At 42.0% G+C, this 277388-nt stretch overlaps 26 protein-coding genes and 1 non-coding gene across 74 annotated transcripts in view; 18 read left to right on the forward strand and 9 right to left on the reverse strand.

Moving 5' to 3' along the window:
- Positions 1-4769: 4769 nt before the first annotated feature.
- Positions 4770-42221, reverse strand: LOC121694648 (ankyrin repeat and KH domain-containing protein 1-like). Of its 12 annotated transcripts, none has more exons than XM_042074867.1 (34): positions 41630-42221; positions 35439-35592; positions 30130-30253; positions 29493-29655; positions 28770-28917; positions 27285-27518; positions 26939-27033; positions 24413-24656; positions 23079-23270; positions 22063-22172; positions 21670-21757; positions 20683-20810; positions 20213-20356; positions 19700-19802; positions 18218-19333; positions 17851-17990; positions 17497-17608; positions 17143-17288; positions 16562-16704; positions 16077-16290; positions 15603-15778; positions 13824-13986; positions 13548-13643; positions 13319-13435; positions 12316-12478; positions 11612-12143; positions 11334-11489; positions 10792-10968; positions 8761-10544; positions 8237-8422; positions 7502-7753; positions 7088-7266; positions 5635-5799; positions 4770-5382 (listed from the first exon to the last, which is right to left on the reverse strand). In XM_042074867.1, exons 1-34 carry the CDS (start codon positions 41903-41905, stop codon positions 5323-5325), a joined length of 8280 nt encoding a protein of 2759 aa, XP_041930801.1. In that variant the 5' UTR covers positions 41906-42221; the 3' UTR covers positions 4770-5322. The 12 variants fall into 12 exon arrangements, with proteins under 12 accessions (XP_041930801.1, XP_041930807.1, XP_041930806.1 ...); XM_042074873.1 differs by having other exon boundaries at positions 7088-7263; positions 10792-10941; positions 24413-24650; positions 30130-30286; XM_042074872.1 differs by having other exon boundaries at positions 7088-7263; positions 10792-10941; positions 30130-30286.
- Positions 42222-42301: 80 nt separating this feature from the next.
- On the forward strand, positions 42302-51296 carry LOC121694668 (heterogeneous nuclear ribonucleoprotein H-like). 4 transcript variants are annotated; one of them, XM_042074922.1, is made up of 11 exons: positions 42302-42452; positions 43970-44067; positions 44491-44646; positions 44898-45041; positions 47629-47767; positions 48910-49088; positions 49231-49343; positions 49524-49659; positions 49810-49893; positions 50182-50280; positions 50562-51296. In XM_042074922.1, coding segments are annotated over exons 1-11 (1260 nt in total). In that variant the 5' UTR covers positions 42302-42450; the 3' UTR covers positions 50672-51296. The 4 variants fall into 4 exon arrangements, with proteins under 4 accessions (XP_041930856.1, XP_041930860.1, XP_041930857.1 ...); XM_042074923.1 differs by lacking the exon at positions 42302-42452 and adding an exon at positions 43025-43144; XM_042074925.1 differs by lacking the exon at positions 42302-42452 and adding an exon at positions 43046-43148.
- A 45-nt stretch (positions 51297-51341) lies between these two features.
- On the reverse strand, positions 51342-62565 carry rufy1 (RUN and FYVE domain containing 1). The gene is made up of 17 exons (XM_042074898.1): positions 62232-62565; positions 61770-61943; positions 61277-61394; positions 60973-61074; positions 58290-58413; positions 57889-57950; positions 57662-57797; positions 57030-57131; positions 56612-56728; positions 56050-56217; positions 55734-55831; positions 55389-55508; positions 55112-55241; positions 54026-54120; positions 53608-53656; positions 53370-53447; positions 51342-52668 (listed from the first exon to the last, which is right to left on the reverse strand). The coding sequence occupies exons 1-17, from the start codon at positions 62557-62559 to the stop codon at positions 52525-52527; spliced, it is 2145 nt and encodes a 714-aa protein (XP_041930832.1). The 5' UTR covers positions 62560-62565; the 3' UTR covers positions 51342-52524.
- A 3955-nt stretch (positions 62566-66520) lies between these two features.
- On the forward strand, positions 66521-69787 carry hbegfa (heparin-binding EGF-like growth factor a). Its single transcript, XM_042074957.1, has 6 exons — positions 66521-66762; positions 67496-67717; positions 67857-68049; positions 68352-68513; positions 68653-68741; positions 68853-69787. Exons 1-5 carry the CDS (start codon positions 66720-66722, stop codon positions 68723-68725), a joined length of 693 nt encoding a protein of 230 aa, XP_041930891.1. The 5' UTR covers positions 66521-66719; the 3' UTR covers positions 68726-68741; positions 68853-69787.
- A 23957-nt stretch (positions 69788-93744) lies between these two features.
- si:ch73-43g23.1 (mucin-17) lies at positions 93745-103731 on the reverse strand. 3 transcript variants are annotated; one of them, XM_042074875.1, is made up of 3 exons: positions 103503-103731; positions 103223-103366; positions 93745-102507 (listed from the first exon to the last, which is right to left on the reverse strand). In XM_042074875.1, the coding sequence occupies exon 3, from the start codon at positions 102379-102381 to the stop codon at positions 94234-94236; it is 8148 nt and encodes a 2715-aa protein (XP_041930809.1). In that variant the 5' UTR covers positions 102382-102507; positions 103223-103366; positions 103503-103731; the 3' UTR covers positions 93745-94233. The 3 variants fall into 3 exon arrangements, with proteins under 3 accessions (XP_041930809.1, XP_041930810.1, XP_041930811.1); XM_042074876.1 differs by having other exon boundaries at positions 103113-103366; XM_042074877.1 differs by lacking the exon at positions 103503-103731 and having other exon boundaries at positions 103223-103408.
- Positions 103732-106399: 2668 nt separating this feature from the next.
- On the forward strand, positions 106400-113296 carry slu7 (SLU7 homolog, splicing factor). Of its 3 annotated transcripts, none has more exons than XM_042074909.1 (15): positions 106400-106503; positions 106986-107145; positions 107284-107437; positions 107551-107631; positions 108265-108429; positions 108580-108648; positions 109603-109734; positions 110061-110158; positions 110249-110316; positions 110851-110990; positions 111374-111535; positions 111705-111809; positions 111922-111996; positions 112083-112205; positions 112414-113296. In XM_042074909.1, the coding sequence occupies exons 2-15, from the start codon at positions 106991-106993 to the stop codon at positions 112591-112593; spliced, it is 1707 nt and encodes a 568-aa protein (XP_041930843.1). In that variant the 5' UTR covers positions 106400-106503; positions 106986-106990; the 3' UTR covers positions 112594-113296. The 3 variants fall into 3 exon arrangements, with proteins under 3 accessions (XP_041930843.1, XP_041930844.1, XP_041930842.1); XM_042074910.1 differs by having other exon boundaries at positions 106461-106483; XM_042074908.1 differs by having other exon boundaries at positions 106465-106607.
- Positions 113297-113344: 48 nt separating this feature from the next.
- c1qtnf2 (C1q and TNF related 2) lies at positions 113345-118554 on the forward strand. Of its 2 annotated transcripts, XM_042074950.1 has the most exons (4): positions 113345-113430; positions 113959-114030; positions 114278-114529; positions 117318-118554. In XM_042074950.1, exons 2-4 carry the CDS (start codon positions 113976-113978, stop codon positions 117950-117952), a joined length of 942 nt encoding a protein of 313 aa, XP_041930884.1. In that variant the 5' UTR covers positions 113345-113430; positions 113959-113975; the 3' UTR covers positions 117953-118554. The 2 variants fall into 2 exon arrangements, with proteins under 2 accessions (XP_041930884.1, XP_041930885.1); XM_042074951.1 differs by lacking the exon at positions 113345-113430 and having other exon boundaries at positions 113447-114030.
- Positions 118555-119995: 1441 nt separating this feature from the next.
- ccnjl (cyclin J-like) lies at positions 119996-130689 on the forward strand. Of its 2 annotated transcripts, none has more exons than XM_042074920.1 (6): positions 119996-120400; positions 121004-121117; positions 122186-122396; positions 128189-128488; positions 128777-128936; positions 129105-130689. In XM_042074920.1, exons 2-6 carry the CDS (start codon positions 121049-121051, stop codon positions 129652-129654), a joined length of 1290 nt encoding a protein of 429 aa, XP_041930854.1. In that variant the 5' UTR covers positions 119996-120400; positions 121004-121048; the 3' UTR covers positions 129655-130689. The 2 variants fall into 2 exon arrangements, with proteins under 2 accessions (XP_041930854.1, XP_041930855.1); XM_042074921.1 differs by having other exon boundaries at positions 119996-120256.
- Positions 130690-131719: 1030 nt separating this feature from the next.
- Positions 131720-137063, reverse strand: LOC121694663 (alpha-1A adrenergic receptor-like). The gene is made up of 2 exons (XM_042074911.1): positions 135858-137063; positions 131720-132448 (listed from the first exon to the last, which is right to left on the reverse strand). The coding sequence occupies exons 1-2, from the start codon at positions 137017-137019 to the stop codon at positions 131994-131996; spliced, it is 1617 nt and encodes a 538-aa protein (XP_041930845.1). The 5' UTR covers positions 137020-137063; the 3' UTR covers positions 131720-131993.
- A 1306-nt stretch (positions 137064-138369) lies between these two features.
- sod3b (superoxide dismutase 3, extracellular b) lies at positions 138370-140612 on the forward strand. Of its 4 annotated transcripts, none has more exons than XM_042074961.1 (2): positions 138370-138493; positions 139157-140612. In XM_042074961.1, the coding sequence occupies exon 2, from the start codon at positions 139178-139180 to the stop codon at positions 139802-139804; it is 627 nt and encodes a 208-aa protein (XP_041930895.1). In that variant the 5' UTR covers positions 138370-138493; positions 139157-139177; the 3' UTR covers positions 139805-140612. The 4 variants fall into 4 exon arrangements, with proteins under 4 accessions (XP_041930895.1, XP_041930893.1, XP_041930894.1 ...); XM_042074959.1 differs by lacking the exon at positions 138370-138493 and adding an exon at positions 138547-138705; XM_042074960.1 differs by lacking the exon at positions 138370-138493 and adding an exon at positions 138641-138705 and having other exon boundaries at positions 139066-140612.
- An 8642-nt stretch (positions 140613-149254) lies between these two features.
- Positions 149255-150947, forward strand: LOC121694687 (hepatitis A virus cellular receptor 1 homolog). 2 transcript variants are annotated; one of them, XM_042074966.1, is made up of 6 exons: positions 149255-149338; positions 149615-149950; positions 150031-150072; positions 150207-150268; positions 150352-150436; positions 150548-150947. In XM_042074966.1, the coding sequence occupies exons 1-6, from the start codon at positions 149287-149289 to the stop codon at positions 150592-150594; spliced, it is 624 nt and encodes a 207-aa protein (XP_041930900.1). In that variant the 5' UTR covers positions 149255-149286; the 3' UTR covers positions 150595-150947. The 2 variants fall into 2 exon arrangements, with proteins under 2 accessions (XP_041930900.1, XP_041930901.1); XM_042074967.1 differs by lacking the exon at positions 150031-150072 and having other exon boundaries at positions 150545-150947.
- Positions 150948-151692: 745 nt separating this feature from the next.
- tmem216 (transmembrane protein 216) lies at positions 151693-154209 on the forward strand. 3 transcript variants are annotated; one of them, XR_006025866.1, is made up of 7 exons: positions 151697-151775; positions 152344-152357; positions 152469-152562; positions 152907-152999; positions 153091-153292; positions 153436-153549; positions 153868-154209. XR_006025866.1 is itself a non-coding variant. In XM_042074971.1 (6 exons), exons 1-6 carry the CDS (start codon positions 151763-151765, stop codon positions 153449-153451), a joined length of 378 nt encoding a protein of 125 aa, XP_041930905.1. In that variant the 5' UTR covers positions 151693-151762; the 3' UTR covers positions 153452-153764. The 3 variants fall into 3 exon arrangements, 2 of the variants coding, with proteins under 2 accessions (XP_041930905.1, XP_041930904.1); XM_042074971.1 differs by lacking the exon at positions 153868-154209 and having other exon boundaries at positions 151693-151775; positions 152469-152508; positions 153436-153764; XM_042074970.1 differs by lacking the exon at positions 153868-154209 and having other exon boundaries at positions 153436-153764.
- Positions 154210-154302: 93 nt separating this feature from the next.
- Positions 154303-171736, forward strand: shtn3 (shootin 3). Of its 3 annotated transcripts, none has more exons than XM_042074901.1 (17): positions 154303-154768; positions 155997-156057; positions 160846-160940; positions 161069-161231; positions 161722-161819; positions 163693-163774; positions 164266-164360; positions 164529-164675; positions 166011-166164; positions 166541-166715; positions 166970-167040; positions 167249-167352; positions 167685-167699; positions 168227-168289; positions 168419-168539; positions 169275-169563; positions 170067-171736. In XM_042074901.1, exons 1-17 carry the CDS (start codon positions 154685-154687, stop codon positions 170224-170226), a joined length of 1977 nt encoding a protein of 658 aa, XP_041930835.1. In that variant the 5' UTR covers positions 154303-154684; the 3' UTR covers positions 170227-171736. The 3 variants fall into 3 exon arrangements, with proteins under 3 accessions (XP_041930835.1, XP_041930836.1, XP_041930837.1); XM_042074902.1 differs by having other exon boundaries at positions 168422-168539; XM_042074903.1 differs by lacking the exon at positions 167685-167699.
- Positions 171737-171971: 235 nt separating this feature from the next.
- cul4b (cullin 4B) lies at positions 171972-188438 on the reverse strand. 3 transcript variants are annotated; one of them, XM_042074895.1, is made up of 21 exons: positions 188056-188438; positions 186742-187167; positions 185513-185628; positions 185294-185397; positions 185032-185101; positions 184815-184888; positions 184493-184655; positions 182506-182595; positions 180165-180247; positions 180010-180077; positions 179403-179521; positions 179049-179241; positions 178807-178911; positions 178612-178722; positions 178421-178506; positions 178201-178308; positions 177984-178097; positions 177773-177878; positions 177444-177616; positions 177190-177342; positions 171972-173946 (listed from the first exon to the last, which is right to left on the reverse strand). In XM_042074895.1, the coding sequence occupies exons 1-21, from the start codon at positions 188063-188065 to the stop codon at positions 173851-173853; spliced, it is 2568 nt and encodes an 855-aa protein (XP_041930829.1). In that variant the 5' UTR covers positions 188066-188438; the 3' UTR covers positions 171972-173850. The 3 variants fall into 3 exon arrangements, with proteins under 3 accessions (XP_041930829.1, XP_041930830.1, XP_041930828.1); XM_042074896.1 differs by having other exon boundaries at positions 188037-188438; XM_042074894.1 differs by lacking the exon at positions 188056-188438 and having other exon boundaries at positions 186742-187713.
- An 85-nt stretch (positions 188439-188523) lies between these two features.
- On the forward strand, positions 188524-196090 carry lamp2 (lysosomal-associated membrane protein 2). 3 transcript variants are annotated; one of them, XM_042074949.1, is made up of 7 exons: positions 188524-188691; positions 190155-190298; positions 190329-190591; positions 190718-190843; positions 190968-191019; positions 191131-191301; positions 193771-196090. In XM_042074949.1, exons 1-7 carry the CDS (start codon positions 188646-188648, stop codon positions 193911-193913), a joined length of 945 nt encoding a protein of 314 aa, XP_041930883.1. In that variant the 5' UTR covers positions 188524-188645; the 3' UTR covers positions 193914-196090. The 3 variants fall into 3 exon arrangements, with proteins under 3 accessions (XP_041930883.1, XP_041930881.1, XP_041930882.1); XM_042074947.1 differs by having other exon boundaries at positions 188528-188691; positions 190155-190591; XM_042074948.1 differs by lacking the exon at positions 193771-196090 and adding an exon at positions 191483-193679 and having other exon boundaries at positions 188530-188691; positions 190155-190591.
- Positions 196091-196439: 349 nt separating this feature from the next.
- atp1b4 (ATPase Na+/K+ transporting subunit beta 4) lies at positions 196440-203616 on the reverse strand. Of its 2 annotated transcripts, none has more exons than XM_042074946.1 (9): positions 203534-203616; positions 203133-203202; positions 201850-202075; positions 200097-200225; positions 199884-199988; positions 198459-198658; positions 198161-198217; positions 197961-198053; positions 196440-197828 (listed from the first exon to the last, which is right to left on the reverse strand). In XM_042074946.1, the coding sequence occupies exons 2-9, from the start codon at positions 203196-203198 to the stop codon at positions 197667-197669; spliced, it is 1038 nt and encodes a 345-aa protein (XP_041930880.1). In that variant the 5' UTR covers positions 203199-203202; positions 203534-203616; the 3' UTR covers positions 196440-197666. The 2 variants fall into 2 exon arrangements, with proteins under 2 accessions (XP_041930880.1, XP_041930879.1); XM_042074945.1 differs by having other exon boundaries at positions 203423-203597.
- Positions 203617-204876: 1260 nt separating this feature from the next.
- Positions 204877-212119, forward strand: tmem255a (transmembrane protein 255A). Of its 3 annotated transcripts, none has more exons than XM_042074929.1 (10): positions 204877-205154; positions 205869-206011; positions 206413-206475; positions 208040-208129; positions 208213-208278; positions 208424-208512; positions 208690-208761; positions 209341-209503; positions 209856-209999; positions 210380-212119. In XM_042074929.1, the coding sequence occupies exons 1-10, from the start codon at positions 205100-205102 to the stop codon at positions 210521-210523; spliced, it is 1029 nt and encodes a 342-aa protein (XP_041930863.1). In that variant the 5' UTR covers positions 204877-205099; the 3' UTR covers positions 210524-212119. The 3 variants fall into 3 exon arrangements, with proteins under 3 accessions (XP_041930863.1, XP_041930861.1, XP_041930862.1); XM_042074927.1 differs by lacking the exon at positions 204877-205154 and adding an exon at positions 205277-205536; XM_042074928.1 differs by lacking the exons at positions 204877-205154; positions 208690-208761 and adding an exon at positions 205277-205536.
- A 191-nt stretch (positions 212120-212310) lies between these two features.
- On the reverse strand, positions 212311-216985 carry zbtb33 (zinc finger and BTB domain containing 33). 3 transcript variants are annotated; one of them, XM_042074905.1, is made up of 2 exons: positions 216868-216985; positions 212311-215584 (listed from the first exon to the last, which is right to left on the reverse strand). In XM_042074905.1, the coding sequence occupies exon 2, from the start codon at positions 215580-215582 to the stop codon at positions 213642-213644; it is 1941 nt and encodes a 646-aa protein (XP_041930839.1). In that variant the 5' UTR covers positions 215583-215584; positions 216868-216985; the 3' UTR covers positions 212311-213641. The 3 variants fall into 3 exon arrangements, with proteins under 3 accessions (XP_041930839.1, XP_041930841.1, XP_041930838.1); XM_042074907.1 differs by lacking the exon at positions 216868-216985 and adding an exon at positions 216697-216860; XM_042074904.1 differs by lacking the exon at positions 216868-216985 and adding an exon at positions 216449-216670.
- Positions 216986-217254: 269 nt separating this feature from the next.
- On the forward strand, positions 217255-220742 carry LOC121694670 (NFKB activating protein). Of its 2 annotated transcripts, XM_042074931.1 has the most exons (9): positions 217255-217380; positions 217590-217936; positions 218043-218123; positions 218214-218278; positions 218846-218944; positions 219441-219483; positions 219605-219781; positions 219962-220111; positions 220246-220742. In XM_042074931.1, exons 2-9 carry the CDS (start codon positions 217602-217604, stop codon positions 220418-220420), a joined length of 1125 nt encoding a protein of 374 aa, XP_041930865.1. In that variant the 5' UTR covers positions 217255-217380; positions 217590-217601; the 3' UTR covers positions 220421-220742. The 2 variants fall into 2 exon arrangements, with proteins under 2 accessions (XP_041930865.1, XP_041930864.1); XM_042074930.1 differs by having other exon boundaries at positions 217255-217936; positions 220246-220741.
- Positions 220743-226765: 6023 nt separating this feature from the next.
- ndufa1 (NADH:ubiquinone oxidoreductase subunit A1) lies at positions 226766-227623 on the reverse strand. The gene is made up of 3 exons (XM_042074976.1): positions 227409-227623; positions 226953-227042; positions 226766-226864 (listed from the first exon to the last, which is right to left on the reverse strand). Exons 1-3 carry the CDS (start codon positions 227508-227510, stop codon positions 226844-226846), a joined length of 213 nt encoding a protein of 70 aa, XP_041930910.1. The 5' UTR covers positions 227511-227623; the 3' UTR covers positions 226766-226843.
- A 519-nt stretch (positions 227624-228142) lies between these two features.
- On the forward strand, positions 228143-233937 carry upf3b (UPF3B regulator of nonsense mediated mRNA decay). The gene is made up of 10 exons (XM_042074919.1): positions 228143-228369; positions 229044-229150; positions 229235-229341; positions 229565-229663; positions 229757-229867; positions 229957-230000; positions 230557-230745; positions 231784-231944; positions 232272-232581; positions 232945-233937. Exons 1-10 carry the CDS (start codon positions 228256-228258, stop codon positions 233080-233082), a joined length of 1380 nt encoding a protein of 459 aa, XP_041930853.1. The 5' UTR covers positions 228143-228255; the 3' UTR covers positions 233083-233937.
- Positions 233938-234928: 991 nt separating this feature from the next.
- On the forward strand, positions 234929-236315 carry rpl39 (ribosomal protein L39). Its single transcript, XM_042074978.1, has 3 exons — positions 234929-235085; positions 235397-235500; positions 236109-236315. The coding sequence occupies exons 1-3, from the start codon at positions 235083-235085 to the stop codon at positions 236155-236157; spliced, it is 156 nt and encodes a 51-aa protein (XP_041930912.1). The 5' UTR covers positions 234929-235082; the 3' UTR covers positions 236158-236315.
- On the forward strand, positions 235688-235823 carry LOC121695097. Its single transcript, XR_006026015.1, has one exon. It is a non-coding gene; the product is annotated as a small nucleolar RNA SNORA69 (small nucleolar RNA).
- A 1031-nt stretch (positions 236316-237346) lies between the features above and the next one.
- sowahd (sosondowah ankyrin repeat domain family d) lies at positions 237347-239246 on the reverse strand. 2 transcript variants are annotated; one of them, XM_042074941.1, is made up of 2 exons: positions 239039-239246; positions 237347-238631 (listed from the first exon to the last, which is right to left on the reverse strand). In XM_042074941.1, the coding sequence occupies exon 2, from the start codon at positions 238524-238526 to the stop codon at positions 237438-237440; it is 1089 nt and encodes a 362-aa protein (XP_041930875.1). In that variant the 5' UTR covers positions 238527-238631; positions 239039-239246; the 3' UTR covers positions 237347-237437. The 2 variants fall into 2 exon arrangements, with proteins under 2 accessions (XP_041930875.1, XP_041930876.1); XM_042074942.1 differs by having other exon boundaries at positions 239016-239246.
- A 5964-nt stretch (positions 239247-245210) lies between these two features.
- sept6 (septin 6) lies at positions 245211-263136 on the forward strand. 5 transcript variants are annotated; one of them, XR_006025864.1, is made up of 12 exons: positions 245211-245320; positions 246969-247083; positions 248748-248943; positions 249947-250133; positions 251981-252142; positions 253064-253160; positions 254527-254695; positions 254937-255069; positions 255421-255611; positions 257867-257914; positions 258350-258396; positions 259387-260306. XR_006025864.1 is itself a non-coding variant. In XM_042074918.1 (11 exons), exons 1-10 carry the CDS (start codon positions 245213-245215, stop codon positions 257868-257870), a joined length of 1362 nt encoding a protein of 453 aa, XP_041930852.1. In that variant the 5' UTR covers positions 245211-245212; the 3' UTR covers positions 257871-257914; positions 259387-260306. The 5 variants fall into 5 exon arrangements, 4 of the variants coding, with proteins under 4 accessions (XP_041930852.1, XP_041930851.1, XP_041930850.1 ...); XM_042074918.1 differs by lacking the exon at positions 258350-258396; XM_042074917.1 differs by lacking the exon at positions 257867-257914.
- Positions 263137-264590: 1454 nt separating this feature from the next.
- Positions 264591-274165, forward strand: rab41 (RAB41, member RAS oncogene family). Of its 5 annotated transcripts, none has more exons than XM_042074965.1 (8): positions 264591-264775; positions 265987-266045; positions 266311-266364; positions 267495-267600; positions 267922-268033; positions 270059-270152; positions 270838-270904; positions 271936-274165. In XM_042074965.1, the coding sequence occupies exons 1-8, from the start codon at positions 264697-264699 to the stop codon at positions 271998-272000; spliced, it is 636 nt and encodes a 211-aa protein (XP_041930899.1). In that variant the 5' UTR covers positions 264591-264696; the 3' UTR covers positions 272001-274165. The 5 variants fall into 5 exon arrangements, 4 of the variants coding, with proteins under 4 accessions (XP_041930899.1, XP_041930898.1, XP_041930897.1 ...); XR_006025865.1 differs by lacking the exons at positions 267495-267600; positions 271936-274165 and adding exons at positions 266735-266840; positions 268453-268546 and having other exon boundaries at positions 264593-264775; positions 270838-270897; XM_042074964.1 differs by lacking the exon at positions 267495-267600 and adding an exon at positions 266735-266840 and having other exon boundaries at positions 264593-264775.
- A 473-nt stretch (positions 274166-274638) lies between these two features.
- stard14 (START domain containing 14) overlaps positions 274639-277388 on the forward strand; it is a 3596-nt gene continuing 846 nt past the window's right edge. Inside the window, exons 1-5 of the mRNA XM_042074954.1 lie at positions 274639-275190; positions 275308-275455; positions 276053-276156; positions 276444-276561; positions 276669-276721. Coding sequence (XP_041930888.1) covers positions 275005-275190; positions 275308-275455; positions 276053-276156; positions 276444-276561; positions 276669-276721 — 609 coding nt within the window. The 5' untranslated portion in view covers positions 274639-275004. The remainder of the gene's footprint in view (positions 275191-275307; positions 275456-276052; positions 276157-276443; positions 276562-276668; positions 276722-277388) is intronic.

Consider the following 277388-nt stretch of genomic DNA (forward strand, 5'->3'; position numbering starts at 1 on the left):
AACATTTTAGAAACTGCTAAGATCAGCCCCGTTCATTGCAATCAGTAAAGAATCGGGGAGTGTCTTCACAGGCTCAGTGAGACAGAGGTTACTGTCATGCAGTTGGTTCTATGATTTCGATAACTGGTGCATGTCATTTTGTATGTTCCCACCTTGCTAAAATTGCTTGGGTACACTTTGGCTAAGAAAAAAGTGCTTCAGACAGCAGGTGGGCAAATAAGATAGCAGTACATAGTGAAACTGGGTAAACTCCCTAAAAGAGGACTGAGTCAACCAGACGATGGGAAAATGGGACACAGAGTGGTGAATGCAGGTGATGAAGGTGGAGCTCATAAATCAAATATTCAGTCACAGTGTAGCAGATGCCCTCCAATACTGCAATGAAGAGCTGCACCTTCCTCAGTTCCAGGGATGTGAGGAGACTATTCAGTTCATTCACAGTCTCCTTGAGCAAGGCAGTTGTTCTGGGGAGATATAAAATAAATAAATGAATAAAATGAATAAAGGAATTTGAGAGGCATCTTATTCTTGTTAGGGTAAATGACATGTGAACAATACAGTGTTGGGCAAGCTACTTAGACATGAGCTAAACTATCAGTTACTCTGCTATGAATAAAACACTACACAATACTACCACCCAGTCAAATGTATTATTAACACAAACACAGCAGTAGGCTAGTTCTCTACATAGGAAGCTACTTTAAATTGTGCCAATTACACATGACAAGAAAAGTGTAGCTTGTGTGGCTAAGCCACTTGATAAATAAAGAAGTTAAGCTATTGAAAAGTTACTTTATTCAGAAAATAGTGAAGCTACCAACACACTTAGGCTACAAGTAGCAGCTAGCGATTGCCCAATAATATAGGCTACAGTCTGTGCCACTTGTGTAAAATTCGCCAGCCAAATCTAGTATGATTTATTTCTACAATAGCCTTTTTGTGTCAGTTGTAATCTAAGTCAGTGTTACGGAATATGACTTATTAAGTCTCAGTTCATAGCCAGGTGAACACCGAGTAAACAGCCTATCTAGCTGGCTACGATTCTCATACAGTAATATCAAAGATCCTTGCTCCTTCTCAACTCTCTGGTAATATTCTATTCACAAAATACAACCATTAGTACGGTAATGTTAAATCTTACTTGAGAAAAGTAAATCCCCCGAGCCCTGTTTGCGATGGTTGGTCGATTTGAGCAGGAACATGCTGCACAGTACTGGCATCTTGTGTCTTCTGCTGCAACGCAACGAGGAGTATGACCGGTCCAAGATGGCGGCCGCATTTCTCGTTTCCAGCAGCCAATGCGGCGTCTATGTATATTATGTTAGTGTATGTATGTCTATGGACAGGCCTATTGCGCATTGAGTTTAGCCGACAAGGAAGTAGAATGTTACGATGCGTCACGTGTCTAAAGAAAGCTCTCCTCGTTGGCTACACTGACATCTCATTGGCTCGTTCAGACACAGCGCTATGGCCATTCAAAGACTGGTTGTCAGATTCTTCGCTTACGTGACTGGCTTTGATGGCATATATCTCGACTCTCATTGGTCCTACAGACATGTAATTGGTATCGATGGAATCAGAAGAGTCTCGTGAACACGCAGAATCCAGCGACAATAATGGAAGTCAAATCGAAATACCTGGATTTCCGCGGAAAATAAGATTTCACTTCGCTTTTTTCCTTATGTATCTGTTTTGTTTGCGCTGGCGTGTACAACTACTCAATATATTGGCAATAAAACAATGTAAATATTTCACATCTATGGATTCTTACGAAAATTTGACCAAGACCAAGCATGCTGGGCTAACTTATTGGTACGGCCATACAGACAAGTGACAAAGTATCAACGCAGCAACTTTGGGGGGTGGTGGAGGGGGGTATTTGGATATGTTATATATCGGGATAAACTTATATTTTACACACAGAAATATATGTTAATTCATGGAAAGCTTTACATATATCGATTCTTGAGATTCTCAGCTTTAAAATGGTATATAGCATGACTATGGTAGTTCATGATAAGGTGCAAATAAATGCATGGGGGTTGTTGGGGGGCACTGTATTTGCCCGAATGCAGGTCACCATTAGTGTACTGGGTTAAAAATACTGCCAAATATTTTTGGTAAAACCAATAGCAGAGACGGTAGAGAATATTTGCCTACCATTTGGTGATGTGATGACATGCAAAACAATAAATGGAGCCTCTGATTTAGTAATTTACCCAGACTTGTGATCATAATAGGAAGATTATCCAGTGCAAGATGAGTAACTTATTGGTTGCTCTCACACACAATACACTCCTTTGCTCAAGTTTCTTAAGAACTTTGAGGATCACTTTCTTGTGAACTTTAACCATCCAATCGAAACACATGGGACCGGTTATGTGGTTGCCCCGCAATATTGCTCAATCTGGGCGTGCATCGACGATGTCAGAGACTTGTCTACACTTTGTACTGCTTTGACAGGTCAGCATAGTCGATCTGTTGACTTGTTGGTAGGTTTATGGCATGTCTCATAGAAGAGAAAAGCTGTTGCTCGTATACACTGTCCACTTCATCAGAGTCAGTGTACTGAAGGAGTAGATTGAATGGACAGATATGGAAGGTTTGCAAAGTGATCTCATTCTCTCCTAGTATTTTTAGTGCTTTCAAAATACAAAAACACAGTATTTTATTTTGATACATGATGTGGCTAGTGTATTTCAGCTAGTTTATTTTGATGTACTTAAAATTATGGATTTTATTTTAAAATACTGTACATTTTGATGTATTTTTGCCCATCCCTGCCAACAGCTAGAGCAGCTACAGTGCTACACTCTGGGGGCACTGTCTGTGCCCCTAATACACTGTGGGGAAAAAAAGCAGTCTCCATGGACAGCCTAGGCACCAAAAACTGCCACAAAACAACTTGGGCCAACCTTGCACATAAAAACATAACAAACTGTTCCGGCAAATCACAAAGGAGATGTGCGTTTGGTAGAGTTTCAATTGCAAGGGAGGGAGGGGAGGGAGAAGCGAGCTAGCTCTCTGTTTTGTTTAATGTTACCCTGCATAGTTTATAGCACCTTTAAAATCATGTCCCCCAGAGTGTAGCACTGTAACTGCCAGGCTACTCTAACTGTTAGCTGCAGCAACTCCAGCTTGCTGTTTTTTTCTTGTACAAACAGTACTCCGTGACTTCGAAAAACAGAGATCTACGTGAAAATGGCCAGAAATGTACTTTAAGGCATCAGGAGGGGGTCTACCTAACAAACATACATAGGCCTACTGCACAGCTATGTACCAACTAGCTACCATTACTACATTATCTACATCCAAGCTGGGGTTGAGGCTGCACAATGCACAGATGCACAACTAAAAAAAAAAATTGTTTGGGTGGGCTTAGCCAACCCTTGACCCTGCCTAGAGCCGGCCCTGGATGTCAACCTAAAAACAAGTTGAATTGCGTGCTCCTTATAGGCCTCGCTGAACAGAACAGGGTTCCCACTTTAAGTCAAATGTAAAATTCTATGACTTATCCTTATATAAAACGGAATTTCCATGTCTTACTATATAATGAATGGTACAATAAACCAACCAATGATTTTAGAGCAAATAATAATAATGATGATAATAAATTTGTTTTATAGCGCCTTTCTAGAAATTCAAGGTAGTAAGTATGTGTGTGTGTACAGGAGCGCTGGCTGGGATGAGTGGATTAGAGGCCAAAGGCCTCAGTGAAAAGATGTGTTTGAAGTGTTTTTTGAACAGGCCCACAGAAAAGGCACAGCGGATGTGGGGGAAGCTGGTTTCAAAGAGTTGGGGCAGACACACAAAAGGCCCTGTCCCCAAAGGTCTTAAGTCTGGTGCGGGGTATAGCCAGTTGGTCCAGCCGCGAGAGCAGCCGCGTAGTGTTCAAGAATCTTTTACTTTTTTAGATGAATAAATGAGCATTGAATAAACAAGGTTGGGCTGCTTAAGCAAGCAGAAAAGCTAATAACCAGATATACACCAATTCTGCATGGAAATAAAAACACAGGGGGAAAAAAAAAACTCCCCAATATTCCATGACTTTGCACCAAAAATGAAAAAAAAAAAAAAAAAAAAAAAAAATGGAGGTGGTGACTTTGCATGTCTGGAATAGACTTTCCAAAATTCCATAATATTCCAAAAATTCCATGACCCGTGGGAACCCTGACAGAATGAACAAAACCTTCCGTTCTTAATCAAAGAATTGTGAAATGTAATCAGACTTAATCTTGTGAATCAAGTCCTGGTTGGTGTAGTTTGAGTGGCGCATCTGACAGCAAGAAATATACCTTACCCTCTGCGACACGCTGTTTTCACTTTCATGATATTATATGTAACCAGCTGCGGAATGGTGCGCATCTGACAGCAAGAAATATACCTTATATAAGAAATATACCTCCTAGATATCACTTAGTAGATTATAATAGTAGACTAGTATTTATAGCAGCCGATTCATCGTATGAATGCTTTCTTTTGTGTCACATGCCTTATTTAATCGTATTCATAGCACTAATCTCTCTCGTAAGTAGCCTATGTCTGACTGTCTGTAGACAGACAAACATATTACCAATTTTCCTCATAATGATGCGGTTTGCTTTATATTCAGATAGACAATCGATCTTCATACCCTATAAATAACCTTTTTATTTATTATTGTTTTGTAAATAATATTCAATACTATTTTAGATCTATAATGTTGCATTTTACATTGTGAAGATTCTTTCGTCAAACTAAAATCTATGAATTAATTGGACAAACCAATGAACAGTTTCATCTTTTTATTGAATATTAAGGTAAATATTTCACATTAATACAGGCTACATAAAGTAGAGCCACTATACGACATGAAATTTGCTGTCATTTTAACCCTTTTTTAGTATGTAAACAATTGTACATGTATTTACCACTCTAAAAGGTCTGATTTCTTTATCTCTTTAGGTAATCGACTAGTTAATGACTGCACTTCTCAGGACCCATACAGTCAAATACCGGCTTTCGTGGGTTTAGGTCAAAACTGCTAAACTACGCAGAAAATGTATCCTGTTGATTTTGTTCAGAGACAAGTGGTAAACCAGTAACATCCCACACTGGATTCCTTTTTATTTTATTTTTTGAGTTAGGCACGTCAAAAATAAAACAAAACAAAAACAAAAAACACAGAGTATGTTTTTCTTTTCTTTAACAATTCTTAACTCTGTACTTGCCCGCATTACTAAGTTTTTGTCTTGTGATTTTACTTCCTCTTGTTCTCTTTAATGTGAGTATTTTCTGTTAATTTTGGACATATGCCTTGAAGGTTGTTGCCAGTATTGTGGTCTAGTTGACGTGGTTCAAATGCACATTCCCAATATGGGGGGCCCAAGTACCTGGCCAGACCTGTTGGAGGAGAAAGACAGATGATTAGAAACAAACAAATTCCACTGGACATCACAAGATTAGCTCATGACTGAAGACTTTGAGATGATCACCTAGTGTCTAGGATTAAACTACCTTAATTTCAACACAAAAACTAAACTGCTAAAATACAATAGATTCAAGTTCTCTTTAAAACAAATGAGGTGTACAAATGATGCTTGGTGTGCTTGTCCTTATGTCAGACTCATCAAGGCTGGTAAAAAAGGTATTTACCTGCTGAGGATCTGAACTCTCTGCGGAATTGGGGACCATCTTAATGATGGGGTTCCAGGCGGGGTCGGATGTGTGCAGGCCGTTGTAAATGGGTCCTCCAGGTCCTTCTACCATGGGTCCATGAGGGGGCATCATGGTCCCACCATACATAGACATGGGCATTCCCTGCAGAGAGTATGAGGGAAAACACTTGAGCATTCACTACTCTTGAATTGGGTGAAAGTTCTATGATCATGATGCATGTTCACGGTTTATGGTTTAACCCACTGTCATAGAACCGCTCATGGCACTGTTGTATAGCCCTATTTAAACAACTGAACTGTGCTAAACACAACACAATGAACTCAAACTCAATTGTATATTATAATGTTTAAGTATTAAATAACCCCTGTAATTGCTTTTGAGCAGCTTGGTATTTCAAACATTCTCAGGGAGAAAAATGTAAATGTTTTTTTCTGGTTTTCCCAACAGACTGAGACGGGCGACCCCTGACCTCTAATGACCTTTTGCAGATAATGTCTACAGTTGGAAGAAAATGAAGGTGAACCCTTTGGGTCAACTGCCTATTATAATGATTACTTCATTTGTTAAATCAAAGAATGTCATCTCAGGTTTATGTAAAGATTAGAAGGCTTAAGACAATACAATCTACTTGAACCAAAAACAAACTTGTTGTTTTCCAAAATAATGTTTTAACAGAAAACAAAATGTGAGCCTTAGCAATGGAAACTGCCCTCGACCAGAGCAAAAACCTCAGCCATATCGGTAAGCACTGATGAGACCAGAACAATGTATTTAGCCTAAAGCTGTGACTCAGGTTGCCTGAGAGTGATTACTCCCCACTAGCCCTGACCCAGCTGGTCTCCGTTCACATTACACAAGCCACCCCTGCCTTCCACAACCTCCACTGGCTCCTAGTCAAACACAGTATCAACTTCAAAATACCTCTCCTCTTGCATCCGTTGATGTAAACACACTCAAGACCATCAGGACTAAGCTCCCACCTTCTCAGCTGCTGCACCCTCCCTCTGAAGCGCCCTCCCCGACCACATTAAACACTCAAACGCCCCCTAGCATCCTTCAAACAGGCCCTCAAAACTCACCTCTTCCAACTTGCCTTCTCCTGTTAACAGACTTTCCCAGCTTTTCCTTTTGTCATTGCCCACCTCTCTAGTTTTGTCTTCTGCTTTGTTCATGTACCAGTGTTTTCTCTGTTTATGTAACCTTGTCCATGTACCTTGTCTGTTTGTTTGTACCCATGTGAAAACTGTAACGTAAAGTAAACTGTAAAGTGTCTGAGTGTCTAGAAAAGCGCTAAAAAAAAATCAATGCATTATTATTATTATTATTATTATTATTATTAAGTCTAGGAGGCACACTGTATATTGAATGGAAACCAGAGTGCTTGTGGCTGCTGTGTTGGAGGAGAGTGGCTGGTATGATGCCCACTCACTTTGGGGAAGTCCATGAGATTGTTGGGCAGCTGCTGGTGGAAGGTGTTGGAGGGGGCCACGATCCCAGTGTCGTCCTGCTCCATGGGTTGGTGCTGAGAGAAGGCCACCTGCTCTTGAGCTTGTTGGTGCATCATGTGACTACTCATCAAGGGCTGCGACCAGCCTGACACGGGCTCTGCTGGGGTGACAAAGACAAGTGCACTCATAAGGGCCAAGTGCACACAAGAGCAGGAATGGTGATCGTGATGATGGTATGCTTTACAGGAGGACGGAAGTAGAGCATGTAGGCATTCACACGATTTTTACATTTTTATTTTCAGTTCCATGTTTTAGCACAGTAGCCAACACCTGTCTGTATCCACTCTGGTGAGCTTCTTATTGAAGTGTGGCCCTGACTTTCTCCAGGCACTCACCAGAGGGATTGCCAACGCTGAAGGACCAGATGCCGCCCTGGCCCACTGGCGCCGTGTAGCTGGTGGTGAGAAGCGGCGGGTTGACCGTGCCCGTCTGCCGGATACGGGCAAGCCGCTCAGTGCCGATGGGTGGCGGAACCTTCCGGTCCAGGTGGCTGGAGGAGCCAGGCTTGGCCTGGTGGGGTGGAGCCGAGGTGGATGCCGTGAGCGGAGAGGACACCCCTGATGACACAGCGGGGACAGCAGATTCACCTGGGGGGGGGGGGGGGGTCAGACAGGGAGGATTACATCACATTGGAACAGTAATATATACATGGCAACAATTGCAAATTTAACTCCACTCCATTTCCAAGCGTGTGGGAGAAATACACAAAAGGCCGCCTCTAGAGGCAATGTTTTGATTAGTCTTTTCAGGGCTACTGTAGCAAGATCTAACAAAGGAGCATGGCAGACTACTCCTGAGTAAACGTGTCGATGCTTGTTTTCAGGAAATTATACACAGATGAATGAATGAATACTTTATCCCATTTTTGCTAATAACTATACACTGTGGCTTTAAACATGACTTAACATATTAGACTACCCCTCAACATGACCATGGTCAAAACATGATCCAGAGTAGAACACTGCCATGTGCCCTCTGCCTCCTGGAGTGTAAACCAAATTCCAAGAGGCTTTGCAGCAATTGAGGGGCGGGGGACCAGCCACCATGCAATCCAGGTCAGCTCTACTTACAAGAGCCAGAGGCACCCCAGAGGTGGGGGGAGAAATGCTGTCGGTTGAAGGAGGGGGCGGTGGCAGGATTCGGGCCATGGCCATGAAGGTACACAGCACTGCTGGACATGGAGGTGGAGTTGGCCAGGCTGGTCAGTGCAGCAGAGGATGAGATGGAGTTGGCTGCAGGGTCCAGAGGATGGATAGCTGAGAGACACACACACACACACACCCCAGGGTCATCATCCCCATTCATGTTTACATGGATTTGAAACAGATTAAAGAGACAGAAATGGGTTGAAAAGACTTGCTGTTGTTCTTTAGGGATGAGGGGGTCTGTGTTTTAAGAACAGGTAGTCTATTTTGCAAGACTCTATCTACTTATCTTGCCAAGCCTTTAGCCCAGACTACACAATGTTGCTACAACCAGCAGCTTTTATTTTAGCACTTGACTGACTGACATGACAGCAAATCAGTTTTCTAAAGGCCAAGATGTGCGCATTCCTAGAATGGGGTCTAGTTTGTCAGACTGAGGCCTCTCTTACCGATGGAACTAGGGACCATCCTCTGGGATGCTGACCGGTAGCCAGGGGCCTTGGAGCTGTCCGGAGGTGGCGGCATCACACCGTCTACCTGACCCATGCCCATGCCCATGTAGGCCGGTGGAGCCGAGTAGTGCTGCTCGGGCGGGGAGCGCGTGGGGAGGTGACAGGCGCCCCACACCTGGTTGGTGCCCACCTGGTTGCTGTCAAAGATGCTGCTGAAATGGTTGAAGAGGGCAGTGGGGCCAAAGTTGGGCGGCAGCTGGGGCTTGGCGCCTTGCATGTGCACCTGCTGGGAGCCGTTCATAAGGCCCAGCCCGGAGGAGGACGAGGACGAGGACATCTGCAGCTGGGCCGGTGGGGGCGCCAGGCTGGGCGGGGCGTGAGGGGGCTGTGGGGGCATCGTGGGCTGCTGCTGCTGTGCTGCCTGCGCTTTGGGAGCCTCCTGCTGACCACCCAGGGACATCAGGAGGGACTGCTGCTGCTGCTGCTGGTCAGCCAGTGCGGCACCGTAGTGAGTGGGGGCCAGCTGCATGCGGTGGGACATGCGGGGGGCAGAAGCGCAGAACTGTGGCGCAGCAGCGCTGGTGGCGTTGACCAGCGGGGGCTGACCGGAGGAGGGGGGCGAGGTGGAGGAGGGCGGCAGGGTGGCAGCAGACTGCGCCAGGAGAGGGGTGGCCAGAGGAGTCTCTGAGGTGGAGCTGAAGGGCAGGGACGCCTGCTGTGGCGGGAGCTCGGCTTTGGGAGGCGGCGCCGGCGTGGGGAAATCGGCGGGCTCCGGGGCCGGCGGCTGGGGCTCAGGGGCCACGGGCTTCTCTTTGGCCCCAACGGGGGCCGCGGACGCGCCGCAACCCTCGCCGGCCTTGGGGGGCAACTTGGCCGTGTGAGCAGAGGGGGCGACGGAGGGCAGGGGTGTGCTGGGGGCAGCCGTGCTGGCGGCGGCGGCGTGCTGATGGTGGTGCAGCGAGGAGGTGGAGCCGGCGGGCTGGGTGATGCTCGTCATGGAGGGCGGCGTGGTGGCGCTCGTGATGGGCGCCGCGGGCGCTTTGGGATGGGCCGTGGGGGCGAAGAGTTGCTTCCTGACGGAGGAGGGCGTGGGCTGGGTGTGCGTAGGAGCAGCGTTGCTGCTGATGCTGCTGCTGCTGGGAGACGCGGCCATGTGAGCAGCCGAGGACGCCGCCGCTATGGCCGCCGCGCTGGGGCTGACGTTAGTGTTGGCGGCCGACTGCTCCGCGAGCGCCGAGGAGGCGACGGTGGGGCGCGAGGCGGACGAGGGGTTGCTGCTGGTGCCGTGCTTCGGGGAGCTGTTGCTGCTGCCGGGACTCACGGGTCTCACCGGGAAGGGCCCCCAGGTGCTGGCCGCCGGCGAGAAGGTGCCGCCGAACTGCGCCATGGGCAGCCGAGGGTGGCGGATCTGCTGCATGGTCTGTGCGGCGAGCAGCGCCAGCTGGGGGTGCGCGTAGGCCAGCGGGAGCGACACGGGGAACGGCTGCCTCATCCCGGACGACGACGACGACGGCAGGCCTTTGCCCAGCTTGCCCCCGGCCTGCACGCCGGAGGAGGAGGGCTGGAAGGCGCCCGAGGTGGCGGTGGCGGCCGACGAGCCCTGGCCTTTGACCAACGAGGCGCTGTTGGCGCCGCTGGAGCTAGAGTAGGCCGCTGAGCCGGCCTTGGAGCCTGGGGGCCGGATGTGGTTCCTGGGGATGAGGTCCTCCAGCTCCTTGGCTGGGTCCTGGATGAGAGCGTTGATGAGCTGGATGGCGTGGCGGGTGGACTCTGTGCCTCCTCTGTCAAAACAAGAGGAAAGAAAAGAAGTGGGAGTTACAGACAAACTCTCTCATTGGTTTAGCATTCTGTTCATTAAGGCAGCAAACTCGCTCATTGGTTTAGCATTCTGTTCATTAAGGCAGCTTACAGCTTTTTTTTTTCACAGGTTCATATCTTTAAAAACTAAACCAAAACAAAGTGCTGATTCAGACTTTATTGACAACATGCTGCCAATGTCCAGGTTTCCATTTGTGGAGTAGGAAGTACCGTATGGTGATCATTCTCTCTCCGTTCTTGTCCTTTTGCTTGTCCACGTCAATGTGGGCGCCGGTGACGTCCTGGATGGCCGTGATGTTGCAGCCCCCTCGGCCCATGATGCGTGAGACCACTGACGCGGGAACGGAGAGCCTCTTGGACCTACAGGATAAAAACCTCATCGGTCGACTGGAGAGAAAAATATACTGTGATGCCAAGTCTTGATTCACAAAAATATCAAACAAACAACTCTGAGCTGATCACTGCTTGAATAACTTTCATAGTGTTATGAATATTGATGCTCTAAATAAGATCCTATTATTATATTATTATTATTATTATCCTATTAAGATGATCTAAAAATCACATTTCACCACATTCTAAATCAAATAACAATGTATATGTATAATAACAAAAACAAATCTTCACTTTACATTGGTAAATCTGTTATAGTCAAACAATCTTGTAAATTACATTCAGATTATAGCAACTAGAGTTCTGTTCGAGTTCTATCTAAGTAGTAAGCACACAGATGTGGTCTGTGAGATTCTTACCTTCTGACCACCTCCTTCCAGCCGTCCTCTCTCTTCTGGCCCCGCTTGGGGCTCGTCATGCTCAGCTTGCTGTTGGGCGAGGTCACCGGGAGCGTGATGCTCTTGTACGAGGAGGGCATGGAGCTGGACATCAAGTCCGCTGCCTGCTCGTGAGCCCTGGGCATTTCAGGGGAGAAAGGAAGAAGACACAGCATCACATAGCGGTCATCAGACTAATTTAAGGCATCAGAGTGCGAGACCTCCATGTTGCAGGGCAGCTGAAGCGGTCGTCCTCCTACCTCTTGGCGCTGATGACCTTGTCTTCGCGCGTGCTGTGCTGAGGGCCCTGCCTCTTCTCCACGGCTGACCCCATGTGCGTGGGAGCCGAGGAAGCGGACGAGGACGATGAAGTGGTGGACAGGGTGGGATGCGTGTCGGGTGGGTGGCGGTGGTTGTGGGTGTGGTTCCGGTCTCCTGCGCCTCCTCCTCCTCCTCCTCCTCCTCCCCCTCCTCCACCACCTACACTGCTGCTGCTGCTACCGCTGCTCTCGCTGGTGCAGTCCGTGTTGTCCAGGTGGTCCGAGTCGCCATTGGCCCCCATCAGCTGCTTGCCTCCCTGACCCTGGGCCTGTGGCGCCTCCTGCAGGTGGACCCCGGACTCGCCCGGGCTCTCCTTGCTCTTGTTCTTCCGGCCCTTGCGGCCGGCGCTGGGCACAGTGGTGGTGCCAACGCGCTTCTTGCCAAAGGCGGAGGTGAAGGTGGGAGACGTGGCCGAAATGCCGATGGTGGTGGTGGTGGTGGCACTTGGCGGCTCAATGGGCACCTCTGGTTCTTTGGGGATTAACAGAAAATGTTAAAGAAAGACACAGAAGAGAGAGAGAGAGAGAGAGAAAAAGAGACAAAAAATGTGAGGTTGGGCCTTTTTAAAGACATTTGTAAAAAAACCTTTGCCCAAAAACATTTGCCTTGCCATGACTGACTAGTTTGATCATTTCTTTGTTACCTTCAGAAGAGTCCTTCTCCTGCTCCAGTGTCTCTGACTCCTTGGTCTGCGCCTCCTCCTCCTCCTCCTGCTTCCTCTTCTGCTCCTCCTTCTTCTTCTTGCGCTTCTCCTTGCGCTTCTCCCGCTTGGCAGCCAGAGCTTGCTTTTTGCTCTCCTCTCTGGACTATAGACAGAAAAAGACCAAAACTATGTGAGACCATCAGATAGCAGAAACCGCAAAGAATCCTAAGTCCAGGAATACAGAAATCCTGTAGTGAATAAATAATTGCTTTGGGTCCTTTTTGTAGGCAAACTTCAGAGGTTTATTGTCCCACTTATAGCACACAAATTACCCTCTGTCGCTACAAACTGTCAAGGGACTTATTTTGAACTGCCATCTCCGGCCTAGACGCCAGAGTTTTCAGGAACTTTTATTTTGACGCACCACCTTGGCTTGGCAAAACCACAGGCTAAGCAAACATCAGGATAAAAAAGTATTGTTACAAGTGTTGTGAGTGATTATCAGAGAATTTCTAAACGGCCTCTGTGATTATCTAACGTAACCTTTATGTAGATATCCTGAAGAATGAGAGGGTCTGTGAGGATTTGATGAACTTAACTTAGTTGCTGACTCAAAAACAAAATAATTTCAAGATGGCTTTGGGTGTTATGCCTCAACAATGTGCAAGTGAAAGTCATTACTTAGCCTGTGATATTAAACTAGCCTACTGATCAAGTGAAGATTTTGCAGCGGCACTTGCAGTCTAGGAGTGGCGTTTTGGATATTTACTGCTTAAAAAATACTGTAGTTACGAAAGGTAACTCGTAAAATCACGATTACTACATTTTAATGCCTTTTAACGACCTTATTTTTGCGAACTTGATCTACTACCTTTTGATACTTTTTAAAACAGCATGCTGGTAATGTTAATTCTCACAGTTCTCACTGTGCCTGTTACTTCTCACTGTTACTGAGAGCACTGCCTGACTGACGGTGACCCAAGAGGACAGCTGTGTGCGGTACCTTCTCCAGGTCAAGCTCCTTGAGCAGGATGCTGGCGTTCTTGTTGGCCTCGGCAGCCTGCTGGTCTTTGGCTTTGACTATGGTCTCCATGCACTGGTGGCACTTCTTCAGCAACTCCTGTGAACACACCAAGAGAGGTTTCAGTTACTTGATTACTGCCACTGACCAAAAACATCTGATCCAAAAATAAGAAAAGAGAAAAAAGGAAGTTCTTCTAGACCTGTGTTACCTTGTCAGCAATGGTGGCAATGTATCTCATGCACTCAATATCTGAGGGGAACTGGTTCACCTCCTTCACCAAGTACTGCACCACCTTCACATGGCCCTGTAAACACCAAAGGGAGAAACAGAGGACAAAAAAAATACAAAATGGTTAAACTCTCAACAGCGTTCAACATTGATATATGGCTACAGGACATTAAACCTACAGCGCATACTTTCAAATTCAACCACACGTTTTGGAGGGTAAAGGTTAAAATGGGGAGGGGGAGGTGGCATGGGTTACCTTGCGGAAAGCGGCCATCAGCGGTGTTATCTTGCGGTTGTCTGCAGCATCCACGTCTGCGCCTGCCTGCACCAGCAGCTGCACCACATCAAAATGGCCGCCGTTGGCTGCCAGCCACAGCGGGGTGTTCCCCTTCTTGTTGCGCACGTCGATGTGAGCCCCTCTACACAAAGAAAGAGGACGACATCATTACAACAGCAATAGTTGCTTTACTAAGGTAGTCTTCCAAAGTGGATGTGATGTTTAGGTTATATTAACACACAGTGTTTCCCCTACTATAGATTCAGTAGTGGCGTAGCACCACTCCTAGAATTTAAGCGCTGCCGCAAAAAAAAATGTCGCCTAATTAAAAAAAAATAAATAAATAAATAAATAAAAAAAACACACAAGTGAACTTCGGCAACAGCTGCCGAAGGTTTGATTAGCCCATTTCACAAGATGGGGCCACTGTGTAAATCAAATTCCTGTGAAAGAGCACTGTCCCATAGACAGCAAAGGAAAGGTCCACAAGAAAGACAGAAACAGGAAGACGTTTTACCCTGCCAATTAAGCCATCATTAACATCAATGAGGCCGGACACCTGTGGGGTATACTACGAATCTCGATTAGTGGGTTAGCGAGGTATGTTGCGCTCAAAGCCAGGCTATGCTGTGACACGAAAGTGGATCTGTTTTAGTGTCGCTATATCACCATGGTATCTTATGCTGTCAACCAAACCTGGTCGGGAGGAGGTTATGTGCTAAGTTATAGCTCAAATCGTGTAGTCTACCGCACACTGACCAATCAATTGTCTTAAAAACGAAGTTCTCTCACGTGTTTCAGGATTCAGGATTCTGTCATATATCTGACAGGTGGAGCTCCTCTACTAACATTTTGGATCTCGAATGTGCTTTAATAGTGCTGTGCGTGCAAATATCCCACTATGAACGTTATTTGATGTTATAGGTTAGACACAAAAAATGACCGCAGTGTAGATTAAGCCATCACTCATGAATGCGGAAGTAATTGTTTTTAAATAGAGGCGGTCTTGTGCGTCTCCACGTTACACGATTGGCCAAAGTTTGTTTGTTTGTTGTTTGTTATACAGGCTATAACGGCTTCCACACACAGTTGCGTTCGGTCAACGCATGTCAGTGGCTGTTCCCGACGGTAGCTATGCAAATGACTTAAGGTATAACCGTAATTTGATTGGCTGGTGCAGTCTGCTGTTCGCTTGTTTGTAATTTGATTGGCTGGTGCCGTCTGTTGTTCGCTTGTTCATAATTTGATTGGCTGGTGCAGACCTTCGGTTCAGCAAAAGTTGAACTTCTCAACGCGAGCGACGGGAGCAATGAGATGCAACGGACCCACAATTCAGTTGGGCAACGGCTGACGTAAGCCCATGTTAAGTGAACGGGATGCGTCTCCAGCACTGCAATGCACGCAACTGTGTGTGGGAGCCGTTACATTATTATTAGAATAATAATAGTCTAAGTAATAATTAGTAATAATGTAAATGCAAAATGTGGAGAAAAAAACATGAATAATCCTGTCCAGTTAGTAGTGCAATAAGTAGTGTAGTAGTAGTGCAATAATCAAGTAGTGCAATAATCATGCTTTGTAAATGACATTTTTTGTTTTACAGTAGATGCCTTTGTTGATGGTTATGTCATATTTGTAACTCAATCTGTACATTTCTTTCAACAACATCCACCAGAAGCCATAAAGAGTCATTTTTTCAACTGAACTGCTTCTACTGAAAGAAAGTGTCAATATGCATGCGTGTGTGTGTGTGCTCACCTATTGATGAGCAGCTCACAGAACTTGTAGTGACCCTTGTCAGCAGCGATAGTGAGGGCGGTGTCGCGTGAAGAGGGGACAGGTGGGGCGTTGACATCCGCCCCCTTGTCCAGGAGAACACGACCGACCTCAGCGTAGCCCCCAGAGGCAGCCTCCATCAGAGGAGTCAGGCCCGTCTGGTGAACACAATCACAAACAGAACCAGACAAATTAAGTCTTGGTGAAATACATTTTTGGAATAGTCCAAACATCAAAATCAAATACATTTCAAACGTTTGCACATAAGATAACAGAGAGCCTCACAGAACAATCAATTTAGGAAACGTTTTATTATTATTATTATTATTATTATTATTATTATTATTATTATTATGGTGCTAAAAAAAGTGAAGTATCCAGCTAGAGTGTAAAGTCTGTATCCATCTCCTGATCCTGATATGTGTGGCCTGATGTGTGGTCATGGGTGCTGCGGACCTTTGCGCGGTGCTCTACATTGGCCCTGCGGTCAAGCAGCAGGCTGACCACCTCGGCCCGGCCCTGGAAGCAGGCCAGTGTCAGCGCTGTGTTGCGGTTGGTCTCGATCTGGGCGTTGATGTCCGAGCCCATGTCCAACAGGAGCTTCACCGCGGGGACGTGACCATTCATGGCCGCCAGCATCAGAGGAGAGATGCCCAGCTTACTACCAGTCCTGCAGAGACAGAGAGACAAGTGTCAGAGTCTACCAGTCCACTTCAGTTCCCCACCACACCACACTTTCTAACATCAGATCAAGATACAAATTGATATATTAGCTCTATCTTCCTGCAAGTCACACACTGCAAAGGGTCTGACAAAATATTAGGGAATTCTTTGAACTTTCTTTCTTAATACTGAACTTATTTATTTATTTATTTTTTAAACACAATATGGCCACCACCACAAGTTCAGCAGCCATGTGACCGCTAATCCAGTTCTCTGACCTGGAGTTGATTTCGGCGCCGGCGTTGAGGAGGATCTTGATGATGTTGACGTAGCCGCCCGAGGCCGCCAGGCTGAGAGGGGTGTAGTCAGAGACGTTGCGGTGCTCCTTATTGGCCCCCCGCAGCAGCAGCAGCTCCACAACCTGGAAAGACACAACAGCTCATACTTTACACTCGTCACTGGAGTGCCCACAGTAGGAGCATGCGTGACTACACATTACACCTAGTCAACACTATCCATACTCATTACATTACACCTAGTCAACACTATCCATACTCATTACATTACACCTAGTCAACACTATCCATACTCATTACATTACACCTAGTCAACACTATCCATACTCTTCTACTTTTGTGCCTGATGTTCATATTACTCTGACAAGCTATTTATCAATTGTCAATTTGTCTAATTATAGTATTATAATATTTCTTGATGTTTCATTATTTTGGTGCTTTCATTGTCCCACCCCCACACAATTCCATTATCAGCCCAATACACCACTAGCTGTGTGGGCCCATTAACATTGCAGCAGAGTGTGTCTGGCTCTATGGCGGCATGAGGCCAGTCAGTGGCGTACCTCCTGACGTCCACCAGAGCAGGCCAGCGAGAGCGGCGTGTCTTTGGTTCTCTCGGACTGCGCCTCGATGTCGGCCCCTTTGACCAGCAGGACCTCCACCACGCCCACGTGGCCCGCCGTGGCCGCCAGGATCAACGGGGTGAAGCCTACAGAGGCAGCAGAAAAACAGCACGCATCACACATCACACTCCCATGCAAAACCAATACAGACACAACATCTCAGCAAGAAACCATCCGTCTTTCAGACAGATAGAAATTGCTTTCATCAATAGGTTACAAAAAATCTGTTCATGGTGCCGTCTCATGTGTGTGTGTGTGTGGTCAGTGTAGTAGTGGCGTGATGAGGCCGCTCACCCTTCTTGTCCCGGTGCTCGATGTTGGCCCCGCGAGCGATCAGCACCGACACCAGCTCCTCATGGCCCCCGGCGCAGGCCAGCGTTAGCGCAGTGTCATGGTTACTCTCCGTCTGAGCGCCACACACACACACACACACACACACACACACACACACACCACACACACACGAGTTAGCATGTGGCTTAGTTTGCAACCTTTGCAGTTAAGAACATTCATACTTTTTGCCTTCCTACTATGTAAAGCGACCTTGGGTTTGAGAAAGGCGCTATATAAAACAAACATTATTATTATTATTATTATTCATAATCAATGGAAAATACAAAACTAATGAGTGTTTGTGGGGCGTCTTACATGTGCGTCAATGTCCACAGAGGGGTAGAGGGGCAGTGCAGAGGGGGGAGAGAGGCCGTTGGCCGTGGTCTGCGTGGGAGGCTGGGACATGGGGGTGGGTGAGGTGGTAGTGTTCAGCATAGGCACTCGGCTGCTCACGGCTGAAACGCACACAAACAAGGGAGACATCACACGAGAGCTCACACACCATTAGGCTTACGATCAGTTTATCCACAGGGATTTCTTTGAAACAGAGTTATACTTTAAACTGTAATGATCATTTTTTTATTGCATATTCACTACCCGCTGTGGATTGTTTATGTTCTATGTATACTCCGCTTGGGCTATACGACGTGTTAATGGACACTGAGCAGGAGCTGGGCCATACCCGCCATGATGTCATCCAGTGTGTCGGTGAGCGTCTGTGCGGGCGTGGCCACCATGAGGCCATCTGGCGGGGCCTGCGTCAGGAGGCCAGAGCCCCCCACCATCTGCTGCTGCTGCTCTGTGTGGGCGGCTAGGGCCCTCTGCAGTTCGGGGCTGGCCCCGTCTGGGTACTCGGACACCTGGGGCGGCAGAGACGGGAAGGCTGGCTGCAGGGCCGGGGGAGGAGGCGGCGGCGGAGGGGGCTGCTGCTGCTGCTGCTGCTGCTGCTGCTGAAGCGGAGGCTGGAGGGTGGGGGCCGGAGGTGGAGGTAGAGGCTGCTGGATGCTGCTGTCGGCAGGTTGAGGGTGGGGGTGGTGGTAGATGACCGACGCTTCCTGCTGTGAGGGAAGCTGGCCATAAACCGAATCTGCCACCTCCTCTTCGTCATCCTCCTCCTCCTCTTCTTCCTCCTCCTCCTCTTCCTCCTCCTCCTCGTCATCTTCCTCATCATCCTCCTCATCCTCCTCCTCCTCCTCACCTGGCGACGGCTGCTCCTCCTCGTACTCCGGAAGCTGACCCTCCTGGTCCTTGTCGGAGGCCAGCACCTGAGCGGCCATCGGGGGGTCTCGGGGTTGCTGGATGCTGTGGTGGTGCGGCGGAGGTGGCGGTGGGGGCGGGGGAGAGGGTAGCAGGTGGCCCGGGTGGTGTCCGCCGTGACCGGGGCCCGGGCATTGCCCCTGGCAGCCCACCTCTGCCTTCAGGCCCTTGGCCTCCATGTACTCTTTGGTGAACTGCTGCTGCGTCTTGAGCTGCAGCTGCCGCTCCACCTTCTGCAGCTCCTTGAGGATCTTCTTCTTCTTCTGCACCTGCTCCTCGCGGCTCTTCTTCAGCTCCTCGATCTTGTCTTTGGTGAGCGGCTCGCCCTGGATGAGCTCCAGCGACTGCAGCTGGGCGCGCTCGATGGCGCTGATGCGCTGGCCCAGCTCGTTCAGCTTGCCCTCCGTCTCCTCTACGATGCAGTCTAGCGGCTGGTAGGGGTGGAAGGCCGGGGGCAGGGCGTCTGAAGAGGGCAGCGGGGCAGAGGACGCGGGCGGGACAGGGGCGGGCTGGAGGGCGGCTTGCCTCTGTTTGGAGGCGGCTGAGGAGGCAAGAGAAATGACTGATGACCACACTGCAACTTCATTTAAGCCATTTTCCCTATGAATACCACAATGATGGATAGATTTAAAATGTGAGTGTTAAATGTCAACACCTTGTATGACAGAGTCTTTTCACAAAATAATTGTTATATTCCCACTACAGATTATGATTTTGCTGGAAAAAGCCATCAGATTTATGCCAATGCTATTGGTATGCAAAAGTGGCATGAAGAATGAATTTAAGATTCAAGGAGAATTTTTTTTTTTTTTTATCTCGAGTCAGCCAATAAAAATCATTGATATCTTCCCTCATCACACAACCCTACATCCACCCATAATGACGGTCAAGAGAGGCGGACGGTCACCTTTGCTTGTAGCCGGTGGGGGGCTGGCGATGTTGGAGGGCACTCGGTCTGGTTCTTGTGGGGGCACCACCATGGCCAGTGCCTGGAATGGGACACGAGGAACCTGGAGGTCAAGAGGTAGACGTCAGGGCACACCCAAACATCTTGCATTGTGCAAATAGTCATATCAACATTTATACAGTGCTATTTGAACACCATTTTGTAAATAGCAATTTTTATTATTATCATTATATCCCAGCCCATGTCTCAGAAAATAGCATTTGTTGGATAGAGTTAACATAAATATCCATGCAAGTAGCAATGTGAGGATGTTTCCATGGCAGATCTTTATTACCTTTCAGGTCCTCCACAACACCCATTACCTTTTCCTAGGTTTCCTCTTTACTGCATAACACAAGATACTGCCCTTTCAGTTTACAACTACTTTTCCTACTGTCTGCCACAAATGTCAGCACCGCAACCAAAAGGACAAACGAGCAAGAAATGTGCGGTGCCTTGGGTCCCACTCCTCACCTGAGAGGGATCTTGAGAAGGGGGCGTGAGCTGAGACAGGTCAGGAGCTGGGACTGACAGGATGTTGTTTGGGTAGTCTAGCAGGTAGGACACCACGTTAGTGTGGCCACCTTTAGCAGCTTCGATCAGCATGCTAGAGCCATCCTGTTGGAAAAGAGCATCGGCATCATACTGCTTTAGAATTTGGATCATATATGTTATGAGAAAAGTGCTAAAACATGTCTGACAAACAATTCTTCCAAAGCAAATGACAATCTTTTTAAATCATTAATCAATGCATTATAAAACAACTATGCGTTGCATAATTCACACCTTGGGCTTCATTTACAACAACATTCTACTTTTGGTAGCAGACAGCCTGACTGACAATAGTGAGGACATGTTTCCACAGCCACACACAGCAGAATCTCTCTCTCAGCAGAAGTTGATTTGGGAGCCATATCAATGGTTTGACCACCAGGGGGACTCACTTTCAGTCTGTGGGTGGGGTCAGCCCCATGAGCTAGCAGCAACTCCACCACGGCAAGATGGCCACCAGCACAGGCCAGAGACACCACCGTGTGATCGTTATTGGCTGTTGACCTATTCACATTAGCCCCTGGGAACAGAGAAAAGAAGGTTACATGGGCTTTGCTATTCATCTGACCAGCATGAGGATGCCACCACACAATGTGCCTACGGTTCGAGTCAAGGTTTTTTATACAGTTTCAATATCTTGATATGTATACTTTTATAAAATTCTAAAACAGAATTAAAACAACAAACTACATATTTTGTCTATTGAAAAAAAAAAAATTCACTGAGAAAAATGTCTGTGTGACCTTCAATTTGTGCTACAGTGGGATCGTTTTCAATTACTATTACAAACTTACAATCTTACTACTATTAGTGCAGAGCACTGGATAGAGTGTGTCAATTTCATTTCAATTTCTGATGCTTCATAGAATTCACTTAGCTGCCTGAATATGTGCAAGTGGGGACAATATAGGCCTTTTGAAGAGTGGGTGCGCACATCCAAAGTAAAGTTTTTCTGCAGGTGCCAGACAATAGTATCAGACAGTAGAAAAAGTGTGGTCTGCACACTGCAACTGCTCCAAAATATAAACTTTATTCATTAAAAAAAAAGCAACGTTTCGATCCCCTTGGATGCATGCCTGACGAAGATCCAAGGGGATCGAAAAGTTGCTTTTAAATTAATAAAGTTTATATTTTGGAGCAGTTGCAGTGTGCAGACCACACTTTTTCTACTGACAATATAGGCCTAATATTTTTTTATTATTTTTTTATTTTAAATCATGACAGAGTTTTGTGTTTTTATTCCCTGATATTCCATGACGCGTATTGAACGGTAGGGGGCGTACCGTTCAGTTCCAGAAAGTACCATGGCATCTCTAATCAGAATTATGCAGTATAGAAAAAATGCTAAGCTAACAGGCTAAGCCCTCAGGCAAACATACCCTTGCTGATGAGGAACTGCACAGTGCACAAGTGACCTGCCCTCGCTGCCTTCATCAAAGGAGTCCTACCGCCTTCTGACTCATGTTCCTAAAGCACATTTACACACAGTCATTAGAACATGTTTTAGAACATCCCTGAAAAAGATCACATCAGATGAAGTGAGACAAGGAATGTGTAGCTAGATACTGAACAAGAGGGACTGCAGAAAGGGTAGAACGAGGCGGAGGGATACAGAGGGAAGTGTCTTGCAGGGTTACTGAGGCATGTTGACTGAGACAATGTGCGATGGAACATGGAGGTGACTTGACATTAGCGGTTCAAAACCAGAGGGAAGGTTGGCAGCAAAAAACAGGGAAGATGAGGATTGCGTGTAAAGAGGGGTGAGCGCGCACCAGATCTGCACCAGCCTGCAGCAGCACGTCTGCCACATCGGTGTGGCCATTCTCACAGGCGTACGTCAGCGCAGTGTCCCCCGTGGCTGTGGTGGCGTGGACATTGGCACCTAGGAGATGGAAACACGAATAAATATGCTTGAGGAGTCTGGAAATATCACTCTCTCCTGGCTTACTTATATTTAAAAAAAAAAAAAAACATAGACAAGATACACTGATTGAATTTAATGCTAAACCATTATAACCTGAAAGCTTGTTATATACTCAATCAGGGCTCTACAGTGCGCCCATTTCACTCGCACATGCGAGTAAAAATGATGGCGTGCGAGTGCAAAAAAATATTTAGGCGCACTGGTGCGAATGACTTCTAACCATGTCAATGTTTGTCTACAAAATACACCGCAACATCGAGAAACATTACTGGTGCAAACCATAGAATCACGTCGCGAATGCAGCATAAAAACTACACCTCCCATCAACGTTAGCAGTTTCGCGTTGTGACTCACTAGTAGTCGCTTCTATCAAATCCAAGAGCGCACAGAAAAAGCAGAAAGTTAAACTAGCCAGCCAAGATGCAAAGATTGAAGAAATTAGTTCTTCTATCCACCGAATTCATCGGATATAGGAGGAACAGGATGAGATTCTGAGAATGCAGTGACAGAAGGAAAGGTAACCTAACATGCCTTTTAGCCCAGTTGACGTATTGGCTGCAATATGCAAAATATAGCTGTAGCGAACAGGCACAAAAGTAGCCTCCCGTAATACTCCCATTTTATTCAAAGGTAGAACGCTACTGACAACTCCAGGCTTCCACGCATGCTTGTGTGTTTACACCGAATACAAGCTGAAGTGCAAAATGAACGTAGGCCTAATGTTTGCCTACTGCCCCCATCAATGCATTTAGAACTGTACCAAAAGGATCCAATGTCCACAGCTTAAACACTTAAGGGCATCAGCTTTGATTTCATACATTATACAAGCTACACGTGTCCATCAGCTGGCCTCATTCTACTCACCAGCAGCGAGCAGGTACTTGACCAGCTCCAGGTGCCCTTCCTGTGCAGCCTCCATCAGCGGCGTTGAGCAGCCCAGCTCGATGTCTGCCCCGGCCTTGATGAGGAAATCAGCCACCTCCAGGAAGCCGCCACAGCACGCCAGGGTCAAAGCAGTCTCCTGGGTCTCCTCTGTCTGGGCATTAATGTTGGCACCTGACACAAGAACACAGAGGCAACAAGGAACGTTAGCATGCTTACAACCCCCCGCAAATTATCACCATGAAAAGCAAATATGACCCTTCACAGCCATTTACAATTGCACTATGAAAATTGCTTATATTAAAAATATTTGTTGATTATGTAATGGGTGTTCTGTACGGAAATGCAAATATTTGGTTTATGAGTGAAGTTAGCATACACATTGTTAGCTCTACAGACCTAAAGACCTATGGAGAACTCCATATTCACAGTATTCCAACAGTTGTTATTGTGTCTTGGAAGATACGTTTTAAGATTTCAATCCCAATTTTGGTTCACCAAGCGATCAGTAAATCAGATTTAAGCATCACTGTTAGGGATGTTAATGACAGTAACCTGTGATGTGAAAAAGGCAGTTACAGTCAAGGCTAGAAAGAATGTGCAAGCCTGAGAATTCTAATTTCATCCAATTTCAGGCGTGTTGCATCTGGTATCCCCCAGGGGTCAGTATCGAATCCCATTTAATTTATGGCAATGATTTCATGCTTCTGTCCTTTTCACTTATGTTGATACCAAAAATATAACAACTCTTTGCACAAGTGGCAAGCGATAACACACTGGATTTCCTGTTCTTTTTTTTTACAATAAAAACTAGCTTCAGATAGAGGGCGGAATGGCACTCAATATTTTCTTTGCTTTTTGAGGACTTAACAGTGGCAGGCTCACATACCAACAAGACCTCCTCTGTGAATTCAATATTTCTAGTCCACTACCTGGAATTTACTGATTATATAAACAGGTTAAACACAGTAAACAACAGAAAGACCAATTGTAAGGTCCTGACTGGTGAAATGATCTGTTGTGACAATCTCGTCAGATTTAAGAATGTAGGCTGTACAATTTTGAGTAAACGTCCCTGATCTACTCAAGAGTCCTTGATCTTCACTAGATGGAAGTCTGTAAACTTAGCACAAGTTAACTTCAAACATCAACAATTACTGATGAAGGACTATTATGGAACCAGGTTGCATATACATCGCTTGGTTACATTCCGGTTTGATTGTCTACCTCAGCAACCAACTCAGTCCTGAAGAGATCAACCTAGAGAAGGCCGAGGGAGAGTGAGAGTGCAGCAGCAACATGTTGTGGCAGTTCACCTTGTGCTAACAGCAGTGCCACCATCTCCTCGTGACCCTCCCGGGCAGCCTCCATTAGAGGGGTGTAGCCCTCATCGTTGACCTCCTCCAGGTTTGCCCCGCGCTCAATCAGCAGGGCAGCCAGCTCCACATGGCCCCCGCATGCCGCCAGCGTCAGCGGAGACTCGAACGAGTCGGCCGGCATGTTGACCTGCGCCCCGCTGTCCAACAGCAGCCGGGCCACCTCCACGTGCCCATCCTGGGACAGCATAGGGAGAGCACAGGATGCAGAGAATAAGCATCTCGACATGACACAAGAACCTCATCAGACACTTCTGTGCTAAAGATAAATGTAGCTTTTCATATGGCAAACTAAACTGAAAAACCTTTTTATACATACACACTGAATAAGCCATTTCATCCTTTATTTGTCAGCTGTGCACAAATCAGGTACAATCACCAACTGTGAATGCATACCAAGTTATCCAGAACATTGCAAGTAGCATAAGAGGATGACAGATTCACAACTGCGGAAGGACAAACAATTAGGTGAATAGCAGCACTTCTACAGGGTATACACAGAAATCCTGAAGTGAAATTCAATACCTTTAATACCTTCTCAAAAAAACACCTCACTTCAACACCAGTGATTTTCATCGGCGAAACCTTTCTTAAATCAGTTTTGAAGCAGTTGACTTACTGATCAGGGGGTATAAAATTAATTGATTTTGAATTTTAGTTCATAACCATCAGATCCTATTCAAATTGGATTCAATCCTATTCGTATACACCTCTGAAGTTCGCCTACAGAAAAGCGGTATTCTTTGTCCGTATAACGATATCCGGTATCCGATATCCTACTTGCAATTTCTCCTATGGGAAAATAACATGAGGATTTTGAATAATCACACCTGTTAAACTTTTGCGGTAAAGAAGTCTAAAATTCAGACGTTTTGCCCTACACACTTTCGTCATCTGACTTCAATTCGGTTTTGTGATCTTTGGTTAGCCTGACGAATCAGACCCACATTAAGATGTGAGGTCTGGGAACTCACCATTCGCAGTGCTCAATCCAAGGGGCGGGATAAACGGTTGTCTTTCAAATTCCCTCTGCACGCAATAGGATAGCTCTACAACTCATGAGTCCCATGCTTTTTCCCACCAGCGCAGCTAGTTGATCAAACTTTTGCCAACTTAAAAAAAGCTTAACTTGTGTCGCGCTGTTTGCCAGCAGCAGCATCCATCTTCTTTGTTTTCAAGTAGCAGGGAATTCACACGGAACCGTTGCAACTCTGTCTTCATTATGTTAAGCCCGCCCACCGACTCTATATACACGATGTGATTGGCCTCATAGCCAACAGAGAGTTGCTAGACTACCCTGGCTACAAATTACATTTGCTGCCACTAGGGTGCGTCTAGATTTCTAGGCTAATCTTTGGTACGTTAAGACGGGGAACTTTGATATTTGGTACATGAGCGCTAACTTGCAGTGCAACTCACAAGAAGTAGTTAGCTTTGGTTATCTTCAGGACCACAGCTTGACAGCTTTGGGTCCTTTTTGGAGGCAAACTTCAAAGTCTATTATCCCACTTACAGCACACTGAACGTCATCGGCCTAGACACCATAATTTCCAGGAACTTTTATTTTGACGCAGCACCTCGGTGTGGCAAAACCACAGACTAAACATGCAATAGTGCCTCTCTCATCTAATCTAGTACATGTTCTGAACAATATACATTAAAAAATGTATGCAAAACATGTGTCAGCAGTTAGCTTAACTCAACATCTGCCCTCATGCTAATTTCACTGTCAAGTGACGTGAGTGATCTGGCTTGTAATAATACTTTAACATCACCTGTAATGTTTGTGTTAATACGCACTGATTCACTTCTATACACCGAGCTGCTGGGGCTACACAGGCTTTTCTGGTTTGGGTATTATTGGTGACTATTATTGGTGACTGTAGATCCCCCTTTAGAGATTTGCCGGGCCGCCGTTCTTGAAGCTGCATGGCTGGTCTTCTCGATAGCAGCTTGCTACGCCTATGCTGTATAGCTATGCTAGGTAATTCGCCTATTACAAGTTCGTTTACCATCAAATTGGGCTTCGTAAAGGTGGAAATCTTGCATAGTGTACTTTTAACGTAACCTCTATGTAGATATGAAAAATGAGAAGGTCTGCGAGGATTTGATGCACTTCAATTAGTTGCAGACTCAAAAACAATTTCAAGATGACTTGTTGTGCCTTAACAACACACCAGTGACATTGATATACTGATCAAGTGAAGATTTTGTGGTGGGACTCACAGTCTAGGAGCGACGTTTTGGATAATCATTGTTTAAAAAATTGTAACGAAATGTTATACCTTGTAAAATCACAATTACTACATTTACCAATACCTTTATATGGCCTTAATTTTTGTTACGTTGATTTACTTCCTTTTCATACTCTTTAAAACCCTGCGGACACCCTGTTCTAAGGAAGACCGTTTACAAGCTGAGAGGTCCTCAGCTGCAGTGGTCCGGTCCTCTGCTGCAGAAGCTCACCATGCAGGCCTCCATGAGCGCAGTGTGCATCTCGTCTGTCTTGTGCTCCTGATCCGCCCCAGCCTCCAGTAAGAAGCGCACCATGTCAAGATGGCCTACCGGACAGAGAGAGAGAGAGAGAAACAGCAGATACATCAATGCCATGCCACCTATACCAAGATACCAGCACTCACCAATACGTCACCGATAATAGTCACTCATGCAGGGATCTGTTCATTAGATTTTGTAATTGTAATTGATTTATTTCAACAGGGACAATGCACAGAAAACATTATTAGTAATGTGCCAGGTTGTAGCACATATTGTTGCGGCAATTCATCCATGGGCAAAAGGGTGTCTGTCGCACCTTTGTAGCAGGCCAGCGTGAGGGCACTCTCCTTGAATTCATTGGAGTGAGTGTTGATGCCAGCTCCATACTCCAGCAGCACGCGTGCCACCTCTACGTGACCTGCACTGGCGGCCTCCATCAGTGGCGTGTGGCCGTTCTCGTTGTGGTCCTCGATGTTAGCACCTTCCTTCAGCAGCACCTTCACGACATCAACAAAGCCCCCTGCGCTGGCATATGTCAGGGCTGTGTTGCCTATAGAAATCCAGGGGAAAACATTAAGACCTGACAGACTTGATTGAGCGCACCCATGTATTAACCACAATGCTCAATAGCCCAATAAATCAGAATCGGAGTGTGCTGTATTCAAAAAGAAGAATGAAGAACAGCAATGCATTCCCATGTAAAGCCCACCCCCATGCATTAACCTCATAGCTGAAGAAATCTTGCTAAATCAACGTATAAACTTTGGTAAATAGGTGAGAAATGATGGTAGTTAATTCATATTCATCAGTACGGTTATTCTCTCCTTAGTAGCCCAACACCACTTGGTGAGAATACATACTGTAGCATTCATAGAAAGCTTTCATTGTCATCAGCTTAAAGGTCCAGTATGTAGGAAACAATGGAAAATAAATGGTAACCATTCCAAAAATGATCACCATATGTTCTCAGAGAGTAAGGAAACACGATGAATTGAAGTAATGGCTTATTTGACAACATCACTATAACCTGTAAAACCCCGTAAAACCCATGAAAAAAAATGAGTTACGGGGCGGAATCTCTTGGAATTTTCGTTTATGTTTTGAACGATTAATTCTAGAATAGTGTATTGATAATGGGCTGGCGAGTCCTCCTATGTGTTGCCAAATTAGCAAAGGCCAACTGTCAACTTGCTTTCAGTTGTAGTCATGAACGCCTACGAGAGGCAGGCAAATTTTCTAAATTAAAACAAGAAACAAATTAAGTGGACATCGGAGGAGCTTACCGATATGGCGACGTCTTTGTCAAAAAAAGAATATCAAGTCTGACGCAGAGCTGGCCATATTTCTCCACGACAGGTAGCCTAGGCTAAACTTCATCTGCATCGCTAACTTCAGCTAAATATGTTATATTGGTTAGAGAAGTATGTTTTTGTTTTCACTGTTTCTGTAATGTGTAGCTGGGTCATAGTTGGAGAAATGTTAAAGCAGCTGCAGGTCAACTAACGTTATTAGCTAAGTCTTAATTACATCTGGCAACCCAGAAGAGGCTCGCATCTGGTAGTCTTGAGAACGTTCACCAGTGTTTTGTTTTTTGGCCTACAGAACGTTCGGTAACAATCCTACAAATCGCACCTTTAAGTTTTGCACAGTGCCACATTCGAAAATTACCTCAAGCACATCTCATTTTAATTGCTATAAAACGGTCTCAAAAATATTTTAAAGTAAAATGTATGTGAACAGAACAGCATACATATAATAAATCTGATTGACTGATTTATTCTAAAAGCCTGTAGATGTGCACCTGTAGATGACTGTGCGTTGACGTCAGCCCCATGCACCAGTAGTAGTTTAACTATGTCCACATAGCCGCCGCTGGCCGCTGCCATCAGAGGGGTTATGTCGCCTTTAATGCCCCGGTCCTCTACATTGGCATGCATGGCCAAGAGCACCTGTGGACAGAGCAGGCAAAGATCTGAAGAACAGTAACAAGACCTTTTACACAACAAAAGGAAAAGACAATAGTAGCAGGGATTGGTGGTTATGTTTAAAGATGCAACAGGTTCTACAGATGAATGCAGTTGCTTATTCTAATTATTTACTGGGGTCTGAATTTATTACACTATCAGAAAAGCAAGAGAGATCGGCCCCAGCCGTGGCGGAACTGGCTGGGACACCTGCACCGTACGCCGGCGACCCAGGTACAATTCCCGCCTCGTGGTCCTTTCCGGATCCCACCCTGACACTCTCTCCCACTCGCTTCCTGTCATTCTGAACTGTCCCATCACATTAAAGGCGTAAAAAATATACTTTCATTTTTTTTTTTTTTAAAAAGCAAGAGATCAACTGAAACACCACCTTTCTAATCGAGATATCAGAAATCCTCTACGGTGAATAATATCAACAATTCACATACGCACATCCACACAAACCCATGGGCGTAGCTCTGCAGCTCTGAATAAACTGCCCTCTACAAACAATTCATATTGACTTGTTGACACCACCCGACACAAACACACATAATTACCTGTGCAAGTTCATAGTAGCCAGCAGAGCAGGCGAGGCACAGAAGGCTCTCGCCCTCCTCCGTGTGCTCGTTGACGCTGCGACCCTCGTCCAGGAGCTTGCGTACGGCGTTGACATCCCCATCTGAGCAGGCCTCAGCTAAGCTCCGGCTGAAAACAACCAGACTGCTACCATTACTGCCTCAGTGATGTGACAGACACAAACACAACAGCCACCTACTGTAAGAAATAAACCCCTTATACATTACAAATTCTGACATAGATGTTGCTGTATCTTTTAAATGTAGCAAGTAAAATGTATTTCAAATAAAAATAAAAGCCTACCGCATACTACAAAACACATCAATACAACTACATTAAATCACTGGGAAGCTTTCCCTGGTTCCAAAGTCTGTAAATAAATTAAATATCTTTGTTGAAGTCAGCTTGAGGAAAAAAATCTTGATGAAACTACAATTGAGCCCTATATTCTTTAACCCCCATAAGCTAAACAGAACACATGAGGTCTCTCCACTGGGTTCTCAACCCAAAAGGCAGCAAAGATCATGTGCTTTCACTGACTTAATAGTTTGTGGACAAGGGATGTACTGCTGATGTGTGATGGTGGGGTGTTGTAGCCAGAGTGCAGGGGATCCATACTTGTCTGGTTGACCGGCGTTGAGCGTGTTCTCGGCCCGCATACGCGTGAGGGCGGCCGCTGCCTCATCCAGTGCGCAGCTCACAGATGATGTCAGACGCCGCAACACTTCAGGATCTGCAAAGGCTTTACCATCCGCAGTCGAGAGTTTACCAATGCCTGCCGAGGCCAGGGGTTCCACACACGCATGCAGAGACACAAAGCACACAGGCAGAAGGAGCCAAGTCAGCAATCAAACACAATCCAGGAGTTAGTGGCAGCCTTCAAATACACACTCACATATGCACACACAAACACACTGAGAAAAACACTTGTATTGGTTAATATATTTTAAGTCTAAACAAACATCACAGCTGGTGAGCTTGAATTTAGCATGCAAATCCACACTGACAATTTCAAATACTAAAACATATTATTGAAACAGGACACTGCAGTTCCACATGATGATGATATTATAATGATATAAATGTACTGTACAGTTACAAAGCAGTGCTTTAGGTATACATTTTATTAAATTCTTCACGAGTTGGTAAACATTTAACTGCAATTTTTATTGCACTCATTACAGACCTATTGACTGAGTCCATCATGTCTGTGCACTCAAAATACACAAAATGTCATAATGATCCACAACCCAAATGTTCAAATTTAGCCTAACTGAATGATGGGTTAAGGCAGGGTTATTCAACTGCATTACCAAGTGGGCCAGACAGGACAACCACTGGGCCACCCAAAATATGGCATTGCTAAAATGACGGTTTATTACTTGATGTTGACGGCTATGTACTTGTCAGTCCCTGGAACTGCCGGTTTTTATCATCAATTTTGCATTTCAGAGACAGAGACATGGTTAACATTAGGCTTTAACATTAGGATTACTGCTGCCAATGCAGGAATTACTGTGTTGGTTATGGGTTCGTAAATTGCTCTGAGCACACTGAAACTTTTTAACCGTGCGTTATTCTATTTTCAGAGTGTCCGATTGAATTTACGAACACACCCTATATCTGGCAGCCCAGTGTGATAGGCGCAAGCCGCACAACATTGTTTACTTTAGCAGGAAAACACTGCTGTCATTTTATTTTATTGATTTTTATCGTAGTCATGAAAGCCAGATTTGAAGGCAGTTTGCGGGGGGCCGCAGGTAAAAATCAACGGGCCGCATCCAGCCCACAGGTTGAAGACTCCATCACACATTCCATCCTCAACAGATCAGAAATGATGAGGATGATGATTATAATGCACAGTCCATAAATTGGGTATATGACTTCTGGTCCCTTTAGATATGCTACACTATAAAGAGCTTACACGTCTCTCTCTCTGGTATATGTCATGATTGTGGCTGCCAAATAAAGTCTCTGACCGTCTTCGTAAATGTCCTGTGTCAAGTGAGGTTAACATGAGAGCTCCTGCCAGCGGCTACACCCTTGCAAGCATGTACTCACGTCACATAGGCCAACTCATAATGGAAGGACTATTCTTTATTTCTCGCCTTTAGTGTTGCAGCTGGTTAAACAAAGGCTCTTACAAGCAAAGAAAATGTGTCACAAAATGCAAGTATATTTTATGGAACTACTCTACTTTCAACAATTTCTACATAATGTGCCACTAAGTGAGATATCTATGGAGATCATATGGTACACAAACATAACCGTAAAAATACAGTTTTTGATGTTCCATTTATGTGCACTATTTATACAACTGTGTGTTCCCAAGTCAGTAGTGCGTAACAATTCAAAGTCTAATTTGTAACGAGTAAAAACAAAAACATATGGTGTGACAGAAAAGCTCCTGTTGGATAAACTTGACTTAGAATGAATGGTATATGGCCCATTTATACAGGAACTCATGACAGAAGACATGGTGGCAGTGGAACTTTTTTCCTCAATGAATTTTAAATGAGGTAAAAAAACTGAAATGGTCAGAGGCAAGCACAGAGCAATGCAGCGCTGCGCGAGACCCCTGTACACATGTGTCTTTTCTTGCTCTCTTACACACAGACTGCTGGGGGGGGGGGGGGGGGGGGCAGTTAACTTCAACAGTAAAGACACAGTTGTTGTTATTGTCGAAACTGTATTTGTCTAGTTAAAAAAGGGTCAGGTTCAAGAGAGGAAGTCATCATGCTGATCACTCACACTTTAAATGCATGTATGTGGAAAAGGGGGAGCTGTCCAACTTCTACCAGTGACCTTGACCGAAGAAAAACAAACATCCCACAGACCAAAACAAAAGATAGAGCCTGGGGTGCAACTGCAAAGTTTGACTTCCCGGAAGTCCTTGAGCACATTGACAAATAGCTTTTTTCCCCCCAAATCACTCCTTCCCCTCTACCTGTTAAGTATTTGTAGGGTAAATACAGACATAAAAAGCTGTAGACATTTTAATATTGCGCTGTTAAAGCGGTGTGCAAGATGGTTTTAATATAATCCAAACTCATGAGGTGTCAATGTTTTATGAATCAACAGAGGACCTGGATGTCCTTGTGAGAGGATATTGCCACACAATGCTTCACGTTCTGTTATGTAAACCAACCCACCGCTATGACAAAGGTTGGTGAGAATGTATGTCCTCCAAATACAAGCCAAACGATTTGTAGCAGTAGTCACTGGGCCTTCAGAGACAAAAAGAAAAAAGCTGCCCATAGTTCTCTCACGCTCAGCGGACAATTCTCTGCTCCCGGCTCCTTCCTCAGGCCTTCAAAAAATGAAATTACTACTATCCAGATCACATCCAAGATCATGAATTGAACCAAATTATGACCGTAATCAGGGACGTCAGTGTATAATTACAATACTTTCATCTTCCAATATGCGGACTGGTGTTCATGATGTAATGCCACGGCTAGGATAGGCTTTCAGTGATGTCTCATGTGATACTGTGATTTCATCCTGGTTGACACCAATATCAGTTTCCCAAGAACGGGAAGCCAGTAATCCACATGCAAGGAATGGTACCCTGGTTTATGGCATGTAATCAATACTAGATTCATGTTAGCTGTACTCAACATTCTTTGTCCCAACTCACAATGCACCATGAATGCAACACTTCTATCAGATTAGGCACCTTTCCACAGCATGATCTTAAAGGACTTTCAAGTGGCTTGAACATTTACATATTTAGGAGTAGCCCACTGCCCAGTCCTTTTTGCTGTTCCACCATGGTACAGGAACTACTGGAACTACACTATGACCACGCCTAAGCTTAATTATTTTGTTTATTGACCAACATTTTTGAATCTTTTTAGATATCGTTTGGAATAGGATAACCTCAAGGTCAATTTAACAGCTGAACAATTCTACAAACACAGTTTTATGAACTTCTAACTGAAGACGTCAGCCCTACAGTTCCTGGCTTTTTCACTGTTTGCATTCGCACCGCCAATAGGCATACTAAGTTGAGGTATGGCATAAATTAGGCTAATGATAACTGTCAGTATAGCATGTATGTATAGTAGGCTACCATACATAATAAATTGGAAAATGTAGCCTACCACTCATAAGTAATAGTCCCTTTTGCACCGAGTAGTAGGAACATAGTCATTGGAATAGTCCATTTCTAAATCAGTTCTACTAACTAACTAACTAACTACTCTCCCCCAAGAATCGTTTTTCATTTGCATCCGCACTGGCAATACGAATCGGTAGGAAGTCGTAAGTGATGTAAGCATGACGATTTATAGCATCGTCACTTGCTACAGGATTTAAAATAGGCACCCACTCGACTCGCCAAATTTGACTTAAGCAGCCTACATTTTGCAATTATTGGACGTTGCTTATTGTTCTAGTTATAAAACACTCTTCACGATGACAGCAATGAGTTAACAGACATTCACTAAGATGTATAGCCCAGCAGCAATCTATCTAAACACCTTTATGAAGTACCATTTATTATATGTTGTCAAATATTGAAGTTGTAGTAAGTTTACATAGCTTAAACTGTCCCCATGCCTGTTTTGTCCCGGCCAGACGCACGTTCGACTTTTGCTCAAAATCCTGAACTGTTTTGTTCAGAGCCAAAAATGCAACTGTTGCAAGGACAGATGTAGGTTGCTAGTGACAAAATATTTCAGTGTGGTAAAATGTGTTTGTCAATGACATTTAATTAAAAAGTGTTTCATTTGGAGCAGAGTTGCGTTCTGTATGCCGTCCATTCTCGTTAATAAAGTCTCTGACAGTAGTATGTTTTTGTATATTTTGCTTACACAGGCAACGCAGATTTTAAAGATGGCACGCATGCGAATGCATAATGTTTAGTGGGTGTGACTTATGAGTTGGGCCAATCAACGCAGACTTAGGTCACGAAGGGTACCTATGCAAAGGGAATAGACCCTACCCTGAGGTAGGAGCTGAAAGAGTTATAGAAACTGTGGTCAGAGGAACTTAATAATAAATAGCCCCCAATTCAGTCCTGTCCGATTGCCGAAAAAAAAACAAAATGTTCTAGGAACTGAAAAAATTAGGCTACTGAAGTTTACTGAAAGTTACCACAGCTAACATAAAGGCTAAAATAAGCTGCACCGAACACAGCCTACATAGCTCTACTCCAGTGGCAAATACTCATGTTTGTCCAGGTTATGGTAGCGATCGAATCAGTGGCTTTTTGTTTTGGGAAGATCAAATCGACTTAGGGTAGCAGCTTATTTTATCACATGAACATAAAGTAATGAAATAGACAGCAATGTTATTTAGCCTAACTTTACTGTAGTTTATTGATAAACTAGAAGATCACGGTATCAAGAAGCACTCAAAAAAGTATCAGTATTACTGCAGCATTTATCATGTGAGCGTAGTCGTAGTAAACGTAGTAATAGTAGTAAAATTATTTTTATTCAAATTTCTAAAATTGGCATTGGTTGGCTATTGTGCTTGACTAATCAAGATGTACGTCAGTCATGTTTTCCCGGAAAAGCAGGCCCTACCCTGAAGTAGAAGCTAAAATGGTTATTGAAACTGTAGTCATAAGAACTACAATTGTCCCCAGTTCCATACAATCCAAACACGGTATAAGAACTACAAAAATTCCCTACTCTGCGATTAAAATATGTTCTTGCCATTTATATAAATGGTGCTGCTAGTTTTCTTCAACTCACGTTGCGTTTAAACCAATAAACGTCCACCATTATCGCAAGCCCCACCCAGCAGTTTCAGGGCCAGACAGAAGTACCTACAGCAAAGAGGGCTGTTTCTGCAGTCCAAACACACAAATTAGCAAGCCACCATAAAACAGCCTGGTAGTCCAGGCGGCAGAAAGGAGTCTACTGTTCAATCCCACAAAAGGTGGGCACACACCACGCTTAATCATCCTCTCATACCTGCAGCCTCCAGCAGGGCCTCCAACCGAGCCTGCGTCTCTGGGTCCACCGTCCGCAGGTCTACACCATCTGTAGCGCTGGAGAGGAGCAGTTCAGACGCCGTCTTCATGATGGGGTTGTCCAGGTCCTCCTGGTCCAGGATGAAAGACTCCACCTAAGGGACGATAAAAGAGTGTGTTAAAATTCTAGAGCCAAATCAAAACAGCTGTGGGCATCTCATCTCAAGACATACCGACCATAAAATTAAACACTTACGGTTTTGCTCTTAAAGTGTGATTCATTAAAACAAGCAGATTATCTATTGTATTTGTAATACCTATGTTTTCATCAAACCAAATGTGTAAATTGGCGGTTATTAAACTGTGAGGTTTGGCTGTTTAGCCATTTTGAGGGTTTTTTTCCTTTCCAGTCTAAATATGGGTTACCAAGCCTGGCATGGCCTGAACCTAGCCTGGAAGCCAGTCGCAATTTACCACAAAATTTGAGGGTGTCAAATAACTTTATTGCCATTTCCAGATAGTCTTTTGTAGATATTGCGCTCTCAATAATTTATATCTTATCTTAAGAAAACGGAATCTAAACATCTTGCTTCTCCAGCGGCAGCAATTTTGTTGTAAACAAAAACAAGTGTGCTCATGTGACGCAGATGTCCACTTCACTGTTGCTCATTGGTCAATCATCGTATGAAGCCCACCTAAACGAGCTCCCTTGTAGCAAAGGGAACTCAAAAGGGTCTTGCAATCACCCTCCTTAATTATGTTATTTAACTATGAGCTGCCGGGCATATTGTTGTGAAAACTAAAGTGAATCTGACATCAATTCATACCTAATGTAATTCATCACCAAGTAGAATGGAGGCAAGTTATGGGAGTAGACATTTAAATGTATTTGGTGACCCTACATGTTGATATAAAGAGAAACTATGCAGTTTTGGCAATTTCTTCGCTGTTTTGTCGCTTTTTGCTCGCAGGTTTCTCTGCAGAGCTCCCTCTACAGCTTCAGAGTTTATATTTTACGACACTCCTCAATCGTCGGTCTGCCGTTTCCTCTTTCCCTGTTCCTCCAACAACGGTTTACTCGCTTTCTGCTTCTTTTCGCTGGCTCTGCCATGACAAATGTCTGAGAAACTCCATCACTACCTTTTCCTAGCCGGTGCCTGGTGTGCATGTGTGTAGTGCAGTAAAGCAATTTGTTACATCGCGAGGCTGCAAGACTTTCTTTCTCAGGCGGCCACCATTCAACCCAAAAAAAGTCATATAGCCATTCCAATGACTCCGAAGCTGTTGAGTTAAAGTAAATTAAGCTAAAAAAAACCCTACATAGTTCCCCTTTAACATGCTGATCCATCACCTACTCACTGAGTATGTAAAAAAACTAAAAAAAGGTTTTTAAATATTTTGATTTACAACTATACACCAGGTAATGAGGGCTTAATGTAATGAACCTAAATAGGCCAAATCTACATGTGTCAATTAGTCAAGAAATGTTCCTCATCTAGTTTGTTTTAAGCTAGTTCAAAGCAAAGCAAAATGTCAAACCTAAAAACAGGCAGAGGATCAAATATCCAGGTTTCCCACTCTAAGTGAAATGTAAAATTTCATGACAAAAAAAAAAAAACTAAATTTCCAGTACCTACTATATAATTTAGGGTACAATAAACAGACCAAAAACAGTTGGGTAGCATTCAAGAATCTTTTACTTTTTTAGAGCGGGAGATGAATAAACAAAGTTGTCTGGAATAGACCTTCCAAAATTCCATGATATTCCAGAAATTCCATGACTTGTGGGAACCCTGAATATCTGTGTTGGTTTTATTATGCCATTGATTCCCCAGAGTACCCAGAAATTTTGTGTAATGTGTAATCACAACTTCAGAGTTAGCAAACTGCAGTAGATAGCTATCATATGCTGTCCCACATATATACTCTGCTAGGTTTTAATTTAAAGAACCTTTGTATAGCTTTTCTGACATTCTCTTCTTTTGAGACAAAGGTAGTCAATGTCTACAGGGATAAGACTCTGGTCTCAGGTCTGTGTATGGTAATCAGACTCTGAAAATGGTAATGGCAAAAAACATAACCTGGTTACGAAGCATTCAATGTATTGAGGTAAGGACATACCCAACCAATTTGAACAAATAATCTGCCTGTCATTCATTGGTGCAAGCCAGGGCAGTGCACATGCAGGAAGAGGGACAACATACTGGGGTGCATTTATCTGCTTGCCAAATTCTGAAACACCTTATGTCTGGGAAAAGCACCTTTACACCTTTAAAGGGTCCTACAGGCAACATTTTGTAATGCACAAAATCCACATCTTCAATGTGCTCTGGTTACTAGAGCTGCACGATTTGGGGAAAATATTGAATTGCGATTTTTCTGACAGATCTTGTGATTTGCAATAAGATTTCTGAATGAATGAATTGATTCAGTTCAATATTTCAAATGTCTCTTTAATTTGTGCTACCCCTGATTGGTGAGCACGCCCGGTGCACAAGAAGCACAGCCCCCTGACTGACTGTGAAGCTCACCAATCAGAATTACTGTGGCCCCTCACACACACCCACCAACCATAAGTGCCATATTCAAGGAGGATGAAACAAACGAACGAAGTCAGAAATGTAAAAAAAATAATTATGCACGATTATTTGTAGCTTGGCAATTAGGTAATTGCATTGATTCATATTGGGATTACACATAAAAATAACACCAGGTAGGGATGCCTGTCAGATTAGGATGTTTCTAGTTTGCTATCTGAATGATACATGTATTAATACATCATCAGTGGAAGACTTGCACACCCATAAAGAGCATACGGTATAAGTATAAGTATATATACTCTTTTGATCCCATGAGGGAAATTTGGTCTCTGCATTTATCCCAATCCGTGAATTAGTGAAACACACTCAGCACACAGTGAGCACACAGTGAGGTGAAGCACACACTAATCCCGGTGCAGTGAGCTGCCTGCAACAACAGCGGTACTCAGGGAGCAGTGAGGGGTTAGGTGCCTGCCCTTAGCCGTGCCTACTGGTCGGGGTTCGAACCGGCAACCCTCTGGTTACAAGTCCGAAGCACTAACCAGTAGGCCACGGCTGCCCCCATATACTTCAATCCTAAAAAAAGATGAGTTTCTCCTCTTTGCATTGGTTGTGTCTGCCATGTGTCCAGAAGAGACATGAAGACTGGGGCGTGGTGAGCTCTGTGGGGAGGTAGTGACCAGAAGTGACCCTTGCAGCATGGAACAGGGAAAAACACCACAAAGCACATTGAATACACATGCCTCTCACTTGGTCTTCTGACCATTTGACAGCTGTGTCAAATAACCAAGGTCGAGACCATGTCAAACAAGACACACACAACACAGTCAAACCTCTTTAGAAACTGGGCTACAAATTAATTAGCCAAACTTAAACTTTATTTATAGAACATTACTCACGTCTTAATGCAAAAACATCTTACTCTGGTGAAACTATTTTCATGTAATGTAGCTTACTGTCCTCATGACGATGTAGAAAACTACTTGAATATGTGACATTGTGTCCTACTGTATTAGCTAGTCTCTGAGACTGCAGAACATTGGGGCTTTTCCTTTTTGTGTAACAATCTTGCTGATGCAACACGGTCATGCCAATATCAATTACCTGCTTGTTTTACATGAATAGGTTTTTTCTCCAACGGTCTATTTATCCGTGCTGGAACGAGTGAGGGCAACTGCTAATGGAGGGCAGAAATGTGGAGGGACATGAATGTAAAGAATGCAGTGCACAATGACCTGTGGGAACTGTAGTCCAGCAACATCCCTGCAGAGCAACAATGAACAGGATCCTCTCCCAGTTAATGAACTACAGTTCCCAGAATCAAATCCGCCTTGAGAGCAGGAAAGGCCTGGAAAAGCATTCACCTAATCCTGGACCTCAAATTTTAGCTTTGGCCTAGAGCAGTGAGCTCTTGGCAGGGATAATACTTAACAAAAGCCTCTGCAATGGCTGTTCCTGAAGGCCTCTCACACAAGCTATACATGTCTTAAGGAAAATAAGGATATTCTTAAAGAAATAAAAATGTAATAGCGGAAGACTAGTCTCTGAAACCCTGACATTTCAGGGGTACTGTCAAAGCTGGCAGCTGTCACTTGTGGCAGAGAGCAACTGAGAGAAACAGGACAACTGCAATAACCACCACAAGCAAATGTGACCGTATCTGTAAACATCCACTTATTCAATACATAGGCCATATAGTGGTTATTCAGTTCATATACTGCACTACGCAGTGGATGTTCCACAGGAAGTGTGTCTAATTTCTAGTACCATTTATCTAAAACCACTTATAAATGAGCTAAAACTAAGATCTCCATGTGCCATACTTTTCACATTGTTCACCCTGAAGAGCTCTTTCCAGACTGATTCTGAAATTATAGGCATAACACAAGCATCACAAAGAAATGTGCATCTAAATGTTTCTTTAGCTTTTAACTAGTGGCATGATTAAGAGTAACTGTGCAGTGATTAAGCTTGAAAATCTAATTTTTACCTGTTAAATCTAATAGATAGATAGATAGATAAGATACTTTATTGATCCCCAGGGGAAATCAAATGCAGGGAAGAAAAAGGGGATATGTTTGCAATTATCATCAAGCCTTGACTCAATAACCTCATCTGGCCTATCAGACTTGAAGCCAGTGATTTGGCAGTAACTTGCTCACATTTCTAAATAATAGACCAACAGGTGTACTTTAAAATCTCTGACATCATATTATTCCATATTATTAATTTAGAACAATGATCTCATAGCTGCAAATGTAACTTCCTTACTTAACTGGAGAACCATGTGAACAGCAAAACCTAGGAAGAGAACATGTTGGAAGAAAAGGATCCAGCTCTTCTTCTGCATCCCATCACAGATGTGTAAGGTATGGCCTCTGCTTACAGGGGAACTAACGCCAAGCTCGTTCTCCAAGAGCCTGCAGACCTTTGACAACCTATTGGTCATGAATATGTTGCTAACAAAATCTATTATTCCTCAACTACTGATGCTCTGAATAATGCTTCACTAATCACTGGCGTATGGAAAATACATGTTTGATCTGAACTTACCATGAATTACTGGTGACAGTCTAGTTTCCAATCTAACATGACAATATATGTTTAAAGTGAGGGAGACAATACAATCATTAAGGATGTTAATCTCACTGATTCAAAACCAAGACCCTGCTGTCGATGGTTCTAGGAATGACTGGTTAATTATGTAGCAGGTCTTATGAGCTTTATTTGTAACCGCCCTCTATATTGTGACTCACACGGAGGTGAGAGGGGGCGAGGGGAACCATGCCAGTCCCACCGACTACAAGTGAAGGCGCTTCTAAAGGACGTGACTTACAGATGACGTATTACACCTTGTGTACCGTTTCGGGGACCCTACGCGCTGCCATTTTTCCCTTGAGGTGAACAATTCCGGAAGGCACCTTTAACCCCTAATGTTAGGTTTTAAATGACAGACACAATCATTTTGAGTTCTTCTAGCTCGTGTAGGTGATAAACCAGCACACGCTGCAAATAAACCATTCCAAAGTTATCCAAATACAGTGTTATTGATGTCGAGAGCCTCCTGACAGCAACTGCTTTATTCTCCATACTTTAAGACATAATGAAACGTTAGGATGATGAAAGACCAGCTTGCATTATTTAGGCACGCAGCTAATAAACACAGCTAATGTTAAAAGTGTCGAGAAAGAGACAAGTGTCATCTTCAACAACACCTAATTAAACAAACTGTCAAATCCCTTGTAATGGTTGGACTTAAATAATAAGAACCTACGTCGTTTCCAAAACAGTATATGCTGCCGCATGAAAATCGCTGCAAAGTTGAAAATGAGTACGAGACTTGGGCATTGGCGCTGCCATTGCTAGCCACCCAGTCTTAGGCCTGGATCTCAGCCTACGCCGCATAAATAAAACATAACATCGATCAGTTGTGAAAAAAATGCCATCGTCTGGCAAGATTGATGTCAATTAATGGAAATGATTGATGATGTGTGTGTGTTGTTACACTATAAGGGATTTAGCTGGTTACTTCATACGTATTTTTATCGGCCAGTGAATGCTGGCTAGTTAGCTAACTAGCTAGCTGTCTAGCTACTAATGCCGCTGTGGGCTCGCTCGCTAGCATTCTAGCTAAAGATGGCTCTTAGCTTACCTCAGAAACCTCGTCCTCGTCGCTGCCGGACCCAGGTCCAGATGAGAGTACTGCAGCCGCTGCTAATTTAAAATCCAGTCTGTCTGCACTAGGCCCACCAGGCTCGTTAAACAAGCGCACTTTCTTTCCTCCAACACCAATACCTATTCCCCCAAGTCCGACTCCTGGTGTTGCTCCTACCCCCATCCCTACCGCTGGGGACCGTGGAGTCACCGAGTCAATCTCGTCCTCAAAGCCGTCCGTCAGCATAGCCGTCCCGGCTAATGCATCCTGCATACTTATCAGAACAATACGTAGATAGGTACAAATATTAATCAGGTAATCTATCGTTTGATATATAGTTTGAATTAATGTATATTCACTTCAGGAAATCGAAAAACTCTCCTGAAGCGAGAGTAGAGGCATATCTTTCTCCCCCAGCCATTAACTTTCTAACAACCTACCCTGTCTTCGACAAGCCCCACCTTTGAAGAATTTTAGCCAATACAATTGGCTGAACTACTGTGACCCTACACGTTGGTTGGTTTATATCATTGACAATCATGTAAAACCTTGAAGAGAAAGTTAGGTTTACCAGTATCACGAGGCTTTGCGACTTAACGTCATGCTATCCAACAGCTAATGATGGCTAGCACGAATTGCGAAATACTCCCCATGCGGTTGCACCCATGTACAGTTAAATAAACTGTGGTGGCCTCCTACGACTGTGCTTTTCGATGATAGAAAACAGCATACAGACATTAAAGGCAATCAGCGACGAAATATATTATGTGACCCTGAAATCACTACTAATGCTAGCTAACATTTAGCAGGTCAAGAACATGTAAGTAAGCTATCATTCTAAAAAGCTGGTTAACGTCGTAGTGTAATGTTATGATATGATTCTATGACGTACAGAATATTGCTGTTTGTGCAGTGAAAAGGCAATCTATAAATCACATATAATCAAGATCACCTCAATTAATAGATAATTTTGATTTAGGCAATACATCAAGACACCAAAGTAAATAACTTTGTGCGCAGTTAATGTCAGGTAACGTTAGCTATGACAAACAACAACATCTGTGCTGGGCGGTGTCAGCATAGCACTGTGAAATATGTATGTGAGTGACACATGAATTTAATAACAATGCCTCTATTGCTTAAATATTTACATATCCAGTGTAGAGAATATTTATTCTGAGGATGTGCCATAACACTCAATGAACACGTTACATTATGATTACTTAGGAGACATGGGATATACAGCCTATATTCACATGGTCATTTATATTATGTATATCCAAACGACAGGATTTTGCCTAGAAAACAATAATAGGCAAACGCCTTGCGGGAAAGTGCTGATCTCGGAACAGTCTAGCAAATTAACCTAGCAGCGTGAGAAACTGCAAAACTTGACTGCAGCTGCGGGGCGGAGCTCCTCACTTCTCGCGAGCTGCCACACGCAGTGTTATCTGGTTACTTGGATAGAGACACGCCGCCGACGCAACAAGAGCAATCTTTCACTGAAAATCAGTAGGTAACGTTAATTATATATAAGAAATACTGTCTTTACCGCAGATAATAATAAGCTTAATAACTAAAAGTAACTGTCATTAAGTGTTCATTATAGCTACATCAGCAAACACATACCATCACTGGTTAAAGTATAGCATAGAATCGTAACGTCAAGGCCTGTCTTTGTTAGCTAGCCTTGTGAACATTGGCTAGTTCTAGCTGCTAGGCACCTATTTTTTACAGTCTATGCTAGGCACCTTAGCTAGACGTTGCTGTTATCTCGTCGGCGTGATTGAAGTTACCTCTACTAGATAGAAAGTTTATTTCTATGTCATTTTCTTTGTTGGTCGTTTGTCTCGGAGTGATCATTTGTTTTTTGCAATGAACTGAACCGATTCTAGGTCATCTGGACCGTCACGTTAACGTAACGTTGACGTTTAGCATGACGCTTAGTAGGCTAGTAGGGTTTAGCATGACGCTTTCACTGTTTTCGCAATTCAAGTTAACAAATTAACATTATATTGTGTTTGTTGTCGATTGGTTTAAAGAGTCTGGAGGCCTTAACGTTAACTATTTTCGTGGTCGATCTTCTTTAACGTAAAACTCTAACGTTGGCGCTTTTGTAGCCACTAAGTTTCTAACGTTACGTTATCGGCCCGTGCTATCCCAAGCGTTATAATATTTCCTCATTTTATGAGACCGCCATGGCAATGCTAAACCAAAAAGTAATTCTGCAAGGACCAGCTCTGAAACATTGATCAAGTCAGGCATAGATAGTACCACATGTCAAGGTGTTCTGTGTCATGTATGTTGATAGTAATTCTATGCATTTCTTTCATGAAGGCTTGGTCAGAACATGGCAGATGGTGAAGGATATGTCGTCCGTGTGCGAGGTCTACCCTGGTCTTGTTCAGTGGATGAAGTTCAGCGTTTTTTCTCAGGTAAAACAACATATCTTGATGTACACATACGTAGATCACATAATCTATGACCGTAAACCCATTGCAGAGTAACAAATGTTGTTGGGCCATTTACTAGTGGAGATTAGATGGTGAGCTTGAAGCCCATCAAAGATAATTATGTATAGCGCCTATCAGCTTTTTCTGAAAGACAGACCCTTGCATCTCCCTCTGCTTTAGTATGCTCCTCATCCATTCACTCCCACCATTAGGAAGTGTTGACATGGTGACATTTGAATGATGATGGAATGGTGGTCTTGATTATATTTGTTTCCACACAAGAGTTTAGCCGAGGCTCATGATGAAAACTTTGACACTTGGCTGATGTTATTGCTCTGACTTTTCAGTTCAGGTATTTCTTGATTGACCATTACAATGACTTTTCACCACTCTCTCCCTAAAAAGAATGCAAAATTGCAAACAATGGCAGCAACATCCACTTTACATATACAAGAGAAGGACGACCCAGTGGAGAGGCCTTTGTGGAGTTTGATTCAGAGGAAGATTTGAAAATAGCCGTGAAGAAAGACAGAGAAACAATGGGCCACAGATATGTGGAAGGTTTGTATGAACAATGTTGAGCCTTGGTTCTTTTTCATGAGCAGTGTTAACTTTCACAAGAGCCAAACAGTGTTGCAAGAACAACAATGACAACAGAGTTTAATACAGATTACAGATTTGGCATATATATACAGATTTGGCATCATAATAAATATATATATATATATATATATATATATACACACACTTCATGCATGCTTCACTTAATGCATATCTGATACCGATGTAATTATGTGTGTGTGTTTCTCCAGTGTTCAAATCAAATAATGTAGAAATGGACTGGGTCCTGAAGCACACAGGTCCTAACTGTCCAGAGACTGCTGGGGATGGCCTGGTGAGACTGAGGGGTCTTCCCTTTGGATGCAGCAAAGAAGAAATTGTTCAGTTTTTTGCAGGTACTAATTCACTTGCTCCCTTTCCACTCCCTGTTCATCCATAAATCTGTCTGTAGGAGAGGTGCTTGAGGTCTTCCGTTTGTGTGCGAGAGAGAGCGAGAGAGAGAGAGAGAGATTGAAAGTAAGAAAGGTCCTTCATAGTAGTTTGTAGCAGTTTTGGATCATTTCATTTCTTTTTGCATTTATGGACACTTTATTTATTTAGTTATTTATTTATTTTTAAATCCCCAGAATCACATTGGGAAAATATTCAATATCTTATTTTTTTAAGCCTTTAGATTTGTTTTTCCACAGCCCATTATACTCATTTGCTCATTTACGCAGAAGCACTATTGTCTTGTAATATGCTTTTAAGACCTATATATTGGATAATGGTAACAAATGATTCAGTACCCTTTAAAAAAGAAAGCAAACCTTCCTCAATCCACTGCACCATCTTCACAAAAAAAGATGAATTTCTAAAAAGCGTCACCTCATTAGTGTTGAAATAATTTTAAGACCAGTAACGTCCTCTTGGACAGGGTCTTCTCTTCAGTGTGATTGGCAATAAGCACTCCTATTTCTCTCATCATAAATGATATATGGTCCATTTATATGGGTCCGTGTATGATTTGTTCATTTGCTTTTCCATTTAAAACCAACAATCAAAAAAATGTAAATGTGTATTTTTTTCTATATATGTTTCTAAAACCAATGAAAAACACAGATAAGGAGTCGTTTTTTTTTTTTTTTTTTAATTTTCTGATTTTGTACTCAAAACAAAAATGGACAAATTGGATAACAAGACAAGCTCTCACGTACCTTCATTCGTTTTGTTTACTTGCCAGAACACAATTGGCGTGACCCAGAAGTCACCTTTGTCCTCAAATAGAAAGCATAGCCTATAACGTTAATTAACCCAATTATCTTTATTTTCAGGAGTCAGTTAGGTTTTAAACAACATTGGATCAGTAAACTATGTCCACACGTACTGGAGTTTGAAAACAGAGATTGTTCTTTCGTATTGTAAAATAATTCCATCCACACGTTACGCAAAAACAGCTGTTGAAGGCTAAATACGTCAATCAAAACTCGAAAAAAAAAATTTGTGTTCTGGCAAGTAAACAAAATGAATAAAGGAACGTGGTACACGTGGGTCCATGTATGATTTGTTCATTTGGTATTAAACTGAGAATCCGAAATGAAAAAATGACTGATTATTTCATTATTTGTTTATAAATGTAATACAAACAAACATAACACTTTGTTTGTCAGACTTTTGATTTTATGGTCAGATCAAAAGTAGAACATTTAAAAAACTGCCTCAGGGCCAAAACTAATTTTGATATTTAATTTTTCCGGTTTCTGTGACCTGAAAGTCAATCCGAAGTCACTTTCTTGGTCTTTTAGACCTGTCAGTGCTCAGTGTTGCCAATTTAGTGACTTTATTGCTAGATTTGGACGCCATCCCTAGCGATAGAAAATATTTTCTGGCGACTTGCGCAACGATGGCAAACTCAATTTTGTTGTTGAATCGTCAGAAAATCATCTCCCTTCTCATGCCTGTTTCGTTTATGAACATCACGTTGGCCCAAAGCATTGCCCCATGATTATAGAAGTAATGTCTGGCCTATGTAGTATCATCCCACATTATTGCACGGAAGTAGATCTATCAGATCAGATCTGTTATCAACAATGTCATTGGAAGGCAGCCAGCTGCAGTAGCCTAACTTCTGGTGAGATTACACCAGAGGTAGGCCTAGCTATAGCATGGCAGGGAAACTAGGGACACGCTTGCCAGCATTATTCAACAAACACATTGAAAGGAAAGTGGGCTACAACTTAATTCACAAACAGAGCAAATAATTCAAATTGAGCATACAAGTTAGAAAAACCTATTCATTTAGGCTAAGTAAAAAAGAGAGATTCTTCTGACATTTAAATATAGCCATTGTCTTTAGGTTAAATTGTGTGTATGGTAAAGTTATAATCGAACTTGTAGTCTGATTTAACACTGCAAAACAGAAGCAGCAGCTGGCAATGGAAGTCAGTAAATAATTTCCGGGTCACATCTATCAGAAAAAAATAAATATCAAAATCCGTTACATTTTCTACTTTTGATCTGACCATGAATTCAAAAGTCTGAAAAACAAAGCATTATTTGTTTGTTTGTATCACATTCATAAACAAATAATGAAATAAGTCATTTTTTGATTTTGGATTCTCGATTGAATAGCAAATAAACAAATCATACATGGACCGTCTTGTTATCCGATTGGTTCATTTTCGTTTTAAGTACAAAATCGGAAAATGAAAACACGACTCGTTATCCATGTTTTTCATTTTGGTTTTAGAAACGGATATATAAAAAATAAGTACATTTTGGTTTTAAATGGAAAAACGAATGAACGAATCATACAGGGACCTATATGCACTTGTACAATTTGCACTCTCATCTGGTATGTATGTGATTTGCATAAAACATTTAATTTCTTTTTGTTGAAACGGAAAACAAACATCCATAGAAACACTAACTTTTTTTTTTTGTTTTGTGAATGGGCATGTGATTTAATGTCCCCAACTGGGGTTATTTGTCCTTGGGTTGAAGGGTTGGAAATCGTGCCAAATGGGATAACATTGCCGGTGGACTTCCAGGGGAGGAGTACGGGGGAGGCCTTCGTGCAGTTTGCTTCACAGGATATAGCTGAAAAGGCTCTAAAGAAACACAAGGAAAGAATAGGGCACAGGTGGGGATGGTTGGTTGGTTGGTTGGCTGGATAAGTTGCTTTTCTTATGGTGTACACCTAACAATGATCTACAATACCAAGAGCACACATTCAGACCTCCACATGCATGATGAGAAACCTACACACAAACACGCACACACTTCATTTTGGGAGGATGAGGACTACTTTTCAAAAAGTTGCAGGCCCTTATTTGCTAAAGTGCTGAGCAGTAATGATTTTTTAAAAATCTAAATATGGTCAACTGGACATTTAGAGGTTTAGAGACATTGAAGGTCCTTTAAAGATTAAAGTAGGGGGGGGGGGGGTGTTTGCTTTTCTTGCCATTGGTTTCAAACCAATTGTAGGCTATACAGTTGGTTTGCATGCTGGAAAACACTAGCATGTTTAAAATAGCTTCGGTGTTGCTAATTACTAAGCACTATAACATGTTGAGGACAGTGTTTTGTTAATAACATACCATTGCATTGGATTGAAGTAAAATGCTATACTTTGAGGTATAAGCTATAAGGCTATTTCTACCACCCCTTCATAGACAGCTGGCCAATTGCTTTTATGTACTATTCGTCCACAAAGTCTTGTCTAGGAATGTGAATGATAATGTAAACAAAGAAGGGCCTTCCAAAACCAAACTGACAATTGAATGAACACTCGCTCAGCACTAAAATACAGACAAATAGGGAACAGCCAACTTGTTGCAGATAAGGAGGAGTTGGAGCATACACGTCACAGGTAATCCTCTGGTAGCCATGTTGGACCAGTTTTTTTTTTTCCCTTTTTAATCTGCACAATCTCATTGTTTTATGCTCAACATATGAGGATGTCAGAGACGCCATGCACGACCATGATGTTTTGCAAAACTAGGTTATTTTCCGGTGACCATAAGAAAAGTCCTGTAATTCATTTTAGTTTTCTTTTTGTTAAGGTTTCCTTCATTTTTCATTTATTTATTCGACTTTTAATTCTAACTAAAGTAGCTCATGTGGCTGTTCATTATTCAAGTTGCTCAACTGGTCTCGGTAGTATCACCAAGTGTACCCTTTCTTTTGGCGACTACATGTGAATGCATTTTCCTTCTGTGTGAATGGTTAGTGGTGTTTGTAAGAGAACCCTGGGTTTCCATCGCTATCTTAATATGCCCTCAGGTACATTGAGATCTTCAAGAGCAGCCGTGCAGAGGTGCGGACGCACTATGAGCCTCAGCGAAAGCCCATGGGCATGCAGCGCCCTGGGCCCTACGACCGGCCAGGCGTTGGCCGGGGCTACAACAGTCTCGGCCGTGGAGGCTCGTTTGACCGCATGCGCCGTGGAGGATACGGAGGGGGTGAGTGTGGAGGTTTTACTTTTGAGTCCCAACAACATGTGTAGTCTGCATTTGTATTGTGTGTAGTTGGCAGGACGTAGCCTGTTGTGAAGTTGATGAATAACTACTGCTTCCATCAATCGGGGAAACCGTTTTCTTGCAGGTGTATCAGATGGCCGTTACAGTGATGGCGGCTCATCCTTTCAGAGCACGACAGGCCACTGCGTTCACATGAGGGGACTCCCCTACAGAGCCACCGAGACAGACATCTATAATGTAAGTTTAGTCGTGTTGAACACCATCTACTACGCTGGGTGACTTTTCTGACTTAATGAAAAAACCTACTATACTGTAACTGGTCCTAAAGCTGAGAAACAAGTGTTTCATACGGTATGTTCACCTCAGGGCAAGTCAATGTTCCAAAGCAACTCCAACTGACCAACTTGTTCTTTGCAGTTCTTCTCGCCACTGAATCCTGTCCGGGTCCACATAGAGATCGGACCAGATGGCCGGGTCACTGGCGAAGCAGACGTAGAATTTGCCACGCATGAGGATGCAGTAGCCGCCATGTCCAAGGACAAAGCCAACATGCGTGAGTGGAAAGTTTTTTTGGGACGCATGTTAATGTGACCCAATTCAATTAACACAGCTAAGTCCTGGAACTTTTAAAAATGTATGTAACATCAAGAGGCCCAAAGCTGGTAAATTAACTTGAGTGTGTCTCCTCATACGTGTCCAACAGAGCATCGCTATGTAGAACTATTCCTGAACTCAACAGCAGGGGGCAGCAATGGTGGTTATGGCAGCCAGATGATGGGAGCGATGGGTAAGTGTCTCCACCCAAGTCAATGGCAAATCTCTTAATAGAACAAACTGAGCTGACATCAGCCCCAGTAAGAAGCATTTATGGAGGGCATATCCAGGTAAGGACATATTTCCAACAAAAAGATGGAGATGTGTACATTGGGTGACTATGCAAGGATGTTATTCAGCATATTAGTATTCCTGTCCAAAGTTTCTGAAAATGGCAGTCAGGAGCAAGCAGTGTTACCATACAGTACAGACTCTGCCCCATTCCCCCCAAAAAGAAGTAACCACTTGACATTCTCCCCAGCCAACCAGTCATCCTACGGGTCCAGCAGTCAGCAGCTAGGCTCTGGCTACAGTGGAGGCTTCAGCAGTCAGAACAGTATGGGAGGCTACAGAGACTACAGTGAGTGTCAGCTCTGCTTTGTGGGGGGATCCACCAGCCAGTTGTTCCGCTTGCCATCCAGTTCTTATAGCCAACCCTGACAAAAACACTAGAATATGGATTTGCAGATTTGCTTGTCTGTCTTGCACATCAGAGTGAACGTATATGACAGAATGACACATTCAGCTGTGTGACAACTGTGGAGAGATGATCCCGCTGGAGGAGAGGAGAGGGGAGATGGAGTCTCATCACAGGGCGCCGAGCATGCTGGTCTCTAACTGAAGTTCTCTTCCCTTTGCTAGGTAACCAGGGCGGGATGAACAGCAGTTACTATGGTGGCGGTAGCCGTGGCTCCATGGGCATGAATGGCCTGAACAGTGGGATGAGCATGGGGGCAGGGTGGGGGATGTAGCCGTGTTTTCTCCCCCTCTCACCTGTCAGTGCTGGGTCACACTAGGGAATTTCCCGCAATGGCGGGACTGTCATCTGAAATCCAAGTCTCTTCATTTTTGGTGGTAATGGCGAATTTTGGCCTGAGGTTGACATGTTACATGGTTTATTTACTGTGTGTGGGAAAGCTCCAACACATTATGGTTGAGAAGAGGAATGCTTTGTCTAAGGACTTTTGTACAGTTTCATGTAAATTTAACCCATCTATTTAATGGTGTCCTCCTTATCCTAGTTGCTCTTGTAGTTACTTAAAACAGTGTTACAATGAGAAACATTTTGCTTTTTCTGGCGTGTACGACCGTAAACCTTTTCTGTTTTTAGTCAACATAGCTAAATTCTGTTAAGGTTTACACTCTGAATCACTTGAGCAGTTTTATAGTACGAGAGGGTTAGTTTTTAAGTATTCGTTTGGAGAACTTTGGAAGGGAAAGTGTAAGTGATAAAAACTTAGTTAAGATAAAAAATAAAAAAACAGGTTTTAAATGTGTTCTTGTTTCCAGTCTTTCCTGTTCAATTTTTTCTATGTCCTCCATAGTGTTGTCATTCTCCATTATGATGCACTGCACAAATAAAAAATTGCAAAATAATTTTGTCAGTGTCATGGAACTCCTTCATAGGTCAAGTACAACTGGCATAATTGGGGAATGTTTATTAAATACTGCAATCTTATCAAATCTGTATTTATAAAACAATGGAATATGTCAAAGATTTTAGAAAACAAATAGCTTCAGAAGCACTGGGCACAATTTGGAAACTGGAAGATATTTTACATTCTAAAATAGTCATGAACAGAATTGAGTTATCAAACATTCTTTTAGTCCAGGAACATTTCAGGCATTTTTCAATACAAGGAGGCCATCACAAATCTTTCTCGTGTTTTAGTAAGTGCACGAATTAACCAAGGCTGATTTACATGTACAAGATTGTAGTAAAGAATCAAGATGGGAAAATTCGTAACAAGGTACTTTATATGGTGTGCACACATTTGTACGTTCACTGAGCAATGCCCAAGTATGTTTTACAAATGGTCCCCAGATGTTCCTTAAACTATAAACTTTAATTTAGATGCCAAACAATTTCTAAATCACAAGGAGATCCATCCCTGCCTGAACTGAATAAAATCATACTTAGAAGCTAGAAAAGGTGAAAGACTTGCAAGACATGTTAGGGGGAGGGGGGGGCTGGCAGTGCAAACTAGACACCTGCCCTGAAGATCTCACAAGCTCACACTGTTCCATTCATTAGGTCTCACCCACCTTCCCTATCCCACAATATACACACAGTATACTAGCAGGTTTAAATGATACCCCTGTAGAATAGGCTGGGGAGACAGGGGAGTTACGGTAATCCTGTAGAGTTACTGGCATATTTTAAAACTTAAATCTTAGTATCAGAAACCAACATGGATAACCTTGTATGTGAAGGCACCAAAAGCTAAGCTGTGTAAACAAGGTGTTGTTAAATGGGAAGAAGAACATTTAGTGATTTGCATGGAGCTTGAAGGAGGGAGGGGGGTAGATTAAAGGCCAGTCACACTCAAGACGGACTTCAGCAGAATGCAACCCACCACTCTGAAAATACAGCTGTGCTTTGAGAAGACATTGCATGTAGATGAATTGCTGGACCTAATGACTACTCTAACCCTATGTTCCTGAATTTCAGGCAAATAGGTGATGCATAGGGTTGAGAAACTCCCACAATAGATTACATACAGTCATCATTTCAGCCTATTGCAAGCTAGCAGTAACTGTTACAGTAACAGTCTAAATTAAGTGTTTACAATAAAGATATTTGTGTTGTGTTGTGCAAGTTCTGTCAGGACACAGTGGAGGAGCTTCTCTGAAGGAGCAGTGAGTGGCAGATGTCGCACACACGGACAGGTTTGGGGTAAGAGGGCAGAGCCAGCTCATTACTGGAACAGTTGCTACAGTAGATGTCCCCACAATTCCGGCAGTGGTGCTGTACATGGATTTAGAGAGAAAGTAGTAAGATGGCTGTTCATGCAACAAAAGATCTTCACAAGGTGCCAGTTAAAAAGGGCTATTTGTAGGGTTATTTTAGTTTAAAATGTTAAAAAATAACCTAGAAATGGCAACAGAATGAGAAAAAGTAGCTATATTGACATTACTACAAAAATGTCTATGCTCTGCTACCCAGATTTCCACTTAAGTGAGCATGATGACCAGCCAGAGACAGGCCGTCTCTTGTAATGGCACTTTGGACCTCAGTGGTGCTCAATCTAATACAATTCAGTTAATGGAAGAGTGTCAACGGTTTATTGAAGACTTTTAAAGGTAAGGTAAGCGTTGCTGTATGAGGTCTCGTTTGTTGATGTTTGTGTTTCTTAGCAGATGCCTTTGTCCAAAGCAACTTACATTATATTTGAACCAAAGACCTAACAAAAGACACCAGAGAGGTAACTCATCCCTCCCTTCAGTGCTCTCTGAGAAACTCCACAAAATGTTTTGTTATTGTTTGAGGATAAGGCTGCCCCTACTGTGTTTGTTTCCAGTTCACAGAGCAAGAGCTGGGTAAGAAAACTTTTTTAACAGTGTACTCTAAACTGTTAAGTGTTAGAAATCGCTAAGCATATCTTAGTAATATAGTACAAAAACAAAATGTATTTGTTAAATATTATGTTTATTTTGACACATTTTTACCTTTCTGCGTGAAATTGAGAACTCCTTCTGGCACTGCTTGCATTGTGTAGCTTCATCATCTTTCAACCACGCATGACCCTAATGAGTAAGAGTCAACAGGACAGATCTGATGCATCACCCATTACCAATCACTGGGAAATGCTTTTGTGTGTGACATTCAGCAAGAGCTGCTAGATTTTCCACAAAACGTAGCCAGTAATACTTCCTGTCATACAGAAAGACATCTAAATAGATTTACCTTCAACGCTTTATTCACCTCCTTGAAATCCTCCATTTTCAATTTGGACCTGTGAAACAGAATACTGATTACTCTTAGAAATACAGTGAAACCTAACCAGCCACATAGAACCACAGAAGAAAAATGTTTGCATTTAAAGGAAAATTCCGTTTTTTTGTTTGAGTAGCCTACTACAGTATGCCTGTTGGCAACCACTCAGAATAGTCAAAGGCGATTCAAAACGAGTCAGAAAGGTTGAGACAGGACCAATCGTCAAAATGTCGGTGTCCACCACTCTAGTTCATCCAAAACAAACCAGAAAAGGGACTCAAAGTGCTAAAAAAACGTAATTTTCCTTTAAGCTTGGCCTTATGATTAAAGTCGGGATCGTCCCTTGAAGAGGCAGCTTGTTGCCATTTGAGGGTGGAGGGACACTCACTGGCTAAGGTGGAGGCCCATCTCCTGGAGAGCCTGCTCCTGCTCCTCACAGGTCTGCTGGAGCTGAGTCTTCTCCTGCTGCAAGTCCAACAGCTCCTGGAGAAACCATCAGACATTTACCTGAGCACGACACCAAACCCCATATCCAGCGCTAGACAACTATAGCAGGTATTATACCTGCCATCACCACATTTTCGTAATGTTAAGTTACAGTCATAATGGTGTGAGTCAAGAGTGTTTCTGTTTACATTGGTGAGTTGATTCTCCTAAACCTCACACTAGTATTGTAGTACTCAAGTCCAGTCTTGGTCGAGACTATTTTTTGCTTACTCGGTTTTGTCTCGGAATTGAAAGCAAAAATACTCGGTCTTGACTCGGCCTCGGCCTACATTGGAAGGAGGCTCGTCATTTTAAGAGACCACGAGACCCCCCCCCCCCCCCGCCCATTTTTTTATTGTGTATATTTCATGGTATATTATAAAATATCCACCATTACAAATATTCTTATTTTAATTAAAATGATAATATTTACTGGCATTAAAATATATCCCATGATGCTACGCTGTGCAGCGCAAAGGTTTTGAAAGATACAATCTTTGTCCAAACAGCACTAAAGTTATTATGAAAAGGATAGCTTGACCTACGGTTTTTGCCTAATCTGTCATTCTAATATGTGCCTCTGGTTGTGATAATTGACATGATGAGTGAACACATTTCTAAAGGAAATTTAAAAAAGAAGCACAGCGCAGAGAGCACATTTTTACGCAAGCTGATAACAGAGACACCTGGAACAACAACATTTTCAGCGCAATCATGAAAATCTACTCTTTTTCGGTCAGTCTCGATGCGGTTTCAACTCCTTAAGGAACTCGGTCTTGACTCAGTCTCGGCTGCATTTAAAAACCAACGGTCTCGGTCTCAACTCGATCTTGACCCTTTAATTAAAGACTCGGTCTCGACATATGTGGTCTCATTCCCATTACTACCTCACACTATCCCATTGTATATATCTGGATGACCTCTATTACTCTGACTCTTCCGCCTAGTGGTCAGCCCTGGTGTGCGGAGTGGTAGATGTGGCACTGACCGTCTGCAGGCCCTGCAGCTGCTGCAGCTGGGTGCGCAGCTCAGTGCTGTTGTCCTGCTCCCTCTGCAGGTCCCTCTGCAGACCCTGACGCTGCTCTTTCTCACTGCGCAGGTCACTCTCCAGCCCCAGCCTGCCACACAGCACAGCAAGGTTACGACAGCAGGCCCATCACAGCACCCAACCAGCCTCCTACTCCAACATCTTGGGTTGAGGAGTTGAACTAAACACTGTTTTTAGTCCATTAAGATTCTATTCTGGTCGATTTTGTTACACATACCTCAGTGAGTCGAGGTCAGTAAGCTGTTGCTCTAGAGCCTCTACTTTCCCCTCCAGCTCCAACCTCATGTCCTTCTCACATTGGTCAGTCTGTTTGCGGGCATGTTCGGACTTCAGTAACCTGAGGACATGTAGCAGAACATACTAAATGCATCCACAGCAGCCACACACCAACTACTGCTACAGAACATCAATTCCCAGAATTTCCCTAATGTTATCAAGTGGCACAGCTATGTGAATGTTCTATAAGGCCATGGTCGTTTTGACTTAATGATGTCCAAGTTAGCCCTATAACTTAAGCCATATTGTTCAACATTTCTTTTTGAAGTGGTCTCCATGTCGTCACCTCTCCTCCAGCTCTTTCATGGCTGCCTCCATGCGGTTCATCTTCTCTACAAGTTTCACTGCGTCCTCCTCCTTCTTCTTCACCAGCTTGCCTGTTTCCTGCACAGACCAAAGGAGCAGTTCAGATGCAGTCACATGATGGCCCATTCTAACGATAGGAACACCTCAAAAAGTCTTTCTCTGGTGAGTGATTATGACAGCAGGATGTCTACTGTGATGTTGGCTTTTGATAAGGTGATGATGTGAAAAGGCTTTTTTTTTACATGGAGTAAACAAACAATACCACAAAAAGACTTTGAGTGCAAAAGGACAGTTACCTGAGCTTTGTTGAACATCTGCAGGTTGAGGGTCTTGACCTGGTCCAGCTGCTGGCGGAGAGCGGCCAGTGTGTCCTGCTTCTCATGGGTGTCCTTCTCCAGCAGCTTCATGGCCACTTCCATCTCCTGCTTCAGACCCACCTGCAGCTCCAGCTCCTTCTCAAGCTCCTGAACTCACACAGCCACATTCAATTAAAGTCACAGTCACAGTACAGTACAGCACGTCTAAGGAATGATGGTTCATATTAACCCCTGTGCGAAACTTAAATGTACAGACATATAACCATATACATAAGAAAATGTTTTTATAGTGCTAAGAAAATTGAGGAACACTGTCTAGCAATTGTATCTTTAGAGATACAAAAAATATTTAGTACACCTTTAACACACAATGCACACAGGTATGTAAACACCCCCTCAAGAAAACACTCACAACTCATACAAACAAAAATAACAGACTTAGGAGACATGACAATTGCCATCAATCATTTCAGGATCTGTTGCCATCGTAACAAAGATGAACACTTTGCAGCTTGAAGTCCATGCTGGATGAAATTCTCACCTGCCGGATGCGTTTTTCCTCCCCGTATTGCTTCCACACAACATTGTACATCTCATCCAGGCCCTGCCGTGTCTGTCGGTATGTTTCTAGCTCCACCTGACTGTCCTGCAAGGTGGCCTGAGAGCAGAGCATCAACATACTAGTGAGTCCTACTATACCATCACAACATACAATCTCATTTGTCTAGGAATGGTGTACTAAGTGGATGTTTTCACAATTTGAAGTCATGTTCTGTGGGTGTCGACTTTGTGTAACATCCCACATTTTGATTGTGTATGATCATATGAATAAGAGAACACACCATTATTCCCACAAGCCACGCCACACTGACTATTCTCCATGTAGGATTCTTGGGTCAGAGCGTGTGTGTGTGTGTGTGTGTGTGTGTGTGTGTGTGTGGCAAAATGTGGACATGTACCTCTTCTTTCTTTTGGCTGGTTTGGAGGATGGAGGCATTCTCCTGTCGGAGCTGCTCTTGTTCATCTCGAAGTGAATTGATCCGATCTGTCGCTGCTGTAAGCTGTACAAAATGTTATGATTTATTGGTGGAAGGAAATAAGGAATGCACAGTATTGCATTGCTTCTGATGTTCGATATGGCGATATGGCAATATTTCAAACTCATTTCAAACTCAAGTTCTATCCTGTACTAGAATTAACCATTTACTCTTTTGTGGTGCCCTGTTCATTGCAGATACAGGCACATTTACTTTCATTATACCCTAAATGAGGAAGAAATGTAGACATTAATCATGGATAAATAAGAAAATCCTTTCAATTTGGTCTAGATGTACGCAATTTTCCATATGCTATTTTCAAATAAAAGTAGGTCTCATCTTGTTTGGACTTGCCAATTAACTGCTAGGAATATCTGCAAAACCCGCAGATGCTGAAAATGCCATTCTTAAGCTGTTACCATACCATACTATACCATACCATGTTGTACTGATAATATTGTACATCCCTATCATACATTAAAACTAAATGTGGCAGCTACAGCATTTAGAGGGAAATGCAGTCTTATATTGAAGCCTGTTAACAGACAACTCACCTCTTCTATTAGCTTGGAGTTGGTCTTTTCCAGTGCATCCATCTTGGCCTGCAAGTCAGTGACTGTACAACTGAGGTGTCTGTTCAGTTCCTCAATGTAGTGCTTCTGGTCCAAAATGGCAGTCATTTTATCATCACTGGCAACAGTAGAAGTGAAGAGATGATCAGATGAGAGGGGAAGAGAGAGATTTAAAGTCTGTCATCACAGACACCATCTATGATACTCACTCTTTGGGGGTTTCACTGTTCTGTGGATCTTTCAGGTACAAGGAGAAGTCAATGACACCAACCTATATTAATCACAAACAGCCAGAATTAAGTTAGTATTCAGAGTCTGTGATCTGTCAGTGTTCAGAGAAAAGTGACAGCAAGCATGTGTTTCATGACTTTCATCATCCATAATGTCAGCAACCCAAGCAGTCAGAAATGTGGGTTTTGTTTAGATTTGGTGAACAAATAATTTAGGAACAAATTGACATCCAGGATGTATTTCTTACAGCTCAAGAACACAGCAGGATTTCTGGAGGTATAGACAGTAACATATCCGTGACTGTGAATACATGTTTGTCCAAAACTAAAGATGGTAATAACAGAATAACAACATAGAGTTGGATACAAATGAGCCTCACCTGCGAGTCCAGGTCTTCTCCTTTCACACAAAGGTTGGCATCAATGACATTAAGTCCCACCAGCATACCCACAATTACGGTCCCTTCTTCTTCTAGCATTAGTGCTCCAGGTTCATAGAAATCCCTGACGAAGACAAGGACATCTAAATCAAGCATCATGACATCAATATTACCCAAGAACACCCTCAAAACACACAAGATCACATATTAAGCAACATTTCTCAAGCGTAAAAGGAACGTCCCCAACTCAATGAACACACACAAATAATTCAGGAAATTGACATAACATACATCATTAACTAAATAATAATCAAAGAGTAGGGATGTAACGGTATGAAAATTTAACCTCACGGTTATAGTGACCAAAATTATCACGGTTTTCGGTATTATCACGGTATTTCTAAAAGTGTGTTCAATATGTTCAGAAAGCACTGATAGGCCTACACAAGCTGAAATAGTTTCAAAAAGTGTCCCGTTCACTTTTTTCTTCATGTTTAATTGGCTATGTGCTTATAGCTTAACTTACCCTACCATAACTTGGAGTTTGCTATTTCTGTTATTTGGATGCAATGAGTGAGACCAAAGTAAGCGTTCGAAATAAAACTTTAGGCTACTGTATTCTCCTGATAACGTGAGTGGAATGGATTTAATGTAGACGCGAACATAAAAAGACGCAGAGTGGCTACAGTACATGATACAGTGCACATTTTGCGGTGAAAAAGTTCCGCCTTTTAAAATCAGGTGTAGCCTAATCCGAATTGTAGTTAAAACCATCAATTAGACAACAGAATCAGTAAGGTACCTGTTTTGTTCCATTGTACCAGGCCTACTGTATGTCAAAAGCAGGCTGGGAAGGATTAAAAACACGGTTTGCACACCGCGGTAATCAACAATAATAATCATGATATTTGAAATGAAAACGGTAATTATTATCGTCAACATTTTTATCGCGGTTTACCATTATATCGGTAATCGTTACATCCCTATCAGAGTCATAGTGTGATGTGCTGCTGAGGCGGCACGTCGTCACAAATGTGCCAGCCAAATCTTTTCTAGAAAGACCAGTGGACAACATTCCTTACATAGGCTAGGCTTAAATGATAAAATATGTTCTCTTAGTAGGTAGTACATCTGGCGAGTTTCCATTAGAGGTGAGGTGAAAGTGGCTAAAAGTGCTGTAGTGCATATGCCAGACCAGTCGATGGCACCGTGATGGCCATGCAGAGGCTTCATATTTAATTCACGTAGAAGACAAAACATTGTTAAAACAGTTTGTTAAAGCAGTGGCATGAAATAAGGAGACTGCAGACAATTTAGTGGAATTTGAAATGCCTTTGGATTAGGTCTGAGCATGTTACACTGGAGAAAACATTAACATGCGTTAGTCATAGGTTATAGTAAGCTAATGTTTAACTAAGTTAAGCTAACGGTGTGCTTCTAACTTAGCCACAAAAGGCTGATACCTTGTGAACATAAATCATGACGGGAAAGAAATTAAAATGTTTTATGATAAACAAATGGTTTGGTTTGTTCTGACAAGCAGCGTGTCAGGTCGAGTGCTGTGGCTGAATTGAGGGGTGTGGTTATGTTGTCATAAAATTGCCGGCTTTGCCGTCTACATGGCAAAAGTTAACCGGCGGTTTCAAAAAATCTCACTTCGGAACCCGGTTACAAACACTATCGGTTACAGCCTCCTAAAATGCCTGGGTCGTGTAGTCGCAAGGCCTAACCGATAAAATAAATTCACCGGTTTAAAAAAAACAGCGTTGTGTAGACGGGCCCTTAGTTTTACAGGGGCCGGGGCCATTTGTTTGTGTCTCCTTTAAAACGAACCGCCCTGTAACACAACGTTCCGGGAACTTCTATGGGGCTGAATCAAGTCCCTACCTCAGGGGAAGGAACTTCAGTGCAGCCCCCATAAACTCCTGCAGTGGTGTGAGATATAAACGAGGCGTGAACGAGGTGTGAATGGAAGATGACAAGCTCATTTGTTTAAATGGAGCCAGGCAGCAGCACGTTACAGCTAAATTAATTACAGGTTAAGCTAGATAGATAGATAGATAGATATACAGATACTTTATTGATCCCCAGGGGAAATTCAAGAAATTAGCTATTAGCTTGTTGAGTTGAGGTAGCTTACACTGAATGAACAAATGTCCACTTAAAATACGTGTAAATAGGATTTATCAAATAATTACAAATTAAACCTACATTATGCAACATTTAATTTGGAAAAGCTATTCAAAGGTAGCCTATGGTGTCAACTGACTTCAGTTCACTCGATTTGAAGGTATTTGCGTAAAATAGGCTTAGCTGTTGAAAAATGTTTGATGTTTAAAACCAGCACGGATATTTTTCGTCTCCAATGTGGATAGACTAATTTATGTAGTAAGAATCTTTAGGTTACCATAACGGCACATAAGCAAAATGTTAATACTGGTAAATGATTTAGCAAGGGTGTATCAGTGTAGGGATTTGCTGCAGCTGCTATGCCATTTTAGTTAATCTAATTAGCGCTGTGATCGTAAAGCAAAAAAGGCTGCATACGGGTAGGTCCTGTAAGCAATGGAAACACAACGGCGCTGAATACTGAGGCGTTCCTGTACCTGTCCCCTTTACCTGGGCAGTGGGCTGAATACCTGTAATGGAAACTCAGCTATGGTGTAGACCTATCACAACTTACCCAAGAAGATCTTTTCTATCAATTAGGGCCTTCATGTAGTCTGCCACCTTTTTCTGCATCAGGGACAAGTGAAGCCAGGCACGTGCTCTCCCAAGTCCTGTCCTGAACCAAATAAAGACCAACCAGAGCATTTAACACCATATGGGTGGTGTAGTGTAACTATTAGGGAGTGACAGTAGGTAGAATATAAATATATAAACATATTATATTATATTAATATTATTATATCATAATTGCATAATTCAAGAGCTCACTGTTCACTTGGTAAAATGAATAATCTTAGACCAATAGCTGACATACGTACTTGAGGCCAGGCATATCTCGTACACTGGTGGCAATATCTGATGATTCTGGACACAGTTTCTCAACAACTTCAAGGGGACCCCATATTGACTTATTCTGGCTGATGAAGGATTTCTTCGCTGCATAGTTACAGGGAAAATAAAAGGTGTTTACCCGCACAATGTACTCTAAGAAGGTCATTTCAGCAGAACTGACATCAGTCTTTTTCCAAAACTGCATGACAGCAATACCTCCTTCCTTCTTTCACACACAGAAGGGAAATTTAGGGAAATAAGAAAGCTCTTTCAGAACCACTTCAGGCTGTTCTGAAGAATGGCAGTTTAAAACTCAACCTCATAAACACACCAGTCCCCTTCAATTGTTCCACCCAAAGACCCAAAGTTTACTTTTGACTGGTATGATGCCACTGTAGATGACATTTAGACCACATTTTGTTTTAAATTGCTTTGGCAGTTACTGGACACCGGATAAATCGCACCAAAAGCTCTACCAACCCTTTAATCCGTGTTTTAGGCAGTGCTCCAGGACTACAAAAAACTGCTGCAGTGGTGGATAGTCCGAGTCCAGGGTCCGACCCAAACTAAGTGAAGACTGTATGAGAACTTTTATACTCAGTTTCATCATGCTGAGGAGATTGGACCTCTCCACGGTCATAGGGTCTTTCACAGCTGCATAGACACAGATAAGAGGTTACAATACGCACAAGACACATTTCAAATCCACGTAGCTCTTATTTAGGCTTACTTTGGTAAATGTGCAATGTTGATACACCAATGGCTTGTTAGCCTGACTAACATTTTGGAATAGCAATGAAGTCACTTTGAACAAATAAAAGCCTAAGGCGAGCGAAACTGATATCATTGTGCAAATGAGCTTATGATAGAGGAAGAAGTGTCAGCTGTAGAATGAGCGTTGGAGAGCGTTCGCTACGCAGAATGGACAAAGAAAGCTTTTACCCGTGGTTGTGGTGGTCGTTTCATTGACCGAGGGAAGTTCAGTCGGAGAGCTGTTACTTGCAGACCCAGGCGCTGCGTTCTTCAAAGCTGCCCCGTATGTGTTTACTCCACTGCTAATCGTCTCGCTTGCTTTCCGTGCCAGCGATAGAATAGGTGCTGACCAAGTGCTTTCAGCTGCCTGTCTGTGTTTCTGCTCTTCTTCATTACAGTTTTCTTTGTTATCTTGAATAAGTTCCGAGGCGTCTGGTTCTTCATCTTTGGCGTCGCTATTTTTCTCTACTGAGTTTGGCTGTTTTGCCTCTTCGGCCATTTTTCCCAAAACAAACATGTGATTCTAGACTAGAGCAATCTATAGTGATTGATTCTAGTAGACATCATCAATCGAAATGTGAATGTGTGATCAACTGCACAGATCTAGACAGACGTAGACGTAGCCTAATAATGCCCTACTGGCACGTCCACTCATTTGAATAAAAAAATGTATTACTAGGCCTATAACAATAATAATAATAATAATAATAATAATAATAATAAAAACAACAAGTGACACATACAAAAGTAAACAACCTCAATATCATCATAGCCTTCTATCAATTTGAAGCACTGGATATTTCACTAGGCTATGGACAATGCATAAAAGATAGGATATAGAATATTTGAGTAATTTATAATTATATAAATGCAGCAAACAAGTTAAGAACCTGGCAATCTACAAAGTTTGGATTTGGTGTGGATTTTATCTGGCCATATAGGTATTAGCCCAGGTAACATTTCATCAAAGTCACTCTTATTAGCCTACCATAAAAACTCTATTAAAAGCCTAGTCCCAATTAGACGCACGCCCCTTTTACGCCCCATGTGGCTATGGTTTGGACAAATTAAAGCAGGTCTCAATTAGCCTGTTCTGGTTTTTATGAAAGTTGGTTGCATAGCAGATCTTACAGCCCTGTAACAACGCATTATGTAATAACTCTAATGCATACATTTTCACAACATTATGTAATGGGCTAACTGCCGCGTTTTGTAATAATCTGCCACATTTTTTAATAAACTGCTTGAACGCAATATGTAATACATTTTACGGCAATATAGGCCTATGTAATAAGTTATTACATTATTGGAAGCACAAAGAAGAAGGATGCTGGGCGACTAGACAGGCTGGTAAGGAAAGCTGGCTCTGTCGTGGGAGCCGAACTGGAGTGTATCACTTCAATATCAGATAAAAGGACCCTGAACAAACTGATCAACATCTTGGACAATGAATGTCATCCACTCCACAGCACTATTACAAAGCAGAAGAGCTTGATCAGCTGGAGACTTCGCTCACTGTCATACGCAACTGACAGACTGAGGAAGTAATTTGTCCCTAGGGCCATTGAACTGTTCAATGCTTCACTAAGGGAAGAGGAGAGATAGACTTCTCTGCAGTCTGTCTGCCTCTCCACCTCCTCCATGTTTGTGTACTGACTGTCCACTGGCCTACTGTTTTACTGCTAGACTGTTTATATGCTATATTAGCACATATGCATAACCCCTCCCTCCCTCCCACAGCCTGGATTGTGGCCATACCTAATACTTAATATTTAATACTTTATTGCACCATAATATGACCATTTTTCTTTGCAACACCCGCATTTTGTAATAACAAATGCAATGATCCCCAAGGGGAAATTCAAGGTCTCAGTAGCATACAGACATCACACACAACATGCACTTACAGCAGAAAAAGTAATGTAAGTATATAAATATAGAAAAACACCACTGTACAATAAAGACAGTAGAAGATAAAAAAAATACTAAGATACTAAAATACTAAATAAAACTAAATAAAATCAAATATCCACATAGTGTGATGATCAAGCATGAGGCGCTTGCAGTGATTCTGTATGCATGGTAATGCACAAATAGGCTGACACCAGACAAAATTTCACTGCATTTCTTACTTCCAGTAACTATATGCATGTGACAATAAACTTCCTTGTATCCTTGTATCCTTGTAAGGTGCTCTATGAGAGTGAGTGTCATGGTGATGGTGCAAATAAATAAGTCCAACAGTGCAAGAATAAAGTCTAGAGACTAGCATAAAATAAATATGGACATATAAGAGAATAATGTAGACAAAGTAAACAACTATCAGTGCAAGAATAGGTTGAAGTAATAGGGTTACAGCCATTGGTCAAGTATTAAGTATAAAGTATTAAGTATTGCGTTAAAGCAGATTATTACAAAATGTGGAAGTTATTACATAACAACATGAAAATGACATTTTGACGAGTTATTACATAATTACAAGTAGGCTACAAGTGCACCAGATTACCCACTAGAGCTATGATAGTAGACTGCACTGCTTAAAGGGAAACTAGCCTATGCCTGGCAATTTCTTCACTATTTTCTCCCTTTTTGCTCGCAGCTTTCTCTGCAGGGCTCCCCCTACAACTTCAGAGTATATTTGTATGTATATATGTATGTATATTTTACGACAGTCCTTGCTCGGTCAGTCAGCCATCCTCTTTCCCTGTTCTCACTTTCTGCTTCTTTTCGCTGGCTCTGCCATGACAAATGTCTGAGAAACTCCTACCTTCTTCTAGCCGGTGCCTGACGTGTATGTGTGTAGTGCCGTAAAGCAATTTGTTACATCGCGAGACCACAAGACTTTCTGACTCTGGCCGATGACCTGCTGGACCAAAGTTGCAAGGCTGGGTTTTCTGCTCACAGACACTTTTTGAAGCGAGAACTAGAAGGTCACCATTCAACCTAGGAAAAGTCAACCATTCCAATGACTCCGAAGCTGTTAAGTTAAGGTAAATTAAGCTAAAAAAAAACTGCATAGTTCTCCTGTGCCAGAATTCCTAAATGTTTCAATCGCTGTCAATATGGACATGCTGCATCGATAGATTGGTTAGATTATCCACAATGTTCAGTTCAATTTTACAGAAACATTAGCACCAAAGTACAGGCTATGGTCAAATTCATTCAGATTTACCAGTACAATAAAGAAAGGCCATATTAAAGTTATTTACACCATAATTAATTTGATAGTAGGTTCTCATCTTTGCGGTGCAAAAGTTTTGTGTGAAAGGAAATAAAGGCCTGGCCCATATAGACACCTGTTCCAAATATAAGCAGGATCAGTTTGGCAATTCAAGCAAATAAAAGCCCAGCTGGGCTATTAATAGAATGTTTACAGGTATTATTATTAGGCTATTATTGTTGTTGTTGTTGCTGCTGTGTTATTGTTATTATTAGTAGGCCCAGACTAAAAAGCAAGCAGAAACAAACAGTAGACCCACAGACACAAAATTTAGATACCTCAATATTTAAAAGACCCATCCATTTAAAAAAGGGGTCAAAATACATTAACAGTGGTTTCTTACAGAGCCCTCTAAAGGTTATGGTGAGGATTTTCTTTGTCTTTCATTTTTAAAGTGGATGTTTTTGTACTTCTTTAAACTACTATTTTTAGGAGTTTTATATTTAGACTACTCGCAAATTCAAATGAATTGCGAGGGAACACAAAAGTATGCAAAGGGAATGCAAAAAAGCAGGCCTAATCCTACTGTGTGGCAAAAGCGCCTAAAAGGAAGCAAACGTAGACTGGCTAAATCCCCATAACAATTCACATAATGAAATCATGTCTGATTTATTTATTTACATTTTTTTCATCTTTGGCAATTCAGATTTTTGTTTCAGATATTTTAATTAATTTTAGAATTTTATTAATAGTAGCCCTAGCATTATTATTATCAGTATGCTAGTAGTCGTAGTAGTAGTAGGCTAGGCCTATTAGTAGCAGTAGTATTTACACTTTAGTCTAGGCTACTTTGTGATCTTTAGCCTAGCTGTAAAACATTATTTTTGTTCCATCTCTACCACTCGATGGCGACATAAGCGTTTATCTGTCGCACAACTGACACTGGACCTGCCAATATGGTCGCCTAAGAATAAGAGTAATATACTAAAAGATAAACATTTGAATCAGACTAAGATGCAAACTATTGTCCTTTTTCACAATTAAAATTTCAGTTTGTTTGATTTACTGAATCAATGTTAAACATATAGGCTATAGGCCATGTATTCACTTGTAGGCCTACATTAGGCCTAGTTGAATTAGATAAATACTAGCCTATGCTTAGTCCAAGAAAGCAATAACAAGCTCGGCACTGTTCAATTTCTAATTCAGCATAGCGCGGTGGTGTTAATGTTTTATCGAGGCGCTCGAGCTACTGTTGTAATAGGCGTGGTCTTGCAACCGGTATATAAATGCTTGATGCTCTACCTCTCTGGCTCTTTCGGCAGTCTCAGCGAGGGTGTTGGTCACGCAGTATTGATGTCCCGTCATCTTTCAAGTTGAATAAAACGATAAGAAACTAAAGGATTCAGTTCACAAGGTTTCTGTGGATTCAGCTCCGTGATCTAAGGAAAAAACAAGTTGTCGAAGTTATTTGTTTCCCACACTCGAAGATCATTCGCTTGTTTTTTGCCGTAGACATGAGGATTTCTACAGTGGCACTTCTGGTGGTCCACGCTCTGGGTAAGCTTCAGAATGTTGCCTTACTTTAGTTCACTGTTGCTCTCTACAACAAAAGTAGCCTAATAGCCTATCATAGGCTACGTCTGATAGTCTAGTAGCCCAAACCTAATGTCTAGAATTTAATCTCTAGTGTTACAATCTCAGAAACTGTGACATGCAACTGCAATGATGTCAACTTTTTAAAGTCGCGTCTGTGTGTGTGTGTGCGAGTGTGTGTGTGTGTGTGTGCGTCTTGTCTGAACCATGTATAGGCTAGGCTACACTTTGACCATGTCTCTCCATTGCCATCTAACGTAGCCTACAGCCAATCTAAAATGGAATTTAGGATATAGAATAGTATTCATTTTTTACATTAACATGTTTTTTCAGAGCATCTTGACTACAGGGTTAGAACTAGGTCATCAATCTATTTTAAATCATGTTTTATGTAATTGGATATATTTATTTTTAACCCTCATATTCGAACATTACCTAAGTGTCTATGCATGACATTTTTGTGTGGCTATTGCAGAACTCTCTAGAGATAAAGGAAATGCAGTGTGATATAACAGTGTGTTTGTATGTTGAATATGTTATATATACATACATCTCTGTGTATGTGTGTGTGTGACTTGTTCTCATCAAGGAAATAACTCCCAATTCGTGTTTATACTTCTTTCAACTCATTCATGGTATACAAGTTACAAGTGTTCATCCATTCATTTCAATGATCTTTATTCCTCTCCTTTCTTAGTGCTTTCCAAGTTGGTCAGTGGTGCCTCAATCGACAAGCATGAAAGTGAAAAGCCTCCGCAGACTGCGGTGTTTAACCTGTTGGAACCAGTGAGTGAGAAAAGGGTTGCAGAAGAGAATCTGCAGCATGAGGTGGATTATGACGAAGATGAAGATGAAGATGAAGAGTACTACTATGATGACGAGGACGACTATGAAGTATCAGGGGACTACATGCCCAGAGGTATGTAGTAGCCTAACCCAGGACTGAGAGGAAACTCAATCTGTAGTTTTTCAGTAATAACATTAATGATTGTTGTCATCTTACTGCTGTTATATATGTGTCAAAGAAGATGAATTAATTATTCCTTGTTTGCTTTTAGTTGCCCTTTCCAGCAAACCTAAGGATCCTAGCAAAGTTCTGACTGAAGAAAAGGCAGCAGGGAAAAGGAGGAGAGGAAAAGGGAGGAAGAAGGGAAAGGGGAAAAAGAGGAATCCATGTCTGAAGAAATATAAAGATTTCTGCATCCATGGCACCTGCCAATACCTCTCAAACATCCGTAAACCTTCATGCATGTAAGTATTGTCCACTTGCACATCCATCATCTGTTTCTACATATGTAATTTATTGTTGTTCATACAGATTTATTTCATGGGCCTTGAATGTAGTTAGTCCCTGTTTTACAACATAGGCTCTGGAAGTTTCTGAAATACATAATACAAAAACATATTCTTTAAAAACTCCATGCATCCTCATAAATGCATTATCATCTCTGTTGATCCTCTTCATCTCCATTGATTTGAATGTTGTCTGAAGAGAGCCTTTATGTCTATAAGGAACAGCATGCAGAATCACTAACCACATGTCTCTTCTATAGATGCCACGACGGTTACTCCGGAGAGCGATGTCACGACGTCATTTGGATTTTGCCCAGTAGTGGAACAGACAAAGGATATAACAGGACGACGGCGCTGGCAGTGGTGGCAGTCGTGCTGTCCTCACTCTGTCTCATCATCATCGGCCTCCTTTTGGCATTGAGGTCAGTCCACATGCTTCTAGTGGGGGACTGGGGTGGAGGGGTGGACAGTCACACTAAAAGAGCGGGAAAATAATGAGAGTGCGTACTTGATACTGGATAGAACTGGAGGTCTGAAGTTTGTTTGTGAATCTAACCTCAGGTTTCACAAGCGAGGTGCCTATGATGTGGAGAACGAGGAGAAGGTGAAGCTCGGGGCAGCGCCACACCACTGACCGAGGACATGGACTGGTGAGCTGCCAAACAACACATCCGACATGGACAATACCTTGTCTTTTTTTTCAGTTGACTGGACTGGAATTAGTGTGACTAATCATTTCTTTTGTGATTGTTTAATTTTAGGGTGGAGATGTGGAAATTCTACCTCAAAATAAAAAAGAGAAGTAAACAGGCCAATAAGAAGAACACGACAGAAGGAGGTAGAGTGACTGTTCCCGTCACAAGTGACTGATCTCCTCTCGCCGACTGACCCACTGGACAGACATGAACTGGGTCACGTCCGGAAGACCCCAAAGTCCAGCGAGATGGGACAGAAAGGGCCGCCGCAGTTTCTGGGACTAGGCCTACGAGGGTTATGCCACATATAAAGGCGGTGATCACGAGGCCATGTTGTCTGAGATGGAGGTAGTCTGAATGTAGTGAGGACTGTGGAAACGTTAAGACCGATGTGCCTGATGTCAAGGCAAGGGGTCCTCCAGGACCAACCTGGTCTTTGGATGGAGTGTTTACGCCAATCTGCTTTTCTTTCTCCCCGCACATTTTCATTGTTGTCTTGTGTACTGTAAAAACTTTATTTATGCCTATCTTTTAATTTATTTATTTATGTTAAGTGATATTTATTCTGATGTCTCCCAACAACAAAAAAAGCACTGCCCGTGTATTTGTACTGGTTTTAATGTTATAATATTTATTGTACAATATTTATGGGCAAACAATTATATTCCCTAAAATGGATAAATTGTTTATTAAAAGGACTAATAATGGGGATTACTGTACATTATCCTCAATCTATATATTTGTGTCATAATGATACAGTTATCTCAGTTACCACTTGTTAAAATATTTAGGGCCTGTGGACTGAAGTATCCACATTGTTGTGCTTCTGTATGACATGACAATGTAATACAATGAAATTAAGAATTCCATTACTGTAGTTACTGTTAACTCACCACATGATCCAGCAGTGTATTGGTTGTGGATACGTTTTCTGCCTGTGATCAGCTCAGTGAGATTGTTGTTAAGCTCAAGAAATGTGAATAAAAGATCTTTTAAACCAACTGTTTACAATGCATCATTTTGAAAGACAAAAGGATAGCTTTTCTTACTGGATAGGTTTAAGAAAACCATTTGATATATTTGCCTCCACCACCCATTTTCTCAAGCCAGTCTCTTGTGCCCTGGAGTCGTAGGCTTCATAATGAGATCAGTCGTTTGTATCAGCGAGTCACTTCCTCTTGCAGCCAGCTAAATCTAGTCTCCCACTTTGGCCATATTATTTTTGAGAAATGTGAGGAATGACATCCCAAATATAGCCTTTTGACTCCAGAGAGGCTTTTATCAAGGGAAGAATAATATTTGCTTACCCTTCCAGCCTCCTCCACGGTCCAGTGATCCCTTTCATGTGTGGCACCTGTATCCTCAGCTACTTTTGTGTGTGTGTGTGTGTGTGTGTGTGTGTTTGTATTTGTGTTTGTGTTTGTGTGTGGCATGCGCACCTGTCCACTTCCACACCAGTCACCCATTGTCACCATTTTAGATGCAACGAAACCAGATTATGCCTAACATTTGGCCAAACAGTCTTTTGATCAATCCTGTCCATGCAGTGCATCCACAAGATACCGCAAATGCCCCCTGGGCTACAACTTTCTTCACAGGAGTGGGGTTTAGTCAGCTAAGCCAGCTGAAGTGCCAAGCCTTGGTTTGATGGGGGAAGGGAGGAGTAAAAGACTGAAACGTGCGTTATTCACTTGGTGAGTTATGGCATGATGTCACCACCAGCCCAGAGCCCCCATAGGCCGGATCCTGTCCTCCGAGCATTCTACAGCTCGGCTGCCTCAGGTTCCTTTGATGTGGTTTGGCTGTTGGTTTTTCAGAGGGGGCTTTATGACCCACCGGAATGAGGGTATGGGAGGGAGTGGCTGGTAACAGCAGCACATTCATATGGTTCAGGTGGAGTGTAAGACAGCAGTGGCCAGACAGATGCACTTGAAACAACATTTCTAACAGATTGGTACCAATTCACTGCTTCTGAAGAATAGTTGTTATTGCAATTCATTGCCTCCAAAGAATAATCATTTTGAGTATCTGCCATCTGTATTTGCCAACACCACAGAAAGGATCCAGAGGGGCTGTAGGACAGTAAGAGAGAACATGTCCTGGCAAGGTGTGAGTGCTCACTCACACCATATTTGGCAAAAAGAGAGCGATGAGAATCTCTCCTCTGCCAGATAGACGGACACCCAGACCTGAGATCATCAAGTTAATCTACACACACTGACTCATTTCATCTGATCTGGAGTTTACATCCTGTAATCTGAACTGATGGCACTCGTCACACACTCATTCTCTCAGTTGATTATACAGTGTGTCTGGCAAGAGTGCTTACTGTAAATGTTTTGGCCCTTCTCTTTGTCTTGTCAAAATGGCTAATACTTCTCTGTAATACAATCCATTATTTCCATGATAGCATTTAGCAGTCAGATTGCAAAAGCCATGCAAGCCGTTTCGGTAAAGTTGTATGGCAGATGTTTTATAACCACTCTGATGAAGGCAGTAATGCCGAAACGCCATGTGAAATGAAAGGCTTTTAAAACATATAAGCCTTATGAGTGCCTAGCAAAACTCCTTGCAAATTGTTTTACAGTTGTTTGACAATCATGATAGGTGAGCTAGGCAAGATTTAGATTATTATATGAATGTGCCACTGGCATTGACTGTGACTTTGATATAAAAGATTAAATTGTCTATATATAAATAAAAGTTAATCTATGATTTACTGGTAAAACATCCCCTGTTTATTCATATCAATGTGGATTAAGAATTGAGTAGTACTTGACCCAAACCTGTTACACAGACAACCATCTGACTTAAAATTATCATTTTTCCTTGCCATTCCCCAAATAAAAAGGAAGGAATTGTTCCTTCCGTTGATAACAGGATTGTGGAGGCAGGAAAGCTTTTTGTTCCTTATCACACCTGTTATGATTCAGAAAGGCGCTCTGGCCAGTGACCAGGTCCATTCTACTCCATTATGTTACTTTCTGATGAGTCACATTGACTTTCCCCAAGGTATGTCATGCTGTTGTCTTTTACTTATAGAAGAATGGACATCAGCTATAGGTGGACATGGAGGGAAGGTTTAACACATCTACTTGAAGAAGCCAGTGTTTGTTTACAATTGGCCCATACATGACCACTGAGTGACTTAGTGCCCAGCAGAGAACCTCCCTGGTTGAGCAACTTCTTCTCTGTTGTTCCCGTAAGAGACGGCATCTCAAGTATTATTTGGCTGTGCAAGGTGCTTCCTGCCTCCCCCAGTGCAAACAATGGGCCATTTCCACGGCGATATGGAAGTGAGCAAAGACACAGTTGGAAATGTAATCATGGCGGAGCACATGATAGTGAGAAAGCAGTAAACAGCAAACATCCTACTCATGTGAATAGAGCTGCGTGCCTCTGTGTGTTTACAACATCTAACACCTGAAGTCTCATGTTAATCGGCTTTGCCACATAGTTGTGGGCTGTTAACAGCGGCAAACGTTTTGGGGCTTTGTGTTTGTTTTGTGGTCTGTCAACCTGTGTTTGTGTGTGTCTGCCATCTCATGTGCAGGGCTGGTGTTTGGGAGCTGCTTTGGCATGAGTGTGGAGCAGCTGCTGCTGTCCTGAATGAACTGGCTCTCCACTGCTGACACATGTGGGCTGATGGATGAGGTGCTGACACAGCCATTGTGGAACTACAGGGAAGTCTCCTGACAGGGGCCATGGGGCAATGGCTGATAGTATTTACAAGTTAGAGAGATAGCGAGGTGAAGAGAGAGAGAGAGAGAGAGAGAGAGTCTGTAAGAGAGAGAGAGAGAGAGAGAGAGAGAGAGAGAGAGTGTGTTCCAGAGTCAGAGGGGCCTATTGTTGGATCAAAGGGCAACGCCATCACTTGAAAGACGCAGATCCTTTGAAAATCCCCCGCATTCCCCTGTCTGTCTTGCATCAGAGAGACGCGCCCAGGCATTGTGCTCTGCACTCCTCTCTGTCCACCTTCTCACCCATCTCGTCCTTCATTTCTGTCTGAGTGTTTTATTTCTACCCGCTCAGTAGATGTCAACTGGATGCCGCTGTTGGAGAATAAATAGAAGCACGGCCCCACTCCCCCATTCACTGGCACGGCTGTGCCAGCACATTCCTCCTCGGTGACCTCATACCCCTGGACAGACACTTGTTATGTATCTTGATCACGTTATTAAATTCTCACGAGTTTATTTAGACTTTCAGGGGCTCAAAACAGGATCGTATTTCAAGTGTACCTCAGGGGGTGAGAGGCAAGATTGTGAGAGAGAGGCGGGATGCAGAGAACACACAAACGAGTGCACAAACACACACGCTTCACCCCCATATGCAGTGCAGTGAACGTGCACAAATGCAAACATGCTGAAACGATTCTGCGCTTGTGGTTCCATTTGGACACACACAGCAGAGTGTCGGCTACAAGACATATGATGACTTGCATTTGACTCATTTGTTTTTTTGGCCACTCAAGCTGCAGGGACTCCACCCCCCCGCTCCCATATCCGCCGTGTGTGTGTAATGTGGTCTGCGTGAATCAGCCTAAAGGCTGCATGTATGGTTAGCAGAATAGCGCTATTATGACAAGACCCAGCCAGAGAGATAAAAACACTATCAGGAGATTGCTTCAATGTGTGGGCAATTTTCTTTCGGAGAAAACAGGGATGCAAGTGTGAAGTAAATGAGTGCTGATGAGTACTTTCATAGATCAAAAAGATTGAAGTCTGAGGAGAAATAGCAGATTGAAGCATGATGAGACACAGTAGTAATAAAAGTAGTCCAGCTGGATTACAACAACAATTACAGTCAACAATTTGCTTTTTATTTTCATATTAATGGTACTGTTGCCACATTGCCTGTGTCAGTGGAACAGCTAGAATGAAAGGTGCCTGTTGCATGCCTTGGGGCACGGTGCCAGTCACAAATGGCAGACAGAGAGACAGGCACATGGAGGGAAAATAGGACCGTTGGGCCAGAGCTTTCTAAGCATCTGTCCATATTCTACATACGGGCTAGTCTCTCCCTCCATCAGCCACAGCTAACTGATGATGGTCAGTCTTCCGTGTCTCTGCAGGGGAGAGTGCATCTCTCTTCAGGGAGTAAATCTTCTAATGGCCATGCTGACATTTCCATCATGACAGTGTCATCACCCAAAAACTATAAACGGATGTTGCCCCTTCACCCAGCCCCCACCTCTCCTCAGCCCTCCTTCCTTCCCTCTGTGTTACTCTTTGTCTCCTGTGACTCTTTCCCTTTCTCCTCTGGCCAGGCTTACTCATGCCTCCCTGTCTCATTCATCAGGACCTCAGGAACCGTCCCATTCACCTCTTTCCTCACATTCTTCTCTTTTCATGTCCTTTTTTATTCTTTCTTTCTTTCTTTCTTTCTTTCTTTCGTTGGTTCTGTCTTTCTTTCTCTCCCTGCTTCTCTCTCTCTCCCACTGTGAACCAGAAGAGTGTGGGAGCGCTTCTCAGTGCGCAGGAATGCAGCCAGCGCTGCTCGCAGAGTGCAGGGGGATTTTTCTCACTGGTGAGATCATTGGGCTGTGGGGTTTTTCTTCGGGAGTGACCCGGAGTGTCATGACAGAGATTCCACCACAAGAGCGCCTTCAAACAGACACCAAGCGACGACACAAAATTGTGTGGGCTCTGCTTAAGATGTCCATCTGCCTGATGATAGCTTGATCATCCAAACATGAGTTTTCCCTCTTATTTCTCAATGTCAAAGGACGCCATTGCATCTCAGAAAAAGCACAGGATGGATAGTCTACATATGTCCTTGCTTTAGCTACAATATTTTGGATGAGCCATCGAAACAGTTTGTAATCTGTTTCCAGGAGTGGTAGAAGCCACAGTTACGGAGAGCCAAAGCCGAGAGTTTGGCCCAAAGATGCAAGGGCTTAGTAACAAAATCCTTCTTGTCTAGTCTGCAAATAACGGGCTGACTCTCTCTCTGACACAGGCCCCATCTTGAGAAGTGATCTGTTTATTATTGTGCCTCAGGACCCCCAATGACTTGTAAAGCAGACTTGGTGTCGGGTGATTAGTCAGTCCATTTTCCTCCCTGTGAGTGTTTTCACAGGGCAGTGAGTCAGAGAGCCGACTCGTTGTATGTCGGTGTGAAAAGCTCCCTCCTACTCAAAGCCTTTCACTCTGAGCTCAGTGGTCTGCTGCTCAATGTGTGGTGGCGGCCGTCTCTGAAAGACCATTGGGGACAGCAAGTGACTCATGCTATTATTCCAGCAGAATCTGCTGCTGTCATCACTGACCATTGCCAGTCTCATCTGAATCAACTGGGAGTGATTCAGTCTCTGTGATGCATGGGTACCAATTCATTCCAGAGGCCAAATGTCCCACATCACTTCCATGTCCATGATGTCACTCGATGGCATTTAACATCATTTGTAATAAGCAATAAGTAAAGCTTGCACGGGCAATTATCAGATTATCAGAATAATCAGATTTGGTGTAAATAATTGCAAAATTGTTTGATTATGATGGATGAAGCTGACTTAAAATTTCAGCATATAACATCACTGCACCTGACAAGAAGTGGTTCTGACATGAAAAAAAGGACATCTCATTTATTATATGCTTTGATGTTCGCAGCATATGTTTTGACAACATTTATACATTTGCAAATGAGAACTTTTGGAAAGAGGGAATCTTGGAAAGCACAGGCCAAGAATAGAAGGGAGGGTCACCACACGTCGCCCTTGAAACCTGACACCATTCTCTGTCCTCAAGAGTCCTCTGTGCAATGCTTACATCTCTAGTGAATGCATATTAGCACACACCTGTTTTGGGCGAGCTCTATGGCAACATTAACGCATCTCCTCACACTCTCTCGGAACACCTTCTTCCCTTTCGGACATACATGTTGCACTAAAAACTTTCCACAGCGCTCTCAATTGCACAGGGCCACACAAAGATGGTATTGTTTCTCAAGTGCAGCTGTTCGGCGTCAAGTGTTTCCTCACAGGCACATTGTGTGCGACATCTTCATTGTGTTTTAAGTCCATCCCTCCCTCTCCTTTGAGTTCTTAAATGTCACCTGGGCCAAGATAAATTCAGATACGCCTATCTGGTTGACTGTCAGTTTTTATGAGTATTCGCCCTTATGTGGGCTGTTCCACTGATCCAGATGTAGAGGTCAAAGATAAATGCTTCATACAAAGCTGCACTAATTGGGCGCTGTTCCAGTCTGGATTTTTAAGCGTAATTACTGAGAACAGAACTTCTTTAGAGGGAGGGTTGTATGCTCATGGTTGTGCTGGGCAGCCATGATTGATTCATGCCAACAGCTTCTTTCATCAAAAATGAAACTTTCCCTTATGTGAAAGTAGACTGATTATAAGACGTGGAGTCAAGGTCAGTGAGACAGTTAGGGCTGTGCTGAGGCATAAAGAACAGGCAGAAAATGGCTGCATGAGCCTGTTCTCAGCACTTGGATGCAATAGATTCATTTGATTGAGAAGCACAGATGCAGGGACAGTCTTCATCAGAGTTTGTATGTTATTCCCATTAAAGAGTCTGGCTGACAAGCATCTTGAAACCTCTATTGGTTCAATCCTGGAATCCGGGTTGGTTGTGGCCCAGTGATGTGCATTCCACTCACAGGCTCAGCATGTTTCACTCTGACATCTCTCTTCCCTTTTGCTCTCCCTCCCCTTCCCTCTTTCCAAAGTATTAGACGCATACTGTGCAATAGTCCATTCATTATTTTAGTTTTTTTGTTTGCAATAAAACAATGCCACTACACTGTGTACACCAAAGATTATTCACAAAAGCATTGCATGTTATACATAATGTCTAAATATGGTTCCTAGTGACAAAACAGACAAGACAAGTCTAACATTTAACTGAGCTTCTCTTTCTCTCTTGCATAATATCAATACACAACCAAGAAATGGCCAAGAAGGCCATTCTTGACAATGCCATTGATCAGGTGACCTTTGCCAGAGGAACACAAATCAAAGTAAAGGTGGTCTGGATCTCTTTAATCCACCCAATAGCCATTTTAGTGTCACTGTCTGTGGTCTTCTTTGTTGTATTGAAAGAGCTATTGTATTGGAGGAGAAACACCAATGTTCTACACCAATGTTCTATCTCTAGGTCTATAGGGTTAGTGAGCAGAGATGGAAGGGTGGCTTATATTAAGTCTTGTAGCAAGGGCTCAGTTTAGTAAAGTGTTGAACAACACAAAAACATTGGAGTAGGCCTTTTCTGTCCGTGAGAATAGCCGCATCTCTCTTGGATATCATTTATAAAGACTTTGCAATGTCTTTAAAATCCCCCACCCTGCTCACACACTCTTTCTCTGGCCAACCCACAAACACGATCTTTTTTATAAACATTTAAGTAATTGTTCCCTTTTTTTGTCACCCTTTGCTACAGACTCGTCCAGTTTTCTTGTGAAGCTGTTCTGACTATGTTTTCTTTGAAGGCGGGGTGTTGCCAATGCTAAAGAAACTAAAAATAGTCCTAAGGGAAGACGCGGTGAAAAGTGCAGGAGTGTACAGTTCCTCTGTCTTTGGTGTGCTGAGCTGCGAGGCATCTGTCTCCTGTAGGCTTCACTTCTCTCCACAGGCTGGTGTGAACAGTGTTATTCTATATACAGTCTGCGGGCTATTCTGAGCAACATTACCCAGTGTTGTCCTTTGTTTGCCCTTTTGAAAATATGGTCCCAACAATGGACCAACAGCACACCAAGGAAAACAAATAATCATGGAACAGAAAATAAACTGGTGAAAATCAAAGCTTAGCTAATGTCCTGAAGTGTGATTGTAGTCACTATGTTATCTGTCTGGACATATGGACACCCACAACACATGTGCATGCATACTCACACACACACACACACACACACACACACACACACACACACACACACTCACACACACACACACACACACACACACACACACACACACACACACACACACACACACACACAGAGAGAGACACGTCCTGCACACACCCATACTCATACTCATGCACACAATTAGAGAAGTAAACACACCCCATTAATGGATTTGAATGTGCACCATTAATGTGAGGTGCATAGTTTTCCTTTTGGACACTGTCTGCTTTCCATCGCCCTTCTCCATGCCCCCACTGTTATGTGTATACAACAGTGCAGTGGCACCCAGCCCATTCATACTGCCACATTCTTCTTCTCTCTCCTGTTCTTTTTTTTTACAATGTGTGTGTGTGTGTGTGTGTGTGTGTGTGTGTGTGTGTGTGTGTGTGTGTGTGTGTGTGTGTGTGTGTGTGTGTGTGTGTGTGTGTGTGTGTGTGTGTGTGTGTGTGTGTGTGTTGGTTTGTGTGTGTGTGAGAGAGAGAGAGATAAATGGGGGTGACGGTGGTTGTATGTGTCTGTGTATGAATGTGTGTCTTGTGTTGGGAGACCAAGCAAAAGAAAAAGAGGAAATGATTGGTTGAGACAAAGCATAGCAGCCCTTTCTGATGTCATGGAAAGAGTTCTCCCTCCAGGCCCAAAGCATTACCGCAGGGCACAATAGGAGCCATAGTTCTCCTCATTCCTACCTGCTGAACACAAACCTCTGAATGATGACAAAGATAAGGGAGTGTGATTGTTACACATACAGTTACCCATCTGATTGCAAAATTCACTGATAACTCACAGAAGGGGAACTTCAGTTATTTATATCAAAACTGGGGACGGTGGGCCACCGCTGAAACCATGTTGTATTTTCACAGGGAAGTAAGTCACCCCAGTGGTGAAAACCACCAAAGATAGACACCCTCAGCTTTTTCAGTAGCCAGAGAGTATTAAAAAAGGTTTCCTTGTTGTGCATGTTAAGCTCTTCTATTTGACATTGAAGTCTTGGCGTGTGTTTCCTTAGTTTGTTCAGTGTTTCTATTCTCCATATAAGCGACTTGGAACATGTTTCCTGACTGATATCTGTGTTGACACGCCATCAGTCGTGGAACAGTCTGTATTACAATGTACCACAATTTCACACAAGCTATTTCAGACTTCTTCATGATGTAATTTGCAGGAAAGGGGTTTTAGGACAGGGTCAGTGTGACATATAGGTTTTCATTGAAAAGAAATATGCATGAAGTATTTCTTTTGGGCATAACAATGTATATATGTATCATACCTCATTTTAAAACTTCAGAGTTTGTTTAGTGCTATATTTGAAGAGTTCAGATGCAAAACCCTCTAAATCCGTCTGACTACTTTTCTTTTAAATGAGCATTTAAATTCAGTCTCCTATAGGTTTTTGCCTATAAATCGATATTTCAGACCAGGAAGAGAGAGGTATTTAGTGGGTTTAGAAGTTAAATTATTTGATTAGCGTAGACTATGTGTGGAGAGCATCCCCTCACCATCTTTATCTCATTTTTGACATAGGTGGCATTTAGAGGCTTTTGCATCTGAACCCTTAATTTTAGTGATCTGAAACGCTTGGTCTAAGAGGTTTAAAGTGTGTCCAGTCCACATTCTCATAACAACATGATTTTGTGATCAGATGCCATGCGTTGTTCTAAAGGGTTGTTTTTATGTTTCTAAATCAGTCATGGGTGTGTTTTGGGCGTAACATTCCTTTAAACCAATGAGAGTGACATCTGTCATTCCCTTTCAGAGCAAGCAGTGCAACATCAAACAGCATGTTGATATTTTGACAGTCGGCGCATCTGAAGGAATCTGCTTGTACGTGAGACCGTGTATGCAACACCAGGATTCACCTAACAAAACATAGCCTTAAAAAACAACACTTAATAATGTTCGAATGACTGAAAAAAAATCCTAAGGATATTTATCCTGCAGATGAGTCGTTTGGGACTCGTTGTTAAGGGCTGCTTACATCTCGTGACAGTGCGTCTTCAGCTGTGCTTTAGATGCGCCTTTTTTCTTGACCAGGTTTTTCTTGGTCAGTGGTGTAATGATTGTCAGAGATTGTAAGATAGCGATAAGATAGACCACACCTATTGTTTTGATTGACAGGATACTGGATACAGGACCGCTTTATTGGCCAAATGGACAGAGTACATGACTTGGCGATGCAGCACTTAATTTTTTTTAAAGAAGTTTAAAAGGAAGATAAAAGAGGGAGTTCAGGAAGTTAAAAAATAAGGAAAAATTTTTGACAGGTTTAAAAAGATGGCGCACAAAATAAATCCATAGTACTAAGAACACAATAACATATACACATACAGTACCCTCCAGAATTATTGGCACCTCTGCTAAAGTTGACTAAAAACTGGTATAAAAAACAAGGTTGGATTTTTCCTAATTTTTTTTCATTGTGAGATTACAATAAATCACCAACAGATTATTTTTTATACCGGTTTTTAGTCAGTGCAGAGGTGCTGGTACTTGCATGTGGCGCATCTTAGTCCGCAGTAGGACGGGGAGGATAGTGTTGAGTGCCAAGTCCACAAACAGTGCTCTGATGTAGGTGTGGGGGCTGTCCAGGTGTTGAAGCATGTGGTGGAGGCTATTCACAGCATCATCTGCACAGGGGTTGGCTCTGTAGGCAAACTGTAAGGGGTCCAGGTGCTGCTCTGTGATGGATTTATGATGAGACAGGACAAGTCTCTCCAGACACTTCATGACAACAGATGTCAGAGCAACTGGTCTGTAGTCATTGAGGGATGTGATCCAGTCTTTCTTGGGTGCTGGTATGGTAGTAGATGCTTTAAAGCAGGGGGGCACCTGGCCTAGAGAGATGGGCTGGGTGAAGATGGCACCTGGCCTAGAGTGATGGGCTGGGTGAAGATGGCACCTGGCCTAGAGAGATGGACTGGGTGAAGATGGCACCTGGCCTAGAGTGATGGACTGGGTGAAGATGGTTGAGAACACAGGTGAGAGCTGGGTGCAGTGCTTTGGTGTGGTCGGGGAGATGCCATCTGGTCCTGGGGCTTTCATCATGTTCTGCTGTGTGAACAATCTGAATAGCTCATTCACTGAAGCTGAGAGGGTGTGGATGGGGGTGGGGGGTGGTGGGGGGGGCAGCTTCAGACGGCTGCAGGGTTGTTGGTGGCAGAGTCACGCTCCAGTCTGGTGTTGTAGTCCACTCTGGCCGCTCTAACGGCCTTCTTGAGCTCCTGTTTAGCCTGAATGAGTCTATGTTGCCTTCCCTGTAAGCTTTTTCCTTGTGACGTCTTAGGTCTCTGAGCTGCTTGCAGAACCAGGGCTTATAATTATTATATCTGGTGAACGTTTTTCTTGGGAGACAGACTTGTTCACAGGCGTTAATGTATAAGCATACTGCGTCAGTGAAGGTGTTATTATTGTCCTCAGGACTCCCAGTCAGTGGGCTCTAAGCAGTCCTGCAGCATATCAATAGTTTCAGGAGTCCAGCTTTTTTTTTTTTTTTTTTTTTTTGGGCTTTTTATGCCTTTAATTAGATAGGATAGTGGAGATTGACAGGAAGTGAGTGGGAGAGAGAGTCGGGGTGGGATCCGGAAAAGACCACGGGGCAGGAATCGAACCCGGGTCGACAGCGTACGGTGCAGGTGCCCCAGCCTATCGTGCCACTGCTGGGGCCAGGAGTCCAGCTTTTAAGTGTGGTCCTGTTTGGCTTGGTCCTTTTCAGTAGCTGTCTGTAAAATGACACACCCATGGATGGTGTATTCAATTAAAGTGGAGCGCATGGCGAAAAATTCATCACTGAATTGGGTGTAAGATAAGAACAAGCCTTGCGTTACGCTTGGCACCAGGTGTACGATAGGGTCCGTAGTCACACTCAGTTGTTTAAACATGATGATGTATGTATTACAAATTATGTATCATTACCTATTTCACCATTGAATCAGAACATAAATGAACAACATGTGCTATTTTGTTGATCCTTCTGTGCAGGTGGTTATTAGTGCCTATCGTGATTTATTTCAGAGGAATGCTTCTGAAAAAGAGCAAAGCATAAGAGAAGACATCTAAAAGCATCATCCATAACATTTCCCTAACGCAAACAAGAGTGCTACAATTTAACACACAACATCTGTTTGCTTCTGTGTCATGTTTTTCACTCTGACTGTGCTGTGTGGAAACCTACAGTAGTGAGCGCAATGCTTTGGTCGTTCCCCTCAACACACCCCACCTCACCTCCACAGGTGCAAGCCCTGACATGAAGGCAAAGGAATGTAACCTGGAGTGATTATTAGTCAGAGAAAAGACGTATGAATGAAACATCGCCCCAGGCTGTGTTACTTGTTGACTCTGTTCTATATCACATCTGAAAGAATTCATTGGTTGTCAGGTTATTTCAAATAGGCCTGGCTGCCTCATTGCCGGGACCCCTTCTCTAAACAATATCTGCGTCCTCTTCAACAGTAAATGCAACATAATAGTTGAAAGTCATTGGCCTCAGTGGAAACCGGAGAAGGCAAAGCTGTGTTTCCCCAGAAGGATCACATTTCCCCTCCATTCTCTTCTTTAGGAGGTTAGGCTGCTCGGCATGCTGGGGTTTTATTTGTTGTCTATGGGTAATTTTGTTTCCTTTTAATCCTTATATGTCAAGTCGGGAGAGCCACAAAGGCCAGGTGCCTGTTTGCATGTGTGCGCTGCAGCAGGTGGATGATTATTATGAGAGGGTGGCCCGCAGTGTCGCAGGTGTGTGACTGTGTGACTCACGCCACCACAAGCCTTTTAGAAGCTAGATGAGATGCCACACAGAGGCCACATGAAAGGGGCTTGAACATCTGTGAAGTGAACCACAATATATATAAAAGATGTGACGGTCTAATTTCTATTGAGTGTACATGTAGACATAATACACAATGAAATAATATTCAAATGTCTTGCGCCACAGGAGAGGAAATGCTACAGCAGGAAATACATTTTCTTAGAAGAAAAAAGTGTCTGAATTACTGCAGATTAGCGCACTGCCCTCTCACTTCCTGCGTTGAGCAACTAATCAAGCGAGCAGTGTGTGCACTGACAAGGATTTGACACCCTCCCGAGGCAGAGGCCCGACACTTATGTCAAACAGTCATCAGCCAATGAACTGTTTCAAAATGGAAAATTTACAGAGCTGTTAGTCGATGAGGAAGAAATTGATTGCTAAACATGTTAAAATAGACATTGTATATTTTGAATCCCTGGGGTAATCTGGGTTAGAACTGGGAACAGCAGAATTGGGTGGTCTTGCTTATAGTAGCTATAGACTAGCACACAGTTGGAAAATGTTAATGAATAATTTTCTCATGAATGCAAAATTATCTTGAAACAAAAAAACAGCCCTCTGTTTCATCTCTATGTTTTGATTCTCAGCCCTCTGTTTCATCTCTGTCGTTTGGTTTCGTCACAGCTGTACATGAAAAGCCACATACTTCAAGAGAAGTCTTGCAGGAAGTGGTTCATTAGACCCTGCCTATCACTGACCCAACTCCAGGATGTGGGGCAAAGTTTCCCCTTTTCCATAATTTCACCATACACCTTGCAGTTTAGTTTCTGTCATAAAATGTATCATAACCATCGCCACCAAGGGTTGTTCGAAAGTGAGATGGAATTTATGGTACTTGCGCAGCAGCATTGCACTGTAGACTTTCACTTGAGGCGACATTACCCTCAGGCTAATTACTACTATCAGGCTAAATATTCCAGTCCAGCTCATGACTGTTTATGCTTTCTGTTTCCTTCCCCCCAAATAACAGCCTTATCAACACTCAACTGTATCGTAATGTAATGCTGGCATCTTGAGTAGGCCAAATGGCCCAAAAGGAGAGACAGTAATTTGGTTGTTGTCAGTACAACCATGCAAACCACTGTGCAGTATTTCTGTCAGGCAAAATAATGGAGGAAACTGTCAGCAATGGCCAGCTACTGTAAGAACCACAGTCTCCTGGCATGGTAAATGTCTGCCTCCACAGCTTTTCTTTTTGCCCGTGACTAGTGAATGTTAGAGTCATTCAGTATATATCTCCATTCCACAGAGTTTCCTGACCTCAGAACAATACAGCCTTTGAAATTCAGAAATGCCTTGGCTTGGCAGCAGGGGGGCGGGGGGATCCCTGAGACAAACGCCATGTTTCAGAGGCTGGCATATGAATGCCATCCCTGGTGCCAACACAAACTAAGTGTCCCTTGGAATTTAAGGAGCTTCAATGGAAAAGGCATCTTGGATGACTATCACAATTACAGCTCTGGCTATTGCTGAAGGTATGAACGTCTCCACAGACAAAGCATCATCCATCTCATTGTGTGCCTTCTAAATAATGAATAACTTCCTGTCTGGTCATTTGCTATAAGCTGTGGGCTTGTTGAAAGACCCAGTGTCATGCACAGTCTAAGATTTCACTCAGTCAGTGTGTTTTGATGGGGAAATCTGGGCTTGGCAGAGAGGACTCAGTGTTCTGCTCTGGGCCCAGTGTGCTGTCAGGGAGGAGGCCGCTCATGTCCAGGCATGTCTGAGAGCTCCTTTCTCTATTGGGACATCAAAGTGATTTATATAGCCTTCAGCACTTTGGAATGTTGCACTTAGAGCTCTCCTTATTGCCAGAGGTGAGCTTTTAGAGCGCTGTAAAAAAAAGTCCATTCTGCCCTACAAAGCCAAAGAGCAGTATCTGCAAAAATGTAAAACTGAGAAAAACAGCTTTTTGTGTTTTTCTTACACCAAGTATAAGCATCAAATTATATTCAACAACAAGGGGTATCATTAGATAGATCAAAGTGAGGTGAATATTAAACATTTTATTTTTTGACATTTAGGCAAAATTTGGTAGTTTTATAGGCTATACTGCGCGTTGCCTTTGCATTACTGCTTATACTTACATGGCCATACAATAACATTTTGCAGTAAGTGTAGCAAGTGATCATAATCACTCAGTTTTTATATTAATTGAGGAGGCACTTACTACATTTTTTAGTGAAGATATGCTGCTTGATGCCTTAACAATGGCAACTCTGTCATTTATAAACATTTATGTAAAAATGGAACAAAATCAATCGGGTATTCTTGTAGACTTTCATGTCAAGCAATATTGCATTGCTGCACACCAAAACCTAACCTTTGACACCTTTGCTCAATGCTGCTTATATTTGTCAAAGTATATGTTAATGACTTTTTGTAAAATCTGACTGACTATTTTGAATGAATATGATACTTTCACTGGCATTTAATATTGTGAGACTGTATCATGATAGACACCTAATGTGTGTGTGAGTGTGAATGGTAGTGTGCCTTTTTAGAAGAAAGTCTAGGGCTTTTTTTAGTCCCAGTCTGTCCCTGTGCACACACACACACACACACTATTAGAATAAGGGCAAGTGAAACAAAGGCAGAATGCAGTAATGGCAAGTGAAATCAAAGCAGTAAGGGCAGATACTGCACTCTGCCTTGGTTTCACTCTACTTTTCTATACAAACTGCAAATTAAAAATGTAAATTTAGCTTAGAAATATATTAGGTAGTCATATGAAATTTTAACAGATTGAAGAGCAGATCATGTACTTCTTATTTGTGCAAAAAATTTTTTTGAAAAAGTGCAGATACTGCTCTTAGCCTTTGTAGGGCAGCATTGTTGTCCACCTTTTTTTTTTGTCATTATCAAATCTCTAGTCCTTGGCCCACGTCACAGTGTTTGCCCAGTAAATAGCCACTCCCAACTGTAACCATGTTATTAGCTGACACAGTGCCCTGATGTCCCCTCCAAGATAACAACAGTCCGCACATGTATAGCAATAGAAAGTAATAAACCCAGCATTGTTTGTAGATTAATGTTCGTAGCTACAGTGACAAACAGCAATTTCACACCCTATTACTCCATTTTGTTCATTCAATTTTTGAATTGAATTTACCCATCTGGGTTCATCAGGTATATGTAATTTGTTACATATGTCTGACCAGTAGATATCATGTCATGGCCAAAAAGCTTCATTACTTGCTGTAGTAATGTTATCAGTATACTGTACTGACTGCAGCCCCCAACCAAAACAGAAAAGCCCACCAACTACAAATTCATTCTCTTATCAAACCCAGTAAAAAAATCAAAGCATTTGATGATAAGGTTACTTGTTTTGAACATTAATTCTATTCACAAAATGAATATCTTGCCTTCTCTAATGCAAACACAAAAGGGCCATTTCAATAAATGATTGGACAAATATTCTAGAAACAGGCTGAAAATCTGTCATTACAATAAAACTCTGTTGCACTCATTGACATCGTTCAACTTTGTCCAACAACTTATGTCAATATTTTAGTAATTAGTCATCACACATGACTTTCCCTACAAGTTACAGACAGTGTTGAGAGGCTGTCTGAAGTCCAAAAGGTCCCTGGGACTTGTCCAGCGTGCAGATTTCAAACTGACCTGCATGCATAATAGGCTGAGCTATGACCTCAAGGTTGGCTGCCTGTCCCACTCCGTCTGCCAGGCCAGTGGATGGCGTGTGTGTGTGTGTGTGCTTCATCTGTGGTTTTAGCTCAGCACTCATGCAGGCAGAGGGCCGGCCGGGAGGGACCCCATCACACAGCGTACAGTGCGGCTGCATAGCCAGCATTCCCCCCGTACTGCATTTAGCACCAGCCCCTCTGCCAGGAGCTCAGAGAGCAGCATATGATCTCATCGCTTACAAGACCACCACCACCACTCTCACCTTCACACACAACGTGCACACCCACCCAGTCACAAAACGCACCCTCTCTCATACACAGGCAAACATATACACACACACACACACACACACACACACACATAGATATGCATTCATGCATGCATGCGATAGAAAAAAAAAACATTTAAAAATTGAAATGTTCAGACGTGGTACATGCACTTGTTTGGCTCATGTGTTAAGGATACGGATGACTCATTCCCAAGATGACATGGTGGCATTGCAGTGTACCACCTCATCACCCCAAATCACAACCCTTCACCCCCTCAAGAGTATGACTGTTGATGACAATACATGCTTATTGAGGGTCTCCATCACACTCCACATATAACCCCACCTCAGAGCGGTGCAGTGATGCAGGTCTTTGTGTGTCCGTGTGTGTGTATGTGTGTGTGTGTGGGGGGGGGGGGGGTAGAGAGGTGTATGGGGTGGTGACATGTCTTTTCAGCACCTGTCAGAATAACCTAAGACCCCTCCCCCTCCACACAGTCAACTCCGCAGCCCTCCACCCTCTTTGGCTCCCCTCCTCCTGCCTGACCCGGGTTATTGTTTATGGACAGGCAGACGGGCGGATGGATGTGTGTTATTAATACCCCTGGGGAGGGCAGTTGGGGGATTTGTGAAGCCCTCTTTAGTTTCAGAGCCTCCAGGCTCACATACAAATGTCCCTAAAAGGAGCTTTTAACTCTCTGCAGCTCTGACCAGCCTCCCCCTGTGTGCTTTGATCTGTGCCACTGTGTCATTTTTACACTTGTTCCTAAAGCGGTCTGACCCCAAACCCTACAGAGAAAGAGGAGAAAGGAGAGATCCTCTAGAACAGCACATGCAGGACATGCTTTTATGGAGTCTGAGGAGAGTGAGAACGTAATGATGCACAACGTGTCATCATGCCTGTTTACTATTATCAACAGCAGTGAAAGTGAATACGGATGCATCGTTAAGATGAAAAGAAAATGCTTGAGTCTGAATCTGATGGAGGTGCATCAGAGGTTGTGAGCAAGACTCACAGGAAGCAGTCGTAAGTGTCTAGATGTCTGTCTGTTCCTCTTCCTTGCATTTGTGTTTAATGGTTGCCTTTATTTCTGTCCCACTCATTTCCTTCCTGGTCTGTTTGTCCTCCAGTCTGTCTGCTCATTTGTCTGTCTGTCTGCTCCAGTCTGTCTGCTTAGTGTCTGTGTGTTGTTGTGAAGTCCACTACCTGCAGTGCCTGCATGGTCATGGCAGATGTCAGGGGTTGTCGAGTTTCACGTGGGGATTTCCTCCCTCCTTGCCCTTTCTGCAGTTTCACTTACCCCCCAGTCAGTGAGCACAAATGCAGACTTCCTTAGAGCCCCATACAGGTATGCGGTATGCATACGAGCATATGGTACTTGAGAGCTCCCACACCCACAGTGCTGCAGCATCTGACAAATGCCCCGTGTCATACACACGACAGATACACGTTTGTGCCACAAGAGCTTGTACAATAAGTGAAACATGGCACAAGTGTTCAACACTGACCACCAAGTGGGGGTGTGGGCCATATGAATGGCTCTCTTGCCATGAAGCGTTCGCTCTCGTCATTGCCTGCCTAGACCTCTGGGTCTGTTGCTGTCTTCTTGTTGTGGGCTGATTTTAATGGGAGGGCTGGGAAGACATACAGGCCACTGACAGATGGGGGCACACATTTACCCCACGCCTGCCCCCGTGTCTGTGTGCCACCAGGAGCCTACTCCACACATCAACCCCCAACATCAACCCTCTTCCCCCAGGCAAATATAGCCTGGCCACGCCTTATTTTCATGGCTGACATTGTACGAGCTTGCTATCATTGGCTAAAAATAACACTAAAATAAATACTTCCAGATTTGACTCGTGCGTTGTTGTTTATAAAGAGGCCTTCAGTCCAATCTGCTGGAGGAAAAAAAGTAGAAACTGTTGGTGCGGTATGCCATTCTGCGTAAGAGGGAGCTATAAGGGAAAAGAAAACTCCAGGGTTGTGGGCTGCTTTTCCACAAACATCTTTTAGCCAGAGCCACAGCCACGGTGGGGACGAGTCATCGCGCCGGTTTCCTGCTGCCTCTGCCTCGGAGACAGTAGGAGGTGTTCTGCGTGGGATGAAAGGAAGGAAATGCAGAGTGACCAAAGGAAGTGACCACAGCTGACATATGACGAGACTGGCCAGCATCGTAGAGCTTGCACTCAGACAGGTGTTCCGCTACATGTGTGTTGGGATGTCCATCCGTATTATGATAGCTGAAAATGAGTTGATTAGTCATCGCTGATTTCTTATGAGCCTCTCTGTAAGGGGGAGTGTCTTGAGGTCGAGTATAGATGTGTGTCAAATAACTGGTTGAAATACAAGTTTGAAGGTACAGCCTTTTATAGGGTGTAAGGAATCTCAAACTTGCATATTAAAACCCACAGTCGCCTATTGTGGTTACTCATTTGGGCAGTAGCAGTTTTGCATCTGCATCAAAACATAATTAAAAGTTATCTGTCCAATTATGTGGACAGCCTGGCAGTGTTTAAATGAAATCCTAGCCATCTGAATCACAAAATATGACTGTGCATGTGTGTCGAAGTTTTTTTTTCCCAATGAAATAAATGGGAGGTATTGATTTAGCAACATTTGAAGACGGGATGGTTGACATGGATAAGTGCACTGCTGGAATGCCAGTAGCACCCTTCTGGTGAGCCTCTTGCATGCCTCAGTGAAGTCTGCCTGTTTTTCTGGAGCTCAGCCTCACGCATTCTCTAGATTGTCCCGGGTAGATCCTAGATTCCATGAATTCCATTGTATGATAATTACCAAGTGTCTCACAGCAGAGCTGGGCACTGGTGGTTTACAAACGCTGTCACGGTTTGTTTATGGTCTCACCCATGATACTTGAGAGCTATAAAAGGAAGTCAAGACTTCCTTTAGCACATCTTACATTAGTCGTCTAATCAATCAAACAAAGAAAAACAGTGTTAGCCTACTAAATTTCACAAAATTGATTGACAATGCCTGGAATATTCACTCCCCAAATTAGATATCCTACCATTTTTGGCTGAATCACTTGTTCTAAAATTAGAACTTTTGAGATGCATATCACTGGATGGACAAATACAAATGACGGCCATTTGTAAAATGAGACTGGTATCTGCGACAGCCGCAACTGAACTAACAGTGGTCAGCTTTACATTATATTGGAGCCATCTGGTTTATTTTGTCAGCCATCCAAATTTGTGAGTGAATGACTGGACTAGCCGGTGAGGACAAGACAAGGAGACACTGGTGAAATATTGGGTGTCAAGACAATAAAAGGTGAGTGGATTTGACACGGTCTACTCTGTCTGCCAGCTCCAGGAGATCAGCGCCTGTTTCCACTGGAGAGGAGATGTCCAGACAGGGCCTTTGGGCCTGAGTCATTCTTCTTATCTCATGCTATGAACATGTAATTGCAGCTAAACCTTAACGGCCAGCTCAGCTGTAGTGGACTTGGCTCCTCAGTGTGCTTGTGTAGAGGGGGGAATCCCCGTCTCCATGGCCACCACACATGTGTTTTCACAGGCAAACACTGCTTTTTACCAGATATTTCAAAGTAAACTTTAAATGTAGGGTATTTATACATATGTGAATGATTATGATTCCGTCATGTCTCTCTCTCTCTCTCTCTCTCTCTCTCTCTCTCTCTCTCTCTCTCTCTCTCTCTCTCTCTAGCTGTGGGAAGCCTCTTGGCCAAAGGTGAAAAATGTAGTATAGTATCAGGTCTATCCCTCTTTCACATTCCTCCCATTCCCCCTCGGTTCATCACATGCTCAAGTCTGCTGGGGAGAAATCCTCTCGGTATGGGAGCAGGGCAAAGTGCTGAGGCCATTACATCATCCAGTACCTCACCCACAAATGTGTCTCAGGGGAATATGAGAGACAGACAGACGCGGACCAACGAACAACTATTTTCCTTTCTGACTTCACTTTTACTGTGAAGCCATGTCAGACTGTAGACACGTTATTTCTGCTTCAATTTTTGAACAGCAGCATTACTATGCCTCTGCTATTTGCAGTCCAGTGTGCTTACAATGAAGTCACACACGGGTGTGATCAGATGTTTTGTCATTTATGGGGTGAAATGTTAATCTGAGATTTAGGGAAATCTCTTCCAAAAAAGCAATTAAGGTAATTAAGTGAGCGGCGGCAATCTGAGGTGATTCACTCTTCACTGATGAAAAACATCTGTCACTCATATTTTTGGGCAATGCTGGAGATGATGTAATGCTGGCGGCCTGGTGTGAAATCCTAGCAGGTGGGGGAGAACACGGGGGAGAGTGCTCCTCCTGGTGGCACCTGAGGAACCCCTCCCCCCTCCCCCCACACACACACACACACACACACACACACACACACACCTACCTTTACGGTTTACAAAAACTTGACTGTGGCTTAAGGCGTGTCTGTTACCCAGCAACCAAACAAAACCGGAAGGGTCTCTGCTTAAACAGGTTTCCCAATCTGCCTTGCTCACCAGGTGTGTTGTCAGACATGCCTTCTGTAGGAAGTCCTTATATGGACGAAAGTGGCCCTTGTGTCTGATTCAAATAATTGCTTTGCATCAACAGAAGGGGATGATGTGATCTTGAGCAAGCTGCTCAAACTAGACTGAATGGACTGATGGATTGTGTAAATTACAATCATTACTCAAGCTGCATAGGCTTTAACCACAAACCAAGCTAGACTCTCAGAAAAATGAGTATGGTGCAGAGAATCCCTCCATGGCAAAGTGTAACAGCATTTTATAATGCCTTTGTACATTCAGATTTGTTTCTTATTTGGGTGCCTATTAGTCTCGACAGTGGCACATTATTGATAGCCACAACATGAAGTTCTGTCAGTTCTTCCATCTCATCTGTCCACATTAGCCTGTTTATGGAACACCCCCCTTGTATACTATTTATAAAGTCTATGCTTGTATACTGATACCAGGTGTGATAAGGTTCTGCCGCACAACACAACTAGCACCCATGTTAAGGGACTGTGTAATGTCCATCATCAAAGTCTTTGACAAAAGGTACCACCCTAAAAGACACACAACAGCACTCTTTCTGTTGCTCTTCAAGTTTCGTTTGTTCAAAGAGCAATGGTGGAAACAATCATAGGCGAGGTCATACACAGGCTCGCAAAAACAAGTGGTATCAGCGCTCAAAGAAAATAGCGCCGACAGCTATCTATTTACTCAGTTTGTATCCCGCCCCCACAGGGGTGATCCACACTCTGCCCACACAGCCACCGCTGGCACCCAGTCCCCATGTGCCTCCCTCACCCTCTACACGTGGGTCAACAACAGACCAGACACAGGCAGGAAGTCCAGACAAGTCACCCACGAGGTGCGGTTACGAGTGTGGGTGGGGTGAAGGAGGTGTGTGTGTGTGTATGTATGTGTCTGTGTCTGTGTGTGTGTGTGTGTCTGCTTGGAGGGTGGGCATGGCAATAAGGCAATCATGTAGTGAATGGAAAAACTTCAACAAGCAACAGTGTCTCTACACAGAAACTATTCCCCTGGGACATGTCCTCATGATGCTTGTGATCTTCCCACCTCACATAATTACTCTACAGTCACATGGCAGAAGTTGCCAGTATATGGTTGATGTATAGAGTGTGATATCAGTGTTAGAGTATGGTTGTTCTCTCACATGATATACAGTACATACTGTATTGCCACTTAGACAGCTCTTGATGTTTTCTTCACTTACATACAGTGTAATATGTTGGTGGACCTTTCAACCAGGTCTCCTGTCTACCCAGCTGTACGAAGCAAATGCAACTTTTAGAGACAGTATTCTCTTGTTATTTTACTAGTTTGTATTGTGGAAATGACATATCACATGTCTATGTAGGCTACTGATTGTGAATCACACACATTTTGTGCATTTTATGAGGAAGGTATCAGGAACAGATATTCACACCAGAACTCACACCTTCAATTCTGCTGAATGATGCGTCTCCCAGACCAGTCGCCCACACACATGCAGACAAACACCTGGGCTCTATCTTTGATTTCAGAGATAACACCTGTTGGAGAGCGTATTTGTATTTGTTTTGATGACAACAAAGTAACTAGCTCATGTAGTTATAGGGGTCATTCCCTATTAAATGATTCTATGCCAGCCAGCTGGAGAAACCCAGTGAGTCAGCTCTATGATGCCTTTTATGAGTGTATGTTATTTTTTAACTGCCCTAAATGCGTAGCTACAGTGAGCGGACTACCACAGGGGAAAGTGTGTGGATCTGACACAGACAGGCCCTGACGCTGGTGTGGTTGTGGCCTTGGTCTGGCTCAGGTCTGGCAGGTGACAGCAGAAGAGGCAGTGCTGCTAAACCACATTCTGGAAGAAGAGCCTTTTGCCTACGAACACAAGGCACTGAAGAAACAGTGGTGATTTGCAGTTAGTATTCATATATACATTTTTATGAACTATAATTTGGTAGTGTGGTAGCATCAGATCTTAATTTTACTGTATCAGGTTTTGTTTTGTATGAAACTCGAATTGCAACTGAGCTTCACTGATTTCTCAGTTTTTAGCCAGCAGCACAGTTTTCCTTCTCTCTTCAGCTGTGGGCACACCCAAGTATGAAAAATGTGTGATAATAATAATGAAGTATTCTGTTCCTGTTTCATATGATGTCATAGCTTGTTGGTTGACCAATGAAGAAAAGATACTTTTCATATTTTGACAGTATAGGGCAGAATTGTGACCATAACTGTGTTTCATATATGAGGATGAATATGTAAAATGTCCTGATGTCTTTATAACACTAGCTAAATAAATACAGAGGAGCTACATTTGAAGGGCTTAGTCATGAATAACCATTTCATGATCTTGTTTTTCTCTCTCCATGAGATGGCACTCTTTGACAAAGTATCTCTCAATTTCCTGAACCCTACTGGAAGAGTCCCTCCTGACAGTGGCAGGGGGAGCATGCAGCAAGATGAATGAACAACCACATCATAGTCCCAAAAATCATAGGATAGGCGATTAAAAACAAAACAAATACATGAAATAATGGTAGCCAGAGTTCTACACCATATTTTAAGACAAGGAGGGCACTTGGTGGGTATCACCACTTTCTATATAACATGTGGCTAATTTTTAATATATATATATATATATATATATATATATATATATATTTTAATTCAAATTGAAAGATGTGTCACAACTTAATGTGATATGTGTTTAGACCATGAACATTTAAAAAGGATTGCTTATGTTGGTTTGCTACAAGTGCTCTGTAAAAATGGAGGAATCACAGTGTTAACTCATGGTGAGTGCATGCACGGTCCATCCATACAGAGATGCTGTATTTTCATGAGCTCTAAAATGTACAAAAATATTAGCAAACATTGTATAAATTATATTCTGATTCTTTATTGGATAAATGTGGTTTAACAGCCATTTGAATTTCAGGAAGGGCAATAAACAGAATTAATTAATGTGTAAAACTTTTATCTAAACATTATACATATAAATCTACACAGCAACTTTATTCCTTAAAACATTCAGTAAGTGATGACATTTACTGCTTAATTCATGTGCACACAAATTGAATTCCATCAACAAAAAAAAAAAAAAAAAAAAAAAAAACTCGAAAAGTGCTTGCATGGGGGTAATGTGATTTGCAGTGACAGAATGTGTAGCCTACTCCAAGTGAAAAATATGGGGACCTATCAATAATTTAATATAATGAAATATTCTCATTTAAGGTACAAACAACATTTCTAACACAAACAGTACCACAAGTAATTTCTGCTATTACCCTAGGGACAGGTAAGGCCTCTCAATTTATTCATTCATTCATTTACTCTCCACACAACTGGGAGCAGTTCAAGTCCTTTAGCTCAAGATCTTCTACTCCCTGAAGTAGGCAAGTTAGAGGGCTTATGATAGCAGTCAGACGGTGTGGGGTTTGGGCTTGCATTCATTCCCGTTGGAATATAATACATGCTTTCCAGGTAGCCCTGATCCAGAGGTGGCTGGTTTTGCAGCTCAGACTTTGGCACCTGGCCTCCTGGAGTTCCGTAACCCATGCTGTTTTGATGAAGCGTTGTGGGGACCGGGGGCTCAGGATTTCGAGGAGGGTGAGTAGCTTGGGGATGAGTTGGGACAGGGTAAGGGAGGTACTGAGGGGCATACATACTTGGCCCATGCAGGGAGGAGTATGGGGCCGCAGGAGGGGGATACAGGCCAGAGTGTGACAGAGCCTGCTGTGGGATTAGCACCTCCACGTACTGGCCAGTCTCTGGGTCAAACAGCATCTTTCTAAGGGGCTGCATAGGCACCTCAATGTAAAAATACTTCCCTGTGTCAGGGTCTAGAAGAACACGGCGAGGGCCTCCTTGTCCATACCCAAGTCCCCCAGCACTGTCTGGGTACATGACATTACCACCCCCTGGCCCATCGCTCCCATACTCTGGGCCATAAGAGGAGGCCAGGTCTTGTGGACTGCACAGGTATTGGGGTCTAGACTCCATGGGGGGCATGCTGGATGGATGAAGATGGTCACTGTATGGCCCACTACTGGCACCTGGTGGCTGCTGCTGCTGCTGTGTGGGATGATGGGCTGGACGCCGGTCCCCATGCTGACCAGGAGGAGGTTGCCGTTCCTCCCCACACGGCTGCAGCAGTGGCCCAGGGCAGGCAGGCGGGGGGTGGAGTGGCTGGAACATGGCTGGGGGCTGGGTAGGGTTCAGCATAGGAGCTTTAGGTGAGCCTGGTTTGTAGGTCAGAGGTTGACCATCAGGTCTGCACTGATGAGGACGGACCTGGGCTTGAGGTGGGACCCCGGGGTAGGGCAGGGACTGTCCTGGAGAGTGAGGGGCCATGGGAGGAGTGCGAGTGTGTGGGCTGAGACGAGGGTGGCCAGGATGGGAGGAACATGTTGAGCTGCAAGAGCATGGAGGAGGCCTGGAATTTGGATGGTACCTGTTTGCTCTTCTTGAAGCTAAGTCTGGCAGGAGGTATGGGCTGAAACTCTCCCGGTCATCATAGCTCGGAGGGTCATCTGAAGCATAGAAACGGAGATCCTCTCTCTGAGCCTGATTGCCAGGTGATTTCACAGCTAGCTGCTGTGTGTAGCTGGGGGCTTGTGCCATCAGTGGCTCCACTGTTTGGACAGAACCACTGGTACTGTCTGGCATCACCTGCTCCTGAGGGCCTGGCATATTGGATGCCCCGGAGTTGCATGGTTTGTTCAAGATTATGGGTTGTCCTGGGACTCTTGATGTGGCAACTGTTGGCATCTGTGTTTTACTGGCTTGAGATGTGGTTACTTCATGGACCTGCTTGTCATTCAAATATTCAACTGTGGCTGTTTTCTGAGTCAAGCTGGATACTGCTGCCATTTTGTTTGGGGGAGGCCTGTAGCTTGAGCGAGCTGATACTGCTAATTTATTTGTGTGGACTGGTGGCGCTGGCTTTGTCATTGTCTCACCAAGAGCAACTGCTTCAAACTTTCTTTCTTCTGTGCCCTGATTTCTATCCACTGCAGGTTGTTGTTTGTCTCCTTTTGTTTTTTCATTTGATATCGACCTTATTTCTATCAAGGGCTGCTTGCAGCTTGGTTTTGTAGGAAGCACTGGTTTAGGCCTGTCATATGATATGGATCTAACCTGTATAGGAAGCTCTATCTCTTTTGATTTCTTTTGCAATGCAGGTACATTCGCTTCCCCACATGCAGGCTTCACTTCTGTAACAAGCTGGCTTTTACTTGTTGCCACTGGGGAAGCGGTTTCTTTGCTGATGCTGACAACCTCTGGAACTACTAAGTCAGTCAGTCCCTGTACTTTTCTAGAAAGTGATGGCTGATTTTCCTCAAACGTTACTTTAGGAACGTTCTTGTCCTGCTCTTGTGGCTTTGGGGAGGTACCATGCTTGGACACAGTCTTATCAGCACTGAGCACAAGCCTTGGAGACGAGGCAGCAGAATTTCGGGCTGAGTCTACCTCCTTTCTGGGTGTCTCTCCTAGAGTGTCATCCATGCAGGACGTCTGCAGTGGCACCTCAATCCTGTTAATGTGTTTACGAGGATTGCTACTAGCTTCACTGACAACGTCACAAACCCCAATGTCAGCTTGCATCCCCTTTTCCTTGAGTATCATAGATACAGAGTGGCTGCTGCTTGTGGCTGCTAAACGTGGGGAAGGTGGGGCGTCTGGATTTGGAATGCCTTTTGATGAGCCATCTGGCTGAAATAACATTTTTGACACTTTACTAGGGATTTGAGGTGAACTGCTCGGTTTTGGGTGTCGACCAGTCTCATTTGAGACTTTCTCTACTTGACTGGATGCAGCTAAAACAGTGTTGGTGCCCATTCTTGGGGCAACAGGGTCTTGTTCTTTGCTTGGCAAGGCTGAAGTCAGTTTGTTGGCTTGAGTTGCCTTTGGGGGGATGTGGGGGGAACCTGTCTGTGCCTTCATATCTGTGGAGTCCACAGCTGTCTTTGAGGTGTCTGCAGGCTTGTCACTTTCTTGAGAGGGTTCTTTGTTTTCCTTCCTGCTGATAGCTTTGCATTGAATCTGCATTGGGGCAGGTTTCACTGGTACTGTTTCCTCCTGAGACTGGGGCTCACTCTCTTGTGGTGATTCAGCAGGGGCTGCAGCTTTAAAAGAAAGGTTATATGTATTTTTAACAAGTCTTCTCACATCCCTCACTTTATGCATGGGTTTCTTTATTTTATTTGTGTCACATTCATCTTCTGTCGGCTCTGTCTCGGCCTCTAATTCGGGTTCCTCCTGTTTCTCTTCCAGAACTTTTTCCTGGCTGTCACCAGCTTTTCTCTCCAGACTAGGAGACAAAGAAACTTTCACAGAGGACTGTTTTTTTCTCTCCTTGGGCGTACAGGGCTTTAGCATTATTTCTGGCGTTTTGGACATGAACATGCTCCTGCCACTGTGTTGTTTATGATTTTCCGGTCTCGCACGGCGTTCCTGGTCCCTGTTTATCATTCCACTCGGCATGCCCAGGGCTCGGGTGGCAGTTGTGCCTGTATTCCCGACACTGACATTCGCTGAGTCACTGCTGTGCTTGCCTCCAAGATTACCGTTAGCCGCCTGCTGTCCACCATACTCTGGCTTCCGTTTCTCCATGTTTCTGCCCTCTGTAGTGGCATCTAGAGGACTTCCTTTCCTAACTGTTTTTTTGTCCTGTGGTTCAGGCCTCGTTGAAATATCCTGAGGAAGAGGAGGAAGGGTGTAACGCAGCGGCTTTGGAGGCACTTTGGGCGCAAAACCTCTTTGCTGTTTAGCCACTTGAGGTGGACTCTGCTCTTCCCTGTCTGGTGGCTTCACAGGTGGCAGACTGTTGTCTGAAATCTGGCTGGACCCATCATTGTCAGGTTTAGAGTCCTCTCTTTCACGAGGTGGGGATGTACTCTCAAAGGGCTTGCTAATGTCTTCAGATGGACTTAAATCCTCTTTATCGTGTGTAGTTTGGTTGCTCAAACTCTGCATTTTCTTAGACAGTACATTCTTAAGAAGACATGAGGCAATTTTCGTTTTGCTTGATGTCTCATCCAGGGACAAGGACTTATGCATCTTCTGTTTTCGGTCCGGCTGATCTGTCTCAGGGTCATCTGTTGTCATATCCTCCTCAATGGTCACTGGTGTACTGTGCTGCCGCACAAAGGTATCCTTAGAAAGTCTCTCCATAGAAGGAGAATCCAAAGCACACTCCATGTTTTCCTTGGTCGTAGGTTCATTGTTGTCACGTCTCTTGAGCTGAATTTGCCTTTTCGGAACTGTTCTTTTGCCTTTCCTGGCCTCCTCTTTGCTCTCTAAAGCCACATCTACACACTCAAAACCTCCCAGCTCAAAGCGCCTCGAGGGATCCAAGGCACCCAGTGGTGGCACATATGAAGGCTGACGTGAGACATCGTCACCTTCACCTTGACCTGAGCCACGCAGGTCTGCATAGGATAGCCATGCTGTTGCACCAGGGCTCTCCTGAGTGGAGGGCTGTGAGGCGTTTGTAGACGACCTGTGGCTGGAGTTATACATGTCCAGGTAATCCACCTGAGGGCTTGAGAGGCTACTGAAAGCCACGTCTGTCAGCCACTTCACCTCACTGTCAGCCTCATCAAACTCACTCCCCATGCTGGAGGTCTCACTAGTGTGATCTGTGGAGAAGCGGCCAGGCCCAGTGTTATTGCTCCGGGGGACTGGTTTTAGCCTCCTGGCACCAGCCTTGTTTTCTTGCTGCAAGGTCTGAGCTCTGATCTTACTCTGTTGCTGTCGAGTTGCGAGGAGCCACTCTGAATAACCGCGAGAAGGAATTCCTAGCTTTGGATCTCTGCTTGTGGGAGCTGTGCTGTAGCTGGCAGGCCCCTTTCTATTCCTGGCACTGAATGACAGCTCAACCTGTTCTCCTCTGTAACCCGCTTCTCTGCTCCTCCCCTCCCCCTGAACTGACGCCTTACCCTCCTCACCCTCTCTGTTTCTACCCTCCTCCCTGTCCTGCCATGGCCAGCAGTCATATTCTCCACTGCCGTCACCACGGCTGACAGTGGGGCTTTCCCTGCATGTCAATCCCCTGTGGCGTGCCTTCACACCTACCGATTGTCTTTCAAATGCTTCTGGGTTCCGTCTTTCATTTTCCTCCCAGCAACTATGTTGATCCACTTTAGAGGCAATTTCAGAATGGGACCAAGCTATTGAGTTTGAGGGGTTCTCACAATGTATTGATTCAGATTTCATTTCTATCATTTTGTCAGTGTCTACTTGCCTTGGTGTTGGATATTTTCTTAAGGATTCAGGTGAGGGATCAGGCAGGTTGATCGGACTGTACTGATGCGTTGGAGATGCAACTGTGTTTGAATGAGGATCCAGCCCACACATTTCCTGTTCTTGTAACTCATCCTGTAACTCACGTTCAAATAAAGGGCTTGTGCTTTTGCTTTTGAAAGAGAGAGGAGACACTTGTTGTCCTTTGCCGTGAATCTCAGTGGAGGGGCTAGCTCCACTTTTTGCACTAATTGGTGAAAGATGATGTCCTTCAGATATTGGTGAAGTGGCAGCTGGTGAAACCCCAACATATCTTTCTTCAGGTGAGCTCGATAACCCTCGTTGCCCAGGTGAGTATGTTCGAATGGGTGAATAATTAGTTGCAGCAACATCAGGTGATAGAGTTCTATTCTGTACATCTGGTGAGGATGCTGTGTCTTTCACTGCAGATGGGGAGCTTGGGGACCACAGTTCAAGAGAACATTCTGAAACACAACGCTCTGGCTCAGGGGTGACATTGTTTAGTTCAGGGGAGGAGCAGATGTCCTTCAACTCTGAGAACGGGGTCGTATTTCTGGTCTCAGCCAACAGACTTGAGCTTTCAGGGCTTCTGACAGATAGACGGTCTGGTGATTGTGCCATATGCTTCATCTCATTTGGTAAAACACTACAAGTTATGCCTCTAATTTCAGGTGACTCTGTCATGACCCTATCTGATGACACAACACTGTATGTCAAACCTGTTTCCTGAGGTGATGTTGTTGTACTTCTGTAAGGCGATGGAGTTCTATTTATAAGTTCAGGTGATAGGTTTCTCCTGTTTGTCTGTGTGGTAGTGCTCATCTCAGGGGTCAGGGTAGTTCTTCTTGAATCCAGTGGGGATGCTGCATGGCCAGAATGGGGTGAGCTGGACATGGCTCTAGTTTCAGCAAAGTAGCTCATTCTCACATCTTCAGAGGGAGAGGGCGTTGCTCTAGGTTCATCTGAGTAAGTCACCCGTATTTCAGGTGAAACACAGGTTCGATTAAACATTGGTGATGGGGATTTTAAAACAAATTCAGGTGTTATTATTGTGGGTTCAGGAGACTGGTTGATTTTAGTAGGTTCGGGGGTAGATAATATATTGATGGTTTTGGGAGAAATTGAAATTAATATCGGTTCAGGTGTAATAGACACCACTATGGACTCAGATGGGTTAGGGCTTACTAAATGGTCAGGCAAAGTTGTAATAACTTTAGGCTCTGGTGTAGTGGTAATCACAATAGGCTCTGGTGAAAAAGTGATGGGCTCAGTTGAAACAGCTCTTTCTGTGGATTCAGGTAAAGTATCCGTTTCTCTGGGCTCAGGTGAATTTGCCTCAGATACGAGCCCAGATAAATCACTGTCTGTTATGGGCTCAGCTGAACTGGCTACAGAAGAGTCAGATGAACAACTAAATGTTGTGGGTTCTGGTGAAGAAAAATATGCTACTGTTTCAGGCTCTGGTGAATCAGAAATGATAGAGTGTTCAAGTGAAGCGAAATTAGCAATGTTTACAGGTTCTTGTGAATGAAATATTTCTGTTGGTTCCGGTGAATTGGAGTTAGTTGCGAATTCAGATTCTTGTGAATGAAATATTTCTGTTGGTTCAGGTGAATTGAAGTTAGCTGTGAATTCAAGTTCTGGTAAATTAGCAACTTCTATGAGTTCAGGTGAAGGGAAGTTAGCTGCTAATTCAAGTTCTGGTGAATTAGCAATATCTATGGGTTCAGAGGAAGTGAAGTTAGCTGCTAATTCAGGTTCTAGTGAATTAACTATTTCTGTTGGTTCAGATAAAGGGGAATGAACTGCTAATTCAGGTTCTGGCAAATTAACAATTTCTATGGGCTCAGGTGTTGTAAGGTTAGTTGCTAGTTCAGGTTCAGGTAAATTAATTCCTGTGGGTGTAAGTGGTATTCCTGAACTAGTGACTACTGGGGGTTCAGGTGAATAAAATGTAGGTAATAATGTAGGCTCAGGTGACTTAGTGAGTACTGTGGGCTCAGGTGTGGAAAGGTAAGGTAAATCTTCGACCTCGGATGAACTGGTAACTTTGGGCTTGAGTGAACTAGCAACTTCTATATGCTCAGGGGGATTAGTGATTAATATGGACTCTGGTGAGGAAATGTTAGCTATGTCTTTAAGCTCAGGTAAACTGGCAACTGCTGTGGCTTCAGGTGAGGACAACTCAGTCGATACTGTGGACTCAGATGATGATGAGTTAGGTAATACTTTAGATTCAACTACTTCGGACTGAGTTGAAATGGTACCCCTTATGTCATTTGAGGGGATGGTGTGTCCTTTTTCAGTATGGTTTACCTCAAACAGTTCCTCGGAGTATGAGGCTGTAATGTTTTGTTCATTCACAAAACTTGCTGTCCAGGCTTCAGAAGAACTGGATTTTCCCTTAGGTTCAGACAAAAAAATTGTGTCCGCTTTACCTTCCTGTATTTTATCAGCAGAGCCTATTGTCTCAAAGAGTAGAGGACTGTCTCTTGATTCAGGTATGATTGAAAATACAGGAATTGGACAAATATTTGTTCTATCAAGTGGAGAGCCTAAATCTCTGAAGTCATCTTGACTTGAGAAACCATTCTCTGTCTCAGAAATATAAGTTGCAGTTGGCTGTGGTTGTATTGAGTTTTTTTCAGGTTTCTCACGTTGAAATGCGTTGATGGGGCTGATCACTCCTGAACTCAAAGGCTCATTAATGGGAGAGGCCTCTGTCAAGGAAAATGAGTTCACTCCTGAACTGTCAGAGGAAACCCCAGTGCTTTGAGGGCTAGAGTCAGATTCCAGATAGTCAGCTTTTTGTAAGGGTTTACTTGTATCCAGACCATCTGATGGAGCTGTCACTGATGCAGATGAATTTAAATCAGTTTCGAGGGTGCAGGGCAGAGCCCCTCTTGACTCGTTGAATTTATCACTCGACTCACTCGACTGCTCTGAGTCGTTGGCTGTGTGATAAGATCCTGATGAATCAGTGGTGTCGTCCACAGGTGTCACTTCATCCACCTCCCTTTTGAAAATTGCCTTCGATGCCGGGCTACTAGAGAGGGAAAGTGCTTCACCGTCGTCACCAAAGATGTCACAGAGGCAGGTAGTCTCAGAAATAACGCTACGTTGACTCGGGATTCTGGTGATATCAAAGATCTCAACACGATTCGGCCGATCCCTATTTTGCAGATTGAAGGTGCGAGGAGCACTGCTGAGGAATGAGTAGCTGTCCCCCTCTAGGACCCAGCTTTCCATTGCTTCTCGACAGACCCCAGTGTCACAGGATGCAGTGCTGCAGTGTGTAGAGGGGCCAGTATGGCAAATCAGAAGTACACGCTGCCTGATCTAGTGAGGGGTGTTGCTGAAATCTCTGAACATCCCCTGTAAAATTAATCATGTTGTCAGACATTCAGGTGTCAGGCATTAAATTCGTAAAAACAAATGAAAAAGTAAATTACAACTCTGTGTAGCCACACAATCTATGGTAAAACACACACAAATAGCAAATTGGAGAAAAGTGAACATAACATTATGTCTTACTGATGAATACATCTAGTACTGAACAAACTGAAACTTTTAAAAATGCATGTGTCCAAAAAAACACATGCCATCAAAACGTTCCATCTTACGTATAAGATAAAGGCATGCATGAAATGTGGGCTCAAATTGTTTTACCCATTGTTTCATTTTCTTCTACATCCTTCTCAACTTTAAATACCCATACACATCTTTCTTTATCAAAAATGCGAATAGTTCCCTAACCTAAAAACTCGTGGTCATGTTGAGTCAAATCAAAACACTAAATTGCTTGTATCTCATTTGCTTGAATTCGTTGAAATCAGAATTACTTCACACCATTTTCAGATATCCATTACACAATTCAAGCATATAACAAAATACTCTAAATATCAAGCTTGATTACCAAGCTTAAGGTGACATATTGTGAGCATATAACACAGCAAAAATGCAATAAAAAGAACAAATACCTGCTCATTGCCCTTGCATTCTCTCGGACTGAGTTGAATGGAAGAGCAAACTCTCCCACATGAGTGCGTTTAGAGAGAGCAGAGGTGTACTGAACTGAACTGAACTTTACCTCTAGCCGATAGTCCTCCCAAAGGAGTCCTGTGTCTTCAGTCCCTCACTGACCCCTCATTCTAGCCAGTGTCGACCTCCAGCAGAGTCCAGCACTTCTGCAGAGTATCCACCGACCACAGAGTCAGTCTGGCCGCATTTGGCCCTTTGAAAGACATATTGACACCACATTATAAAAAGATACAACATCATTAAAAGATGAGAGATTAGAAAAGAGGAAAGGAGGGCACACCAGCCCCGCCCTTTAAGTCTCTGCAAGAAAAGGACTTAATAAATCTGACCTGGATTTTTTTATGACTGAAGTTTGGCAGAAGCTGCCCAGTCTGCGCCTAGTAGGAGCATAGGGTTATAGCTTGCAGCAGGTGCAAGTCCGGCCAGAAAGGAGCATACCATAGGAATCTGACACGCTCTGCCAACAGTCACAGGGCCCTCCTAAATATAGACCAATGCTATCAAGGGAACAAACTCAATCGTGTGTTTGAAGGCGCAAGGGACACAAAACTTCACTGTAGTAGGGTAGATAACATGACGAACATCACCAACTTGGTGATTATGTCATACTAATTAAAGTTAATTGAAGTTTCCTGGAAATTCCTGGAGTGCTTGAAATCCGCCCAAATGTACATTTATTGACAGCAATATGAAAGCACTCAGTCTCAAAAGACAGCACACGGCTTTTAGAGAAACTTAGCAAGTAGAACAGTGACAGGAATATTAAGCTTTCAAAGGCTCCAAAAGCCTTTTACATTATTTCGTATGGATTCACATTGTAAATATATTAACTGTACAGGGTTTTGCCTAACATTTTATCCTCTTTCTAATTTTAGTTTGTTAAAGCCTTACACTATATGAACAGGCGCTATATCACTCATGGGGAAAGAATTTCAGGCACCTTTGTAATGAAGGGGCTTTAGCATGCGACTCTACAGCAGATAAAGCTGACTGTCTCCAACCCAAAACTCCAGTAGATACACTTCCAACACAAAGCTTGCCATCTCCTCCTACAAAGTCAAATAAAGCTTGGTTCCTAGGTAACTGATAGGACAACTAAGAACTTCTCCCACCCTGATGCTATCTTTGGGATGATAAACCAGGGCACTGTTTCTCTGAGAGTATTTAAAATCCTTTGGTATTTATGACAAACACGAACATATAACTCCACCACTCTCATGTTTCAAATCTTTTTTAACATCCACATGGGGTTTAGATGTGTCTTTTAGGAAGGGTATCGGTTTAAGCATGCATCTACTTTTGGATAAACTGAGCAAGGTCGGACTTGCAAGAACATAAACAAGGGTCAGAAATGAAGAGAAATGGGACGTCTTCCTCTGGCTAGGTTGAAGCTATACAAAGGACTATAATCAGCCTGTGTGTGAGAGTCTGGGCCAGTAAGCCACTGCCATTATACAATGTAACGGCATTAAGCCTGCCATACAGAAATACATTCTAATGGGAATCCATTGGAAAAGCCACCTAAGAAGACAAAATGTCTGCACACTAGACTGATAAGTAAGACCTATTCTAAATGTGGAGGACCAAAAGTTTCAGTTTTCCAGATTTGCCAACATGATTTGAAATGTATGTGTCTTATGAAGAAAACATTAATGCAATTTTGATCCTTAATACAGACAGCCTAGCTTTGCTCTCTGTCAAGTGATACATTTGTAGGTTGAAGGCATTCGTCTTAAAACTGGCCTACATGGAACTATGTGTGTGTGTGTATAAACAGTTAAAGTAGGAGTGAATGTGTGCTTTTTGTTATATTTGACCGGGATAAGCCCAAGAGTAACTGGTAAGAGTCTCACTACTGATTCAACATTTTTTTTTTAATTAATAAAACTATGCCTCGTCCTGGGTTATAGTTTATATGTCATGCCATCCGCATGGTTACAGTAGGCTGATGCCACTAAAATTTTGGCAGGAGACAGAAGCGTCATTATGCAACTGTTTCTCCATTGGCAGAGAACTGCAAGCTGTTCTCACTGAAAGCTATGACATCCTGGCACGAGGATACTGATGGATGGAACACATGCTGACACAATCATTTTGTTTTACATGCCATGGTTGTGTCACAGGGTTGTGTAATATCTTTACTTCATTGGATCATAAAAACTTTCCAATATCTCTTTACAATAACTCACACAATTAGTCTGATCTTAGCACACAATGCTAAGTAGAATGCACATTCACACAGAACAAAATTGCAATCAGCCAGACTGATGCTAAACCCATAATCTAATCTAAATAGTGATGTTTCCTCTTGACAGATCGTCTGAAGCTCACTAAATCAATAAGGTTTTATATTTTAATATCTGTATCTTGTACAAAATAACTAAGTTTTAGGTTTAAACAAGTCAAAGTCAGATGTCCAAGACTAGCAAATGTGTGTAATTTCTCTTCAAGGAAATATTTTAAAAGGACAGTCTCATATATCTTAAACTTAAACTGTTCACCATGTTGTTAGTCGCTTTGGTTAAAAATGTGTCAGCCAAATGTAATGTAATGTAATGTAATATATCAAACAAAATAACCTCAATTTAAAACCTCATATAACCTCACTTAAAAACACCCTTCATATTTCTGTATGCGACACACACTTTGCTGGTGGTGGTAAATCAACAACAACACAATCAAACACTCAGGAACACAAACTTCTGTCTGCCTGCATGCCCGCCTCAAACTAATCAGAAGAAAAGCCCACTGAAGAAAAACGATCCTGTTCCCAAATCCTGCAGAATGTGTAGCCTACATCCATGAGTTTTTTTGTCTAACAGTCCTACCCATTTAGCACTAAAACTGACATTTCTTACTACCAAAGCATGAATAGCACTGAAGAATAGTTCAGTACCCGATACATTCTAAAGTTCAAAATGTTTTCATTTTCCCTGAAAAATGCAAAAAGCCTTCAAACTAGTCTGAATGTAGACTATTCAAAAGTTTCCATTCCATCTGGTGCGCATTGCATTTTCCATTGCATTTGTTATGATTACAAATTGCACCATTGCACTTGCTACTAATCAAACTAAAGGCTCTTATTCAGTGGGCTTCAAAGGCTTTGACGATAGCTCAGCTTTTATCATTTCTTAAAGTTGTATATGGTAGCCTACATAATGTATATTTCCCCTTGAGAATAACGTATTTCCATAGACTGTAAAAATACCAGTTATTTAAACTTTTATTTTGATATATTTTTCAGCTTGCTGTCTAGTTCCCTGCTGCCTAGTACTTCCGGATCATGGGAGCCAAAACCTTGTAAACACAGGTATTGAGGACGTGTTCTAGGTAATTGTCAACTGCTTTATTATTAGGTTCACAGTTACTTGGTCGCCATCTACATAAACTCAATATATATATATGAAAGTTTACGACTGATCAGATGGAAAATGGTAATGCTTATTTAATTTCAACCGAAAAAGCGGTCACTCAACGTGATGGCAAGCTAACTTAATGTAGCTAAATAGCTAACAACTTATCTGCGTATACATATTTGGCAGCCTGCCTAACAGCCCAAATGGCCTAAAAAGATAATGTTACGTTTCATATATTCAAGAATAAGCATACACAGTATAAACTCAAAGACCGCTCCTTTGAGCTTGGCTCAAAATTAGTGGAATGCTAATTAGTGTCTGTTTACTGTTACGTTGGCTAAACAGCTAAGTTAAACAGACTACCTACCACTAGCTCGTTTAAATAACGTTAATTGTAAACGGTCTTGTTTACAGTTTAAAACATTCATTAAAATATGTGTTCTGTGTTGTGTTAAGCGAAAATGATGCAGCAGGAACCAGCAGAAACTGGCCAAGAGGGGGTGGTGGGTCTGGAGGAGCCCAAGAAAATGACCCGTGAAGACTGGAGGAAGAAGAAAGAGCTTGAGGAGCAGAGGAAGCTGGGAAATGCCCCAGCCGAAGTGGATGAGGAGGGAAAGTAAGTTGTTACCTCCTTTAGAAGATGCACTGACTGTCCGAGGAGATGTAGTCCATACTGGAATGGCTTATTAATAGTTCTCAACTTAATCTCATCTCTGATTTATTTTTTTCATTTGTCATCTGCATCATCTTTTAGGGACATCAACCCTCACATTCCTCAGTACATTTCATCAGTGCCGTGGTATATCGACCCCTCAAAGCGTCCCACACTCAAGCATCAGAGGCCTCAAGATGAAGAAGAGGAGCAGTTTTCAAACATTGCGGAATGGTACAAGAGAGGAGTGCAGGAGGTTAGTGCCCTTCTTCCAAAATTAGAATAGAAATGCTTTCTTGGTAGCTCTGAGTTGTAACAATGTTGGAGATGGTCTGACAATATGCTTTTATTTTCAATGGCAATGAACAGAAATCAGTCAGCACGAAGTTCCGCAAGGGTGCATGTGAAAACTGCGGAGCCATAACCCACAAGAAGAAGGACTGCTTGGAGGTGGGAACAGCATTCACATATCACATAGCATGCACTTGATATGGGCATAGGGGCAATGATTTCTCCCCAAAGTCTGGACATGTTCTACATAGCTAAGTGTCCATCCAATTATTTAATGTTAAGCTTGAAAAATGGAATGATTAAAGGACAAGGACATTTTATGTTATGTTTTAAGGGGGAAAGATATTTAAACAAACAAACAAAAAAATCAAAGGAAGGGGGTAGATTATCTCTCGATTTACACAGGATAAATGTGACTTCGATTATGATCTTTCTTGTTTTGTTAACCTTGCCCTTGATTTATAACCTTGCCTAACAGTCTTTAGTCATTATTGTTGTTCACAGCCTAAATGTTTTTGCTGAGGTTTAAGATTGTATATTCATCTGTGCTCATAACTATCCTCATTACTCCAATGTTTTTAACGGTATCATAGAGGTCCTTTATCTGTGACCAAAATCCTGAGACTGATATGTTTAGAGGAAGAGATTCTCAGTGTTCCACTTCAAAACATTATTGGAATGGCAAGGACACTTTACTTTCATTGGCATAAATGGGATTGTGGTGACAGTCTAGAGGCCCACTATACCAGGTAAAACTGTTTCCAATTCATTTGTTATTTGCCTCCATAACAGCGTCCAAGGAAAGTGGGGGCCAAATTCACTGGCACAGGCATGGCTCCAGATGAACACGATCAAATCACACTGTCCCTGGATTATGATGGGAAAAGAGATCGCTGGAATGGCTACGACCCAGACGATCACATGCGCATTGTGGAGGAGTATTCCAAGGTTGACCTGGTGAGTGCTCTGTCCTGCAATGGGCCATCTCCCTCTCATTGTCCTCCTCAGATAAACCTCTGGATCATCCTCACTTCTCCCTTGATTTCTGGTGCTGTATTTGCTTTTGTTACATGAGGTATGTGTATTTCATGAAGTTTCTTTTAACAGGCAAAACGCACTCTAAAAGCACAGAGGTTGCAAGAGGAATTGGCATCAGGGAAGCTTGTGGACCAGATGGTAGGTTTTCGCATCAGATGACATTACCATAACAGTATCCTAAAAAGCTCTGTGATGTATTAATCCATTACACTTTGATAATGCAACACTCCTATTGTGTGTGTGTGTGTGTGTATATATATATATATATATATATTGTATTGTATTGTATGTTGGAAGCTTCTCCAACACACATATTGCACACTGCCCTCTCCCCACATACACAGCACACTATCCCATCTCCCCTGTCATCCCCCCAACACACACACCAAGACCCCTGGCAGTTGGGTTAGCCCCTTGAGCCGTGGATCTGCCCAAGGTTTCTTCCTTGGTAAGGGAGTTTTTCCTTGCCCCTGTTGCTCTTGGGTACTCCTTGTTGGTGCCCCCCACCCAATCCCAATCCTCCCCCACCTTTTTTATGCCCCCCCCCCATTAATGCACAAATAGGCTGACACCAGACATAATTTCACTGCATTTCTTACTTCCAGTAACTATATGCATGTGACAATAAACTTCCTTGTATCCTTGTATGTGTATATATATATATATATATATATATATATATATTTAACTATAAAGGTTGTCAGTGAGAAGACACTCTCAGAAGTGTCTGTACTTCCAGAGCATTAGTTCTATTCTGTGTAATGCTGATCCCCTTCCCATGTCCACGAAGAGGGCATGTTCTTTGCACAGCACTTTGAGGCAGAACTTTAGTATTTGAGTTTATCATGTAAATATGTGAATGCCTACCAGTTTTGTATGGTTCAGTCCATCTTACATCATACAAGACTTTTTTCTGTCCTGTTTCTTTTTCTATTTAGCATTTTACTGAGCTCAGTTGAGTAGGCTTTTCCAGTCATTTTTTTATTTAAAAGAAAAAGATTCTTATGTTCATACAATAAGTGCAACTCTTAAAAGCTGTGTGTGTGTGTGTGTGTGTTTTTATCTTGACTGATGTGATCTGGGTTGTGGCAGGAGCGGGAGCACGACAGCGAGGATGAAGATGAGGATAAGTACGCAGATGACATCGACATGCCTGGACAGAACTTCGACTCAAAGAGACGCATCACTGTCAGAAATCTGAGAATTCGAGAAGACATTGCTAAGGTACATTGTCAAGGACTCCTGGCTCCTCCCTGCCAATGTTTTTTTGTGTCAGTCTTCCTCAAATGTTCAAACAAACCTACTCAACCTTTATAGAACTGGCAAAAAAAAACATTTTAATATAAAAACTTATCTGAAATGCAATGACCCAATAAACATTAAGCGTATATGTATACCCTGCTCGCAGCGCAGTCCTTCTTCAATTTCCCCTTGGGGATTAATAAAGTATCTCTATCTATCTATCTATCTATCTATCTATATATTTTCATATTCCTACTTTCAAATGAGTAGGCTAATGAACTGTGCTACTTACTATCTCTCCTTTATAGTACCTCAGAAACTTGGATCCAAACTCGGCCTATTATGACCCCAAGACTCGAGCCATGAGGGAGAACCCGTATGCCAACACAGGGAAGAACCCAGAGGAGTACGTTTGGGGACTATATGGAAGCTCAGCGGCAGATAGTACTCCTGTCCTGTGGGTTTGCATGTTCTGACCATGTGCTTGGTATTGCAGGGTCGGCTATGCTGGGGACAACTTTGCGCGCTACACTGGTGACACCATTAACATGGCCTCAACACAGTGTAAGTGGCCCAGCCTCTTTCTCTTCACTTGGGTTTACTTACTTGAACACTTCAGTGAAATCGCAGGGTTGCGGACAGATTGCAGCCCATACGGATTAAAGTAATATAAATATTTGAAGAATGGACACGTTCAGACTTTATGGCATTGGCCACCGAGTAGGGAGGCAATACTTTCTTTCGCTCTCTCTTTACCATGCTGGTAAATCTGAACGAATTTGACCAGCCTACCTTGGTGCTCATGGTTTCTATAAAATGAACTGTAAAATGAATGTTTTAAAGCAGGCCGGTCTACTCTACTGACTTTTGTGTGTGCAAGTATCATAGAACTAGCTCAAGCGGCCGATTTACTGGACTTGGTTGTTTTATAATACAATCAAAAATACTTGGCCAGGCTTCTAATGACCTGCCTGCCTTTATTTGTAGCCACACCAGTCCAGTAAAATGGGCCTGTGTCTAATTGGGGCTCTGGCTTTTTTTTTTTTTTGAGGTTTTGCCATATGTGAACTGATAGCTGTCCTGTGTCTTCTCCATCAGTATTTGCCTGGGAGGCTTATGACAAAGGCTCAGAGGTGCACCTGCAGGCAGACCCCACCAAACTGGAGCTGCTGCATCAGTCCTTCAAAGTCAAGAAGGAGGACTTCAAGCAGATGCAGAAGGAGAGCATCCTAGAAAGGGTGAGAAACAATGGCCACACAGAATGACATGCCGACTTTACACATGGATGAGACAGTGTTGATACCAAACTGAGCTGGTGGGGGCACAGCCTGGGGAGATTGTCCAAACCATCTTGTCCAAACCTGATTTCTCAGAAAACACAGGATGATGGTCAAAAATGGTCATCCTTGTCATTGGTTAAAAAGCACATTAACTATACCTAACTCAAAAAGTGAAAGTTCTGTGAATTAATCGACACAATAGATATTTCAAGCACTCATTACTCCTTAAATAGGTAAATATAGACAAAAATACTTATGAGAGCAGTTTTAGACTATGTGCTGCCTGTTTTGTGAATCTTTTGAACTCACTACCATTCTGTCTGAATTGTATTGTGTTCTAGTATGGTGGTCAAGAGCATTTAGATGCCCCTCCTCGTGAGCTGCTGTTGGCTCAGACAGAGGAGTATGTGGAGTACTCACGTCATGGTGCCGTGATCAAAGGACAGGATAAGGCCATTGCCCGCTCCAAATACGAAGAGGATGTGCTCATCAACAACCACACAGTATGTCTTTCCACCTGCTCTTGGAATAGTAATTCTACAGATGTGCTGCTTCTTCATTATGTAATGTTTGACATTCATCCTAATTGGCACTGAGAATGGGTGATTCTATAACAATTCAATGTGTTCTGTGTAGACATAAGATGAAATGAAACTGTTTTCCTGTTCTCAGTGCATCTGGGGTTCTTACTGGAAAGATGGCATGTGGGGCTTCAAATGCTGCCACTCAATGGTCAAACAGAGTTACTGCACAGGAGATGCAGGCAAGAAAACAATGGTAAGTTTTCAAATGGTCTGCATTCACCTACATGTTGAATTAAAACACACTAGAATATTGCCAGTTTTGATGACATTTTGTGACACTGATGAACAATATTCTGGTTGCACAGAGCACCTCCTGTGTTCCATTTGAAGAAGGGCTGGAAGTTGCTGAGGAAGAGGAGATGCCAAAGACTCTCTTAGAGGTAGGCAACTCTGCTCTCTGCTCCTGTGTCTCATTGCTCATCTGCTTAAACATACTTTAACTCTAGAATGTAATGGATTTCACCAGCTTCACCAAGAAAAAATGAAGGACAAGAAAAAGAAGAAGAAGAAGGACAAGAAGCACAAGAAGAGGGACTCAGACAGCAGCGACGAGGAAGATGAGGCAAAGAAGAGAGAGAAACTCAAGAAGGTATGTTTATTTGGGTCTGATTTATCAAGCCCCTCAGTAAGCCCAGTTGTTGTTTTATTTCAGCATCTCTTTCTTGGAAACGGGAAGATACTGTAACAGCATAATAACAGCCTCATATGTTTCTGAATGGCCGGTTCTTGTGTGTTATTGTGTGTCATTCTAACCAAACCTTGTTCCCCTGTCTTGTCCTCTTCGTCTTGGTGGCCAGGCTTTGCTGGCGGAGGACCAGAGGCAGAAGGAGGTGGCGGAGATCATGCTGCTGGACGAGAGGAAGCGCCCCTACAACAGCCTGAAGGAGGTGCGGGAGCCCACCGAGGAGGAGATGGAGGCCTTCCAAATGAAGCGCCCCCGGGCTGACGACCCCATGGCCTCCTTCCTGTTCCAGTGAGCTCCGCTCTGCTGCCCGGCCACTACTCTTCTCCCTGCACTCCCAGCAGACGGCACAGGGAACGCACCACACTTTTACCGAACTCTGTGCTCCCTGTCGTGGATTGGAAGCCCTTGTAGTGCAACCAGCTGGTCGTCCTTACACAGTTGGCCATCTTTTGCTAGCCTTGCTTGAGCGGAACAACATTTTTGTCAAGCTGAATGGTTATCTAGTGTTTACCAGTGTCTCTCAAGCTCTATCAGTGGTCGACCAACTTGGTATAGATCTGTCGTCTTGTTCAGCCACCTTAGGTCACTTGGGCACTGCAAGAATGGAGCAAAGTCTTGCAAGTGTGAACCCATATAATAATATCTTTTATGTCAGATAAAAGGGATTCTTTTCTGCAAGTCTGCAATCCTGTCCAGTTTCCTACCTTGGTTGTTTCTCCATAGCAAGGAGACACTGTACTTTAGTACAGTAAGTACTAAAATCTATACAGTTTTTAATAATTATTTCAAACATGGACATATTGGTGTCGTTTTGTAGAGCTTATGATAAGGTCACTAATTTTGGCATTCACTATTTGTTTTGGTTTCCCATTCATCTCTGACAAATATGAAATTTTACTTTTATTTTAAGGGCTGTCTGCATTTATGTTTATAAATCGATATTGATTTTCCTCCTCAAGACTTGTCTGGTGAAATAAAACTTTTTGCAGAAACGATGTGCGCACGTTTGTTTATTTATCTTTGGGGGCGGGGGGCACTTGCCTCCCAACGCTTTAACACAGCTGTGATGCTTTAATGTGAACTTGAGCGGTAACAAGATGCAGACTTAAGACGCCTGAGAAAATATTTGGTAAGTTGCACTGTATTTTGGGAACTGTGCGTCGCCTTGTAAGCTGTGGCGTTGTATGTTCATTGCCTTAGCTTTGTTAAAAAAAAAAGTGCTTGACATCTGGCGTAGCTCGTTCGACTGAATACAACTAGGGACGTCTTGGAATTGTGTTCTAATGCATTGCTACAACGCCCCGAGATCTGAGAACTTTTAAAACATGTCAGGGCAGAACATTCGAGGGAGAGAGTTGAGTGAGTACACGTGTAGGCTAAGAAATCAATACGATTTTATTAATTTAACACATTAGATATGTGATTAGACAGTGTTTTGTATATGTTGGTAAACTGTTATTCCCCGCCAGGTTGGAACAAATTTGCGATTACATCATGGTGAAAGTATTGCCAGGGAGAGTATTATCGCTGTGGTAAAACAGATTGAGAGGGTTTGTGTACAGTGTGGTTGAGTAGGGGGAAAGCAATCATGTTCAGCTTAGTGTAGAGAAAGAAATCGCTGCAATCTATTTTCCATAACAATCTCCTGTTAAATTAGCTCATAGCCTTGTCATTATGGATCTACTGACGAGTTTTGGTCGGGATATTCCATGCAGTCCTCGAACATTGAGTAAGTTTTTTTCTTTTTCTTTTTTACAGAAATGAATCGCCCATTTTGCTCTTGCAACCATTACAAATGTATCTGTTTCATATGCAACTGGAACTAGGTTATATTATTGACTATTAGTTTTGATTTTGCCATAGTAATCCAACTTAATTACTCAGATGAATTATTAACTGTAGATGACTGCACAACTGGAGATCTTGTCAACCTTGCCTTGAGGTGAAAACAACACTCCTTTCTCTCTCTGTTGCAGTTGGCACCATACTCCGGCTTTGCATAGCTGTGTGCATACTGCCTCCCATCTCCTCTGACATGCTGTCATACAAGAGAGGACGCAACTTCACCATTCAATCCTCCCAGCTGGTGTGCAGTTATCCAGGCCCCCAGGGGCCTCCAGGTCAACCAGGGGCCTTTGGGCCTCCTGGCGTCATGGGCAGGATGGGCTCTCCAGGAAAGGATGGCCAGGATGGGAAGGATGGGGAGAAGGGAGAGAAGGGGGAGACAGGTATGACTGACTTTACAGCTATGTCATTTCTTTGCAATCATGTTTAAAATGTCTTTCTTTATGCTGCTGCCAGTGGCACTGCTATTTGCTGACATAACTGAAAAGTATTGAAGCAGATTTTGGTTAACCCTTAAAACATCCAGTTAATATATACTAGAGTTTCCTTTTATGAATATCACAAAACACACAAAATAATCAAAATTCAGATACCTGGGTTCTATTAGGATATTTGTGATCTACATAGACCTCAGGAGGTTCTGAAATATCTGAGTCAGTATTGCATTATTGTTGTGTTTGTCTTGTGGTGCAGAGTGTATGCTTCAATTTGTGGAATTCAACAATATATTTCTACCTGAAAATATACTGAGATCACAGTCTCAGTAAGTAGCTAGCTCAATTTTCTCAGGAGGATACAGGCTCTGACCAATTTATAGGGTTCCACTCTATGGGTCCTAGTTTGGGGCAAAAGTTCAGAAACAGCATCACCTTGTGATGTTATTTTTTTCAAGATCAATATAGCCTCTGTCAAACATCTCATCGAAAATTTATTTAGGCCAAGAGCATAACATGCAATCCGAAAGAATGATCTTAAGTTTTTACTGTAGGAATAAGTTTGGGGGTTGTCTCAGACAAATATCAAGATTGAAATGTCATCCTTGCATGGCTATTTTTATCCTGGTAAGAAACAGTGAGCTATAAGGTACAGTCTATGCATCCAGAGCTCGAGCAGAACCAAGCAGGTGAGTGAAGGCCTGTTTAGCTGAGCACTGGATCGACGGGAGAGACTGGACATACAGCGCCACTTTCTTACCATTTAAACTTATTGCCTGTGGCTAGTACCTCGCCAAAAATCAGTTGGTGTGTGTTACTAAAACCTTTCATAGATAAATAAATCAGGCAATAATGGTTTATGGCTGCATGTAAATGCTTCCAGTCAGAGAAGAATATGTGACCACTTCACGCCTATATCATGCTTTGCCAGAATTTGTTATTTATTGTCAGAGTTTAAGACAACATGCTTTGGCAGAATATCATTTTCGTTTATCGTTTTCACCACCTAACTAGGGCTCTGTAACTGCTTTTTGTTTTTCAATTCTGTCTAGATTGTAACAAATTAGATGTAGTCAGAGCTTGTAAACCTCACTCAAAATGTTTCAGCAGTAGAGTAAACAATTACTCAATGGTGAACTGGAATGGTTCGATGAAAATATCTATGTAAGAAAAGCGAACATAAATAAATAGCATATTTAATTCATTTTATAGTATTTATACATGTGCTGCTTTAAGTACATGGTGAATGAATAGAAACACAACTATTGTAAGCATTATAAGACCTCACAAAGAACAGGAATTTGATGGCCACAAATTATGTCATTATGTGGCTTGGCTGATCCTCCCTACTTGAAACCAGCCAATTCACATAGACAACATACTGTTGTGTCCACCAGTTATATGGCAGCTAATTGAATCGTTGGTGAAAATGTGTCCGGAAATGAGCATGTTGGCACTATTTTTAAAGATGGCCAACCATGCTGACTGGCTATAGCTAACCCTCCAAATCCTGACCCCTGATACAGATGCCCACACACACACACTCACACACAAGTATTCTTTCTATCTCTCTCTCACACACACACACAAGTATTCACACAGACACAAACACACACATACTGGTGCGCATGTACACACACACTGGCAGTGCACACAACTTTTTGCAGGCACACACATACATACACTGGCACACATACATATGTACATATGTACACACACACAAATAGATACACACAGTAAATGCACACAGGCAAAGGCATGTACACTGGCAATGCAGTTTGTACAGACACACACAGATATACACATGCACACACACACACACACACACACACACACACATATACATACACACACACACACACACACACACACACACACACACACACACACACATATACTCGTACATGAGGACATTCAGTTTCTGATTCAAATTACAAGGCAGCAATTGGAATATCTTTTAATCTGGAATGCCCATTTTCCCTATTCTGAATTGTGAGTGACATATTGGGTTGTTTAACTTGTCATGGTATGTCAGTGCATTAAAGGTGAAGTCAGCGATTGCGTAGAAAGTCTTGTTTGTTTATGTTTATATTTATTAGCAGACACTTTTGTCCAAAACAATGTACATTATATTTTAACCAAGGACCAAACAAAACACACCAGAGGTATAGCTCACCCCTCCCTTCAGTATACTCCACTCAGGGTTTGTTTTCGTTTGGGGGCAGGCAAACATTTGTTTGTTTCCAGTTTCCGAAGCCTGAGGTGCCTACAGAGACTGTTCCTCTTTACAGTGTACTCACGGAATGGGCAGCTAGCAGATGGTGGAGAGATGATTGCTGAATGTGACAAAAAATGCTATGGGCTTGAAAACGCATACAGTCACTGACAATAGCTAGCCTTTCATCTGTCCCATAGGGTGTGGGTCAGTTTTCCATGCTAGAGACGCTCGTGACATTTATGTAAAAGTGAATTATTAGGATTTTTCATTACCTGTCAAAATGACCACCAGTAGATCCGTCATACTGTCTGTTGTTTGCGGTATGCTACCTTGCAAATAGAGGGTTAACAATTGTTTTCTGCTTAGAACGGCTAAAAAGGGCCAGGTCCTACAAGTAGTTGAAGTCACTTGCTGTTGTTTGCCTCAGGGTATTTTCTTTGCATAGCAGGTGGCAACACCATGCAGCAGTCATACCATGTACATCTAGTTTATATGTTTGTTTGTGTTCGTTCTTTGAAGGAGATGCTGGTCGACCTGGAAATCCTGGAAAGCCTGGAACCAAAGGCCGTCTGGGGATAGTGGGGAAAGCAGGACCCAGGGGCCTCAAAGGTGTGCGAGGGGCCCTGGGTCTGGCTGGTGTGAGAGGAGGCAAAGGGGACACTGGAGACCCAGGAGAAGCTGGAGCCATGGGAGGGTGCAGCTGTGGATCAAGGGGACGGTCTGCCTTCTCTGTTGCAGTAACAAAGAGTTACCCAAAGGAGCGCTTGCCCATCCGGTTTAACCGCATCCTGATGAATGAAGGGGGCCACTACAATGCCAGCAGCGGCAAGTTTGTATGTGCCATTCCAGGTGTGTATTACTTCACATATGACATCAATTTGGCCAACAAACACTTGGCAATTGGATTAGTACACAATGGTCAATATAAAATCAGGACCTTTGATGCTAACACGGGCAATAACGATGTGGCATCGGCGTCAACAATTTTACGTCTGAAGAAGGATGACCAAGTTTGGCTGCAAATTTTCTACTCAGAACAGAATGGTTTATTTTTTGACCCATACTGGACAGACAGTCTCTTCACGGGATTTCTCATTTACGCTGACCAGGACTTTGATGTGGAGAGCCAAACAGCTGATGAAGGATCCAGATGATGTTGTGAATGGCATACTTTAGGAAATGATCAGTAGAGTGTAATATGCAGTAAATGAAACTTTGCACTGTCAGTGTATCATACAACAACAGATTTGCTTTTTGCTTACTAAAAAGTGTTGTGATTTTAATAGACCTACTTTTTAATAAGTATAATCTTGTTAGGACTGGCAGCATACATTGCTGCATCGTTAAAACACTTGCTAATAGAAGTATTATTTTATGTTGGACTAAATGTCACTGCAGTAATTACATGAAGACATGTCCCCATATTATGTCCAAATTTTAAATAGCATAATCATTCTTTTCACAAATAACACTCTATAAACATGCCTGCTTAGATATTGTGTTTTTCTTGTCTAGGCTTATGCTGTTAATATTTTGAAGCAGCCTAATCATTTTAAACATCCTATTGCAAGTCCAAAAGGCTGTTAGGCCTATTGTATTTTTGGACAAATCACAAAAGCTGTGTCTGAGAAAAAAAGACGGACACAATTAATAATTCTACATACTGGAAACTATATTTCTGCCACATTTGTTGCCACATGGACTCTCTCTCCTCCCACTCCCCTGACTTTGTAAAGTAAAACTCTTAATAGTTGAATACAGTGTGGAGTGCTCTGTCCAGTTTGTACCCTAGTGGTAGTTTCAGGAAATTAGGGGTACAAGGATACAAGGAAGTTTATTGTCACATGCATATAGTTACTGGATGTAAGAAATGCAGTGAAATTATGTCTGGTGTCATCCTATTTGTGCATTTATGGGGAGGGGGGGGGGGGGGTAAAAAGTGCAATTAAGTGGCAAGGACTGCATAAGAAAGGTGGGGGAGGATTGGGATTGGGGGGGGGGGGGCACCAACAAGGAGCACCCAAGAGCAACAGGGGCAAGGAAAAACTCCCTTACTAAGGAAGAATCCTTGGGCAGATCCACGGCTCAAGAGGCTAACCCAACTGCCAGGGGTCTTGCTGTGTGTGTTGGGAGGATGACAAGGGAGATATGGGATAGTGTGCTGTGTATGTGGGGAGAGGGCAGTGTGCAATATGTGTGTTGGAGAAGCTTCCTCATGAGACAATGTGCTGTGTATGGGGGGGGGGGTGGGGGGGGTGGGAGGGCAGTGTGCTGTAAGTATGTTGGGGATGTGTGTTGGAGAAGCGTCCTGATGAAATAATGTGCTGTGTATGATGTGTGTGTGGGCGGGAGGGGAGTGGAGCAGTGACTGTGTGTGTGTGTGTGTAGTGTGTGTGTGGGGGCAGTGTGCTGTAAGTATGTAGTGGATGTGTGTTGGAGAAGATCCTGAAGACAATGTGAAGACAAGTATGTAGAGGAGGCTTACTGTAGCAAGCAGTGTGCTGTATGTATGTGAGGTGATGACAGTGATGATGTAAGTGTGTGTGTTTTTTGTGTGTGTGTTAGGGATGGGGGTGGGGGGCAGAAAGGCTAGGCAATCAAGGACATGGGTAGATAGATGGAGGAGAAATCAAAAATAATAAATAAAAAGTTCTATGGAGATGTGCAAAATTTGGAGAAAGTCAGATATGTGTGTGTGTGTGTGTGTGTGTGTGTTTTGACGTGTGATGAAATAAGAAAATAAATAAAAGGTCTGTAGCATAGGGAGAGGGATGTAAAAGTGCTAAACGTCATGTAGGTATGTGTGTGTGTGTGTGTGTGTGTGTGTGGGGGGGTGTGTGGGGGGGGGGGGGGGGGGGGGGGGGGGGGTAGAGTAGAGCTGAGCTGAGCGCACTACTCTGCAGAGTACAATCTCTAACTGTGGAGTTCCCATACCAGGTGATGATGCTACCAGTTAGAACACACTCAACCGCTGAAGTGTAGAAGGCCTTCATGATGGATGTAGAAACTTTGAATTTCCTTAGCTGACGAAGGAAGTAGAGTCGTTGTCTGGACTTCTTCAGAACATATTGAGTGTTAACAGTCCATGTTAAGTCTTCAGTAATGTGGACACCAAGGTATTTAAAACTTGTGACTCTCTACAGGTTCCCCGCTGATCATTAGTCACAGTCGAAATAGCCAAAAAGCCATAGCGTAATGCGCATGGAAAGCAATCAGACCTTTTCAGTTATCCATTCGTGGCTAAGGCCAAGAAAGCAGGAGCCCTCGACTTGAGTAGGCTAGTGTAGTGGACTACAGCTCCCACAAGTCTTTGCCGTTGGTCGTAGGGAGATTCACGAGTAGCCTCAATAGCCGCTTTGGGGAAACCAGTGTATTGGCTGAGCACATTGGGAGAAAAGCACAAGAAAAGCTGTTAAAAGTGGACCACCGTTAATAAGGGAACTGTCTTCTTTACACAGGTATCGCGATTTGCTCCCTCCTCCAGTGGACGTACGCGTACTTATTGTTCCTTTTATTGAAGGAGGATTAAACAAAAACTTCCAACGAGGAATTTCAGGATGTTGGTCTGAGACAAAGGGGTCCGGGGCATTGCATTCGGAGTGGTAAGGGGCACAAGCGTAACAAATGCTTTATCAGTTTTGCGAATTAAGATTCGTATATGGCACAATGGTCTGTGTTGTGTTTGTTTCATTCTGTTTAGTGATATTTTCCCTTCTGTTGTTCACTTTGAGTTAACCGTTGAAATATCTCAACAAAAAGCTTTGAGTTCATCAATAACTGCAGGCTTTCTCGTGGTGTTGATAACATGCGGGAGTAGGACAGCATTAGGCTATCACCAAACTATAACCTAGCCTACTGCATCTATAGTTTTCTTACTTGTGCTGTTAACAATCGCTAGAAAGTAACCGAAGCAGCCGGCTATAAACTAGCTGTTTAGTCGAACTCCAGAAGAAATGGCCATTTAAATCCCTACCCGCAATATGCTGTTGTCCGGTGTCGTGTTACTTAGTTGATTCTCACTATTTGGTTCACCGACTTTATCAAATGTTGATCTATCTCTTATTTCGTGATATCTGTATTGATGTTTCAAATGATTTATTTTAAAAAGTGTATTTAATTAGCCTTCTTTAGTCTTTGGTCAGAGTAGGGTAATCTTCTTCTGAGGCGGACAAGAATGCTCATCCTATTCTGAAATGATCCCGTAGGGTTGATTTCATAGCCTACTCTTGGTGCGTTCTGGATGGGAAGAAATGGAAACAGAGTCGCAATGGTGGAAAGGACAGCTGGCTGCGGATATCCATCAAGCTCTCCGCATAAAAGTAAGATGTGTTTGTTTTGTTTTGGTTATTTATTTGATTGCGTGCTTGCCTGGATGCATAGTGGCACTGTCTAATGACACATTTGATCTCTCATGGCTTCCTCATTTGGTCTCATATGTCGACTGAGATTAGTATACCTGTCTATATGCATCTCAAAACATACTTTTTCACACATTCTCTCAAAGAATAACTGGCAAAAGCTAAACAAAAAATGACAAATGACAAAACCAGCTCAGACAAAAAAAAAAGCCCCAATTAAACCAAACAGTACCTGTAGATATTTATGTTCATGTTTATGGTATTTGGCAAGCTTGTATGTACCAAATATACGCTTTGTCCAAAGTGAATGTGTTTCTATGACATCTCTTTTCTTTTAATAATAATTTACTGCATAACAATAGATTAAGTCCACAGTTCAGCTGTTCATGTGACATCAAAAACAAGTCACTGTTTTTTTTTTAGATGAATATTAGTTAGATTTGTTATATAGCCCATGTTAATGCACATTTGGTCTACTTTAATGACTAAGATATTATCCCTGTGTTTTCTTATTTTACGATTGTTAAGTTCAGTATTTAATGAAAACTCTGCCGACTCCAGTGTTGAATTACTTATTGTATATGTATTTCGGCAAACATATGTTGCACATATGGTTACAAATGTATGTAGTTCCTCTGAAGACTTACAGAAAGTGCATGCAAGACATTCTTTGCAGGTTTTACAAGCCACTTACAAATAAATTGTTTCTGTGAAAACAAGTGGACTTGCTAATGAGTTTCAGTTATTGGCCCAAGTAATTTCTTCCCTTGTGTCAAGTTAATTTAATTAGCCTTTGTGTATCCATCATGGTAAAGATGTTTTGAAAGAAGGTGTTTTTGATTATTCAATTTAGAAGTGATTATTATTTTAAATGACAGAAAATTAAAGAGAGTCATTCATATATCACCTTTAACGGTTAAAAGCATTTACTTGAGACTTTTTGTAGAAGTGCTTGTTCTATTTTTGGTATACTTTATTAACACCCCTGTGATTTTCTTTCCTTTTTTTTCTCCTCAACTCCCTCTGTAGGAGCTGAAGTTGCCTGTCTATCATGCCCACTCTCCCCAAATTGGCATGCGCCGCTACTTTGCCGACTTGCTGGCCATCCTGAGTAACCGCTACCAGCTGTGTGCCACAGCTCGCCATCTGGCTGTCTACCTCCTGGACCTCTTCATGGACCATTATGATGTGGCCATCAAGCAGCTCTACGTCATTGCACTCTCCTGCCTCCTCCTAGCCAGTAAGTGCCTGCAGTCTTCCTCCAACATTGGCATGAAGCGGTGTCTGTGGTGCTCATGTGGAAAGAACCTATGAAAACTATGATGCAAATTTCACAAATTTAGATTTTTTTGCCTCAAAGTGTGAGCTGCACTTCGTGGCGTTGCATTGTGGAATAGGTTTTATAAGGCTGTAGCACAGAATGCCCAGTGGTTTATGCTCACAGCACCCTTAACATTCCTGTTAAGCAATTGAGTGAGTTTTTATAAGGCAGCAGTAGTGAGGTGCAGATGGACGTAGTATTAGTTAGATTTTCTGAGAGTGTATTTAATGTGAGCCTGTGTTTGCCTCATTTCTTCATGGGAAATGAATACATGTTGTTTTTCTCTTGCCAGTGTGGTATATTTGTGGGTCATACAGCTTTCTTCACGTGATCACATAGGATGGACTAGCTCAAATAATTAAAAATTACACGCTGGCAAGATTTGTCAGTGATAATGATGTATTATTTTGCCATGCTTGAGTTCATTTGAGCGGCACTGAAGCGTGGGCAATTAATCTAATGAAACTGTCACTGAGTGAGACTGGGATATGGTCCACTCACAAGTGACGTGCGTGAGAGGGGGGTGGGGGGCAGTGTGTGTGTCTGAGTGATAGTTTAAGTTTAAGCCATAGAGCTTGATAGAGCTTGTACGTTTTAAAAGTGGAAACATACTAAAGTTAATAGTTATGTACTCTGGGTGTCACTAATTCTCTGCACATGTGAGTGTCTAGCCATCATTTTTTTCTTTGGTCTTAAGCACAATAGCTTTAATGTCTAATTAAATATGAGATTCAGAAAAGCAAAGGAAGTCAGAAACCGTAATTGTTTGAATTAAACCCTTTTAGCTGCAGTCATATAACATGTATGTACAGTGTTAATGTAGTAGTAGTGCAACACTTTGGCCTTAGAGTAGGACAGGAATTGAAAGAAGAGTAGGACGGATTGTTTTGGTTATTTATTGTGTTTTGATGGTTTTTTTGGAAACTCCTCAGCTGTAGTCAGAGGGCTTCGTGGAGGGGCTTTAAAAAGTGTAGCCACCCCAACCCCCTCCAGCCCTCCTCCCCTTGCCATATGCTGCTCGAGTTGGGCCCAAACAAAAGCCCCACCACTCTGACACACACACACACACACACACACACACTTTTAGCAGGTCGGCTCACCATCATATGGGGGATGGGATTGGATCAGCTCAGAAACCACAGCAGTAGGGAACTTTATATACATGAATTAATTTAATAATAATACATTTGCAAATTATTTTTCTCTCATTGTATCCAGTTTTGTGTTTGCGAAAGTTTCATTCCAATTTTGCATCAAAGTATATTTCCCAAGGGTGCTTTTTGACCATTATTTATAAGGACTAAGAACTGTTAGTTAAAATTGATTGAAGCATTTCATCAGATCTCGTACTAAATCAAAATTCAGTCTTGTCCTTGTCTGTTTGTCTTATTTGCCTTAGATCACATGTTGCCCTTCTTAAAAAATGAACACATTTTCAGGAGGTATAAGTGTCTCTGGTGTGAGAGACTTTTTGAGGAAAGACCTTTGTGGTATGCGCCTCTGGAGTTGCACCTCTGTGACACACCTTGTCAGAGTCAGGCTTGAATGGCCCTGAGAAATGGCCTCCGTGAGAAGCAGCCTTGAGTTTCCTCGGGGGTTGGAGCTGGCGGAGAGGAAGGGAGCTTCAAAGGCAGGTGGAGGCCTGATATTGAGCAGAGTGGAGGAGGAGGGAGAAGTGGGCGTTGAGACGCAGAGGAGGGGGGCACATGGGCAGCTGAAAGGCCCAGCGGGGAGCCCTGATATGTAGATTAAACCCCCAAAGCCCAGGGGTTTGATGCTAATGCAAAGGAATTAAGCCCTCACTAGATACTTAAGACAATTATTTTTGCATTGCAGATTTTAAGACTGATTGCTGCTGTCCCTCATAGATTATCTTATATTTCATATCACTTCTAAAATATGATGATATGAAGTTGAAAGTAAAATACCAAAATGTCTTTAGGCCTTATTTACCCATTATTGAATGTCTTGAATGAAGTTTTAACGTCTTGAGTAGCCTTTTGGCGTAGGTTATCGTGTGTCTGTTATTTTAGAACACAGTATTATGTGTGTGGGCATGTGTTCTGTGGTTTTAAAAGTGACGCAGTGTGTGCGAGCCAGTGAACGAGCACGTTTTAGTTCATTGTTCCCACATAGCTTCACATAGTCTGCATAAGCAGCTCACCATCAGAACTGTCTGCAGATGCCTCTGACAGCATTTGTTTGTCTGCTGCCGTGCATTTGCACTCTGGGTCAAAGCTCTCCGGAGATCTGTATTGTCTGCACTCAGAGCCGGGGGAGAGGGGTGAGGACACGGAGCAGGCCTGCGGCTGAGCTCTGACCAATTTCACACCCCCAACGAAAGGCGAGCTGGCAAATTAAAGACCTTTGCTGCGCACAGAGGAATTTCTTTTAAGGCTGTCAAGTCGCCCCTTTTCTTTCTTTAGATGGATTAAAGATGATTTAGTTGTAACAACCAGTGTTTTTTAACTTACTTAACTGCTGGCATGTTCTGTAGCAATTAGGTTACAAAGGTTGGCAAAAAGTACTTGCAACAAAGATCCTTTGCTAGATGATGGGGCAGTCCGTGTAAGTGTATTATAAATGATTGAGGAGGAGAAAACATTAATTTATCCATACAAATACAAACCTACTTTTCATAAATATTTTCATGAATCCCTTGCTTGTAGTCCTCTACTCCATTCATCTGTGGGTAGGAAGTCCGTTCCCTAATTGATTGATGTGCAGATTCCGGTGTGCATTGTAATGCATTTTTATGAAGATTACAATATAAAGGACTCTGTGATTAATGGCCATCACAAAATGTCCTGGGGGTAAATAAGTGCCCACTTAGCTTTGTAGTAGCCAACATGCATGGTGAACTTGGTGAAAAGAAAATATAAAGAAATTGGACACACGAATGCAAATATCACCATCAGAATATCAGTGAACAGTGATGTTGAAGTAGTCCAATGGCAGTAAGCAGTAATGTCCATTCTAGCCTATTGGGATATGAGCAGAAGCTAGATGAGTGCTGTATTGATTGAAAGGAAACAGCAGAGAGAATGTGTATCAACATACAGGCTGGCGTGGCAATCTATATTTCACATTGTTTTTAAATAGTGCCATATATGCTGATGTCAGCATCTTACTGAAATATTGACCTCAGCTTGCCTGTTTAGACTTTAAAAGCAGCATTACTAGTCTTTGGCTGACTCATTTCATGAAAGACCTTGAAGATTGTAGCAAACCCATTACAGTGATAGATATCCAACTTGTCATGGAGTTTACAAGTTCCTTGTTTGACATTCAGGGTAAAGTAGTCCTCGTGGTGGTGAGTTGCGTTAGGCCATATCTGAGATCACGTTCTCTTTGTGGGGCTGTGAGAACAGAGGAGAGGAATGTGTGTACACTTCAAACAGTGCCATGCAGGTGATAAGGCCCTAACTGAATGGATGACAAATCCACAGACCCATCAACCGTTTAGCAAGAATGCTTGGAAAATTCCAGGTTGTCCAAGGCCTGTGTTAAATAACGGGCTATTTATTTATTAAACACAGAGGCAGTTTGATCTTCTACCTGATCTGTAAATAGACTTGATATGACTGTAGATAGTTTTCTGGCAGAGTCTGGCAGTAGAATGTTGTTGTTTTTTTCATCAGTGTCCACATTAATTAAAAAGTCCTTTGGTTCACACGAAGGTATTAAGTATCTTAGGCTTGTTTTTCAGTGTGAGTGTCTATCTCCTCTGCTGTTCAAAAGCCTCCTACTGCAATTGAAATAGTTTAAATGCTAGGGAGCAAAGGTGACTTTTCAGTGACTAGCTGATGTTTTGTTTTATTTTGAAATATTTCTCCTTCTGGCTTAGTTGGCCCAACACCAGACAGTAATTTGTTTTTCAGGCTGAAATTAAAATATCCCATATCTCTCCGTAGACATTAATGTGAAACCTCAAAGCAGTCTAGTGGAACATCTAACCTGTGCAAGTCTTGTAAAAGCTAATTTATTTATGTGTCCCCGTGGCTGTCTGAGAGATGATCCATCAGCCAGGGCCCGGGAAGGGTGTTATTGCAACAATTGAGCTTGTAAAATGCCTGTCAAATCTTAATTCGTAGGAGTCTGTTTTGGTGCATTTTTTTTTTAAACCTTTGAGCAGTACAGGTTGGAACCTGGCTGCCACTGATGGCTGTGATCCCCCCAGTAGCCCATGGAACTGAGGGGATAAATCATTTGTTCACCCCACGCCTTTGCCTCCTCCCTTACATCTTATCCACATGCATTCTTTCACAAATGAAAAAGGGAGTAACCATCCCATTTGGTTCTTATCTTAATCCAAGTTAACTGGAATCAGGCATGCATTTGGCACCACTGGCTAACTCTGATGACTCAAAATACACCTACTGTATGAAGGTGGGAAGAGTTGACCCATAGCCTAGGCCACACACACACACACACACACACACACACACAGTATAGGCCATTTTTGAAGGGTACAAACAAGTTATTTTGGCTCAGAAATCACCTTTCCAGACAATGGTTTAATCAAAGGTCTGTCTGTCGTTTTTAATTGAATATTAGATACAAAACAATTTACCTTGTGGCACATTAATGACTTATCCATAGCATTAGTGATTTGTTGTTTTTACATGCATAGTTGGTCACACTTTTCTCATTTTAGAAAAGGTGAATTTAAAGGTGATTACTCCAGGTGTGAAAGCTGCAATCAAAAAAGCTACGAGAACAGCCATGTTTGACAAACAAGCTTTTGGGCCAGTGGGCCGGCCATGCAGCAGGCTGGGTGCAGACAAGTTGAGCCAAAGCTGAGAGTGCTGCAGTGCAGACGGGGAGCAGAGTGGGCCATTTCCTGTCTCTAGCCATTAGACGCTATTACAGCCTGTTTGCTAATTGCCCCCCTAGCCAGCCTGGGCCGTGGACCTCCAGGGTTTATGGCACGCCTGGCATGAGCAGTAAAAATCACACCAGGCAAGGAGCTCAGCCCAGGCAGCGTTTGTCAAGATGAACAGAGGCAGCAGCTGGGAGGGAGGGAGGGAGAGAAAGGGGGGGAAGGACGGACGGAGAGAGAGGGGGAAGGAGGGAGGGAAGGAGAGGGGGAAGGAGCTCAATGGGGGAAAAAGGCAGGGAAGTTGAAAGGAAGCTTGAGAAAATAAGACGCAAGATCTTATCAGTCTCCACCCCTTCAGTCCACTGTCTGTTTTCGTATGCAAAGAGATGAGGGAGGAATAAAACGGCTGTAATCACGGAGGCTTATTGTAGTCTGCTGACTAGCTCGCTCTTGCTGTTGAGTTTTTCTACATCCGAGGTTTGTTATTTTGACATTTTTGTCACACAAGAAGATATTTTAGTAGGGTTTTTAAAAAAGCCTGTCTATGAACCCGAGAAACCACCATGTCTATATTTAACTGGTCTTTCCACCAGTGTTTGTACAGCAACCTTGAGGTATTGACGTATTATCAGTTTTAACTATGTCTCAAATGTTCAGTTCCTCTTGACACAATGTCATTGTGGTTTTAGTGTATCATGCCGAGTACTCAGGGCACCGTTCTCCGTTCTGTTCTGTTACTCTGATTCTGCTGTAGAAATGAGCAGTTAATTTGACTGCACTTCCTATGCAGTATATCTTGACCCAGCATTAGCCTGGACATCACACAATGAAGGGCCTGTGTTGCCGCACATTCCAGTGACCGTCTCTCCTCGTCCGCTTGTGTCCCCAGGCAAGTTTGAGGAGAAGGAGGACCGCGTGCCCAAGCTGGAGCAGCTCAACGCGCTGGGCATCATGTGCAGCCTCAACCTGGTGCTCAACAAGCGCGACCTCATCAAGATGGAGCTGCTGCTGCTGGAGACCTTCAGCTGGAACCTGTGCATCCCCACGCCGGCCCACTTCATCGACTACTACCTCCAGGCCTCCGTGCAGGAAGGCGACCTCTACAACAGCTGGCCACTCGCCTCCATCTCCAAGACCAAAGCGTTCATGGACAAGTACACCCACTACTTCCTGGAGGTGTCTTTGCAAGGTAATATGAAGTGGGGATGCAGAGAGTATAACTGTCTGTGAAGTGAGGGGAAAAAATGGAAGGTTGCATATTTCATTCAAAGTTTAAAACACAAGTAGCTCCGATCTGAAATGTCTAATGTCCTTCCCTGTGCTGTAATCCACTTTCAAATGAAGCATGTGCTAGTGGGACTCATGAGTGTGTGTGAATGGGAATGGATGTGGGAGGTGTAAGTGGACTAGCTGGGGAGAGCAGGGCTGTGCTGGCTGGACTGGTTCTCAGGCTCACTCACCAGGCCGTCTCTTCCAGATCACGCCTTCCTGAGCTTCCGGCCGTCCCAGGTAGCGGCGGCCTGCGTGGCGGCCTCCAGGATCTGTCTGCAGATCAGCCCCAGCTGGACCACTGCCCTGCACCTGCTCACCGGCTACACCTGGGACCACCTCACCAAGTGCATCGAGCTCATGCTGCTGTAAGCTCCTGCTGCTGCCGCTCTGCCAGCCTTTCCACCATTTCAATAGACACACAGCTCAGTTGTTCAGTTCCAGTTGGATTGCTGCTACATTGTCCCCAACTGTGAATGTGTCTCCTAATTCTGTCCTCTGTCCTCTGTCCTCTGTCTGGTCCCCCTCCCCTGCAGTGCCCATGACAACGATGTGAAGGAAGCCAACAAAACCAAATCTCCACATCCCTCCAGCCAGGTGTCCTTGCAGTCGGTCGCCCAGCACATGCACCTCTCGCCTGTCTCTGCAGTGCAGCGACCCGCCTTGACCTCCAGCGGCCTCTCCTCCTCTTCCTCCTCCTCCTCCTCCTCCTCCTCCTCCTCCCAGGCGTTGCTCTTCCAGGCGCGGGAGTTCCCCCACCTGTCGCAGCACTCGCCCTCGCTGGCCCAGCTGCACGCGCTGGCCGTGTCCGAGCCGCAGGCGCTGGGCGCCATGGTGCCTCAGGACTTCCTGCACAGCCACCGCATGGGCATGCTGCCGGGCGCGGAGATGGCGGGCGCCCTGCCCACCTACCAGAGCCTCCCCGCGGGGCTGCCGACGGGGCCGCGCGCCCTGGCCCTCCAGGGGCCCATCTCCATGCAGGTGGCCATCGCGGCCGAGCCCCGCCACTGCATGAGCATGGCCGCCTACGCCGGGGGCTACCTGGGCGCCCACCCCACCTTCAGCGCCGGCTGCTTCAACAGGTGACGCCAGGAGCGCGAGAGGAAAGGCAAGCGGGAGCGCCCGAGCAGCGCCGCCACCACCGCGCCCCTCTCTCTCGCCACGCCGCCCCCGCCCGCCTCGCGTCCACCCCCGCCCACGCTGCGCGACCGCCGCCACAAGCACAGGCCCAAGCCAAACACCAGCAGAGACCCCGTGGAGGTCATCACTCTGACGTGACACTGAAGACTCGCAGACCTCGTTTGGTCTCTCTGGAGCTACTCTTTAAAAACCAAGGGAAGTACGCTTCCCGTCACTGTGATCTTTTTGTAGGAAGCCATGTAGCATATTCGCCCATATGGCTTCTCCTGTCTGTCCTCCATCCCTGTGGAGCATGACTGAACATGAACACACCAGGGACGCATACTTGAGCTGCTTGACGTGCTTCACTATGAATTAAAACTAGTGTGGCCAGTTAACTCCAGCTCACAACGTAAGAAGAACCACTGACTGAAACCCACTATACGAGTGCTATTTGCTGAGCAACTGAGGTGTTTCAAAGTGTCTGCAGGGTTGGGAAGAATCAAATGTGTCCAAACACTGTTTCTGTTCACTCTCCTCATGGCCTGTTCCTCCAGCACTCTGGAGTCACACTGCTGGTTTGATGCCTTTGAAGAAAAGCTTTTGAAATCCCGTTTTATCCTCAAAATGGACACTTTTATTGCCTAGGGATTTCTTTTTTTTTATTTCCCTTTTTTTTTTTTTTTATTAATATCCTTATTAGTATCCTTTTGGTAACCAATGCTGCTGCCCTTTCTGGACTAATGAACTGAACAAGTATAGAGTTTATAAGGAGTATTTCCTCAGATATGTTTACACAGATCTGTTTCATCAACCATGTGGTATCAGGGATCAGGGACTTAATGGATTACTTGAATATGAAACCATTTACCTAAGGTTTATTTATACTTTTTATAAGTTGTTTTATTTGTACTCTTTAGTTTAGTTTATTTTTTTTTTATTTACAGTATGAAAACACTGTTGATGAGAAATGTTTCCCCTCAATAAAGCCGTATCCCTTGATAGAATGTATGATTTGTTTGAGGAAGTGCACAAAAGAGGTCTACAAAACGTGTTCTTTCAGGGTCAACCTTTCCCAGTATTCTTTATGCAAATAAGTGACCTTCTCAAGAAATAAGGAACATCTCCATCTAACTGCTGTTCCCCTCATCGTCCAGTGTGGTGTGGGAAAGAGGGCAGGACAAACGTCTTGTAAGGTTCCCACAAGTTTTCTTCTGAAGTATTCACCAAATATTAAAACATTTAAAATCTAGTCTTTTTCTGTGAAACAGTTTCCCTGAAAGTTTTCCTTTCTTTAATATGAAGGGGACACAAGCTCCTTTGTCAGTAATTTTTTTTTTTTTTTTTTTTTTTTTTTACATATCAAAAAAAAACAAATTGGCACTGTAAAGAAAATGTGATTAACTGTAATTAACTTTTTGCTGTGTTTTCATATCCTTTTTCAGTTAATCCTTTGGTTTTTGAATTTATCAGTTGCTTCAGGTTTTTTCACATACACAAAGGTCTTTGTGACTTAAAGAGCAGCATGATTTTCCAAATGTTTTTATGCCTTCCTACTAATTTGTTGAATAATACTGATGAATAGAATCTTCAAACCACACAGAATGTTCACGTACATCTTCTGCTAGTAGACAGGCCAGTAATTCAAAAAGATTGTACAAAACTGCTGTAACAAGCCTTTTTTTCTGACAAAACATGTACCCCCATACCAATGATTGATGACCAAACTGACCATGAAATAAAGTCCTAAGTTTTGTTTTGGGGAAATGAAATTCTCGCTTTTGCATAATGACCTAATTTATGGAATCCAGTGTTGATTTGTCAGTACTAAAATCAGTGAAGGACCAAAGCCAACTCTGTTATGGTTTATATACAAATAATATTTGACCCTAATTTGGGAAACTTCTATCAGTAGGTTTACATGTACTGAAGGAGAAAGAACAGCAAATAAGTTCAGCTTTTTTCAGGAGGCAGAACTTCATTAATAAGACAATAACACAATAGACGTGTAGAGAATAATGTATTAGTTAAAATATCAAATGCTTACAGATCTAGCTGGTCTCACAGTGTCCCCTAGTGTTCAAATAGTCAGATTTCTCAGATCAATATGGTAACTGTGAGAAAGTAGAACGACTTACATTCATTGGGAAATTGTACATTTATTATTACCACTTTCAAACAAAACCTGACTATTATAATGTAAACATACTTATTACAAGCAGATATTTACATGTGAGTGTGACAATACTATTGTGTGAAATGATATACATGAAATCCAAACAACCCAAGAAGTGAAAAGTGAGTGTTCAACTCTGGAGGCTGGCCTGTGCTGATTGGAGTTCAACTCCCATCATTCCCAGCTGGTAGTCTGAGGTATTACCTGATGTGGAGGTGGAGATGGCCTCCAGTGTTTGACAAGACCCATCTTCTGGACAGGGTGCCAGTCCAGCGCCAGGGCTAGAACCTCGATGGCCCAGGGACAGCATCCGCTTGCTGCCATTTGGCTGCAAGCTCCCTGCGGAGCCCCGGTGTGTGGAGCCGCCGGCATACACCTGGGAGCTGGCGTAGTTGTGCACCCGCCCCCTCCACCCGGGTTGTCTCCCCTCGTGGCACTGGCACCTCAGGATGCGGATGAAGGCCAGCTTAAAGGCCCGGCTGTAGCAGGGGTAGATGATGGGGTTCATGCAGCTGTTGAAGTAGCCCAGCCAGAAGATCACCTTGAAGACCAACTCAGGGGGCCGGAGGCTGTTGTTGAATGACACTGCAGGAGATTGCGTAATACATGGGTTACATTTTCAGTTCTAATGTCTCATAGTCTACAACACAGAAATACAGTATATGAGCATTTGCCTATACACTCAATAATTGTATTCTTGGCATCCGTTGTGCAAAATCCCTTAAATACTCATTACACACTTGGTACGGTTTTCTGTGCTATTATCTACTGATGCTCATTGCACTATTTCTGCAGCAGGTGGCAGTATGTTCAAACCATTAAAAACACTGCTGGCTCAGCAGTTCTGTTGTAAAACCAGAGGCTATTTCCAAGAAGTTAACAGGGAAATCATTTTATGCCCTGATTGTGCTTTTTAAAAGTCTTTGATGTTGATCTTGAAACACTGAAATGCATTGTTTCCCACTCACAGAGAACATTGTCATCCTCCTTGTGGAGTTTCACAGCATTACATTGAATGCAAACAGAATTACATCCACATTTCAGGTGCAACTGCAATAACTGTGGCTAAAAGGATGAAAGTCTGATATCTGATAACCATCTCACCCACATGGTGGAGGAATTTGCATGTCAAAGGGTCTGAGTGTAAACAATGATGAGCGCTCCTCAGGGAGGATATGTGCTCTTGGCAATACAACATAGCACAATCATCATTTCCTGAGTGCACTTAAGTTCTTCAGTTCCCAAATGACACTTCAGCCAAAGTTTTATATTTTCTCAGTGCAGAGTATGACTTATTAATCAATTAATTACTTTAGTCCCCATAAGGCAGGCGTATCCTTACATGTCACTGCAGATTAAGTCCAATTGATGAGTTTTTCCATAAAACTACGGACGAACAAATAATGGACAGAAAATACAATTTTCTTTTTTTAAATCACCTGACCACTTTACAGTAGACCATAGCTAATTCACAGGAGCGTGTGGAGGGAGGTTATGTGACTTGCTGCACAGAGTTCATTCCCAACAAGTCTAGAGCATGAGGCCAATGGTCTAAAAGGAAGTGAACAGCCAAAGCTGTCACATTCCAGTAAGAGAATCATGACTTTGACTCAATATAACAGAAGAAAAAACAAATGTAAACAAACTCTGGTGGATAAGAGTTGGTAGCATTGTAGGTAGGTTGTGTAATTGATGGTCTCGCACATTGAGTAAGCAAACACACCTAGTTATAGTTGTCTAACTGGACAGGTCTCTCCTGCCTCCCCATATTAAGTACCACTAATTTGCATGTTACATAATCTCATTCACTGTGGTTTCCAGGGGTGAAAATAGCATGTGAAAATACCAAAATTGAGTGAAACCCCATTTATCTCCACCCAGACATACAGATATGGCTACGGTCCTGAGAGAACGACCCAGGATGATTCTGTCTTTTTGTGTGTGTGGTTTATATGGTTGATATTGTAGGTCAGACTGGGAACTGTGCATAACAACATTTTGGTTTGTTTGGCAGATTTTATGTTTAAAATAAGACGGCTTGCATTCATCCACCCACTGACCAATTTGTAAGTATGGACCCTTTTAAACGTAGACATAAACAGATATAGAAGATTTTGTCCCTTCCTGCCCTTAAAATAATAAATAGTGTTGCTCCATATCAAAGGAGAAAAAATAGAAACAATGTGGAGAGTCAATAAATAGATTCAAGATGTATATTTGCCTACACTATACAAACTTAAAAGACCTTTACACCTCCTTCCTGAAAGAGACAAAGTGAAAAACAGAAAAACAATAGATACCCAGGGAGGCAACAAGGAAACATGGCATCCTGTTTTCCCTCTCGCTGGTTTTAAACACTGGGTGTCGTATCTTCATTGTCCAATTGTAAGTTATTCTGTCGGAGAAAGATTATATACTGCTGATGCAGTGACTCAGAAGAGATACTGGTACCAGTTTTCAATGTTTCAACAGTGAGGTGAATTGAATCACTAGTTGATATCATAATCTGCATGATTGATATTGTCAATTGTGACCAATTGTAATGTTTAAAATGGTCCATACTTACAAATCTGCAATCATTATGCTCTCAGTGGAATGTGTCAGCTTGAGTGATGTAAGGTGTTGTTTACATTTCTGAACGAGGTACTTACAGACGGAGACATGAGCATGAGAAGAGCACGCCACTAATGAACACTTTCAGCAAAATGTCAGATGCATGGAGATGTGTTTGCATGTTAATAATCAAGTTCAAACGTATTCCATATGCCACTGAAAGTAATCAATTCCTTTGATCTCCATCATGGTGAGTGGCAAGTTCCCATGCACAAGCATATAGGAGAATCATTAAAGACATCAATAGAAATCCCATGCAATGACATATAAAATGACACGGCATGTGACCTCGGCTAAGAAATGGCATGTAGGGGAATTATTTTAAATATTGATGAAAGACCTCCTCCTACAAATACCTCTGCAAGCTGAAATCAAGGGCCAGATAAATCAAGGGCCAGATAAATGGAAAACAGCTGCAAGAGGCAAATGCATCACAGCCCTGTTGCAATGGTCTCACTCCATTCCTGCAGCGGTGTTGTGCAGCGGCTGTGCACAGGAGACTGCAGCTGTATCTGCCCTCTGTCCATCTGCACTTCCTCACCTGCACAGCCATGGAGCTTGGCACTGGGATATTGAGTCCTCAGGATTCCTTTCTTTTTTTAATTACATTTTTTAGAGTTATTAACATTCCACAGAAAAGGATAACAAACTCCATTCATTCGGAGATTCTGTTCTGTCCGTGCTGAAAACATTACTTCCTATATACCAGGCAATACAGCAGAACAGCTGTGACCTTGGGGCCAATTGCCTGAAGGGCCAAGCCACACGAAACAAGTTAAAAGGGTGCTTTAAAACTATTAAGCAATAAAACAGATTTATGTACATAACCCTTGGTAGCATGGACTTTCTCTGACCACAACAGCCCCACAGCACAAGTGGCCTGTCAGAAAAAAATGAACTTTTAATTTCCTCTGAAAAGCATACAAAAACCACACCCGCAAGGCACTAAGGAAACATGTCTGCTTTTCTTCCCCTTAACTTTTAAGGGTGATCCTGGGGTTAAACAGTGGCCTAGTATATCACACAGTGTCAAAGTGGTAAGACCAAGGCTACCATAGAATAAAAAGAAACTCAGTCAACGGCAGTGTAAAGTCCACTCAAATCTTATTTTAGTGGAAAGAGTATAACTTCATTAAAAGATCTATAATGACAAAGATGGACTTGAACATATGTTCTGAGATGCCTTATTATAGCATGTAAAACTTTTGGCCTTCCAGGATATTTAAACGTGAATATTAATACTTTATTCACCCTGAATGAAACTGTATAGCTCATATTGTATACATTACTTTAGTATTTGCTTTGCTGGATAGTGAGAAAATATTTCATCCATGCAAACTAACCACATCATTCAGTATTTGTAACAGAAACCCATACCTACCAATGGGCAAAGACAGGAAGAATGGCAGCCAGCAAAGGGTGAACATCCCGACCACAACACCAAGGGTTTTAGCAGCTTTCTTCTCCCGAGAGAATTTCAGGACTTTCACTGTGAGAGAATTCCTTGCTTGATGCCCTTGACTTCTGGCTCCGCCACTGCCATCCTGCATCTGTGAACCTCTGTGAATCCTAAGGGTCAGTTCACTTGAATTCAATCTCTCTCGCATGACTCCTGCTTCAAGATTTTTGGTGGTCCTTTTGACGACTACATAAACTCTGAAATACATAACCAATATGACTATTAATGGAATATAGAAAGAGCCCAAGGATGAAAACAGCGCATAAAATGGTTCCTCTGTGATCAGACAAATTGTGGGTTCTGGCGATGGCGGTTGCTTCCATCCAAGAAGAGGGCCAATGGATATCACTAGTGATAATATCCATACACCGACCATAGCAAGAAGTGCTCTGCGTTCCGACACAATGTTAGGGTATTGCAAAGGGTAGCTCACTCCGATGTAACGGTCGATAGATATCACACAGAGACTCATTATAGACGCAGTACAACATAGCACATCAAGAGCAGCCCAAATGTCACAAAATATCCTCCCAAAGACCCAGTAGTCCACAATTTCCAAAGTTGCAGACACTGGCAACACGGTTGTGCCGAGCAACAAGTCTGCAATTGCCAAGTTGATAATAAAATAGTTCGTAGGGATTCTGAGATGCCTGTTGCAAATCACCGACAATATGACTAAGATGTTCCCAACGATGGCTAAAATGATAAAGGTGCCCAAAACCAGACCAAGGGGGACAGCTCTCCAAAGCACCAGGCCAGTCTGACTCGTTCTGTTTGGCGAGGTGGTGTTGGTATAGTTCTCAAGAGAGTGGGTTCCATTGTAAAGTTCATAAGAGTCGTTTTGCCAGAGGTTTGTTGCATCCTCACTGACATTTCTCATTTTGACAAAAACGCCATAGCAGTCCGTGTTCCAGGACGTCTGATTGAATACTAACTGGCAGCCTATTGCGGTCTCATTGCGCACGACATTCCCCTTTACATAGACTCCATAATTCAGGCATTTGACATAAAAATATGGCTGGCTTATTAGACAAAATCGAGGTCTAAAGTTACTTGTTCCTGGTACGAAATTAAAGTCACGCATCTAACCAACCTGACCATCTTTAAACTGCATCCAGTCTCCGAGGGAGAGATGCACAAGCGCTCATGCAGTGCACCTCCTCTTTGCGCTCATACAAGTAACTGAGGGAGTGACGTAAAAATCCGGAGCCTTACGTTCAGACAACAGGCGGTGTACATATAAGAATTGTGGTTTTCCCACGTGCGTTTTATTTGAAAGACAAATCGCGTCTAAAATGATTATATTCATCAGCTCATTAATGCAGATCGACTGCGACATCCTTAGCCATGACTTTGACAGGAGAAACCCATGTGAGATGCAGAAACATTATGCTGATAAGAACAGTAAATCATCTCTCAGTGTGCATGAGAATTTAATATTTGAGGCAGTGGTAATGTTTAGTCAGAATTAACTGAGAAAAAGCCTCTCTATGCATGCATCTAACATAAGCTTTACAACTTGGGTTGTAAATTAAAGAATCTGAGTTGCTTTGAATCGTTTTCATGTGAAACTGCATGGTAAATATGTCATGTAGAGTCTTGTACTCTCAATACAAGATTGCACAGGACTGAGGAGTACTATTACTCCTCAGTCACTTTGTCTCACAATTAAAGACATGTTTTGAATAGCTCATTTAATCAAGTGATGCATGAACACAGACAATTGCTTACATAAATCATATCATGAAGCATCCACCAGAAGGTAACCGATACAGATCAAGACAACATACAACTGAAAGCTTTGCAGTCGCTTGCAGTCATGTGACAGCGTGGAAAAGAACTCCACTTTAATGCTTTGGTACCATAAATGGCAGCTCAGCTCAGAGATATAGCAGCAGTTCAATCTTCCACTCAGATCAACTCCCCACAGTTTTTGTATTACTTTCTCAGTTTCTCTCCTCTCCTGGGCCTTGGTCATATTGGCAACACGGTAGTAGCGACTGGGCCTGCACAAATGTGTGTGTGTGTGTGTGTGTGTATGTGTATGTGTGTGTGTGTGTGTGTGTGTGTGTGTGTGTGTGTGTGTGTGTTATGGGTGGGGTGGGGTGGTTTGCATTCATTTTACAGAACCTGTCCTGTGACAAGGCTGCACAGTGAATAGTATACAACTTTAGATTTGTATTAGATTCTGTGTACCAGATTTGTATTCAGGCAAGACCCTTAACTTGTGCCAATACTGTAACAACTGAACCTTCTTTCAGTTAAATGTTTTGCAGTCACTTTTGACAGAAGTATCTACGCACACAATTCAGACACCATAATGAGACCTGGGACCTAAGAGACCTCCAGTTTCCCCAAGCAATCCAGTTCAACGAACAAAGAAAGCTAGAGGCCATATCTTCAAAATAACAAGTTCAAAATAACAAGTTATATCTTATCCACATGCATTAGAAATCGGGTAAGAAGTTCCTCTGGTGTTTGGTTCAGATTCCTTCCAGTGTAACCAACCAATTTATGAAGACTTACAGGCTTAAAGGCTTACACTTTTACACAATCCAGTAAGTGCTTGGCTGGAAACGTATGCTGAAATTTCTTTTACAAAAACTAAGCTATAGGCTTATTTACTGTCTTACTACTGGGAGTTACTGTTTTGTTTTGAGACGTGGCAACTACCACTGTTACAAAACTATAATTTAGTGGGAGTGGCAGTGTTATAGTCAACTTACGTCTCTGAATCTGCTCAGACGGCATATTTCTTCCAGGTATTAAGGTACGTGCCTTTACAGACTGCTCATAAATGGTTGATGTAAATGTCAAATAATATAGGCTACATTAAGAAACAATGCGTATCGTCTGAAGTACTGTAGCGTGAATCGGGTTTGACCAGGGAAGCGAAGATAACGGTTCACAACATGGCATGGCGTTGCGCAAAAGTAATTTGCTTTCGAGCCTACTCTGCATGCCTTTTTTATCACAGATTAAAACGGGACGACATGTATGCACTTCCTGTCTTGTCTAGCCTTGTGTCCGCATACCAAAACTTGTTTTTTATTTCGTGCGATTATGTACAGTAGCAGCATTAGTGAGTAGTCAAATTGAAAAGCAACCTGCGTCTTATTCTTCATTTTAGTTTACCGAAGCTGAAAAGTATATGATTCAGGAGGCAGTGAAAACATAATAGCCTAGCCCTATATGCCAACTAATATGGCTGTCCTCTGTAGCCTACTGTAGGTCTGGTCAGAATGGTGAATCTTCTTCAATATCTCCTGCTCCTCTGTGGTTGTCATATATGCCTCAGTGTCAATGACGATTCAGTCCCTAATGAGGTGGGTCCTCCTGAGCTCAACGAGAACAGTGGGACTCTCTACGCTACCTGCAGAATGCGGCCGAATTCCAAACTTGCCACTGGCATGCCAAAAATTTATGGGCATGTGATGTTCAAGCAGGAACACGCTGACGATAAGATTAAAGTGGCGATCAATCTACATGGTTTTCCAACCTCTGACGGACAGTTCAGAGCCATCCATATTCATCAGTATGGTGACCTGACTGAGGGATGCTCTTCTACTGCTGGCCACTACAACCCCTTATCAGTTGACCATCCACGCCATCCAGGAGACTTTGGCAATTTCCCGCCCTCCAACGGGAAGATTGTGCAGACACTGGATTCTGATGCCACACTTTTTGGTGGCCTGTCAGTTCTCGGCAGGTCAGTGGTGGTCCATGCAAAGGAAGATGACCTGGGTCGTGGTGGAGATGCAGGAAGCCTCCTTCATGGAAATGCTGGAGAGAGGCTGGCGTGCTGTGTTATTGGGATGGCCAGGCCTAAGGTGTGGGACCGCTTTCAGCAAAAGCGCAGACGAGTGTGATATAGAAACTGACTGGACGTTCACACGTAACACTATGGACCACACTAAATACACCAATGTGCTGTATACAATACCTGTCCATACTAAGTGCAATACAACGAAGTTCATGTAATGAGAATATTTCACTGTTTTCTGCCTCTGGGTTCTTTTATCAGTTTTTCATGCATTTAGTTAATTTTGCCTGGGCCAGACAATTTTGCCTGCTATCATTTGTAATAAAGGCCCTGATACATTATCTGAATGCATAGGGATGCTTTAAAGTTTTTAAAGTCTTTTTCATCAAAGCATAACTGTAGCTCTTTTCTTTAACAATATCTACATATTGCATCTTTACTACAACAAGTTTGAACAAAGGTATCCCATATACCGTTGCTTACGTTGAATTGCACAACACAAAAGAAAACTGAATTTGGGATTTTATCAGTGCATGAGCCTTCAATCCTTGAAATAAGACAACTGCAACCATCACTGTGGTGCACTACATCACTATGATGGCCTCTGAGAAATCCTTTGTACAAGATAAAAAACAATCCAACCTCATTTGAAAGAATTCAGACCATATATTTCTTGGCACTTATTTCAGAACCTGTTCGCTATATCTCCATGGTTTCCTCTAATAAGCTCTTGATTTTGTATCATGAACCCTTCAATAAATTTGATGAGATCCATATGTGTGAGACACTGTTCTGGGAGAGGAGGACTGTGGGCATGACTGGAGTGAAGCAGGCTGAGGCAGAAAAAGCACAGAAAGTCAGAATGGGCTTAACTGTGCCTCCCACTGTCCACGCAAGGCCAGATAAAGCCCAAAGCAGATCAAATCTCATCCAGCCCAGTTGGTTTGTTAACCACCTTTTATTGTTTGTCAGGTGTTCTCGTGTGCCCACTGGCCAGCAAAGCTGATGTTGATTTAATGGGCCATATTAAGCAATAATAATTCAGGCAACAACTGAAAAACAACATGCCCTCGCCCTCGTGGTGGTTACTGATGAGACCAGATGATAACTGACAATACAACACACATGAACCTTCCAATTAAGTCTGTAATATATTTGTGAATTTCATCATTAAAAAGACTATATAGCTATCTTGTGCAATATTAACTCTCTTCTGCCCCTTCCCGGCCACCTGCACTAAAGAATTGCTGAATTAACATGAAGATTACTGGGATATTGACACTTGAAAGGTGTAACTTATTCATATGAAATGAATGTGTATAAGTTGTGATAAAAGTATTTTTGTCTGTAGCCAGGATTTGTAAATTTATCCCACTGATCTGAGTTCAGTGGGAGTATAAATAAAGATAGTATGGATTGTGGGAAAAAGGAGCATGTCAGATATTCAAAATTCCAGAGGTTAAACATGCTTCCTGCATCCAATTTTGGGCATGATTTTTGGGAGGCTGTTTCTGTACTGGATTCATAGCCATTAGCAATTGTGATGTAAGGAACAGTGGGTGCTTGAGATCATATCTACATTCATCCAGTTTACTGTCTGCTGTTCTTACAATAGATGATTAATGTGTTTCATGCTAGCAAACTATCAACTACTGTAAATCCACTATTAATACCACAAACTTCAAACTCAAGCTTCATGTGCACATATAGTCATTCCTGTTGTATTGTACTTATATGTGAATAAAGGTCCTCTACAAAAGGCTGTTCCAAAAGGACCCTGTTCTTCTCAGGTTATGGTTATGGTATTTGTTTATGGTGTTTGGTTATGGTTATTGTTATGGTTATGGTTATGGTTATGGTATTTGGTTATGGTATTTGGTAATGGTTATGGTTATGGTATTTGGCAGACTTTTTGTCCAAAGTGACATACAGTATTCTAGTAGAGTTCAAATAGAGTTGAAAAAGTAGTAGTAATAGTAATAATAGCAAAAATATCAATAACAATATGGAATATGAATCATTAAAGTAATGAGTTCATATAATGAGCTGTTCTATGCTGATAATGCTTACTGCTGCACTTTCAGTCCCTATGACATCCATCAGGCAGCACTCACATGCTGTGTCGTCTGCCAAGAGGACACAGATTAAATGAACTTTTATGGAAGTTTATAAACATCCCAAAATAAAGGTTTTGGAGATAGCTCTCTTGACATCTGATGATGCCAAGCTCCATTATTACAGGGGCGGGGATATTTTCATCCTGAGAAATTTTGAATGTCCTGAGACAGAGACCAGGAAAAAAACCTATGGGCAAATTTTGGAAGAAACAAACGATTCCCTGTAGCTACGCTGAAAATACAGACACTTGGCTGTGATGTCCCAAGGTTAAAGGAATCATAATATAATGTAATGATGACAGCAAACTATCTCAACTCTTTCAAATCCTGTCAATCATCTCGAAAGTCAGAAATGCAGAGGGGGAAGACCAGCCAAAGCTTATCTTTAAAGAATCTCAGTTTCACATAACTATTAAGTTACACACAACTCAAAATTGTCAGCAAAAACAACTGTAAACTGTATAGTATTGTATAATATAATAATATCACAAAGCACTAGGCCTATTTGGCAAACAGACATGCCCTCTTCTTCCTACTCTCTGATTGGCTATCCCAGCTTCCCACAATTCTCATGGGCACAGTGATAGGCTGGTGCGTCAGGAAAGGGGCAGAAACTCCATCTATTGATCAGATTTGGCAAAACCAGAGTGCGCATGGACTCTTGTTTATACACAAAACTCCAAGTCCCTAATGGGGAACTGAGAATAAGTACTAACTTCCTGTTAGCCACCAAAGCTATTTTGAGCAGTTGCATCAAGTGATGTGATCTATAGGACTCAATATAGGGTACATTTGATTATGTGTACAATCTGATACAGTCCATAAAAAGCAAAAACAATACATTTAGGTTGACACAAATGAACATTGTCTATGAATCCATAGACATGTGATTCAGTTAAAGAATGTTTGCTGGTTGAAATTATGTTCCAATGTGAAATGGAATAATAACATCTTAATCTTAATGATAATAAAATCCCTTCCCAAGCCTCCAATCTGTGATTGATCTAAATTCCTTAGTAATTTCTAATTTGGCTCTGGATTCAGCCCATAAAATAAAAATAAATAAAATACACAGGAGAATCTAAGAGCCTCCTCAGCTTATTTCCCATGAGAAAAAGGCCTGGCTCTGCCAAGAAGGCAGTTAATCACAGCAGACACTCTCCAAAGTCCCTTTCACCTCTCCTCTTGTGTGGTACACTGGAAAACAAGAGACAGTCTCTGTCCATCATCCTGGGACAGATTAATTGCTAGGTAGGTACATCCCTAGTAGCAACACCAGAGTTCTACCCAACATGTCCAAGCAGATCATGGTGCCACTCATGGGCATGTTTTCTGTGATGCGTTGCTTTATTCCACCTTCTCCTTTGTAGTTTCTGAGATGATCTTTGGCCTGATTTAGAAATAAAGGATAATATTTAATTTTTTGATAATAGGTTATGCATGCCTACACATGAGTACATCTGGGAAAAGTTGTGTATTTCCTTGCTATACAAACACTCTTGTTGACTTACAGCCCACTGTTGAAAACAGCTGTGTTATCTACAAACATTTTTGAAGGTCTTGTTTCAGCTTCTCAAAAATCATCATGTCATTTCAGTCTTGAAAGCTTTAGCAAAGCCTGAAACAATGATTTGTCCTAAAGTGAAAATATAAACAAATGGGTGGTGAAGCTGTGGCGCATGGACTGTGTCTAGCATGAACCTCTGACATCTACTTGCCGACAATTCATGTTATATGTGAGTATTTTAATATGGAGAGCATACTTTGTGAGCAACACATCCCTGAAAATGACAAGTTTGTCTGTGATACTGATTGCCAAAGCTATACACTGACTGGTTGAACATATTATCTGTAGGATTCATACCATACAAACCTTCCAGATTTGTTCCAAATGTGACTGGCTTGAAATATACTGCAAAATTAACTCTAAATATTTGGGATAAACAAAACATATAGAGTATCTAATACTGACTTTCTCACAATAAAGTAAATCAGGCTATAAGAGTTTCTGACATATGTCAAAAATATTCATACACTGCAAAAGGGCCTATTTCAATACTTTTAGCACATGTCACATATTAGCACCATTGAGACCCATACTCTCTGGGAAGGTTCAAAAGCATTGAATTAAATAACAACAGAAAAGTTACAAATGATAGTATTAAAAGGATTTGACTGTGTGTTCTCCAGAGTGTTTTATGTTTTGCTCAGTGGAAAAATATTATTACACTACCACTGTTTCTTGGTATTCAAAGCAGACCTCCAACCTAATGGACTGCATGTCTCCATGGTGTTTCCAAGGAGTTTCAACAAGACGTCCAGAGGGCGTTTTTTTCTCTTAACAAAGCAGAGGATTGTGCAAGCGAGAAGGAATCACATCCCTTGATGTGGGAAGCTTTTTTCTCTTCAGTAGTATTTGGGGCATGAGGCACAGGAAATTGAATGTGAACACAGACGGTTGTACAGAAGTTCACACATAAAAAGAACAAATAAACTTACGGCTATGTAAATGAAACCGACACATTATAAATTAAAATGGACTAATTTCAATGTAATTGATATTTGAGTTTAAATAATTTTACTCCCCCAAAGGAATTCTTATTATTATAATAAGGAGTATAAATATAGGAATATTAGGAATTCTTCTTCTTCTAAAAGGGTAATTGCTAAACTCTTTACATTTGTGTGTATGTGTGTGTGGAGGGGGTAGGTGTGTACATGTGTGTGTGTGTGTGTGTGTGTGTGTGTGTGTGTGTAAGTGTGCACTTATCTGTGTGAAAGAGAACAGTGCATCAGACTTAATTCCATCAGAATTCATGCAACACTACCTGGCTTGATCTTGCAGTAAAGTATTGAAAATATGAGAATGTTAAGCCTTGAAGAACATGTTGGCTTTTCAATCGATGTAGCCATTATAATAAAGGCTTTTTCCAAGTTCCTTCCTCATTTTCACCCTCCTTGGAATGCCTGGATTGCTCTCTTTTTCTTGGAAGGATTGAAAATATGTTGGCAATAGTCTCCTATTTATAGACATAACATTTACATATCAACTCACTAAAAATAGAATTTTTAAATATTTTCAAATTAAAATAATAGGAATGAATAAGTAAAGACGTTATTAAACCTTCCATTACAAGATGCCAAAGCTAGGCCACTCTGATGATGTATAATGGGTTATCATAAAAAAACAGAAAGCTGTTTCTGAGACTCTCTTAAGGTCTGTAATATGACCAGTTTTAGCAACATTTGGCTATTAATGCATCAGAGGGGAAAGATGGGTGGATGTTCCTTTTTTGGATATTTGGAGGTTTGCAAGTAATGATAAACTTAAGAGGCTGGGAAAATTTGGGGTATTAAAAAGGCAGCAGGAACACCACTGAATGATATCTAGTGCACTATGGAATATCATCTCTCACAACTTGAGAGGAGACAAGTTTTAAATAGGAAAATTACTGGAAATCTTAGTCACTTTTAAACGTGATGCTAGCAGGCGAGATGCTAATGGTCTAATCTGATTCAATGATCTATGCTAGGCTGGAGCTAAAAGTGGAATTGCCAGACTCAGAGAACGGCTGGATGAACTGGAGAAAGGTAAAAATCAATTGTTTAACTCAAGGGAAGGTGGAAAATTAGTGTAATTCCCCAAATGGTGGAATATCCATTTAACATTAAATGTATCTTCCTCTACTAATAGATTCCCAAGCTATTATCATTTGATGGCCTTCTGGTGACTCATTGAGTCATCAGTCCACAAAATGGTTATAATCACAAGAGCCAGAGCAGCTGCTAAGAAAAATGAAGAGATACCGTTCATGCATGCCAGGGTTAGCTATAAACACTGTGTATTATTATTATAAATCAGCCATTTGGTTTTGTTTATTGAGAGACAAATTTACAATACGAGAATGATACACCCATGGGTCTGTGTGTATTTGGCTGCCTGTCACCTGAGGTTAGGGCAAATCTCCCAGCAGCTTTCAGCGACTTCCCTGACACACAGGTAATCATAGATTGCACCAAATTTAAATGCCAGACTCCGTCCTCACTGCTGTTGCAGAGTGAAGTGAGTGTAATGTTAAGTCACTGCACCATGAAAGGCCTGTTAAAGGCTGGGTTAAAGATAACCCAATGTTGGGTTGGTCCTTATCTGACTCTACCGCTGGGTTATTTTTGGGTTATTTCTAACCCAGCAGTGTTTAGAGTGCAGTTAAGAGTTCTGAAAAGACGTCTGCAACCCATCAATGCCTTTCTGTTTTGATGAGATAAGATATGGTGAGATGACATGATGTGACACAATAACACGATATGCATTTATTTCCAAACGCTATTGCAAACGGGTGTATTTAGCCTGCTTTGAAAATATAATACCACATCATCTGTCCTCAGTGCTCGTCAAAGACCTATGTGAGGAATGTGAGTTCCCACTGCATGGTAGCCCTAAAGTGTCCTATGTGAGGAATGTGCGTTCCCACTGCATGGTAGCCTCCCTGCTTAGCCCCTGACCTCTGAGGAGATCATTCCTCTTTCCTCCTTTATTTCTCTCAGAGCCTCCACAGCTAAAAGCACCACACCAAAAGCCTAAAAACAGACATCTAGGGACTATGGTCAGATATTTTAATATTAATAGTATAACGTACCTGACTGTGGATAGATAGATTGCCTTCTAATCCAGGATAAGTAAAAAGAAAAAAAAAACACCATGCCGCTTCCCTGTCACCACAGTTTGCCTCTGCGGTCTTCTCTTCCTCCCCCAGCATCCTCTCTCTGTTTGCATTTCTGGACCCCTTGATCTCTGTGGGAACGCACTACAGTGTACATCCAGTTGTGTTCCACATCTATTTCAGGCCTAATTAAAATATCATCAGCATAGGGCTGATGTACATGGTCAGAGGTGGCTCGGCTTTTTTTTTTTAAAGTTAATGAAAAATTGAAGGGACCCATGATGGTGATAAGTGATTTCCTCCTTTCTAATCAATTACTCTTGCCCATACTCTTCTCAGTGTGAACTGAAGACAGACTAAATCTGTTATTAAAGAAGTGAATTTGAAAACTTGGAGTAAAACACACCATATGCTAGAGCTCACGTGGTTGTTATGTATCCAGAACAACAACAACAACAACAATAACAACACACTACAACAACACCTTGTTTCCAATGAGGGCTCAGATGTGGTTGTAAAATTATACAACTCTCATTGTATCTCACAATCTGTCTCGTTCTATCCTGAAAAGGATATTAGCAATTAAAAAATAATTTGAAACAGGTGAGCCAGTGTGGTGAGATGGCGTGATGTTGCCAAAATTATGCAAATGACAACCACAGTGCTCTCTGTACACAGCCCAATCCAAATTTTTAGTAAAGTAAAAATATGTGACATGGAAAAAACATAGATAGATAGATAGATAGATAGATAGATAGATACTTTATGATCCCCAGGGGAAATTCAAGGAACATGGACTTCACTGCTCTGCAATTTGTTTTTTATCATTGACAAAAGGTTCCTTATATGTGCTATATGAAGAGTTGTGCCATTCATAAAGTTTTTCCAATCCCAACATGAGACTAGGGAGAAACCCAGTCCAGATGGGAGTTTGGAGTAGTTTGTTTCCATCCCCAAGTATTAATCTTGCTTCTGACTCTGTTTACATTTGGACATTCTTCCCCTGCAGTAGTGCAATAGGAGAGTGACCCCATGGGAACATGTTGTTGAGTCATTTGTCATCAGCTTTCTTTACAAACATATTGGTGCTCTTGATTACATTGGCAGAGTTTTGTTGCATTTTGTTGCCCATCTGTGCCAATATAGAATGCTGTTCTATTTCACTTAACAAGGAATTAGTCATTTCAGTCTGATACTGACTGGTGTGTTTCTAGTCATCTGGAATTACAGAAAATTGACCCCCTGATATATTTATCTCATTTGGCAGGCCAGAGCCAATTTTCTTTATTGGAATATTTGTAATTGAGACAGCTTCCCCCGGCCCTCCTCTCATATACATATCTTCTTGGGAGCACGTTTTCCCTTTCTCCTCATTCCTCCTACACTCGCCTTTAACCTTCATGGTCAGCTTCCTTAGCTATTCATAGGGACCTTAAGGTCCCTGCTCTTCAAGGGAGACAGAAAAGTCATTAAAGATAATCTTATAAAAGCACACTCAAATTTCCACTGATTCTCCACACAAAGTGCTTTCTATGCAGTGTAAATATACTGTCCAACTGAACTGGCTTGATTTTTCATGAGTGCAAGAAGACACTATTAGTAAAGAGAAAGATCTGGAATGACTGTGTGAGAGCATGAGAGCAAGACATGTTCTTGTTGCAGCTAATGTGGTGACCGTACTGTTAAAAGGTCTACTAACGATCGCCTCAAAAGCTTGATTCACTCCGCAATGTTAACATGTCAAGAGTGAAACAGACATTGTAGATGACTAACCCTCTTGAGTAGGCTGAAAATGGCAACCCGGCAAAACATTTACCTTAAAGCTCCCGCTGAAAGACCTCAGGTACATATACTATTTTGCCATCAGTTTGGAATTTAGAGCAGTGGCCTGCAGATTATAGACAAGCTGATGACTATATTTCTATGTTGGCAGCTGTGTTTCATCTCTGAACAAAAGCACAGAGCAGACCTTGGATAAGGGATGTTCTGAAAGTCAAGGTCAAACAGGAGCAAAGAGTTGTAGAAGGAATGTTTGTAATGATCTTAGTAAGGGTAATTTTCCTTAAAACACTTTTTCTTAGTCTATAAAAGACAGCCAGTTGTCTGATTTTCTTACGTTTTTGCAGGTAATCAGTGGTCACTGTCCTTTGCGTCTTCTTAGCTACAAGGACATGGGTTCAGAGGTCTTACAAAAATGGTCTGTATCAAATGTACACATAAGATTTAAAAACACATGCTACCACTCAAAAAGGAATAAATTGTGACTCAGCTGCTCTCAACAGCATATCTGAGTTTGCTTCTTGTTGAAATTAAGCCATATGGTTTGCATGGGTCAAAAACACTGAATAAGGGCCAATCCTGGAAAGTGATTGTATTTTGACATTGTGCCAAACATGCCTGTATCTGGCTACATTTGTCTTTGTTTAGGAAGTTATTTGGTAGTTGGCAGTTCTATTAGACCTTTTGTACTTTGTAACCCTGATGTATTTCACAGCACTTCAAAATGTTTATATTAATACAGCTTAATTTGGGGAGAAAAAAGCTATATAGGTGCTGGAAATGTATAAAATAGATGGTTTTATATCATGAACTATTTTAAATGACTTTATACATTCAGGAAGCTGCTTTAACAAAATTGAAATGGTTTAATTAAAAATACACTGTGGGGTGAAAATAAACAGAAAAATGTATGTGACAGCAAGGAAGATATTATTGGTCAACATGGGCTGACTTCATCTATCCCAGTTTAGAGCGGAATAAGGAAGTTGGTAAGAATAACTCCGACACTACAGAGTTTTGCAACAGGGACAATGTCTTGTTTCTTTTTAACATGTTTTATCGTTCTTTTAATGTTTTTTGGAGGTAAGGAACTATCTTATTCATTCAATTCTTTCTGTTGTATGTTAGTTAACTTTTGCACACAATGTTGTATTGATAATGTGTTACACTAGGATCAAATCATTAGGAGGAAAAACATAAAGCATCCTAAGGTACATGTATTGTGTCCATCAATGTTTAACAGTTCACTGCTGGTGGTCCAAATGAAGCCGCTATACAACATATTCCAAGTATGCTCCAGAAGATGCATCAGAATGCATCAGAAGAAATCTGATGAAAGATCTCTATTTCTTTCCACAGTACAGTGCGTAACAATAGTTGGACTGGTTGGGGAAACAGTTACACTGTCCTGCATGTACAAGACCAAGATCCACTACACCACAAGCATATGCTGGGGAAGAGGAAAGGTGCCCTGGATAAAATGCTCGGAGACCCTCCTGTCAACCGATGACGAAGGCAGGGTAACATACAGGGAGTCGGAAAGGTATCAGCTCCAAGGAAGAGTCAGAGAGGGGGATGTCTCCCTCAGTATTCAAAATGTCCAAGAAAATGACAGTGGCATCTATGGCTGCCGTGTGGAGTTACCTGGATGGTTCAATGACCTGAAGATCAACATCTATTTGACTGTCCTTAAAGGTAAGACAGATGTGTATGTGTTTGCTTTTGTGATGGGGCACAATTAGTAATATGTTACAATTAACGGTATTTCTCCACAGCACCTGAACCCCCCACCAGTGTCTTCACCACTGAAGCATTTGGTATGTGCTTCAAAGTAGGACTGCGGCCCATTTGAAGGGGTGGCAAGAATACTGTGTGTTCTGTACTTATGAAATAATGGGCTTGACATCAAACTTTACAGGGTAGTAGATAACTGTTAATGTCTGCCCTCCAGATGGAAATCTGGCCATTACAGAGGATTATGAAGAGCCAGTTGTAAACCACGTCCATTCAAAGGTATGACAATAAAAATGAAAAGGTCAGCAAGGAGTACTTGTATGTGAAGAATTTGAACTAAGCTGTGTTATGCCCTATTCCAGGAAAGCACACTGTTCTGGCCACAGAACATAGTAAGAATGGCAGTTGTAATCATCATGACGGTTGCAACACCAGTCTTTATTTATGGTCTGTATCCTGCATATCATTTACTTACAGCTACGACACGTTGTTTTACAGCAGAACGGCAAGCTGATGATGTGACCCACTTTTTCTTGTAACTTCATTTTGTCCCAGCAGGCCTGACAAGCCTCCTGAAGAAGAAATTCCATGAAGGGACAGCTTAAACCTCACCAAGACATCTCTATAACTTATACTGACATATTGTCAGCTGAAAGTAAAATGCTGCAATTGAAAATGCTGTCCAAATTGTGCCCATTTATGGAAATATCTGTACATATCATGGAGCAGTAGGCCCACAGATTGACAACCAATAGAGTACATGGTGATATAAACAGAAAATAGCACAGTGCAATCCAGTGCTATCCTTCTTGAATCTAATTGTGAACCACTCATATTAACAACTGACCTGCAATGCTACCACCTTGTGGCTGTAGGATGGCAGTGCCTTTTATTCTTGTATTTTTGTTCAATGTGTCCAATGTGTACTGTCCAAAAATAAAGTGTTTGAGTATATCCATTCCATTCCAAGTTAATATCAAATTATGGAGATAGACAGGCTGATGCATAATAGATAGATAGATAGATAGATAGATAGATAGATAGATAGATAGATTACTTTATTCATCCCCAGAGGGAAATTATGGTGTAACAGTAGTAATTAATAATATCATATATCACACACAAACAACCAAGTAAAAAATAAATACATTTAGGATATGAAGTCTCTGTGTAATTGGTTGTAAACTGTACATTGTCGCTCAGAATATGGTTCTCCTCTCCTAGCACAAAGATGAGTCGTAAATTGTTATAGCAGTGGGCAGAAATGACTTTCTATAACAGTCCTTATTATAGCGAAGTTGAAGCAACCTCCAGATGAAAACCCTCTGTTGTTTGACCAGTAGTTCATGCAGCGGATGTGAGGTGCAAGCCCCATTTAAAGAAAGCAAAGTGGATCTCTGGGTGTTTGTGTCTTTCCAAAAGAAGGAGTCTTTGGTGATAGACCAAATAATAGTGAAGAAGGCATAAGTAGGTTGTAATATTAAATAGTTAATTTTGCTATGACTTAGGCCTAGGCCCTAGGCTACTAGCCTATTGATTATTTTGAAAATGCTCTTGGCATTAGACATTTAGGGCCTACTTTTTTTCATGTTCTGAACGATAAGGTTGCGTGGATACTGTCCAAAAAAAGGTTTATTCCTTACCAAACTAACAGAAGGACTGGAGGAAGCTGGAAGCTGTAGGAAACTGGCAGGGCAGAAGGAGAACTGATGTCACGTCTGGTCCCGCGATACAACATCCACAGTATTGACGCCGTCTCCATGGTATTTCAACATGGCGGGCAGTGGTAAGTCGTATTCACTGTATGTTTAGTAGAAATACGAAGACTTCGTTCAAGCTTTGGATGTAGAAAATGCAGAATAGCTGTACATATAGTTCTTAGATAACTAGTGAATGTGCTGTAGTTTTCAAAAAAATGAACCAGTCTCGAATTGAAAACGGTTATGTTTGCTCATCAAGTGAGATACTGTCACTTCAAAACAGTTTAACTTGACATGTCTACTAGCTTCTAAATCTTGGGTAAATTATTATGAGTAACTTTAACGTTAATGTTAACTTCAAATTGTGTAAATTCCAGCTGGTTCGCTTTCCCTGTACGTTTTTTGAAGCATCATGAATTTTATGTTTGAGAAGTTTGTAACGTTAACGTTACCGCTTTGCAGCACAATATATTGTTGTGCTTCGACGTAACTTAGCCAAGCTAGCAAGCAAGCATGACTGTCTAACGTTAACTGTTGTCTTTTGCTAGATTATCGTCTTAGTGATGATAACAAGTCGTTCGTGTCCAGAACCTCTGCCTGCATTAATTCTTCACCTGTCCTCTTTTGTTGAATAACTGTGTATCTCTTTTGCAGGGAAACATCTAATAGTATCCTTTTACTTTGAAAAAAGAAGGCTTCTGTAGTCTGCCACACTGTACTGAATTTTGTTGGGGGGAAATACTCGGTAGACTGTAGACCCGCCTTAACAATTCTCACAGCTTTCCTCCACACCACTGCAGGTTCTCCTTTACCTCAACAGTTGGTATTTTGCTGTCTTCTTTGTCGCAGAGTGTCTTATGTTTGTGTATAAAGGTATGTTATTCTAGGCATTAGGCTATGACGTGTAGCCTATGGAGAAGCAGCTGGAGCAACAACGGTACTTTACTGTTATTGGTGGCGAACACCACTCGCCTACTGTCCCGCATCACTCCCCACTGTCCCGTGCCACTTGCCCACTATAACAACCCTATCTCTAACCCTAACCCATAGAAAGATGGCAAGTGCCATAGGACAGTAGGCAAATGGCACAAGACAGTAAGTGACTGGGGCAGGACAGTAGGCGTGCCACCAACAACAGTACAGTATGCTCCTACTGCTACTGGATAGATGGGCATTAAGACCTCTTGAGTGTTCTAATGTGTCTCCCCTACATACAGGTGTTATGCTTCCATATCCATCGCCAAATCTCATCCTGGACATTGTGTTGCTTCTTCTCTTTCTTGGTGTAGAAATCCTCAGACTCTTTTATGGTGGGTATATTTGCCAGAAGTGCACACTTATACGATGACGACGGCACTGTCCACACTGGTTAATGCTTTTGTGGCCTTTCTGTGTTTGTAGGCTGGAAGGGGAACCTTTGTGAGCACAAGCTGGCCATGTCAGTGAGTGTGGCTGTGCTGGTGCCATGCACAGCGCTCTGTGTGTACTATCTGCTGCTGCAGACGTTTGTGCTGAGGCTTGAGTTTATACTCAATGCTATTCTTTTGTGCTTTTATGGCTTTGAACTGATTCTCGGGATAATGTGTATCTCAACTTTCTCTTGGTAAGTTGATAAAGTTGATTGATAAAGTTTATTATAAATAAATGCAATCAATGTGGTACACAGAATAGTACAATTTCTATCCAATAATTTGCCCCACATTAGCTTATGCTAATTGGATTTGTCCTTTTCTTTCTATATTTAAGGTCAAGTGTATACTGATAAAGTCCTCTTTGTCTGGAGATAAACAATGTTGAAGAAATCGGCAATGATTGAGATTTGACTGAGCCTTGGATGGCCTAGTCACATGAGAATAAGATGTATGTTGTTTCTATTATGTGTGTTTTTTTGTATAAACTTTATTTAAGAATGTGTCTATATGGCTGTATAACTACAGATAGGGGTATCATGTGTACTGGTTGTACAAAGCTAGTAATTTTATGTTCTTGGTCCTATCAACTTTTGAAAATTTGTACAATGATTTTTGATTCATCTGGAGGTTTGATTGTATTTTTGTAATAAATTGTTAAACATTTTCAGATTTGTTGTTTTGTTTGATAACAAGGGTATGGGAAGGGACACACTCATTGTGGGGTAAAGCAATGTCACTTTGAAATAATGATCTGATTTCTCTCTAGGAGTGATACTATGGGACATTTGTTCCCAATTCCACTTGGACGCTGCATGTGACTCAGGGACAGTTGGGACCAGGGCTCTACTAGTTTGCCATAAGCCTGCTCTGACAATACATTTGAAAGCAGCTGTCTGTTCTATCGGCTTTTTCTCACATCCCTCTCAAACCCGGCGTATCACCTGCTACCACCATCCCTTAGCTTGTTTCAGCTTCTCATTGGTAGCAAAACTTGCTGAAAAAGTAATATTTCTGCAATGTTGCTCAGTTGTTCAATGGTTCTCTCACATAGGCCTATGTCTACTTAAAGCAGGCAGATTTAAAATAAACTTGATGTTTTTTGTATTTAGGTGCAATGTTATTTGGACCTATTTGTATAACTTGAAGTATATGTGTCTACTTATATGTTCTGCAATGGTCCGAAGGGGCAGATGATGGATGACTTAATCCCCCAAATCTGCGAAAATGGGCGGGGTTTGCGCATTCATCAGCGTTTTGGCTACAGCTCAGAATTGGGACGCAACTCAGCCAGTAGCCTTCCACTAGCTTTTGCGTGTGTGCAGTAGGATGGGGATAGGAGGAGGGGTGGGTAGCTCCGTCTGATCAGGGTTTGCGCTGTCAGCCTAGGTTCTTGGATGCAAGACGTATGTGCTCGGGCCGGTAGCTTCATTTGACAGAAATAGAAAGAATGCATAAATAATATGTAAATTAAGTATTCATATTAAACAATAATATTTATTGTTTAAAAAACACGCAGGATACACTCATTCACCACATGCTCCGTTTTTATAACGGACCCTAGCTATTGTGCGTTTGGTTGGGTGATGCTTCCTTGTTCATCTTCGTCGGTGGCAGAGATGGAGGGCTGTGGAGACGGCGAGGTGGTGGCTCAGAAAGTGAAAACGGAGGTGAGTGATTCTTTTGTTAAATGGTGTCTCTCTGCTGGTGATCATGCCATGCCTATTTTGTTATCTGTTTCACGTGGATTTAGTGTCGTGTGGTCAAGGTTCTAGCGGCTATCGTTTTTGAGGCATGGGCGAAGAAGCCGGCATTGTGATTTTCCTTGGCTTGATTTGGCACTCCTATCTTCTTTGACACCAGGCAGATCATATTGCTTCTCGAGATTTTCCATTTAGTAAAAACTAGGAAGACCCCTCCCATAAATTTGCCATTGATATGGATAAGTTATTTTATTGACATTTTCTGATCATGTTTTATCCTTTTAAATGACGTGTCATTCTTTGATCAGTTCATTAGTAGCCTATAGCCTAGGCTACACCAGGCACACAACTAGACTATAGGCTACTACTCGGCTAGTAGGAATGGATCCCTCAAAATGTAAATTATTGAGGTGCCATTTGTGAAACCCACATTTCTAGAAATGCACTTTCCCTTTATTGTATGAAATGATTGGGTGGGAAAGTATTTGCGCATCTTTGAAATGAATGTGCAAGAGGATTGCAGTAGCTCAGGGTGGGGGTCTAGATTAAAAAGATTCATTTGTTTTTGGCTGGGTAATAGTGGAGCAGAGCTTGGCCATGTGCATCCTCCTCAAATGGCATGTTTCCCTATAGCTGTTAAAGGCAGCTGGGTTTACAGGATCAAGGTGGTCAAATCAGAAACTGGAGTCTGCTCATAATGATGCCTTACATGCACCAAGGTAGAGCCGAACTTGTATCCGCTGCCAGGATACCACTTACCTGACAAGAATCTGAATGGACAGGAACGTTTCTTGCTTTAATGAAGTCCTAACAAACAGGAGGTTCAGGGAAATATTTCCCAAAGTCAGGACATGCCTTCAGAATAGGTAGCTTTGCCTTTACTCCTAATTATGGTTAAGAGCCAACCATGTGGAAACATCTACCTCATCAAACCATTTCAAAGGAGTAGACTATATGCTGTATCTGCTCAGTTCAAATTATATAATTATTATACACAGAACATATACTTTCATTAAGGCGCCTGCATTTATTTTGTAAACATGTTGTCACCCAAGCATTTTACTTGTAGGCAATTGTAGGCTTACTTTACTCTTTGGTAGTATCATTTAGAATTTTTAATCAGATTGTTAACTCAGAATGTGCATACAGTTGGGTTGAAACCTAACAGGATGGATTTCTTCTGTTTCCTCTTAAGTGCACACGATTGACAGAAGAAAGAGATGAAGCAGAAAGACAGTTGAAACACATCAAGCGAGGTGAGTTTAACACCCTTATGCACTGAGATGCACTGTATTCCAGGTATATCTTCTATCAACAACATCGTTTTAAAGTGTTTGTGTAGTGTGTCAAATTCAATGGTTTTCTACAGCACTTTCTTTCTCAGAATAGTAAGATATTAAAAAGGGATATTGTTGCCATCACTCCTTTATTCACTAGCGGAAATAGAGAGGGAGTCGATTTCATTAGACATCTTGTTACCTCAGCCCAACACTTGCCCTCTCTTACCTTGTGACACCTCCTCCCACACCCATCCCATAATGACAATTGTCTGGAAGCTGATTTCTGAATGGCCATCCACACCCACATTCAAGGGGTTATCCCAGTTTCCATGACTACTCAAACCCAGCCCATGTAATGCATTTGTGTTTTGGTGACCTTACGTACCTGGTGACATGTAATGAAATACAGCCACCATTAACAATTGATCTGCAAACACGCTGGCTGCTCGAAGTCTGTCTGAAGACTGCTCTTAGGTAAGAAGACGTGTTCAGGTGGCCTCTTCAAAAATACATTTACAAATTTCTTTATGTTCTAGCACAATACTTCTCTACTTGCATGCATGTGTTTTTTTTTAAGTCTCAGTGTAGTTTAGAACCTTTTCCGATTTAATAATGTTTCTTTTAATGGGCTTTGTCCAGTGGCTTAGGATAACAGTCTGAGGATTTGTGAGGATAACAGCAGTACAAACAGTCCAAACAGTCCTACATTGATTTATATCACACAGTTTAGAGAGATGCTTCACTGTTTTTGTTTTGGTTTGTTTTTAAAACATAATTGTTCATACTTTTGTTTATTTTTAGCACAAATTGTTTTGTGCTAAAGTTACTTGCTTGAATTCCTGCAGCAGATGTTTACTTGTTTGCTTCATAGCTCTCGTTGCAAATATACTCTTGACGTGATGCTAGACAATGAAGGTAATTGAAAAAAGGTTTTGAAAGGTGTTTGAAAGTAACAGCGTACGTTGCTCTTGTAGCCCTATGAATGCTGATGCTCCCCGTTACTTAGTATTATCTTTTCAGGTCCTGTAAGTTAAATATGATGGTGTCAGGCAAGACTGTGCCATGATGCCTGAAGAAACAGTAAGCTACCTCATGTTACAACTATAATAGTGTATAGCATCGTGTATGACCATTGTCCAAAAAACAGGTGTTCAGAGGACCTCCCTCTGAACCGAACACTGAGGGGCTTTTTTAATGTCCACTGGAGTCATCCAAAATACTGTCCCACCCCCCAGGGAGGAAATGTAGACCACAACTAATTCTATACTCATCCCTGTCATGTTATTTCACTGAATTATTCACTCCTGTTATAAATCATTAATCAGTAGAAAATGAGTGGATGCCTCTGCCCACATTGCAGCCCTCTATTGGAGTTCATGCATGGGCCTTTACCTGCTGCTGTATATTTCATGAGCATACTGTTCCCAAGCTATCAGACAATGTCTTTCTGCCTCACATTCAATTTAGTGATGACAGAAAGCATATTTCATGCTAACATTTGATGATTAAACATCATCAGCAATTGCACTGCATGCATTTCTAAGGAATTGATTTAAAAATATATTTAGATAACTGAATTAGAATGACAGTTTTCACATTTTTCTGTGCAGTGTCTAACATGACGCTGCAAATGTGAGTGTTTATTGGCCTACTTGCTGACTTGCAGGACAATGCCCTAGTGCTGGTAGCTCCTGATTGGTTGGAATGCTATTTGATGATTGGCTGCTTTGGGGAAAGTGCCGTTGAGTATCTGGGAGGCACCGTGTGTGTCTGGTACAGCAGCTGTTTCCCACCTCATGGCTCTGAGAGAGGCTCCAGTGCACATAATAGTGCTGAATCTGTGCTAGTTAATTAACAGACACGCATCAATAATCTGTGTGCCACTGTGAAATAATGATTGCCAAAGCTATGCTATAATGAGAGCCAAATCTATCTAATATCAATTTATATATCTTCAGTATGATGTAGCATGTTTGTCTTTTATACATCTTTATTATAGCTATATGCTTATGCACACATTATTTATATTTTTTAAAAGCAATCGTAATTTGTACAAAAACTGTACACATATGGCGAATGGAATGCTTTCTCATTTTTACAGTGGCCTTTATGTGTTTCTGTGCCTCTGCTGCAGGTTTTCTGAGGCCATATTTTCCTTATGCAGCATTAAGCACAGAGTAGCTACTGACCTAGAATATCCACACAAGACGGCCCCAGAGCAATGCGTTAGCAGTCTGTCATGAGCGAGGGGAATGAACAGAGCCAATGAGTCAGGGGTGCTCCACTAGGACAGATCCACAGCGCTCCCCGTGCCACACTGCTGAGGCCTCTGCTCTGCTCTGCTCTGCTCTGCTCTGCGGCTGTATGTAAATGACCCACATGTTTAGTGCAGGCCACTCTTGAGTCACAGACGGGGAAATTGTGAATGATCCACCATGCTTTGTTAAACGGAGCAGTCATTCATCAGACCCGCTGACTGGGCACAAAGGTTTGATGGGCCGGTGAAAGGAGTGTGATTTGAAATTGCTACCAGTAGATCACTTCTGAGAACAAAAGGCTAGAACTGGCACATGTTTATTTGGAGCACAGATGTTTGCCCTCAGCACAACATTGTACCCAGGTGAGAGATATAGCCATAGGGGTGTAGCTGTATTGTCTTTCTCATGATTGACTGTCTTATGAAAAACAGCCAGATGATGTTGCTGCATAGGAAGAATATGGTCTTTGTCCTTTGTACAACAAGAGGCAAATGATGGATTACAGGGAGAGAACAGGGTTGTGTTGATCATCTTTTCAGGGGATGCTACCCTGTTGTAGGTTACTGCTGAAGAAATGACCATGCATCCGGCACAGCATACACAATATATTTTCTAGCCCTTCAGTGATGTTAGTTGATAAAAAATGTAATTTATTAAAAAAAGGTTGTAGTTCATGAGGTTGTAATTCCTTGCAGGACAGAAAGTTGACATGAAATTTTGCTCCAGATGTAGTCTTTAATATCTGACTTTCCAAAATCAAGCTGTAAATAGGCTGTATACTTAATTTGCAATATATAAATTGATTAATAATGTTAGAAAATTAGATAATTAATTCATATTTATATTGTAATTATACTGTAATTTCTCAGTTTAAAAAAAAAAAAAACTTTATTACTATATTATTCTATTCTTCAAATCACCCAGTGCCAGTGCTGTGAATGTATGTTCTGTGCTGCAAGGTGCACTCTCATGGGTGTGCTACATGAAAGGGAAACAACAAGCCCGAAGAGATTTGAAAGTGTTTGGGGGAAATAGTGATCATGTCAGCGTGCTACGTGCCTAATTCCCAATTCCAGACTAGCTACTAGCAGAGCAAGGCAGCACCCATGAATAATTCACCAGCTGCTTTGTACGGGAAAGCACAGTGCAGACGCTGGCGCTCCTCCCTGGCTGCTAGAATCCCATTCACAAATGACTCATTTACTGCCAGAGCAACTACACCCTCAGAAGACATGCATCTAACAGGGTGCCCCTGACCTTTCAAAGGAAATAACATTATTTACTGTATTGCTGATGCACTTTATGTTTACAGTTAAAGGCTGGAGTGATATGGCTCAGTGTCAGTGAAGGATGTGGGATGAGCTTGTGTGTAGGGAGGGCTGTGTGCTTAGATGTTGGGAGGGCTGTGTGGTTGGATGGCACTGGGTTGAGGTTAAAGATGAGTGCACTGCAGTGGTGGGGGGCAGAATGTCTGGAGAGTAAAAGAGGTCTGCTGCTGAAATAACACTTCAAGCCTGACATGAGGGTGACACCAGATACCCCACAGAGGGGCAGCTTTGGAGGCTTGAGTTACCAGCAGTATGAGTGTCAGTATGTGTGCTGCATAAAATGAAAGCACATATTGTCATTTTCATCAAAATGATCAATCCATTTTTGAATAAAAGTCAGTTTACATCAGATTTGATTGTTTAGTTCTGTTGTTTTCACAGAAATGTATCACTTACATATAATAACACTTCTGCATAGACTGGTGAAAACTGTGTCCACTACTGTAGTCAGCAGGCAGCAGGCTTCACAGCCTCTTTAGTTCTTGACATGGTGAGTAGCCTCTGAGCAGTCTGATCCCACTGCATATGTGTGTTGTGTGAATGGACACAGTGCTATGGCTCAGTTGTCTCTGATAATTGTGATACTGAGATGATGATGGATCTGCAGTGTTACGTTAGACAAAGGATTAGCTGCATTGTGTTTATTTGATCAAGGAATTCAGTTTCTATGTCTTTAATGACATACAGTGTTTTACATCAAATGATTTAAATCAGAAGGCTGAATAATTCAAGTGACGATAAAGCATTTAACCCTTAAAGGAGTACCGTCACGGAATGTTGGGAAATTAACATTCTAAAGAATATCTGGGTTCATTGAATTCAACATAGAATTTTAGAACCTTCAATTGTTGCGGAACTTAGAATGTTCAAAAACCTACACCTTTAAGGGTTAAGATTACACCCATGTGTCCGTATGATGCCTGTGTTTTAAAACATTTTCAAAGCAAGCTTTCCTGACCCCTGAACTAAACTGTGTTCAAAGCTAAATCTATATGATCCATTTTTGTCACACTTTACCCTGGATGACGTTGTATAAGCAAGGTGGCATTTTCCGGTGATATATTTGAGAAGTTTTCTCATGATAGTCTGAGTTTGTCTTGCTCTATAGCAGTGCATATTTGTTTGTTCGGTCTATTATTTGATTCTGGTTGTTTATTAAAGCCCTGTGTTTGCCCTAGTTTCCCAGATGGTGATTGAGGAGGTGAGCGTTTTGCAGACTCAACTGGAGATAGAAAAATCTTGCAGAGAGAATGCAGAAGCCCTCGCTACAAAGGTAATATTTCCTGGACTGCGTATATATATTTCACTTCTCTTGTGTAGCAATGTTAAAAGAGATCCTGTAAGAATACTCATTTGGACCACTGCAGTTGATCCAGCACTTTATGCTTTGTGTATGTGTAGCTGAACTGTGAGAACAGAAAGCTCAAGTACCTGAGTCTGTCGTCGCGGCCCTGTCTGGATGAACTGCTGCCCAGTATCTCTGACTGCATCTCCCTGGAGGAGGAATCCGACCCTCAGGACCCGAGCCCTGACCCCTACACCCAGTATCAACAGCAGGTCAAAGGTCAGCACATACAGGCCATTTACACTTCAGTGTTGTTGGTCAGTCACAATGTTAATAGTGGAGTGCACACATAAACAAATAATGGATTGAGTTTCTGAAGGAGCCATCTTAGTTGTTTTTTTCTTTATGGACAGACGTTTATCAGCCATTGTAGTGATTTGGTAGTAAATCTCCATTTGAAGGATTACATGTTCTCATGCCCATGTTTATCTTTTCATTTTAGTGATCCCTACAATCTGTTTGACACTGTTGATGGACTCATATGATGCATTGCTATTTAAGATGATCCTCTTTACACAATGGCCAGATTAGTGATATTTGATATTTTAAAACAGTTTTAAACAGTTTGGTGTCTGTGGTCAGTTAATATCATTCCTCAAATATTAATGTTGTTTTTGTTCATGTGCCGTATTCAGAGATTATGTTGCATTATATTTCATGAGACCAACAGTGGTAAGGTTAGCTCAGTGACTGTCCCGTCCTGCTTCAGATCTCCAGGTGACCGTTAGCAGCCTTCTGGAGGAGAAGAAACAGCTGGCCTGTCAGCTCCAGGAGCACCACAAGAAGATCGAGGAACTCACCACACAGGTGACCGGCCGTCACAGCTATCAAAACAAACAAGACTGGCTGGAGCACACTGATTAAACATGCAGTCTTTACCCGACTAATCCAAATACTGACTAATCAAAAACTGTGGCCTCGTTATAGTCAAAATGGCAGCATCAGATCGTTAAATCATTACAGCGTTAGTTCACCAAGGTCTCAACACAATTGGATGATGAGTCTGAGGCAGAGTGCGAATTACCTCACCATAATTGGGGGGTACTGCTCCTTCACTTCTTCTGACCATCATGGTCCATTACCATATCAATCCCCACCGTGATCGCCAAGTGCAACATGTGTTGTGCAACACACAAACTGATAATCAGTAGGCTACAGCATATCTCATCGTTCTTATACTGTATATCCAAAAAAGAACTGTTTTGATCAACTCTGCCCTCACCGTGTCGTCTCCCTGCGGCCTGCTCACGGCTTTTATCCTGTGCCTCTACTGCCTGCTGGGTACCCCTTTCCTTAACACATATGAACAGTGTATAAAACCTAACTGCACCTACACTTTTAATGTAATTGTTTGTAGATCTTAGTGTTAATATTTCCTGCTGACTCTTTTAGCACCAAAAAAGTGCCTGATGTCTGTGTGCCCTTTCCTTTTCCTCATAGTGTCTCTTTGAATAAAATAAAATAGTTTCATTAAGATAGTATCAGGGTTCTCAAATGAAACTACATTTATCAAACTAAAAATATGAAATAATAGAATGTAAAAACAATACCAACCAGTTAAAAACAAATTCAAATACTAGCACATATTTAGCCTAGGCTACTTGGGGTATTTTATGTTTCCACAGGTTTCACTGATATTATGTAGGCTTAGCTACATCAGACCCTCTTGAGCATACCGGTAATATAAAAACACAGGATCTGTGCCAAACTAATTTCAAATAGGGCACAATAATTTATTCAAGATATAATGAGAATGGACACCTAGGCTATGGAGTTCATCTCCTTGGAAATGACAACACCACAATGTAAAGGTTTATTTAAATAGAGAATTACCTTGCCAAGGTCCTAACCAAGGTAACTAACCAAGGTCCACTTTACTAGCCTCAGTGGGTAAGTAAGTAGCAGGGAAGTAGCCAGTAATTCAATGTATGAAGAGGTGACATGAGCTATGAAAGAACAAACACGTTTATAAATGAAGGTTGTATAATAACACATTTTCAACAAGCTAGACGTCAGTTAGCAACTTACATTTACCCATGCACGTCAGCAGCAAACCGAATTTAGCCTACTGGAGGAATTTACCTAGCGTTTTGTCATTCAATGTTTACACTTGCTCAGTTGCTTATAGCGCCACGGTGGTTAAAAATGGTACGGTCCACAATAGGGGTTTCTGAAATCGCTTTACATTAAAATGTTCCTACAGTGAAATGTTCCTACAGTTTCACAATTCTGATATTGTGAAAAAATCTTTCACAATATCAGAAAAATTATCTGACCCCCCCAAAACTGATATTTCTGTCTCTTTGGGGGGTACTGGGCCTTCATTGGGGGGTATAGTACCCCTCAGTACCCCCTGTAATTCGAACTATGGTCTGAGGGTGGCCTTGACTGCTGACCGCTACTACCGCAGATAGATACCCAGGACTGCAGAGCAATGTCCTCCGTCAAACACTGTTGATTTCAAGTTGGACAGTGGTATCATAGGTTGTGTTTATTTATCAACTGTATACACAAAGAGTACAGTTTGCAGTTCTGACTACAGTGACCTCTGTATGTATATACACACAGTATATCTCATATCACATGACATGCTTATTGTAACTGAAGTTTAATTTGCTGGAAGATGTCCATGTATTATGGTCATACTGTCTAACATGGAATTGACCTTATCATTTAATAGACTGAAAAGGAACAAGCAGAGATGAAGGAACTGTACAAAACAATTGAACACCAAAACAAGACCATAAAGAGGTTTAACAGAGGTAAGCAAATGCACTTCAGTCTTTTGAATAAAGTGTGGACTGAAAACATGGTATCATGTCACTAACATTCTTCCAAGGCAGGGTAGCCACAACAGTAAAGGAGAAAATGGATTTGTGTACATCTGGGAACTTCTGTGCTAGGGATGGACACATCTGTCCTTCCAACCCACAGATCCCCAGAGCACTTAGGCATGCCCCTAATCAAATTAGCTGCAGGAAACGTCCATATTCCCATCCTGTAGAAACACTCACATCACTTACTCTCAGCCCCCTTCCCCCATCCCAATCCACATCCACACATTGACCACTGTAAACATTTTTACTGTAAACATATTTTATTGGCTTGAGTTATAGTTATGTGAAGATTATTAAACCAAGATATAGCTTGCTCAGTGCACACTTGAACAGTGGCATGCATCATGAAACTGTGTGTGTGTGTGTGTGTGTGTGTGTGTGTGTGTGTGTGTGTGTGTGTGTGTGATGCTGTACAGTGTCCATGATGGCAGCTCATGAGTATGAGGGCCTGAAGGAGCAACTGGATCTGGAGGAGAGTCTTCGACAGAAAGCTGAGACCTATGCACACGAGGTAAAATCTGAGCAAAATCTGACTACAGCCATATGAAATTACCCTAATTTAGTTATCTGTAGCCTTCACAATCTGCAGATGCTAAAGTAAGAGCACTAAATCAGACTAGGACTATTAGAAAGTTTGGTTGAGGTGTCGTGACTCTTGGGCTCGATGGCCTGTCTCTAGATGTTGGTGAAGCAGAAGGAGGCGAACCGCCAGAGCATGATCCTGATGCAGCAGTCTGAGCCCAGCCTGCAGCTCCTCAAGGCCCTGGAGGACGTGGCCAGCCTCACCAAGACTCTGGAGCAAGAGAGAGTACAGCACCAGCAAAAGGTACGCAAGCTCCAGCCTCTCTTAGCGCCCTCTTCTTTTTCACCAGGAACTTTGTTCACCGCACTGCATAGAGGGCAGAGTTAAACATTTAAGCCCTGCGCTTCTGTTCGTCTTGAGATTGATCAAGTCTGTCTGACAGACGACCTGTGATCCATCACAGTTACAACATTTCACACGTCGGGGTCTCTGAACTCACTGACACTGGCATGCTGGTGAGAAGCCAGAGTCCCTTCTAGCAGCAGGTCCTGCTGGAGAGCTGTGCTAAATCTGCAGCGTCAGCACTCCGATGACGTCTCTCAAGAGATGATGCACCAGGATATGAGAAGACGTTGGAGGAGGATGTAGGAGGCAGTTCTCAAAGCAGCCATAGCAACTACAGCACCACTACATCAAACAGACTCCTTTGAAGTTTGCCAGCTGTCATGACAGAGAAGAGATTCATTGATGAAAATGGACTTTGTCGTTGTTAAGTTATGAGGGGGACTTAACTTGTTACAGATGACAAATCAGGCCTAAACTACCCACATTTTTTTTTAAACCATATACTGTCCCAAAGCAGACTTTTTGTTGCACATTCTGAATTTTGCATCATCAACAAATATGCTAATTGCAGTTTGTTATTTATAAATTCTAATGTTATAATTAGTGTAATATTGTAATAGTACTTTCTCACTTAGAGATGAGGGAGTATGACTATTTCGTTTTTTAAGATTTCACAATAGTTTCACATGAACAAAACTAGAAGTATATGTGCACTATCCTCTACGTCTCTGACATTTACTTGATGTTTTACCCCTAATAACACTTTATTGTCTATTATGATCAAATTAGTCTGTTATATTCTTGTCAGACAATACTCAGATGGGCTCTGTGGCCAGTCCATCTGCTGAAAACGGCTGTTTACCAGTGAGCACAAACATTTGTCCATGTGCTGTACAATCACTGCCACAGAGCCAAAGTGCTGACTGGGACCTGCCTTCTGGAACTCTGCTAGCCGCATCCTTACTCCACACCCATCCAGCAGACAGTGCAGAAAGAGCCTGACGCTTTCGCCCTTAACACAGGGGAGTGCCGCTGGATGCCAAATTCACAGGATGTCAATCAATACCGTTTACTGGGGGATTGCTGTTTACTACTAACAATGTACACAGGCCAGAAGAGCAGTGGCACTCTCCACTGAAGCATTCGATTCTCGTGCCTGTGAATTATTCCAACCGTGTTGATCACAGGAGATGTGTTGTGGGATCTGAAGGTAGACCTTCACGTCGTGCAGATGGGTGATTTGTTGCTGTGGCTCTTGAGAGACTGTGAGTGTCATGTCGTGCCTTTCCACAGGTGAAGGCTCTCGAGGCGGAGTTTGAGGAGTGTGCCCTCCGCAAGCAACTAGGCCTGATGCAGAGGCAGCTGGATCTGCTCGAGGAGGAGAAGAAGGAGACTGACGTCCGACTACAGGAGGAAGAGAAGAAGAGAATAACTCTTGAAAGCCGAGGTAACACACACAGATGTGTAATGCAGCCCAAAATAACACAAAAAAGTTTTAAATATTTGTGATTTCATTAGGCTCCTGGCAACTGTAAACGTTTTGATTACATGTGGTCTTTGGTGTCAATAATAAGTGTGTTTTTATTCACATTCTGAATGTGCAGTTTATCTGTCAGTACCAGTTATTTGAATTATAGATGCATATATTTTGCAATGCAATAAAAGGCTTTGTAAACACTGTATTTTCTTTATTGCCTGACGTCTATAAACACATCTTGTCTTTGATAACAAAAGCTACATTGTGTGCCTTTAAGCTCACTAGTAGATGTGGCGGTACACTGTGGCTGTGATTAATGGGGGCACATCTCTGCTCCTCCCCTCAGTGCGTGAGCTGCTGGAGGCGCAGAAAGGGCCGGGTCCAGTGGAGGCAGCCGCAGCGGCAGCACCGTCTCCTGGGACAGCTCCTCCCCCCGCTCCTCCTCCTCAGCCCCCTCCACCTCCTCCTCCCCCACCTCCTCCTCCTCCTCCTCCTCCCCCCTCTCGCTGCAACCCCCTCAGGTAATGCTCTACTTGCAAAAGCCACTCTGTCTGACCAACATTTTCACATCTCTAGAGGACATGTTAATCTTGTTGTGTTTCACTGGACAATTCTAGCACATCCTTTTATTTGCCCCTAACACAGACCACACTATTCGCCATATTCCTGCCCCACTAGGAATTATCATGATTCATTTTCAGATGGACATATCTTAATGCATGTGAAGTCAGAATTATGTCGTTGTTCATTTCCATTTTCCATCTTTATGTGACAGCTCGCTCATTGCAATCATGAGGAAGTCTTCCAAGAGTGGGAAGGGCCCCCTGAAGACCGAGCCGGTGCCTGGTGAGTGTGGCTCTGCCGTGCGCCGTCTGCTCCTGCCTTTTTGGCTGCGTAAACCATCAGCCATGTTTCATCTGTGGACCTGCTGTTACCGAGTCTGTCTGTCTGTGGATCTCCATTCATGTGTGTGTGTGTGTGTGTGTGTGTGTGTGTGTGTGTGTGTGTGTGTGTGTGTGTGTGTGTGTGTGTGTGTGTGTGCTTCTCCCTGTAGCGGACGCGGGTGTGGATGATGTAAAAGTAAAGGCAGTGAATGAGATGATGGAGAGGATCAAACATGGCGTGGTGCTCAGGCCAGTGAAAGGACCGGACACAAAGGTGAGGCACCCAAACAGGAGCGGCGTCTGAAGCGCTAGCGTCTAGTCTACCAGTCTTCACACCTGACCATGCTCACTCTGTCCATTCTGTCTGCCATCAGATAAGTGCTTTTTCAGCTACTCATTTGCCAGTGTCCATCTAGTTGCAGTGTCCATCTAGTTGCAGTGTCCATCTAATCAACATGTGTCCATCTAGTTACAGTGTCCATCTAATCAACATGTGATCATGTAGTCGCAGTGTCCATCTAATCAACATGTGATCATGTAGTTGCAGTGTCCATCTAATCAACATGTTTCTGTTTCCCCCTCTCTCTACTGACTTCATCATTGAAGAGATTTGGAGTGAAGGTGATTTAATGAATTCATTGATTCGCTGTGATCTCAACTCAATGGAATGGCAGCTAACTTCATCATGATTTGAACATTTGAACATGCCTTGTTGATGATGACCATTAAAAGAACAGAGTATATAGAACAGAAGACAACAGAAAGAGTAGTGTCGTGCTGTAGTGTCACGATGACAGCAGTACTGCAGTACATTTTCTGCCTTTCTTTATGGCGTCAGGATTTTCTTCCAGGCAAATTCTATTTCCAGGTACAAAAACCAGTCAATCAAACCAGGCAGTGATTGACTGGGCTGCTAGCTAGTTACCCCTGCAAATCAATAATATGATGCTGTGCCTGGTGCTTTTTTAAATGTAACCAGCTGCACATTCTGACTTGAGTACCTTTGGTTTGGTAGTTTAATTCTAAGAGATTCTAAGAGATCATGAAAGCCAAAGTAGCCTACATTACACTGACTTTTGTTTCAGATTATGGATCAACATATTGTAGCATGTCACAATTGTCACAATGTTTTAATAATTGAATTTCAGCCAGCACCTGCAGTGGAGGAAAAGCCCCAGGAGAGCGCGATGGAGGAGCTGAAAGGAATACTGGTACCTGATCGGAATGCTCCTCTCAGCTTCACTATACACATGCGTTACTGACACAGCCCAATCCACACACTCTCCAACTCTTTTAAATGTGATGAAGTCATTGAGATGTGCCCCACCCCTGTGTGTTAGGAGACGGTGAAGAAGAGCCCCAGTCGAGGGTTCCAAGAGCCCGTGCAGGTCAGCGCTAAGAAAGACAGCGAGCTGGAGGTGATACTGCGGAGGAGACGCAAGCAGGCCTGTGACCCCGCAGGTACAGCACAGCTGCTATCCACACTCATGTGTTCCAGTATCAACACACACATATGAAGCTGCTATCCACACTCATGTGTTCCAGTATCAACGCACACATATGAAGCTGCTATCCACACTCATGTGTTCCAGTATCAACACACACTCATGTGTTCCAGTATCAACACACACACATATGAAAATAGCATCCAGTCCAATCATGTTGTGTGCATATTTGTGTGTATTTTTAGTTCCTGTGCAGTGTTGGTAGAACTCATGGATTCCTGCAGTGACAACCTGTGGTTGTGAGGTGCAGATGCAACATAGAGAAATATAGAGAATTCTATTTGTGTAAATCATTCCAGGGATGCATGTTTTTGCTGCATGCACTTGCAGAGTTGGAAGTTCTTGTTTGCACAGTGCCACTATAGCATCCAGTAGGGGGCGACATAAGCGCAGTCCTTATGTAACTTTGCCCCAGTAGTGTGATGAAGCTTACACAAAGCTCTTATTATAGAAAGGTTCCATGTATTCTCTCTTTTAATGAACACATTTCCCACAGTTACAGCTGAATAGAAATGTGAAATAGGCACGTAGAGAGGACATCAACAAAACGAAGAAAATGGCAAAATGAAAAGAAATTATGCTCTGGCAAAACAATCACACCCTCCCATTGTACCCTGTAAATCATTTTTGGAAAGTGACTTCTTAGAGTATTCTCTTCAGAAAAGAAGTGTTATAGTGTCTTCTCTTGCAGATGAAAGAGATGGACTGGACAAAGTGTCCTCATCCAACTGCATGAATGGAGGACACAGCAACGACGCAGGCCCAGAGGCAGAGGCAGCAGGCAGCAGCCCTCAGCCCGGGGAGCCCGGGGAGCCAGGCGAATCGGCCGCGGGCCCTGACCCTGGCCATGGCCAGGCTGTGGCCAGACGCAGCTCGGACACCGGCACCGAGCCCAAAGAAGCCAAACAGGCAGGGGGAGTCCGCCGATCCATGTCTGAGAAAGGGCCCTCAAACACAGGCTACAATGCCAACTGTGTACGGTAAGCTCTGCTACTTATCCTCAAACAGATCAAGACTGTTCCACAAACACCTGATCATCACAAAAGTGACATGAGCTTGACCTGTGGTCGCATGCAGGGTATGAACGCACTGTAATTAAAGGAAAATTCCGGTATTTAGCACTTTGAGTCCCTTTTCTGGTTTGTTTTGGATGAACTAGAGTGGTGGACACCGAAATTTTGATGATTGGTCCTGTCTCGACTTTTCTGACTCGTTTTGAATCGCCTTTGACTACTCAGAGTGGCTGCCAACAGGCATGCTCAAACATGTCCTAAAACAACCCTTAACGTTCGTTTTCAAAACTGTGCAACTCACCGAGTGGTTAGTGGTTAGTAGGACCAATCGCCAAAATGTCAGTGTCCACCACTCTAGTTCATCCAAAACAAACCAGAAAAGGGACTTGAAGTGCTAAATACCGGAATTTTCCTTTAAGCAGCAAATGGTCCAGTGTGAGTCCCCTGACCGCGCCTGTGGTGTCTTCCAGTGCTGGGAGATGTGAGAAGCAGACCGAGAGTGTGCAGTCCAATGGGATCAGCCACCCCGTCCCGGGAGAGGACACGCACGCCACGCTGGCCTCCCCCACACCCGACCACCTCGGTGAAGCCAACGGAAGTGCTGCGGCCTCCGCCGACGCTGAGTGCTAGTGTCAGCAGGCAGGACACCGCCATGCTGCCCTCATTGCACACTCTCCCGTTTGACTTTGTATTCTCTGGTTTGTTTTTGAGTTTCTGATACAGTTTGAAAAGCTTTAGTTATTTAAATGTACATTTTATGCAAAAACTGACTGCTGGTGTGAGTTGTCCTCTAAAGGCATACCCTGCAAATGGTCATCACAATAATAACCACCAATTGGCCAGCTGGAATGAAGAAGTGAGAGTGTACTTCAGTGGTGGCTTTGTTAAGCAGCTGTTATCCTTTGAAGGTGAAGACTTTTGTAAATCAACCTGGATGGAGCAATGTGGTTATTATAAATGCTGAATCTAATTATGCATCTAATCTAATTTCAGTCAGAAATGTACACTGGCTCTGATATACTCTTTGACATCTAAGCAATTGGTTTCCAGGAGAATCCATATGGCCATCCTTTTGCTATTTTATTGGCAGCAGAGTTGAGTCACATTTTTGTGTGGTTTTCTCACTGAGGCTTTGTAATGAGATAGGGGGTTTCACAGGCTCTGGGCTTACCAGTGCAGCAGTCCAACAGTAGCGAGCAATGTTTACAAAACAGTAATTGGATAAATTGTCGTTCAGGAACTATGAAGGCACTTTTTTTCCTATCTGGATTTGATCCACGCTTGTGTGGGTTCCCATTGTGGTGTACAGCTCTCTGGAGATGCAAGTGAAAGCCATGCAGCTGCTCTGATTTGTAAAGACAGCCTTGAAGCAGAAAGGTGCTGACATACTCAGTCTACCTCCCATACGACACTCTTGCCTCTTAATCTTATCTGAAATTGTATGGAGTGTTAGTGTTGAGCAGCTTCAAGGAAAGGTAATCCAGCTTGTAATGTCTTCCACCACTGTTCCCCAAAGAGACTTTGCACTGCTGAGGATGCTTTGCACATGGAGTGTTAACTGCTATGATGGGAGCAGTGTGTCCTATAACGCCAAATCCCTGGGCTATGCTATCCAAATAGTTCACGCAAAATCCTCTGCAATAGCATTAAGTAGTGTAATTGTGCAGAATCATGCCACCTTCATGCATCCCTCATGGTCATAATAGGAAATGTCCAAGTGGTTTTGAAAATGATGTTAAGTAAACAAAACCTTGCAGTTAGAACAATGAGATATTTGTTACAAACTTTGCAATTCCTCGCCTCAAGTGAATCAGCAGTTTTAGTCCATATACCAACAGAATCCATCATAAGTCCTAACGCCTACCTGCTCTTGCTCATTGTAGACTACTTAAGGAAGAACACCTGTACACACACCTGTAAACCCTAGATTAATTCAGAACACTTCCGGAATGTTTTCTTGCCTTACCAAACATATTCTTCATACCACTCGATTTAGGTATTTGCTTTTGTACAAGTATTTAAACATGAAATGTGTCAGTTTTTTTATTTTGCTGTGTCTGGCCTCCAAGATGTCTCAATCCATTTTCTCATTCACTGCCCCTTTTTAATTACATTACAATAAAGTTATTACCAATAACTAGCCAGTTGTTTTTTTATTCAATATTGTTGTATCAAACATTAATAAAAGTAAAGGCATGATGTGATACCCCCCGACAAACCAAGCTAATGTAACCACAATGGTACATGGCAACTAAAATGGTACAATTTATGACTCCAGACAAAACATTCTCGCACATAACTTACCTCAAGTGGACCTCAAGAAAAAAAAATATATATATTTAATATAAAATTAGTAAATATAAGTGAATCACAGCTTGTTAAACAAGTGTTTTTTATTTAATGTTACACACAACATACCCAAACACTCAATCAACCAGCAAGAGTTCTCTTTGAACGTTTCAAAGAGGAAACACTTATTTACATAGACTGTAATAGAAACCTTTTACCAAATGTTCTCTTTTGATACAAGAGTTCCAACACTTCCAACATGCCAGTTTGCAAGAGACTTTAAAGAGGCATGAAGAGACCCGGAGTGGGAGTCCAAACCAAACTTTTATTTGTGTTCTGGGTAAAGGGGGGTCAAACCTATGCTCAAATGGTTTTTGAAACTTACCAACAGGACATACTTTTGTGAAAACAAAAGAAATCATCTTATTTCTGAGTACATATAAGGAGCAGAATCTTCCCCTCTAGACATTTCAGACATGTGGTGTGGTCATAGATCTGTCCCATGGAATTCTTTTTTTTTTTTCTTCAAAAGATTTTGGCACTTTTCTGGACTAAAGAACAAGACTATGTGCCACATATGTTTTCTTTGCAGAGGCCTGCAACATTGCTCAAGAGGTTTACCAGAACAGGAGGGGAAACTTAAAAAACCAAAACAAATTGTGATCAGAAAATCACCGAGAGGGTGATGAGAGCATTAAGCAGTATTGAGCATCTCCAGATTCTGTAATTATTAGAGGGGATTTTTGACAAAAATGTACAAGGAAACATATAGAGTGACTTTCATCAGGAGTAAAAAGACAGAATATGTAGGTTATAGATGGACCAGCAGTCCTTGTAAGCATGATCTCAAAAACACCATGATCAGATCTCTCTGCAAACCCAGTACTGCATTGTGTTACGAGGCTCGCTACTGATAGTCGAGGGAATGGATAGACACAAAAATACACATGGAACCAGAGTGAGGAGCAACAGCTTTGTTTTGCTCTGCTTTTTTCACGGCATTTCTAAATACCCCCAGCATTAGTATAGCTGAGATGCACATGTAAAGCTTTCAAATTTAGTACTTTATTATTTTTGTTTGTGTGTGTGTGTTTGTGTGTGTGTGTGTGTGCGTGCATGTATCTATGAATATGTACAAAAATAAAGAAAATATGAAGGGCAACTTTTAAAATGGAAAACTAAATGCATACAAGCAGAAAAGGAAGTGTATAGCAGCGACCAATCCTATAACAAAACAAGTGCTCTCTTTTGGCACACACTGCCGTCTCCTTCCTTTATTGGCTCCTCCGTGCCCTACAATTAAACAATTGCCTGATTGACACTGATGAGAAGCTTGTACATAGACTAAGACAGACAGCTGTGCAACTCAGAATTCACCAACTTTGCTGCAGTTCCAACAGACTTGCCACAAACAAAATATGACCCAGTCAAATGAAAGTCTATAGTCAATGTTTCTAGATTAGTCTTTAAAACAACACTGAACAAACACGAGTCTCATTTCATTAGTCATCCTTTTCCTTAAGCAGAGAATAACAGTATATGTTGGTGACAACACTTGCATGGGATACACAGTGGAGATAAAGAGGGAAAAAAAACTTCAGAACAGAATGCAATGAACGTAAGGACACAGAACAGAGTTTGAAAAATAAACGTGTCCGCTCCGTAGGAAAGAAGGGATATCCAACCATGATGAATTTCCTTTTCCTGTCCCAGAAAGTCCAATTCCCACTCTGAGCATGAGCAATATTCTCTTTAAATGGGCATGCAGTCCACAGGAACAAACACACACACACCAGAAAAGCCTGTGGAGCAATATCCATTCAGCTGTCGGCTGCTTTGTTAAACGGGGCTAATGGTAACATCAACTGGAGCAAAGGGTTTCAGACCAAGTGTTCTGAGAAGTTGACTGCCTTCCACCTTTCTTTCCATCTCTCCTTTCCTTATCTCCTTCCCCCTTTTCACTTCCTAAGCAACGTAGTTGTACTGGTTAGGATTCTCCTTGTCTCGTTCCATGTAGTCCCTGTCGATGAGCGATTCTATTCTCTTCTTTAAATCAGCAGGCTGAGGAAGAGGGGGAGAAAAAGAGAGAAGCAGAAAGTTACAGTTTGTATTCATTTCACACAGAAATACAAACTATGCAAACACCTCTAAAATAGACACAATAAAGTTTGTTTCAACATTGACTGCTTACATTAAGCAAATTATGTTGAACAAGGGTGCATGCTGAGAAAGTGGCTCTAAGCATACATCATGTCACCAAACTGCACAGCTTACCAGTTTGCATGCCAATTCATAATCAACACCACAATGACATGTTTTTCACAAGTGAATTCTCAAAACACTTCAAAGATTATGAAAACGGAACAAAGAATACTTGCTCTCCGTAGGACACCACTCCTTGCTGACATCCACCCAAACACTTACTACACTACTACTGCTGTAAACTGAAGACACTGCAGTGGTGGAGGACATGGCCAGAGGGGCAGTGGGCAGCACTGAGAGTTGCCCTGGCCTGCCATGAACAGTGTCGGTGATTATACAACATGTAGGAATGAGTGGACGGATCTCACAGATTCAACTCATCTCCGGTCTCACTCTGCCCCGTGTCATATGTACGTCACCACATCTCTCAGCGATGCACTCCACCACCCCAGACCCAAAGCACTCTAGAATGAGAGCAGCCATCTAGCTCCCTCTGCATCAGCACGCTGCCCAGCAGAATGGAGGGTGGTCATGGTCAGAGGAAAAGGAGAGGTGATACAGATGCAGAGGGACAATCATCAAGATACAGGCCCTTCCACCGGACAAAACTAAATGCCTCAAAATAAGTGAAGCACCCAGGTCAGCCAAGAACACCAACACTAACTAAAGAAACACACGCATACCTATGTAAGATATCATAAGATAACAAATACTTTTTGTTCATCCTGAGGGAAATTAAGTGTCACAACTGCACTGTGTGCACTGCACACACAAAAGGTAGAAAATCTGTTTAGCAGCATGAGGAGTTGTGGAGTTTGATGGTCATGAGTAGTAATGACCTTCTATATCACTCAGTTGAACAGTTAGGGGAGATCAGCCTGCCACTACTCTTCTGCTCAAAGAACTTCACACTGCATCCTAACTGCATGTGATGTGAGTGAGCGTTTCTCACACTGCATCCTAACTGCATGTGATGTGAGCGAGCGTTAGTGACAAACAGCTCAATTACATTGTTTTCAATTGGAATGTCAGTACTGGATGTGATGCAACCCCGTGCTGTGCAGCAGCCCAACACTTTGAGCAGGACGTTTGTCAGACACCCCACCTCTATTTTCTTTCTGTGGCTTTGTTCTGCTAATTTGAACGAGAAATATGACGCAATAGAAGGGCATATATTCATATAACAGATTCAGTGTGGACAGAAAGCATTAATGCTACACCACAGTCAGACGCTCACATGTAGTTAAAGGATAAGTTGCTTTCAGACATAGGTGTAAGTCTGCATGTTCTGTGGATATCAAGCGGTTGGGCCGTATATCTCCCGACATTTGGAACTCCGAACTTAGCCAGCTCTTACACTACTCCCCTCCTAGTATTTCAAACAGACATTATGTAAATGAGCACATGTCTGAACGAAGTGAAGAACAAGCGGAGATTCTGTTCATGTGCGTGTTCAACCACGTTCGACCTGTTCAACCACGCGAAGATTCTGTTCATGTGCATCGGTGTCGTTCACACATAATGTCCGCATGTAAGCATCATGTCTGAATCACCTGACAAAGATCCGCATATAGTGCGGAGGATATGTCTGAAAACGGCTATAGTATAAGTATATATAAGTATATAGAAGTATGTATACACTTTTGATCCTGTGAGGGTAATTTGGTCTCCGCATTTATCCCAGTCCGTGAATTAGGGAAACACACTCAGCACACCGTGAACACACAGTGAGGTGAAGCACACACTCATCCCGACACAGTGAGCTGCCTGCTACAGCGGCACTCGGGGAGTGAGGGGTTAGGTGCCTTGCTCAAGGGCATTTCAGCCGTGCCTACTGGTCGGGGTTCGAACCAGCAACCCTCCGGTCACAAGTCCGAAGCGCTAACCAGTAGGCCACGGCTGCCCCTATAGAGGGTATGAGAGTTTTCTAGAACACTCATCAGCTTGTCAATGTGTGTAATGGCGTCGAAAAACAATAGTACTGCATGTTGGGGCATGTTGGATTATTGGATGGAGCTGCTTCTCTTTTGGTCTGCTTTGCAGTGTTCCTACTGCTCTGCTCATACATACAAGTCACACCTCTGACATCAAAGGCTCCAACTTACATAGCACTTGGGCAGAGGTGGCACTTTATGATTTGCCAGATTTATAGGTGAGCCAGTCAGGTACCTGGAAAATTAACAGTTGGGCCAATCCTACAAAATGTGTGGTCTGCATGAGCAGGATGGCCTGGAATGGAGTCAAATTGCCTGTTGGCAGATATTAGGGCTTTCAAACAATGAAAAAAAAGAATAAATTAATCATTCAATTTCATTGTGTTTAATCACAATTAATGTCTTCCTCACAATGAAACTTTTAATAACGGATAATGACAATTTCCTTCACAGACCCCTTCCAATTTGACCATGGCATATTTCCCTTGTCAAAGTTTTGGCTAGATTTGGACCATTAGTTTACCCTGGAAATCCAGAGTTCTCGCGAGAGCACAATTTGAATTTGCTCAGCGAGTCACTCTGGCATTCAGTAATGATGCTCATTAACTATGCCCTTGTACCCAAGCTGCACCAATTACATGGCAGGCCAGAGGCCAGCTAAACAGATGACGACATCGCTGCAACGTCCGGAAATCGATTTACAATGATTAACACATTCATTTTAACGACACTAGCAGATAGACTATATGGACAGAAGTATTGGGACACCTGGCCATTAAAGCTTCCACTTTTTGTGGGAAGGCTCCAGAGGTCCAGAGGGGAAAAGGCTGCTGAGATTGTTCAGAAGAAAAAGCGCTCATGACGCGCTCATGGGTGTATCAACCCCTAGAGTTGCAAACAGCAGAACGGACCAGAGTCAATTCTGAATTGAAGCCTCATGTCAAACATGGAAAAGAAAGGAGCATTATATTTATAAAGTATCAAAATAGCAATAGTATCCATAACAATAAGACTCATCGTAGCAAAGTAACCAAGTAAATATTCCGAGTATGGAATATCACTTGGGTCAACCTTAAAGAAACATTTCTCCAGGTTACCAATGTGACAACTTTCTTTCTGATTTTGTCTAAGCATGACCAGTCTAGTTCTATGAAGAGTGTAAGCTCACCTTCACTGGGAACTTGAGTTGATTATAGACCTCTGACACCAAAAGGTTGTGGCTGAGAGTCTTCCTCATTTTCATGATGCGGACGATGGCTGCGTCAATCTGGTACTGCCGGTCTTGGAAGACCCTCTCAGTAGTGCTGGCTTGTTCCTCCACCTACGGAAAACAGATTTTTCCACCGTGAGACCACCAGTGACCTCACAGATCAGCAACAACACGCTAATCAACAAGAATGTGGATGAAGTGGGACAAGGTACCGTCTCTTTCATTTGGATCTGGTTGATCTTGATTCTGAAGAGCTTGTGTTTAAAGTCATCATTGCAGGAGAACTTGTCACCATCTTCCACATCTTTGCTCTTGGGGATTTTGGTGAGTACACGGGCTTTCCCACAAGCCAGGGACTGCAGAGTCCGCCTGAGTTCACTGTCCTCTGTACATACACACATTAAGCAGTCCAATCAATAGAAACAAGTTTAAATCATACAACAGGACTTTTATAATGTATCTATATAAGTACATTTAGCTATATATTTATCAGGGAATATCATAAATGTTATGATATTCTTTATACAGTCTTTATACAAACCAATTCCTGTTGCAAGTTTAATGTCCTCCAAGGAAAACTCCTCTCCTTCGTTGAACATAAGTAGCACCAGTGTCTGAAACAGCGACACTTGCAGCTCCTTCTTGCCCTATTTTTTTTTTTTTTTACAAAAGAAGAGGATTGTAACATTGGAACTGAGATCGATGACATAAAAACAAACAAACTTTTTTTGGAGGGATGGGTTGATGGTCACCTCCTTGAACTCAGCCTTCAGCACACAGTGCCCTAATGTGGACTGCCACTGTAGCTTCCTGCCACTGTGCTTGCCCAGGTAGAACGTTTTGAAGATCTCCTGCAGCTTCACCATCTGTGGTGGAGAGCACAAGCAACATAGGTGGGGTTCCATCTTCATTACAGAGCATGGTTCACACAGAGCAACTGCACGGGTGGGTTTCAGAGAATTCACATACCTCTGGGGGCAGATGGACTTCCATGGGTACGTAGGTAGGCCAGTAGCCCATGGTGAGGATGTTCACTGTCAGCTCAATGTTTCCAGGGATGTTCTGACACTGCATATACTACAGGAGAAAAAGAAATTGGAGAAAAGAATGGAACAAAAATAGGTTTTTAAACACGGAGGTCGCTATGCTTCAGTGAACATGCTATATTCAAAGAAACCTGACCATTAACCTGTTTGAACTGCACCATAATATCCTTTGATAATTCCATGTCCTTGAACATGCCTTCTAGTTTGCTGGTGAATGCAGCACCACATTCTGAAACCAGACAAGAGTATGTTCTTATCAAGACTGGATAGACAACAGCTTATGATTAAGTATTGACAATGGCCTATTCACAGCCTAAAATGTAAAAATACTTGCCATGTTTTAATTTTGACAGCATGGACTTCTCTGCATCCACAGAGGCACTCTTTCCTACCAGTAGCCTCTTGGCCAGGTCTTTCTTGTAAAAGGCCTCGAAAACATCTTTGCCTGTAAGACAAAAAAATACACTTAGACACTCATTTTGCCTCTAGTCAATACTCACATGATGCTGCCATAGGAGTAGACACTCACCATAGATAAACCTGAAGATGATCATGATTTTGTCCAGCATTTTCTCTAGCTCCTCATCAGTAGCCTCCTTGTTTCCTGCCCTCAGCTTTGAGTCGACATACTTTGCTAAAAGACAGAGTATCCATCGAATGTCACAGATATGAGAATGCACAGGATCTTGTGTTGTTTAACCACAACTAAACAAATACATTTGGACATCATGCCACTTAAATGTAACTTAAATGAGGCTGACAGCAACCAACCTATTAGCTCAGCGGGCTTGTTTGGCCGTTTGTTGATGAAGGTCTCAAAGGCCTCCTTCATAGCATTCACAAACTTCTCATTTTTCATGAAGCACACATCAATGATGTAATCCACCTTGTCCTTAAAGTCCAGCAGCTCCTGGACCATGGTCTTGTCCTTCTCAGGGTTGATGACAATTGTGCTTCCGAAGGCCTAATAACAGCACAACATTTTCAATGCCTTAAATTCAAAACAGTGTTATTACATATCATACTTCCTTAACTGAGCGCATACAAATGTGATTCTGACTTCACTCGGCATAAACTCTTAGCCGCACCATTTACTAGCCAGTGGTGGAGGTGAATAACACCTACCTTGATGTACTCAATCCAGTGATGGAGAAGAGCCTGTACGCCCCCTCGTACACGACTGAAGAGCTGGTAGAGGAGGGACAGGTCCTGGATCCGGTTCTCGTCCAGCAAGTGATTCAAGCCTACAGCAATACCCAATATGTTGTCAGAGCCTCTCACATCACACGCATTATCAACACTGTGTCGTGCTAGTAACCACACTGGTGATAACCACTGACCCAGAATGATGATTTGGTAGAGAACAAGTTAAACATGCAATCATGTATCTATTGTTGGCTCATTTTAGCAGTATCATCTTTGTAAGGCAAAGACCAATCAATTTCATCCCATGTATATGCAGATGTTATTGTGAAGAGACAAAACTCCTCTATAACGGGCCTCAGACTATGTGCAGCAAACCAGACCATGTCAAGCAAACTATGTTTAAATTATGTGTAACCAGTGTGTTTGGCAAAATCGATATTAGAAATGCAAATACAAATTATGCTAAGACTAAGACAAAATATTACTAAATACACTATCCTCAGTAAGAATTATAAACAAAAGAGTACATACTCTCGCCCATATCCAACTCTAAAACAACAGTTCATTTGAAATTGGAGACCAGCACCTTTCTGTAAGATTGCCGTCAGATGCTCCCCCAGAAGCTGTTTTTCCACAGAGGCAATCAGCGGTTTTCTGTTGGGAGAGGACAAGGATGGTAAGATAGATAGACCATAAACTAATTTGATAGAAATCAATGAGATGGGCATTTGAAAATATTACTGTGTGCTCTGGTCCAAATAAGTTATGACCCTGTCCGCCTCCTCTTCCAAACGCTTGTTGACATGATGAAGGTACTCTGGAACCTGGGAAAATATTTCAGAGCTTAACTGAAATTTCATAGCATTGCACGTTAGCTACCAGTTAGCAAACATTGATATCTATGTCATGACTGCTGAACATCCATATGCCATCCTTACACCGAAATACTTTGGAAAAGATTTTTGAAAGACTACAGTCTCAGACCCTCTCACATCTAAAGACAAGCCATAGAGTTTTTAGTCACAGTGTAGTCACAGGCTAGTCTCAGACTAGGGGCCTGTACTACGAAGGGAGCTTAACCTACCCAGGGTTACTTTGTTAAACTGGGGTTGACAAAACCTGGTTATCATAAGTGGTGTTAATCGGTACTACGACGCTGATTATGAAGTTGATTTGTTGAGCCGGGGTTAGCCTAATTGGAGTTTGTGCGCGTTCACATAAAAGGGGCAGGTTGCAGCGCAAGTCACCACTTTCAATGATGACGCGATCACCTTATTTTACAGATGAGGAATGCACAATTATTATGCCGAGTTATGAGGAATTAAAACCCACTCTACGACAAAAATCAAATACGTCGGCAGTGAACAAAGCAAGGCAAGGCTGTTGGCAACGTATTGCAGATCGGGTAGCCTAAATGCCTAAAAGTAAAGTTTTATTTCCACATGTTCTTCAAATATGTGTTACGGAGGATTAATAGCTTGTGGAATGTCTGAAATGAGTTAAAAAATGTAATTGCCTATTTTGAGTTCATAGAAACGCCTACAGATGCAACACAATTTAGAAGTGGGCCTATAGATTACAGTAATAGGATAACTGAATGTTTAAGTAGCCCCCATTGACTGATTTAGTGTAGGCTATGCCTAATCCTGTGAACATTTCAGATGCAACACCATTGCCAAACGCACATGGCAGCAGGTGAAAATGAAACAAAGACATTATTCAGAATAGTAGGTTTATATAGTTATAGCTTGCATTAATATTTCTTAATTATGAAAACATGTAGGCCTAGTATGCTTATAGCCTTCACTTGGCCTCTGTTTAACAGCTAACAAGAAAAATGTGTCTTTGAACACTACTGTAAAAACTGTTTTACAGTAGCAGAGGAGTTGGCCATCACAAATAATAGTGGAAGGCCGATTGTGGAAGGGGTTGAGGGAGGCATTCGGCCGGATTCTGGTGCTGTGGAAATGTGTAGCCTTTATGTGCAGGGTACAGTAATATGACATTTAATTCAACAAGTTTGTTAAAATTGTGATTTTAATTTATTAGGCCTACTGTAGGCTAGGCTATGTCCGATTTATTTTAGGCTATTCTTGCTCAGATGTTCAGCATACTGTAGGCTAGGCCTATGTCCGATTTATTTTCGGACATACAGTATTCTTGCTCAGATGTTCAGCATCACCGATTAGATGGAATACATGAATGTCCACGTAAGGGTATTGCTATGACGGGTGACATTAGAGACTTCTGCCTAGATCATCTGACAAAGATAACGAATTCCTTTGGCTGACAATCTATATCTTCATAGAGAATATCGTCCGGGTATATATATATATATATATATATATATATATATATATATATATATATAGGCTATAGTCTATATATGGTGGTCTCTAAAACCCCTCGCCCTGCGAAGAGAGCCCCTCACGATTTGCGCTCCAATGTCGTATGGATCATCCAGGTACGCCGACTGTCTCGAATTGTTAGTGGAGGGGTGGTACTTATAAAGGGTGTGGTTAACGGAAACCTCGGGTTAACCAAGAACATAACCTGGTCGGAGCAGGTTTGAGATGCAGGGTAAATTGCCATGGCAGCATACCTAGGTTAAAACACATTCACCTTTCGTAGTACGGGTTAATCGGGAAGTTACGCCACACGTGATCAAGTTACTCTCGAAGTTACCCAGATAAGCCAGTAACCCCGCTTCGTAGTACAGGCCCTAGGATTTGCAACGACTAAGGATCTTGCAGGGTCAATATTTACAAGACTGCAACTAGATTCCTTTAAATGATTTACCATTGTGCACTAGATATCAACAGGAACTCAAACGATAGCCTACTCATATCAAAGTCATATGTTCGTGTTCCTGCAGCATTGTTTCATGTGTGACATCCTTAACAGATATGTAGTTGTTCAGTCATATGGAAAAGCTGACTAATCATTTATGAGAAACGAAATAACAAATAATCATAAAGGCTACAGCTGTCGTCTACTTTGCCCCTTCCTGTTTGGTGTCGGCCTTATATTGTATGCATAGAGAGAAATAAATAAATAAATAAATAAATAAATCGATAATCACCTCTCTCTCTTGCATCAGCCTCTGTCCTTCTGTGGCATATAGGCGATTCGTCTCCTCCAAAAAGCGCTGCTCAAACGAGTCCTGGTAAATCTAATCAAAGGATGGGAACAAAAGTGTCACTGAAGCCTTCTCTCACCTCTTGCCATAAGTACCACAGAAAATCACAACTTCAAAAAACCCTTAAGTAGGGATGCATGATATATCGGCGGCCGATATATTATTGGCCGATAAGTGAAAAAATGAAAATATTATTATCGGTCCGATAACAGAATTCTGGCCGATAATTTGCGCCGATATTTTTTAAAGTCCTAATTTAGGCCTACGTAAGGTCCGTCTGGCTACACTGAGCTACTTGAGCTTGGTTGGCTATACTTTTTCCTCAATATAATGTCAGCGGTGTGAATGTATTTCACCACTCTAACAAAATCTGTGGATATGCGTTCATTTGGGAATCTGTGCATCTCAAAATCCTCTCATGAATGATCCGCCATTTAACCTTACCAGAGCGGAGCTCAGCCCTATCTAGAGTCGTCTTGTGCTGATGTGTTTGCGCTTTACCGCGCTGGTCGGGGAAACAAATAAACAAACTCGTTAGTGGGAAGAGTACATAAGTAGGCCTAGTTCTAAGTTGTGTTTTAGTATTATATTTGCATTACTTTAGCTTGGGTTTTGTATTATTACCTAGAAATATGCTAACCATTCCTGCTTCAGTTCCAGACAGGTCATCATAATAAGTTATTAAAACCTTCGGGGCTAACCCCTTTCATTTCTGCTGCAGCAGGTTGTGCGCAACAGAGTAGACGGACATAAGATACAGTCTAAGAGAGTTGCAGCTTTATTCAGTTACCCGCAGTTGAAACTAAACTTAAAGGGACACCAGGCAAGCCTGATGCTTTTTCTCTACAAAACTTCCCCTCGTTTGGTCTGAAGCTCTTTTCCTTTTCTTTGAGTCTTCAGTCAAGGGTTTTCGCTGCTTCTTCGCCGGCTCTGCCATTATACACACGTTTGCAACAATCTCTAGCGTTTCGTTAGCCTGCCTCTGTGCTGTAAACTGATCCTGCTTCGGTCGGCGGGTAGGATACACCGAACTTGCAAGTGGGATATTCTTCCTACAGGCAGTTGGGGCGGGCGAGAGAGCCTTCATTCGCCCCGTAATGAGTCATTTAACCATATACCGACTTACGAAGATGATTAATTAACACGAAAACGTTGCCTAGTGTCCCTTTAAACTTTCCCTCACAAACTCTGATTTGGTCGCTATACTGTAGCTTATTCCCAGCTGAGCCGTTTATAAGTGTTTAGTCCTAAATGAAAACGATTCATACTCTCTAGCCACTCACTCGCAATTCACTGATGTCAGGTTCACTTAAAGGAGTCACACATACTGTAAGGGTAGGCTACTGTTATGTTGACTGCTGTACTATTGAGGACTATTATGAGTTCTGTCCATCATTTGGTGGTAGGTAAAATTACTGCAATAAAATTATGCTTATTAAATGCTTTCCCCAAATCACTTTTCACAATTTTTTTTTCAAAAGTAATATTATCGGTCATCATATCGGTATCGGCCACAACAAACCAATAAATATCGGTTATCGTTATCGGCCCTAAAATTCCATATCGGTGCATCTCTACCCTTAAGCAATCAAAACTACCTCAATAAGACTGGTTTTATATGCAACTGTGGGAAGAGAAAAGACTGGAACATGAAGACTTTCCTATTTCATGGACTCTGCTATGATTTTATGCTGTGATTGTTCTACGATTCAGTTGAATTCAACCCTTTCCAGCCATCTGACGGTAAATTAAAACTCTAATCCACCTTTCCATTAGTAAACATGTGCATATGTGCGAAATGTGACTTCAGTACTGTGGTGATGAAAGCACATGCATTCAGTTTATAACTTTAGTCAAAGCCTTGACAATCACAAACAGAGCATGTGAAACTGATGTGACAAAGGCCCCATGTGGACAGTGGTGTCTCTACCTGCAGATCAGAGAGCATGCTGAGGAGGCTCCGGAGCAGACTGCGGTCCACAGCCTCACCGCTCCGCTCCCTCTCGATCAGGAGCAAGATCCCAGAGATAGTCTTGCTCTGCACCTTCATATCGCTGATAATGTGGAACCGGAAAAGCTCCAAGCCCATGTCCCTAAGGGCAGGAACAAAAAAAGTCAGCAGCAATAATCTGGAATACCCAGAGCATGGTTAACACAAGGAACGAAATCTTCAAATCCACAGAGCTGTACAAGACCTGTAGCTGTGTTGCACAATGTTTATGTCAAAAAATAAACACATACATAACACTCACCAAATTGATGGTAGCATTGAATTTTGTAAAACATAAGTGCGGTCCAAAAACAAAAATATACTTCTAATCATGATCTGTTAAAAGAGAAGAGAAGACATATGAATCATATGTGCAGAAACGGTAGCTTCTCCTGCATTGTATTTCACTTAGAGGAACTCCATGGGCTTTGTTCCTAACGCAATTAAGGGGTTTAAAGATAAAGAATTATTGTCCTTACCATTTGTCTACAATGATCCTGCCAACATTTATCAATCTTCTTCAGGAAAAGAACACTGTCCAGTGCATCCGTGAGGACTGAGTTAAGGGTCTTCAAGACATTCATATCTTTAAATCTGTTTCACAACACGTGTTACTGTGGTCTCAGTTTTAAAATATTAATTCATAGTACTTACTGTTACAAGACCATTCTATTATATTCACACTGCCACTACTACCAGATCAAAACACAACAAGAAACATGGATAGTCTCAAAAGGATATTCTCTGAATTGGTCGATCTGTGCCTTGATGTGATCTTCACACACAGACCTAAGTTGTTTGTAGAGCTTTGATGATATTTTATGGGAGCAAAGATTTTCAACTGCCTAAACACAGGAGAATGTTTTTAACAATTAGGACACATTTTCATAGTACACTTGACCACACATATTTACTGAATCTGAAAGCGCAAATTCTACTAAGTGAATTTTATGACCCTACCTGGTACAGCTCCTCCAGATTGTACTTTATCGAAGTGCTGTTCTGAATGGCCTCGACAGCCTCCTTCAACTTTTGCCAGGTCTCTTGTGTGTAGTTCTCTGGTAATTTGGGTTTTTCTGCAATTGGGTATTGTTGTCAATTTAAACATTATTTTTAGAAAACTTAAATTTCAAGGCAAAGGTATCTAAACTTGAAACTGTCCTTTAAACAATCCCTTTGTAATCATTTTGTAGGATCTGTTGCTGTTTATGCAGCACATTTGCTGATTAATGCACTAATATGTTTCATATGTTGACTGTTTGTTGTCTTTGTGTGAAGTGCTTTGATTGCTTACTATACTTACTAGCATGACTATACTTACTAAGCTATATAGTTAAAACACTGAAAACTAAAAACAAATGCTAAGTGCCAGTTCCTTAAAGAGATTGTCTGCAGTCTTGGTAAAATCAGTCAAGGTCCTGGTTTACACCTGGTTGTAAACAATATATCTGAAGTGTTATTCCAAAGGAAGGACGCCTCCCCCAGTTAAAGACCGATTTCAGAAGGTGGAGAGGAAAAAAACATGCTCATCCTTCCACACCTAAACGATACTTAATGAACCCAGGGCTAGGACTTCCCTAGTTTCACTCATCCTGGCTGAAGTTAGTAGTGTCCAGATCTGATGTTTTATCTAAATCCAATTTTACCACACTGTCACAGAGTTCCCACTGTAAGACAAATGTAAAATTCCATGACTTTTCCCTGACAAAAAAAATCTGAATTATGACTTGTGTCCACGACTTTACCAACTAACTGCTGAAAATGAAACTGGCCAAAAGGACCACTTGACTGCACTAGCACTGTACCCATAACAACCAAAAGGCCCTCTGCACCATGCACATTAAGTTGACTCTACTCAGCAGATAGGATACCTTGATGGAGGCTTTTCTCAAAAAGCCTGCATTCCCAGTTGATGCCTGTACTAGATCAATTGTGTGTGAGGTCTGGAGGGGCTGCACTTGCCCTTTTCCTATCAACGTCTATCAGTTATACAAAGAACATTTTTATACAACTTCTAGGTCTACACTATTAGACTAGGCACAGGGACATACTGATGAGGTTCAGACCCGTGAAACGCAGTTGAACACTACTGCAATTAAGACTTCGCTATTTGATGTACATCTGTGTTAAGATCTTGACCCATGGGCATCTGACATACGAGTTAGCTACGATGTGACAACTTGACGTACCTTTGAAGTTCTTGATGACTAGTTTTTTTGCGGCTCCCGGTTTACTGTTAGAAAACGTGGTGGATCCGGTGGATTTCGTCAGTCCGTTTGCGTGGTGCCCAACACCTCCAGCCAAGAACACATTTTTAGTTTTATTAGAACACGATGCAGTCGGTGAAGACTCTTCAGCCATTTTCACATCCAGTCCAATGATTTCTGCTGGATCTTCGAACCTTAACTTCTTCTGAATATGCTGGGAGGTGGAAGAACAGGACGAAGAAGAATTGCAAATGGCTTTTGGGGACGAAGATATTGAATCGATGTCTTCTTTCTCAGAGCTATTTATTTTTCTCTTCTTAGAAGACGTAAGACTACTATCGCTATTAACATCAGAAGCTGCCGGTCTAGCCTCTTGGGTTGGCGGTGGGGGATTAGGGGAAGGTAAACCTGTTGGAAACATGAAAAAAATAAATACAAATCAAATAGCCAGCCTACTAATACTAAACCCCCGCGCGTGTCGATGGTGAACGCTTTGTATTCTCTGGCCTTGTGATACGAAATTCCAAATGTCCAGTCCAATCTATGCTCAGCAAGAAAGAGACAATAAATTGAAAACTGCAGCTCCACTTGGATCCTCTCTTTCTTGTTATTGCTGGCAGAAGAAAGATGGTTGATTACTGCTTCCTCTTGGCCACTGTCGTGCGGCTTTCGCAAGTTTACACGATGGTATTTTTACACCAATAAACAGCTTGCTCATCCAAGTAGTATAGCCATTTGTGTATGCAGTAGCTCGAGACCCTAAATAGTGACAAAAACTCTAAAAGTAAAACACAAGTTCAAAAAGCGCCACAATGACCCAGCGGAAGTACTTAACCCCCACACGATAATGCTGCAAAAGTGGATGTGCTCTAACGTTAGCGTTGCCGTTCGTGTATGGTGTTAGCCAATGACATCTAGCTCAGTGGTGTTAGCGCTGCTAGCCTAGCACAAGTAGTGCTATCTATGGCTGTTATAACACCACAAATAGGTTGACTCGATGGGCTACATGCGGCTACATGTAGGAAAATGTGCCACATGGCGGCGCCATCCCCGTATCTATTTTGAGTAAATTGTCGATGGTAGTATCTATGGTACTTCAGTTATTTCCACCAATTTAAAGAAAAAGTCTACACAAAATAAATAACGTTAACAAACATAATCTGTATCATCAAAAGTTCTGTTTTCACTGTCATTTCACTGCATCAACGATAAAGACCAGACAAAAAACAAACTAATCAGCTAACATTACTGTTGCATAAGGGAATGTCTTGTAATACCTTAGCGTTAATGTCTCACCATCATTCATCTTGTTCTCGAAGAGTCTTAACAAGTTTAGCTACGTTACTTTTTCCATATAACACTGATAATGTTTCTTCTGAGGGGGTCAGAAAACTCGTCTGAAGTGTCTGACGTTACGTTACAAGCCTTGCAAAGTTCTTAACGTTAGCTAGTTAACGTCACATATCAGTAACGTTAATCACGATGTGTTGCGTGTAAGAAATAGATTCAATTGAGATGTTAAATTACGTTGAGTTCATCACATAGTATTGCTGTCGCTTACACTACAACCCTAAGTTGCTACCATAGTCTCTATAATTACTGAAGCGTCGAAAAACTCTAACATTTGGTCATTTAGCTTTGTACTTTACCAGCTAATGTTATCTACCTTACGTTACCGGGAGTTTACTTCCAGATAGCCTCTGATTGGCTAAAACGAAGCTTGTCTCTGCTTACGCATGTTGTTTCTCAAGTCATATGACTGCCATCATCCTCCTATACAGCACACACAGCTAACTGAAATCGAAGCAAGATTCAGCCCCAGCAGTGGTCACAGTCGCACTTAGTCTCAGCCATCTGCGCGGTCTCTAAAATTAAACGTTAAAAACATGTTTCGCCACTTTTGCCTAACGGTGCTTCTGGTCATAGCCAGTGGTAAGTACACAACTCTGTATGGTTATTTGTTCTTACTTCATCAATCTCAGAATAAAAGTTTTCTTGCCTCGTCACTTCAGGCCTTGCCTTGGAAGAACCAATCTGCTAGCTAGCTTGCTGGCTAATATTTTGCTACGCAAAACTGTTGCTAGCTAGCTAACGTTAGCCAGGGAACCTCTTTTAGGCGGCGGCGGCGGCATAATACATTGTTTTGTTCCTCTGGCTTTTGTAAACAATCGGCCTTTACTAAGATTCACCAAAGTAATGATAATTAGAGTAAGCATATATTGTTCTTCCAAATCGTTCAGAAAAGTTTTTACATTTATGATAGCCGATATCTGTATCAGGTTGTGTTAACTAGCCAGATGCTGCGAGCTAAAATGCTAGAAATAAAATTCGTTACATTAGCTGTTATTAAAACGAGATTTATTGTGGCCGTGTTTGTGCTCTCGTTCTGTTTAAAATTAATTGGTAAAATTATAACTAAAGTAGTGTCATAGTCGAATCACTCTAGCTCTGTTTTGTAATGTTAATTGATGTTGAAAACAACATTACAGGTTGTTGTAAGTTAATGTCTCTGGATTTTACATTAATGTTGACGTTCATTTGAGTGACTTGTTACGGTATTGTCCCCTCACATAACCAGGTAGCTCAAGAAATCGGACAGTTCAGTATTTGATTCGTGCTATGTTCAGGTGCCCTGGCCTGTGCATTATTGTGGTGTAGTAAATCTAAGGATGTATATAGCCTACCGACTAATGTGACGTTAACGTTGTTCAATTTTGCATAGCCAGTTCTGAGTTATATTTTTCTACCGGCTGTGCCCGGGTCTTATCTAACATGTGAAGAACATGTGATGGTGGTAAGAATTGGCAGTGAGTTCTCCGAGGTCATGTGACAGGTTTTTAAAACCAGGAGATGCAAACCCTCTGGGTTACTAATTAGCTTATTCACTTGAGTGACAGTCTTTTATGTGAACTTAGGTGTCAGTACTGTATAACCGTCTTGTCATGTGTCAGTCCTGGCTGTGAACAGGAAGTAGGTTTATAGTTGCGGTAGACTGATATGCTTGAGGCTTTGGTCACAAAAGCCTTACAGTTTCTTGCTACCTTTCTAGGATATTTTGCCCGGAAATCTTTTAAAAATGATTAAGGCTGTCGTTCTGTTAGTAATGCCTGGTCAGTCTGCTCTATGATGAATACGTGCTTGTCATAGCACCTTCATTTCAGCACCTTCTATTGAGCTCTTAAATATTTATATGAATATTTTGTCTTTTAGCTTACTGTTTCATAGTTTTGCTGTTGCATACAATAATCCACATGAACTTTGATACATCCTCCCATGAAACTGTGACTGCATTGTGACCGGACTGATTGCTCCTCTGGCCATGATCAGGGGAAATTGCCTTCTTAAAGTTAATGCATTTAATCTTACACCAGAATTTTATTTCTTGCATCCTACAGGTAAACTGAGTTCAACTCAATCCACAGTCGCCACCACCATCGCTGCTACCACCACCACCGCTACCACCACCACCACCACCACCGCTACCACCACCACCACAACCACCACTGCTCCAATTACTACTACTACTACAGCTGCTGCAAATACAACCACCCTTGCTCCAACTCCTGCAAATACAACCACCCTTGCTCCAACTCCTGCAAATACAACCACCCTTGCTCCAACTCCTGCAAATACAACCACCCTTGCTCCAACTCCTGCAAATACAACCACCCCTGCTGCAAATACAACCACTCCAGCTCCGACCAATGCCACTACAACTGCCCCTCCGCTGCCCAACCCCAAAACTGGAAACTACACTCTTAAACCAAATGTCAACGCCACTGCCTGCATTTTGGCTAGAATGGGCCTGCAAATCAGCTTTAAGCAAGGCGCAGTAAGTTTCATCATTTGGATCAGTAGAAAATCTTATCTAAGGTCATGTTATGACAGTGTTTATGGTGCATGAGTTACAGGTGTTTTAGAATTAAGAGCCAAATAAATGTATGTTTGTGTGTCCAAGGATGCCCAGAGCTTCAACCTGGATCCTGCAGTGACCAATGTGTCTGGATCATGTGGCAGTAATGGCAGTGACTCCATCCTCATCCTCCAGTCTGACACAATCTACATGGACTTTGGCTTTTCTAATGTGAGTTACTTCATGTGCATGGTGTGCGTTTTGCATAATGTAAAATCATGTTTACTGTTCAGACAACTGCTGGGGCAAAGTGCATTATTGGACTTGCTCTGATTTTGTTTTTGTGGTTCTGCAGGTGTCAAACCGATTTCGCCTACATTCACTGAATGTTAATGTGACTGCTAGTGGTAAGCCATTATTCAATATGACTCCAGATCACATGCCTGCTCTTTCTTTTTTGTACTCTCCTATCCCGTTCATAGGGTCTTCTCTCATGTATGTGCTTTTGTGGTTTTCAGGGGTCAAATTCACAGTTACCAATTCCAGCTTGTCTCTATGGGAAGCATCTGTGGGGAGTTCCTACATGTGCAAGAAGGAACAGAGTGACGAGATCACAAGCTCCGTCACCCTCCACACCTTTGACCTGCAGATCCAGCCTTTTGGGGTGGAGGATGATAAATTCAGCACAGGTATGACATTCTTCCATCTAACTTAAGACATTCCTTCATGGACCAGTGTTTCCATGTAGCCAGTGAGGATGTGAGTGGTCTTGCAATAGTGTGATATGATGTCATGCTGGAGGTGTTGAGATAATCACATGGTCCACAGGCCCCCTCACTGTGTGCTCACTCATTTTCTCTCTATCTGCAGCCCATGAATGTGCAATGGATGACTCCAGCATCTTAATCCCAATCATTGTTGGTGCCGCTCTGGCCGGCTTGATTCTCATAGTAGTGATTGCTTACATGATTGGTCGAAGAAAGACCTATGTTGGATATCAGACACTGTAAAGCAGTCACTGACTTCCTAATGTTGATCTCCCCTCAAAGAGCCCAGGCTTGGGGATGGGTTGGGATGAGGGGAAGGGTGGGGGGAGAGGGGGAGGTGAGGGAGCCTGATCCTGGATAAGAGCTGCAGGTTTTAGTGCAATCTCATAATTGGCAGTTGGCCCCTCCGCATTAAATTCGTATTGACAAATGCAGCAGTATGACAAAGAACTGATGTGCAGTTCAAATCATGAGGGCCGTGCGGCATTCCAGGACCAGGAGCCACCCCCCTACTTGCACATATACATTAATTTTGTTTTATTTTATTTTTCTGCTTATCATTTGTTTCTTTTGTTGCTTTTCAGTTTTTATGTCCCTTTTCAAGTGTGTTCAGGAAGCAAGTGCACAGTCTCTATTAGCTACCGTCAACAAGTTTCACCTAACCATGTCTGATGATGCAGAACATGGAAAGCTTATTCATATAGGAATTGAAACAAACAAATCCTGTATCAAATCACATCAGATTGTTCACTTGCTTCTTTCTCCCAACATTCCTTTTTTTTCATTTAAAACCCACATGGTTTAATTGTGTTCATTTCATTAAGCCACATGATGTTGATTTGGTTCATTTCACCTGATTGATTGAAGCTAAAAATTGCTGCAAAAATGGATCCTGGGGGACATACATTTGTATTTAATTTTGACTGGAACTAATCCTAACAGAGCTGATTCAGCTTTTTGTGCAATCATTGTTCCAAGTCGCATTTAATCAATTGCCAGTAATTTCCTTGATTTTTGCATGTGTGAGACATACGTCTTTTACTTTTGTACATTACCCTAAGATTGAATTGGCAGAAATATCCTTCATAGCATCTATAGATTAAGGGTGTACAATTTTTTTATTTTTGATGTGAATCGATGTTAGCCAGTTTGCAAAATCTCAGTGTGAGACTCTTAATTTGATGCAGCATTTTGCCACAAAATTTCTCTATGCATTATGAGATCCACAATTTTCCTGGTAAGTCTCAGGCCTAACTGTGGTGATAACAGTGAGGGGATGTGGCCAGTTATTAAAGTAGTTGGCTACATTTTCCCCACATCTGAGTACTTGTTTTGGCATTAGGCTTTTTAAAAAAGGGATAGCGTTGTAAATTGTGGTATTTAAGCAGTTGCTTGCAGATATGTTTTTATATAAATGTATTCAAAGGACACTCCACATTTGGTAAAATATGCTGCTCTGCAACACTTGTGAATAGCCTTTGCAACAGTTGTGCACACGGATCTCCGAACATAATAATATGGTAACTGGACATTGGTGTGGGGACTGTAGCGTGTGTATTTTTGCGTTGTAAATGGGTAAGTGTATAGTGATCTTACCCTCGATTTTAGAAAGGTGTGATCATCTGCATTTTTCACTGACTTTTCTTTCAATCTCTCAAAATCAGGCGCTGTGTGTTTCTGCCCCAGATTGTTTTCCATTTCAGAAGTGCTCATGTAAAAATGTATGGCTTTTGATTAAATTTTTGCTTCTATGTGAAGTGTTGAAATTGAAATGGTCCTCAAAATATACAAATTCACCACCACCACCACACTTGCTGTATTGACATCCATTTCCTTTAGCTGGGGACAAAGTCCACAGGATTGATTTCCAAAAATGTGCCTTTTCCAGAGCAGACTGTTTCTGACGTATCCGGCACTTTGAAAGAGGTGTGATCCTGCTAAAAGGGAATTCCCATTAGTGGACACCTGCTCCTTCCAAAACCATAGATTCTTTGTAACCTGGCAAAATATGAAACTGAAATGTGGATTGGGTTGGCAAAGCAAACACTTTAAGTTTTGAAAGTGATGTAAAGTGTTCAGTTTGCTTTTCAGTTTCATATTAAGGTCAGGGGATCTGACTAAGTGTTTTTATATCATTGTAATTGTTCCCCATGGCATCAAATGAAAATAGTTTCTGTCGGTGCATTTGTAGTTGCAGTAAGTCAATAAAATGTGATATAGAAACTTCTGTGTATTTAGTGTTGACAGTCAGCCGAGGCTACTTTTGACCTTCAAAATAAAGAGTGTGTTTGACTCTTTGAGTTGTGTAATAACCGTTTTCTTTTTTGCCAGATTTTAGACTGAATGTGTTTTTGCAATCTCTTTACCCTTGCTTTCTTTATTCTTATCCAGTGGAGGATTGCCAGGCTGATGCGGAAAGCTACATTGTCCCAATAGCAGTGGGAGCTGCCTTGGCTGCTCTTATTCTTATAGTATTGGTGGCCTATTTCATTGGGAGAAGGAGAAACCAAGCCCAAGGCTATGAGTCTTTCTAAGTCACACATCCTGAATCTAGGATCATTTTGATGAAATGTTCACTTAATTCTGATCACATTAATACAGCATGACTGTCAGTTACTCTCTGGGCTTGGAAGATGCACTAAGTTGGTTCTCACCCTCTCAGCAGAGCCTAATACTTTCTAGCACATTTTCTTTCAAAATTGCAACGCTCTTTTGGATCTGATTTGAATGTATTGCAAGGCCACCGTTATCCCCACCCTCCCCCTCCCCTTAAAATGCTAAAATAAAAAGCAGTATTAAAATGCTGTGAACCTAAACTTTCCTGCCTGATATTAACATGATTATATAGTTTTATGCTTACCTCCCTCCCACTGAAATCATTTTCAAATCCTAGTTTGCTGGCTAATGCAAGGACACTGCATCTAAAGTGATGATGCATTGCTCCTTCTCCCTCTTTTTTTTTCTGATGTTACTCACCAATTCTACTCCGATACTCATCAAATCTCAGAATGTTCTCTATCCAGTAATCACTTATCGTCACCTCTCTCTCTTTCTCTCTCTCTCTCCCTCTCTCTCCCCCCACGACAGCTGAGGAGTGCTTCTTGGACTCTGACTTGAGCTTTCTAGTGCCCATTGCTGTGGGCATGGCACTCAGCTTCCTAATCATCCTTGTACTTATCTCTTACCTGATTGGCCGGAGGAAGAGTCGCACTGGCTACCAGTCTGTATAATTCAGCAACATCTAACCCACCCCACCCCTACCCCTAACCCAACGGCCTCTCGACTCTCTCGCTCGCTCACATTCTCTCTCTCTTTCTCTCTCTCTCTGCCTTTGCCGTTCTTTGTCCCTGCACTCAACTTTTCTTAGATGTATCTTATCCTAGTTTGATTTGGTTGAAATTTGAATTGTATCATATCAGTGCTGGCTCTAGGTGTTTTGGGATCATGAAGTGTTGGAATGTGCAAATAGCCAAGTCAGACTATGACTGAAATTTGGCTGCATTATTAAAGTTAACCAAAAATTTTAAAGGATCACCTCTCCAAATTCTAAAGGGTGGTTTCATGAACCTGGAACACATTAACCCCATAGAGAAAGGTAAGGGGAAGGAAAAGAAAAATGTAAGAGTGTCCTTGTTGACTGATCCAGACCTCTGAATTGTAGAATTGTGTGTTAACATGAGCAATACTCAGCATAAGGGATAGGAGATGTACAGTGCGAATTTGACAACAAGTAGCTGTACTACATGAAGAATACTCGATTGATGTTCTTCATTGCTTTTTTTATATTCACAAAATAAAGTCTGCGTTTAAAAAATAATTGTAGGAAGGGGAAACCTTTATGGTGGTTACAGTTAAATCAAGAAAGGAAAAATGCTGAATGGGTTGATTTCAAAATTTCCAGGTTTAGAAAACCACCTGTGGATATGTAATGCATGAGAAATACATCAGCTGAATGGCTTTCTCTTCCTGAAAAGGTTCTTTAAACAATTATTATTTGCTCTGTATAATATGTGTAAATTATATTTTTTGTGTTGTATCAAATTAATGATTAAGGTGAATTGTTTTGAATTACATGACTAATAATTTCAAAGCCCTTGAATGTATGTCATGCACATGTTAAAATTTCTGAAAACCCACTGATGTGGATTGATCACTTGATCGTTGTTGAATTAGTAGCCATGTTTAACCATGTTGTGTCATTTTACTTTTTGCACTTAATACCCTCTGTTATAAAGGGACACTAATCAAACTGACACTTTACTAGCATTTTAAACATTGGTGAATAGACAGTAGATTTGGACTCAGATTGATTTCTCTTGAGGATCCCTCAGGTAAAGGGAGCTTGTGTTCATACAGCATGTCCATGACTTCTGTTGACGTATCTTCACTTTGATTTGATGGAGCTCATCCTCACACATTAAGATGTCGCAACATATTTGTGTTTCACCATATTTTATGGGATTGATTTGGGCCAGAATATCTCTCAGAACAAGTCGAATCAACTGATGGTTTTATCCTTCAAAGGTTTCTCTAAACACAGCGAAAGTGATATTTATCAGTCACAGTGATCACAGAATACTGAAATGTTGTGCCTTTTTGTTGCACTCCCTTGTTTTCCATTAAAATGTCTCGATTAGTTGAAGAATGTCAAGTTAAGTATCCTGTACCATGATGGGAAAATTGAAATAAAATGGCTTCCCTATTTTGTAAACATGACAACTCTCCATCATTAAACCTGAAATGTGGGATGTATTGCTTTATTGAGGGTAAGTATCTGGGTCATGCACGATAAGATCTGTATCTCAAAGTTATTAGGGTATATTTAGTCTAAGAAATAGCCACCTGCCAGAGATCATATTGCTCAACCTAGCATTCTATACACTTTGACCAGTAGCAGTGTTATGTTTTGCTGGAGGAGAAATATTGCTGTCATTAGATTTGCATGACCACTAAGGCAGCCATAAACATGGCTTTCCAGTGGGTTGTAAAACGCTAACACTCAGAAATGGGACATCTACCTCTGACCTTACAGAGAGTTAAAAACAAAACAGCACACCCTGTTTAAATTAGTTAATTCAGTTCCATGTTTATTGTTTACATTTCTATAACATTGAGTGCTTTCGTGTAAAATGTATTCTGGCACACGTTATTGTCTGCCAATGAAATATATAATCTCTGAACTGCCAAGAGATTACGCAGTTTCCAAAGTAAGCCTATCCTTCACCGTCAACATTTGATTGTTCCATGTCAACATTATCAAATACATTAATAAATAATACTGCTGAGTCTCACCAGATATTTCATAACATTAAGAATTGGTCCATATTGTTCTATCTTGTTTGTGCGTGTCTAACATACTTAATATCCATCTGCGGAGAGAGGATTCACATATCCTTTTTTTAATTTACAAACTAGCATGGAATGAAACTGCATTTTTTGGGCAGTAATTTACAGAATTACTTATTAGATTAAAAGTAAACAAAACTGTTAACTGCATCATAGACAGAAATTATTAATTCTAAAGAATAGCAGCCTATTATCTTATTAAAAGGAACAAGCAACCTCTGATATTGTAATACAAGACCAAATAATTAAGAGTGTGTAATGCTCTGGAATCTTCGTAAAAGACTATTTATCTCGGTGGTAAATAGTCTCTGGATTATCTGAAATTGAGCTCAGTGATAAGACAAATATATTCGTTTTGTATTACAGAGGTTGTAACCTTTATACAAAAGAAATGTTGATGAATCAGAAGAGTGTTACAAAATATTCAAACCAAACTATTATACAAAAACTACTGCCACTCTGGAACACTCTGGAATTTCATAAAACTCATGATGCCCAATAACGTGTTGCTCTAAAGTTAATGTGTAACTACAAATGATAGTCAATTTCCCTTTTTGGAACATCAGGCCCTCTGGTTAAGTGAAGTAGGCTAAGTCAAGTCTTGCACAGAAATGACTTCGGCAGTGCTTTATAAGCCTTAGATAAAAACACTTTTTCCTATGACTAGTGAAACTAAGTATTACATTATGGAAAGTACAGTATGTCCTTCTCATTTTCTCTCCAAGCACTGTCTCTGTCATTGTATTGTTTTTTTGTGAGGAGCGCGTCCATTTGAGTGCTTATTAAAATTATTCCTATTTCTGCAGGGAGTTATAAGAATTTTGAAAGATTAAAAAACATTTTATGTCATACAAGGGAAATTCTCCAACTCTAGTACTAAGATGTTCCATTTGCAAATGTGTACAACTCAAAAGGTGGGCGAAGGCAGCAATTGTGGGAAGCTACGCACCCACTTCAAGAGTGAAAGACACACTTCCCAGAAAGCGATCAGTTGGTGAATCATTGATGATGTCCTTGCCATGGAGCTTACATTGCACATGAAGATGGGTGTCAGGCTGAGGTGAAGGGAAACGTACTGCAACTATTGGCGACGTGTAGTTCACCTGCATAAAGGGTTCAATTAGGGGAAAAGCAGCTCTTTTCAGAAATACTGTATGACAGAGTGGTCAGTATCATACATGTTGTTCAACCACTACAGTTCAGTTGATGCTATTATGTTGAAACATTACACTCACGTGTCTTTGCTTCCCATAGTAGGGGTAATACATCAGATTGAAAATGTTCTTTGGAAAGAACTCAAGGTCCCCAAGGTTTCCTGTATCCCCTTTCTGTGAAAACAAACATACACAATGAGTGGTATACTGGATATCTTAACCTATATATACTCATCATATAAAATATAACTTGTCTCACTCCACTCCAGATTAACCCTTACCCTTAGAGCACAAGTCACGTTTACTGGGGTTCCCTTACCAGGCAAGTACCCAAGAATCTACAAAAAAAGGGAGGGAGGTGGGGGGGGGGGGGGTAAATTGATGTGTCAGTGGAATTTGCCATGTGACCTCCACTTCCTTATTTAGGACTAGTCATAAAATCTTGCAGTGAGGCTGCTGCTTTGCCAGCACATTACTACAAGACACCACAAGATGTCACTAAGCATAGAACTTAGAACCCTTGGTAAACTTAGGATGCAAACTTGATGGTAAGTGTCCTTAGAAGGAGAGGGCCCTCACCCGGTTCATCTTGAGAAAGATGCAGGGCTTTCCCTGAGAGTAGCCAAAATGACGATCTGAGATCCCTGAGCACTCCCCAAGCCATGACCTCTTGAACTGGCATGCTTTCCGCTCAGCACTCTCCTCTTTGTCATCTTGCATAAAATATTTGTCCTGCTGACATGGGATATTCTTTTCCTCCTGAACAGAGTCATCGTATGCTGTGACAGAGGAGAAAGAGAGAGAGAAAGAGAGAGAGATAGAGGAGAGAGAGAGAAAGAGAGAGATGGTGGGGGGCAGAGGGGTGGATTCCCATAAATAAACTCAACAACAGTTGATTACTGGGTCTGGTCTGACACAAAGAGGCCTGTGGTGGCTCCCTCTGGAAACGCTCAGCCCACAAAAAGCTCTCCATCTATGCCAGCTTTTCTATGGGCACCGAGGGCTTAGGAAGGGGGGTTTCAGGAGCGGATAATAGAGAGGCTTTAAGTCTGTACCCATTCAAAAAAAAAAACACCCAATTTTTACTATGGTTCTTAAAAATATCATATAATCAGAGGCGGACAGAGTACACAGCTTCATTACATGAGTAAAAGTACAGATACCCTTTGCTAAATTTTACTCAAGTACAAGTAAAAGTACAACAGTCAGATGTCTACTTAAGTAAAAGTACTGAAGTACTTGTTTTTAAAAGTACTTGAGTATCAAGAGTACAAGAGTAGCCTACATTTTCTAAATATTGCATTACTACTGCCACAGTGCTTACATTTATGTACAGAATCGTCCTACATGGAGTTATGAAAATTTTTTAATGTTAATACCTTGGAGAATGTAAAAGGAATTAAAAGTAAAATCGAGTAATTTTCATCTTTTTACCATGTTGCCAGTGATGGGCAGTATTGCTAATACAGTTATTCCAAATACAAAATACTATTTTGTAATTAAAACACTTGAAGCGAAAACTATCATTAACTTGTTCAGAAAATTAGGTTGACACATTCCCGGGATGGACCTGCTGCGTCTTCATCCATTGTTTCGTCCATGGTTTCGTCTCTTATCTAAATCTGACCATGGAGTTGACTTTGGCGGAAAGCTGAAAGTGATTGCTGATAGGCTGTCCTAATCAGTGACGCCTGCACAATCCAATCACGTTTGAGGGAAACAACAAATTGAGGGTTCCCGAGATTTCTCTTTTTTCCCTTTTTTTTTAGAAGAAGTAACGGGTACTCACGGTTATGGATAGAAATGTAGTGGAGTAAAGAGTACAATATTTGCCTCTCAAATGTAAAGTCATGAGTACTCCCCAAAAATGATACTTGAGTAAAGTACAGATCCCTCAGAATTGTACTCAAGTACTGTACTCAAGTAAATGTACTCCGTTACTGTCCGGCTCTGCATAATATGATACCTCAGATAATTCTAAAACCCTGATAAGTCAGAACTCACGTTTTAGGTGGGACTCCATCATCTTCACATACTTATTCCAGGAGGGGCGGTCAGATGCATTAAAGGCAATGTCAAATCCCTCTACATGTGGGAACATCATCATGCCTGCCAATGGAAATACAGTTTACCTATATGGCCTGCCTGAATCTCCTCTTGTCCAACACCGTCAGCAGTGATTAAGTACAAGGTTGAAGTTGTGGATGAAGTTCTTACCTGGTGGCATCACCCTGTCATTGTACGTTGGTTTGTAAGGGCTGATGGACCACATCAGGCAGCACATACAAGCAGCAAACATGGCAGCCAAGAAAGTATACAATGCCGAATAGAAAAAGACGATGAGGCCTTGGAGGAAGGAAAATATGGATGTTATTACACAGAGATTCCTGTATTTCCCTTGCCTAAGCATATCTTGCGAGAGCACAAACGATAGATCTATGTTCATTAGCACAGCAAACATTCTGTTCATTTCAAGGGTCTCAAGATACATGACAAACATAATTTCTAAATAACCATCTAGTTATCTGATTGCAGGTCAGTCATTTCTACTTCTCTGATCAAATATACAACACTCATGGCTCATCTACTCAGAAAATGGCCTCATTTTCTCTGATACCCCCTCGAACTGATCCTATATGAGCATTTGGCCAACCCAATCAGACACAAAAGACAGCGGCCATTCTTCTTTAATTTCAATTAACTGTCCATTAGTAACTGATCAAACAAAATGTGTCCCCAAAATTTAATGGCTTTCACTGTGCAGGCAATTTGACAGGGACTAGTTGCAGCCAGCCTTGTGTCCCCCAGCTACAAAGGGCTTTCTGTTCAAACCCAGTGGAATTCTCCCAGCTGTCCTTTCACTCAGGGGACAGAGTGAACCTCCGGTTGCCATCAGAGTGACAGTCTTTTGCAGCCATAGAAAGGCAGTGCAAGCTCCAAGGAGCTCGATCACCCCACTCTGGTATTGTGTCCCTCTCTACACTCTCCTTTCACAGGACACACATCACAGACCTCAACAGCCCCCCTCCCAAACAGAGGAGCGCGTTGGCTACATCTCTTACAGGATCTTTTACGAAACTCACTCTCTCTATCTCTCTCTCTCCCTCTTAACTCCATCTTAACCAGATAGAGAATAGAGATAGAGATAGAGAAAACCTACACAATGCGCAGAATAATCAACAGATTTTTTTTAAAAACAAAACAATAACCAAACAGATTTTGGGCAGATTGCCACGGGTGACTGGGAAAAACCTCTCCAGGAAATGGTGTTTGCCAAAAAATGTTTATCTAAGTTTTGGTCTGGGGTTTACAGAGAGCTCTGCAGAAAATCACTTGTGTGGCTCTACGTGTTGGCCTGCACTGTGGGGCCACAAACGTGTTCAAGTCAGTCCGGGGGTCACAAGGGCTTTGGGAAAGAGGCAGGGGAAAGCACGGTAGGGCCATGAAGAATGTGATTCCTGGCCAGCACATGGCCTGTCACAGCACTCTCCCACTGGGGCCTGTTCCCCAGGCAGCCTGTTTTTGTCACGATTGCTCTAAATGATCTGTGCACCTATGTAAACACTCAAGGCTGCGCGCACACACACACACACACACTCTCTCTCTCTCTCTCTGTCCCCCCTCCCTCTCTCTCCCTCTCTCCCTCTATCTATCTCTCCCTCTCTCTATCTATCCACCCCCTCTCTCTCACACAGTGACACACACATAGATCCTGGATAAGGAATATCAGATTATATCTCCTTCCCAGTGGCATCCCTCTCTGCACTGAACCGAAGCCATAGTCAGAAAATGAGACTGTCTATTCAGAGACAAGCTATTCATACAAACAATGTTTATCCCTATATGTCAAACAGATCAACTGATTCAAGCGGAATGTCCAATTGTCTGTGCTGAAGAGAGTTGGCACTGTTTGAGGACAGTGCAGACACTTCTTTTGATCTGTGCTCACTCCAGACCCCCTGCTACTCACTCCAGCTCTTTCCTGTGCGGCCCATGAACTCCCTGGTGTCGGGATTCCACAAGTATTGTTTCACGGCAGAGAACTGCTCGTGCAGCGACCTCTCGGGCCTTGGCTTGGGCTTCCAGCGTTCGAAGTTCAGGTCCTCCTGCGCCAGTGGCTGATGCTCCACCAGTCCCTCCTGCTCCACCTCCATGGCCTCTGCCAGTCTGTGGCCAATCCTGTGCCCCTCGGCAGGCTGCACACACACACACACACACACACACACACACACACACACACACAGAGGAAAAGAATCAGCATCTTCTTGAGACACATCCCAAAACCTAAAAGTTTCAGAACTTTTCTTTTTCTATCTCAAGTGGGTCGAATATCGTTGTTTTCTCATTCAAAATGCTACAGTAGTTATAACAATTAAGGATGGTTGATCATCAAATCAGTGTCCTTGCTGGTATGTGTTCCAGAAAACAGGCAACAGAAGAGGCCTGTTGACCCTGCTAACCCTCTTTGGGAGAGCTAACCTCTGTGCTCAGCGCAGCAGCTGCACAAGGACTGCAAGGTCACCCACAACCCAGATGTTGCACACTGACTCTCAGCACTCTGATGAACAGCCAGCGATCAGAGGTCGCATTAGACCACCAGGGACAACAGGATGTATAAGCTACACCTCAATTCCCATCATCTCGTGCCACGAATACTTGCTTACACACATGGACAAAATAAGAATTAGAAGGGGAAAACCAAACTAAATTCAGAGTCTTAGGTGAAATGTGTAGTTGAATGATAACTACATTGAAGATGTCATTATGAGGACATGACATGTTCGGGACATTGTATTGTATGCAGTACTTCAGTTTTCAGGCAATAAAAAGTGAAAAATCCCTGAAAAGAAAGAATCTTAATGTCTGGAATAAACAATTATCTTTTCATTGCCACTATTGTTGGTATAGAAAGTGTTTTTTTCTTTAAGAACTAAACATGACACCTTCGTGCTGCCATTCACGTCTTGATATAGTGGGTTTCATTACAGTAAATGCCACACGCTTGTTCCATTTTAGCAATAAAGAATGTATATTTAACTATATAAATACAGAGTATGTGATGTTTGCATTTTCACTAGGCAGTATACTTTAAACTAAAATATTTGTCAAATATTTACCAATATTTGTTCAAAAAGGACTAAGACTACACCTTTTATCTGGATATTGTTATGACATCCTATGAAAAGACAGGTGCTTTCACAAATGTGTGCAACATAATTATATTAATGGTAAGTCCATATTACTACTACTTACCACTTTTGGCACTAAGTTTTCAAGGAGCTCTTCCTCAGCCCCGCCCGTGGTTGAATTGGGCTCCATGATTCTTCACAGAAGAGAAAAGGTACTTGTTAAACCAATCACATAGACCGTCTTCAGCTCAGCGAATTAAAGCGACATCCAGTGCACTAACGACCATACCAAACTTCCAGAATAAAAGAAATAGAAGAAAATAAAACTATTCGAATGGACTGAGCTGCGCGCTTTTCGTTAAGCTATTTTTGGCAAAACAGCCTCAAATGATGAAAAAGTTAAATTAGATATACCGGAATTTATATTTCGTGGACGATAAATGCAGATGATATCTTCAAGCACACTTGACCCTGATACGAGTTATGCTTTGGTCAGACGAGAATCTTTGATTTAATCAGTTTTACCCATACAACAGGCACCGGGTACAGAGAGGACCACCTTCCCACTAAGCGATCATCGTAGTGAATGAATTTCTCAGGCAACAAGTGGGGGTGGGATTGAAAGTACTGAGGCTTTTTTTTTTTATCCCCGAGGAACCTTTTGGCAACGACGAGAACCAGTATGGTGTGGCATTCTGCACACGCATCACACAGTCCCATTGTCTGCAGTTTCAACCGATGCAAAGCCACTCAAGTTTGATAAGTTAACCTTCCAAGTGGTAGCCTATTAATATAAGGTGGTCTACACGTGATGTTGCATGTAGGCTAGTGATTATGCTTTTTATGCTGCATAACATAGAATGTAAATACGACATTGTCTTAATAAGTGTATAACTTGCGCTTTATTTGTTTTTATTTAGGTTCTATGCGCATTTCTATTTCCTTCTCATTCAATTCGTGTAAACTAGACAAGGGACTGCTGTAGACTCAATGGCATGATCCACTTGTCGCCCGTGGTGATTTTACACTCAAGTAGTTCTCATTTGCCGTCCAATATCTGTATCCTGGTCACGTTACGCACAGCTAGTCAGGGGACCCGCTGTTTTTTTTTAAAAAAAACCTGAAAAGACAAATGGCGTCATGGAAAATCTGTTCTCCTTTTTTCTTTTTATGATTACTTCTTTAGGACAACATTACACGACAGTCCTAATGAATATGATGAGTAAAGGCAGTGGGGTTTCACGCATAGAAGAGTAAAAGTCTATTTACACGAATATCATTGATTTCTGAAAGAACGTTGAGCAGAGGCTGCATAACTATTTTGAAACATAGCCTACGATGCATGAATGCTTCATTTTTGAAATTATTTATTGAAAAAATGCTGCAATTGTCTTAAGGCCCTGTCTTTTAAATGTACATTCAAGCAATATATAGGCTATTCATCCACACACAACTTTCTACAGGACTCGGGTTTGCTCAAATTGGAGACTCCATCACAAGTGTGCAAAGGGGAGGCTGATGCTGTTTCCTTCGACTCGGGGATTAGTAGAGGATCTTCAGTTGCTTTACATGTAAACTGTTTTCAAGTCGAAGGGTGGCGCCGGTTCATTTCTCTCAGTTGCGCTATGTGTGCTCTTCAGTGGTAGGCTGCCTAAAACCTATGCTGCTGCTGAAGCCTATGCGAAGTAGGATATTGTTAATAACAACATTTGAAAGAGACCAAATCTTAATGATGAAGGTAATTTAAATGTCGTGCGATACCGCAGTGGCATTTGTGATAGTAATGCAAAAGTATGTCTTGCCCTGACAGACGAGGTGTGTTCTTAGCGCATGCGTAAATTAGCCAAAATACGCCGCGGATGAGGTCCGGACTCCGGCCGAGCTTCAGAGCAGCGTTTATGTCAGTGCGTGGTGCTGATACAAACGAGACAGTCGTGGCAGCAGAGGGGTCGCGGGGTATTAGAGAATGTCACCGCAAACCAAGAACACACGATATTCAACGTATTGTTATACAATTTTATATGTACCAGTAGGATATAGGCCTTTCTCCAGACCTTGCTTAATAGACAGTTACTTGCGTGTAGAGTAAATATGCCAACGGACCTAAATCAGCAAGCTAATGGAATAACTCTCTCCGATGGAATGGGTATGTGTGCAAGGTCAATGCCTTGAAAATTAAAAATGGAAATGTCTATTGCGGATAGTGTAACAAGACATTTTCAATTTTTTCAGTGACCGCGTGGATGGGTTGCAGCCAAACGAAGCAGGCAATTCAATGCATCTTAGGGTAGCCTTATGTAGCCTTTTAGTTTACAGCGATTGAAGGGCGTCTGTGACAGTGGGGTTTCTGGGGTAATTTAAAAGGATTGGCATGTTTGTGCTCATAAAAGCTCAGGGAAGCTTTTTACGCCTTCGAAAAACCTACTGTGGTTACATCATCTGTTTTCTCAAGGTTTCTGTGTCGGTCAGTGCAGGTGCCGCAAACGCTACAGATGTGTTGACCAATTGTGACCAACATATGGTTACAGGTACGCTAAATGTCTAGCTATTGCGTGTTCTAATAAGACTGACGTTTCCAATTTACTTTTCTAGTAAATTGCAAAGTGGGCCTGACTGTTATGTGAGAGTAGGCTTTATGTGGTTACGAGGTACCCACCCATAGGGTCAATTCGGTCAATGGCTCATCGCTGAAACATGCCATGCATACAATATCAAGTTCTACATCACATAGGTGTCATCCGAGGACATGGAGAAACATAATTAGACCAATACCCCTATTTAATGTATTTACAGGGTCTGTGCAATAGGGAAACAGCCCTCAGTTAGGCGACGTCTTTCATGCTTGTTGTTACCCTTACAGGAACATTTCAAAGAAGAAAAAGAAAGTCCATAATCGTAACAGGGATGCTGCTTGTGGTGTCAGTGCTTATCTTCATCTTTGGGCTTGCAGCCACCACCAGGACTCAGAACATCAGAGTGGGAGGATACTATCCTGGAGTTATAGTGAGTATCAAAGTACCAGAATACATTAAATTGAGATTGTTAGATGCCATTATTATATATTAAATGATCATTGAGCAAATATGACAGAAAACCATCTCTGTACTTGACATTCACTGATAAATCCATAAGATAGGCCTACTATTTCTCCACAATATTGTAACTGGTTGTAGTTCAGACTAGTTTTCCTTGTTTATGTCTTAAGTTGGGGTGATTTCATATACAGCACCCAGCCATGTGATACATGTATTAGTCATTCTCAGTTGTCAGGTATAGAATCAAGCAAACAAAAACTAAATCAGACGTGTGAGATTCATTAGGACTTGATGTTGACAAAGGATTTCATTTGTTGTTAATTGTCACTTTCCGTATCTTAGACACATTCTCCTCTGCTATGTTTTCAGCTTGGTTTTGGTTCCTTTCTTGGAATCATTGGCTCCCATTTGATAGAAAACAAGAGGCAAATGGTAAGAGGTTTTGTATTACATGTTGTTATTTTTCTGATCTTGTACTGCCATATAATGTGTGTGTGGCCATTCACTTACAAAAACACACATTTTCACATAATCCAGCAATGGCCTAGAATTTACTGATATTGGTCCTTATTTGCAACTTTTTTGTCAGTCAGTAAGAGATTGGCTAACATTGGTTCAGCTAAAATATCACAGCATGTGCAGCGGCCTGTTGTGAAATATACCCAGAAATAGCCCAGTGAAAGAAGAGGAGGATGGATCTCTAGGTAGGAATGTGCCCAAGGAGTCACAGTGGAGAGGCAATAGGATCTGTTGCTGGCTGCCTGTGGCAGCATGAAGAATGGGTTGGGTCTGGTATGATGCTTTCTACATTCTTCATGCAGCAGGCATAGCATTGGGGCACAGTATGTACACATGTGGAATATGGAATGTGTATCTCCCTTTTGCATGACACTGTAGTCTTTTTTTTTTTTTTTTAAAGGACCACAGGTGCACGTTTCACAGAGCAATGTGTACAACATTAGTCAGAAAAGGGAGCCGGGTTCTTCTTCAAATCGGATTGATCTCAGAATGTCAGGTCTAAACCATCTATGGGCTGGCGTGTGAGATGTCTTGCGGAGGGTGCAGCGCTCACCTTCTCTCAGCTTGGCTGGACTGCTGGAGACAGGCTGGGGTGACGTGTAACTGAATCCTCCCCTAGACACTCCCTGATAGGGAAGGGGAGGAGACTGATTTAAGAGGAAGGAGTGTGGGCCCCTGAAAAAGATCTCGGCACCAAGCCAAGCCTACAGGCAGCACTATAGGGACCCTGGAAACAGACACCACTCTGCTTCCCATCCTATCTGACATCAAAACCTCTTTGGCAGCAGATTAAAACATTTGGTAGGTGAGGGTCTACCACACCCTTCCCACTGAAACTGTTAATCTAATCCCATATGAAGTTAAGCAATTCAACATGCATTGTGGCAGAAAATTATATTTTACAAACACTCCAGCATTACTATAAGACTAAAGTAAATTAGTTTCTAAAAGTGTAAATGTAATTCACTGGGATGTCTTGAAAGGCATTTATTGGAGCGGTCATTTGTGATGTCAGAGCAGGACAGTACTTCCCTCCTCACCCCAGTGTGATGCTGAGTCCCATTTATGTTCCCATTCATATGCACACCCACAAGATCAACTCTCACTCTGATGCTTGGGAGCAGATAACAATTCATTGTCATATGGGCCCTTGGGAGCAATTGCCAGCTGTATTTCCCTTGCATGGTCTTTCTTTGAAACAGTTCATACATCATAGTGTCCTTGACAGAGAGACAAAATACATAAACTGATCAGGAAGTCTGTGGGAACAAGATCCAACGTTAATCAAATCAGGATGTTTGTGAAATTATGAAATTCCATTCTTATGAGAAAAGAACAGATCAGTGGGCCAAATGCATATCACACCTTTAGTGATTGTCCACCAAAAAATAATGTTGTTAGATATGATTTGTGTAATAATGAGCAACAACCTGACCCCCCCCCCCCCCCCCCCTCTCTCTCTCTCTCTCTGTCCCAGCTGGTAGCGTCTATTGTGTTCATCAGTTTTGGTGTGGTGGCTGCCTTCTGTTGTGCCATCGTTGATGGGGTGTTTGCAACTAGACACATAGTAAGTATATGTAATTCCATCATTCCATATGATGGGATGCCCTATGATTCTTGCTGCATGTAGATTTGACTGATATTCCACAGGATCTTGGGCCCCTATATGCTGGCCGGTGCGAATTCTACTCAAGTACGACAGCATTTGATAGAGATGTGAGTGGACTATCCTTATTCCAAATTGAGTCTCAATAACCACCGGGTCAATTTTTACTAGACTAGTTTTTCATATCTTGTGTAAGGCTATGCTTGAGTAAGGAGTGCATGGAAAGCAGTCTCTGATTGTTTGATGTGTTCCTAGGTGCACTGCCAGACTGCCTCCCGGGTCTCCTGTAACTTGCGTGTGAAGAGCAACACCTGCTACTGCTGTGAGCTCTACAACTGTGGCAAGTGAGTGCTCTGCTGTCTGACTATACTATCAGAGTAAGATGAAAGGTCAAGCAATGCAATGATTTTTGCATCTGTTCATTTCTGATTTATATTTATGTTGACTGTAATTTTCTTTGTTGTTCTCTCTTAGTTTCTCAACAGTATTGGAAAGGACATTTGTGTTTACCTATGTTTCAGAGAGCATCCTCTTTTTGGACTTCAGAATAAAGATGTTTTGAAAAAAGTTAGGAAATCGCCCATGATATGGAAGTAGGTCTTCCTGTTTTCAGCCCCACTGTCACCACTTAATCACATTCAAAAACCATGGTTTGCTGTGGTTGAGCTAATAAATAAATCTGTGAGGAGCTGAGCTGTGTTTAGTGTGGAACACACAAAGGCAATGAGTGGGTGAACTCTCTTGCATGTCCTGTTTTTTCTGTATGTGACTCCATGAAGACCCGACCTCATTGCTGCGCTCCAGGCCATGCTGCGACACTAGTACCGTAACTAGCTTTTGACTGTAACATCTCATCCCTTTTTCAGTTGTTTGTTTGAAGGTCTCTTTGGCTTAATGCTAGGTTGGAAGCCCTTATCTTCCTATCAAATGGTTAGATTTGGTTTTGTTTGTTGTGGTCTTTTCTTTAAAAAGCTCATCTGCATTTTCAGGTATGCTCCATGTTCTTGGGGAAGGGTTTGGCATGTAAAGCTTTTCATGGTGGTATCTTTCAGTGGCTTTAACAACTGACTGCTGTGGACTTGCTTAGGGGTGCTGTGTGTCTCAACTGCTCTCACCACTCTGTCTCTCTGTCCCTTGTCTCTCCGATGGCCCCTGACACTTGTCCCGAGTAGCCATGTCGAGCTGAGAGGAGGTTATCATGAGTACACAGAGGTGCAGAGCTGCCAGGACGTGGTGTACCTCTACCACCTGCTCTGGTCTGCAACCATCCTTAACATCATCGCTCTCTTCCTTGGCATCATCACAGCTGCCGTCCTGGGAGGCTTCAAGGACATGGTGAGAGCCAAAGCCATCAGAGTCATTTTGTGGGTGGGGATGTAAAATTTAGGAGCAAAAAATATGGGATTTTTTTTTATGTCAAACTTTTTTTTTTTTTATCTTGGTCAGTTTCATTAAGGACATATTGGAAGTATTGCCATCCACACTTTCAGTTACGAAAGGTCCATAAAAGACCAATAGAGGATCAGTCAGTCTTATACAAGGCCAAATTCTGAGCGTTTAAATACAGATATGTCACTATCGTGGTTTACATAGCAGTTTTATTTATTGACTGTGAGGAAAGTGCAGAGCTGGATTTGCTATGATGGGGTGGTGTTGTGTACCGTAACTTGATGTGTGGTGCTGGTAGATGCCAACTGATGCCCCAGACACCTGTGAACCAGAGCCTCTGCCAGTGCCAGGACCTCCTGAAGCTTCCGCTCCATCCACCTCTTACAACTCTTACTACAACAGCACCCCCTGTCTGCCACCATACACCGCCTATGACCTTCAGGTGATCAGTCTTCATTTGAATCAATTGTTATTCCATCATTTGAATCAATTGTTATTCCATCGGCTGCAACATTTACTGGAGGGGATAGAGTTTGACCACAGTGGATAAAATGTCTCCTTGAGATACCATGTAAACATAACTGAGTATTTACAGGTTGGTGATGGGCTCTGTGGGTTTTTTAATTATGCATACCCTTTCAGCAAGAATAGCACATTGCTAAGGGCACTTAGGACTAAGTGGAGGTCTAGAAATCATGCCTATAGCCTCTCTCTCAGCGTAAAGTGAATGAATATGTGTGTGCTTTGTTTGATGTGACATCCGGCAGAAACGACAAGAGCACATTCATTAACAAATCATGAAGGTGTTTTTTATTTTCCTAGGCTGCCAGTACATACCCGGACTCATCTGGTTTGTCGGATGACTCTCAGTCTGGTGCCAGTCACATGTGGCCCAACATGATCCCTCCCCGCTACTCCCCACCGCACTACCCTCCAGATGAGAAACCTCCACCGTACAGCCCTTGAAATATCAGGGCCAAAAGAAAAAGGAAGGAATCACTGTCACTGCCCTGGACCATGCTACTGCATCATGGGGAAGAGTGGATATGAGGCGGGCCTCAAATACCCAGTAAGTCGTCAGTGCAGTGAACTCCTGATATTTTCACCAGAAGATATGGATATTTGGTGGAGAAAAAATGTACAAGTCACAGTTGTGACATAATACAACAATACACGTGTACCATTCTTCACCAGTTGGGAGTCACGGGTTCCTAATGTCTTTCAGTGTGTAGATGTGTGAGACTGCAGTTGATTATCCTCATATCAAAAAGAAGAGCATAAGTGAAGTGATGGAGGAAAGGATGCAAACCCGTTTACTTGCGCAATAACTGCCCTTTGGGTCAGCAGGCCTGTACCAGGTTCCCTCCAACCACCTCATAAGGCAGGACACCAGGACTGTTCTTGTGGACATACCTGTGGACATACAGTGCAGACTCTGGCCTCTACAGCGCTTTCTGAGGAGTCCTCTTGCTGACTCGAGGGCCTTCCCTTTGATTTTGTCAGGTCTTGCCTATCTCACTCACTAATATGAATGTTTTCCCCCTTTTGCTTTGAAATTCACTTTTCCCAGCTGGTTGTGTTGCCTTTCTCCTATGTGGCATGAGGAAGTGGATCATCTTCCCTTTTATTTGCACTGTATTGTCTTCTATAGACTAAACTATGCTACAAGACTTGATTTTTTATTTACTTTTGTGCAGCTAGACCACAAAGAATCTGAAAGTATTGCAGTGCATAAGCTATACACTATTATACATAGGCTTGACATTAGTGCAAATTATATGAGGTGCACACACAACTATGTAACATGTTTTCATGGCATACAATGGGATGTAAATATTATATGCATTCAAACATCAACATGTAGTCACACCTCTACATGTCAAATAGGGATTATGGCCCTGTGATATTCCCATTCAGGTACTGGAGGCGAGAACACATGCACTGCCCATTATTAGAGGTGCTCATCTATCTTAAAAACACATCTCACATCGTGTCATCTTCTTTGAACTGTAATATATCTGATGGCTTCCTCTAACCATCTGCAGGACAAGAAAACTTTTCCAGAAATGCCATTATCATTGTCCACCATCAGTTGTGCATTTTGCTATGGGTTACTATGGTTATTGCCACAGTCAAGCCATATCATGTTCCCATGAACTTGTAAATGTTGCCATCTTTCCCTTTTAAGCATGTCAAACCAAATTTATAACTCCAGTACAAACAGCACATTGTGCATTGTGCCTTTTTTTTTCTGGTCATGTAATTTATGTAAGAGATACAGTACACACACAATGTGATGTCAACTGCCTTTTGTTTCCTCTTATTTTGTTGTGGTGATGATTATGCACTTGATCTATCAAAATGATTTTTCAACTTGAAGCAATTGATTTGCCTGTCATTAAAATGTTTTTGTATATCATCTCAATAGCTATATCAACATTCAAAACATTTAAATAATTTTGTAGTGTGTTTACCACAAACAGATTGCAATCGTCATCTTCTGACTGATTGATACTGATGTACTTATAAACTGATGTTCATTAAAAAAAATCCCAGAACATTCAGCTTCATGCATAATGTAACACACTAGTAGTTCTCATACTGCCTGAGAAGTTGCGACCAACAGCACAATTTAACCTGTGGAAACACAGCTGAGCATCTTCCTTATTGCATATTATTAGTAAAACATGCAAGATGCACACAACTCCACAAGTGGAGAGAATTAGAGCCAGGAAATCAACATAAACCCATCATACTGTGTAGAGATGAATTTTATTCTGTATAGCACTAAGACCTAATAAATACATTTCAAAAGAAATATGTGTTAACTGGAGAAGGTCTTCAGTACAATTATGTACACAATACACAGTTGTTAATTTTGCGTCATATAAAAGCTAAAAGGGCTTTCATTTAGTAATTTCATACTGAACCAATATCACTGAGCAGTATTATGAAAATGGCAGTTTACGGTCCAACACATAAAAACTACATACCAACGACATCTGGAAAAGAAAAAGAGAAAGCAAGTTATGACTCTTGATGCATGAGCCTTCATTATGCGAACTCATGAAAACATTTAAAAAGACAGAAAATTCCTGTTTCACTAATTCAAGGCATAACCTCTCTCGAATAGAACTGTAAAGAAAGCAGCTTTTGGCCTCCAACAAGCTAATTTGATGTACTGTTACAGTGGGACATATGACCAGCATATAGCATAATTTTGGTCTACAATGAAAGGGGACAGACTTCATAACTGGAATAAATGCCCAAAAATACATTTACATTATACCCATTATCCCTTTCCTCATACATCTCATCCAAATGATTTTAAATACAAGAGTATCTAACCCACCCTACACCTCAGAGCTGGAAGCCGTTTCTCACTTTGACACTCTGCTGCACCATTCCTGCTCTTCTACACAAACATGTTTTCTTCCTCTTTAGAGAACTTAGTGCAACATCACATCAGTCTTTCTACAAAATCTTTACAAAATCTTAGCATTAACAACAATGTTCCATTTATTAACACTCAATCAGTGTTGGACATTTTCAAATTAAAATATATTAGCCTAATTTTCACTAAGTGAAAGTGAACAATGGTCATGGCAATGGTCAACTGCAGCATGTCCAAATTGTTTAATTCCTGTGTTGTCTCAATCTAAACACTTATACACAATACACCAATAAGGTTAAAGCAAATGCTTGGTTGGGTGGATGAGAAATGAACCATGATTCATTAGTAAATCGGGATATTCATGAATATCAATGTAACCCCCCCCCCCCCCCCACCATACAATAGTATGAAACTGTCAACAGTACTCAGGATGAGAGGCAATTTAGCAAATTAACTAATAACATTTGGTAACATTTGTGTCATGAAGTTAATTGTATCAGACAGTTCACATCAACGACTATAAAATAAGGACACAGCAATATGACAGTCACTGTGCATATGTCTGATGTCGATGTCAAATTGTCTACTGCTGAACAGTCAAATCTGCTAAATCTGGACCCAAAAACATGATTCCTAAATAAAGTCTAAGGGGAAGGCACCAGTCCCAGATCAGTCCCTGAGCTCTTCAGCTCAGTATGTCTCTGGTATGACAAACTCAAACTCTGAGCCCTCAGCGTTCACACTAGCACCAGGGCGAGGGTGCACCAAGGGTCGGGCATGTGCCCCAGGTCTTGTGTGAGCATCTGGCTCCACAAAGATGTCATCCCAGCTCAAAATCTTACTCTGGCCTGAGGGCTGAAGCGCCTGGTTGGTAAAGTGTGCTCGCCCAGGATTGATGTGCTGAACGATGCCTTCCTCATTAATGACCGGAATGCCCCCTGCGCTCTCAGACACATAAGAGTAAGGCTTGAATTGGAGGGTCTTACAGGGCAGGAGACGGTACAAGTTGTTTTCATTGTCATCTTTTTCTTTTCTCCCAGATGGGTCCTGGTTGTGGACCTGTTTACAGTGGGAGGAGAGCAGTTGGTAATTCATGAATGTCTCATTGCACAGCAGACACTGATACCTCCGCTCACCAGTGTGGCTGATTTCATGCTTTGTTCTGTACTCAGCCAGGGCAAAGACTTTGTCGCAATAATGACATGGATACTTCTTCTCCCAGGAATGGGTATTAAAATGTCGTCTGAGACTCGTCAGACATACATATGGGCGCTTGCAGACGATGCACACATAGAAGGTCTTGCCATCCATGATAAGCTCATAATGATCTTCAGACTCCATCTTTGCTTTCTTTTTGCTAGGGCCACGGGGTGAGAGACTAGAAGCATCCCCTGTGCCAGTGGACTTCTTGCCAACACCGGTTCTTGAGTCCCCTTCACCAGGATCCTCTTTGACTGGGACAATGTCATAGGTGTTCTCTCCAATATTGGCGTACACTTTGCATCCTGTGGACAGTGAGTCAATCTCCGAGGCTTTATCTAACGTTATTGTCTTTTTAGCCGTGACAACAGTTTGGGACGCGCTCCCACCGGGACTGTTCTTGCCACCAGCTGGTCCCCGTACATCAGACAGCTTAATTTTGCCCTGTCTGTCCGGAGACTGTTCTAGTATGGTGGTCACCTTCTTCTTCTGAACTCCTAATACTTCATTACTATCAATAGGCAGGGGAGGGCTGTGAAGCTCAGATGCGAGGCTATTTGTGCGAACTGGTGTGGTGGGCTGGCTGTGAGTGGAGGACCCTGCTGGAGAGCTGGGAACGCTGGTCATGCTGTCTGGGGACATCATGGGCCCAGAGAGGGAGACAGGGTCCCGCTGGGAGGGAAGAGGAGAATTTTGGTGAGACTCTTTCCCTCCATCTGCTTTCCCAGTCATGGGATCTTTCTCCTTTCTCTCAAATTCTTTTGAGGCATCACTATTAACTTCCTTAGATTGCTCATTCCCTCCCTTTTCAGAGAGTCCTTCCTCAGCATCCACATCTATAATTTCTGAGGTTTTCCTATTGGAACCTGCCTTTGAAGGCTCTGATTTTGAAACAAAGAGAACATCATCATTATCTGCATCTGCCTCTTTGGACATATTGAATTCTTCTGCAGAAAGTGAAAATGACTCAGTAATAATGGGCATGTTCTCTGTGCCAGATTCATTTTTCTCTGAGTTGGATCCACTGACTTCTGCATCTTTTGACAACCCAGGTAAGCCCTTTACTTGAGCGAGCGGCACACCTAAATTTGCAATAAACTTCACGCCCAAAATTTGGCCAGCTGAAATCAAATCCTCGAGTTTGTCAGAGCGGACTCTGCTGATTTTGGATGTGTAAATATAGTTTAAAATCTCCTCAAATATTTCTGCCTTGATAAAATTTAACTCAATGACCTGTCCCGCTACAGAGAAGAGCTGTCGAAAGTAAGTGCTGGATGCTGACAACATTATCTTGTGTGCTTTAAATTTACGATCTTGGACAATGATGGTGACATCACAGAACAATCCATTATTCCTCTGTTCATTGATAGACTTCAGCACTGATGCAGGAAACTGGGTATCAGTTGCTGAAATCAGCTTTAGGCTCGACATCCCTGCAAAAAGCAAACCAGAACACAAACATCAGTTTTTTTGTTGTTTTGTTTTTTTTTAATCAAAAGCAAGGGTCAGCAATTACTTTATGGATTAATTAGTGAGCTTCTATCTGAACAATAATCAGGCACTCTTCATAGCTCCCATTTGCGGTCATAGTACATGGAAATAAGACAGTTGCTTAATCTACTAATTGCAGACATTAGACAACTTCATGCAACTTCAAAAGGCATAACGTTACAACGTATGAGACAGAAGGATATGACTGTCTTGTAACAACGCTAGCCTTTAATTATTCTTAGCTAACGTTATGCTAACACCGTGTGTAGCTGTTTAACCTGATACAAAAAGCGGCACGGTAGTTAATTCATACAGTGGAGTTGGAATACTTGTATATCATACCCTGATAGAATAACGTTACCTGCCATTTCTTTACTAAGGGAAAAGTTAGCTAGGTCACTATCGATAGTTAACGTAGAAAGATCCGTTTATGATCAGTGTTCACCGTGCGGGCCTCGACTTCAAACCAAAACTTCGCTGATGCTTGCTGCTAGCTATAGCTAATTAGCAATAGGAAAAGAACTGAAAACAACTTATATGGTATCTTTCACACCTGTATTTAGGTTAGTTTGAATAATGTATGATACAAGGTCAGACATTTAGCTCGCTCCCAATCACCAAATGGCTGTATCTTAATCAAAGCATGTAGGCAGACGTTCCCTCTCACCAATGTTTGCTAGTCAACGTTATCCTGTCTGCAGGTCTGCGGCCTAGCTACTAGCTAGCTCGTGGATTTTATTACGGTAAAATGATACACGGATGGAAATAAATAACAAATGATTGTTAAGATGTAATGCATCTTTTACCTGCAACGCCAAGCCCGCTTACTTTACAGTCACCCAATCGTAAAAAAGACCTCGGGTGATATTGCTTTGGACAACAAAACGTTTCCTTTCTTGTTCAGACAGTCGGAGCAACCTGCCACGCAATGCATGACCAACAGGAGTCGCATACCGATTTGTTTAGACAAAGCGTGCTACGCAAGTTAATTATGCCAATAATATTGTCACTCACAATGTTTTCATGACCAAATAGAACAGACCAGTGCCCCTACCTAAGCGCGTCTGGTCGCGGTTGCTCAAAGCATTTTAATGTTAGAATGAGGACAATTTCGAGCAAGTGACAGGACACCTTTTGCGTCTGAAGTATCGTACGGAACATGTTCCCTTTCCTCAGAGTCAGAGATAATCTTTTGTCATTAAGAAAGATAAGTGCACATAAACACCTTATTAACTGAACTTTACTTTCGTTCAGTCCACGAGGATGTCCACTTTTGTAAAATGTGGAACCTCCTTTCTCCGTCTCAGGTTTGTTTACAACAGTTCAAATAATTTCCTGTTCTTCAGAGTGACTAAAATAGGTAACAACCGTACTTCCGGCGAGCCACCGACATTGGAAAGTTATTTATCAAAGTAAAAGTCACGAACAAGTAAGTTTGGTTTGACCTTCATGACGCTGTGTAAAATAAAATCTAAATCGTGCTATATATATATATATATGTAATACTAGTCACTACACTTCAGTTGTCACTCATCAAGTAATGCAATCTTCAAATTTTGAGTTTTATAAAAGTTTCATATTTGCTGACCGAAGTGGAATGTCCTGTTAGTAGATTATTGATGCCTGATTCCCATGCTTTCCCAATCAGTCATGGCGAATGTTTTTCTGGAGGCTAGCGTAACAAGATGAAGTACAAACCTGTGATCGGTCTGTGCATTTAATGGATATCTTTAGAGAGGTATGAAAGACATTTCAGCAACTAATACTGGATATCTTTAAGACGATAGGTATAGATCTAGCTAGCGTTAGTCCAACGCAATTTTAGATGCTAGCTAACGTTAACGTTACGTTATCGTGTAATTGTTAGCCTAGCGACTCTCATATCGTGACGCATTATTCCTGTTTTCAACTTTTCCCCGAAGAGATTATCTGTGTTTGAATTTTTAGAATTGAACGAAGATGCCTGAGAATTATCGCCCAGAACATGACTCTAAAAACTCTGACCCCGTTAGTCCCAAACGAAGGCGTCACAGTCGATCAAGTAGTGGAAGTTCTCGTGAGGCAAGTCCTGGGGTGAAAAACTGGAAATATGAAAACTACTTTGTCAAAGAAGAGCGTAAAAGCAGGAGTAGGCCAAGATTTCGGACGGCTAGCTCACGTAGCCGTTCCAGATCGAGAGAGCGATCTAACTGGTCTGATCAGCGAGATACTCGGCATGGGCCTGGCTCGAGGTCTGAGTATTACGATCACAGGGATGATGCACAGCGCCAACGACAAGAGGCATTCAATGCAAGGTGATGTATAAACAAATTGTGCACGCTGTTCCTCGTTGCATTATTTTCTTGCGCTCCAGCGTCATTTGGCACAGGTCATGCTTTACTTCAGCTCTTATCCTAACAGGCGTTTGCAAGAGCGTGAGCGAATTGGTGAGCTGGGTTCACCAGAAGTTTGGGGATATTCACCAAGAGTGAGAGAGCCAGAGTAAGTGTCATCCGTGCTGATGTAACGTTAAAATTACAAAAATAATGATTGTCCGAGGTTAACACCTACTTATGTCTGTTCTTGCTATAGTTCTGATGAGCACACCCCAGTTGAAGAGGATGTGAAAAACAGTAACTCAGACTCAAGTTCTGAAGGTATGAAAAGAACATGAAATATTCAATATCGTGCATTATGCTCTCCACATTGGCAAGTCTGGTAACGGTCTAGCTGTCTTTCCCCAGTAAAGGGAAATACAATTCATGTCCTTTGTGTGTCAGACAGTGAAGCACACCTGTTGTGCTTCTCATGGGTAGGTAGGTAACTTATATTTATATATTAGCGCAGTTTTGTATGCACAAAGTGCAACCCAAAGCGCTCCACACAAAAGATATTGACACATACTGACCTTGGGGACATGATCATGAGCTCTAAGAAAAACCTGAGCTCTGGTATCATGAGATGGTATCATGAGCTCTAAGAAAAACCTGAACATCTTCAAAAACAAATCTCAGTTTCTGCCAATACACTAAAAGTGTGTCACGATCGGATGATCCAGCAGGTCAGTGAACCAAAACATATGTGACCTGTAAATTTGGAGGGTGCTAAATGTGTCATGACACATGATCTCATCATTGGAGGTGCTTTTACTTGCAGTTGCATTCAAACAAAACGGCAACAACAAAACAATGTAAATAATTACTTTTATTTTTATTTTGTCATAGAGGAGAAGAAGAAAAAGAAGAAGAAGAAGTCAAAGAAGTCAAAGAAGAAGAAAAGCCGAAAACACTCTGAGGACAGTGAATCAGAGAGTGATTCAGAAGGTACTGAAGGATGCTAGTAAAAACCACCTCCTTAATTCCAAATGGAGACACCGAGTTGATCCAGAATAGATCCAATGTAGCTAGAGCAGGTAAAACTTGAGGCTGGCTTGCAAAAGAGTAGTTCTTTATTCTGGATGTTACAGCAGAGTTATGGTAGCTCTGTTCCACACACATCACAGCACAATGTTGCAAAGTGAAGCCAAGACCATTAACCCAGATCTAGACTATTGGTTAGATATAATGACAGAATATACAGGGGCAGGTAGTGATATGGCCTTACTAGGAAGATTTAATTAAGATGTTTTTTGTGGGGGTAGCAATTAGTTAGGTACACCTTTTGCCGTTCTGTCTGCTTACAATAAACAAGGATATATTTAAAAGCAATATTTTACAATATGTAGGCATGTCTGTGGACATTTACCGATGAATTCATCCCTTGAATTTATTCAGAGCATTTTTTTAATACGTTTTTAATAAGTTTTTTTCTGTTTTGCAGAAGAAGAAGCGAAAAAGAAGAAAAAGAAGAAGAAAAGCAAAAAGTATATAGATACCTTGAGTTATACAAGATGTTGTGTTTTTGATGGTATTTTCCTGCATGGTATTGGCAAACAGGGTAATTGAAGATTTCATATAAAACTATGCAATTGATTCTTCCTCCAGGAAGAAGTCCAAGAAGAAGAAGGCCAAGAAAAGTCGCAAAGAATCAAGCAGCTCGAGCAGTGACCAGTCCGATGAGGAGGAGGACGTTAATGAAGATCTCTGGGTGGAGAAGACTGAAAACATTGTGGGCCCCGAGACTCCACTCACCCACCTGTCCCAGGATGACAAACCCCTAGAGTGAGTAGTTTGGCATGTGCACAGCACCACACATCTGATGAGACTGATTAGGTGATGTTAATATCCTTTCTGGGTCTATTCTCACGTGTTTGAACATGATTCTTATGAACTATGGTTGAAAGTTGAGGATTAAAGTTTCCTTTAACATCATTGACGTGTTGTTCCTCCTCTCCGTATTAGCTTTGGACATGCCCTCCTGCCAGGTGAAGGTGCAGCCATGGCAGAATATGTGAAGGCAGGAAAGCGTATCCCAAGAAGAGGTGAAATCGGACTGACCAGCGATGAAATTGCTTCTTATGAAAAATCTGGTTATGTGATGAGCGGTAGCAGGTACAGCCATCTTTGTTTATTTGTGGTTGTGGGTGTGATGGTGGACTGCAAGTTATTTATAATCATGCTTGGGATTTTTACATTTTTGTCTTGCTGATGTTGACTATGAAATGACATCCCGTTTAATTCCTCAGACATCGTCGTATGGAGGCTGTGCGTCTGAGAAAGGAAAATCAGATCTACAGTGCTGATGAGAAGAGAGCCCTGGCATCTTTCAACCAGGAGGAGAGAAGGAAGAGAGAGAGCAAGATTCTGTCCAGCTTTAGAGAAATGGTGTATAGAAAGACAAAGGGCAAAGAGCAGAAATAAATGCAGTTGTTTTGTGATTTCTTTTGTATTTTAATTGCATATGTGCAGGACAGTAAATTGTAGTATAGGGTACCTGCATTATTAAATGTGTACATTTTGTTAATAGCTTTCAAAGGCAGTCTTTAAAGATGTACTGAAATAAATGTTCATTGACTCTTTATTGATCCGTATTCATTAGGCCAACTGTAATACACACTTGTACCTGCAGAGTGTAGACAAATACAGTATCTGTTTTTTTTTTTAATGGGAAAGAGTATTAGAGAGGGTTTTGTCTCTGAAGAAAAAAGTATTTTGGATTTAATAAACATTTTGGTGAAAAAAACATCTTTTGCCTCATCACTCAATGTCAATTTAGCATCATAATTAATTAATTAATTAAAGTTAACCATCCTCACAAATCCCCTGGTCTTAGGGGATGAGTAGCATATTATAACTAGGCGTTGATTTATTTTATGATGACATGGTAATATACAGATAACTTAAAAAAGCCTCCTCTTGCTCCCACTCAGGTGGAGAACTATCGCCTGGTTTCACTCCTACATTTCCTCTCTAAGGCTATAGAAAGGGCAGCAACCAAACAAATCACAGAATTTCTATCACGGAATCACTTCCACATTTTGATCTGTGCAGTGCCCTGTCAGTTAAAGGGCACCATTTGGAGAGAGATGCTACAGGAACGCCTTCCCTTCTCATGTACTCCAATAATTTAAAAACTAAATTTAAAAAATAAAACATTTCCCCTCTCTGTCTCCCTCCCTCTCTCTCACACACACACACACACCCATAGGCTTGCATAATGTGGTCAGCATAGTGCATGGCTTTGGGTTTGGGTTTGTCCGGTGCGTCGCCTTGGGTCATCTCGTGAGTCAGTAACGGAATCCACTTGCCAGAATGCTGGGGCCCATCTGGTTTTCAATAAACCAAAAAGGGTGTGTTATTCCACTGTTCATTGAGCTCCACTGGCTTCCGCTATAGGCTGCATCTAATTCAAGTCACTAATGCTTGCATACGGAGTGATTTCTGGGTCTGCACCCCAAGGACGTGCACAGGAATTTTTAGGGGCAGTTGCTCTGACCTGAAAAAAGAAAGAAAAAAAAAAAAACCTCACAGGCTATATGAAGGACTGAGAATAACAGGGTCTTTATTAAAATATATATACACTTCTATATATATAGAAGTAAAACACTGAAATACAGCACTCAATCACCTTAACTAATAACACAGAAAAACATGTGAGTCATGAAAATCCCTACATCAATATCCCTATCAATATCCTATCAAGTCACTGATAGGTTTCTCCAAATGTGGGCTCATCATCTGACCAATTACATATTATTGTTATTGCCATTATCATTATTATTTTAATGCCCACTAGTGGTATTTATGTTCTGCTCAGGCAAGCTCTTTGAAATGATAGCCTATGTTTTTTTAGATTACAATTATTTAGCATGCAGCTCTTTAACCCTGTACTTTCTAGCATGGTCCTCTCATCTCATATTTGGTGATCATCACTTAGGCCTACCTGCCCTATGTGCCTCCTCCTGGTCCACATTTTCCTCACATGTTCAGGAGGCTTGTGACTACTCATCTTAAATGTAATGTAATTATGAAACATTGCCATAGTAGGCTAAAATATGAGTCTGATTAATTAATCAATTCGCTTATACAGTGTCATGTCATCTTTATCACAGAAAGTTTCTGTCTCACCTGCTGGTTGGCTTTTTCGCAGCCAACCCTGCAGTGATGTGCTGCCCTTTGCTGCCTCCCTGAATTGTCTCCCTCTCCAGAATCCGCCTCTTTTCAGTGGGCATCTTGGCTTCAAACAATACCCAAAATAGTGGATAGGATTTAGGCATTTTAACCATTTTGAATAAAATAATTAATGTGATGCATTACTTACATCATTCATTCTACTTGCTAAAACAAAATGTGAGAAACTAACTATCAGCATACAGCATAGTTTGCCTAATGCAGGGGTGGGCAAACATTTTGGTTCAAGGGCCACATTGGGTTTTGGAAATTGGCCGGCGGGCCCCGCAGTAGTAGCATAATGTTTTTAGTTCTGCTGCAAAAGAAGATAACTAAGAGTAGGCCTATCATCTCTATTTAACATGATGTTTTGACATTGTAAACGTTCTCTAAGAGTGAAAAGCAGTTTGCGGTAAAGCTAACCAATGTCGTCTCTGTCACAGGAAAAAAAAAATAGCGAGCAGCCTGATAACCAAATTAAATGCTCGGCGGGCCGGATGAAAGTGCTTGGTGCGCGGGCCGCAGTTTGCCCACCCCTGGCCTAATGCCTACCAAAACTGGCTATGTGGTAACGGGCTGCTTGTCTGCGAGCTATCTATTTAGGCTAAACGTGGCAAACTCAGCCTGAATTTATGAAGATTTGAATTCATTTCATAAAACTTGATGATGATGATCGTTCGTTTGTTATAGGCCTACATCACAAACTCTTTCCGACAACGTGTTTTCGCGACAGTCTCCTTCTAGGCCGCTCACGCTGCAGCCGGAGTGTGCCCTTTTCAATGAGGGGCCAGTGGCCCTCAAGGGAGAGAAATACATGTTTGTTTCACCCCATCCTGGATTTCACCAGATTCTCAGTATTCTCTGACTTCTCTGACTACACAGAAACAGTCTACCATATTTAAAGTTACACACAAAGAGAAGGAGTGACCTACTAGTATGAATATGCAAGGTAAAGGTGTGGTGTGTGGGGGATGTGGCCTTTTGGCCAGCTTCTATTGTATTTTAATTAAAACTACCCCCTTTCCTCAGAAGTCCTTCAGAGGCCTGGACACATGTTGTTGTTCTACAAACAAAAGACAGGCTTTCATTGAATTCAAGGATAAACAAAGGATGCTTGCATAGGACAAGGACACACACAGGGTACACATGGGTACAAAATCACAGATGACCATAAGAAGTACGCAGTATGTACATTTACAGAAATGAGGCTGATTCACAACACTTTCACACCAAAGCAGGGGCGTCCGTCCCTCTGTCTTCAAAAAAACTCTTAAAGACACTACTCTTCCAAGAATACCTCCTCTATAGCGCTTATTAAAACCTCACACACCTTATGCACACATACCATGCTCTTCCCCTTCTTCCTTCCTCTCCACTTCCCTTCTCTACCTCCTCTTCGACCACTTCTCCTCCTACCATACTTTGACTAGTTCTTAAAATGTAGGCACTCCTATCCTAGTATTGACAGATGCAGTGGTAATTCTACAGTCTCCTCTGCACTCTAGCTTAAATGTTATTTTATTCAAAGTAGTTCTGTAGCTTAAATTTTATTCTACTGCTGTAATTCCTAGTTATAATCTCCTCTGCAGTGTAACGTAAATGTTATTTTATTGTTGTAGCTATGTATCTTAAATGTTATTCTATTCAAAGTAGCTCTGTAGCTTTTATCCCCTTTATCAGCAAGATAACCTGAACTATGGATACGCATCCTCTAACCTATTCCGTGATGTCATGACACCAGCCCCATCCTTCTATGCAGTCATATCTCTGCAGTTTAAAGTATGCATCATTAGACCTGCATGATGCCCCCTGAAGTATTAAAGAATCTTGGGATAATATGCTGTATTAAAAAGCACACGTGTCTTTTCAGGTTTGTCTTTATAAGTAAGTATAAGTATAAATACTTTTTTGATTCCGTGAGGGAAATTTGGTCTCTGCATTTAACCCAATCGGTGAATTAGTGAAACACAAACAGCACACAGTGAACACACAGTGAGGTGAAGCACACACTAATCCCGGCGCAGTGAGCTGCCTGCTACAACAGCGGCGCTCGGGGAGCAGTGAGGGGTTAGGTGCCTTGCTCAAGGGCACTTCAGCCACGGCCCACTGGTCGGGGCTCGAACCGGCAACCCTCCGGTTACAAGTCCAGAGCGCTAACCAGTGGGCCACGGCTGTCCCACAAATTATTGTGTATTAATTATTGTGTACTCTGTAGCCTACTGTGTTGGACTTTATTCACAATATCAGCTTACAATATCAGTTTGTGTGAATATGATTTTAACATCTGAATGCAGATGAGCCATTTCCTGGTCCAGCAAATTAAAAGTACATTCATATAAAGTTAGATTTTCTCATCTTATGTTAATTCTGATATATTACCACCGGCGATGCCAACTGCATCTCTGCTAAATTTATCAGAAACATAAACTTGCGTTAACAGAATTTCAACCATGGATACATGATTTCAACAGACAGCCACACTGCCATTGTACGCAGGTTAAATATGCCATGGATAGACATGTACAGGGGATTTCAATCAATGGACAATAAGTGAAGCCTTTAAATGTGTTCTATGGATTCACACAATAATGGAAATGGGATAACTGCAGAAATGAGAAAGGCTCTTGGTTGGATTATCACTGCATCAGTTAGGTCCTTCTGAATTCTGCATGTTTCACTCGAACCTCTGTGAAACTGTTGTTAGTGCTGAATCGTTGGCTTTGTTTTCCAGGTCTCTCAGCCAGGGCTCAGGCCCAGGGATGGTCAGGGATGAACTCACAGACTGGATTAAATTCTCAGCGCAGACAACTGAACAAAATTATAGAACATATAATCAATCTTGTACAATATGTAAACAGCATATAGGGCTCCATCAGTAAAGTCTCACCATCAAGGAAATATTAGGATATTATTTCAACTGATCAACAATTTACTTTTGACATATTTTGCCAATCAAAAACATGTTTGAACTTGTTCCTTTCTTGTTTCCTGTGGCTTTTTAAATGTGTGCTGAAGCTGTCACATATGTGATTCTCAGCATAGCAGTTGAGCAGAACTAATGTGATGGGAACACACACCATAGTCCAAAAGTACAAGCAAACATCCTGTGCAGGCAGAAGATTTCACGTGTGGATTAACTACCTTGGCCTAGATATCAGCTGCCTGGATACATGATAGTCTGTGACACTTTAGGAGGGAAGAACTTGTCAATAACATCCCAGCTGCTATGGAACAAACCATCCTTGAACCTTGAATAACTGCTAATCTAAATTATCAGAGAAACAAACAATAACAAATGTCTGATATCTGCATAGCCAAGTAATGTTCAGCTCATGCATTCTGTAAGCTCTCACCAGTAAGAGATGCAGCCTGCAGAACTGTTGATCCTGGTAGGCTTGTCTCATGAGTCAGTGATGAAATCCCCCGGCAGGACACGACTGTAGAACAGGTGTCCATGTCAGAAGAATCTCCAGGAAGTGGTGCTGATGAGGCTATAATGTCAGGTGTCTTAGAGGGTGCACAACCCATGTTGAAGTACTGTTTTTGCTGGAGGCATGGACTGCTGTTGATCTGCAACACATCAGGAGTGCTTGTCTTGCCTTCTCTATAAATTGGAGTTCCTCCTACTCTACACTCATTTGATTACCTTGTTTTATGGTTCATGGCCAGAGAGCATAAAATACCCTTGATAGTGACAGAGGGCTATATTAGTGGGCTATACTATATTAGAGGGCTATTACATGGCTATACTATACCCATTTAGGGTTATCCTTTCTAAAAAGTATACCACAGCCTGGACATTTATATTTATTCTTCGCATATCACAGTGGCAGATTGGACTGCAGAACATAAGTGAAACAGAAATAAAGGCTAACATTAATTATTACTAGGGCTGTCAAAATAACTGATTAGTTTCGATTAATTAATTTGAGAAAAAATAACTGATTAAAAAAAAAAACGCAGATTAATCGATTCCGTATGACCTTTGAACCCGAGCCGTTCTAGTTAGTAACCATTACTGTAAAATGAAGGAGAGAGAAGAAAATGTGCTGCCTAGATCATTGATTCGAACATTTACTTTTAAAAAACGGCCTGATGGTGTTGACAAAAATTAAGTGTTGATTAAAATAAAGTCCTCTGCAATGTCTGCAGCAAGGAATTTGCATATCACCGGAGTTTGTCAACTCTAAAGTCTCGCATCAATGGAAAGAAATAGTGTTGACATTGAGGAGTGTTCATTTATTTTCATTGTGTCCCCTAGGTTATATCTGTCGCCTGAAATGCCTTGTATGTGAAAAAAACTTCTTCCCGAAGCACTTTTGAATTCATTTCCTCATCATATTAGGTCATATCATAGATTATTATGGCCATTATTTGAACAGTGAAAATAATAATAAAAGAGTTTTTGAACTTTAATGTCACTAATGCTAATTATTCAATGATTCATTTGAATTTAAATATTTAAAATACTCTCAGCAAAAATTATATATGTGATTAATTTAGATTAATTAATCACAGAGTATGTAATTAATTAGATTCATTTTTGATTGACAGCCCTAATTATTACAAAATATTGAAGGACAAGGACACCTCGTATACATTAACACAACTTTATTTTATACAATTGCTCTGCACAACTTTACATCCTTTCGTGGTGGAGGGGGTCCACGTACTTCAGTGAATGTTTTCAAGACCCTGTATGGGAACAATGATAACATGAGCCATCCACATGGATATACGAATTCACATTAATCAACAAAGTAGACCACGTAGGTGGACAAACCTTAGAATGGTAATACTGTCCTGTTCCAGACACCCGCTTGTCCCTTTCCATTAAATGCCACTGATAAGGAGTCCGGGCGATTCTTTTCTCCTATTGACAATTCACGTTAAGAATAACTGTAACGTTAGCACATTAACTTGTCTGCTATCATTCTGTCAAATTAATCAAGTGAACAATAACCAGAGCCTTTACAACTAGGTTAAGCCAAAACATTCTCTGGTTGGTTACGCTACCAAGTATGACCACAGGCTGTACCGTCGTATGCTCTGCAAGCTAACCGTGTCTAACAGGGCACGACATGCTATCTATACACAGCATTTGAAGGCTAAAGACAACTTTTGAAGGTTGTGATATACAGAAATCTTAATGTAGCCAGTCAACATGACTAAGGTTCGTAATATGTGAAGAGGGCAAGGAAACATTAGCAGTAGGGTAGCTATCAACATCTGCACTCACCTTGCCACCATTAGTGAATTTGTGAATATAGTTCGTAGCAATGCCAGGGACCATCAGACAAACAGTCATAACTGCGAACCCCGGTATTATTTCATACCACATGGTCGCAACGTAAAATATACAGCACGTATTATGTTATTTTCTGTTTGATAGCTTTAAACTCAAGATGTCTCCCCGACGGGACAAGTCGTCGGTCAGGTCATTCCACTATAGTACTTCCGAAATGTCTCTCAACATCCTGTTTGTGTTTTGCAGCGCTTTGTTTAATGGCGCCACCTACTGGTTGACTAGAATGCTAAAGGCCCCGGACAGAAGAGAGACGCTTTTCAGATGAGTCTGAGTTCATAATAACACAAGAAATGTCCACCACTTAATGATACATTAAACATTTGTTTTATTAATCCAAACAAGACCATCCAATCCATAGATAAATACGACAATTCATATATATGATGATAATATGACACCCATTCACGAAATCCCAAACTACGACACATTGGTCAAAAGTTAGTTATTTTCCTGACCCTGGAAAATGTGGCTATTTAATACATACCAATAATAATAATATATATCAATATGTAATTGCTCCTGTCCTTCAGATTTCTACCACCATTGCTTGTTTAGAGAGAGATTTAACTTATTTTTGACAACTTCTGTTCAACCCTCTGGCTCAACCTAGCATGCTGTTGTCAGGAGGAAAGTTGAGAGGGGGAGTAGTTTCTTTTACTGTCTATGGGAGTAGTAGCTAACGTTATTCAGTAGCAACACAACACAAGTTGAGCACCTGTTAATAATACCTAACCACCATTAGTGTTATAGGGCAGTTTGACGACAGGACTGAGTGATAATGAAAGAAGACAAAGAAAATACTCGTCCTAGAGAGAAAAAAGTGGATATTAAATGTGAAGAAAATGAAAAGCCCGACAAGCCATGTAAAGACAAAAAGGAAGCAATGACCAAGGTAAGTCAACATTAGCAAAGTTGGTAACGTTAACATTAGCTTATCTTACCAACCGATAATAACAAATGCCTGTCTGTCTACGACTTCTTTTTAAAAACTGATGCCATCTACTCTTGGATTCCAGACATACAAACGTTAAAGCACAATTTACTGTTACAGTTTGTGTGGTTGTATGGGCAATTCATTTCGGACTCGACAACAAAGTTATCTAACGTTATCTATGTTAGCTAGGTCAACCATCCATACATAGCTAGCATAGTGAGCTAACTGTAGTGTAACGTATTTCAGCGATCTAATTGGGAGGAATACTGTTTAAATTCGAGGTTAGGTATGCAGTAAGATATAGATATGTATGTGTTTTATTTCTTTAGATATTAATTCGTGATGCTTTGCGTGTTGTTTATACGGCTCTTTTAATGTGACAGTAAAAACGGACATAGCCGTAGCTAACATTAGCTGGCCAAGCGAGTTAGTCGATGCATAACTTGCATAATGTCGTGGAATAAGTCTAACGTGTTGACGTTAGCTATATAATTTTCATGATTTCGATTTTCCCAACGCTCTTCCAGCTTAACATAAGATAATTATAGTTGAACAAAAATGGATCAAAGAGGGCAGTGTGAGAACGTTGTGTAAACGTTTTTTGAGTGACTAGTGTTTGTATTTGTGTCAAGATTGTCATCCGACGTCTCCCACCAAGTTTAACAAAGGAGGAATTAGAAGAGCAACTGCAACCATTACCTGAAGTTGACTACCTTGAGTTCTTTTCTAACGACACCAGGTAAGCTATTCTGGTTCTTGTGTCATTTGTCATTTTAGCACCTGGTATTAGAGGTCTGACTCATGGCATTTTCTACCCTTTAAGCCTTTACCCGCACCTCTTCTCAAGAGCGTATCTAAATTTCAAGAATCAAGATGATATCGTACTCTTCCGAGATCGATTTGATGGATATGTCTTTATCGACAGCAGAGGTGAGGCTGTATAAACCCCAAGACATCTTTGTCTTCATACATCCTGTCAAAATCCCATGTTATGATTTGTCTGTGAAAAATATCCACATTTACAGCTACATGCAGTACGGGTTATGCTATCCTCTTGTTGAAAGTTATTTTTCTTTTATTAGCATAATTTTACTACTACCACCATCACATTAAAGAGTGCAGATAAGTATACATAGTTATATATTTGACACAGGTCAGGAGTATCCAGCAGTTGTGGAGTTTGCACCATTCCAGAAAATTGCCAAAAGGAGGAGCAAGAAAAGGGATGCCAAAAGTGGAACAATTGAAGAAGGTTACCTTTTATGAGCTTGTACTGTTATCACTATTATGAGACTATCTCAATCAAACTCAGTCTCATATTAGCCACACTTGTTCTGATGCACAGATGGTGATTACAAGAAGTTCCTGGAGTTTTACAATGGAGATGATGAAAAGCTGACATCTACACCAGAGACTCTGCTTGAGGAGATCGAGGCTAAAACGAAAGAACTTATTGGTAAGTATACTGTTGTCTGTGTTTAAGTTTAACACTTAAAAACACTTAAACTTTACACTTTTATTTTGTCTATCCATTTCCTTTATCAGCCAAGAAGACCACACCTCTCTTGGATTTCCTGAAGAATAAACAGGTAAAACTCTTTCTCTGATAGCCCTTTTCCACCGACAGAGAACCAGTTCTGTTCCCATTCACAAACCAACATTTGAACCATTTGGAGTTCGACCAAACAAACAACGGTTTGGAACGTGGTACTTTAGTTTCGGAGCTTGAATCAAAAACCGGAGTGGGCGCGTCATTCTGTTATTCAGAGGGGAGAATTGTGTTTTAGTGTCAATATCAAATATTTACTCAATATCAATGGAAATGAGTAAACAGAACTTCTCAACTAGCACTACACTGCTGACGTTAACCAGCATTTTACACAGATAATTTCTGCTGTTTTTACGGGACAACTGTCATATCATCCTCCCGTTAATGCATATCACTAACTTTTGTTTAAGCATGCAACACACTGGAACACTAGGTTCAAATAATTCTGAATGGAACCGGTTCAAGAACGTGTTCTCTGTTGGTCGTAAAACGCCCTGAGAAGACTTGATTTCATAGTTTCAGACTTGATTTCATAGTCTCTGAACAAAAGTAGACACTGTTATTTTCATTGTTCAACAACTGCCTCATTTCTTCAGAGAATAAGGGAGGAGAAGAAAGAAGAGAGGAGAAGGAGGGAGCTGGAGCGAAAGCGCTTGCGGGATGAGGAACGACGCAAGTGGAGAGAAGAGGACAGACGGAAACGGAAGGATGCTGAAAAATTTAAAAAAGGAGAGAGAGCCGCTGAAAAGGACAAAGAACAGTCCAAAGAAGAACCCAAGATCAAGGTATATGAGAGCACCACAACATGTCTGTGTGTGTATATGGTCCAGTATCAAGATGCATGCATGGATGATGATGATCATGATGATTAAAGCCTCTCGTGTGCCTTATTCATGTTACTCGCGGGGTCTTAAAAAGTATTGAAAAAGTCTTAAATTTCATTCACAAGGTCTTATTTTTTCCTTTCCATGATATTGTAGAGCCCAAGGGGGAAATATGTTGTTTTAAAACTTGTGTTCACGGTTCTCATCCCTGTCATTCACGCCATTCTAGAGGGAAAGTGTGTGCAAGCGCAGGTACATCTGAAATGTCAGCTGGAAAGATAGGGATGTCACGGGTGGGATAGTTGAAAACTTTGAGAGTTAAATATTCAAAACGTAAATTAGAATAGCAATGTAGCAGTATGTTTTCTTCTAATGTTGTGAACGTTATTAATATTAAAGACCGCTAGCCTCATGTTACCGTTTTTGCGTTCCGATGTGGGCTACTGTGTTCAACTGTAGCCTATAGGTTACAGCGAGTTTCTGTGATGAAGAATACATAAAGTTTCAACAAATTATATCGGGAAAAGGTGGAGCAAATTCTTTATGTAAATAAAAGATGAATTGCTCCTTAACTGGCATGTGCCATTCAAAGACAAAAGCAATGATTGGCATGCTGTAGTCTTTAAGAAACTTTCAAAATAGCCTCGTCTGAAATATTCCTTCCTACAGGACACAGTTTAACATGTAATGTGAACACTGTTTTCACAACATGGTTAGTTGAACAAACTAGCACAATCTGCAAGTAGCCTAGGCTGCAGGTTAAAACATGTTCCAACAAATATGCATATCTTATCGTGCTTACTCTAGTATATGCTAATGAGTCTCCATAAGGCCTATGACCTCTTCAAAAATGGCTCGTTCAGTTTGGCCTTTTGAAGGGTACGAGAAGTTGGTATTAAATTTAATTCAAAGTGGTATTAAAAAAAGTCTTGAATTTAAGTTGGAGGATCCTGGGAGTACCCTGGTATTGTTAAAATATTCTCTGTCTTTGTTTCACAGCTCCTTAAGAAACCTGAGAAAGCTGATGAAGGTGAGGCTGAGAAGCCAAAAGAGAAGGGGAAGAAGGCCGAGCGAGAGAAGCAGAAGGAGGAGAGGGGTCCTGGAAGCTCTGACATGAAGAAGCGCCAGAATGGGGAAAACCGTGAGGACAGGCCAAGAAAGTGAGCTCTCAAAATTGTATGAATGGGTCAAACTGATTTACTTGATAACCAACATAAAAAGAGGATTGTGTTTTTGTGATTGTGCAACTTGCACCCTTCTGCTCTTGACAGGATTTTATACCCTTCTCATTTTCTGTCATCAAAAAGATTAGAAAAATATCCAACGCATCTTTTAAAATGTTACACGAGTGCCATGGACTTTTTTCCTCGTATGAATAACAATGTTTTTCAAGTTGGACATCAACTAAATTAGTACAAACTACTTTGTCAGCCCACATCACTTTTTTTGTGTTGGGTAGGAAAAAAAAATCTGTTTTGTCTTTGAAGGTTAGATGAAGATGGCCGCAAAGACTACAGAGATCGGGATGCGGATAGAGATAGGGAACGAGATCGCGAACGCCGCCTGAAAGAAAAGGAGCGTATCAGACGACAAGATGAGGACCGGCGTAGGAGGAGAGAGCGTCATGATGGAGAGAACACCTTCAAAAAGCGAGAGGAGGAAGGAAGGAAAGAGCGTTGGGAGAAAAGGAGGAATGAAAACAGTGGGGAATCCTCCAGTCATGCAGATAAACCTGAAAAAACATCTAAAGACCACAAAAAGGAGGAAAGCAACAAAAGAGAGCGGCTGAGGAACAAGGTAATGTTCCTCTTAAACACAACCTCAAACCAAGACTAATCCATTAGCCTCATTTTCAGTGTCAAAGATGAAATGTCAATCAATCTATGATTATTTTGTGATATTTTCATTATGTTGCTATAATTTGTTACATTATTTGTCATATTACATGACCGTAAAGCACAGTGATGCTGCAATGTGCCATTTCAAACAACAGCGATTCTAGTACTTTGATCTGGGGCTTGCAACATACTGCCAAGCATGCATACTTGAGTTTACTCTCTTTGTAACCTATAATATGTAGAGCAGAATCACTGCAGAGGAAGCCTTCTTCCCGCTCATACCGTGTGTTTGTCACTTGAACAATCCTCTCTGTGCCCTCAGGACCGGCCTGCCATCCAGCTCTACCAGCCGGGTGCCAGGAGCCGCAACCGGACCAGTGGGCCGTCAGGCGACGCTCATGTGGCCAATAAGAAGGCTGATGGTGATGGCAAGAACACCCAGGAGAAGGGCGAGGAGTGAGCAGGCTTGGATCCAGCACCGCTCGGCCTGTTGGCCCAGGAGAGAGGCTCTTGCTTGGGTGCAAAGGGTATTGCAATGGGATGTTGGGTGCAGATGACGCCTCCAGGACTGTGCAGTTCCTCATACTCTCGTTCCATTTTTGGAAAGAAGACAAAGATGGGTGGGCCCTCAAGTGCCTGGATGAACCACTCTTAATTGTGTCAGTGAGAGGCTAGGGGAAAATGCAGTCCATTAAAGATGGATATAGCTCAGTCTTGGTTTAGGAAGGAGAAAAACCAAAGTCATTTAACCAGGTCGGCTCAGAAGTGACCTTAATGTTTATACACAGCCAAAATTGCTGCATCATACAGCCACACAGTGAGTTCAAAATGTTTTTCTTAGAGCACAACCCTGTTTAGTAATGCAAGAGGAAGGCTTGGAGTCAGTTCCTCAGTATTACATTAGACTTTTGTTGTCAACTTTACTTTGCCTCCCAAAGGCTTGTCACAATTAGCAACTTTCTGTCTTTCAGTTTTTACCCTATTCTCACAATTATTCTCTGTGTATTTTCAGAAAGCAATGACTCCTATTACTAAAGTCAATATTTCAAAGCTGACATCTTGGATGCAAACTATCAGGCTAGTACCTGTGGCCTACTCTGCCCTTGCAAAATGAGGTATTGCTCATGTGCAAACAGTGCTGCACCATAACAAGCCCCAAACTTGTTCACGCTCATAATTTCCTTATACCCTGACCTGCCTGTAATTCACACAATGACAGGTTTAAGAGATCCTTATATTTTGCTTTTTTAATTGCTACGTTCTTGTAAAATACAAAACTGTTTTTTGTTTTGTTTAAATAAAGCATTGAACATCATTGTGGTATGTGGATGTCATAAAAAGGAAATTGTATTGGGTGATAAACATAAATATGGAAGAGATCCATATACATTTTTTTTGTTCAAAGTAAATTCTGTTCAGTAAGGAAAAATCACTTTTTTTATTTAAATAACAAAAGTCACATAAAATAACATTGTTTATATTGTGATGGTTACAGCCAAAAGTGGTAGATTAAGGAATACAGCTGTAATTTGCTGCCATCACTCAAATGTGTCAATGGCATATGGTAGCTAGTCCTTGATTATAATGCTTACGAAGATAATCCCCCATTAGAAAACCCTATAGCAATCATGTATTTTGCTGCTGAAGACAGTTTGGCTATTTAAGGAAGTGATGAAACTTCGGGATACTTGAGCATCTGGGCTGCAGTCGTTCTGGAGTTGTTTAGATGCTCAGAAAGAGGTCTTTCCAGTAAAATGAAAGAGTCTGTTGTTCTAAGTCTATTCCATACCAGAAACAGACAAGAATGATGTCAAAGATACTGTTTCTGATGATAGCTTACACAGGTGTGCACCACATCCTTCACAAAATGGCAGTAGCCTACACACAGGTTTTTACCACAACTGTTAAGGTGGATAGGAGCATCACAACCTTACAGATCCATTAGCAGCTGTCCACCAAACAAATCTAATCAGTAGGCTAGTTAAAGACTTTCTAGTTTCAGAGAGCAATTTGACTGGCCAATGCAATGAACACACTAAAACGGTCCAAAGGAAACATTCGTGGACAATGATTAAAAGCATAGACAGTTACATCTAAATAAAGACGTTTGGACCACAGAGCAGGAATTCTATAAGGCAGGAAAGAATTGAAAATGCTGAAAACACAATCTGTCATTCAGTTGAAGAGGTAGAGGAGGCTAACTCCTCAATTCACCAGCTAGTCCAAATAAGTTAACCCTGATGACTGTGTTGTTATGTTTGTAGTTCCAACAATTAAGCAAGCAAGCAATCAGTCGAAGTTGCTCATTGCAAGGCAAAAGATCCCGTAGGTGTCGCTGTCTGTGCAACAGACATGTCGTTTTCTGGCCCCGCCCCAAAATGCGGATATACAACACGGCGATTTCCCATGGTTCTCTCTCTTCAGCCTCCGCCATTGTGGTGACAAGACAGAGGTTCCCTGATGGTGAGTAGAAAATCTATAAACATCTTCAAAAATTGAGGAGTTTAAGACAAGATATGTGTACGACTTGTTTGTTTTCCATGATTGGTTTTCAAATATGTGCTTATTGCTCATATGTGCTAGTAACGAGGACAACTAGTGTATTTTCTAGTGTTAGCCTGTTAGCATTCAACGGAAGTTCAATATTCTAAATTAGTTACCTTCTGTAATGCAAGCATGCGGTCCATTGAGTTTTTCACATTTGCATTAAATTGATGGCGCCTTGCTTCTGTTAAATGTAACATTTTGGCTACTGCCCTGTGTTTGTGTTTCAGTCGTCCCATAAGACGTACAGGATCAAGCGCTTTCTTGCTAAGAAGCAGAAGCAGAACAGGCCAATTCCTCAGTGGATCAGAATGAAAACTGGCAACAAGATCAGGTAGGCTCTTGATTGTGATTGCTGTCTTCGCGTGTGTTTAGTTATGAACGTAAGACTGGAGTCAACGTGTGATGTATGATAATCGAACGACTTGACACGATATCAAAGTCGACTTTGGTTATGTTTACATCAGCACGCTGCCCAATTGTGGTGACCTAAGGCAAACTAACTAGCATGACATGATGGTAAAGCAGGTTGCAATTACAGTGCTTCATTTTGTGGGAGTACTGCCATAATCCTGCTGAGAGGAAAGTTTACATTACTTAAGAGGTTTTTTTTCCTGGTCACTGAAGTGGCAGGGATGCTCTCAAGTACTGACAATTCTCCTTATGGCTGTGTTAACATTTCTGCATTTAGAACACCATTATAAGGTGTGGATGTGTTATCCTCTCTGACCTGCATATGAATGATTTACTATGCGCTCATCAGAGAAGGTACCATGTGCAAGATGAATTTATGTATGGGTTACTGGTATTGTGGAACTTTCTACCTCTGTATTTGAGTGATGGATGCTTGCTTTAAGATGTCTGCTTCTAAGTTCATTATGTGGACACCTGCAATTCTCATGTTATGGATGTGCTCACTAAGAGGTTTTGTTTGGTTGCTAGGTACAATTCCAAGAGGAGACACTGGAGGAGGACAAAGTTAGGCCTGTAATTCTGTGGCCCTTGACTCTCTTGGCATCTCCCGAACCCTCTGCAGGACCACCAACTCAACCCCTGGAGGGAGGCCATGGCATCTGGAACAGCGGTCTCTTTGTACAGATAGTAGGGTTATGCTGTTGAAACAATAAAACATTTGTTATAAGAACAGAACTTCTGATGTGCCTCTTACTGTAGATGTAGGGTTTTTTTGGTTATCGAGATCTGGAATAGACAGCCCTGCACACACTCAGATCTAACATGAGCAGTGCCCTGTAAAGCTGCTGTTGACAACTCTGGGTCTAAATCCAGAGAATTGTTTCTGGTCTGCTTGTGTTTTTATGTCCCATGCACATAGTCCTGTTTATAGTGTTTGTATGTCCCATGCACATAGTCCTATTTATAGCAGATTGGGTGCATAGAAACGTTGATTATAATACATTTTATTTGTTACATAGTGCCTTTCAAAGCATCCAATGCTGCTTTACATAAACACAGTGGAAAATAATCAGCGCACACAAATAAAAAAAGATGGGGGAGCACATTAAATTCCATAAGCTATATTGAAAAGGTCGATTAAGAGCGGTTTTGTATTGGGATGGAATCGAGAGCGTGGATGTGTGGGGAGTTCCACTGTTTGGGTGCAGCATCGGAAAAGGCCTTTGCTCCCATTGCGGTGAGCATGATGGGCAAAGGTTATAAAGGCCTTTGAATGTCAACAGGATTTAGGAGTGAGCAAGTGTGGAGTGTAATGTGATTGGTAGATATGTTTCAGGACCATCTTCCATAAATTGTGGACTGGAACTTGTGGAAGAAAGCGTGACATTATGATGTCCAAACCACGGGACGTGTTTCGTTGTGTGCGAAGACATTCACTATCTAAACATAAATACATCTGCAAGTGTGAAGATGTTTAATCAGAACTCATGTGCTAGCATCCACTTGAGTACCAGTGTAGTGTTGGCTTGATCATATGTGAAACGATGCTGACCAAACAGCCTGATCAAAAGGCCCTTATGACCTTTGAATGTGCATTAGGAGCTGTCCTGTTCAAGACCACATAATTGTTAGAACTCCATACACCTATGAAAACTCTGCATTTTGAGGCATTCCTCTAAATGTAGGCTACTGAGTAAAATGCAAGTGTATAGTGCAAGTACAATAACCACATAGGCTACCCACGCATCTCTGTTCAATACAAAAAATATTTGTAATGATTGAGCTTAATCTTTAATGTTTCAAAATGTATCAATATAAAACCTCTCACATTTGGATTTACAGCCACCACCCCTCATGTCAGTCTGCCTTATCTTTATTAACAAAAACGAAAAGCGGAGAAAAAAACTTTTTGAAGGATCCGAACCGCCAGCCACCATTTCTCCTGTCAAAAGTATCCATTGGTTCCTCCTCCTTGCTAGTTGCATTATTTATCACCTCTGCTGCTCCCGAGCTGTTGTTGTTCGCGTTTTGGCCCCCAACGCTTGCGTGCTCGTCATCCCAGGCTCCCAGTAGCTCCTTCATCTCTATCGGGGCGTTGCACTTAAGATATTGCCACGCTCTCCGTCCATTGTAGTCCATGATATCGATTTTTGCACCAAAAGCTCCGACTAAGATTTTCACCACCATAAACTGACTGTGCATAGCAGCCACATGAAGTGGCGTTAGACCCCCGCTACCTTTCAAGTTGACGTCTACATGACAGCCCTCTTCTTCTGCATACTTCAATAGTTTAATGATCGTTTCATCTTTCCCATACTTAGCTAACCAGTGGAGAGCAGTGAAACCGCTGACAAAGTCTTTTCTAGTCAGAAGAGTCAGATCCGAAGAGAGATAGGTCATTATTGCCTCAAGGTTTCCATCAACAACAGACAAAATCCATGCGTGCTCCATAGGATCAAGAGCCCATGAAATGTAATTACCTCCTTCAGCATAGGATGGATCATTCTCCTCGTAGCCTCCCGATGACGCATATGAAGTTCTTGAAGACAGCAGGATACTACCAAAGCCGCTATGCAAACCGTTATTCAGAAATAATTCTTTCAGGTATTTTTTACGCATGACAGGTGTGATGCTTCCCTTGGTAGATGTCTCCACTGATAAAGTCTGTGAGACGCTGCCTGGTTCACATATCTCCTGCTGTCTCTGAAGTCTCGATCTGCGTGTGGACACGCTCAAGGCTCCGGGGAGTGGTCGCGCACTCAAGCTTTCGAGAAACTGGCTTGGCGCTTTAAAGTTGGAGGAGGAGGAGGAGGTACAGTTCATTCCATCACCATTTGGGTGTTTACTGACAGGAGGTGATGCTGCTCCGCCCTTTGGAGAGTTCAAATGAGTCTCAGACCTGATAACGTCTTCATGTCCAGAGACATTGCTGTTTTTGTCACACATCTTGTTTAACTCTTCCGGGAGTATTTCAACTTCTTAAGGGCAAAATACAGCCTAGCCTGGCTGAGAAGAAGAAAATCCCTGTCCTTCAATTGGTCTTGTCAGACCCTGAAAAGGGAGAATACATGACATTTTTAGGCAAATCAAAGTGTAAGAAGTGTCAGCCTAATTTGTCACCAGTATTTATTTTTTTCCATAACTAAGATAGTTAGTTTCATGACAATGCAATGTTTGTCAAGCCCTGCAAATTCAGCATGGCAGGTTATTAGATCCAATAGACAGCCCGTGCCAAAAAAAAGTGCGCACACAACATTCTGTCATTAGTTCCTTTTCTCCTCAGCAAACACGACTGATGTTCCTCTTTTTGGTTTGGCATTTTATAAAAACTTTATGAACTTTTATTTAATCCTTTTGCTTTAACCCTAAAAGCTACTGCCTGTAAGCTACAGTTACAGTAGCCTAAAAGTAGGCTACCAGTTTATTCACACTTACCTAAGAATTGATAGGCTACTCACCTGCTAGGCTACGTCATGTGCGTAATAGCGCGTAGAAAACAATGGGTTTTATTTTCCAACACCAAGGTGCAGACCATGTTATCCAATAATGAGACAGATTTTATTTTTTCTTCAAATTCAACATCTCTGATGTTTCTAAATAAAAGTTTACGAAAACGAGAGTGTTCCGTAGTCTACACTGGCTTCCCTTGTCTGACTGTTCCCTCCCCTAAAGTCCACTCAAGAGTTAGCCTACTGATACAAAGTTCAACCCTAATCCTTATGACAACGCTCAACAGTGCCATCAAGCCAAGCGCCTATTCCGATGGTTGACCAATAAAACAACGGAAGTACAAAACAATTACAGTTCCTGGTTTATTCACTTTCATTTCATAGCACAATTACTTGTCTTATGCTTTATCCATAAATAAGCTGCCAATAATGTTTTGGTAGTCCTAAATGTAATTCTTCAAACATTATATTCTATGTCATTATCACAGGTGTTGTAAAGCCTAATTATTTTGGCCATTGTCAAAATATGTAGGCCTACATGAAAAACAGTAACATTTTCTTTGAATTTTTTTTTGTAAGTTAGACTTTTGACTTTCTATTCAACAGAATATTTGATATAATAAAACAAATGAAAATGGCTTTGACAAAAATGATGGGATTCTTTACCTAACAGTTTGATGACCTTCCATTAGTGGCAATCACTGACATCAAATATAACATTTTATCATTGTAGTCTACCATTGTAACAAATCAGCTGTAGCTCTGAATGAGACTTCTGAACAAGTTCAGCCACAACTGTATGTGTGTGGTCTACGACAAGGCCACAGCTGCAGTGTTGAGGAAAGTTTTGCAGATAGCTGAGCTAAATCCGACTGGTAAACCAAACTCATTCACAAAGTGAATAGAGTCTGGTCAGTCACGATTGGGAAACCAACACTGCATGGTGACAGGAACATAGACATAGACATGTAGACATAGAACTTTGAAATCATTGGTCCAGCCTAACCAATCACATTGATCAGGGATTCAATGTTACTTCCTACTTCGCCTAAACTTTACAAATTGGCAATAAACAGCATTAGCAGTCAGGAATGTATGTGGCCCTACATTTGCTGTACATTTACTAATTCTACCGACTGCAATTTTTGATGTTTGCAGGTGTTGCTACTACTGTTTACCACAGCCACTTTCGATTTCAAAATTAGTCATCTCCTCTCATCGCTGATTGGACAGGTAATCCGCCAAACGATCTGTTCCAGACTGGTATCTTTCATGAAAAGAGATCTAGATTGGCGTGGCCAGGCTAGCTAAATCCATCTCTCCCCAGTTGAATCCTGCATTTTATTTGGATGGAATAAAGTCAGTGTTGTGCCATATCTTTGGAAGCCTGATCTGGATAACTTTAGTCTTTACTGCTGTCTCAGTTGATCATATTCTTGTTTTTAGGCTTTAATCTCATTATTAATCTTTTTTTCTTTCAATGGTAGCCTATTTGACAGGAAATGTCATTACAACTTGAATAATTATTTGACAATTATTTTAAGGGTGGTACAGGAGGAATTAGGAATAGTAGCCTTGGCACTATTTTTCACTCATCAGTTTGTTATAGAAGCACAACTTGGGATGTATCAATAGTCATTATGCTTAAGCATTTGCAACCTGGCTAGATAGAATAGAACATTTCTGGCACATTTCCTGCTTGGCCAGATGGTGGTGCTATGCTAGGCATGTGAATTACACATGTGAATATCATCACAATCATGATATCCAATATTTTGTAAAGTTTCAGATCAATCCAAAGCATTGAAAATATTTGGCACATTTCCTGCTTGGCCAGATGGTGGCGCTAACCTAGGCATATGAAATACACAAATGAATATCATCACAATAATTATATCCAATATTTTATGAAGTTTCAAATCAATCAGTTAAGGCATTGCCAATTTCTGGCACATTTCCTACTTGGCCAGGTGGTGGCCACCATTGGGTGTCTGGATATCATCATAATCATAATATCCATTAACCTGAGAAGTTTTTAGACCATTCATTCAATGCACTGTGACTGATACACATTTCCTGTTTATGTGGCTAGAAAATCATAAAAATTATTTCACTATTTCAACATATTACAACATATCAAAAATCCCTTCACAATTTAACATCGGCAACATCTTGGCATCATGTTTGCCAAATTTCACTTGAATCTGACAAATCGTCTAGGACAGGGGTCTCCTACCTGAAGGACCCGAAATCATATAGAGGGTTATTTGAAACAAACAGACCGTCACCCCTTTTTTGCGAGGGTAATACTCCTAAATAATAGGCCTATGTGATTTTCACATTTAAATTATCAGTATTATGTATGCCTGTAAGCCTTTATATATTAAGCAACTGTGTTTTCATCTAATTCTTCAATACTTCAATATCAATGTTCAACACTACCAACATTTTTGTTCAGTTTGTTCATTTCAAAGTTCCATGGGGAATCTAATCTATTTGTTTAAACGAAAAAAGCAATCTTTTTGTGCAATTAAAAATTTAGGTTACAATTTTTAGCATTACCCCCATTAAGAATTCAGAGGCTGTTTAAGTTCTGATTTCAGTGGACAATTCGGTTTTAACATTTCAATAGCAATCACCAACACCACCCTAACTTATGAAGACGCCTTTTATAGTTATTGCAGATCTGAAATCTCTCCATGATCTGACAAAAAAGGTTTTGTTTTTCGCCAGGTAATGCACAGTCCTATTGCATGGCATGCATGCCACAAGATTTTCAGCGCTATTGCTGCACCAGTAGGCTACGGAGGAGAAAAGGCCTGTGAGCTAAAGCAATTGTTTTTCAGTCCTTGAACAATCATGCACAAACCGTATGGGACAAACACGGAGTAGCCACAGAACTTTCGCAAAGATATGCTTCCATTGGCTACACCTAGCCTGGGTGCCAGCCGAACTTAGTCCTGCCCACAACATTTGAGGTCGGGAAGTTCGGTCTGGCATTGCTCCGTTGTGGAGCAACTATGCTCGCTCTAGATCTGGCGGACCAATCAAATCAGGCTTTACGATGATGGACAGGTGAGCAACAGCGCATCGTCTATCACGTCATCTGAGCACGCTTAGATTAGGCCTATATTTGCAACAAAAACACTGTGGCTAGGAGACATGGCTTTTAAGACCCCATATGGAAAATGCATATTATTTAATGAGGTTTTATCACTGAAAACGATTATTTCTGAAAACTTTGGCCAAAGTTGAGATGTGGGAAAACTCATGGTTTCACTTTCATCAAGGGAAAACAGCGTGTTCCCTCGTTCGTTTGAAATCTCTGATTGACCACCTGTTCGAGGGATTTGTGACAGCCTTTCCCAGCTGTTTATAACATGTTTGTAGCATATCAGTGTTCAACAGAATTATTTTTAGAAACGGAGGGGATATAAACTATCAGTTTTTTCCTAATAGCCTACCCTACTACGTATCTCTTAGATTTCGCTAATGAGTGTTGTAGGAGATATTGACGGCACAATAACTTTTACAAAAGACCAGAAAACAATGTTAAGGCATTTGTGGAGAAGAAGGATGGTTTGTGTGTTTTTCCTACACCTCAAGGTAAGCTATTTCGTTGCTCTGATTGGTTAGGTCTATCCAATTGAGTGCAGAGGCATTCCCCCCTTGTATCGGTTGAAACACGCCCCATAATTACATCCCAATGGAGCAGTATCAGACTCATATTCTGACTAGAATTGAGTATGGCTACGTCAGGCTAGGCTACACCAGCAAGCTTTTTTTTCTTTTACTGTCTATGCGTGTGAGCAGCGTGTATGCGCTCCGCTTCCGTTGTTGTTGATTGAATGGGAAAGGGATTCGGAGCCAAAGGCAAAAATTTAATCCAGCAACAATTTGTAAGGTATCACCAATATCAAGTTAATGTTACAAATGTATGGTGTACAATTAAATATATTAAAAATTTCACAATGGAGGATGTTGTAGAGCGTGATCTGCAGGCGAGTTGTTGGCTATTTTTAGAAAGTGTTCTCATAGGTGTCCCGCAGGATACCTGGTGCCCACCGTGTTGGAGACCCCTGGTATAGGAGGAATATTTTAAAATTGACCATGTGTCCAAACACACAAAATCCCAATTACCTCAGTTCCTGTTGGGCGTAGCTAATGCAATTTACATACCAAAGTTGTTTGTCTTTGAGAGCCCCACACACCTACCAAATTTAGTCTGTGTAGCTGAAACTATATGTCGACCATGAAGCTCAATGACATAAGGGGGCGCTATGGAGTCTGTGGGCCACACCTGGGGCCAAAGCCTCTGTAACTGAGTAGTGAGCGCTACGACTGACGTGTGTACCAAATTTCCTGCGTTTTTGACCATGGGAACCACCTCAAAAAGGCAAAGTCATGTCCTAAAAAAAGTGAAGAAGAAGAAGAATCCTTACAAAAACAATAGGGCTTCGCACCTAGGTGTTCAGGCCCTAATAAAACCAAAGAAGTGTCTGACTGTTCAGCTATCATGACATGCTCTGTTAGGCGTGTGTGTGTGTGACAGAGGTGGACAAAGTACAACATACCTTTATTCCAAATGAAACCAAGATCAACGCACAGCCTGGTTAGGTGCAGGTAGATTGCAGGAACAAATAAGAACGCTCTACTGCTCTACATCTGGGCCCAGGGGCCCGAAAGTTCATAATCCGTCCATGCCCTCAACGGTCGCCATCTTGGCTATAGTGGAAGAGGAAGGACCATTTTCAATGGAAAACACATTTTACAGACTTACAAGCAGGTTATCACATTAAACTGTTCATGTTTTGACGAAGTACGACTTTGTCACTGTCGAATAGAGGACACCAGTAAAGTTATGTTTATATGTTGTGATTGTCATTTCTGTTAAGTGCACAGACTTGGTGTCCGATTTGAGACGACACTATCCTGTTGAAATTCATGCATGCGAGGAAGAACACAGTGCACATAGCGCACTGCATTAAAGTGTACTGACAAAATATGGAACAGAGTGTACTTGAACAGACCAGTTCCTTACATCAACATTTTACCTATTTTCATAACTTTGCAACCGTTAAAATGGATGTAATAATACACTTTAGACTGTATTCATTCCGTCTACAAATCTAAAACATTTTCCCCGCCAAATGTAAAACAGGATATAGTAGTTTATTTACTTTTTAATGATAGAAAGATCTAGCTATGTGGTGATTAGCAGGTGATTGTCTAATATAATTTGTTTGTGAAGTGACCTTGGGTGTCATGAAAGGCGCTTTAAATAAAATGTATTATTATTATTATTATTATTATTATTATTATTATTCCAACTTCACCCTAATCATGGATGATGTTCTGATGAACAATCTGATGTCACGATCATTGCCACAGCCAAGTTCAAACTGAACTATTGAAAAAAATAGTCAATCACATTATTGCATTTAAAGAACCATTTCAAATGTGCTTAAAAGTAACAAGCACTTCTCATATTTAAAATGTAGTTGAGTCAAAAGTACAGCATTTGTCTTTCAAATGTAATGAGGAAAAGGAACAAGTTTCCCAAAATATTAATACTCAAGTAAAGTACAGATCATACAAGTACAGTATTCAAGTAAATTTACTTAGGTATAGCCTACTGTCTGGCTCTGGTGTGTGTGTGTGTGTGTGTCTGGATGATCATCACATTTAGCCCAACAAGTCATAAAGGCTTTGCACAAAAGTTTGATAGTTTGGCTATAAAACAAAAAACAAAAATTGAGTGGGTCCTTAAAGTTGGCCTCTTGAGAAGGCCTAGGCTATACCATAGCAATAATGACAATTGCACAAAAAACTAAAACATAAAGGAGAGTCAACTACACAATGTATAGGCCTAAACAAAAATAGGCCTGGACGGATTATGTTGGCTAGTATTCCATCAGTAATGATATTTCCCCATTGATTCTTTTTCTATGTTCTTTACTACGCGGAAGGAACCAAGTGCAGAAAAGGGGGCTGTCGTGAAACGATACAGAAACGTGTAGGTATATTATGTTGTTTATCGTGTTTTATGTTTGCAAGTCAGATGGGATATCTTATCAGATGTATGAACAAAATATAGAATGCTTTTTTTGACAGACTACAGTCAAATATTAGTCATTAAGCCTATTGGGTATTGGGTGCATAAAATGGTACTTTCTATGGTGTATGAATTCCCCTCTAGTCTCGCTCTTGCGGCTTGTGCTATGCAGTTTCCTGTTCAGGGTCCCCATCAAGAGAGAAACCATGGCGGCCACTGAGATAGCTCGACAAGCGGTGAGTAAAATAAAAATAAGCATTTCCACGGACATTTTTTTGTGTTACATTAATGCTTAAAAAAAAAACCCAAAATAACCTGCATGAAGGCCATGATTTAAAAAAAGTCACCATCCTAGATCCTTCACGTTAAGTCTATCCACAATATAGGCTATGCTATGCAAATATGTGGTAATTCCTAGGTCGATCGTATTTTGTGTTTTTTCCGGATAGTAATTGTGGGTTTATTAAGTAGGCTAGGCCTATCCTGGCCCTGGCTATCTTTTTTCTTTCCATTTTATGCACTACCAACCATAGCCTATTCATCGTGTTGCGCGTAGATTTCCTGTTTAAATCACATTTCACTTTTGGCTATCTTATTGGTTAGTTTATCCCAACTGGACATTGAAAACGGTTCGTTTGGAGCTCTGTTACTCACTATATGTGAATATGCCATTTCAACGCGCGCACAATCATCTTGCACGAGTGCCGTGTGTGATTCCGCTACATTGCATTGTTACATGGTTCCGTCCAGTTAGCATGCTGGGCGTTGTCGAATTCGGCTGTTAATAAAAGGTGAAAACTTATGAGTGAATGGTAGCTTAAATTAAGTGGTCAATGTACTAAACTTTAGCAGTGCTGACATGTGTGCCTTGACTTAATACCAACCCTATAATAAAGAAGCTAACGTTCCACGATCCGTTTGTATGGGCGTAACGGACCTATCCAGGCGGCCCTCATAGCTTAGTCTAAATTCAGTGTTCTCAGATGGGTTCTTAATCTACTCAACGTATTTTTTCCTAGTCTTCGTCTGTAATATGCTGTAGTAGCAAGCATGAATGGAAACGGATCTGTTGTTTCATCCTTCATCTCAAGAAGGACTTCAGCTTTTGGAATGTAACACATGCCTAGCAGCTGAGATGTGTTTGCCCAGTAAACAAGGTTTTCTGTCTGTATACTAGGCCTACTACTAGTTTAATTTAAACACTTAACCGTCCTTGTGACAACCTCCTGGCTGTAGTTGGCTCACAGGAAAGTTTTAGAGGTAGGTTCTTAACTTCCAGGAAATAGAATGGTGGCTGTATGTAAATGGATAAATAAAAATTGTGATTTTTCAGTGATAGACCTTTGAATACTTAAACCAGCCTTCAACGTCCCCACCCTTCCTTTAAGTAGGAGTTGCTTCTTCTTGTCAAGCAGCATTTATCTAATAACTGAATTAACCCATAGTTTGTTTTCTATAGGCTAAGCAATGTTTAATTTGTCTATCATGTCCATATATGTCCAATGTGGTTTTAAACGGCAAGCTGCAGACCTTGAAATACAAAGCCAACAGGAAATAGGAAGTCTGCACCTCAGTTCCATATTGTTGTTTCAGGTTGCATGGTATAAGCTACTTTGTTTGCAGTGAAGTACCACATGATATTTGTTCAGTCTGACTTTTTCTTGTTTTAAATAAGTTTGTAATGTTTTATGTTTCATTAGTAATGCACAATTCAATATTTGACTTACATGTGTTTGATGCCATCTCCTGTTCACTTAATGTGGATCAGACATTTGTCACTACAGTGAAGTACCATGCTGTATTATAATTCTTAGGTCCCTGTGCACTAGCCCACTGCCTGTGACCTGAAGACCTGATGTAATGTATGTTTTTCTCACGATGTAGGGAGAAGGTGCCCGTGCTGTTCCTCTCGCCGGCCATGTTGGCTTCGATAGCATGCCAGACCAGCTGGTCAACAAGTCGGTTAGTCATGGCTTCTGCTTCAACATCCTCTGCGTTGGTGAGTATATCATATAGCTCTCCCCCTTTTCCCTGGAGGCAAAATGCTGATCATACGCCTGAATGTTTGCCAGGCCATTCATCTTTAAATGCTCCAGCAACTCTTTGACCCACTTATATTAGCTGACTGGTCAAGTCTATTTACTGAAACAAAATGTTATGTCAGTCTCAAACTTCAGTCTGGTCTGAGAAGCCGTTCAGAACAATGTATTGTCTTCTTTTGCATGTGGCTAAACAGATTCTTGTGTTTTGCCTCTGTTTCCTTGCTTTTGCACATGATAAATTCTATGTTGTCAGTAAATTGACTGATAGTCATGCAGTTTCAAAGAAAGGTATTTGTGTTTCCTGTTTTAATCTGCCTTTTGACAGTGTTGATCTTAAGCATCATGAGATGTAGTTGTGAGATGTTTACTTCTTTGGAAGTTAGAAAGTAAGACTGTGGTCTTTGTCTTTTGTTCTGGCACGACAGATTGCTAAAAAGATCCTCATTAGCCATGATCAGATTTATCTGTAAGTTGCTGGCCTAAAAATGACCCTGTAGACTGTGTAAACATGTTTCCTGTGCAAAAGAAAACAACACATTACTAAAGTTTTGTGTTTAGCCAAGCTTAGACCCACAGTTGAGTTCAGCTTTTGAGGCTTGAGTCGTGTTGTGTTGAAAGAACTGTGGTCGTGTTGTGTGTGGAGCCATGATGGTAAACCTCATGCTTGAGGCCTCAAGAAGTTATACAGTTTGTCTCCATTAGGTCTCCTGTTTTGTGTGATTTGTAAGGGGATGTTTATGCAGCCGTCTTATATCAGAACCGCTCCTTTTAAAAGCTTGAAACTCTGCCAAGGGAGATGTTGCAGGCCAGCCAAGTCCAAGCTAGGACAAAAGCGAAGCAGCTACTTGACATTGACCTGAAGTGGATTTGGGGAAACAGGAAGGGACAGACTAACCAAGAGCAGGACCGTCCCATCTTTCGCTCAGCATCAAGTATACTTTTTGCCATGAAAGGCCAATTCAGTGTAAGGGCAGTATACTGCAGGCATGCTCTGCATGTCAAATGCACAGGACTCATCTCAGACAGAGAGACTAATGACTCACTCAGAAGTCTGCAGCCAGTGGTCAATGTGAGCTTGTCATTGTGCACTGGGTGATCTGTGAATCAATCTGTGGTGTTGCCATTTCCTACTCTGCAATATTACATTAATGGCAGACATTCTGCTGCCTCACCATGGCCATGCTGTGCATTATGATGTCACATGGACTCTTATCTAATCAAGGTGATGGACAGGTTAATTGTGGCTTTGTGTCCATTTTGAAGCTTCAGGTCTTTTGTTTGCATTCAGAGGTTGTCTTGTCCCTCAAAAGTAACTGAGGTAACACATGATCATAGCTAAAGTTATGAAGTTGGGGTGCATAAGGCTTCTCTAAAATGAACATTCTGGTCATAGCGAAGATCTCTCTTTAAGACTGAAGTGCTTGAGTCAGGAGGAGCGAAGGAATTAGCCACTATATCTGACTGAATGTGCATTTTTTTTTTTAGTGCATTTGTAGAATGTGAAGTTGGCTTATTGTGTCAACAAAAAACATACTCAACAATTGGCTCTCATGCTAAGGGCAGCCAGTGTGCTATTGTTTGGGTGGTATGCTGAGCCTTTGATGTGTCTCATGTGTGCTAGGAGAGACAGGCCTGGGGAAGTCCACTCTCATGGATACCCTGTTCAACACCAAGTTTGAGGGGGAGCCCATGCAGCACAACCAACCCGGGGTGCAGCTCAAGTCCAACACCTACGAGCTGCAGGAGAGCAACGTGCGCCTCAAGCTGAATGTGGTCAACACCGTCGGCTTTGGAGATCAAATCAACAAGGAGGACAGGTGAAAGAGACTTCTGGATGTTTTGAGTTCTATTATCTTTTTGTAGATGTCTTGGGTGATGTTTCTGTTGTACGCTGTCATTCTGACAGACCAAAAATGACCTAGTTATTGAATTCACTCTAAGACAGCTTTGTACAGAACACAGGAAATTATTTATAGGTGTTGAGGAAAGATTAGGACTAGGACTTAGGACTTTCGGTTTCATTTTCACCATATTGCAATAAACATCTCCTAATATTACTACACATTACTCCTTTCACCTTGCTTTGACACTTGATCTATATCCAGAAGGAGAGTAGAGAGGAGATCATGTCAAGAGACCAACCTTGACTCAGTGCTTGAGCTTCATCTAGCCTTGGGGCATGACTCTGCCCACTCTGCCATCCATGTTTTAGGTTGCTCCTGTCAGTGTAGAATAACAATGTTATTTCATGGTGATGAATAATAGCTATCCTGGAGCATTCTGACAGCCAGCAAAAAAGGAAACTTTTTCATCTTGGCCTTTATGCAGAGATGGGTGGCTCTGTTCCTTCCTACTTTGCCCTGTTTATTTTCGTTTTTCTTCAAAGACCATAACTTGATTTCTTCCCCCAAGCTCCTGGAGTTCTGTCTGATTCCCCCCCCCCAGTGAGTGCCTGTTCTAAACTCTCAGCAGATTCCTTACACTAGCCTATTGTTGCTATGCCAACTAGCCTCTTGGATGAGCTGTCACTATTTCCCCTGCCAAAGACACATCTCCATCTTGCAATCCAATACCTCTATGTGAAACATAGAGATGCCTGCAGTGGAGAAATCCAAACCATAATCATTTTTCCCTTTCAGTGGAGGGAACTGTACCAAGTATGACATTTTTGAATAAATATTTTGACACTTCATAATAATTATTAATTCTTTGGCTAGAGCCCTATAACTAGATGATACCCGTTGATCCACTTTAAAAAGTTCTTTGCATCCAGAGCAAATATTCTTTAGTCTAATAGCATGTACCATTTTTGTTTTCCAGTTACAAGCCTATCGTGGAGTTCATTGACACCCAGTTTGAGGCCTACCTCCAGGAGGAGCTCAAAATCAAGCGCACCCTCCACAGCTACCATGACACGCGGATCCATACCTGTCTCTATTTCATCTCTCCCACGGGACACTCGCTCAAATCTCTGGATCTTGTCACCATGAAAAAGCTGGACAGCAAGGTGAGTGCTTAAGTGAGAACATGTCCATACTGTCCTGCTGTGGTGGCCTTTCGAGGGGTGTGTAATTTTACACTCAGTTATCCTTGAAATTGGTTTGCTGTGATCGAGTCTAGGTATCTAGATATGCTCCATTCACTTCACTAAATGGAGAGTTGATTTGGAGCCTCATGAAATGCGTGTAAAGGTCAGAGTGGTGCTGTCGAACTCAAATGCATTTTGTATGGGTCATAAAACCCTTATAGTGGTATCAAGCAGGGCTTTAGTGTGGTGCAGAAACAGGTGCACAGATGAGTGGCTCCACTGTGGTTCCAATGGTTTTGGGCTGCGGTGGTCAGCGGCGGTGGTCAGCCTCCTGGTCCGTCCCAAGGGTCTATGTTTGCAGAGACTCTCTAGAGCTGAACGAAAGGGCCAACCCACCTTAGTGGAGCAGCTGTGCTCACTAGCCGCCTGTCCTAATACAATAAAGCCAGAACAAAACATGCTTTAAAAAAGCCCTCCTGTGTACACAGCACCCACGTCTCCACAGACACTAACCTCAGGTTGCCCCTCACCACCAGCTGCTTGGCTCTTCAGGGGGCCTAGAGAGTAGTGGGTGGGTGGTGTGCAGAATAGTGGGTGGTGTGGAAAAGCAGCCTTTGTTTGAAAGGCTTGTGTGGGTTGGAATGTCCACTGTATGCTGGTCTAAAAGCTTCAAGAGGAGAATGTGTGCTAGATGGGATTCCAGTGCTATAGATAGCATCCATACTAGTTATCTCATTTGCAGGCAATTGATGTACAAACAACACTTGGAGGTTATTGCATGTTAGTCGTTGACAGCATTGTCTTGCTCTATAAGATGTGCACTTTTCTTTGCAGTTTAAATATTTGTGATTCTTTATTATTATATAATGCATCCAATTATTCAAGGCACTTGTGAAAGATAGGAAGAATTATGCATGCTAGAGCAACACTGACTCTATCCCTCTCATTGACTGTGTGTAGTGGAAAACAGTGTTTTCCTTGAGTTACAAGCAACCCTCAAGGGGTTTTAAAAGAGACAACTGTTTTGGATTTAATTTTCAAGTGATATTTTTGTTAGCTAGATCATTCAGTGAGGCATGAAGAGTGGATCTCAGGGTCTATTTATATCAGGGCTGGGCCAGATGTTCCTTAGCATTCTCGGAGACGCTCCCGTTCAGTTTTAATGGTCTGCCCACAAGAGCAGGAGAGCTGCAGCAGCATACTGAAGTCACATCACACCCTAAATCACCATCAGTCTGCCAGCGTAGAATGTCAGGCAAATGTATAGGCTAGAGATAGTGGATGTATTTGAGTTCAGTGGCTCTGTGTAAACAATTCGTGTTGGACTGTCAGATGTTTTGCTAAAAAAAAAAAACATGTTGCATCAAGCTGTTCTGAAAAGAAAACAAATACTTCTGGATTTACAATGATGGAATTCTTCCCAGTATTTTCCAGAAATACTTAGTGCTGCAACTTTTTATCCATTTGTTTTACACTTGGGATCCTAAATTGCCAAACAAATGCTGAAAAAACCTTAAACAAATGATGTGCATGGATTGGTCACTCTCTCAAAGAACTGTCATCTGAGAACATGATCCTCTAATGTTACTTGCAAACAAGACATACTTAAATGTACTTACAGAATTTTAAGTCCAAAAGAAATGTTACTGTAACTCAGAAAATAGATCTACCTGAATGTGTGTAGATAGTCTTACATCATTTTACTGGTTATTATTACACATTTAGACATCTGTATTGGTATTGATGAGTTTCATTTCCCTTCATTCATTAAATCTTTTTGGATCAATGTGTATTGACTGTCATTAACACAAAACTCTCCTCTCTAGGTCAACATCATCCCCATCATTGCTAAATCAGATGCCATTTCCAAGAGTGAGCTCACCAAATTTAAGATCAAGATTACAAGTGAGCTGGTCAGCAATGGAGTTCAGATTTACCAATTCCCCACAGATGATGAGACAGTGGCTGAGATCAACTCCACCATGAATGTAAGATGCTCTTATTCATAACTGTATCTATGTATCTAGCATTTCACAGCAAGAAGTATTGTCAGATCTATTCTTCTTGTAATATACTGTAGCATCATATGGTATATTGTAGTATAGTAAAAGTCATTCTGCTCACTGCAGTTATCACTGAGTTTGTAGTCTGTATGGCAGAGTTCACTGGGCAGACTGGGAGAGACCCCATCTGGTGTCTAGTTCCTCTGCTGTGGACCTCATTCAGGAAATGGCACCACAAAGAGAGAGGAATGCAGTGGGAATCATTCTCACTCCAGGAAGTGTTTTGCGTGGGAAAAGCCCTCAACTGGGCCCCACAAACGACTCTGTGTGCAGGGCTGGGCCATGAGCAGACACATGAATGGACACACAGCGCTGTGAAACCCATCAGTTCCTCAAGGCCTGACGCCTCTCTTCTGCATAGCTAACCTAACACAAGGTCATGAGCCTTGGAAGAAGAGCACAAGTCTCCTCGGGCTCAGATAAGAAGTATTCTTAGCCTTCCTGCTTAGCTGCTCTGTTCTCGTAGGCTGTCACTGAGCCTGGCCTTGTGTCTGGGACACACATGACACGCACTTCCTCTCTGATGAAAGATCCCTGTGCCTGTATCTCATTAGCTGCTGGGTGGATGCCATTTTGCAAGCTTCCATGGTGTTAGTGTGAAGATGGTATTAGCATCCTCCTCTATCTCTTGTCAACAGAAACAACTTTTCAAACAAGTTTTAATATAAGGGCTCTTTGTGAGCCAGACCCAGTGTTGGTCTGTAGGTCACTCCTAGATAATGTTTAATGAAAGTGGCTGACAAGGTTATCATGTCTCATGTACTTCCTGATGTCAACATTCCTCTGCCAGATCGTGTGTGTGTGTGTGTGTGTTTTTTTTTCTGAGTCAATGTCTGTTTTCTACAGGGCCATTTACCATTCGCTGTTGTGGGCAGCACTGAGGAAGTGAAGATTGGGAACAAGATGGTGAGAGCGAGGCAGTACCCCTGGGGGACAGTGCAGGGTAAGCAGTGGTCACGTCCTGTAGAGGAAATGAGACGGTTGCCTCCCGCCCTCTCCGACCATGACCCGTGGCTCCATGGCCTCACACAAAATATGTGAGGCTGGTTCCACTCCCAAAGACGAGATATTGCTGTGACATCTTTTAAACAACTTCCCTTTTTTCATTCCCCCCTCCACGCCCACTTGTGTCAAAAGCTCCACCAGCGACAGAGCTGTTCCATTGAGTGCTACATAAATAGACCAAGCACACATGCTACATGTGAACGCATTGATTTGAAAGATTTATCCAGTCTGTGAACATGGAAACACTGTTGGGTAGATGCCCCCGCTCATATGGCAGATGGTTAATACCCATGCCCCTGATGGAGGCGGACTGGAGCGGAGTCCAGCCAGAACAGGGCCAGATGTGGGCCAGAGCTGCTCAAGGGTGCGCTTGCAGTTTACATTCCAAGAATAGAAACAGTTGCCTGAGTCATTGCTCGCAAAGATGCTCTGCCCTCATTTCCTTATTCTGTCTGTCACAGCTCTCTCTCTCTCTCTCTCTCCTTCTCCTTTACTCTCTCTCCCCCTCTCACTCCCTCCCTCACTTCAGTCACCCCTTCCTCACTCAGTGCATGCACTGCACTGGGGGGTGGGTGTCCTGAGACCAGGGCAGTTGTAGCTCCATGGAGCATAAATACAATAGTGTTAGCCTGGGGCCGTCTCTGACATTGTGCAGTGGCTCCTTTTCAGTGACCACATGGCGCCATGGGGCTGTGCACGTGGGCGAACACAGAGTCACATACTGGGCAAAGTAATCGACCTCCTAAGGGTACATGAATGGAGCTTATCTGCATTATTGAGTTCTAGTGTATGTTTATGTTTGTGTATGCATTTGTGTGTGAGAGAGTATAGATATTGGGGCTAGAAAAGGTATTGCTATGAAGGTACAAACCATTCATTCAACACATGCATTAGTTATCCTCAAATCAGTTAACAGTTAACTTATATAGCTGTGGATACATATTTAGGCTTGTAGCTCTTGGGTAGGCAAGAGCTACAAGCTCTTGGGTGAATTTTAGCATGTATGCATTTTGGCATAAATACAAATCTATGGCATATCCATCCCAATGATCGCAAACTATCTGATGGATTACCTGAACTTATAGTTATGACTATGGACTCTGTGCACTAGCTTACTTTAAGTCGGCAAACCAGTTCCAACTTTAGTTGTACCAATAAGGTAAGAAATACAATATACGACAGCGATATCAACCAACAGGAAACTGGTTTGCCGACTTCAAGTAAGCTAGTGCACAGAGCCCTTAACTTATTGTTTGTGCAAATCTGCGTGTTAAATGGCTGTGTGGTCCTGTTGCTGTTGGCAGTGGAGAACGAGAATCACTGTGATTTCGTGAAGCTGCGGGAGATGCTGATCCGGGTGAACATGGAGGACCTGCGGGAGCAGACGCACACGCGCCACTACGAGCTCTACCGCCGCTGCAAGCTGGAGGAGATGGGCTTCAAAGACACGGACCCTGATAGCAAGCCCTTCAGGTGAGGGTCAGCGTAATGTGTAAAACTGCGCACTGCGGGCCCTACCTTTTAGATAGATAGATAGATGGATAGTTTATATACTAGATAGATACTACTTTTATACTTAAAGTAGTAGTTTACTGCTGTATCTCAGATCTGCTCAGCAAGTTTCATGTTACTGTGAAGAATGTTTTTTGAAGTTGTATACGCTGCGATATGGTGTGACTATGGCATGTGAAGTCTCCTTGTGTTGACTGTGCAGTCTTCAGGAGACGTATGAGGCCAAGAGGAACGAGTTCATGGGGGAGCTTCAGAAGAAGGAGGAGGAGATGCGGCAGATGTTTGTGCAGCGAGTGAAGGAGAAAGAGGCCGAGCTGAAGGAGGCAGAGAAGGAGGTCAGTATGGATGTCTCTAGGGCTTGCGGTGGCTGTTTCAGGTTTCAGCCAGAACTTTGAGCTAAATTGTGTCTGTTTCTGCTGAGGCAGTAGTGTGTGTAGCATTGTGAATGAGTAATAATGAATAACTAAGGCCTATGGCCTTAACCCATTATGAATAAAAAATGTTAAGTTATGTATTGCAATGGTGCATGTTAAACTGAAAGCATAATATATATTAAGCTGAATGAGCAACATGACCGGACTAAGTCTTTACTTGTAGAATAAGAATTAAAAACTGAAATGTGGTTTCAATGTTATTTATTCCTGTATGCAATGGATGAAAATAACTCTATCAACCTCTCTGTGCAGCTGCATGAGAAGTTTGATCGTCTGAAGAAGCTGCACCAGGACGAGAAGAAGAAGCTGGAGGACAAGAAGAAGTCCCTGGACGATGAGCTCAACACCTTCAAGCAGAAGAAGACCGCTGCTGAGCTCCTGCAGTCCCAGGCTCAGCAGGCAGGGGGCTCCACCACACTCAAGAGGGACAAAGAGAGGAAAAAGTAAGTAAAAGTGCTCCGTCCTCTCTTTTGTCTCGTCACTGTTACACTGTCTAAATGTGGGGCTCACCACATATTTACACAGCTAGATCACATCCACTTTGACTAAGTTGGAGCAGGTCTCCTCAGTAACCACATCTAATGGCACAGTTGAAACAGTTGAGTCTCGGTAAAAGAACATAGGTATTTTTGTTTTTATTTTTTTTATAGAGATTCATTGCATAAAATGTGGCACCATAACCAATATAAGAGAATTGCATTTATGGATGATACTACAATTGAAGCTTTTAAACCATTGATACTATACTAAATACTATACTAAAGCTTCTAAACCACTCACTGACACTATATTTAAGACAATTAATTATGCCTTCTTTCACCTCCATATTGGTTTGGTTCCACTAACCATGTAAAACACGGTGGCATTGTTAATGGGTGATGACCAGGAGGACTAGTTGATACTAAACAAAGCCAAGATGAAAGATGGCTTCCCTTCAGCATACTCATCATAAATCTGATTTTAAGCTCTGAAAGTACTACTTGGTAACATTAGCACTACTTTATGGTAGACAACAATGACACGAAACATAACAACATATTTTATGGAGAAGAGAGGGTTATATTCAGGGTGCGATTTGTAGGGGGGGATGGTGAGGATTTCCCCCCCTCTGGTTTTCCTATCCCTACCTCTGCTAAATTATTTTTATCCCCGGTGGGGACAACATTTATCCCCCTCTGCCCCTCATATTGATTAATGCTACTTCATATAAGTAAAGCGCTGCAACGTGAGAACAGTCTAGTAGGCTAGCCTACATAATAATCTGACATCAGAAACGCACCGTCACCGTCAGCACTCATGCTGCTGACACAGTGGCTGCGTGATAACTTAATTTGGCCTTGATCGTGCAGGACATTTCAGAATGTCGAGTGTGTAATCCATCATAAATGGCTAGTTTCAATGGAAAAGTTAGCTGGACAAATGAAAGAAAACGAGAAGGATTCAGTGAAGCATAATAATGTTTTAGAACCTTCAAAATTAGAAAACTGATGCAACTGAGATGGAGGACAACTGCACGTAGAGTAGAACGTAGGCCTATTGTCCGAAGGAACTTACATTAAATGAGGAGATATTTGCTGAATGTCACAAAAAGTGTTACAGAAATTGCTTGGCATCGCTTATTCAATGGCTCTCTACCGAAACACCTGTAGTTTGCGGAGGACGAACGAGAAAGCACTCGTTTGATAAATCAGCCAGTAGGCTAGGCCTAGTAGACAAATAACTTTTAGAAATAATCTGTACTGCAAAAACGAATGTTGGTGGGTATTTAAACTATCTAGCGGGTGTTTTAACAGCTGCAAGAAATAGAAGCTTCATGGTCTTTATGTTCTGGTTCGTAAATTATTTTCATAAAACTTCAAGTTGCCCTATAACTTTACTCTCCAAACTCCACTGCACTGTAGGCAATTAACTGACAGTATGATAGGCTATTTATTTTCTGTAGGCTACAATAAACACATTTATTTTTTCAACTTTTGCAATATTACGCACTTGGCTACTGAACGCAAATCAGCAGGAGAGAGAATGCAGGTAGCCTACGCAGCATGTAGCGCAATGTGTAGGCTATTTGGTTACCAACTAACACTGTTAGCCAATTCACTAACTTCAGTGCCATCATATACAACGTTTTTTTACACAACAAATACAGAAAGGATGGAGGCAGCAAAAGTAGAGGAGTCATTTCAGATGGGGCAAGAACAAGGTGAATTTGTATGCTTGTCAAAACGTAGTCCTACCCTGCATTAGAGGAGCTGATCATCATACCAAGCACACTCGCTGTTTAAAGTCATACACCACGGTAAACTAAAACTAAAATGTTACAAAGGTAGCAAAAATAATATTGGGTATTATTAGCCATGACATTACTAGGCTATGAATCGTTCGTTCATTTTTTTTTTGGGGGGGGGGGGGGGGGGGTTACAAACTTATTCAAAATCATCCCCCCCCTCTGGTTTTTACACAAATCGCACCCTGGTTACTGTATATTCAACATTGTCTGAAAACACACCTGGGTATTCATTTCTCAACTCGTAGATTAGTATGTAGATCTTTCAGATAATAAATAGCATTTCCCTGAATGATTTTAAATGCAGACCGATGTCTTGCTTTGTGCATTGTGCACAAACTCTCATTTGCTGATTGTTTTGAAGGTAACCACTTTCTAATCATGTTGGTAATCACTGCTGATTGTTTATTCAAGCTGATTTGACTCCAACACCTGACCAAGGAAGACACTTGCACTGAGAAGGTTCATTTTTGTTTTTCATATAATTGATTTTATTCTCCTTCTTTCACGGTTCTTTCATTCCCTGCTGTTTCTCCTCTCCCAGCTTCCCCCAGTTGTCCAGGCGGCCATATTGTAGCTCCCCCACTGTGCACCACCCACCCACCCACTCTCTCTATGTGATGTCTGTAGGTTACTGATCAAACACTAGATCATGCTCTTAGCATAGCTAAGCATCTTCCCTTTCTCTTTTCTGGAACACCAAGGATATTTGAAAGTACATTTGATTGTCTTTTTTTACAGTTACTACAAGACAAGAGCATCGTCCCATGTGACTTGTAGTGTTTGAGATGTAACATACATATATGTGAACAGAGTATACATGTATGTGTATAACATCTATGTATGTATGTATGTATGTATGTGTGTGTCACCTGTCTTGCCCATGCTGTTTTCCAGTTAATTCTTCACCTGCTCCCTGCATGCTGCATGACAACCCGTAACTGGTAAGGCTGCTGTAGTTATCCAGTTACAAAAGCATCAGTCACAGATTCCTCTGGACATTGTGCCACATGTCCAAGTGCTTATCTGGTTGATACGTATGTGCTTGGCCACATTGGTGGCATTTAGGGAAAGTGTTTTGAAAAGAGAAATGAATCTGAATGTAATACCAGTGACCCAACCCGTACAGTACAATGCCAGATATCTGCCAGGGGAATGTTTTTTATGTAGAGAATGCATGCCATCCATTTATGCCATAGTTGGGCAGGGTGGATTGAGATTGGGCTGCGCCTGTGCCAAGGAGTGAGTGTATAGTGACAGTTTATCACTGGGCGACCCCTCACCATTCCATCTGTGCCCTCTAGTCCACAACAGTGTACAGCTGTGTGCCCTGGGCCTGTCCTCCCATGACTGCACACAAAAGGCCATTCAGTGGGGCCGCTCCCACATTAGGATCACAGTGGTGCGTTGCCCCCCCCAGCAGATAATGCTGCTGTTCATGGCGGAGCAGACCCCTGCCAACCCCCTTCCCAGTCTGCGCATAAAGGCAAACAAAATGCGCTGGGGTTAAGCTATCCTCATTGATCTGGGCAGAGCAGGCCTCTGGGGGGGGGGGGGCTTGACATCTGCGTCACAATCTGGTCTCCAGCCACGGCCTTGTGCTGCACATCAGCCTCGTCAGAAGAGACGTACTGTAGCTGTGGCTCTGATGGGGGGTAGTTGTTTGGCTGGAAGTGAGCAAGTGCAGAGAGAGCTGGGCTGCTGAAATAAAGCAGAGAGGGCAGTTAGCCTGTCAGTCAGAAAAGCCATCTAGTGTGTGGGAGCACCTTTGAAACCTTTTTCTTGTTCACATCTCTTAATGCAAAACCACTTGGTGATTTGAATGCATGATGCCACTTACTAACATGACATACTCTTTTGATCTCTGTAACCTTTATGTATGTACATGTTGCTGTTTTCCAAAGGGAACAATAATCCTCCTTCTCTCTTTGCAGTTCAGGATTCCTGTAGAAAGTGCTCCTTCAGCCCGCTGTGAAAGAGTTTACACCCCATATCTCCTGAGCCATGCTGTCCTTTGCCTTCTCCCCCATTCCCCCACCCCCGACCCCTTCTTCCCCCCCTGCTCTGAGGCTGGATCCCCATAGATGTGAATGGAATCCTTAACTCAAATGCATTTCTTTTATACTGTACAGTTGTCTCTCAAGAGCCAGCCACTCCCCAGAGAAACTAGCATTTTTAACTGTGTGTTTGTTTTTGTTCTGACGAAAGGCCTGTAGAGCTGCACGATTGAGTGTGTTCTAACCGTAACGTGCACCTGTGACCCCAGTTAACAGGCAGGAGTTTATAAGGCAGGCTAAATGAGGACAAACATCAGCTGTGGGACCGACTGTACCCCTTGTAGGCTGTGCTGTTAAGGCTGGGTGTGGCAGCATATCTCCCCAGCCACGCCATTCTTACACTGCCATGTTTGGGAAGATTCTTTTAAAAATCAGAAAATGCTGCTGTGTGATTTCCCAATGTTCATAGGACCATTTGGAAGAAAATGGTAACGGGTGGCATGCTGATGTTTGTGCCCATTTTAGACTGGCGCATGTGCAGTTGTTAAGGGCCTCAGTCAGTTTCTGTCATACCTCATTGTCATTTTTTACTTGCTAAAAGCACACTTATGTTAGCTTCATGAGCTTCCATGGGACGTTGGGACATTTGAGCCAAATTTGATCAACTTTTTATATGTTTTCATTGCATTTTTTAAACTAGTTGTGATTTATGTTAAGTCCACTTGGCAGTGTGGTCCTCTCTTTTCAGAACAAAAATGAAGTGACTATTAAACAGGAGCCAGTATTGCACTTATATCAGTGTACACTCCTAAAAAGCGTTTAAATCTCTTTAAAAATAAAAGGTTATATTTACCAAACATGTAAATTGTTGTAGAAGTTATTGTGTATCATGTCTTAACACATATTATCACTCCCAACCTATTCAAGTGACCTTTCAGTCATTTTATGCTTTCTGAGCGCTTCCATGTATGTTCCATACCATGGGTGAGCTCCTAAAGCACAGTATCTTGTCTCATTGCTTGTTATCAAATTAACATGTGAACACCTGTGAGTTTGAGTAGCTCACAATGGGCATGTTTTTCAACATGTGGTAGATCTGTCAATCTGATTCCTCTCAAACATACAATATACAGTGCTGTTATGAACATTGTTATTCTCTGTTTACTAGGTTAATGCTGTATATTGTATGTGACTTGCTTTGACCCTTTTCACAATAATGTAGCCTATGTAGTCGGTATCACTAAATGGTTGGGTAAGGTCTAATTGGTCAGTTAATGAGGCAATGCACAGAAATGTGTAGAACTCCACATGTAAGTTACAAACACACATTTTTGTGAAAATTGTGAACCTGGTATCTGGTGTGGTGGGAACATTTCCTCTGTTTATTTGCTGAGCGAAGTCACTCAGCAGCTCCACGAGGGGCCGCCTCCTACCTAGTGCGCTCAGTGTGGGATTTGCCATCTCACTCCACCACAGAGCCACTGGGGCAGCACTAGTGTGTCATACTGTGTCCTCTGCCTGTCTCATTGCTTACTGCTATGTGTGTATTTACTTTCCTTTGCAGTAATCCCTGGCTCTGCACAGAGTAGGTCCTCCATCCCCAAGCTTTGCTATGGGACCAGACCTTGGCTTTTGTTGGTCAGCTCTACCGTTAGGCCGAGGGGGAGCAGAGTGGACACCATCCCTCTGGGTTTCCACGGGTTTCTTTCCTTTTAGCCAGCAGGGCTGGGGTGTTTTTGGTCTGGATTTTTACTGGGTCTTTCACTGCAGCGCTTACTAACAGCATATATATGTGTGTGCTCTAGGCAAAGCTTATGTGTTCTGTGTCCTGTTTTGCTATGCTGTGACTAACATGCATTGTGCGTTTGTATGGCTTGTGTAATTCCAGAAACAAACTGATATGCTTAAAATGCTTTTTTACAGCAACTGGCTTAGTATTTACTATTTTTTGTGTATCAAGGAAAACCAATGCTCAGTGCACATAAGATGACATGTCCTTTTTTTTTAAAAAGGATTAAGCTATTTATTTTCTTTCTATCTGAAATAGGCTGCATCGCCACACATATCTGACACAATATCTACACTGCGTTGTAATTCAGCTGATGATATAGCATGTTAATCAGTCCGCTGCTGCTTCACAACACCGTGCTTTACAGAGAACCTCACTGGCTTGTTTCACACAAACATCTGGGATCCACTGAATTCCTGTATGCTCCTAGTCCTGTGCTGTTGCTCTTTCTGGCAGCTTTTTTGCATTTCTATTAACACGTTTGTGTATATTTCTCTCTCCTCCTCTTCTCTCTAGCTTCTTCTAATCTGTCTTGGCCACCTGTCTGAAGAGGGGACTGCAGCTTCTACAAGAACTAAGCATCCGTTTCCCCTTCTAGTCTTTCTCACTCCATCGGCCATTTTTTTTATAATAAACTCCCTTACTGTCTGCTCTGCTGAACATGGCCTTATGTGGGCTTTACATGGTATTTTTTGACAAGCAAAGTTCAGCTGCCTAATTAGGACACGCCACACTGTCTGTCTTATGATGTTGCAAGGAAGGATCAGAGTCCTTGGTAGAGACTCTCTCATCCACGTTTGAAATGTACAAACCCTGGAGAGACAATATATGGGACGGTACATTTTCACACATAAAGCCTTTTGAGTTGTTTTGTACTTTACACCTGATGGCTATTAGAAACATCATGCTCATACAGGATTCATATTTTTTTGGAAAAAATATGACAGGATCATCTGTTTATTATAGGCATTAAGCGCTGAGTAGGTATTCCTTTTTAATTGTCTAATAATTTGTGTTTTAAGTTCATCCTGAAAAATGCTAGTTTAATCTGAACATCCGGTTCCTGGGTGTTAACCCTATCCTTACAACTGTGAACATTATGGCTTTGAGATTACAAAAGCTAAAGAAGACATGCTTTTGTGTTGCCGTGTTAAAAGCGGAATACTGCATGTCATCTTAAATGAAATGCCAATGAAAATGACCCATATAACTGTAACTACTCTGAACAAGGTTGTTATGATAATCACTGACAGCTATGAAAAGAAAAGTAATTGTTAGGATTACAAACTGAGAACCTTATGATAATTACATAAAATACCATGTAGGACACATTTGACGCCTTTCACAATTGTTGCTTTGTGGCATACAAATGTTGCATGCATTTTAAACACTTTTATTGAATATAAAAGTATTTTTTCAGTCTCTTTTCGCCCTATTAAGTATTTAGTTTGTCATCCAAAATTCCCTCTTAATATTTTTGTCTATTTATTCTGGTTGTAATGTGCATATACATTTTCTCCACAGATGTCGGCACCCATTTTGCTAATGTTTCAATTAGACAGATAGTTGGATTAGGGTGGGGGATGGGGTGTAAAAGCCGAATGCAAGAAACAGATATTCATGCATTTATATATAATTTATAAGGATCTATTTTGTGTATTGAAGTGGAGACATGTTATTATGGTAAATGAGTATTGGGAAGTGAGTTTCTGTGTAAACATTATGGTATCAAGAATGACCATACATTTTTCCAACGTCCGTCATATTTGCCCTACCCTGCCAAGAGCAAGACATACCACAAAAATACCACAGACTTGTGTAATATTTAACTGTAGTTGGACTCCATTGGTGTACATTTTCAATAAAATTATAATAAAATAAAGGTGTTTTTATTTTAAGATTGTGCACAATGATTCAACATATATTGTTGATAGTTATAGTCATAATGATAAGATTTCATATTCATAGGTATCTAGATAGCTGTGAAGTGAACTGAGGAGCTGAGGTGAAGGTAATTGTTTGGATAGTTGTGAAATATATACCAATTTAAAGATATTTAATAATAAAAAACACCCAAGGCAGGATTTTTTAATATATCTAGGACTGATTCAAATTATTGTACATGCAACAAGCTTAAAGGGTTGATTTCATATTGCATTTCATAAGGCACAACATGATGCGTCAAACTGTTGAAGAAATCAGATATCCTCTTCAGCTCCTCTTATACGCTCCAAAGAACAATACCCCTTCAGCGTCAGGTCTTGATATGAATGAGATTGCCTCTAGGTCACAGTAAAAGAGTTATATGAACTAAAATGTCATTCTACTCACTGGGGACTGGCACGCCTATACTAACTCTGCAGACACTAAAGAGCTGCAGCTATGTTCTCAATGATATAGGCCTACTGTTTACTGACGTAAACATTTGAGCATGTATCAGTTCAATTAATAAACATCAAACTTGCATATCAAAATTGTCTGGTTGCAGAAACCAAAATGACAGATGACTATTTTGGTATGGGAACCCAGAGTAAAGGCTTATGTCAAATAGATAATCTCCAAGATTCATTTTGTGTTGAAAGCAGTTCAGATGAGGCTTGAGCAATAACTAATGTGTTGCCATAGCATAGATTTGTCTTTTTTCCCTGTGTTCTCTTGCCATTAGGGTTTGTGGTGTAGCCTACAATTAAGTTATGTTCCATATCAGTGCCTATATAGGAGACCAGGGTCTGGGTCTACGGAGGACAAATCCACAGTCAGTATAAACTTAAAACCCTAACCTTTGTCCTATACTTTAAAGTCTGTAGGCTATGTCAACCCTTGGTTTGTACTCCTAAAGGGATTATTTCTCCCCCATCCTTACCTATATCAGTATAAACTTAATGAAGATGCTAAATGTAGCCTCCTGGGGGGCTGACAGGCAGAGAAAACAAGTAGCTCACTCCACATATTCATTGACTTTCAAGGTTTAAAATCCCTTTCATTTATATTAGTTAGTTATGTCTAGATTTACTCACATTTTGCTTGTGAGGCCTTTGACATGACCCTCCTCACCAAAAGGCTGTATGGTCTATAGTCGGACCACAAAGGGGTAAGAAAGGCCCATTTTCTCTTTCACACACACACACACACAAAAGTAACAACAGCAGATTTCACTAGATGATATGAAAGTTCATGTTGTATGATAGGCCTATGCTTGAATCTGTATTTGAAGTATTTCGAGAAAAAGTTGGACGTGGATCATGACATGTAGGCTAACTAGCTGTCTTGTGAAAGAAAAAAGCCAAACCATGAAATACTAGGCCCATATTCTTGGGGTAGGGTAAGCTGACGTTTTTTGGCCACTACAGGGCGCTAGCGCGCACAGGAAACGGTGGTACAACCATATGAACAGACGGTGTATTTGCCCTTCTCTGTAAGGAAAATAAACAGGGATTTGTCTGTATCGTAAAATAAATATGTCGACAACGACGGGTGGCGGAGAGTTTGGGAACCCCCTGCGGAAATTCAAGCTCGTGTTCTTAGGCGAGCAAAGCGGTAAGATTTCTCAGTTCATAATATTATAGATTCTAATTGAGTGATTCGTTCCATTGGATGCTCGACGGTAATGTTAACGTAGCCTTTCTGAGGCCGACGAGACGGGCCGATTCAAGGATGCTCTCTACAACAAACTAACCTCAGCTAACAAGTACACCTAACCTGATGTCAGTGAAGTGACGTGTGTAGACCGAGGTTAAAATTAAACATAATATGGATACTCTCCACAAAACTGAACAAAAGCTGTTTGTGTCTCATGACTGTCCAGCCACCTTTCTTCGCACTTACAGATGACATCAGCTAGCTACCCAACGTTAGCAACTGTATGCTCTCCTGTTGTAAACTACCATAGCTATGCTAGCCACCCTGATGTTGAATAAGTGTGGCTAGTGTCTGGCAAGACTAGATTTGAGAATGGACGTTGCCATACATTTTATCAAAACCACACTGTTGTTATTTTGAAGAGTTCATCAGTGTTATATCTGCCCAAGCTAAATCACTAACCGAGCCCGTTATTGTGTGTTTTGTGGTGCGGCCAACGATAGCTGTGAGTAGCTTAGCTGTAGGCTTTGGCTAGCTAGCTGCTAACATAGTTGGCATTTAAGTCAGAGTAGGTAAAGTATAATCAAACAGCTCTTGCGTAACGTTAGATATTTATGCAATGTAACATTTCGAAGGATGCAATCTACAGAGTGTGTAGAAAAAACTGCTTGGATGTGATAACGTATTATCGGAGATGGCAATATAAATGATTTAGATCCAGTTTGCCCGTTAGCCGGCCATCAATATACGAGATCATGGCTAGCTAACGTTAGCTCCTCTAACGTAGTTGGCCATGTAACGGCGGCTATCTGCTCCTTCTCCACTAAAGCCAACCAATAATTCATTACATTTTAACTGTAGTGTATGTGTTAGTAAATATTTTAGTCGATACAGTTGTAAAAGCACGTTTGGTTCGTTCCGCTAGCTCGTATTCCGATTTACCTATGCAGTTAGCTAGCTAGCTCACATCCATTATGTGAGAATCCTGGCACCACCCTTGTTGCCAACTCAGCGATCAGAGTTCAGCAGGGTCTGTTGAGCATTCATCCCAATATCAAACTCTGATAGTTTATCACCGTGGCCAAAACATTGATTCACTGATTGAACTTGTTCGATGTATTTGTTTATTGATTCTGATGGAATGTTCATTGAAATTGTTTTCTTTGCAGTGGGGAAGACCTCACTCATCACAAGGTTCATGTATGACAGCTTTGACAATACTTATCAGGTAAGCATTTGGAAGAGCTGAAACTGCTACAACCTATAGGTAGCACATAATTTCTTTTTTGATACTCTTTAGTATCTTTCCATAGATACTAATAGATACTTGCCCTCACAGCTTCACATGACAATAAAAAATAGAGTATGACTGCTGGCCATAGAAGGTTAGGCTACTTACTTAACAGACCTCCGATCATTGGGAAGGCCCATTTATGTGAAGAGCTGTGTAATGAACTGTAGTGTATCGCCTCAGTTATTCTCTTTTCTCACAGGCAACAATCGGAATTGACTTTCTATCAAAAACAATGTACCTGGAAGATCGCACGGTAGGTAGTTTTCTTCAGTCAGACCTCTGAGTCACTCACATTTTAAGCATCTTTATCATTCTTAGTTTTTCCGTAGTTGGCAGCTCACTTAAGTTCATCATCTCATCTCATCAGCTAATCAATCAAATATAGAAAGTGATGCATGTTTTGGAGTTTTTTTTTTTTTTTTTGCGGTTAAGATGTTTTAGTTGTTTGTCACTTGTCACCTCATAAGACATGCATTTTTGTTTATCCCCACACTGCATTTGCACACCGCCATCCTATTTTTCTTTTATGTTTTTTTTAAGTTGGTTGTTTTTCTGTTCATCCCCCCCACTCCCATTCTGCTTTGTTGGCTGGGTCAAATTGGGCCCCACTGATGTGGTCACAGATTCGGCTCCAGCTGTGGGACACTGCAGGGCAGGAGCGCTTCCGCAGTCTCATCCCCAGCTACATCCGAGACTCGGCTGCTGCTGTGGTGGTCTATGACATAGCAAGTAGGTATCGCCTCCGGCCCCCACCTGCTTGGCCCCTCTGCCCTGCACTACGTGCCCAATGGGGTGTGAGTTGGAGGCGGTTGCAGGAAGGGCAGCATTCATAGAGCTATCTTGAACACATTGGCCGGCACTTGCGTTCACCTTAGCATCTATTTATGGGGAGATGAGCGACTAACACATTTCTTCACATCTGAAGGGCTTGTGAAGGAGAGAAGGTGAACGTCTGTGTTAATCTAATGTGCATTCAAATGTCTGTGCTCAATGAATGCTGCACCTGCAGTGTAGCGTGAGGGCAGGAATAGGGACCGCTTTCCGATAAAGGCTTCATGGTGTGAGACGCCAGCTCAGCAGGCAGTCTCAGCTCTGTCAGTCTAAAGAAGAGATTTTGATCCAGCATTCATGACTTCAGATTGGGCTTTCCAGAATAGTCTACAATTCATGACTACTGCCTGTGTTGCCTTTCTCAGGAGACTGTGTCTCATTTCTGGATGGGTGATCTCCAGTGCTGCCTCTTTGCAACTCCTTTAAGTCTCTGCTCGTTCTTTATTTCTCTCCTCCAACTCCATGTCTGTCTCTTCTCACTCTCGCACCCTCTCCTTCATGTTTCTCCCTCTTTCCCGCTGTCTCTCTCTCTCTCTCTGCATGGATCCTCAGGTTCGGCTCCAGCTGTGGGACACTGCAGGGCAGGAGCGCTTCCGCAGCCTCATCCCCAGCTACATACGCGACTCCACCATTGCAGTGGTGGTCTATGACATCACCAGTGAGTCAGGCTGTCAGGGTCAATGCAAGAGTGCTATGGGATAGGCCACCGTGGGGGCGATGCATCAAAGAGGGAGTAGTTAGGTCAGGTATTCTAGATGGGTGGAGGGGGACGTGGTCATGGGCTGTGTGCTTAAACTAAAATACTGTTGAACTTTTTTCACTAACAGTGTGCTTTACTCTGTGTGATTCAGATTCTGGATGTGAAATCCTGTGTTTTGAAATTTATGTTTGTAAAATACTTACATAAAAAATAATAACTTTACAATACACTTCATCCATAAGTATTTCTTGGTCACCTATTCATCGTTCTTCTCTGCAGATTTAAATTCATTCCAGCAGACCTCAAAGTGGATTGATGATGTCAGAACAGAGAGGGGGAGTGATGTCATCATCATGTTAGTTGGCAACAAAACAGACTTGGCTGATAAAAGGTACAGTTGTGCATAACATGTCTTGGAAAAAAAGATGTAGATTAGCCATGGGTCCACATGATGGAGGATAAAATGGCATTTCATACCTATGTTATGTTCAGAGGCATGCCTCATCTTTGGTTTAATTTCTGTTATATTATTTTATTTTATTTTGGTCAAACCCTCATTACTTAATTCTACAGTTTGTCATTTCACTCGTGATTTTCTTGTTTGTTACGTTTTTGTTTGGATAAGTCTTTGATTTCTTTGTCCATGTTTTAATTTATATTTGTGTTTGATCATGTTTCCCCATTTTTTAAAAATATATATATTATTATTTTATTTCCATTTCTCCTTTGCATTTGTCCCCTACCCAACCCCCCTTCCATCCATGCCTGTGGTTCTACTCAATCTCCCATCCCTCTCATGGGCAATGGCAGGCAAGTTTCAGTAGAGGCTGCAGAGAGGAAAGCTCGGGAGCTCAATGTGATGTACATAGAGACCAGTGCCAAGGCTGGCTATAACGTCAAGCAGGTGGGTGTTCACATGCTCCCAGGGTCAAAGTGCTACTGTTATGACTCTCCTAAGTCTGTGTGCTCTGTCTCAGAAGAGATGGACTCTGTGTGGTTGAGGTCCTTAAAGGTGCTATATGTAAGAATGTTGGTCTAGAATCGTTAAAAATGTCCAGAAATGTCCGTGCTCTGTGTTGCTCAAGTTGGCATGCTAACCAGCTGGCCCTGGCCCATCCTCTCTCACTTTGTACTTCAAGGCAAAGACGAAGTAGTGAAAACATCAAAGTAAAGCAAAAATGCAGTCACTGGCATAAGCCTGCATGGCCAGCAATTGTGTTGTCAATTGCTAAAATCCCATTTCAGAGGCTAAAATAATGACCTGATGTAAATGAGCCTCAATCTGAAAATATGAATGGCCCCAAATGAACACAGTTGTCCTATACATTGACAAGTAGCTCAGTAGCAAGCCCATCGGTTAACATTGATGGTTAGGAATTAGGAAGGAATGATCCGGAGTAGAAACAACCTAGGATCTATTTATGGAATATAACAAGTTCAAACTTTTGTTTGGGGAAAAAATATGTTAAGTAGGTTTGAGCTAACCATATTTTGCATTAACAACAGAACGGCTTATAGTGATAGTGCAAGGGGCATGCCACCACCTCAAAACAAATAGCTATTTTTAAACCACTGACGGTTTCAAAAAAGCATTATACTTTGGTGGTAGTGTGGAGAGGGTTCCTACGGACAAATCAAAGTAACTCTGCAAGTGTACAGAGAGGTTCTAATAAGGACTCTTTATGAGGGCAGTGCATTACCTTAACTCCGGTCATCACCATCTTAACTTAAGTCACTGACTGATTTTTATAAACAGTCCTTATTATTACCTCTATGCATCAATTGGCAATGATGCAATTTGCAATGACCAAAAGAGTTAAGGTAATGCACTGATTTTTATAAACAGTCCTTATTATAATCTCTATGCATCAATTGATGCTTATCGAGACACTAATGGTGACTTACGGTGACTTTCAATCATATGATAGTTTTCTTGCTTCAGGTAGCCTCAGCTCCGACATCTTGGTTTACTTGGCTTACTTCTGTGAAGGGAGAGGAGGTAGTAATACACCCCTAATCTGGGGAGTATGAAATCATTTTGCTTGGTAACCGATTGCTAATTAGGCTTATATATAGCTCCTTTAAGGGTAAGAATATGAAAGTGTGTGTGTTTGTTTTTTCTCTGCTGTGATTCTCATTTCTTAAAAAGAAATGCTGTCCTCCTCCAACAGCAGGGCTTCCTGCCCTCTTTTTCCATCTTCTCGTGAAAGTTTGTGCCCCTCGCAACTGTACTAACACTGACATTTTTCTTAAGGCCTAGCAAATTGAGTTATTCTTACTTCTCCCCCTCTCTTTTCTCTCTCTTTCCCTGTTTCCTTCCGTCTCTCATGCTCCTTTTCCTCCCATTGGTGCCTTTGGGGTCTCTGTCTCTCCTCATTCCATTGTGGCCGTCCCCTCTCTGCTTTGGCCCGAGTAGACAGATCACCACGGAGGAGGGCGAGCAGAGAGCTAAGGAACTGAATGTCATGTTCATTGAGACCAGCGCAAAGACTGGCTACAATGTCAAACAGGTAGAGATGCTCCATAAAAGACAGGGCAGACCCTCACTTCTGCGCCACCACCCCACCCTGAAACTCCTTTGCCACTCCTCCATTTCTCTTTCTCTCTTCTTCCACGGTACCTTTGCCAGTGATGTCTTTTAATCTGTTGAACAGTCACGCCAGGGTTGTGTTTGCCCTCCTCAGGCTTTTCTGTAAACTGTACATGTGCTGTGGTGTACCTTTTTCCTTTTTATTATCAGTTTGCTTGTTTTGTGGCTTCAATCAAACTTTGGCAAGCAAATTCCTTCTAGCAAATTTACAATGCTATGGTTGTCCATCTTAACTATTGGTACCAATTGATGTCTGAGTTTGAATGAAGCTAGTAGTTGTTGTGCCTTAGTGTGTGTGCACATTACTTCATATGGCGTGTGTGTGTGTGTGTGTGTGTGTGTTCTTCCTTCTATCCCTGAGTTGCAAGATCATGTTATTTCCCCCCTGTTGAATTCAGCTTCACATACCCTAGCTTTCCCTTTGTGCCTGCCTTTCATCACAATATTGTTGTAAATATCTTCAAGGTAGCATTTTGTAAAGAACAAAAGCCAAGTTACACATGAAGCAGTGCCCAATGTGAAGTGACAGTCAGAGATGCTATAAGCAAATTATAGGCCACACTTTGTCCCACATCCGTGCAAACCATCTCACTGTTTCCCTTCAGCTGTTCCGTCGTGTTGCTGCAGCCTTGCCTGGGATGGACAGTACACCAGAAAAGAGCAAAGAGGACAGTATCCTTCCAAGTAAATCATGCTGCTTTGTCTTATTTGCAAGTCTCATTATCATACGCCGAAAATCTGCACTTGATTGCTGTATTGTACTTTTCAGATTGAAGGTGATTTAGAACTGGTAAAACCTGATGCAGTGACTCTGCTGTAAAGATAAACCCCCCTCCTGTGTCAGTGAGACAGGGCTGCGGTTAATCCATTTCTTTTATTGTGAAAAACACCAATCAAAGCAAAGATCAGTGAATTCCCATGGCTGTTATCTCAGTGGGGACTGAAATGTTCATGAACTTAATTCAGCAACAATTCATTAAGGGTCCATGAACAAAAATTCATGTCATAAGTTACATTAATGCAGCATTACAGCCTTTAGTATTACTTATTGTTTATGAGGAGGTTCACACACAAGCCGCTGCTTTAAAAATGACTAGAATCAGTGTAGTATTGAGCTAGAATGTTGCTAGAACGAAGTAAACCTCTTTTTCACCACTGACGAGGTTAAGAATATGATTAAAAGTACCTTGGAAACAAGAGAAAAGAGTGCTATGGAGAAAGATTCTGTTTACGTCTGAAGAAACTATAGAATTGCAGTTTATACAGTCAATCCCTTACCTCTAGCATTGCATTCAGTCTCTACTAGTCGATTCAGTGCCTGGTATCCAGTAATCAGTATACAGCTCTCATGTGATTATCGACTAGTAGGGACTGAATGCTATGAGAAAAAGAAAGAAAAGTACTATGGTAGGCTAGAAAATCCTAGAGTTTTCCTGTAATGTCATCTATATCCTGGATATGAAATGTGATCGTCATGTAACCTGTTATGGCCAGTCTCAACCAGTCCAATGAAATGCATGCTTGGTGTGCATCATATTGCACTGTAAAAATCCATTAATCTTCAACTTCTCTACCCTTAGTCTCCTCACTCTTCCTGTCTAACCAGCAATTCTCTCATATCACAATAAGGCCCATACATGCTTTGGCTGAATGCCATGATTCTAGAGTCTTTTGAGTTTTGTCCTTAACCTGTCCCTCCCCAGTGATCGACATCAAACTGGAGAAGCCCCCAGAGCTGCCAGTGACCGAGAGCAGCTGCTCCTGCTAGTGCCCAGCTCACAGCCCCACCAGTCCTGCCTCCTCCCCACCAACAGCTTGTCTCTCAGTGGCCACTCGCTCCACTCGTGGCTCTGCGCCATTAGCTGGAGAAACCTTTTTTTTTCCCCTCCCACTCCCTTGACTCAGTGATTTTTCGGAGTATCCGTGTGGATGTGCTATTACTCTGTATTTAAAGAAAAAAAAGAAAAGGGTTATCATAAGAAAATATTAGTAATTGATTTTAAAAAAAGAGAAAAAAAAAATTAACACAGCGTAGGTGAAATGCTAAAGTTTTCCGATTTTTCATCTATTCCAACTGCATGGCGTTATATAGGATTGCAGACTGACGTTGCTCACTGCTCTTAAGTTCTTGCACTTTTTTTTGGAGCATTGGTGGTGTCACACTCGTTGTTGTTCAGTCATTTTCTTTTCCAGTTATTTCAGTGACTTGAGGGGTAGGGGAAGGTTCCGTGTTGATGCCTTGCTTTTAATTTCAGTGGATTGTTACCGTAAGGGAGAGCAAGAAAAGGCTAGTCGATGCTGAGAGATTGCAGACAACTGTTACTGATCCCCATATTTGTTGGCCAGTTGCTCATGCGAAAATAAGAACAGTGCAATGGACAAGGTTTTTTTTTTTTTTTTTTCCAGAGATCTCTTTATCAGTAACTTATAAGTGCGGTCATCAACACACCCTGCAGTTCAGTTCAGATATGGTTTAAGGGACCAGAGATTAGTCAAGACTTGAAATCCAGGACCGTCATGAATAGCCAAAGAACATAATACATATGGTCAAACCTCAGCAAGAAAGCCAGTCCCATTTATCAATGATGTGTTGAGGATTGAGCTAGGTAGAATGTACAACATGGTTTGATGAAAGAAAGCATTCATCGGCATTTTATCAGAAAAGGGACAGGTACTCAGAATACAATTCTGTATCTCTAGCTTAGAACTATCCTCCTCGCTTTTCTGTCTCTTATTAACCACATGGTCTGAAAACAAAATGGTGGACTCTACAGAGGATGTCCACTACCCCCCCCCCCCCAAAAAATAAAATAAAAAAACAAATGTAACTGTGAAGCTCCCATTTCACCAGTGGGTCCTTGAAGCAAGTTGTAACTAATCAGGTCTGTCTAAATGTCATACGGACAGACAGATGGCAGCATTGTAGTGGGCCTTTCAGGTGTCAGTGTTTTCGGCACCCACTGACTGCCAGTTATTAGTGTTTCATTTGTACTATTTGTTTTTTGTACACTGTTGTAGGAACAGCATGCAAGATCTGGAGGTGGATGACGGTATAAATGCCTTGCTACTTTTTTTTTTTTTAACAATAATTGTTACACTAAATCAAGTCATGGTGATGAATTGGTGTTTTAAGGGCCTGTTGACTTGCTTGGATTTGAGGGTGTTGTTTTTGCTAAGCAGATATTCAGAGTTCTTTATATGCAGCAGATGCTTCAGTGTAAAAAGAAAAAAACAAGCAAAAAAGCACAGAGTAGTTTGACATTTGTTGCTTTTGCTTGTATAAGACTGTTTGGTTTTAAATGTCTTAATTTATTTATTTTTATTTCACTAGCAACAGATAATACATTGTACGCTTGACCAAAATGACAGTTTGGTGGCACGTTGGAAAAGAACAGTTTATTTATTCTTTGCATATCTGCTTGGATACTGTATCTGGAGGGAAAGGCTCTGATTATATTGTCATTTACTTGTCACTATGGTCACACAGATTAGGGAAGTGTCTCTAAAGTTATGGTAGCCACTGTCACATTTACGAACATTAATCTGAATTCAAAGCATCACCTAAAACCCTACTGCACCACAACACACTTTCACACACAAAATTGCACACACCTCTGATTATAACCACTGCTGTCATGTACATCTGAGCAACCTGAATACTCATTGTTATCCTCTATAGCTGGTTTGAAAATGTTAACATTTGATGACTTAAATGTAAAATATTCAATTACATCGAACAAGTCTCTCAATACTTGTCACTGACTGATGACTCAGCTGTGTGCTAATCTGAACTGTGTATTTGAAATATGCTGTCTACTAGTGTTTAGCAAAGTTTGTGTGAATAATGTACTATTATTCTCTGCTGTAAAAAAGTAAAGTTAAAGAAACACCGAAGTGTATCACACGAAATAAAGATATTTCACCAAAAGTTAATTTTCTTAGTGATGATTAGATAATTATCTTTTCACAAAGCAATTTATTTCCACTTGTAGATAATGGTAGACGATAAAATGTATAGATGTGTTAGTGTAGTCTTTTTTGTTGTTGTTGGGTAACACAGGCTAGAATGCATTCAAAGCAAAGCAGGAAATGGTGTTGCTCGATTATAAGAAAAAAGTGGGATGTCGATAGTCAACAGCCAAATAAATCCTCCAGTGACGTTTTCTGAACACTGTAAACTAATTGTAGCCTTTATGGTCAGGTGTAGGGCTGATTCATGTGGGCACATAACTTAAGCACTTCTGTGCGCACGTAAGAATCGCTCCAACTGTTACCCAATCGAAAGTCAGTTGTGGCATAGTGATATACGCCCAAAAGTGTATTGGGGGTGTGGTTACGCGTTTAAGTTCGAGATCCAGGTAGAATAGCCTACAAACGTCTGTAATTTGTTAACGCAAGTACACAATAATACTTTTTTTTAATTTGTAACAGTGTAGCATAATTTATGAATGTACCTATACGTATAATTGTAATTTTCACTTGAAACATTTGACACGACGCACACCTGTACCCTACAATGGCCGGAAGTCGCCTACCATAAGGAGCTGAGCTAGTATGGTTGGCAGGTGTGGAATTCATAACAAAAATCCAGTCTAGCCTGATTTTTAGATTGAGGACTATATTAACGCCACCGGTTGTGTTTTTCATCCGAGAAGAGATTCGTCTTGGAACAGTGATCAAATAACAGGACCTTTGTTTGGGGGAGAAAAGTATCGAGCAAAGTAGGAATTTTAATCAATTGTCTCCTCATTCGAGAACGCCTAGGACTGATCATGTCTCAGGGTGGGAATATTTTGCCAGACGACAAAGTTTTTGCTGACTTTAGAAAACAATGCTGGGCTATGGACAACTGGCACAGCAAATATGATAAGAATGGAATGGAAGTGTGGGTTGAGACTCCGTCCGTTACATCTTCACATGGGAGTAAGAATAAGCCTCAAAAAGTTCACAAAATCAAGGTACGCTAGGCCTAACTATATCAAAAAGAAGTTGATGTTTTTGCCTAGTTTTGATGGATGTAAATTTACATGTTAATTGTTGACACTAAATGGTTGTTTTCGTCATTTTGAATACAGTGCAGAATGACGATAGCAGACGTCTCAGCAGAGACAATGTTCGACGTCCTTCATGACAGTCAGTATCGCAAGAAGTGGGACCCTACTATGCTGGAAAGCTTTGATATCGCACGATTATCCGCCAACGCCGATGTAGGCTACTACTCCTGTGAGTCCAGTCTTTTACCCTCATCCTACTTGGTCTTTGTCTTGTTCCAGATAGACTATTGACTTTCCTAAGCATCAGTCAACTTTTAAAAATGCCAAATCAATTGTTTCATGTTGAGGTAAAACTAACTAGATAGCTGTTTACAGGATACTTGAGTAGAAGCTTGCTTAAACCCTTAGGAGTGGGATGAGGCATGAGGGAGCTTGTTTTGACAGTTTATTTATAATCAACACACCAAGGCCAGGTGGTTGCTCCAGCTCCACTACTGAGCCCTTGGTTACCTACACTGGGGAGGGTTACTTAGTCAAGTCAAGTCAACTTTATTTCTATAGCACATTTAAAAACAACTGAGTTGAACCAAAGTGCTTACAAACAAACATAAAACAATGACAATGGTACAACAACAATATAACATGGGGGGAAAATAAATAAATAATTGAAATAATACACAAATTGGTCAAAAATAAAATAAAGAATAAAGAGTGTGTGTGTGTGGGGGGGGGGGGGGGGGGGGGGGGAAATGAAAGTCTTTAAGTTAGACTGGCAGGTTAGATTGACTGATCCAATATTTATCATGGTTTTTGCTCATTTCCACAGGGGTTTGTCCCAAGCCACTGAAGAACAGGGATGTGGTGACCCTGCGCTCCTGGCAGGTGAATGACGTGGAGTACATCATTGTGAACTACTCCGTCAAACACCCGGTATGTTGAGGTCTGATTGAGTACGCATCAGCTATCAACATGCGTCTGCTAAATTAACAAATATTTAACGCATCATACTGTAAATCATATTTGTTCTAGCATGTCTCAGCAACCAGATTTGATATAAGGTCCTAAATGGAAATTCATGTTTGTTTGGAGGTGATTAATAGTATTTAGGAAGCATAGGCCTACTTGAATATAATGAATACATTCACATAACACTCTTTCAGTTACCATAGCATTTATAAGAGTCCTAGTTTGACTTACAAACTCCTCTTTCCCCCCAGAAATACCCTCCACATAAAGACCTGGTGAGAGCAGTTTCTGTTCTTACTGGTTACCTGATTGTGTCAACTGGACCAAACAGCTGCTTGTTCACATACCTTTCACAAGCTGACCCCAAAGGTGAGACTTAACAACAGGGCTACACGGCCTCACAGATGGCCCATGACTGAATGTTGTTCTTTTTTGTTGTCTGAAAAAATAACCCATTGTTGATTTTCTTTTGACAGGTTCCCTCCCCAAGTGGGTGGTGAACAAAGCCTCTCAAGTTTTGGCTCCTAAAGTGAGTATATTTCTTGTTGGTGGAATATTTTAGTGAACATGTATACTTTTATCCTACAAGGATCAAATGATATGTCTTCATTAGAGGAAAAAGTCCTAAACAGTATTAAGTGGAAATTCTACATGGTGTATGTGTGTGGGTTTGAAGCTTTTTAAACGACAACAGTAACCATAGAAACTCAGTTGAATGACTTGTCCTGGTTTTTGACAATTAGGCAGTGTTGCTACACTCCAGTGTAACTTGTAAAGTGGGTTTCATAGTGCTTGTTACATGGCCAAGGCAATCTGAAACTATTCAGGTCAAGGTGTATCTTTGTGTGTGAAACTGAGATTGTGTGGCTCTAAGCTAAAGGGCTCAGTCAACCTTTGTTATCCTAATTAATCATCAATGGCATCAAGTTCTTGATCATCAATCAGGTTAACTCTGCCACAGGACAAGCCAGGCCAAGAAATATACCTTATATTTTAGCTTAAAATAAAATAAAATAATTGCTAAGTAGACCACTTTTCATCTGTTTTTTTGAAGCAACATTACTAATGAACACTGCTGTTGATTTTCATGTGACACCAATCCTACCTTTGTCTGGCTATTTATGAAACTTTTGAAAGGGCAGAAAATCAGGTAGAGCAGGAATTTCTATCAAACTATGCGCAGTGAGGTAGAATTT

Source organism: Alosa sapidissima, chromosome 20 (assembly GCF_018492685.1).
Source record: "Alosa sapidissima isolate fAloSap1 chromosome 20, fAloSap1.pri, whole genome shotgun sequence".
Taxonomy (NCBI): domain Eukaryota; kingdom Metazoa; phylum Chordata; class Actinopteri; order Clupeiformes; family Clupeidae; genus Alosa; species Alosa sapidissima.

What these genes read in the sequence shown, in the direction of transcription:
- LOC121694648 (XM_042074861.1), bottom strand. Translation starts at nt 41,905, where the DNA reads ATGCAGGATGCATTAGCCGGGACGGCTATGCTGACGGACGGCTTTGAG. An exon ending in GCAGTTCCTCATCAGCAAGG is followed by an intron (nt 20,811 to 21,669) that starts GTATGTTTGCCT and finishes CTCTGTTCCCAG; the next exon opens with GGGCTAATGTGAATAGGTCA. An exon ending in TTGCCACCATTGCTGACAAG is followed by an intron (nt 13,436 to 13,547) that starts GTAACACAGGTC and finishes GTGTGTTCACAG; the next exon opens with GAGTTGCTGAAGAAGTGCCA.
- LOC121694668 (XM_042074922.1), top strand. An exon ending in AGTTCAGCGTTTTTTCTCAG is followed by an intron (nt 44,068 to 44,490) that starts GTAAAACAACAT and finishes CTCCCTAAAAAG; the next exon opens with AATGCAAAATTGCAAACAAT. An exon ending in AAGGAAAGAATAGGGCACAG is followed by an intron (nt 47,768 to 48,909) that starts GTGGGGATGGTT and finishes ATATGCCCTCAG; the next exon opens with GTACATTGAGATCTTCAAGA.
- rufy1 (XM_042074898.1), bottom strand. Translation starts at nt 62,559, where the DNA reads ATGTTTGTTTTGGGAAAAATGGCCGAAGAGGCAAAACAGCCAAACTCA. An exon ending in GATAGAAAAGATCTTCTTGG is followed by an intron (nt 58,414 to 60,972) that starts GTAAGTTGTGAT and finishes TGTCTTCGTCAG; the next exon opens with GGATTTCTATGAACCTGGAG. An exon ending in AGATGTTCAACAAAGCTCAG is followed by an intron (nt 55,832 to 56,049) that starts GTAACTGTCCTT and finishes TGGTCTGTGCAG; the next exon opens with GAAACAGGCAAGCTGGTGAA.
- hbegfa (XM_042074957.1), top strand. Translation starts at nt 66,720, where the DNA reads ATGAGGATTTCTACAGTGGCACTTCTGGTGGTCCACGCTCTGG. An exon ending in ATCCGTAAACCTTCATGCAT is followed by an intron (nt 68,050 to 68,351) that starts GTAAGTATTGTC and finishes TCTCTTCTATAG; the next exon opens with ATGCCACGACGGTTACTCCG. An exon ending in GGCCTCCTTTTGGCATTGAG is followed by an intron (nt 68,514 to 68,652) that starts GTCAGTCCACAT and finishes ATCTAACCTCAG; the next exon opens with GTTTCACAAGCGAGGTGCCT.
- si:ch73-43g23.1 (XM_042074875.1), bottom strand. Translation starts at nt 102,381, where the DNA reads ATGGAAAGCTGGGTCCTAGAGGGGGACAGCTACTCATTCCTCAGCAGT.
- slu7 (XM_042074908.1), top strand. An exon ending in GGAAGCTTGTGGACCAGATG is followed by an intron (nt 108,649 to 109,602) that starts GTAGGTTTTCGC and finishes GGGTTGTGGCAG; the next exon opens with GAGCGGGAGCACGACAGCGA. An exon ending in TGCCAAAGACTCTCTTAGAG is followed by an intron (nt 111,997 to 112,082) that starts GTAGGCAACTCT and finishes GGATTTCACCAG; the next exon opens with CTTCACCAAGAAAAAATGAA.
- c1qtnf2 (XM_042074950.1), top strand. Translation starts at nt 113,976, where the DNA reads ATGGATCTACTGACGAGTTTTGGTCGGGATATTCCATGCAGTCCTCGA. An exon ending in ATGCAGTCCTCGAACATTGA is followed by an intron (nt 114,031 to 114,277) that starts GTAAGTTTTTTT and finishes TCTCTGTTGCAG; the next exon opens with TTGGCACCATACTCCGGCTT. An exon ending in GGGAGAGAAGGGGGAGACAG is followed by an intron (nt 114,530 to 117,317) that starts GTATGACTGACT and finishes CGTTCTTTGAAG; the next exon opens with GAGATGCTGGTCGACCTGGA.
- ccnjl (XM_042074920.1), top strand. Translation starts at nt 121,049, where the DNA reads ATGGAAACAGAGTCGCAATGGTGGAAAGGACAGCTGGCTGCGGATATC. An exon ending in CTCCTGCCTCCTCCTAGCCA is followed by an intron (nt 122,397 to 128,188) that starts GTAAGTGCCTGC and finishes TTGTGTCCCCAG; the next exon opens with GCAAGTTTGAGGAGAAGGAG. An exon ending in CCTGGAGGTGTCTTTGCAAG is followed by an intron (nt 128,489 to 128,776) that starts GTAATATGAAGT and finishes CGTCTCTTCCAG; the next exon opens with ATCACGCCTTCCTGAGCTTC.
- LOC121694663 (XM_042074911.1), bottom strand. Translation starts at nt 137,019, where the DNA reads ATGCGTGACTTTAATTTCGTACCAGGAACAAGTAACTTTAGACCTCGA. An exon ending in CTTCCTGTCTTTGCCCATTG is followed by an intron (nt 132,449 to 135,857) that starts GTAGGTATGGGT and finishes AATCTCCTGCAG; the next exon opens with TGTCATTCAACAACAGCCTC.
- sod3b (XM_042074958.1), top strand. Translation starts at nt 138,848, where the DNA reads ATGGCATGGCGTTGCGCAAAA. An exon ending in TGGCATGGCGTTGCGCAAAA is followed by an intron (nt 138,869 to 139,156) that starts GTAATTTGCTTT and finishes TGTCCTCTGTAG; the next exon opens with CCTACTGTAGGTCTGGTCAG.
- LOC121694687 (XM_042074966.1), top strand. Translation starts at nt 149,287, where the DNA reads ATGTCTTGTTTCTTTTTAACATGTTTTATCGTTCTTTTAATGTTTTTT. An exon ending in TCTTTTAATGTTTTTTGGAG is followed by an intron (nt 149,339 to 149,614) that starts GTAAGGAACTAT and finishes TTCTTTCCACAG; the next exon opens with TACAGTGCGTAACAATAGTT. An exon ending in CTATTTGACTGTCCTTAAAG is followed by an intron (nt 149,951 to 150,030) that starts GTAAGACAGATG and finishes ATTTCTCCACAG; the next exon opens with CACCTGAACCCCCCACCAGT.
- tmem216 (XM_042074970.1), top strand. An exon ending in TCTTATGTTTGTGTATAAAG is followed by an intron (nt 152,563 to 152,906) that starts GTATGTTATTCT and finishes CCCTACATACAG; the next exon opens with GTGTTATGCTTCCATATCCA. An exon ending in AATCCTCAGACTCTTTTATG is followed by an intron (nt 153,000 to 153,090) that starts GTGGGTATATTT and finishes CTGTGTTTGTAG; the next exon opens with GCTGGAAGGGGAACCTTTGT.
- shtn3 (XM_042074901.1), top strand. Translation starts at nt 154,685, where the DNA reads ATGCTTCCTTGTTCATCTTCGTCGGTGGCAGAGATGGAGGGCTGTGGA. An exon ending in TCTCGCTGCAACCCCCTCAG is followed by an intron (nt 166,716 to 166,969) that starts GTAATGCTCTAC and finishes TTTATGTGACAG; the next exon opens with CTCGCTCATTGCAATCATGA. An exon ending in TACAATGCCAACTGTGTACG is followed by an intron (nt 169,564 to 170,066) that starts GTAAGCTCTGCT and finishes GGTGTCTTCCAG; the next exon opens with TGCTGGGAGATGTGAGAAGC.
- cul4b (XM_042074894.1), bottom strand. Translation starts at nt 187,180, where the DNA reads ATGTTTCCAACAGGTTTACCTTCCCCTAATCCCCCACCGCCAACCCAA. An exon ending in GACGGCAATCTTACAGAAAG is followed by an intron (nt 179,522 to 180,009) that starts GTGCTGGTCTCC and finishes GTATTGCTGTAG; the next exon opens with GCTTGAATCACTTGCTGGAC. An exon ending in TGAAGGCTGAGTTCAAGGAG is followed by an intron (nt 177,879 to 177,983) that starts GTGACCATCAAC and finishes AAAAAAAAATAG; the next exon opens with GGCAAGAAGGAGCTGCAAGT.
- lamp2 (XM_042074947.1), top strand. Translation starts at nt 188,646, where the DNA reads ATGTTTCGCCACTTTTGCCTAACGGTGCTTCTGGTCATAGCCAGTG. An exon ending in TGGACTTTGGCTTTTCTAAT is followed by an intron (nt 190,844 to 190,967) that starts GTGAGTTACTTC and finishes GTGGTTCTGCAG; the next exon opens with GTGTCAAACCGATTTCGCCT. An exon ending in TGTTAATGTGACTGCTAGTG is followed by an intron (nt 191,020 to 191,130) that starts GTAAGCCATTAT and finishes TGTGGTTTTCAG; the next exon opens with GGGTCAAATTCACAGTTACC.
- atp1b4 (XM_042074946.1), bottom strand. Translation starts at nt 203,198, where the DNA reads ATGGAGCCCAATTCAACCACGGGCGGGGCTGAGGAAGAGCTCCTTGAA. An exon ending in TCTTTCTCAAGATGAACCGG is followed by an intron (nt 198,218 to 198,458) that starts GTGAGGGCCCTC and finishes CTTTTTTTGTAG; the next exon opens with ATTCTTGGGTACTTGCCTGG. An exon ending in ACGTGACTTGTGCTCTAAGG is followed by an intron (nt 198,054 to 198,160) that starts GTAAGGGTTAAT and finishes TTGTTTTCACAG; the next exon opens with AAAGGGGATACAGGAAACCT.
- tmem255a (XM_042074927.1), top strand. Translation starts at nt 205,380, where the DNA reads ATGTTTGTGCTCATAAAAGCTCAGGGAAGCTTTTTACGCCTTCGAAAA. An exon ending in TGACCAACATATGGTTACAG is followed by an intron (nt 205,537 to 205,868) that starts GTACGCTAAATG and finishes TTACCCTTACAG; the next exon opens with GAACATTTCAAAGAAGAAAA. An exon ending in ACACCGCCTATGACCTTCAG is followed by an intron (nt 210,000 to 210,379) that starts GTGATCAGTCTT and finishes TTATTTTCCTAG; the next exon opens with GCTGCCAGTACATACCCGGA.
- zbtb33 (XM_042074905.1), bottom strand. Translation starts at nt 215,582, where the DNA reads ATGTCGAGCCTAAAGCTGATTTCAGCAACTGATACCCAGTTTCCTGCA.
- LOC121694670 (XM_042074931.1), top strand. Translation starts at nt 217,602, where the DNA reads ATGCCTGAGAATTATCGCCCAGAACATGACTCTAAAAACTCTGACCCC. An exon ending in CTCAGACTCAAGTTCTGAAG is followed by an intron (nt 218,279 to 218,845) that starts GTATGAAAAGAA and finishes ATTTTGTCATAG; the next exon opens with AGGAGAAGAAGAAAAAGAAG. An exon ending in TATGTGATGAGCGGTAGCAG is followed by an intron (nt 220,112 to 220,245) that starts GTACAGCCATCT and finishes TTAATTCCTCAG; the next exon opens with ACATCGTCGTATGGAGGCTG.
- ndufa1 (XM_042074976.1), bottom strand. Translation starts at nt 227,510, where the DNA reads ATGTGGTATGAAATAATACCGGGGTTCGCAGTTATGACTGTTTGTCTG. An exon ending in AATTCACTAATGGTGGCAAG is followed by an intron (nt 227,043 to 227,408) that starts GTGAGTGCAGAT and finishes AATTGTCAATAG; the next exon opens with GAGAAAAGAATCGCCCGGAC. An exon ending in GACAGTATTACCATTCTAAG is followed by an intron (nt 226,865 to 226,952) that starts GTTTGTCCACCT and finishes GTTCCCATACAG; the next exon opens with GGTCTTGAAAACATTCACTG.
- upf3b (XM_042074919.1), top strand. Translation starts at nt 228,256, where the DNA reads ATGAAAGAAGACAAAGAAAATACTCGTCCTAGAGAGAAAAAAGTGGAT. An exon ending in TGTCTTTATCGACAGCAGAG is followed by an intron (nt 229,342 to 229,564) that starts GTGAGGCTGTAT and finishes TATTTGACACAG; the next exon opens with GTCAGGAGTATCCAGCAGTT. An exon ending in CGTGAGGACAGGCCAAGAAA is followed by an intron (nt 231,945 to 232,271) that starts GTGAGCTCTCAA and finishes TTGTCTTTGAAG; the next exon opens with GTTAGATGAAGATGGCCGCA.
- rpl39 (XM_042074978.1), top strand. An exon ending in AAAACTGGCAACAAGATCAG is followed by an intron (nt 235,501 to 236,108) that starts GTAGGCTCTTGA and finishes TTTGGTTGCTAG; the next exon opens with GTACAATTCCAAGAGGAGAC.
- sowahd (XM_042074941.1), bottom strand. Translation starts at nt 238,526, where the DNA reads ATGTGTGACAAAAACAGCAATGTCTCTGGACATGAAGACGTTATCAGG.
- sept6 (XM_042074914.1), top strand. Translation starts at nt 245,213, where the DNA reads ATGAATTCCCCTCTAGTCTCGCTCTTGCGGCTTGTGCTATGCAGTTTC. An exon ending in CTTCAACATCCTCTGCGTTG is followed by an intron (nt 247,084 to 248,747) that starts GTGAGTATATCA and finishes CATGTGTGCTAG; the next exon opens with GAGAGACAGGCCTGGGGAAG. An exon ending in TGAAAAAGCTGGACAGCAAG is followed by an intron (nt 250,134 to 251,980) that starts GTGAGTGCTTAA and finishes TCTCCTCTCTAG; the next exon opens with GTCAACATCATCCCCATCAT.
- rab41 (XM_042074965.1), top strand. Translation starts at nt 264,697, where the DNA reads ATGTCGACAACGACGGGTGGCGGAGAGTTTGGGAACCCCCTGCGGAAA. An exon ending in GCTTTGACAATACTTATCAG is followed by an intron (nt 266,046 to 266,310) that starts GTAAGCATTTGG and finishes CTTTTCTCACAG; the next exon opens with GCAACAATCGGAATTGACTT. An exon ending in CTGGCTACAATGTCAAACAG is followed by an intron (nt 270,153 to 270,837) that starts GTAGAGATGCTC and finishes GTTTCCCTTCAG; the next exon opens with CTGTTCCGTCGTGTTGCTGC.